The sequence below is a fragment of the Cyanistes caeruleus genome, chromosome 5, assembly GCF_971803275.1.
Source record: "Cyanistes caeruleus chromosome 5, bCyaCae1.hap1.1, whole genome shotgun sequence".
Lineage (NCBI taxonomy): Eukaryota > Metazoa > Chordata > Aves > Passeriformes > Paridae > Cyanistes > Cyanistes caeruleus.
Window position 1 is genome coordinate 8,589,557 of NC_141705.1, and position 212,585 is coordinate 8,802,141.

Here is a 212,585-nt window from a genome sequence, read left to right on the forward strand (position 1 = left end):
CTAGCTCCACTTCTAGTACTGTATGCTAGGCTGTTAGGTGGGATGTGAGCCTAGAGCAGGGACAGCCACCTTCCAGTTCGTTCTAGGTACAGAGACCTTTCTGCCTGGGATCCCTGGAATGCCTTTCTGTGACTGCTTTCAAAGTAATCCAGGTGTTATGCTGTACCATGAAAAATGCCATTAAATACAAGGAAGTAGACCCCCACAGACCCACCCCCCACACTTGTCTTTGAGCAAATGAGGACTCCAAAGAGATGGAAATGTAAGTAATGTGCTGCATGCAGACAGTGGGAAGCGTTAGAAACACTGGGATTATTTTGCAAATCCTTTTTCAAAGCAGAGGCAGTAGGACACAGCCGCATCAGACACATATCATTTTTCTGTTCACAAATGCCTTTTTAGGCACTTAATCATAGCCTGTGGCATGTTCACAAGAGGATGTGCATTGGAGCAAATCCTTGGTCCATATGCTCTGGAGCAATCCCCAGTTCCTCCTCAGTTACAGCCAAAAGTGGCATGAGTTTTTGGATAATCATCTGTCTTGTTATCATTAGGAGGATGGATGTATTCCCTGCCATATATTATAACCAATGCTTTTTTTCATTATTAATGTTTAAATGAGACTGTTGCTCCCAAATGCAACATCTTCCTTTAATAATATCAGATTTTCAGAGCTTCTAATCTCTGTACCCAGACAGTATTTTGTTTCGGTCTGTCCTTATCTGCAGCACGAAATTTATCTTCTATTTCTCCTGCTTGGTAAATCATGTTTTTTCATATGCTGCCACAGATGCTCTTCATGGCCAGACTTCATTCTCTTAATTTTCACCTTCAGCCAAGCTCTTCTTGCATGAAAATTTCGGCTCTTATTTGATATGGGGAATTAGCAAGGAGAGGCAGGTGCCTGCCACTGGCTCATGCCCTTCTTTTGGACCTTTAATTTTTCTTCTGTGCAGGCTTTTTTTTTTTTTGTAAGAGTAAGAGCCTGGCAGGTCTGCAATGTGCTTGAGTATCTGGGAGCACAGACAGAATTTCCCCCCCACAAGTGATCCCATCAGAATCCAGTCTTGCTTCCCAAGACAGAGGGAAGGAAGAATCAAGGGGCCAGAGGAAAGGAGTAATTTCTTTCTTAGCAAGAGATAGATCACTGAGCAAGAAACTTTCAATTCCAGCAAGATACTGAGCAAACTTGAACTGTGCCAGAGTAAGCTGCAAAGGGGAGGAGGAAAAGCCAGTCTCTGGGGATGGGACAATGAATGTTTGACATCCTCACCAGACTTTTCAACACAAGGCTAGAAGAACACTGCAGCAGATTGCTTGGGGAGGCTGCTTCCTCCCCAGCAAAGGATATTTTGAGCAAAAGCTATCTATTAGGAGCAGTTGAAGGTACTGCCATACAGTACCTGTGCACAGGTATGACTGCAGGATCTTTTGACAGCTTTCCTGTATTGTCACCCTCTAGCTCTTTCCCAGAGAGGGTACTGACAAAACATTTGCCCTCTATAAGGGCAGGTAGCCAGTATTTTAGTCCTGTAGTTACTCAAAAAGTTATTGCTGTCCTCCTGATTATCAGCCATGGTTCTTCTAACCAGCATTTTACATTGTGTCTTGTAATGCACACACCACCTTCCCTCTGCCAACAGGGGAAGAAGCTGATTTGGAGCCAAGACAAATGAAATGTTCTCTGCTCATTGCCCAAGCTGAGTAAAGCACTGAAGATAAACAAATGTGTGCCTAAAACTGCTTGGATTTATTGGTTTTATATCTCAGGTTAGCTTGGTTCAGTGAAGGATTCTTAGGGACAGTTTTAACCTTGGCAACCTTAAAGGGAGAAGGAGCCCAGTACCTAACTCCCTTCCCAGGGGAAGGGAAATCTTAAAAGCTGTTCATGATCAACAGCCCACCTTCTCAAACAGCACTACATCTGCTTCAGCCAACAGTGGCTTCTGGGAAGCTCAGACCCAATCTCTGCCTGCTGGGGCCACGTGAAGATAAAGCTACCTTTACCCACTTTATATGCTGCAGCTGTTTTGCAGGCAGGTAGTGGAGAGCAAAGCCTACATTTGGGGAAAAGCTCTTAATGGCTCTAAGTCATTTTGCATGTTTGGTAGCACATAAAGATGCTTCTGTCTTTATGATGTTGCACAGCACAGTAGGAAAGTTCCTAAAATTATGGAACTTCTTGTAAAGAAATTCATAGCCTTCTTGTGCTCATCAGATTATGGCTCTCAACAGAATCTTCCCCTAAAAACAAACCTGCAAGCCAAGGTGTTCTTGCTGCTGTCTAGAAGGAGGAGATCCTATTGATTGACGCAAGAACTGAGATCTCTTCAGTGTGCAGACTTGTCTGGTAAGACATTGTGGGTTGACCCTCATCAGATGCCAAGTTCCCACCAAAGCCACTTTATTATTCCTCCTCCTCAGCTGGATGGGGGAAAGAAATCCTAGCAAAAGGTCCATGGGTCGAGATATGGACAGGAAGGATCACTCACCCGTTGGTGTCATGGGAAAAACAGACTCAACTTGGGAAGAATTATTATATTATCAATTAGATCAGAATAACATAATAAGAAATAAAAACTAAATCTTAAGACATCTTCCTCCCATCCCACCCTTCTTGCTGGGCTTAACTTCAATCCAGATTTTCCTTCTCTCCTCCTCCACCCACTTTGGAGCTGGCTGTCAGACATGGGAGAAACTTCTGGCGGCTTCTCACAGAAGCCACCCCTGTAGCCTCCCCACTATCAACACCTTGCACGTCAACCTACTCCACCAGGCAAATGGGAGAAGCAGAGCTCAGTCCTGGCAGCACGTGTGAGCACTGAGAGGGTTTGGTGCACTGTGATGGGCACTGGTGGGAGCCAGACTTGAATGCAGAGCCACGTGATGCTGTGTGGAGCTGAAACAACCACCATGGGACAGTGGCACCGAAAGTGCCCTTCCAGGATCAATCACCACCACAGCTTTATCCAGGTGGGAGGGGCAGCGTTCTCCTGTGCACAGCGTGGAACAAGGCTGGCGAGGAAACACAAGAGGGAGCACAGAACAGTGTTTAATAATGAACATCTGGCTCTCAAAGCACAGGCTGAGAAGCTGATTTATCGACACTGAGACAATAGACTATTGTGCTGTGTCACAGGGACCGTTCGACTGGCTCTATTCATTCCTACAGATATATGAACTGCCCATCTCTTATAAATGATCTCCTCCTGTCTTAGGTTGTTGCCTTCTCACTTCTTTTCTCTCCTGCTCTTCCTGGAGGGTATTTTTGAGTTGTAATATATAAATATTTGACAGCAGTGCATTATTTTTTTCCTTGGCTGTGGTCAATGGCAGCATGTAAGAGCGTTGTCTAAGGGGGATTTTGCTACTTGTAGCAAAACCAGATCCTCTCACTATGGTTTGTTCTGCCATTTCATATCCTGGCAGGTAATGTGACCAAGCAATCAGTGGTAATTACTGCTGTGTGAGGACTAAGACATCAGCTGCTCTGCTGCAAACTGCAAACCTGCTCTTCTCAGGTTCTTTATGAATGGTGCCACCATATATTAGTGAGTCCTTGAAAATCCCTCAGGAAAACTGAATCTACATTGTTATTGTGTAAATAGGAAAACAAAGGCACAGTCAAGTCCCAACACAAATTATGAACTGTGATTCTGGGACACCCCAGTTCTTGGCTTCCCAATGTTGATGCCAAGGGCCCCATTCTCTTGTGTCTGTATTTCCCACCAATGTAGAGTGGAAGAGAATTGCTGTGCGAGAATAGAAGGAAGCATTTGCTATCTCTGTTCTGTTTCCATTTCCTTTGGCCCAAGTAATGCTGTGAAGGACAAGACTGGAAGAGGGAAAAGTATGTTATAAAAGCAGTCAAAATTTCACATTCAATTAAGGAAATGTCAGCACTAATAGTGTTTGTGCAGTGTTAATTCAGGCCCCTCCATGCATAGGCATTTGAAGACAGATTATAGTTGCACACCTTGTTTTCTCTAGTCCCCCATCTCATCTGGTACACAGAAAGGATGATGCTCAATTAGTGAGCAGTTAGTCAATAATCTTTGCTATCCTTACTGTTGTGGAAGGGTCAGTGTCTTATTTGATGCCCATCTTTAAACCCTGCTCTGAATACAGCATTACTCACTTTCTTCTGGGCATGTCTCTGGACCTCTTTGGTGTTTGGGACTTCAAAAACAGAAGTGCTTGTTGTCACAGCCTGCAAGTTAATTAGTGAGACTAAACCCCTTGTACCAAGGAGGGAACCAAGACACAGACTGAGGTTGGAAACCATTTTTAAATTGGAATATTCAGTGGAAAGAGATTGAGGTGTTGGAGTACAACAAGAGAAGGGCAACAGAGTTGGGGGAGGGTCTGGAGCACAAGTCTGATGAGGAGTACCTGAAGGAGCTTGGGGGTGTTTTATCTGGAGAAAAGGAGGCTCGGGGGAGACCTTATCACTCTCCATACATACCTGAAAGGTGGTTGTAGACAGGTGGAGGTCAGCCTATTCTCCCAGGCAACAACTAATAGGAAAAGAGGAAAAGGCCTTAATTTGCACCAGGAGTGGTTAAGATGGGACACTTGGAAAAATTTCTTTACTCAGAGAGTGGTCAAGCATTGGAACAGGCTTCCCAGGGAGGTAGTATAATCACCATCCCTAGAAGTGTTCAAAATAAGTGTAGACATGGTGTTTAGGGACATGGTTTAATGGTGGACTTGGCAATGCTGAGTTAGTGGTTGGATTTGATGATATTAGTGGGCTTTTCCAACCTTAATTATTCTATGATACCAGCAACTGTTTCCTTTAACTACTTGATCCAAGTTTACAGCAGAATGAGTTCAGTTTAGGATTACCACTCTCCAGGTCTTGCCCTACAAAACAGCCATGTGGACCTCCCTGAGCTGGGGAGATGCTGTGTGGAGTTCTGGGCCTTGGCACTCAGCAGTGACAGGTAGATCAGGCTCGTTAAACATGGAGTAAACCCAACAGATCTGCTCTGGCAGGTCCAGCCAGACAGAGCAGGAGATTGTCTATGCCCTGCTGGCAGAGCTGCCCGGGCAGGCTGTGAGCCAGCAGCCTGGGCTTGGACACGAGGACTGTGGTGGGCAGGAGACTGGACACACAGTGCCGGAGCCTGCTCGTTCAGAGACTGCTGGTCTTTCAGAGCAGTACAGGCAAAGCCAATATAGCCTTGGCCTTGGGGTTCAGGATTAAAAGCAGCATTGGTGCTGCAATGGTGGAGCAAAGAGGAAGCGTCAGTCTTCAGAAAGTGCCACCCAAAAACTGCAGGCCCGTTTCAGTAATAATCTGCAAGCAATTTGTCCACTGTCATATGGGAAATCTGTGGCAGGCTGGAAATATGATACAGACATCCATCTCCCAGCCCAGTGTTTTAATAACAAAGCTGTACTTCCCAGATACTCACCTACTTTGTTATTTTTTCCTCTATCAGAAACATTCTTTGTACATGTCTGCTTTTTTTCCGCAACAGCTTTACAAGGGTGGATCTCTGTTACAGACCATTTTTTTCACGCTGAATACTGAAGGTATTTTAATGAATTTAGTTTGTAGAGCCCTGTGAAAATATTTTTGACAATTAACATTCAAGCACTCCAAATGCATTTGCTAGCCTGCAGGAACATAAAGCAGTGAGAATTAAATTCACCAGTGAGATGAAATGTAGGGAGACCTGCAGCTAAAAAGTATTAGCATTTTAGGAACCACAATCCAAGGGGAAAAATGCTATAGTGTGTTGCATTCAAAAATATGGGTGAGTTGGAGTAAACAGAAATGCTGTTCTGTGAAGTGATGCTTAGGGAATAGCTAGTCAAACCTTTCTGCTTTGTGGAATTAATACTTCCAGGCACAAAATAGATCCCTTTGAAACTTTTTAGTCTTTTAAATCTTCTTGTTACTATTCTTCTGTGCAAGTTTAGAAAATACTTAAGTAGCTAATTTCAACTGGTACTTACTTTTTGCAGGAACTCTGGATACCTGGTGACTCAGGGGATGAGGTCAGGGAAAGGATCAGTCCAGGCCACTGTCCGGGAGATGGTAAGGCCAGAGCATTGTCGTTGTTCTTAACCAAGTTAGTCAAAGTCTGATATATATCAAAGAAGATCACACTTCCCTCCACACTGCAATAACCAAAAAAATAAATGCAGTTAGTTGAAAAGCTTGTTGTGAGAAGCCCTGTTTAGACACTCATTCCTGTGTTTCTTTACCTGCATGCCATGGAGATAGTTTAAGAGCAAAGTCATCCTCTCCACAGGGTGCAAAGCTCTATTGGCTATTTTAAGACATAGAGGCAGCAGGAGAGGAAGGACTACTGATGATTTGAGAAATGATAATCACTGTGCAAGGGCAAGATGCACAAGTGCCAGTGACTCAGAAAATTGTGTGCCAGCCAGAGGAAGGACTGCAGGGTGAAGAGGTGGTGGAGGAACAACCTCTGCACAGCCCAGGCTCAGGAAGCTGCTGCTCCTTTCAGGCACAAACGTGCTGCTGTGACTCAGTTCAAAGCCATATCAGCCAATTGGGAGATATTTCTGAACAGTGAATTATGAACAACTTATTCCTTCCAAAGCCTGCATCTACCTCTTTGAAATCACATTGCAGAGATTTTTGTGGTGCCAGAGTTATGATTTAAGTACATGTTCTGTATTTGTGGCTGGGGATAAGAAGGGTAATTTCTGGAGAGCTGCTTGTGTAAGCTGCAGCAGTGAATTAATGATTAGATGGGGGAGAGCAAAAAGCCAAATAGTTAAACCTGTGGATATATTTTGGACCCCAGATTCTTCCCGGATTAATGCTGGTTACAAGCACCTAAAGTAGGAGGAGACAAATCTGATGAAATAACTATGCAGGGGGAGTCTGCAAGACCACGGGGGAAACATAGCCAGGGTATCTATCTTGGGCATCTGAGGTTTGGAACGATGCCATGAGATGGAGAATGTGAGGTCAAGAGGACACAGGTGTCATTCCCTGATGAGGTGAAGGTGGGTCACTCTGTGTTGTACAGAGCACAGAATCCTTTGCAGAAATGTTAGAGAAGATATTCAGGAATTCAGATTAACAACTACAGAGATGTTTGGGAAGTGCAATAATACTTACAATAATTAATGAAAAGGCTATTGCTAAAATATAGAGGCAGAGACAAAGATGATGAGAAACAAACCCACAGGCTGAAAAATGTTTTCCAGCACTATGAAACACATGGTGTCCTTACAGCAGCAGAGCATGGACCACTTCAATACTACCCAAAAAAGTCAATTGCCTAATTGTCCTGTGCAATTCCTCATCCCAGTGGGGGTCTTGCCCTAGGTTCTCCACATCTCCCAAGTCCTCCCATTATTAGCAGTATGTGTGGCTTCTGGATCTCAGGATGCATTTGAAGGCTAGTGAGACCCCATGGCTTCTTCATCAGTCTTTCAGACAGGGACCAACTGGCCTTGACATGAGCCTATATCATTGCACACAGCAAAACAAAACACTAAAACATGAAGGGCTTTCAAAAAGAATACTTGGGGGTTTTATTGACATGTTGTCCACAGGGAAGCAGGAGAGAGATTTGGAAGAAATGTTAGAGAAGTGTTAAGAAGCTGTCAGTGTAATGCTGTCATGTGTTAATGCAGGGGAGAAGATGATTATACTGAAATTATACAAATAGCCTTATCTCAGGTTAGCAGCAATTGACTGGAGTTTAAATCATTCACCAGAATTAATTAAACATTGCATCCAAATGCCTCAGAAATTATCATGGTGCAAATCATCCCAGAACAATAGCAAGGCTCACCATTAGTTGGTATGAGTTGGTTTACTCCACTGACTTCAAAATACCTTATCAAACCAGTCAAACAATAGGAAACAATAATCAAAGGACTTATTCCAACCAGTGAACAATTCCAGCAGCAGCTCAGAAGAAGAGAGGATATTGTCATCAATTTTCCCAGTACAATGTCTCAGAGCTAGCTCATGTTATCAGACCAAAAGCCATTACAAAGAAAGAAAAGATATCACAGCCTGAGGGGCTGCCTCTCTGCTCCTGGAGAGACACTCAGAAACAGGCTAAATTTACCACTTTATTCTGAGGCAGACTTAGCCACCATCTCCCAATCCACATGTGGATATTTCCCCATGTGGTTATAGTAGTCGGGGAAAATCAACATTATCCACTCCAGGAGCAGGTGGGTGGACTTAGCTTGAGGTGAGGCTGCCCTCAAATCATTAAGAGAACATAAATCACAAAGTTTTTGGAGACATCTAGGCTTCAGGGAGCTGTGGAGATCCCTCAGCTTCAGGGGTGACATAAAAGGTTCTCCAAAGTTGGTGGGATTGCTGATGGTAGAGAGCTTATGTGTGGAAATGTGAAAGGAACACTTCTTCCGCCCTACTGTCCACTTCCCTTCTTAAACCCCAGGAAGATATGTGAGCAGAAAATTCTTAATCTTACAAGTTAATCTGAAAAGCCTCCTGTAGCTGTAAAAGTAATTCCAAACTGCAGATGCTCACAGCTTGTAAATCTTATGACTGCATGCAAACCCAAGTAAAAACACAGGACACCCATCACCAGTGAACAAATTAAATTAACATCTCACTCATTATTAAAGTCCTCATGCTACAAACTTGTCACTCATCCCAGCAGAGGCAGAGATGCCTTTTGAAGTGGCCCTGTGAGCCACCAGCCAAGCTCGTCAGCTCAAATAAGCAAAGCCTTCAATCCTGTGTCTGCCACATCACAAGGATGCCCTTCTCAGCTCATTTGATTGCTCTTGCTGGACTTTTTGACATAAGCTGTCTCTCTCCAGCTACATTTTCTTCAGGAGTGCCTAGGGACTCTCCCGTGACAACTGATGATAAGGTGAATTTGTTCTACACGAATTACAGTTGCTGTTTCTCCCTTCCCTGGGGAGAGCAGTGATTATTTCTCTCTCAGGAGTTGTGCTGGGTTTCTGGTATTTTCACTATCTGGCATGTCACTAGGAGATGGTGCAAACCCGTGTGATACCCAGTGCATCTCGGCTGCTGGACTCCCAGGCACTGGCTCCCTGTCCTGCCGGTCTGGTGCTCAGGATATTGCAGGGTAAGCAGCAGCCATCCGTCAGCAAATTAAATTGGTTTTTTTATTGTTACTCTGAAAATAGTGTATTAAAGACAATTCGAGTCAAGGGGGAATGTCAGGATCACAATGACTTATTTTTTGATACAGGGCATATCCATGGCCACCTGGCTGGGTTCTCTCTGAAGGTGCTTTAGTTTCCCTCTCCTACTGCACAATGCCTGTGCTGGGCAGCATTTTAGTATCATAGTTTACTCCCTGCAAAGGGTGCATGGATTGTGTGCAAGCTGAGAAACTTTCCTCCACCTCCAGTGGGGTTCCCAGGCACTCCCAATGCAAGTCACCCCGTTGGGGGCTGCCTGGGGAAACCAGGCCTCTTTGCAGTGCTGCAGGTGTCTACAATGCAACAGGGGATGCTGTAAGGCCAGGGACTGTCACCTCCTACCACTGACATCTCCAAGGTGCCTTTACTCATATCATGGCCACATACACAGCTCTCTCCAGTGTACTCAGAACTGCAGTCACAGCCCCAGGGTCTGCCTTACAGGCAGCCAGCCAGAGCAGCAGGGCAGCCACACCACATTTCAGAGGCACAGGGAGCAGCCAGGGCTCAGTCATCCCATGTGTGTATGTCAAAGTCAACACAGGAAGGCAGCCCTAGGGGAAAAACAACCTTCCTCTTCACCATTCACCTTTCTCACCTCTTCTGTGAGTGATCAAATTCCCAGCTTTGCTCTGGAAACTTTCCAGAACTGCCCTAATCTCTGCAAGTTTTCTGTCTGCCTTTTCCTATCTCTGTGGTGGTTGGCAATTTTCTCATCCACTTACTAAAAAATGATCCTAGTATGCAAGGGGCACCTACAGAAACAACAGCAACAAAAAAGATGCTTTATGCATAAAGAAATGACTACCATAATCTGGGTGGAGGAAAATGCAAAATTTTAATTGCTAAGTGAGTGGCACACAGAGAAGGACATGGTTTCCATGCGTGTTCAAGGAACCAACACATTTCTGATGTAATTACAGAAATAGGCATAAACAGCAGTAGTCAGCAGTGTCAGGAGGTTTAGAAAAACAAAATGTGATATCTAGATGGCTATGGCTCAGAATAATGCACCAGACAACGGATTATTTAAAAAAACACCACATATGTACCCAAACATGGAATCGAGAAAGGAGTAGACACAGCCACACATTTGTGTGAAATGGAACCAGGTAAGAAAACTTACGAGATCAAATCCCTCTGAAAATGCTTTTGTTTTGGTGCATGCAACTTACTTACCAGGAGGACAAAATTTGTGCAGCAGCCGCTGCCCAGCCTGGTGCAGGATGCCCAGGAGCATTTTTAACCTCCTAAAATACAGCAGAGCACAAGCCCTCATCCCTTTACAATGACTATGATGAAAGTCAGAGTGCAAGCTTTGGTCTGGCCTGTCATTTCTGTATCCATAATGTGAGCAGTGCCTCTTGTTTTACTTTGTGGATTGCTGTAATTCCTTTCATCAAAAGCCAGCCCTTAATATATCCCATTTTGGTTTGGGGGCTTTTTTTGTAGCTGAAAAACTGGAAGTAAGTTGGATTTTGTGTTTGCTCTGAAAGGTCTCCAAATCTTCATGCCAATGAAAAATCTTTGTCCTCTACATTTGTATGGCAAATAAAAGTTGTTATTTAAATTTATAGTAAAACAAAGGAGTAAAGGAACAGTATATCTTGTTTCCAATGACACTGATTAGAAAGAGATGCCTTGATGCCAATTGCATTCCTTGTGCCCTGACAGGTCTGCTGGTCTGCTGCAGTGTGACTGGGGCTGAATGACGTGGGGAGTCCTGGATGGAGCTGGAATATCTGAGTTTCAATTACACCTGTTCTAAGCTACGCAAAGGGCAAAAATAAGGTCTGTTTTCAGCTTTGGTCTTTCTTCTGACCCAGGCTTGGTAGTGGGGTCAGGCATCTCTCCTTGACAGAAAAATGCTGTGGTGAATTTTGCCAGCAGTCCGTGGTGAGCAGCAGTGGTAAAGGTTTCTACATCCATGAGGTTCAAGTCTCTCTCAGTAGGATGGATACAGCATCTGTAAATGAAAGAGGATTACATTGAAAACACTTCTTTCCTGTTGACTCATTTTTATCTCTTTCACAAAATACTTCACTTACCATACTGCCTCCATTCATTTCTACAGAAACCATTATTTAGCAGGAAATACTGGTTTTTCAAACTAGGGGAAGAGGGAGAAAAGAGTTTCTGGGCTCAGAATTTCCAGCAATTTTTCACCTGTCTGCTCAAGCACTGTAGGCAGCTGTACAAAGTCCTCACTAGCTTGGCTGTGGGCAGACTCTTTGGACCAGGCTTTGCTGAAGTTTCTCCTACAAGTAACCCAGAGGATGTCACTATGGACATGTACAGCAAAGGTTGTTTTAAGTTTCCATCTCTGCCTCTAGATGTTTGTTTTCTGTCTCAGGAGTTCGAATGGAATAAGCTTACACCAATTTCTCTTCAGTAAACATGGAAGCAGCCCTGTGAATGTAGAGTGCATATATCTCTCTTTACATGACTGCTGCTACTTACATGACTTCAGGGAAAAAAGAAAAGCAGCACTCATGACATCTTGTCAGGTTTTATAATATTGCCTGACCTTTCACTTCAAGTACCCTTTTCAGATTTTTAAGACCATGTAAGAAACATTTCATTCATCAAGGTACTTGAAAATTGTTAAGAATTGAAATCACTGGAAGACTTTTTGATGGCTTAAGTGGAATGCTGGCAGGTCACCTGTGATCCTGCATGTGGGAGAGCCCTTCTTTCAAGCATCATGGGCTTAGCTCTTATCAAAAGGATTCCAAAGTCTTCAGGAGCAACCAGCAGGTGAACAAGCAGCTTTCTGACCTTGCAGACATTTGAGTGGCTCTATGTCCCTGAGAAGCTTTGGGCAACGACTTTGTTTCAGTTCTGTGGTGTGTTACCAGGCAGGAGAAGGCACAGGATGGATGCACCCCCTGTCGATCTGTTGACAGGTGGAGGAATTCCTGTTTTCCAAAATGCAGAGAAGAGCACGCAGGGCCTTGTCCATATCTCCAGCTTTCTTTGATGAATCTGACAAGAGATTGAAAGTTGCTTTGTCTGGGATGTACTTCCAACAACCATTAATGGCACTTTGGATTCAGCCTTCCTTGGTTTCCCTTCCTCAGACCTTTCCAGTGTGCTGCTCAACACGTCTTGTATTTTCTGTAGTTTTAGGCAGAGACATGCCTTGGAGGAAGATGTTTTAAGAACAACTTCCCTGGTTTTTATATGCATAGCAATAAATCCTGTTCACAGGATAATGTGGTGCCCACTAACTGCAGCCCATTCTGGAACAGTAGTTTGCTGCAGCCTACAAATAAAATGGATTACTTCAGTTATTTTAAGGTATTTCCAGTCGCAGTTATTCCTCAACAATATGGATGAATATTTTTCCAAACTAGGACACAGCTGGTTTATATTATAGCTGTACTCACAGCATCTGAGAAGGAGTCAGATGAGTCATCCCAAGAACCTTTCAGATGTGGGGTGGGAAATCTATTCATGTATTATCAGAAGCTGATCCAATATCCAACGGACTGTTACACAGAGCACATAAGCAATGGATCTGGTGAGAAAAGCTCTGCTTCTGATGCCCTTTCTTTCTTTCCGAAGAGAGAAAAGAAAATAAGATAGAGCCAAGCTTGACTGTTCACAGAGGAGATATTTGGTGTGTTGCTGGAAAGAACATGGCACAAACTTAAATCAAACTTCCAGCAAAACCAGCAACAGGATTTCAAATCATGTCTGTGGGGGCAGGAAGGGTTAGTGTGGGTGCTGGAAGGGTTAGTGTGGGTGCTGGCAGAGCCAGGTGCTGTTGGAATGTCTGTGTCACACCCTGCAGGGACCTGCCAGGCCACCTGCCTGGCTTTGGGCACCAGGAGCTTGCTGGGCAGAAGGAGGTGTGGGGCCACCCTGACCAGCACTGGACTCAGCCTCCAGGGAAGAGGAAGATGCAATGGCCACAAATGAGCACTGGAAACATGGCAGGTGATTTTGGCCCTCAGTTGAAGGCCATCAGAGGACGTCACTGTCATGATTATTCATGCATCTAACCTGTAGATAAGAAATTCCCTGTGGCTGGCCTATCCTTCACCTAGGGAGGGGATATTTGCAGGCCTGGGCCCGTCACTGACAATCTGCAGTCCTTGGGGGAAAAGCCATGGAGGGCTTGTCAGTGGGCAGTGCCTCCTTCAGGAACTGAATGAGAGGCTGAGTGGGACATAACGTAAAGGCAACCATGCAGATGAAAGTCTCAATGCTGCTCATGTCTTAAAACTACTGTCCATTGCCTGCATGAATGTGGCTGGTAGAAAAAGGGCTTGGCAGGCTAACAAGGGAAATGCCATGCTGTAAAAACCTCAAGGGCTTATACATGGATTTGAAAAACCATGTTGTCAAGACCTCAGCTTGGCTGGTTCAAAGGAGAACTGGTCTCTTGTAGAGGATGTAAATGGCAAGTTCCCATTCCTCAAGGGAACCATGTGTGCCCGTCTGTAGAAATCTCCTGTTCACTGCTGGCCCAGGTGAAAGCAGCAAAAGTTCAGCAGGGACCAGAGCAAAGGAAGACTCCATGGTTCACATGTACAGCAAGGCCAGCTGATGGAAACTCTTCTACATGGTGTTGCAGCGTGACACAAGTGGAGGTAGTCTAGCACATCTTCCCTTCCAGCTCCCCTGGAGATTGATTGGGAAAAGGGGCTGGAAGAATCACTTTCCTGACACTGTATTCTTCTGCATTATGGGATCTGTATCCCCTGGTCCAGTGGAATAAGGTCTTTGTTCTTGGTATATTATTTAAAAGTCCTTGTTTTCCTGGATACTTTTATCACGCGTTACCAATTTTCTAGGCTTCAGAACTTCACATTTGTATCAGCTCTGATCTGCTTCCTCTCTCTTTCTCTGTCATATGGTGCTTTTCTATTTCTGATTGGAGCCTTCACTTTGCCACAGAAACTGGAAGGGATTTTAGCCAATATTTTCTTCTTTACTGATTGTGGGAATGTGATTATTTTGTTTTGAAAAATAGTTGCTTTCCATTAGCCTTCTGTCTTTGCCTTTTCTCCTGTTTGCTTATAATTTGCTTATAATTTTTAGTCTGGAGGAATTATCCTTTCTGAATCATCACACTTGTGTATCATTTATTAAGTGGGATTGTTCTCTTCCCCCTATCAAGCAGTAAGACTGTCACTCAGTGCCTGTGGTTTTGCAGTGTACAATGTGCACAAATCCTCAGGACATAAATCTCCCCCTGGATGTCAGCAGCACCTTTCTGCTCCCCTCTTAATTGTGGTCAGACCTTGTAACTGACGTCCCAAAGTTTTCATGTCTGAGGACATGTCTGTGCTAAGGTGAAGGCCTGTACTGTTGCACCAACATTTCTTAGCTTGAAATTACCTAAGAGATATCATAACCATGGGGAAGATATATATTTACAAAGTTCAGCCCTAGGGAACTGCTCAGCCCATGGGACCAGCTCCCAGGCTGGGATATTGGCAGGATGCTGCAGTTCCTGAGGAACTTTTGGGCCTTGCACAGGCCCTACATAAGTAGAGGCCACCCCATTTCACAGCCACTGTTTTTCAAACCTCCTGTACCTTCAGGGGCAGAGTTTCTCAGTGTTAGATATTGTAATATGGTCTGTGGGCAGAACAATTATCCCAAGGCAGAACTGTGTAGTTGGAACAAAGAAGCTTTATCAGGAACCCACAGAGCTTCCCCCTTGGCCTTGTGCCCAGGGATGTGGTGCTATCCCCATCCTTCTCATCCAGGACAGCTGAGGGCCAGGCAAAGGTTCTAAACGTGTCTGCAGTTTACACATAAGGAAACCTTAAATGCATCTGCAGACAGCCAACACTGAAGGTCAAGCACAGAACAAGGGGAGCCTTGCTCAGAGCTGGCTCTGTGGGCACTGAGGGAGAATTGGCAGTACAGAATCTTCCACAAGACCAACTGGACATGAAGAGGGCACAGATCCAGCAAACAGACTGAGGCTTATGTAGCAAGCAGCCAGGTCTGAGCTTGGCCCAAGGCTGCTGGAAGTGGGAAGGGTTCCACAGCATCTGCTCATGGCACCACTGGCAGCACACGGGGGCTGCCAGAGGTATCACAATCCTCCCCTTGACTGTAAATAAGAGCAGGAGCAGGAACAAACAAGGTCTCAACAACCCTTATTATTCTCTCAAAAACATTGTGTGAACCTGTGGTTTTGCAGCCAGCTTTGGCTGTAGGACCACAGTGACGGTGGCACATGGGTGAAAAGGGTTTGTGCACCCAAGAGTTCAGGAAAGACAGTGGCTAAAGGCCAGTCACATCCTGGCAGCAAGTGCTTGGCTGGACTTTCAGACAAGTTGCAAATGTTTCAGTCAGGCTGAAGTTACAAAGAATTAACTGGGGGGCAAAATCCTGGCATATTGTGAATATCTTGACATATAATGTCTGCAAGCTCATGATACAATCCCTGCTAAGGAGATGATGAGGAGTGGAAACAGCATGGGTATTGCTGTTTAGCTCATTATTTAGATATATAAATACCTCCTGGTACCATTGTGCTTATTCAGCCTCATTTTTGAGGTAATTAGTTGCTGGCTTAAACACAAATCAACTGTAATCTCTCTCAATAGGAGAGGAAGGGAAGATCTTTGCATTGGCCACAGAGAAAGTAGAAACAGGAACAAGGTAGGAACAGGAACAAAGGAGTTGTGCTGTCAGCAGAGCAGACCTGCTGGAAAAAATAATATTTCAGAGAGGAGAAAATTTTCATAATTTTTGTCCTTTTGGGAAGATATGAAGCATACCAAGCTTACCTTGAACTAAGTCTGATTTACTAAATGCTTAATGTGTCAATAGACAAATTTGTTGCTAAATAAACATATTTTTCTGCAAAAAGGAAAAAAAGTCTTAGTAACTCTTAATATTTTGTCACACCTCTTTTGTTTCCCCAAGAAAAATAATAAAATTACCTGAATTCTGGCCAGTTCCACCTGGGCAGGACTGTGGGATGCTGAGACTGGAAGCTGCAGAAATAAGTCACCTGCTAAGTCACACCGCTAGGCAAGTGTCACTGCCAAGGGAGGGTGAGTAGGGGCATATGGATAAATACCATTATATATTGAGTAGCAAAGCAAAAGAGACACTGGAAGGAGAATGGGAAAATATTTATTTTGGAAGGGATGTGAATTTTCTGGTACAGAAACAAAGAACACAGAAAATTCAGTCAAATGCCTGATATCTCCATCACCATTGTATTTTAAGTACTTTTGTACATTGTCTCTGGAGTGGAACAAAACTGAGCTAGATCCAAGGATGAAAAAAGAGTATGTAAGGTCTTGTGCCATTTCCCACAGAGAATCATAGAATCACAGAATGGTTTGGGTTGGAAGGGATCTTAAAGATCACCTTGTTCCAATGCTCCTGCTGCGGGCAGGGACACCTTCCACTAGACCAGGTTCTTAGCCCCATCCAACCTTGAACACTTCCAAGGATGGGATATCTGCAACTTCTTTGGGCAACCTGTTCCAGTGTCTTCACTACCTTCACAGTGGAGTATTTCATCCTAACACCCAATCTAAACCTTTCTTCTTTCAGTTTAAATGTTCCCCTTTGTCCTATCACTACATGCCCTTTTGAAAAGTTTTTCTCCAGCTGTCTCGTAGCTCCCTGACAGTGATTGTATCTCAACTTATCTCTGATGATAACTCTGTTGTTGCAAATTCACCATCCCTGCTGTAAACCTACTTGCATTTATCAAGTAGAAGACACTTGTGCCCTCTCACCCCACAGATTAGGTAACGGAGTTTGGTGAGTAAAGAAATAAGTGATTTATAAATGTTTGGTTTGTGTTATTTTTCTTCAACTCAGTATGTGGGCAAGGGAATTTGAACTTTGTATATCTTTGAAGGTCAGTTCTGAGGTTCAATCTGCTAATTAGATAAAAATACAACTTGATCATTATTGCAGCAACCAAGGAGACAGTACACTGCTACATTTAGCAGAGAGGGGTTTTTGCTTCGTTTTTTCCTTCATAGAGCTACATTACAGCCATAAAAGGTACTAGTCCCAGCCTGGTAGTTGACTAGGGGCTATGTGAGGGTGAAAGCTCTGAGGGTACACCCTGGATCTTCTAAAAGGAAATTAAATCAGATTTTTTGAGCTCCACTTCATTGCACAAAAGCATGACAAGCAAAGGGAGAGTTTAAGAGTGAGAGTAGCTACGGAAGCAATGAAATTTGAAAGCTAAATTTGAATAGAACAATGGATCAGAAAGGTGCCTTGAAATGTAAAGAATTACTTTGCTTTCTTCGTTCACTTAAAAGAAAATAAAAAATGTGCTCTTTCCCCCAGAAAGAGTATTTAAATCCAGTATAATGCCAAATGGCATTAGCAACATAATGTTTCATTTAATTTCATTTAATTCTGCTGCCCTAAATACCCCACCTCAGTCACTGAAAATGTGATGGAATGGCTCATCCTGGAATCCTGTTCAGCCTTGAGAAGAGATGACTGGGAGAGGATCCTATCCATGTCCATAAACATCTGAAGGGAGGGTGTCAAGAAGATGGAGCCAGGTTCTTCTTGGTGGTTCCAAACAGTAGGAAGAGGGGCAGTGGGTAGAAACTGGAACATAGGAAGTTCCTCCTGAACATAAGGAAGAGCTTCTTTACTGTGAGAGTGACTAACACCCTCACTGACCAGGTTGCCTGGAGGAGCTGTGGAGTTTCCATCTCTGGAGATCTTCTAAAGCTGCCTGGACACAATTGTGAGTGATCTGTTCTCAGGGACCCTTCTTGAGCAGGACTAGAGGACCTCCAGTCCAAGCCCAGGACTCGAGGACCAAGCCCAGCCATTCCTTGTCTCTGTGACTCTGTGATCCTACACAGGAAGGGGCCCTCTTCCCAGCATGCATCCCTATAATGCTCCACTCTGACACACCAGGCTCAAAACCCATTCACATGGTGACTGAAGAGTGCTGGTGTGCCCAGGTTATTTTCAAGGATGTCCCATGGTGGCAGCATCATGTTTCATGATGGCAAAAAATGTTACCTACTAGTTGTTATGTTTGTCATCATCTGAAACAAGATAATGAAACACAAATAAGAATTTTGCCATGGTGCAGCATTGCCTGGACAAGCCCAAGGAGATTGATGGAAGATGTAGTTCAGCTGATTTTCCAATCCTCCAATTTTTCTCATATGCCAATACAAGCTAGAGGGATGAGATCAGTAACGGCATTTAAGACACAAGAAGAGAAAAGCTGGAAACTCAGACAATCAACTGAACTTGATTTTCAGTCGATCGCATTTTGGGACAGAACATAAGCCAAGAAAATTATTATAAGAGCATGAGAGGGGGAGGATGGTGACATGTATGGAGGATTTGGATGTCAGCCCTCAAATAGTCAGAGAAGCTTACAGTCTGCACTGTCTACAAATGACAAGACCTAGGTGTGTGATCAATACAAGGCTGACATGCTAAATCAATGTAAAAGAGTATACCTAAACCAAGTGTCATAAATCACATCCAAGTAGAGACACTGAAAAATAGAGGCAAGTCACAGTGGTTACACAATTGCATTTCAATCTGGTCTGTGTTTGCTTATAAAAACATTTGTGCATGTTCCTACCTGCTGTCTCAAGTGACAAGTGTGAAGATGAGGGATTTGAAGGCACATTTTCATGAAGAAAATGAAGCAGAGCAATAGAAGCATGACATGGGCTGACACAGTACGTCTGTAAACTCTTTGTGGCCAGTATGGCAATTGCAGCAGACTCACATCCCCATTTTCTGCAGATTGAATGGGGGCAGAAATTCACTGAAAAGAGTAAGAAAAGAGCAGGTTTTTTTCTTATAAAAAATCCAGAGGTTATGGAGAAGTGCACGGCCCTGGGTGCTAAGGGCAGGCTGAGGGATCTTGGTACTGTGGATAACTAGATTGTGGGAAAAACCTTGGTGAGAATATGCCAGAACCTGCCAATTTATCCCCCTGAGGAGGGTTTTTGAAGCAAGGATATGACAACCACAGCCTTGGTATTGGTGCAGTTGAATGTCTGAGAAAGCACTGAGCATTGGCCCATCAGCTCAGCAGAGTGTGTGAACACAAACAACTTCTAACATCAGCCTGAGATTATTGTCCCCTGTGAGGGCTTCCTGCTCCATCCAAGCAAGGATGCAGCTCTTCATTAGCAATTCCTGTCCAGTGGCTAAAAACATTCTGATGGAAGGGTTTAGCTTAGTGGCATGTTGTTCCAACAATATAAACACAAAAAATTATAATAATTAGAAAGGGAAAGCTGGGTCAGGAAAATACGTATGGCCTGGACTGCACCCAAAGACACTTTCTCCACTTCTCTTATGGTCTTCTGCTTCCAATTCTACAGTTTTGGCCTCGTAAATACCGTCGTTAATTGTTATCTAATCTTTCCTGAGTGCATGGCTCATGGCCTGAGCTTCTCCTGAAGTTGGAAAAGGAGAGCCATGCCATGGAAAGCTACTCTGAAAATGTTCATAGGGCTAATAAATTCCTATCTGAGAGACAGAGTAACAAGAATAAGACATCCATTGTCTCACTCACTGAGGGAGGCCAGGCCAGCTGCTCTGCATAAAACCTTCAGCATCTGAGGGGGATAAACACTGTCTCTTCTGAACAAACACCCACACTTTGCATCCTCTCCATTTTGCATAACATCTGCTGAAATCAGTGTTTGCTGCTTCAGACAGGAAAATGTGCACTCATAAAGAAGGGAGCTATAATTTTTTTATTTATTATTTGCAATTATTTGCAAGCTGGCAAGAATGGTTTGCATCCACTTTCCTTTAGCAAAGGTGAGCAAATACCCCCCCAGCTCTGCTCCAGAGCTTAGCGGTACAGGCAAGCTTGCTAAGTCTGGTGGTGCCGTTTCTTTTGGGTATGCTTCACTGTCAGCTGTAACTGACAGAAGCCTGTGAAATAATGCACCATTTATTTCATGATCAATTTTGAAAGGAATTGTTGGCTCGGTGTTATCGGCTCAAAGGAAATATCTTCTCCAGAGAATGCACTTCCTCAAATCAGGCATCTTGGCACATGACCACTGTGAGACTGACGCTTCATTTTGTGGTAACTGAACGCTCAGAAGAAGCCATGGCTGGGGATCTGAATGATTTCTTTATTCATTTTAGAGCAGAACCTGGCCATGTTCAGGCTTCTAAGGAGCTCCAGTTCTGCACGTGCACTGTGCATTTTAGGAGTATCTATTTCAGCTGCATGCTGTGAGGACAGCAGTGTGCCTCAGTGCCAAAGATCAGCAAATGGGAATGCAGTCCTATGGAGGCACATATCCAAGGCATGTACCTTGTGGAACAGTGCTTTCAGAGGAGCAGATAGCCCACAACGTCAACCTTCACCACAGCAGAAACAGGAAGCCTCTGAGAGACTCCCCGGAGCAACAAGGTGACAATGAAGTATTTAGGAGCATAAAGACCTTTACAGCAGAGTTACAGGATTTATTAATATCAGTCTGCAGCACAGAGAATGCTGGGAAATACTGGCCCCAGATGTATTTTTTCAGGCTCAAATCATAGACACTGAGATGTTAAAACATGAGGTGTTGAACAAGCTAAAGAGCTACAAGCTTCTAGGAATGAAAGCTATATACCCCAGGAGAACTGCAGGAATTTAAGGAAAGAGGAGCTGAGTTGCTAACAAAAATACACTGCCTCTCATTTATGTCATATCTGTGTTTTAGAAAGATCTGATCCTAGGATGAGAGACCAGCGAGCCCTTCTCCAGTGCCAGCTGCATTGGCTGGAACTAATCAAAACCAGAAGTTTAGTTGGATGAACATGACAGAATGGGGACGACTCAGTCTGGATTCACTGAAGGGAAATTGTCTCTAATCTGCTTGTTTTTTTAATACATTGCCAGAAGAGTGGATGTGACTTTCTTAGACATCCAAGAGACATAGGATGAAGTCCTCCACAGGAGGCAATCTGGGAAACAAATACCCTGGTATATGAGACCAAATATTGTCACGGACTAGAAACTGCCTGAGAGAAAAGAAAAATCAGTTACAACAGGCCAAAGAATGTACATGAACCTTCCCCTACAATATTCTTAATAGGACTGATGCTAAGTGTTTTTAATGAGGAATTAAAGAATTGACAGAACTGTGAGCCGTGTTGGATGTGCTGAAGGCTGTGAGGAGGGTCCCACCATTGGGGTGTGCTCTGTCTCCTGCTTAGTGGGGTTTGGAAATGCTCCACGCAGAGCAGTGCCACTAAGCAGCTACTTGCAGGTTTATGTGACACCTGTGCTGCAGAGACAAAATGCCAGCACAGCAATTTTGGAATCCTTGTTTCCAGTTGCTCTGTAGCTGAAGCTGGTTTAAATCAGTTTTTGTCACTTTTTTAGGAATAAATGCATCTTGCAGCCCTTTCTTAAAACCACTGCTCTGTTAAAATCTCCACACAGAATTCACCTTTCTTGCAATCCCATTGACATATGTGCAATTATTCCATAAAGGATTGCAGCTCAGTGGGATAGCAGGGTCAAGCTGTGATTCAGCTCTTACCCCTTCTGAGCTGCTGTGCAGCATAGTTAACATGACAATTCCTCGAGCTCACTGTGTGGTGCTGGACATTGCATGATTTCCCAGCAGCAGCAAAGTGCTTCATCTCAAGTTTTTTGTATTTCTTCCATCTGAAAGCTTTTGAGAGCCAAGCATTAACAGAGCTGCTATTTAGGAAGAGGAACCGTAATTTAAAAGGCCTGAAGAACCTCTAAGATGTGTATCTCCTTATTCAAGATTGCTTATTTTCCCATTAAGTAATCTTTGATTTGAGCTGTGTATCAGGTTCAGTTTTTTGATAAGGATTCTGCAGACATTGTATCTCCTGTTCCCTGACACTTTCCTCTACACCATGGCTAAAGGCCTCTTTAGAGAAAATATCTTGCTTATAGTATAGAAATAGTCATAATAAGGGTTTTTCAGGTACTGATTCTGTTATCAGCAAATTTTGCCAGTTCTTACAGTCTGCTATTATTCAGACATTATTATTCCTTTCATGTTATCTCCTTCTTATCCAGAGATACTGGCAAATTAAAAATGGCTGAGAAGTGCCAGTAATGAAACAGATTTTACTTTTACCATGGTTATAAATACATTATTTTAGCAGCTAAACTGCACTGGAAATTTTTCCTGTGAAGGAAATCTAAGCTTCCTGAGCCATTAAGCAAGCAGAAAAGTGTATCTTTGCGAAAAAGCTGCCAGATTCCATCAAGTGTTTTATTTGTGAGCTTTGACAGGTCAATTTGTATTCTCACTGGAAAAAAAAACCCTAACCCTGTAACCACCCAGGTTCTTTAGGCCAAGCGACTCATTTCATGTCTTAAATATAACTTTACTTGCCAAAAGTATATAAAGAGAGATCATAGAATCATAAAATATTTTGAGTTGGAAGTGACCTTTAAGGATCATCTAATCCAACTCCCCTGCAATGAGCAAGGACATCTTCCACTAGATCAGCTTTCTGAGAGGTCTGTCTGATTTTTCAATATAAAATGCCTCTGATGAATGTTTTTAAATGGACCCATGGATGCATTCTCAGCACCTCATCAGCACCAGCACTTGTGACTGACCAGAAAAGGACCTTAATATTTTTAAGATACTTTTGTTTTCCCTAGAGATTTTCAGTCAGCTCTGATATGCACCACTCACCAGCTGACTTCTCACAAATATTTAAATTAAGTAGATTAAAGTATAGGTTTGGTTTTATTTTGCCTAATGCTCAATCACACACATACATATCTACAAGTCTTAGGCTCATATAGTTAAATTGAGTAAGGCCAGATCAATTATTGTTGCAGTCCTTCCCCATTAATTCCACACTCTTTGTCAGTTTACAAGGTACCTTCTCTTTTTTTTTAAGACTGAGTCATTGATGAAATACTAAACTTGATGAACTCGAGAAGTTTTGCTATCAGCATTCATAGGCTTAGGGCACCACCCCTATGTTTCTGTACCTCCTGCAAAAACCTAGACAGCTTTGGGCCATGGAAATGATACTCATTACGGACCCAGAACCCTACACAGTTGGGTTTTCAGTTCTGTTTTGCAATAGCAGGATTGTACAGCAGCCTTGTGCTCTGACCCCATAGCAGGGGTGGAGATGAGTAGTAGGACTGTAGTTTTTAAATGTATTTATCTCATTACAATGGATCACTTATGGTGCAGAAGTGCAGAGGTTTGCACAACAACCATCACTCTTGAGTTAGCCAAAAGAGCACATTCTCTCTTCTGCTGTCAAACACAAATCATCATGAGAGGGCACTAAAGAGCTGTCAATAGCAACACACTTTGAGACAAGGGTTGTGATGAGAGGTAATTGTCAAGTATGAAATCATCAAATATTTCCACTGAGATCTGAGATGGTGTGATTTTAAAATGTCTTCAAAATACAGGGAAGCTAAAGTTCCCTGAGCCTTTCAAGACCCTGTTCTAAAATCTGAGCCTATGAAATATCTGGTCTGTCAGGATGAGGAGGGATTTGTGAAAAGTGGACAAGCTCTTTTAGTGATGAATTTCAAATACTTCTTGTTTTAAAAAATATTCTGCTTGGGAGATTAGAGATATCACGAGGCCCTAGAACACCTGGCAGCACAAATGGAAAATGAATGAATGAAATGCAAATTGGACATCTTGACTAGTAAAGATGGACAATTTTCCTCCAAATACTGGGTTGTGAATTGAGTGCCAAAGCTGGTGCAGTTGGATTCAGCAGAGTCAACCCTGACAAATTGTAAAGAAAATCCCCTATCTCATAGACAAAGCAGAGGATTTTCAAAATTAAGATGGGATGTTTCACAAGTGACTTGTGAGCATTCCTGTGGGACAGTGCTGCTAACAGATGTCCTCAAAATTCTCACAGGCCCCCTTGAAATGGAATGCACATATGGCATAAACTGCAACTAGACACTTGCAGCATAGAGCAGCACAGGCTGATCACTAATTTTGCAATCCTGGTTTAAATCTGAGCAACAGACTCAATGAAACAAGGTCATTTGGCATCTCTCAAATCCCAAGAAAGCAAATAAGAATGTATTTGGGATTTAGATTTAGCATAACAAAACCAATTACTGCTTACTTGCAATTAATTTTCCTTCTTAGACATTTCTTTATGGGAAGCATTTGAGGGAACAATATGAAGATGGTTCCAGGACAGGGACATGCAAAGACACGTTTGATTAAAATCCAGACTCCAAATTTGTGTCTCATAAGGCCAGAACTTTGTGACCCTAGTCTTCTAGTCCATCTCCCAGAGGTGAGAGCCTTCTCAGAGTTCTGTTCCAGCAAGACTATCTTTTTTAAAATAAAACCCTTTCTCTTAATCCAAAGAATTTAAAGATAAAAAGCAATGAAATATGGAACATGTTTTTTTGTAAACTGTTTCAGTTTACAGTTTCCATCACTGGTAGAAACCTCTGTTCTGAAGTTGGCTGGCCTCAGCTCCTCATAGTAGGACTCCTGCACCTTTGTCCATTAAACAAAGTTGTTTGGTGTCAGACTTCTGCTAAACAGTGATCAAAAATCTCAGTCACCTTCCATTTTTTTCATAAGTCACAGAGATGATTTTCCTTGTGGTTGTTTTTCCAAGTCACATCCTGAGTCAACTATTCCTGCCCAAATTTATTGACACGTTCTTGGATTCTGTACCCCAAAAAGGAGGACACCAAGAGACATCCAGCATGGACATTCAGTCCCATCTGCCTTTCTAATCACTGCATCAACCTGTGTGCCATGGCTGGCTAAACAGCTGCTGCTGATTTTTAATGCTTTCCCAAGTCAGTTTTCCAGAGAACTGTGTCTTGGGCTGTGAAAATTTCTTAGAATTTCTCACTCTAAATACAGTATTTGCATTCATTCATGTTAAAAGTCATGTCCACACAGTTTCAGTTTTGTTTGCTCTATACCTCCATTCTGTGTAGCTGCTTCTCTTGGCAACCTGTGCCAGGGCCTCACCACCCAATGAGCAATAGAAACTCATAATAGCATGGGGACAAGCCCTGTGCAGCCTTGGTAGAAGCTTACTTCATTAATTATGATCTTTTAATTCTGAGATTGTCTAGTTTAGCCAGTTTGCCTCCCTTTTAGTGTATGCCGAGTGGATTTTTTTTAATCTTTTCCCCAAAACTTTTGAAACAATCTTTTGTTTCTATTGTCAATTGAAATAGTGTTTTTTCAAAAATGAACAAATTACTTGATTTTGCTTCTGAGTAAGGGTTTCAGAAGTTCTGATTCTTGACTGCAGGGTTATGAATATTTTTTGACCATTTAAAGACAAATCTTTAAAAAGCTTGAGCTAACAATCATATTTTCACATGCTTCTTTCCAAGTTATTTGGATTATCACTGTTTCTGTTTGTAAAACACTTCTCTAAGGGATTGAATATATGTATCAGTTCACTACAATAATCATCTGGGCTTCGTTTTGCCTGTATACAAGAAATCCAATTAAGTAAAACCATTTGTATCAAAGCCATCACTATAATTAATTCTGTGGTCAGTTCTTCTTAGACTGTCAAGACGAGGTTTAATACTGAATTTCCTGGATTAGATGCTCCTTGAGTAAGGAGATTAACTTCTTTAATTTTTAGAAATTCTAAGGCTGTTTAGTTTTGGCAGCAAAATGCCTCCAGCATGTATTAGAATAAGGATCCCTCCTCTTTCCCTCCAGCTACATTTGATACTTGTAAATTCTGTGTATCTACAAGCAGATAACTGAAGTGTGAATGGTTGGTGTGTAGAAGACACCAACTGTTATCTCTTTACTGGTTAGGACACAAATCACTGACTGTCAAGGACTTGTTTCTGAGCTGTCAGAAAGATCCCAGCAGTTCTGATCATGTCATTGATTTTCCTTCTTTTGGCCTCTTAATCCTTTTTTAATATAATTCTTCAATTGTATCTCTGGTAATTTGACTAATTCAGTTCTTCATATTTTGATTTTCTATTAAATGATTGCTGACTGTTTCCTCGCTTTACCTTCTGCTTTTAGGTATGAATTTAACAGTTACTGCAGTCAGACCAGTTCTTGGAAAACTGCTTGTTGTCTTCCTTCAGTCTGTTCTTCAGATGAGAGATTCGCTGCTACAGTCATGGCCCTTGGATTTCTAAAACTGGCTTGACTGCTGACTCACTGCCAATTCTTTTCCATCTCACATTGTTTACAGGAGAGAGAGGCTTTATGACATCTCCAGGTGTTCCTGTCCATTAAGATCCTTTCAAGTTCCCTGAAGTATTGAGAAAATTTTCTTCCTGTTCTATTTTGAGGATCTGGTAATTTGGGGGAGTTTTGAAATCCCATTGCTGCCTCCTTTCTGCAGGCTAGAGGGAGTTCAGAACACAGGTGGGAAATGAGCATGATCTACCACAAAAAGCCTGTCCCTATAACCAAATCTTAGAGAAACAAAGTTCAGTTCTACATTTTCCTGTCATCAGGAGTGCCCTCACATCCATGACATTCCCTCAGCAGCACACCCATTCATTGGTATTAGCTCAGCACCAAACCACCAAGGGCTTTGTTCTTTGTCCCTTCAGTCTTCTCATTCACAGAGCTGAAATTATAGTTTTGTAACTATGAAAAGTCCCATGAGGCAGATTTTGCATGATTTACAAGCATCAAATGATAGAGTTCAAATGCCTTCACCAGAGTAGCCACACCAGGTGTAATTCTGAAGATATAATTCTGATTTCTCTGAATTTTCCAACCTGCTTCCACACAGCCATGATCCATGCTTACTTCACCCATCTAAGCCTTTGTCTTCTGCCATGTCTTTAGTATCTATTATGATCTCACTTTTCCTTTTTCAGTCTTCCTGTTATTTCATAGGGATATAACTCAGAGCAGTCACTGCCAAGGACATTCTGATTTTTATCTATCTCATTATAAAATTATATTTGTCCTATTTTTTCCTTCTTCTGCATGCTTAATATAGAAACTGGTAGAAGAACCTTACAATTAGCAAGGTGAGATGACTAGGTTGGTTAAGGCTACAATAACCTATTATTTTGGTGATGGCTGAATGAAGCTTTATTGTAGATGAGGTATATAGTATTTGTTCAAGCCAGGTGGAAGAAGTGGTCAAGCTCTTTTTAAAAAGAGGAAATTAATACAGCCTTTGGGCAGCCAACCCTTACAGCTAAAGTCTTCTGTCATCAAATAACAGTGTGTTGTATGGTTACAAGCCTTTGACTACAGATTGAATCTAAATGCAGGGAGCTTGGCATTTTTCAGATATTTGAGTGAATGAGGAAGAGAGCTAGAGGTGTAAGTCACAGAAGCTGATAGAAAAGGCAGAAGAATTAGTTATTTAAAATGGAGCAGTCAGAGAGGCTTTAGAAAGAAATCTAAGAGATGTTAGTGGCAGACTTAGAATCATAGCCTGGAATACTGGCAGCTGTTATATGTTCAGGGTATTTTGTGTGTTCATGTGCATTAGCAAAATTGTCCCAAGGAAGGTCTGTGTTACCCCATGGAGAACAGCACGTAGGATCCCTTACATTTGTAAGATATCTGCTTGCATCAACAGATTCATATTCAAGGAAAAACATACTTTAAAATATTACCCATAATTTTGTCTGGATAATTATTTTTTCCCTCTAATTCTACATAGTTTTAGTTGTAGTTAGACAGTTGCTGTTTTTCAGCCCAAATTATTCCAGCATCATGGTGAATAATTCCCATTAGGAATGTTGGAATTGTATTGGAAGCTTTCCAGACAATGCTGCCCCAACTCTTCCCAGGGATTCACCTCTCCCAAGTGTCAGAGTAAGGTGCAGCAATGACTGAATGTGTGCACGCTGCTCTCACAGAAAAGTAACTCCAAGTGTGCATTTGTTTGGGTGTGTAGCTGACTCACGTTCCAACTTCTGTTTTCACTACACATTTCAAGCTGCTTCATGAATCCTGTGCAAGTCATGGACCCTGGGTGATTCTCACCTGCTCCAGATTAAAGAAACCAGCACTGTAAACCAAAGATTGCTATTATTAGCAGCACAGCAAACTAGTAACATATGTCATTTCCTTAGTGAGCCTTTCCAAGGGGGTTATAAATGTCCATAGAAGATGGCACACTATCAACCTACATGGCTTCACATATTTTGTCTATGCATATATGATTATCACCATGCCTTTGGCATGATGTTGATTCTAAAATTAGCCAGGCATTAAGGGGTATAAGGCATGGTAAGATGCAATCAGAGGGAGCAGAATCGGGGTAGTGGGAGAAGAGGCCAGGAAAGAGAGCAGGGAGCATATTTCACATATCAGCATTCGCTTGATCCAATTTAGGAACGAACATCACCCTGCTGTGGTCATGGTCATACAGTATTTATAGAATGCCATCTCCTGCCTCACAGACATCTAATGGCAACTAAGCATTTACTCCAAGAGTAAATTTGAACCAGCCGGCCTTTGGGACCAATGCGATACTTTAGAGAAAATCAAAACAATTTGTTTACTTCTGTGATTACCCCCAAAACCAAGGGTTTAATCTTTTAGAGTCATTAATGGAAAGCTCATCAAAATCAATATTATTTTCTGGCCCAGGTCCAAAAAGGTACTTAAGTGAATGCCAAACTTCATGTATGGAAATATTCCCACTGATGAGTGTTCCTGATGAATTGGGACTTTCATTTTAAAATGCTTACCACTTTTTCACTCTATGGTGCTTGTCATAGCATTATTTAAGTCTCAACTTAAATTAGCCTATACATTAAAAATACTGCTCTTTATTGCATCTGGTCTGTATGATCTTTAGAAGAAAAGGGAATTGTGATTGCATGAAGGTTTTTGTGAAAAGCAACTAGGTGTGCATGTTAAAAATACATTAATCTTCATCAGCATTTGGAAACATAAGCCCACCAGATCTGCTAGGCAAGCTCACAGTCCAAGAATCACATTTCATTTTCAAGCATCACATCACATTGTTTCTGAACTTCTATTTTCCAAGAATTTTCAATTTGTGAGAAGCTTCAGACAGGTATAGGTTCAGCACACTTCAAACCACAAATGAATTTCAAGTAAGTACATCAAGGCCATTTATCATATGCTAGAAATTCTTCTTTCACATCTGGTCTGTTATTCCAGGAGCAGCCCAAGGTCTCTGTTAGGGTCAGAGAGACACACAGTGTGGGACTAGGCATCTTTTACACCTTCTGCAGCCAAGTTTAGCTTTTGGGATCATATCTGGGGGATGCCTGAGGTGGAATTAACTGGGCAGTTTTCACCAGCATTGCTCTGCTTCCTTATGAGGTGAATACCCAGCCCTGTGCCATTGGACAGGGTGAGCCGAGGCTCTGGCAGGACAGTGGCCTTTGTCTGCCAGCCACTCAATTCTGTGCCCTGCAGAGAGAACTGAACACCACCTTGTGAAGGTGCTGAGCAGCTGAGCATGCAGTTCTTGTATTTTAGTATTATCTTTTCATAGGTACACATCTCGCCTAATATTTTTGTCCTACTGTTCACCTCCTGTGCTGCTGAGCCACTGTTGTTCTCCACACCCCTCCTGTAAGGCGTGAGGGCTGGCTTAAACACACTCCCCATCCTGGCCTTCCCTTCCACTGGATCTTCACCTGCCTCTGAGCATGCCCCAGGAGCTGCTGCATGAATCAACATCAGTGCACACCTGAAAAAAGTCTTCATTCTGCAAGAGAGCTCTATTTTCCAGCAGTGGCATTTCCCTGCTAAAGCTCCGGGACTTGTAACATAGCTCTACAAAGAGTACATTTAGACAAATACTGTTGGAAAGACTGTGGTTTTGGTCTGCAAAGGAAAGCAGGAGCTAAGGTCCATGCACTTCACAGAAGTTATCTCTGTCTTCTATTAATATCTGTTCTGTAGCTGTTGGATAAAAATATATTGCACTCTGAATATTAAGTGTACCCTCGAGCAAACCCACAAATTTACAGGATAGTCACTGTGGATACAGATATGACATTTTGTGGAGAGGGACTCCACAGAGAGAAAACTAACAAAGCTACAAAACATAAAATATTAGAAATGCTTGTGATCCAATGCAGAACACCAAAATCCAATGCAAAGCAGGATGCCATGTAATGCTTTTGTCTGAAAGAGGTAATCAATATGATGGTTTTTTTTTATTCTGGTGGAATTACACTGTATGCAATATCTGTGTCTACTCTTTAGGAAGTTGGTTGGGGGGAGTATAAATATAAGCACACACTAAATGTTTCATACTCTCACATAAAATGTTCAGTATCTGATATGGGAGACACAAGCACCAAAATGTTCACAGTTACAAATTTCAAATTATGGTGGCACCAAATTCAAATATTCCAAAATCATCAATCAGACTTCTCTAAAGTTTGTCTCAACGTGACACTGAACAGTTTCTATGGAGGCAATCACCTATAATTGCCATTTCACAGGATTTACAAGTCTTTAAGACGGACTTCAAAATAATGAGATACAGAAAGAAGCACTCTTCCAATTTATCTTACAGTTCGCAAGCCATTGGAATATTTCAGATCTGTGTTTTAAATTTGCTTTGTAACCCAGATGACTAGAAACTTATTCTTTTGAATAAAATGTGACTTTCTTATGTAATCAGTTGCCCTGGGAGCAAGATCTTTAAGATAAATTCTGAATTCTATGAAGCTTCTGATAAGCTCCGAAGAATTGGAGTCACTAAATCAAAGGATAAAAATGTAATCACAGGGTCATGCTATAGAGTCTGTGAGAATGAATTTAATGATGTTAGAAAATCAAGGAAACAACTTCATCTTGCAAAATGACAATTATGGATGCTTTCATCCCTACAAATTGTTCAAATGTCACAATGTTGCAACAAGCTTTGGAGATGTTAAACTCATGCCTTAAGTTTTAGCTTTTGTATTTTCCAGATTCTGTACTGTATTAGTATATAACTCTGAACTTCATATAAAGTGTTAGCAAGTTCTCCTCACAGTTTAGTGCATGTTAAAAATAAATTAATCTTCATCAGCATTTTTCATCAGCCCAAGAACCAAGGACACTGTTGCAGCTTCAGACCCAAAAAGTATAAATAACAGTGAATTGAGGAAAGCAGTCTGGGAGGATGGGACTTTGCAACCTGAAGCTGTAACTGGACAATTAACCCCAGTATGTAAATGGACCAAAACTTTTATAAAAGTGTGGAAATGTGTGACCTGTGGTCCATCTTGGGTGTAGCCTCAGCCAAGCTCTTGTACTGCCCAAGCTGTATCCTTTGAGGGCCTTTTTAATAAATGCCAAATTTATTCCTTTAACACTGTCTGGCCTCTGTTCTAGGTAGACTCTCCAGGCATCAAAACAAGTACCTCAAAATGTCCTTCTCTGAAAATTCTTCTAGTGCAGCAATTCCCCCTTGGAAAGAGTGGGCTCAAGTGACCTGTGGCAAACTTTTCAAGCCATTTGAGTGATTCAATTATGGATACTCACCATCCATCCATTTGTACTGAGGATGTCCTACAGTACAATTATAGGAGCCTCTCCACTGTACTGTGGTCTACCCATTTTCTAAGATTCGCACCAGAATTGCCAGTGGTTCATGGTGTAAGCCTGGTGACTGTGTCATTCCTTGTTATTCTGCCCAAGAATGAAAAATTGAGATGGCACAATAATTGGTGAGGTTTTCAGCAATCATTCCTGAAAACTGAGAGGCTGGCATGAAGGATGACTGTGTTTTGGTGTTTTGGTGCCACACATAGAAGAGTACTGACTATTTCAATTTGCACTGGACAGTCTACTCTTCCTCCCAAATTATTTTCCAGACTTGAAATTTAGCATGACTGGAGGGGCTAAATTCAGACAGGCATTATTGAGTGGAAAATATATGCTGGTCAGGTACCACTTTCTTTCCCAGTTAATTCCACACATACTTAGCTGGTTTCATCATTCTAGTGTGCTGACAGCTTCTCACAGGAGTGAAATTATTTGTCTGATCTAGTGCCTGGGCTGATTAATTGGTTCACTATGCAAAATGGCCCTACTGAGATCTGTCTTTATTGAGAAAGAACAGGAGGCTCATTTTGTCCCTGTTTCTGCAGCAACAGATTTCTACATACACTATTTGTGGTGTTGGTAGAAAGATTCGGGATGGTTTCTGCATAATTCTTGTTGGAACTATTTCCCTGGATGTTTCCTGCACCAAAGTGAGTCTGTGCAGCACCCTTCTAGGGTCATCAGCTCTGTGTTGTGTACTTCACTGCCTCTCACATTTTCCTTCTGCCCAGAATGGCAGCAATCGATCACAGACTAATGTAGGCACTGCCTCAGAGAGGTTGTAACACAGCCTGGGAGTGCAAATCCAGTACACCTAATGCTGAATTTCCCTTTGCAATCACTTGAGTTTGGTGTTTCAGATAGCCTGTGAGAAGAGGCTGGTTTTCCCTAAAATAATCTTTTACCTTTTTATTTTACTCAATAGGAAATTAGGCGCCTCCAGAACATAATTCTATCCATATATATTAGACATACACATCTTCCTAGATGTGTCATGGCAATCAGTAGCTTTGAAAGGGCTCCCCTGTGGATGTACCAAGGCAGATCAGAGCTGCAGATTCCCAGCAATGTGCTGTTGAGAGCTTCTGGTGCCATATCTTCTGGCTATCTTTTCCCAAGGAGCTCTTGGAGTGCCTGGAGAAAGCCAAAACCATGCCGGTCTTCACAGGGTGAGCCCATCACACAGAGCTCGTGGAAGAGAGGTTGTCTCTGTGAGATGAGTAGAATGCACCCAAGATTGAAGATAATTCGGTCTGAAAGGGACCCCAGGAGGTCTCTAGTCCAACCTTCTGCGCAAAGCAGGGCCAGCTATGAGGTCAACCTGTTCCTCTGCTGTCCTCATGATGAAAGAATTTACCCTTCTTTCTGGTCTGAACCTCTTTCATATCAACTTGTACCTGCTGCATCTCATCCTCCTTACATGGCAAAAAGCATGGATGTAGTTGTTTAGCTGGAAGCTGGCTTTGAAATGTACACAGAGCATCAGGAGAACAAGTAAATGTAATGCATAAGGAAAACATCCAGATACTCAGTATTTCTTTCTCTGTTTGCACATTACTATTAATTGTTTTGTTGGCTAAGGAATGATAAGGTGCTCTCTGTCAGAGACTCAAATAGGCTGAGGTGCAAACACTGAACAAAACCAGCATTTTCAAAAATCTGAACCTGTATTTGCCAAATACAGAAATATGCAAGAGTCATAACTGGCATTTTAGAACTAATTGACTGGAGTTTGGAGACAAAATATGACTTCTAGAATTGCAAAGATATAAGTGCTTTTCCTAAGCATATAAATTTTTTCACAGTTGAATAACATGTAGTAGCTACAACAATTATTCCTGGGAGAACCTCAAACCTAGCTCATTATCTAGCCATGTCTGATGGTCACTGAGCTGCTAACAGGTCCTCTCTCTCTCTCTCTCTCTCTCTCTCTCTCTCTCACACACACCAACCTTGTCCTGGTGAGTTGTTGCTCACTGCCCCTTGTGGCAGCCCCGCTCTCGCTGCTGCCTGAAACCATCTGAAATGACAAAGTCTGATTTTCATATGCAAACATCATATTTCTTTAAAAATCACCTGTTTGTATCTAGACCTGACTGGCCCCACACTGAGCAAATGACATGGCTTGAAGATTTTGCTCCTGGCTGTTGGGAAAGAAATCTTAGATTGAACTCAAAGAGACAGACTGGATGTTTGAAAAACACTTTGTTTTCTAAAAAATTTAGATCTGAGGATGAAATCTCCATCATGAAAGGGTTTTAGGAGCAGGTTTGACTGCCATCTGTCAGGAATGCATTAAGTTGCTTTTGTCCTGGCTTTGGATGAGGGGATGGAGCCTTTTGGTACATTTCCTTTTGGTTACTCAGTTACCATGCGACAATGTCTACCTCTTATTTGACCATAAACAGAGAAAAGGAGTGAGACTCCAAACTTGGGACTACAGTTCAGTGCCTGGAGCTAGATGAGTTGAGCTCAGATTTTAGCTGTTTATCTTGAGCTCTTTAGTTAGCATGTTACTTAATCTGCCACTTGAATAATTTCTGATAGGAATGAGAGAGATGCTTTCTGGTGGTGGCCACTCATATTCAGCTCATGTTTGAACTTTTCTGGCTGTGCCTCTGGATGATCCAGTTCACCAGCCTGTGATGCCAATCCTGCTCATTGGGATGCCCACATGGACCTCAGGCTGTAATTATTCAGCTCTATTATATGAACATATTGGAGAATAGGTAAAGGCAGAGGAGGAAGGGGACATGATCACCAGCCTTAGGTTCTGTTCTAACTTCATTCTCTGCTAATTCAATAGTTTTCCAATTGATCTCAGAGAGAGCATACAGAGGTCATGTTTAAGAAAAATCCCTCTTGCTGATGTTTATGACAAAGTGGAACTCCTGGTGCTTAGCTGTACTAAACCTTAGCTCATCCCTCCACTTCAGAGCAAATCTCAGCTATTTGCACAGGACATTTTCACCATTCCCTTATGACACAGAAATGACAGGAAGGCTCCTGATGTACATGTCAGAAAGCAAACCCAGCTCCTCTGACAATACTTGATCAACCTTCAGAACACACATTGATGCTACCTGAATAAGTGTCATTGCTATTTATAAAATTTCTGAATAACACAAATGGCTGGAAGACTTTAATACGTGAGGAAACCCATCTGATCCTATGGGCAAGCAATTTGTCTGAGATTCCTAACAGCAGGGAAGCTCTCAACTTTTGCCTCTTTGCACTCACCTAATTACCTGACTTTGTGCACCTAATTAACTTGCAGTGCTGTCATCAAGGGAATCCATGATATTTCCAAACAATTTTGTGGCAGCTGCAGATGAGCCCTCTGTAGAAAAGATGAAATCTGCTTTTTAATTGCTGTGTCCATTTTTCTCTATTCCCCTTCTGTATTCTCTTTCAAAAGAAACAGAAGTGAGGAGAAACAAAATTGAATGAAGGGCAGAAGAAATGCCATGTACTCCTGAGACAGCATTGTGTAACACTGAATCCTAAAAAGATCATATGTACATGAAATGTAGGTTAAGTTCCCTTCACCTTTCATTGCAACAAACAGCTTTTGATTATTTAGCTTCCCTTTACATCTGATGGATTTGACCAGGGCATATGAATTTCCACATCCTTTTTCCATCTTTCCAAGGGTGGTTCTTGAGATTATGTTTTCTTGCCTGGCCAAAACATTTCAAGAACAAACTCCACTTGGCATCTTCCAGGACAATTACAGACTCTTGTGCTTGAATATAACATTGGGAGTCAGGAGTTTCGGGAACTATTTCTGTCTCTGGCACTAAACACTAGAGGAGGGACTCAACAAAAGGCTATGAACTTTTAAAAGAGAAGTTAAACTCAAGTTTTCAGCTAAACCTCTTCTGCTGAGAGAAGGAAAAAAGAAACTTGTGAACATATCATTCCACACCAAATAAACATGGTTAAGTTAAGTAAAGTAACTCCAAGGTAAATACTGACTGTAGTCATGCCTCTGTACTGCAGTGATATTCTGTGGAATGGAGACAATAAGGTTTATTAGGTATGATATGAGGGTAACCATGAAATTTTAGCTGCTAACTTATGTCATATATTTTTTTAAAACCCTCTTCAGGAAGCTGAATTTAATTTATTGCCATTTTTATCTAATAAAAGAAAAAGCAATAACCTGTACAAAACTTTTTTTCCAATGAGACAGATTTCCAGAGGAAAACTACAAATACCTCTTCTGAGTCCAGACAGTGATTATTCACTTAAACAGGAATGAGGAGGATAGAGAGCTCTTGTAATTTATGCACAGCTGTGTAGGCTGTTCATATTCACTTAAAGGTCTCAGTCTTGTCCTGCTCTCATCCATTGGTGTGCATCAGGTGATGTGGACAAGGTGTGGTTAATCCAAGAGCAATGCCATGTCTCTCAGAACTTCCCTTTTCCTATTTTCACTTTTTTAGCATTTTAATTCTGGTGCACAGATTTTGCTGCCATTGACAATGGCTTAATAAGTGTTCTGTCTTCTCAGCATTAACCTGATTTTTTCTGTCTCTGTCATCTCTTTGCCTCTTACACCAATTTGCCTTTTTACTCTCATCATACCTTTTAAGACATGCTGAGTAATAATAATTCCTGGCAGAACTGAACTCTTAAGTTAATTTTTCCATGGGTTTGTATTATATCTCCCAGTCTTGGTTATCCTGAAGATTTTGAGCCAACAGTGCATTTTAGCTCCTGGCTGGGCAGTGGTAAGTAAACACAGCACCAGTCTGCAATACTGTCCTTGCAGCTATCTATGATTAATCTCTTTCCATGCTAAGAATCGGCCATTTGTTCCTACTCTTTGCTGCTTATCTCTTCTCCAGTTTTTAATCCACCACAAGACTTTACCTTTCACCCCTGGCCAAGTTTCTCAATAGGCTCTTGTGCTGGACTTTATCAAAAGCCTTTTGAGAGCCCTCTGAGTCCTCCCTGCTCTGCAGCTTTGTTAACCCTTTCAAGGTACTCAAGTTGTAAAACAAGAACATGAGAGAAAGAAGATTATGGCTCACAGACAGTTTGCTGGTTGGCACATCTATCATCATTTTTGTGGGTTTTTTTTGCCAAATGGATTCCAGTTGCAGGAGAAATGTGGTTTATATGAACCTGCTTTTCTTGGAGGCAGTCTGGCTGTTTGCTCCTTCACCACATTTTTGGAGAGAGAAGGGGAAGGCCACTCAAGAGTTTATTTTAAGTCATGGACTTATTTTGGTCTCTAGGTATTCATTTTCAAATTCTGAATTGACTGTTCCAGAGCTCCAGCCTTGGAAACAGACTTGTATGTATCCTGTCATGCCAGCTGTGTATTCAGTCTAAAGGCCATGAGTAAGTGATTATGTGCATCATGGAACAGCTATGTAGGTAGGTACCAAATGGGCACTGTGGGAGATCTGGGCAGGGCAGGACAGACAGCTGGAAGTGGGCATTTCTCCAGAGCCAGAGTACACAACTTGCAGCTTGAGGTTGGGCAAGAGGCCTCCAGAGGTCCCTTACAACTCCATTTTCTTGCATATGCTCCGGTACAGTCTCAGCAACACTTGACATTCCCTGGCTCCTTGCCTTCCCTCCAAACCCTTCTGCAGAGTGGGGCAGCAGCTCCTGGGCCTGCAGGGCACTTCCCATTGTGCAGCCTCAGCGGGTGACTGGTGGGACTGGCAGAAATCAGGCCCTTTTCTCTGTTCAGAAGCTTCTGTTTGCAGTGACTTGCCATTTTGCATAGTCTTTCTGAGCCCCTCCTGTACCCTATTTCAGCACTGCAGTGCATCCTTTACTGTCACCATGTAGACATGCCACTGACAACGTCCCATTTACTGTTGTTGGCATTTCTCTGCTTCCACTGAAGCAGGTCCCTGGTGAAATGTTCCCAACCCCATATGAACTAAGCCTGGTCACATTAATGCCCAGTCCTCAGCCAGCCCTGAAGAAGCTTCCCTTCCTGCATGTTTGTGCTGCCTCTGTCTGGGCCTTTTGAAGCTTCACCTGGCAAGATGTCCATTAAAAAAGCTGAAAATCCTCAGATCTACAGTGCCTCCACTTCGGTGCAAGCTGGGTGCATTCAGTATCTCTCAGCATAACTGGCTGATGCCTCTGGCTTTTGCTCTCCTTTTTACCTGCCATTTTGTCTGGATTAACATCATCACAGCAAGACTTCTGTTTTCACTTGATATTGTTATCACCGTAAAACTGGCAGACAGAAGAGAATATAGGCAGTAAGAGATTCTTGGTAGGTCTCACTTTGCTTGTGAGAACCATGACCATTTCCTTTTTCCCCTGCAGCCTTGATTCTGCTGCACTTGCTTCCTGCAAGGTTCAGTCCTACATGCTCCAGAACTATTCCTTTTGTAAAGAAAATTGTAAGTGCATATAGACAGGAGCTACCTGGGTCATTGGGGAAGACAATGGGAATTTCACCATTTGCTTCCTTGGTTTTTGACCTTATTAATTTTTTATATCTACTCCTGCCTGTAATATATACATATAATGATAATACAAAAAGTACTTGGACAATAAGTAAATACACAGTTTTGTTTTCTGTAGCACTGTCACCTTACAATGAGTTGCAGAGCATGTGCTGAAATCTCTGCCTGTCACAAGGCATCCCACAATTCCCAGAAATAAAAAGAAAAAATAAAAATGGAGAAATACAGTAACATTTTTCAGTCACTACCTGTAATCTTTAGAGGCATCAAAAGACTCTGGAGAAATCTGCTATAGGTACTGAAGACTCTGAAGAAATATTGTCATCAAGAAATCAATTCCCAGCTCATAAACAAGCAGATAAAAGTTTACAAAGGAACACCTTCAACAGAGATATATGACAGTCCTATAGTCTGGGCAGTGTTCAGAAAAGCCAGCCAGTCTTTGGACATGTTTTTGTTAACCATTTTGCCTTCTTAGGAAGCAAACACCATAAATGTGTTTCTTGGGAGAGAGCCAAGGGCTTGCTGAGGACAATGGTTTTATCCCAAAGCTCTTGTTTAGGACTCAAAGAAACACTGCTGTTGTGTAAGCACCATTTAAAGTTGCCACAACAAGAACCGTGACAACAAAATTATAATATAATATAATATAATATAATATAATATAATATAATATAATATAATATAATATAATATAATATAATATAATATAATATAATATAATATAATATAAATATAACTGTTTGAAAGGAGGCAAGATGTTCAAATCAGTGATGTCACTGCTCATGCCAGGTTGATTCCCTGAAGATGAGCAAATCTGTTATCACCAGAGCACAGGGAAGTGCCCTCTACAACGTGACCTCCTTGTTCCTTCACTTTTGTCAGAGTTTAACAGCTTTTTATTAAATTTTGGCACGTAGCTATAGTCATGTTACAGCTGCCTTGCCTTTCTGAAACTGCTGCTGAACAGAGGTACAGCAGGTCATCGATTTTGCAAAATACCTGTATTTTTGGTAGGGTTTTTTACAGGAAGTTTTCTAACAGTTGTAAAAACAAATTGTTCTGATTATGTTCTGTTTAAACTTTTCTAACAGAATCAAAGGCGTTAATCTGAAGGAGAAGATTTGAAAGACTGGAAATTCACTTGGACACCACAGCTTCTTGAAGCCAAGAATTAAACAAGGTATGAAACCCATAATGCTGCATTTACCCTGGCCAGTGAAGGATTAGGAAAAAAGTAACATTTGCTGGAAGGGGAAAGGTTTTATACACAATGTGGAAAACAACCATCATTTCCTTAAACGTCAGCAGAGTGAATAATCACATAAAATAAAACTAAGAAAACCCCAAACTCTTCTGCACCTGAAAAAATAGAATACTGCTGTGGGATTCCTGCAGGAACCATATGACTTAGGGTTAAATCTGAGTAAATCAGATTTTGCACAGGTCAGCTTCAGAGCATCCAAAGAAAAAATGTGCTGCTTTTATTTCAATTAAAAAACCACAGCTTTTCTTCTATTTAATTTTAGGACTAACAAAATGGGAAGATTTTATGAGTCAGAAGTAAATTGCTACCATATGAAATAATTTTTGTTAGTCTCACTCACCTCAACTGTTTTCATTTGGGTTTCTTAAGTGCAGTACAGAGAAACCTTGATGCTCTGGTGTCTCAGGGATTATACATCAAGCTCATTTTAAATCACAGATTTAACACATCATGTGTTAGCTTTCAGCACCTGATAAATGTTATGGGTTTCCTCATGAACTTGCAGAATTGGAACAACTAATCCATCGGTTCTCCAACTGTTGTTTCACTATGTGGCATTAAAGGCTGAATATTTTATTAACAAAACGAAAACAACCCTCAAATTAAAATAAAATACTCTACCCAAGAGCCCAACTTCATAATGCTCAACCTCAAATCCAATTTGTGCTCCTTACTGGCTTCAGAATACACAAATTGGGTCATTTTAACAACTAAACAGGTTTTCTAGTAACATACCAAAGATGGATCAGATTCAATCACCTGCTACAATCTAAGGATGTCTTTTTAAAAGGAAAATAACCACAGCGAGAATGTTTCAGAACCTAAAATAATAAAATATTGAAACTGAGTGGAAATATCCCTAGAACTGTGGACACAGTGGTTGGAAGGGAGTTCTGGAGGCCTCCTGCCCAGTCTCCTGCTCAAAGACAGGAGAATTACAGCTCTAGATTAGGTCAGATGTAGCTTTTCCACCCAGACTTTAAAAACCTACAGACAGAGGCTGAGCTCCCTCTCTGCAACCTGTTTCAATGTTGCACTACATTCCTCATGGAATTATGTTTATCCTGCTGTCCTTCCCAAGCTGCAGACCACCCATTCCCCTCTCTTACTGCCCTGTGCTCCTGAGAAGGGTTTGTTTCCATCATTTTTATCATTATCTATCAAGGAGTTGTGGACAGCTGCTGAATTTCTCCTTTCACTTTCTTTTCCCAGACTAAATGAGCCCACAAGGGCAGAGGTTCCTGACCATGTTACTAGAAATGTGTTTTGACATTGGGGACCTAAAGAAGTTCCCATTTGGAACACAGCAGGCAATACTGGTTTAATGCATGGGCAGAAAAGGTCCCATAGTCATTTGGAGACCAGCCCAGGATGGAAACCTCCAACAGACAAAAAAACTTGCACAGCCTTTTCCACAAAGCAGGGATGAGGTTGCTTAATGGAGAAGGGGAAAAGTAGGGTTTGACAAGGCCATCTCCCCTGGAGAAATGGTCTCCTGCCAAAACTTTCATTCCTCTGAAAGCATCTCAGCCCAATTAGCTTGTAACTTAATCTCCTGTGTTTCATCTCAGGGTGTTTCAGCTGCTGTGGGTTTTACTTGCACATAGGTGGTTTGCAGTTAGAGGGATGCCAGCTCTCTCTCTGAGAGGACTAAGAGAACCAGCTGAATATAATCTGGTGTGGGCAAGCACCTGCAGCACAATAAATGCAACCCCTGATTTTCTAAAACTCCCTCTTCCATTCCCTGCTCTTTCCTCTTCCCTCACTAATTTTTTCTGTATTTCTTTTTATCTTTTTTCCTGGATCTATGCTCCTCTTTTACAAACAAACACCTCCTTTTCTGCACTCTTGGTTCCCTTCCCCATCCTCTGTGCTCCCTTCCTCCACAGCTGTGCATTGTCTTGGTGCCAACATTTGAGCCCAGCGTGCGAACCCCTGCAGCTTCACATCCCAACTGCACTTGTGAACCAAAGGAAAACTCCCACTCTCTGCAGCAAGCCTGTTAAGCTGAGGTGGATTTATAAGGAAGATCTCTGAGATGAGAGCTAATGACAGAAAGCACTTGAAACATGTGCACAAAACATCACAACAGGGGGAGAGCAGCCAGCTCTCCATGTTCCTGGGGACGTGCTCTCTGTCTCTGCCATGCTGGTATTTGTAGGTTGCAGCACATTTGTCCATAATTTACACATGTCAGGCAGCCTGACTGGGGCAGCTGATCTTACCAGGCAAGCAGATGTCCAGAAATCCTGACATATCCACAGAGCATGGGAACATCTGTGCTGTAGGGTCAGAGCACTCAGATGGAGACTGCCAGGAAGCCATGTGGGACCCTTGGCTGTGGCAGTAACATCAGCTACTGTGTGACCCCAGCATGGGGGGTCTGGAGGGCACATCCCAGTGCTCCTACAGCCTTTTGCAGCTATAACAAGCAGACAGTGTCAGGGCAAAATAGGAGACTGAGGAGATTCTGTCTCTGCCAAAGGCTTGTCTTGTTGCTGTGGATGTCACTGCATTTTTTGTGCCTGGATTTGCTACTTTCAGCGTGGAGACTGTGTTCCCTTTCTGCTTCTCTGTTCAGATGATTAGCAGTGATGCTGAGAATTTCTTGGTGTCTCTTAGGCCTGGCAGAGACACGATCTTCAATTGCATATCCCCTGAATGATGAGGGAAACCTGCAGCACAGTACGGAAGTACAGGGCATTCCTTATTCTTTTTGGACTGAAAATAAGCAGGTTTATTTATAGATCTGAGGCTTTTTTAACCATTGTGGAAGAAAAAACATGTTATAAGCCTAAGTTTCATCAAGTCCCAAGTAATTGATGCTGAACAGAGACTGAACATGATACCAAAGCCTCAGGATTGCTGTTGGAGTCAGCGGCACTCACTCTTCCCACTCTGGTGTCCTGGCACCAGCAGTTCCTGTGCAGCAGGATCCTCACTGCCCTCTCAGTCCCTGCACAAAACACTCTCCCATCTCTAAAACCAGAACATAGAAAGGAGTCTTCATCCCCATTCTGTTCTCAGTTTTTTCTGAAACTTGCAGGTGTGGGAATTAGGATATGAAAATCCCAGCACTGACAGTGACACCACATTTACAGGATCTAAGGCAGGGCCAGTCTGCAAGGCACTGTGACATATCTACCCAACAGGGACAGCAAAGCAGGGGAATGAATGCATTACCCTGTAGCTTCCTGAGAAGAGTCATGGTAATAATGGTGACATCCTTACAACCACATGTGTCTGTTTCCCTGGGGAAGCAGGCAGCTAGGAGTAAAACTTCACCATATAGCTGACAACAGACAGGGAGCAACCCCCCTCCTAAACTTCCTAAGTCCAGCAGCTCTGAACATCACAATGGCTGTCACTGGAGAAGGTGGGAGACAGACCATGGCAAGGGCTAGAGGACACTGTTTCAGCCTTGCCAAGTGTTGTCACAGACCATGTGTGTCTCGTGCTGTCAACAGACCACAAGCCCAGTGCATTACAAGGTAGAGGCTCTGGGTTAGACACATGTCCAGGACAAAGAGAGACTGATCAGGTCATCTGATGCTGATGCCTCGTGCATGATCTCATTACTGTCATCTGCCAACACCACACTCTGGGAAGTCCCTCACTGATTAAAGGTCTCCACTCCCATCATCCTTCCCAAGCCAGACGTGGGGAATCCAGCCTCCTCAGATTGGTTTCCATGTTTAGTCTTCTATTGCAGTAGAAGAGGCTTTGTCTCCACAAGGGAGCACTGAAGGGAGCCTGGGTGGCTCTCCTTAAGTTGAGGAGCTCCCCAGCAACTCCTTAACCAAGGAGACCTAAAAAAATGGTATCTCCAATTGGAGACAAGCATGCTTCTGTTTTCTTACCTGGGCCTCGCAGAGAGGCAGGATGCTCTGCTACTGACATGTAGGGTCCAAGTCTGATCCAGCTAAAACTCTCTTTTAACTGGTTTAAAGGCTGTATTTATTATAGATATAGCTATTTTTACTGTAGATAAAATGTTACATGTAACTTTGCCAATGTGGAAAAGCAAACATGACTTTGCCCAATTTTTTTCTCTCTGATTTTAATATTCTGCTATTTTCATTCTCTTTGACTCTTGGAAGAAGAGGGAGTGGTTGTTCTGCATTGTGTCTCCAGCGTTTTGTGATGGCCTCTTCTGCAGCATATTTGGGGCTCCTAGGAGGAAAAGTGTCACATGAAGGAAATCACCTCAGACAGGGCTTTCAGAAAGATAGATGTGCCACTCTTGACAATGTTATATTAATAAATAGTCCCTTCCCTTCCTAGTCTCAGGGAAGAGCTCTTTCCTAGATGGGAATGCAGCTTTCCATGTCACAAGCAGAACATCCGAAATTAGCTGAGGGGTTTGAAGTCTTTGCCAGCAGTGCTCAAACAGCATTACCTCCTGGCAGGGTGCCCGGGCCCTCTCTGTCCCTGCTGGAGAGCCACAGCTGGAAATGGCTGTTAACCCTTGAGGCCACCCCCCATCCCCCAGCCAGCACAAAAAGTATGGGGAGCTTTGGCTCGAGAGGTAAGCCAGTGTAAACCTCCTCAAGCTCAACAAAGCGAATGAGAATTCAAAGTTGATAAGAGGACTGGAGCACTTCCACTGCAAAGACAGGCTGAGATCGTTGGGGTTGTTCAGCTTGGAGAAGAGCAGGTTACATGGAGATCTCATAGGAACCTTCCAGTACCTGAACAAGGCCTACAGGGAAGCCAGAGAGGGACTTTTCATCAGAAACTGTAATGATTGGACAAGGAGTTATAGATAAAAATTGAAAGATTGAAAATTTAAGTTAGATATTAGGAAGAAACCGCTTAACATTCTATGATTCTGTGTCCTCAGTCAAAGCCAAACCTGCCCAAGGAGCCCTGTGGAACAGCCAGCAGCTATTGATGTGTTGGAGAGGAGCCCACAGACACAGCAGGTCCCAGGAGGCCACACCAGAACTACACATTCCTGCTGCAGTCAGAGGAGATGTGGGTCTGTGCTGTGTTATGTGCTTTAGAGATGCAGGCCAGGGAATTTGCCATCCCAAAGAGTTTAGCATCTATGAGGAACATAGAAGTGGTGCTGGGATCTCAGCTTCACTTGATTCTTTTTTTAAGGATGAGGATTCTCCACAAGCAGTGTAACTTGAGTCATTGAGTACATCCTCAACAGCAACTAGAGATTGAAGGAGCAGTGGGAACACCTTTATTTCTCCCCTTGCAGGGATATGGTTGGGTTTCTGCTCTCCAGCTGCCTTGGCTCAGTCATTGTTCCTCTTCAAGGGAGAGAGACCCCCTCTGGGATTCTCTCCATGACTCTTGTGCCTGGCAGGACACAAGGCCTGGCTGCCCTGCACAGATTCCCTCCCTGCCTTTTCTCCCGTTCATCGTTCAATAAAGCTGAATATTAACTTATCCCAGGAACTGATTTCATTCCATGCTTGACTTCACATCTCAGACCCAGGAGAAGCTCTGAAGGTCTCAGAGCTCATCAGAAATCCATGATCCTTTCAGATGCCTAATAACAAAATGACTGCCTCTGTCTTGTTCCCTGACAAGACATTTTCCTCATGCACCAAAGTTAAATCCTCCCTCTGAAATACATCTCTATGAAATAAACTTCCAAGTGCCACCAGCTCCCAACTCCTCTGTGCTTCCCCCAGCCTCACTGTCCTTCTCTGATGTCTCCTCCTTTTGCTGCCACAGTCAGAGCAGGCTGGTGAAGGTGCTGGTCCTACACTGCTGGGCAGGCAGGTGGGCTGACACAGACACTTCTTAGCCCCACTCCTGGCTCCTTTTTCCATGCTCATCACAGTGACAGGTTGATCTGGTGTGGGTGGGCTGGGAGACAGCAGCACAGATGGGAGACCCAGACAGCCCATTCAGGAGCACAGCAGCAGGGCAAGAAGAAAGAAGATTCCTGAGGAGTGTTGAAGCTGCAGGGGAACTGCAACCACAACTGGGAAACACAAGTGAACTTGCATAAATCACTCCACACACCACATTTATTCCTCTAGTACTCACAGAAATGGCAGAGCCCAGCTACCCTTTGGAGTTTATTGGATTGCTGCTGGGCTAACAAAATTCATGGGAAAATTAAAAATTGATCAGATGAGCTAAAAACATTGTGTTCTGCTAGGAAAAAAAATTTTGCTTTGAGTAATTTTGCAAGTTGGCAAAGTATTTTTTGAACCACACTTGACATTGCTGAACACATATTGTTTTGCAGCTGGAGTGGGGTGGCGGGCAATTGCTGCATTCTTGAAATGGAAGTGAAACATTTCAGTTTCACACATGGAATCTTTCTTCAGGTTTACAGCTGGAAAACACTTCAGTGACTGTGGCTTTTCATGGCAATTCATAACAGATTTATTATTCTTTTCTTTGACACCCTAACAAATTTCAGAGGGAGAGAAAACCACTGCCAAGCTCTGGCTAAACACACTTGGGGGCCAGGCATTGTTCTGCAGGGAAGGCTGTAGTGTGTGCAGCTAAACCAAGGGCTATCCAGTTGTGCAGCTCCCTTTTTAACTCAAACAGTCACAATAATAGTCAATAATCAGATCAACTGGAGCTGTTCCAGTCTCAAACATCTTGCTGGGTGCAAGTGTCCCCACCAGGCACTGCCTACCTGCACTGGGGTCTGGTTTTGCAAAGCAGAGCCAACAAGGGCCCTGTTCAGCTGCCCATGCAGAGGCACTGAGCACCACTGAGGGTACTCTGCGGGCACTGGACCATCTGTAGGGGACTGGTGGCTGTGACAGGGGGCCTGGAGCAGGTTCCTGCTCATACAGAGCAGCTGGACATCAGGTAGGCTATGAAATGATATCACCTTCCTCTCTTCAGGCAACAACACTATACTTGCTTAACGAGAAATATACAATACTTAAAGAGAAAATATTCTTTACCCCAATGTTCCTGGGAGAGTGAGATTATGGCTATGTTCATACAGCTTCCTGTAGAGCTTCTCCCCACTGCTGAGGCTGTCAGGTCTGGTGGGTGGATCCCATCCCTTTCCTGACATTAAGCACCACAATTAAACTGGACACTTAATGTAAGACCTCTAAATTCAGACCAAAGTTCTTACAGGGCCCCAGCACCTCAACATTCTAGCAGGAGAGTTCAGTGGCCAACAATTGATCTCCTCCATGCAATAAGCCAAAGCTGGTTCATGAGGAGAGGCAAAAATTTGCAAATTGCCTTGGGGTCAGAAGCACCAGCAGTCTTGGAATGTCCCCTGCAGTGGCCACCTGCTCCTGGGCTGAGGAGGTGGATGTCCCTGTGGGAAGCTGCACTCAGCATGATATTTACAAGGATTTACAACCAGAATTTACAACAGAGATTGCCTCTGGTAGAAAAAAAATTAGTATTATTAGCAGTACAGTAAAAGATCCTGTGAGTCTCTGAGGATCAGAGGAAGGGAGGCAGGGTGCTGGGTCCTTCAAACTGAGTCCTTTTCTGTGAGGAAAATTGGTTTTTAAAATGAAGGCACTGACTTGCATTTGCTCTCATCCGAGTGGCTTGCTGGGGTGGCTCAGTTTTGGTTTGATCTGCTGGAAGGCACAGGCAAGCTGGGACAAGCTCTGTTCAGTCTTCCTCATCTGGCATCTCTATCGCACTTCTGTCCTGGCCGGACCAGCTGTTCCCTACAATCAGTCCCTCCGAGATAGCAAAATGAGCTAAACGTGCTGTTCCCAGTGTTCCTCCAGCCCACAAACAGCCTCATGCCTGCCACTAGTGATGGAGGGAAGTCCCTGAGCAGGGTGCGGATTCCCCTTGGGGCTTCTGAGACATGCAGGGAATTATCAAAAGCAGAAATGAAGTGAAAATTTTCAAAACTTGTCCTCAGCACGCAGAACCCAGGGGGGTTTCAGCGTAGACCCAACCATAAGGAACCCAAACCTCACCATGGTATGGATGTGGTGTCTGGGTGCTGACTTACCTTTTGCTCTTCTCCTGTCCTCCTTTTCCCAGAAGGTGTGGGACATCTGGCCCAGATGGCCTCCTGTGACAGCACATCAGTTACATAAGCTCCTACCTACTGAGAGGAAAGGAAACCTGTGGGGAAAGCCCAAAGAGAACAGATTTCCACCTTCTCCCTACAGGAAGGGGAGGAAAAGTGTATCCAGGCATGTTCCCTCAGAAAGACATACTACCAGCCCAGGCTGCCTTGCTCCAGGAATGTTACACAGGCTTTTGAACCGAGCAAAGACAAAGCAAAAGCCTTGAAGGACAGATTCTGCTCCATTTCCTCCCCTGTAAACAGCACTAGAAGCAGCCAAAACCACCAGGAAGCTCAAAGACACAGGTTGTGTCCTCTCCTGGGAAGCCTCCTGAAGAAGTTGGGCCATGGCAATGCTGCTGGGGACCAGGGCAGAAACACACTGCAAATCACAGTGATTGCACAAAGAGATGAATCTCTGGGTTTCAGATGGGTCTTGGCTTGTTTAGTCTAGAAAAGAAAGCTAAAATTCCAAAAGAGAATAATCATCCCACACGTAAAAGGTTGTTACAGAGCTGGAGATGGTCAGTCATTGTCCCTCAGCTCCTGACAGGAGGACAACAGATAATTGGAGTAATATCCTAAATATTACTAAATAAAAATAAAAATAAAAATAAAAATAAAAATAAAAATAAAAATAAAAATAAAAATAAGTGGCTCAAGTTAGACAAGTAACTAAAGGGAGATTTAAACACCACACAATAAAAACAGAGATCAAGTTACTGACAAAAGCTTCAGACTCCCTATCTATAAAGGTTTCTAATGACAGATCAGACTAAGCTTGCCCTAGAATAGTATGGAAACACTCTGTACTCAATGAAGGAAATCTTCAAAAATTCTGGCCTCATCTCAACAAGAAGTGCTGCTTTAGAGGCTGAACATGGGCAAACAGATGAGCAAAAGTAGAAAATAAAGCTATGTGGAGAAATCACTGCCCACAAGAACAAGTCACTCTATGAAATATGGCATCCCAACATTTTTTTCGTTGCTTACTTGCAATCTCCTGTAGTGCAGTTATGTGCATTGGTCAGTCATTCACCCTGTCTTTCTATCCTCCCCTCTTTCCCAAGCCCTGGCCATTCTTTCCCCCAGGGCTGTTACATATTTAATAGGTATTTTCAGTACATGCATCACTATGGCATCTCCTCCCACCTAACAAAGCTGAAGTCAGTACCTGGTCATGCTGTGATGTGAACCTGTGATTCCCAAGAGCGGGAGCATGAGCTTCTGAGCTGCACATTCCAGATGACACAATTTACTGAAATTTCAGGGCTAGACTGATTTATGGATGCTTCCTGATGCCTGCAAGTATGGCAGTGACCTTGTGCTGGTAGCAAAGGCCAGCTGATCTTTCAAGGTGCTCACACTCGAAACAGATGGATGAAATCTGTCCTCATCCCAGCAGAATATCTGTAAGCACTGAGATTGTTTCAAAGTGGCACCCAGTGACCTCCTGGGAGCCAAGTGCTGAACCAGCTGAGGTCAATAGCATATCAGCCAGAACAACTGGATCTAATAGAAAATGAGCCAAGACGATACATAGCCGGCATTGCAGAAATAACAGATGTCATCTGGTCCAGTTGTACCAGTGTGTTGATGTCCTAAAACAACTGAAAAGAAACTCACATGACCACAGCAAATCACCCTCTTCCCAGCCACTGAAACTGAGATGACCCACAGATGTTACACACAGATTTTCTGGAGACCAGGTTTCTGCACAGGGCAGATACAAGGCAGATCCCATGACAAAGCATGGTCTCGAGAAGGGCTATTTGCAATGAGGGATTTAGAGATGGAGCAGATTACAAAGTAATAGATATCACCCGCAGTTTTGATTTACATTAGGACTCCGAAGTTTTCAGTCCCAAGCAACATTGCTGCCATCCTGGATCAGGCATACCAAACCCCACATTTTCCATCTCACCTTCTCTGCTGTTGTTGAAGAGATGGTGATGTTTGCAGCTTTAAAAATAATAATAGTAATAAAAAGCAGCTGCTTAGCTCAGAGCATCTTTTATTGTCCAAATTAAAGGGGGCTCATGAGGGCAAGGTGAGGAAAGCAGGTTGCAGGGAGTGAGGCTGAGAAGCCAGTAAGTCTTTCTGGAGGCCCTGAGATGGTGCACCTCACTCCCAGAGCTGTAAAAAGGATTAACTTAACAAATTTAGAAAGAAAAAGAAGGTTAAAATAGGATTCTAAAAAAAGAATCAGAATCCCTCTGGTAAATTGCTGAGTTTGCTCCCTGCTGTAGAGCCAGTGGTGTCGGGGGGAGTGAGCTATTTTCTGGAGATGTACTGGAAATAGCACGGGTAGTCAGGGAACTGCAGAGGGTGAGCAGCAGCAAGGGAACCTGTGGACACTTGGAAGTTTTCCCACTAGGTAGGACACCCCAGAGTACAGTGAGAGGATACAGCAGGGTAGAGGTGGATGTGGGATGGGATGGGATGGGATGGGATGGGATGGGATGGGATGGGATGGGATGGGATGGGATGGGATGGGGAAGGCTGTTGGCTCAGTGCTGCTGATTCAAGGCTCCAACCCTCAGCAAACACAAGGCACTGAGCCCCAAGCCTTGGTGTGGCACTCATGGAGTGAGTGCACAGCTGAGTGCAAGGGGTGCTGACCCAAAAGCATGGGGTTTTTGCAGCCCTGTGACTTATGGCACTATCCCAGCACCACATCCCAGCTGTGTTGGCCCCTCAGCATGCAGGCAGTGATGAGCAGAGTTGTCTGGCAAAGCAATTACTGCCAGGCCTTGTCCACTGCCAGTGCAGAAATTGAATTTTGAAGCAGCCAGCAGCACTCCCCCAGGGAGCACCAGAGGGTGGACAGAGGACAGCAAGGAAGGAGGTTTTTCTTACCAGGCTTCAATCCTCACTTGGACAGGCTGAAATTAGACACTAAGCCTTGAACTCAAATCCTCTGATCCTCCCTTTTGTAGTCAGCACAGCTCTTGGTTTTTCCCTTATAAAACCCGTTTGTTGTAGCCACACTAGATACCTCATTGGTATCTAAATCATTTGTCCTGAATTTTGAGATGACTCTGCCTCTTGCAGAGGGAATGATGGGAAGGTGATGGACATCAGGAAAGTCAGAAAAAGCCATGGAGGAGACTGGGGCTAAGAAATTAGGTGAAGTAAAAGCAGCCATGTGGTGCAAAGGGATCACAAAAGAAAAAAACCTCAAACCTAATTCCTTGGTCACTGTTAATCACCAAACCCTAGGGGTTTATATTGCTACTTTTTTTTTCTCGCAGGAGCAGCAGACTGGCACGTAGAGCACTACCTTGTAAATGAGTAACCATTCCTTATGGAGGTGTTTACAATAGAGGCACATGAAGAAGTGGTGGTTGTTAGAAGTGTTTTGATGAAATCACCTGAAGCTGATGAGTTCAAGCCTTGTGCCTGTCTGGATGAGAAGACCGAGAGGGAGGATATCCATAGGAAAGCCCCTCTGCACCTCAAATGAGGAGGGAGTAAAGGGAAGGGAGGTACAGAGTTTCTGTACTGCACCCATTCCTGTGGGTGGGAGGTTATGTGTGATGCTTATCCCAGTGAAGCACTGTAAAAATCCTTAGGGCAGACCTCTTCTGGACCATCAGTGTTTCCCAGTGAGCATTCCTGAGCACTGGTCCCTCGTTGCAAGAAATCATACGGCCAAGTATGGGAAATGGAATCCCTGACTGTCTCACCTGCTCTCAGGTTCTGTGTTTCCAATGTGCAGCCAGGTCCCAGGCCCACATTAGGACTGTGCAGGTTTATCTGCATTCCCAGGGACCTGTGCCTCAGAGCACCCTCCTAGAGAAGCTGCAGGCTCTGGGGCGCAGAAGTGAGATGGAGCCCAGGGCTGCCACGGGGCAGTGTCACACAGGGCTTCGGGCACCGTCCTCTCTTCTCCCTGAGACCTGAAGCACAGCCTGCAGCCTCAGCCAACCTTATTTATGCTTGAGGCACTGGCCACTGAAGCAGGGAGGAGAGGAGTAACTCTTCCATATTGCTTTGCTTTCCTACAGAACCCCTCACTGTGCACATGAGCACAGTTCATTCATTTGCAGTGGCAGGGGAAGAAGAGGAACCTTAGGCGAGGTCCCCGTCCCTGAGGTGGCAGTGACAGTGACAGTGGCAGTGGCAGCAGCAGTGGCAGCAGCAGTGACACTGACAGTGGCAGTGACAGTGACAGTGGTAGCAGCAGTGACAGTGACAGTGGTAGCAGCAGTGGCAGCAGCAGCAGCAGCAGCAGTGGCAGTGGCAGTGGCAGCAGTGGCAGCAGTGACAGTGGCAGTGACAGTGGCAGTAGCAGTGGCGGCAGTGGCGGCAGTGGCAGCAGCGGCAGTGGCAGTGGCAGCAGTGACAGTGGCAGTGACAGCAGCAGTACCCTGTAGTACTGGGCAGGGCCACTGGAGGTCTGCGCGCCTTCGCTTTCTCGCGCTCCCCTCACGGCGCTGCTCAGGGCGGGATGGGCCCCGCTCGTCCTCCCTCAGCCCGGCCGGGACAGCGCACCCAGCTCCCCAGGCCAGCCCTGTCTCTCCGAGCAGCCCAGGGCAGCCTTGGGCCCCCTGGCTCCCTCTGGCTCCCTCTGGCTCCATGGTGGGGCAAAAATCCAAGAGCAAAACTCGAACGAGGGGAGATTATCTCGTCTGGCTCCTCTCCACGCCGGAGGCACCTCCTGCAGCCCAAGCTGCACGGGCTCTCTGTTTCCCAAGGAACTGCTTGCGTCTTTCCCAAGTTTGGAGTGAATTCATCCTCGGGCCAGACCAGCATGAAGCCGTCTACCTTCGGGACGTGAAAATCTCCTTCCTTTCCCTGTCTGACTGGCATCATTGAGTGGGTGATGTTGGAATTCTCACAATAAGGCTCCTTTTTTTCCGGGGTCACAGGTTGCTGTTTTCTGAAGACAGCTGCTGTCACCCAGCCCCCTGCAGCTCCAGCCCTGCACCTCTTGCCTGTATCCATCATTGCTTCCCTGGCCCCTGCTGCATCAGTTGCCCTGATTTTGTTTTTAATCAAGTTCAAATTCATTTGTGAGCTGAGGGATAATGGCATGAATGTGTGTTTGCACAGTGGTTTCATTCTAGGAAGGTGCTCACCCACTTTCCCAGCTGGACAAACAGACAGGCACCGCAGCTGTCTGACACACAGGGAGCAGTTCAGTGTCAGCACTGAGGATGCAGGACCACAGGTGACTCAAGGCTGGCTCACTTTGGTTGTGTTTTAGCCCGGTTTTATCCACCCACGGTGGCAGGATAGCCTCTTCCCTGTCCTGGCCTCTGCAGGGTGCCAGGCCATGCTCATTGCTCTGGGCTGTGGTGCCATGGGAAGGCACTGTGGTTTTTGAATTTGCCCAGTGCAATCAACATAGCAACCTCACCACTGTGAAAATGCCACCGGAGCTTTCAAACGTCACAAGCTTTAAGGACTTCAGTTTTAAAGGAAATAGGGCACACAAGGATCAAAACATCCCCACTAAAGCAAAATCAGAGCAGCACACGCAGAAAACCAAACTGGACTTCTCAGGAGAGCCTAGGCTGAAGCTGCTCTATCTTCATCTACACAAGGAAAATGGGGATTCCTGGTTCTCCAGGCAGGTCTGCATCTAACACTGGAAACCACTCTGTGAAACAGATGTGTGGCTGTGTCCTGCTGCAGCAGGTCTATCCTCCCACCCCACCAGTGAACTTTGGTGTGGAACCTTCCTTGAGCAGATGTCCAAAATGCCCTTTGAGGGGACACATGTGAGCACTGCTGTTTGTGGCCAGCTCAGAGTCTGCCCAGGGCTCCCCAAAAACCTCTCTGTGGATCCTAATTTATGATGCCCAAAACTTGTCCCCATGCTCAGACTGTCCCCAAGGAGAATGCTGGACTCCTGGATCTCTGTAGAGAAGAGGACCAAGCATCAGGCAGCTGTGGGAAATGTGATTTTAAGAACTTGAGGTCCCCCAGACAGAGAAGGGAGGATCAGTCAGATGCCTCTCTCTGTGATAGGTGTTACTTCTCCTGGAGCCCAGGTCTCTGTGGCATCTGGAGTGAGTGTCCCCCCAGCCTATATAGGGGTAGGGGATCTGTGGTCTGTATCTTGCAGCACTGTGGCCTGGGGGCATCACTGAGCAGGAAAACTGGAAATACCTGAAAATTTGCCTTAGGTCCTTGCTGAAAGGCATTATGAAAGGAAAGGAAAATCCCAGCCTGGATGTAGTGCTGGAAAAACCAGTGTAAAGTCAGCTCTGACATGAGCCCAACCCATACAGGGGATGATCTATATTGCCTCCCCCAAGGCTACACACACACATAGCTGTCAGAGGAGTTGGGGCATTTGCTGGACCTTGCAAGCAGGGCAAACAGGGAAGCCTTGCAGGCTGAGCTGAAAATGTGACTTTCCTTTGTCCAACAGCAGAACTGACTCTCAAATACAGCCAGAAAAACTTCAAGTAACCTTGCCACATCTTTCCCTGCCGTATCATTGCAGAGCTCGTCTTGAATCAGGGCATTTAGTAGTATTTTGAGGTTTTTCTACCCGTGGTTGGTTTGACATCTAATTTTCCTGTCCTTGCTGCAGAATATCCTCATACCTTCTCTGCTCCAATTTTCTTCCTGATTTTCTTTTACCTCCTTTTGGTTCTTCTCAAACTCCTTCCCCACTACCTGCTGTCAGGCTGCAGTGCCTGCCTCTTGGAGAGTACATAAGATGCTCCTCATCCAAGTCCCTTGATAAAGCTACAGTTGTACTTTGGTGATTGTTAGATAAAACAATCATTGTTTAAAACACCAGCAAAATAGCTGTTGGTCAAAAGTAAAGTCATTAACCTCATGTTCTCACCTTCTTCCTTAGCAAAGATGGATACACATTGACAGAGTTGTTCATGATGCAGCAGATTTTGTAATAGTGCTACCCTGCTGACCCAAGCAGGTAGCCAAAATTCAGGTGGCTGGAGGTTATTTACAGCAAGAGAAGGAACTGACTGTGGAGGAATGTAATTTTCCAAAGCAGTGCTGCTAATTTACAAAGAAGGTGTAAAGTCCTGCACTGAAAACCCCAAGAAATGAGCATTTCCTGTGTTATTCCCACGTGCAGAAGAGCTCTTGTGGCCTCAGCTTTTCTCAGGACACAAGTAGTCCTGTCCCCTCCCTCATGGCCTTGTGCTCCCAACACAACCCCTGGACAGCCTCCCCCGTACATCACGGAGCTTGGTCTGCTTGCACAGCTCTGTCTCCTACAGCTAATTGAAGTGAAAGTCTCTGGTAGCATTTGGGGGGAAAACCAAACCTTTAAAAAATATCTAAGCTTGCAGCAAAAATATTATAAGAAAGAAAGACATGTTTTCTCCCCAGGACTTCATATCCAGTGTCAGAAAATACTACCCCTCAAATGAAGATGCTTAAAATCCCTACAGAACCACAGAATGGTTTGGATTGAAAGGGACCCTAAAGACCCAGTTCCAATCCCCTGCCATGGACAAGGACACCTTCCACTAAACCAGGTTGCTCAGAGCCACATTCACTCTGGCCTTGAACACTTCTTTGTTTGAAAGTATTCCTGATGGCTGCACTGAGATGCTCTAGATAAATCTCTATGCAATTGCTACATAGCTCAGATATTAATGTTGCTTTGATCTGGAATGGGGTTTCTTCAACATAGATGATATTGTACATTAAATGTACATGCAAGTTCAAAAATCCCCATTCAACAGAGGATAAAGCCAGCCGTGGGTGTGCACACTGTTTGGGAAACATTTGTATTTAATTCACAACCCACAAAATTCTTTCAGCCCAAAAAAGTTGTAGGAAGAGATTATTCTTCAGAGATCCCCCGGGGAGACTTACACAGCTGAGCTAGTCACCCTGAACTCCCTTTTACATATAATCTCAACTGCTTTTAGCACATGATTCATTTGATCTGTTTGAGATCCACATTGGGCTGTGAGGCTCTGTGACTCCAAAGGGGCCTGTTTTCCCACCTTGCTGTGCCCAAAGCAAAAGCCAGACAGCTCCAACACCAGCAGAGATCAGTGTGTCAGCAGATCCCACCCCTGGCCCTGGTTACCAATTCACGGATTTTTACCAGTTGGAAATAATTTGGCGTGTCAGGTTTCACAGTGACTTATTCACAGCAGCCAGACACACAGGGAAGGAGGGAGCCTTCATCACTGCTGTGATGGGTCATAGTGAATGCAGGACTGGGGACACCAGGATGTGTGTGTGGTCACTGCCAGACACTCACACAGCATGGGAGCTGCTGCCAGTGTTGGCCCCTGAGCAGGAGATTTGTGAATCCTCAGCCCTCGGGGTCTGTGCAGGGGAAAGGGGCCAGCAACACGCTCTCAGCAGGAAACCAGCATCCCTAAGAGAAGGTGCTGCAGAGCTGCTGCAGTCAGAGGGAGTGCAATGAGAAAACCTTGGGATGCTAATTAATCCCCCTTTGGGAAGATATTTATTAGGCAAATGCCCCACATTCATATGTGCATCTGCAGTCAACAAAGGGGCTTTTACTTTCTCCCCAGCCCAGCAAAGCAGGAGGGTGGGAGATTGCTGCGACCAAACAGCCAGAGATGCTGGGTATGCTTAGCTTGCTCCAGGCATCTTGGGTCAAGCATGGAAAAAATAGCTGAAATTACCAAGGTCCAGGCTGAAGGAGAACCTGGAGACAGTTGAGAAGATCTTTAAACCTGAATATCTTCTCCCCTGCTCACTGATGGAGACATTGCAAAGAACAGGGTGGGAGCCAGCCCTGAGAGACAGCCTCATCCTGCTGGGATGAGCTGTTCCGGAATCACTGCATTAATATAACCTGGGGCAGCTTTTGCTGTCAACCAGTTAATTGCTGAGGTTGATAGATACAGCCCCTGATGAGCGAAGGATTGTGGCTGCTTGCAGCTTTTGCTGGAGAGCCAGCAGGACCTCTCCTTGTCCAGAAGACACTGGGCAGTAGGTCATGGAGGTTTGCAGGGGACCTGCCTTGGTGTTTCCCACTCCTTAGGTGTAGTTGCTTTGGGAGAGCAACTGCTCTTCCCGATTTGCTTCCCTGATTTGCAGTCACACTGATCTCACTGCTTCAACAGTTACAGTAAAATCTGGCTGGAAGATGTTTCAAGTCATGCAAAGCCCAGGGCTGGACAGAAAACCTAAAATTACAGACAAAGAGCAGGGCATGATCCTGTCAGCAAGGGAATTGGTAATTCTGTTCTACATTTTCTGGGTGTTTTCTAGGGCTCCTGAGAGGGAGTGACTCCCTTTGACCCAAGACGAGAGCTGCTGATTTGGGAAGGATAAATAATGGCATTTCCAAGGCTTACTGGTTTGATGTGCTAATCCAAAGCAAAGTCAGCCTAAAGTAGACCTGCTGAAGGCAAAACATATTTCTTACTGAAATACTTGAATTTCCTCAGCCCCCAGAGTGACACAGCCTGCCCTCATTATCCCAGGTTTTTTCCCCCCAATGTACCAATGGATCAAACATCTGTACAATCTCCAGTTTTACACTGAGCAGTGAGAGCTGCTGAGAGCACTGGCATGACATTCAAACTTTAAACTGTCCATCTTAATTAAATTAGTTCTATCCATGAGGTTCAGCGGTCGGTCATGGCATGTGGGAGATTTACCCTCAGGTCCTGAAGGATCAGAAGTAAACTCAAGAGTAAAATCCTCAGTGACTTGAGATGACAACTGTGTTCTTAAAGACCAAAAGCTCCTGGCAGAGCAGTTGCCTTGCCAGCAAGCTGCTGTTAACAATATCCTTTTCATTCCAGGGACCCAAATCTGCCGTCTGTGAACCTGACTGGCTTTTGCAATTGATTTCAGAGAGGCCCTTAATTTTCACTGACATTTGCTTCAGTCAGTCAGAGCTTTCAGCTCCTCCTTCCCTCCTCCCCATTGTGCAGCACCCCTAGAACCTCCCCTTCACCTCCATTTACAGACAAAGCTGAATCCTGGCTTTGCAATAGTAAAGGTGAAGTTTGGCATTCATACAGTGAGGAAAGACTCAGGAAATTTGGTCCAATGCTTTGTGTCTTCTTAGAGTCACTGCATGATGGTGCACAAATCACTGCATCCCTCTGTGCCTCGGTTCCCTTGCTATGGCCAAGGATGATACCCCCTTATCTTGGGGGAACAGGAAATGTTAATTACTGCTCATAAGATGCTCAAATGTGGCAGCATAAATAGTAAACAAGTATTTAGTGCTTTTCTAAAGATAACTCATCTGCAAACACTCAGGTCCATAGCCCAGAATTGGGAGCTCCCTTGGCTGTTACATAACTGCAGTAGGTTGTTTTTATTTTTATTTTTTTATAAGGAATGGGTTGTTTTCATTACTGTAGTAATTTCATAAATAAGGAATGCATATGACTAGAAAGGATGAAATGAAAATAAATGCCTGCTTAACCCAGGCATGTGGGAACTAAGCATCATCTTAATTATATTTCTGAAACAGCAACCTCCTATCTTTGGCCCGAAGCTTTCAGAATTCAAAGGCAAACACTGTCTCGATTTTTTCAGTTTTTTTCCCCCATCCACTGACTCTTTGTGTTGGTGAATTTGGGGCTGCCAGGTATCTCCCAAGTGCAGGAGTCCAACTGCTCCTTCCTTGATGAGATGAGATGTTAGGGGGGATGCAGAGATGCCATGTGCCTTGCCTTTCCTAATTAGGGTGATCTCCCTCCCACAGGAGGCTCCACTTTTGAGCAGGAGATGCTCTTTTGGCCAACTCATCCACGGTTGTACCTGTGCCACGATGCCTTTTATAATCCCGTATTTTGATCTCCAGTGCAGACAGTCAGAGGCTTTGGGGGTTGTTCTGGCTGCAGCTGCAGGCAATGCTCGTTAGAAAGGGGAACTCTGCGGGTGCTCAGGCAGCCTGGCAGTGCTGCAGTGCCTGGCCACGAGCAGGTCCCACAGCCACCCGAGGAGCAGCTTCTCACCAGGGATGCCCAATGCAGCGCAAGCCTGTAGGGTGCTGGCACCACTCCTCTGGGTGGGAAGGTTTCCAAGTCCTTATCTAAAGCTTCCCTCCCTCCTTCTCTCATAGTCCTGAACTATTTTTAATAGAAAAGTGAAGCAATGAAACCGCTATGCAATCATCACAGTGAAATCAAGCTTTAGCTTGAAGCGAAGATCCAGTCACTGCATCTTCCTGAGGACCAAAGCGTAGCCTGTGAGCTCCGGGAAGGCAAATCCCGCAGAGTTCCAGTGCCACAGCCGCACTCCCTGACGGCAGAGCGCATCTCCCAGGACATGCAGGCATGAAGCTGGGGTGCATCTCACAGGGACATGTGCACCTGGCAGGGGGATACAGGGATGCTACTGATGAAACTTTCATGGGGTGTACGGGTGCACCTTGCAGGCGAAGGCACGGCTGAGGCTCGCAAGGATTTCAAGTCCCAGGGGATGCACATGTGAAGTTTGAGGAGAGGCGCAGCTTGTACGGCTGGGGGCTGTCAGCGGGCAGGGGGAGGCGCAGACGAAGCTCTCGGGGGATGCACCTCTCGGGACCGGGGGAGTCCTGAGCCTCCCGTCTCCCCGCCCAGCCCCGTCCCTGCACCGGCCGCGCACGGCGCATGCCTCGGGCAGATGCCGGCCGGTTCCAACCGGGAGAGGCCGAAGCTTTTCGGGTCCTGCGAAGAGGAGGAGCCCGTCCTCGTCCCTGCGCATCCCCCCTCCCCTTCCACCTCTTCTCACCGCCCCGCGGAGGGGCGCGGAGGCGGCTGGGCCGGCCGCGCTCTCTGCACCGCGCGGTGGCGTGGGCACGGCAGGAAAAGTTACTGACCGGGGGCGCTTAGGGATGGAGAAGGGGATTTACTTGGGTTTGGGACGAGCCGGGGGCCGCGCGGCTGCGTCTCCCAGCCCGTTCGGCGCGGGATGGCGGAGCCGGGGCGCGCTCCGCGGAGCTCCGCGCCGCCACGGGGAGGGACTCACGGCGGAGCAGCCGCGCCGGAGCCCGGCGGGACGCGGTGCGGAGCCCGGCGGGACGCGGTGCGGAGCCCGGCGGCCAGCCCTCCCTCTTTCCCTCCCCGAGGCTCCGCGCACCCGCAGCGACTACTCCAGAAAGCTGCTGAGTGCACAGTGCGCTCGCAGAAGATAAACAGATACGTAAAATATAAATGAATAACCCCCTTCCGCGTGCACCGGTGTATGCGGGCAGGGATGCGCGTCCCCCGGCTCTCCGCGCAACCCCGCGCCGTAGTAATTTGCAAGGGGCGGTGCAGGGATGGGGGGGCAGGGGGGAGGTGTCCCGCCCCCCCGATCACATGGCGACCCCGCGCAGCCAATGCGGGGGGCTCTAGGACCCCGGGGACCCGCGGCCCCCCCGCCCTATAAATGCCTCTCCAAAATGCAGCGGGGCTCCTTCCTCCCGTCCCGCCCGGCCGCGCTGCTCTGCGCCCCGCTGCCCGCGGGTCTCCGTGCCGGCTCCGCGCCCCGCTCCTTCCCCCTCCCCTTTTTCCTTTTTTTTTTTTAATTTTTTTTTTTTTTTGTTAATTTTCTGACACCTCCCCTCCCGTTTTTCTCCTCGCCCCCTCCCCGCGGCCGGTTTGCATGCATTGTCTGTCTCCCAAGATGGTTTGTGAGACCAAGATTGTGGCGGAAGATCATGAATCAATCCCGGGATCCAAAAAGGACACGATCATTGTTTCCTCCTCCCAGATGTGGCCCTCTTTGGCGGGCTCCCCTCCCTCACCCCCACCTCCCCTCACCCCACCAAAAGAAGACCCCAGGCGCGACAATGTCTATATCCGCGAATTCCACCCCTCTGAACAAGAGGTGGTGCGCCGCATCTTTTACGAGGGGATCATGGAGCGAATCCCCAACACGGCGTTCAGGGGGCTAAAGCAGCAGCCCCTCACTCAGCTGCTCTACGGGCTGCTGGCGGGTGAGTATCCGCTCCTTTTTGGGGCGGGGGGCGCCGGGTTTATTCGCCGCTGTGGGTCTTGACAAAATGGTCGGAGAGGCGGGAGGCGCCGGGGACCCGCGGGCGCGGTGCGGCCGGGGGAGCGCCGCAGCATCGTGCGGAGCGGCCGCGGAGCCGCAGCGCTGCGGCGGGGGCTGGAGGGGGAGCCTTGCGCCGCCGGGGATGTGCGACCCTGCGCGGTGTTAAGGGCGGGAGCCGCGAAGGGGAGGTCGCGGCGGGGGTGAGGGTAGATGGGTCATTGTGGTTATTGCAGTGCGCGGAGGGGAGCGGAACGCACCGGCCGCCCCCGCGCAGCCCGGCGAGGGGGGCCCGGCGTGCCGGCGTTGCCTGGAGACAGCCGGGCCCGCCGGTGAGCGGCCCCCATTTCCCCCCGGCGTGGGGAGGGGTACCCCCGGCAGCAGGAGCCGCGGGGTCACCTCACCTCCCTGAGTTAAATGCCCAAAACTAGCGCTTGCAAGGTGTCCCCTCCCCGTGACAAAAAGTAATAATGCGTGTCTCCGCCCCGAGAGGGCTTTGGGGTGGTCTCCCGCCCCCGGTGGCCGCAGGCTGGTCGCACCCCATGTCCCAGACACCGGGGAGGACGGGACCGCACGCTGGAGGGGGACCCCCGGCAGGCGCTGGGGAGCCGGGGGACGCAGCCGGTGGCTCTGGGCCGTGCCGGAGAGAGCCGCCGGCTCCGAGACACCCGCAGAAAGCCCCCCAGGATGGGAACGGGCAGGGTGGCTGCCCTGGGAGTCGATGCTGATGGAAATAGCGCTGCCGCAGTGGCGAACACATGGCTGCGGAGCGCTGCCCGCAGCGCGGCTCCTCCACCCGGCCGCGTTCCGGGGACAGCGGAGGGGGCCTGGGGTGTGCGGGGCCCTCGGGGTCCCCACGGCCCCGCTCCGGAAGGGCTCGGTGGGCCCTGCCGTGGCGTGGGGGAATCCTCCCCACCGCCTCCTTCAGGACCTCATAAACTTCTCCGGGTTATCTGGTCGCGATACGCCATGCCTTAGCACGATAATCTCGAGAGCGTGAACCGTGTGTGTGCTGCAAATGTATATTTTGACTGTGCTTGTTTTATTGATTTATTTTTATAACGAGTTTGTATTCCGAAATCAACACTAAATTCTCTTTTCTGACAGGTGTCGTTTATTTCTCTTCCTTATCTCCATAGTAATGTGCTTTGTTGTGACCAAGTCCTTCCTGCTGACCTGCTGTTTGCCCATCTTTCTGATGGGCATGAGGTACTACTTCAGTAGAAAAGTTATCCTGCACTATCTCGATTGTGCGCTGCACACGGACATGTCCGATATTGAGCAATATTACATGAAACCGCCAGGTGAGTACGAATTCCCTGAGGGAGCCTTCCTTCCCCCAGCCTGCTGGGGAACATGGCTGCTCCCTGCTGCTGGCGCCTTTCCTCCTGTCAGCAGCACTGAGCAAGCTCAAAAGTCGCCAGAATGCAGCTCTTTAGCCACACCAGGCACAAAGCCATCTCTGGTTTGGGTTTGGTTTGGGGTTTTTTTTTCTGATTTTGGTTATTTTAATTATTTTTTTTCATTGCTCCCCCTCCCCCAAGTGCCTAGTCATCCCAGGCAGCCTCTGTCCACCCCTCGAGCGCAGCGCTGCTGGGTCCCACAGACACCCCGAGAACCAGGGTGAGGGTACTTGGGGACACTGAGGCTGGAGGGTGCAGGTAATTCACTGCAGCCTGGGTCCACCCCAGCCCTTACATCTTGAGCTCGGTGTTTCTTTGCTCTGTGCATTTGGTATTAGCTCTGACAGCAGGAGGAGAGGGAGATGAAAGGCCTTTCAGCCCAAATGCTCAGAGGAGCCCATTTTAGCTATTGAGCCCATTTTCCTACATCATTCAAGAACATTCTTTAATGCAGGTGTTTTGGAAGAGGCATGGGTCTGGTATGTAAAGGGCTGCTGCCACATAAGCTTGCCCTGATATGGTTTCATCCCTTTGTTACATATACCCATACAATTAAAAATACAACATCTAATGATAACGTTACCTTGTTAAGCTGTAAAAGATAACTTATGTCATCAAAAGAAAAAAAAAGTCTATTTAGAACCTGTCAGGTGCAATTTCCCTTTTTGTAGGCACACATCCATATTTCGGACAAGAGCAGGAGGATGCCTGGGCAGTCAGTTGGGGTTTGAGGTTTGCTTTTGGTGGTCTCAGAGTGCTGGTGATGAGCAGGAAAAACAAGGTGAGGATGGTATCCCACCGTAGTTCCATCTTCTTGGGGTACCTGCTCTCTTCTTGGGTACCTACTGTGTTGTTTTTCCATGTGACCATGTTTTTGCTGTATCATTTGCTGTATCATTCCTGTTCCCCAGGTGTGACAAACCTCTCCCTGGGCGCTGCTAGAAAGCTGCTGGGAAGTACAATAGCAGCAGACCTTCCCTCACTTCTAATGTGCAATGTTACATTTTGCTAAAATGTTGCTCCTCTTATGAAAATCATTAAGTAGCTTAATTTAGCTTTCTCTTCCCATCATAGTGCGTGTCTTATACAGATCTTGTTCCATTTTACACACAGGGTGTGTTTCATTTACAGGGCTTGTTTTTGTTAAAAAATAAGTGATGTATGACTTGTATTTAAAAAACTGAATCTTCTTTAAAGGCAATGTCACAGAAATAAAGGGGTTCATGGCAGAACATTTCTGCACCTCTGTAGTGAGGCCCAGCAAAGTATTACACTGGATAACTGGAGAACAGAGGATTCCAGCAGAATAAGAACATGTAATATGGAGTTAATAGGTGTTTGAGCTGCTTAGCTTGTTCATGCTCAGGACTTGTGTGGTCACAATTTAGAGGCATCACAGTGCCTGTATTTATAACACTAGCAGACACAAAAAATTAAAGGAAAGGGTCTCAAAGTAATGCCCTCAATTTGTTTTGGGTCAGTAATGTAATCTGTTTCAGCTGTGTTGCAAACATGTCTTTGAAATATTAGCATTGCTTTTATTTGGTACCTGGAAGAGCTAATTGCAATTTTAGAGCAAGTGTGTGGGCTTTAATTTTTGACAGAACTTAATCATGTAATTAGGCTTCTGCCATGCCATAAAAAGCAGATTTATGGGGTTGTTGGTGCTTGTTAAAGGTTCTTGATGGTAGTGGTGTTGGATAACGGGACCAGAGAGGCTTTGGGGTCTGGGAAGGAGAAGGGTGTCTGTAGGAACCAGCACCATCCATGGGGTGCTATTCGATGTAGCTGTGCACAAGGCATGAATCCAGTGGTTTACTCCTATTTCCTCCAAAAATGCAGTTGAGGGATTTCTTTTTTTTCCCTATAGGACAGCAGTATAAATACAGTTATCCTAGAAAATCCCAGAGTTTTGTGCACTTTGAAGGCTGGCTGGCTGAACATCCGGAGGAAGGCAGCAATGTGCCACACTGGCATCGCCTGTCCCACCCAAAGGACAGAACAATGGCAATAAAACAAATTCTAGCCCCAAGTTTGTCTTTTATTTGCCTAGTTTACAAATTAGCACCCAGGCAGAAATTATTGCAGTGGGAATGAGAAGGGCTCGTTGTGTTGCTGCAGCTGAGATATTTGTGAGAGCTTTCCTGGTGAGGTGTTACGAACTGGTCACAGCGAGAGGAATGGGCTGTGGGGACAGGGTCCCAGAGAGGCTGGAGATGGCCAGAGCTTGACCAGACAAGTTAAATCCAACCTGATATAACTGCAGCTTGGCCTGGGAGTATGACCAGGCAACTTCCTGCTCCCTCTTTAGAAAATCCATGTTTTCCTACTTGAATGTTTTTTTTTCTCAATGTGGAAAAAAGAGGAAGGGACCATTTTTGTGGTGGCGTTACGAATTCCTGTTTCTCAGGGTGATGAATGCATGGGTAGAACTGGGACATAGTCTTAAGGTCTTGAATGGAGATGTTAGTTGCAGCTTTGCTGAGGTTTTTGCTCTAGGAATCCAAGATACCCAGGCACAAAAACTTGTTGTTTGCAGCCAGGTCTGTGTGCTGCCCAGGGGCTGGGGTGCTGTTGTAGAGAGTATCTACAGCAAATAGCCTCTCTGGTAAGGCAGGCATCTACAGTGAGGGGATATTTTAACTTGGTGATATTGTAAAAGCATCCACAAAACATGTGGGTCAGTTTTATAACCAAGCCAAAATCCAGTTTGCAGTGGGATACCGTGAGCAAGGTTAATGATTAGTGTTGAACAATTCCATTAGTTACACCATATTGGGGTTTTTCTTCTGCAGTTGTTTTGAACCTCTTGCCTCCAAGTTAGTTATCCTTTGAATTTTCCTCTGCTGGGTTTTGTATGAACTGAAAAATATGTGCTGACAGTGATTTTGCAGAAGTACACTAGCCAAAATTTAAATCTTTGTTTTCTCTTGCCCTCCTACACTTATGCCAAGGATCTGGCAGAATGTTTGGGCCAGTGCTTAACTTGGAGCTTGTACACAGTGGTGTGACTTGAAATTGCTTTCAATGTGAAAGGAATTGTTTGTGTTGAGTGTGTGCTGGGGTCTTAAAACAGAAGGTTGAATGGTTCAAACACCTTTCTGAGCTCTTTGTAAACTCACATTTTTCATTTTAAAATAGTACTTACTGGAATTTACCTTTCTTTTTTTTCCTTCTTCAAAGGCTATGAAAAAAGACTGCTGGAATGGTGAAAAAGAAAGGAATTGGATAATAGGCTTAATTGTCAACCAGAGTAACAAGCTCTAGTAAACAAAAAAAATCCCCAACCAAAACCAACCAAAAAAGAGGAATTAATTTTAAATAGAGCCCTGCCTCTTGCATTTATCCACACAAAAAAGATGAGCACAGCTGGAGCTTCTTTTATGGTCTGATGATTTTGATGACTAATCAATTTTACAGTGTCTCTTCAAGCTTCTGTCCCAGTTGGTTGTGTTGCATGTTTTTTTGCAGCAGTTGGTGTATTAGAGAGATTCTCGTGAGGTTGAGGTCTCAGCTGGAGAGTTTATGGAAACTCTGTGTCCGATGTAAAACTGCTGCTCCCCAAAGCGACTGGAGCTGGGGCTTTGGCTGACAAATTTCCACGTGTCTCTGTGACTCTTTAAAGGGTTTTTGCTGGCTGTCCTGGCAGGGTTTGCTGAGGGGTGTGCACCCCTGACCTGGTGGTGCAAAGACCTGCTGGTGGTGGCAGCTGGCCCTTGTCAGGGTTTTGGGGACTGCTGACAGGCTTGGCGGCTGCATCGCAGTGCCCAGTGCCGCAGGGGAGGATGGACAGACAGCACAGATGGGTAACCTGGAGAGCTGAGGCTGCAGCACCTGGTGGGCTGGTGAAGGCATCTGCGTGGCGCAGCAGCTGGAGCAGGAGTGCTGCTGCAGGAGATGTCGGGTCACATCAGCCACGCCGCGCTGAGAACTGCGGCTTTCGGCTGCATGGCTCCCGCTCTCGCCCTGTGCATGGGCAGCCACCTCTGCCTCACTCTGATGGGTGCTTGGCTCTCCTGCCTCCATCCAGGGAGAGCAGAGCCTTCCTGTCCTGCTGCCCTTTGTGTGTGAGGTGCACAGATATCCCGAGCTCCCTGGGCAGGGCCCTAAGCAAGAGGGACTGCGGGGGCATGGCTCATCAGGGTTCCATTTCTGCTGCTCTTGGGTGGCACATTCCTCAGCTGAGCTCTAAGGGGGGATGTCCTGCCTTTCTTGGCAGAGGGATCATGTCGTTCTGCCAGAAGGACCCCAGTTGAGGTGGGTCCAGAGCTGGGTTGTGAGGAGGTGAGATCCTGTTTGCTGCCTCTACCTTTTGAGGTGTCCCGCACCTGCAGTGAGGTGTTTGTCTGGGTAACAAGCAATTATTTGTGTATTTCAGGCCACTTGGCAGTGGGTTTTTTCCCCTCTGGTATGATGTTTGCAAGGTGAACAGCTGGATGTGAATCGTGTGGCTCCTGCTACCTCTGCTCCATAAGTGCTGAGCCTTGGGGAGGCTCAGGGGTGTGAGCACCAGTGACTTTTGGGATGCAGGGAAAATATAGGATCTACCCTGGGAGGAGATCCTCAGCCCTGGAGCTGTGGGTGCTCTGCCATGCTGAAACCCTTCCCAAGGCACAGGGAGAGGGGGTGGGGGGTGTTTCTTGTCACTGAGCCCCTGGGCAGAGGAACAGCCTCAGAGCCCCGTTCTTCCACATTCTGGATAATGCTTAAGCTGCTAGATAAGCAGGAGTGAAGCTCCTGGATGATAACATTGTTTGAAAATAATAGAGCAGCTCTTGCTTTGCAAAGGAGCAGCTCAGTTACCTGATGCCAGAGGGGGCTCAAGGCTGCTGCTTCCCAGTGGAAGAATGTGTTTTTGGAGAGCCCTGCCCCACTCCTGGTGCCCAAGAGGCAGCAGGAATCTGAAGCATCCCTATCTGCAGCATTTCTTGCTGGCTTATGCAGTGCCCTGACCTCATGTATCTGCCCAACCCCTGAGCTGCCTGTCCTGTATTGGGATTTTCATCCTTGCCTTTCCCACACTGCCTTGTAGTGGTGAGGAGTTTTGCCTGGAGCTGGGAAATCCATGGGAGAGGCTGTGTCCTTATCACCTCCTGGGTGTTTCCCAGCTCTTCCTATCACTGCTGGGAACTGAAGTTAGGTCTCCTTGGGCAGAGAAGGGTCTGTTCTGTGAGCATTTAACTGCTGGCATCTCTGCAGTTCCGTCAGATGCTTCCAGGGACAAGACCTCCACAGCAGAGAGATCCTGTAAGATTAGGGTTACAGACTTTTCATATTCTTTATAGTGGAAAGTTTTTGTCAAAGTATTTCCAAAGCTGACCTCTTGCAAGTGGGACAGTCAGGAATTCTTCAGCTCAGCAATTTCTGCTGTTACTTTGGGGTTTCTACAACTTAGCAGCATGAAACTGCCTGGTTTGGCATCTCTCATCTCCGGTGTAGAGCTTTTTGGAAAGCAAGAGGAAAAACAACTCATATTTCCAAGTCTTAAGGATGTGTTTTGTCCATCAAATGGGCTGAAATACTTTGGTTTTATTTGAATAATGTAAAATCTCTTAAGAGTTGGGTTGCCTCCCAAAACCCACCTCCTGTGACACTGGCACTTTGTCACTCGTGGCTGCCTCATTTTGCTCTTCTCTAGCCTTGCCTTTTCCATCTGGGGGCAGCCCCATCCTGCAGATGTGAGGCACAGGCACAGTGAGCAAGGCAAAGCGCTGCTGGCACCAGCTCCTCTCCCTCACCCCAGTTCCCAGAGCTGACCAAGGGCTGTCCTGGTCCCAGGAGCAAGCTCACTGCAGAGCCCAGCCCAGTGCTGCAGCCCTGCTGATAAGAGCTAGGCTAGATTGGGAGGTGACACAACTTGGGTCCCTTGCAGTGCTGAGCCACGTGGGCCAGCTCTACTCAACCCACTGGAGGACCTGCAGTGTCTTTCTACCTCGCAAAGCCTTTTTTTCTTTTTCTTTCCACTTTTGAGGGGCTCACGTTGTACAGAGTAGAAGTGTGATGCTCTCAGCAAAGGGCCGACACAGGAAAGCTGGAGTTGCCTGATGTGGGGAGCAGTCTGTGGATTCAGGGCTGTGTCATCCACAGCTAGTGGAATAAACATGTTCATGGGCAAGCTCCTGCAGCCTCCCCCCCTACCTATTTATTTATCACAGGAGCAGGAACATATGCAACAAATCCATTACTCAGTGTGTGTATCCGTAACATAAAAATAGCTCTCCCTTTAGATCCACAAGTTTAGCACAGTCCCATGTCAAAATTAGATGAAAATAGATTTTATAGTAAATTTTGCAGAGTAATATGACCTTTTTTTTCCCCCATGTGTTCAAGAATTCTCTCTAAAAGTAGCCAGTCCCTCATGGACATGACCATCACCTAATGCAGCGGTGTTTGAGTTGTAGCCATGACTGGATATGATGCTACTGAGTGTATGCTCAACTTGCAGATGTTTCAAATCCTCAGTACATCCCAGTGCTGGTCATTTATCTTCAGTACAAGAGGTAACTAGTTGTGTAAATTGAATATCAGTAGTTTTTTAGGCACAGTTAACTTCTCAAAACCAGCAAACAAGCCACACTGGGACTTAGGAACATGAAGGAGGCAAGCACATCAGGTGTTCTGGGTTTTTTGTCTAGCTTTGAGTAATATTTTTAATGTTTTCTCCAGTTTTAAATGTCTTCTGGCATGGGTGTATGCAATTTCTCAGGACTGTCTTAGTGAATAAACAAAAACAGGCTCTGACTCCAGAATTTTGTTCACAAGTTTAAATGCAAATTTATTACTCTTATAAAGGGTTTTCAGCAGCTTTTCTTCTTTCTCTTGCTTTCTTAGAAATGGCCAAGATTTAAAACAATTGCCCCAAAGTCAGTTTCAGGTTAAGATTTCATAATAACCTAAATTTAGGCTCTGTGTTGGATATGTGACTAGTGGCAGGAGTTTTAAAGGTACAAAGCTTTCAGCCCCTTTTGACACTGAATTTTGGATGTAGGAACATGAACTGAAAAAAAATCTTATTCTCACATTGTTTATTAAATTCAGCCTCTTAGGATTACTCAAGAGTGTGGTCATGTTGTTGCCTCTCAGTGTGCACCACCAATGGTCTTAATACTTTAGAAATTACCATTGGGGATTGCTCTCTACTTGAAGACCTCTAAATATATTGACAAAAACCTGGTTTTATGTAAAAGTCTAAATGACTGATTTTTCAAGAAGGCAAACCATTCAAAATCTCCCCAGATTTCAGAGTGGATTTCTGAGATTCCTTAGGCTTAGATCTTGATTCAGGAAGGTTATATTGAATTCCTGAGGATGGGAATGACTTTTGGGGTGACCATGAGCCCCTCGGGGCCGCCAGGAGCTCGCAGTGTTGTTTGCTGGTGTATTGCAGAGTGTGTGGTTTTATTTTGGTAATGCAGTACTGGGGATCTGTTACAAATAATCACATACTTGATGCTACTCCCTTCCAGGCTACAGCAAAAACAGAGACCTAGAGTGTTTTGCTGGTATCTGGTTCTGTGATGAGCTGAGGGATGTATGAGCCTTTGTTGTTACTTTCTGCATCAGCAAAACAAGGAGCTTCAAAGTGTATTTTTAGATTTTCTTTTTCCCTTTTATTTTTTTTTTCCATTCTGTAGAAAGCTGAGGCATCGTTTTGTTATCCTGACAGGTGGCTAATGAAAGGAGTCTTAAAGAAAATCCAAAGATAGCAGCATGTCTTACCTAGTTTCTATTGACAAATTTATTCCTTTACCAAATAGGGTTTTTGGTGGGGTTTTTTGAGTGGCTGTTTTGGGAGTTTTTTGTTTGTTTGGGGGGGATTTTTTTGTGTTTTGGTAAGAGGGACACATGGAATTGCCAAGAAGCCTCATGTCCTTTATTAAGGATGCATCAAAAATTAGTTCATAGTGGTCTGATCAGAGCCAGGTACAAGCTGTGGTATCTGTTGCAGATGGCTTTGAGCCATTCTTTTAAGTCATCTATTGACCTGTTGGACCCCAGCAACCAATTAACAATTTATGACAGCCTGTACAGAGTCATTCATTATCTTCTATAACTGCTTGAAGAGCGTTTCTTTCAAGAAGAAAAAATTCTATTTCTTACAGGATAATTCTAGACCTGTGATTCGCAGGGCTTAGTGCCAAGATGGGCTTCTGCTTTAAAATGGAATTCTGGGAGTGAGACATTTCAAAATTGGTAATGGGAAGCATGTATTACAGTTGTATTTTTAAGTGGCTATGTGAGATATTGTTATTTTAAATGGGATTTGCAACAGTGTAAATGCTAATGGAATAGTACAAGGTATGAGTCCCACCACAGTGTGTCCTGCTTGAAATTGTAACTAGCAAATAATATTTGTCACCTAAAATTCATGTGTTGTTTCTAGGATTTATCCAAGTGGCAAAACTGAAAACCAGAGATGAAAAATGATTTTTCAGTTCAGGAACTGGAAAGTAAAAGGAAGGATAGTTTTGATCCAAACTAAGCTGATTTACTGCTCTTTCTCTCTGTTTTTTCACTATGATGAAGCAAGGATCTGTGTTTGGGGGAGTGGTGGGGGGGTGTAATGCTTTTTTCAGCCCAAAATTGAATGGTTGGCTCTTACAGCTTTCCTTAAGAAGCACAGGTCAGACCCAAGTGTATACTTAGAAAATACTGCCCATGATAGAGCCATGATATGGTTAAGTGTTTGTTACCCAGGTCCCGCTTTGCATGGCACTATTAAATCTGTACTGAGTCAGTGCTGGCATTTCAGGCATCCCAGGCCCTGTCTGAGTTACATATTTAGGTATTTTATACCGGTGTAGTTGAAGAAGTGCTGTTGAGGGGTCCATCTCTGAAGTCCTGGCTGCTGGGACATCCATCCCCTGTGGTCCATGGAGGACTGAGCTGTGTGCCCATATCCTGGCCAGCAATGCTGGGGGCTGAGCTCTGCAGGATTTCTGCCAGCCTGGCTTTCCTCTGCCTCTCATTTTACCTTTGGTGAATTCGGGACAAATGTGTGAATTGTTTTGCATTGACAAAAATCTGCATTTTTGAGTAAGCTGCTTGCCTAGATTTACCCTCAATCACCAGTAATGAAATACAGCTCCCACTCTCCCTTGCCAGTGTGCTTGAATCCTGACTTGGAAACCAGCATCAGCAGTGCAAGTTGGTTTGCTTTTTAAAGTTGCAACTCTTGGGCTCTGTGCTAGTGCTGCTAATTGAAATGGGGGGTGCTGGACCAACTGGCTGGCCATGGGTAGCTCCTCACTGCACCTTGCATTCAACATTCACTTCAACAGCTATCAGATAACCAGTGATTCCTTGAGCTATTTTTTTCCCTTTCTTTTTCTTCCCCTCTTCCATCTCTTAGCACAGCAGTTCTTTATCCCACATTTCCAGTCTTGGGTCAATCTGCAATACTTGCATTCCTTTGAGTTCTGCTCAGCTCTCTTGTCCATACCTGTGTTGAATTCTCCAGTGATTTTTGGTCTGGTCTGCTTCTTGCTTCAGTCATCATTTCTGGCATTTCCCATGGATGGTGGTTCCCCTACCAAGGATCTCTCTGTATCTCTGATTTTCTCCGTCCTTCCATCAAACTTTTGAAATTATGTGCCTTTACCTAATTTTATTGTACATGTATACTTTCTTCTCTTATAGTTTGTCTGGCTATTTAGCATGATGAGTGCAAGTGCATTTTTTTGTGGTTAGAAGATTCAAAATAAAAAAGATGATAAAATAAATAGAAGTCAGCAGCATGAGGATATTGTGTCTGCTAAGCTGAAAACAGTGCATCAGTGCACAAACCCACATATCACTGGTGGGGGGAAAACATTTTACCTGAAGGCAAATGAACTGCCAGCAGCATTTCTTACACCTTCTTTAGACCATCTGACCCACTTCACTTCCAGATGTATCCATTGATCTTTTCCCCTATGACCTTTCTTACAAACCTAATCCTTCTCATTTTAACACAATTTATAAAATCATTATTGCATTCAAAGTGCACAAGAAAAAAAAACCCAAACCCAACCACTTCATTTTCTGAGACCAGGGTTTTTTGTTCTTTTTTTGGAGGTGCCAAATCTGTTCATCCTCCCTGGATCTAGATAACAGCATCAGAAACACTGTGTAACACTTCTAGTGGGAATCCAGGGAAGACCTAAATCTGTAGTCTTCCAGTTTAAAATAATGTTAAATAGTAGAACTGCAAAGAGAAGCTTTTGAAAACAGCTTGGTTTGGAGCACCTGCCATTTCCAAATGCTAATTCAGATGATGGTTACTGAGAGGCAGAGCAATGAAAGTGCAGCAGATACCTGTCTGCTGAACAGCAGTGAGCATCCTGGTGAAGTCCTCCTTGGTGAAATTACATTGTTAATGGTGGGATTTGTTGAAAAAGAGAGAAAGCAAGCAGAGAAGAAGTTACTGTACAATAGGGATGCTAATGAGATATTTTTATTTTTTTTTTAAATCCAAACTGTTTAAAAGGGGTATTTGTAAAACACCTTTTCAAATTTTTCCTGCTTGTAAAGTCAATTAGATTCACTTAATGGCTCTGAAAATCTACATCTGGTGGGGTTTCAGAAGCTGTCAGCGTTCAGAGGATAACATCAAGCTGTGCCTCTTGGACAGTGATTTTTGTTTGGGAATAAGCCATGATCGGGTTTTACGGGGCTTTTTTTTCAGCCATCAGTAGTCTGAAAAACATCAAAGCATCTGCAAGGATTCTTGAGAAGTGGGAACATTTTTCATGGATAACTCAAATAGCTAAAGAGGATTTCAGTGAAATTCTAAAAATAAATCTTCACATAACCCCCCACATTCACTGAGACTGAACTCTTGGGACAGTTTGGCTTAAAGATTCAGTGGAGCATTTGCTTTAACTTAATCATGGGTTTAAATCCCTTGTCCCTTGCTGGGAGTTTAGCATGTACTTAGGGGCAGTATAGGTCCAAGTGCTCTTTGGATAGCTACAGGAGACCTGTGACATAAGTGGTGGTAAACCTTGGGTTTGCTGGTTTTGCCATCTGCTGCCTGCAAGATGAGTTTATGATGTTTTAGGGAATACTGATGCATTGGAAAAAGGAGTTGTAGTTGTGAACCTGTACTTGGATGTATTCATTCTGCCCTGTCCTGGCATTGTGTATGGGGGTTTAGTGTTGTCTTTGTAGATGGGACAATCCAACAGATGCTCAAAACACTGAGTTCTACCCAGTCTTGTGTGGATTTGCATCTCTTCTGGCTCTGGTTGCTGTAGTGCTGTACATGTCTGTAAGCTGATCCCCTTTCCGCAGATCCTTTGTGAATGAGCGTGCCTCAGGCATGGAGGTGTCTGCTTTCACTAGCCCTGAGCAGCCTGCTCTTCATTTACCACACATCTTCCTGATGGAATGAGGCATGGCCTGTTACCTACTCACTCCAGTAATTTATTTCACAGATGTCTTTCAAATCCCCAGCTCTTGTGACTGGTATTGAGGCTGGGGCTCACATGAATGTGGAGTGTAAGGAGATGATAGATGGTTATCACAGGACATCGGGATTAGGCTTTTCTAGGGACTTTTTTGGCCTGATTGTTCTGGCATGGTGGTCTGAATGTGTGGCAAAGGTTGGTTTTCTTTTTTAGTTTTAGAGATGCAGAGATTTACACATGTAATTTTCATTTTCTGTTAATGCATCATCCACAACACATCCATTGTCTGTGCCCAGCCTGACAGATGTTCGTGTATTTATGAATGTGGAATTTTCTTGCAGTGCCACATTAAATAAACGTGCTAGTTTGATCCAGACTAGTGGTGCTCAGTAGAATTATACCCAAGGCACTTTGGCTTCGATGTACTGGGAGAGGATGTAGAAAAGTGTTGGCTTGCACAAGAGCAGACATCCAGGTTTGTGCTTTTTCTGCACCATGGCAGGGCTCTGGCCTCACATGGGACATTTCTGCTGGTTTGCTGAGAGTTAAAGGTTGAAACAATGTGTGCTGATGAAGGCTCCAGCTGCTTGGGAGGGGGTCTGCACCTGCTCTATTGAAAGAGATTCCTTCCTATGGCAGGAGATTGGAGCCAGATGATTTTTAAAGTCCCTTCCAACCCAAATCCTTGCAGGATTCTGTGACTTGTGGCAGAAGGAGGTGAAGTCCAGAGGCAGTATTTGCCCTCCTGGCTGTGTAGGGCTCCAGCAGAGTGGGAGAGCCCTTTTACTTTGGCATACACAGGTGGGACACACTGGAGCAACTCACCCCAGGGCTTTGTTTGTCTGAGTTAGGGATAAACACAGCAGCCCCCCCAGGGATTACATATTCACAGCAAAGCTGGAGAAGTAAGAGGGCTGCAGGCCAGAAAGGTGTTCATTTGCAGGGGGTGCTGTGGTGGGATGGCTGTGGGGAGGGGGTACCTGAAGGATGGTAGGTTGCCTGCACGGGCTCCTCCCGCTGGAAAAAGATCTGTGCTTGTTTTCAAGGAGAGCACTCATTGCAGTAGTGTCCCTGACAGTCCTGGCTGTCCCAGTTGCCTCAGAAGGGCTGAGGTCCCTCAGATACCATCTCAGGAGGGCTCAGCATCTTCCAAAACCAGGCTTTACAAACACAGTGGGATGAGAAAGCAGTGATAACCCTGTTGCTGATTTTGCCTGGTCCTTGAAGTCACCACCCACCTGGCTGAGGGTTGGGTTGAAGATATGGGAAGGTGCAGATACCAGGAGAGGCCTGCAGCTATCAATAGGTCAGATCCAGCCCCAGCAGGACTGGGGAACACCCTTAGGGTGTGGTGGGGAGAGGACCTCCTTCCCTGCTCTTCCCAAATGGGATGGGCTGATGGGTGTGTTGTAGGGAGAGCTCATTGCTCTAGCAAGTCCTTCAATATTAGAAGTGTGATGGTGCTAAAAGCACATCAAGAATACTCAAAATGTTTGATTCCAGAGAGGTTTGCTGGTTATTTATTCATTTATTTATATGGGTCAGGAGTTGGATTTGCTGCAAACTGTAGCATTAGTCCTGTTGCTACCTCTGTCCTTGGATGTCAGAAGTACATCAAACCCTGTTCCAAGGGAAAGGCCTTGTTTCTTGGCATGCTGCAGTTAGAAATTTCTTTTCTTCCATCACTTTCCATAATAGGATGAATACCTCTGCAGAGACAACATGCTGCCTTGATGGGATCAGGGCAAAAAGTCCAGGTTTGGCTGTCCCAAGCCTGGTTCTCCTTACCAGTTTGATTATCTTTCCCAGTTTACCTGTTCTTTAGTCACATACTCCTTCCCCAGAGGTTAGGGGAATAGGTTTGCCCCAGGTGTTTGGGGGACTCATGCAGGTCAGACAGGGTTGGTCCAGTGAGCAATGCCCAAATGAGTGCCCTTGCAGCTGGGGAGGACAGAGGTAGAGATCCACCCTCACTCCTCACCTGTTGATCTCTTCCCAGTCCATTGTAATGGATTTTAGGGGCTCATCTTGGTGTAGCAGCTGGTGACAGGGTGCCCAGCTGATGATAACTGGTGTCCTTATTGGATGCCTGTGCCCTGGGAAGGTTGTGTGTGCACCATTTCAAGGTGTTGTGCTAGAAATAGGAAATATTTATTGCTTGCAATAGACTTAAGGAGATCAAGCCATCTACCACTTGACTTCAGCATGCAGTTTTTACCAAATCTGTGCCCTGAACCTTTTTTTTCCAGATATTTTCCTCAATATTGAGTAATGAATTCTTCACTGTGGTTTCAGAGAGAATATAACTCCTTGTGATTGCTGTTTCAGTCCTACAGATTATGAAAAGCTAGAGGTCAGGCAGGGAAGCTTGATTCATTGTGTTAGCAGCAAGGTAGGATTCTTGTGAAAGCAGTCATGTGTAGATGGAAAGGCTTTGAGTGCAGCAGAGCCATATTTATTGTTGGTTTTAGGAGAGTATCCTGGTAGCTTCTCTTTGCCATGCAGGGTTTGGTGAAGTGCAAGTCCCTGTCTGTCAGTTCTCAGTTTGTCCCAGGAAGGAAAGTGGAGGAGCTACCCCGGGGTCTGAGGCTTTCCTGGTTAGTGTTTCTGCACCACAGGTGTTGCCTGGTCATTGTTGCTCCTGGGCTGCTGTGGTAGGAAAGTCCTCATTAGAGACTCATGAGGGCAGCAAGAACATGATAAGGGAGCTAACACCATGCTCAGAAGCACGGAAACAAGCTGTGCAGCATGTTTTGCTTGAATATATGCACTTTACTTGATTTGGTCTATTGCGGTTTCTTTTGCTGTGTGGGTTTTTTGTTTGGTTTTTGTCTGTTCCTTTTTAAATATGCAGATATTCTTAGTGGCTCCCTTTTTTACCTTTTAGGGGGGTACCTCTCAGCCTTGTTTTTGACTCTGATTTAAAGAGTTGGCATGCACAGATGAGTTATTCTGTCCTGATGCATCATTATGCCATATCCTATGTTTGAACTTACATCTTGGCTGCAATTCATCTCACCTACATCGCTCCTGACTGAAAGCAGTTGTTAGCAGTGAGCTCTGTAGGCTTTAGCTGTGGTCTTTTGCAGAAGAGGGGCTCTTCTGAAGAGTGACTCATCTCAAAGGTTGTTGACCTGACAGCAGCATAAAACCCCCTGAAAGTCTTTGTAGAGCTCAGAATTGTTTATTATTTAACCTTAAGTAAATGAACCTTAGTTTCCCCCTTTGCTGTGAAGCATTTGGTGCAATCCCAATGTAGATACAGGCACTTCTTTTGAATAAAGGGAGTATTGGCTAAGTTCAGACCAGACAAGTAGTGATGGACAGTGAAAATCAGATTGATTCTGTCCATTTTCCCTCTTTGATTTATGACTTGGCCAACTGCTAAGCTAAAGAAAGCCATTCAATGGTTATTGCTCAGTCCCTTTTCACAGTAAAGCATATAAAGTAAAAGTCAGCCACCAAGTAATGAATTCTAGAACATCCAATAATTGTAGATTTTCCAGTTTGTTCGATATTTGGAAGTGAAAATTGCTGCAAGGCAAATTCAGTACCTTTTGAAAGCAATAAAGCCATGTAGTGAAAGATTGATGTAGAAGATAGAGACCAAGCCTTAACCACGTCCTTTTAAGGAGTTGGCTCAAAACACAACCAGCGGCACATTTGATCTTGTAAACTAATTTCACTAACAAGGAGCTAATTGTCACATCAGTCTTCTGGAGCTGGCATGACACTGGCTAGCAAAGCAGGCAGAAAGGCTTGATTTCTTTTTTCCCTTAAAACTTCTAACTAAAAACCAGCCTAAATTCTAGAACATAGGCTTACTTAAGGCCTGACTCTGCAGCTGATGGGCTTAGTGTGTATTTTGTATGCATAAGGGGCATCTACTCTGAAAAGTTTAAATACTTTTTTCTGGTTTTGTCCATTTGTGCAGACCAGACTGTTCTGCTGAGCCAGCTCCATTGCACCAGGATTCATCATCCAGTCGGCCCCGAGGACAATGCCCAGCCAAAACCACAGACCCTAGTCTTTATCCGCTCCTTTAAGCTGTTTAACTCTTTGCTTACCCATAACAAATGCTCACATGCCAAAACCACAGATGCTGCCTCCTTTCTCAATCTGTGCTTTCCCCCGATGACCCAGCAGCAGGTAGACCCTGGCTGCTACATCTGTGGTTTTCTCTCCTTTCTCTGTGTCGTGTCCTTTTCAGCTGCAGGGAGCAGAGCAATGGGCCAGGCTAAATCTGTCCAGATAACCAGGCTACTTCTAATCCCCCACAACTGCTTCTGCAGCTTTTTCTTGAACAGTTGTTATACATTGGCTTTATTACAGGCTTTGCTTTTCAAGGTGCAGCATGGCCAGCAAAAAGAGCTTGATAGAAGATTTTAAAGTCCTGCTGTTACACTTCTTAATATAGCACCCTGTGAAATGTGCTGGAAGGGCTGTCTTTATCCCATCTGCAGCATCGCCTGGATTTCTAGCTGTCTCATCAAAAGCCTGCTCTTGCGCTGTGCCGAGCACTTCCTGGGGCTTTGCTGAGCACCCCCTCGGGTGCTGTCACACGTGGTGACACTCTGGGCCCCAGGGGACTTAACCCTGCTTGTAAAATCAACCAGTGAAGTGCTGACATGGGACATGGCCACTAACACCTTGCAGCGATCCAGAGTCCAGGCTGGTCCTTGCAAAGCTTTGCCAGGAGTGAGGTGTGTGGGCAGGAGCTGTTGTAGAGGTGTTTCAGAGGAACAGGGTGAGGTTTAAAGCAAGGGGTTAAAGAAGACTAGAAATTCCTGCTGGGTTATGTCCCCAGCAGTGACAGCAGGAGCTGCTGTTTGGGACCAAACCTGGTCCCTTCCTGAAGTCCTTTTGCTGCAGAACATGTTTTCCTTTTTTCCTGTCAAAATATTAGAGTGAAAGTAAACTATAGCTAGCCATCAGCATCTTAGGGGTTTTCTGGGGGCTTTGGCACCCCAAAATGGAATACCTGCATCGAAGTAGCTGGGTGCTTTTGAGGATGAACTCCATCAGAAGGTACGGAGCAGGCACTGATGAAAGTTTTCGTACTGTTGCTCTAAATTGCATCCCCACCACCCTTTCCATCCCCAGGTGCAGGTAAAGCTGCAGTGAGGCTGCACATGTGCAGCGTGTGCTGCTGCTCCAGGTTTATCAGCATTTACCACTGTGAATGCAGATATGGTTTGGGGTTTGTACTGGTGCTTGGGGCAGCAGTTTCCTGCAGTCCAGAACCCCACCACCCTGTCTCTCATTTCATACTTGGCTTTATCAGCTCAGAGGCCACCTCTGAACTCCTGCCTCCTGGGGCGGTTTGAGACCCACTGCTGTGGTGGATTGGGGTCACAGTGTTTCTGGTAGCAAATGTCCATGGATCTGCCCTGTGGCTGTGTTGCAGACTGAATGCTGGATGTCACTGTCATCCCACTGATTCCCTGCTGCTTGCAATTCCAGAGGCTTTGGTTGAGCTTTGGGGCTGGTGCAAGTACCTTCAGCCCTTGGTAACAACACAGGTGAAAGGTAGCAAGGGTGAAAAAAAAGGCAGATGGAGAAGTAGATGAACTGGTTGCTGAGAACCAAACCATCCATCTCTTTCCATGCTTTGTAGGTGATCTCATTGTCTGCTGCCCAGATGCTCCATGAATCAAGGGATGTCACCCACCCTCGGCATATAGATGCACTGCCCTGTGCTCTTCCAGCCAGGAATTATTTATAACAGGGCAAAGTGTCCTGCAGTGGTAGATTATGTGGGGTTATTTATGGGGAGGAAGGTGTCCCACAGCATTTCTCATTTCATGCATGATTAAGTCCTGTGTCCCTGACATATTTTGTTCCCCCACACCGGGGCCTTGTCTGGTGCAGCAGGATGCTTATGGATGTCAGGAGTGTTGGAGTCAGGATCTCTTGCATCTCACCCAGTTTCCATAGCCATAAACTACACTAAAATGCATTTTAATAATTAATAATTTTGTAGGACCCCTCCAGGAATGGTTTTTAATTGAAGTCAAGTGTAGAGTTACTAGCAGAACTTGTGGGAGCTGTCATGCAGCCCTGCTTGAGGCTAAAGGAAACTAGAAAGGTGGAAAGGAAGGAAATTCAACACATAGGGAAAGATGGAGGTAAGGAGGGATAATAGGATGATGGCATGCCTCATAAACACAGGCACAAATCCCTCCCCATCCTGGCTAGCTGAGCAGTTGTAGTCAGTGACAGGGACAGCTGCTGCCTGTCCTTGGTTGGTCCCTGCACCCAGGCTGCCTGTGTCTGGCTGGGTGGCAGCCGAGGTGCCACGTCTGTGCCCCAAACTGCTCCCGCTGGCAGCATTCACATCCCGGCAGCCAAGCTGTGCCCAGGAGAAGCCTCCTTTCTCCCTTGATGCTGATGTAACTTGGCTGCTCTGCCCTGTATTTCACCAAGGATGGAGGGAAGGAGGGGAGGGAGTGTTGCCTCTAGTGCTAGAGTGGGTAGTTCCTCTTCTTCAAGACCCAGACAGGATCAAAGAGCAGGAATTTAAACCACATCAGCAATACAGCCACAGCACAGCCAGCTTTGGGCTAGGGACTCTGTCCACTTGCTGCCATGTACAGCCTGTCTCTCTTAAAGTGCTGTATGTAAATAGTGCTGGCAGGAGGAGAGCCCAGACAATGAACTTTGGGGCTTTTTAACAGGTTATTAGTGAATAAGTAAAAACAGCTCTGCACTGGGTCCTGATTCTCTCTGTACTGGCCTGCTCAGACCTGTCCTGCTTTGGCCAGAGCAGCAGCTCTTTGTGCTAAATCACACCAAAAGATGGCACAGGAGGCCAAACAAGTGAGTGCAAGGGCAGATATTGGAAGCTCCATGATGTGACACCACCTTGTGCCTCCTCTGTGCTGGTGTTTGTGTGGTGGTGTCACACCAGGCTCTGCTGCAGTCAGGGGGTCGCAGGGAGGAGTCAGGGAGCATTTGGATCTCTGGGATGAGCAGGCCTGTCACTTTTGGCAAGCCTTTATGTGGGCATATTTAGAGCATAGACAACAAGCAATTGCAGATCCTATCCTATGGGAAGCACAGAAATGATTTTGAGCTTTTTGGTGTTTGGAATTTTTTTCTTCCTTTTTGCCCCTTCATAGTAGCCTGGGGAAAAATGTAGGAGAGGGATGTTTTCCCTGTGCAGGATGCTTTCCTGGCTCTTCTGTAAAGATGCAGAGGAGCTGGTGCTGTCCTGCTGGGTTCCCAGTAGTGGTGATGGAAACTGCCAGTCCCCTCATCTGGATGATGCTCCAGGGACATCACCTGTGACAGCTTTAAGCCAGCAGGGGAATTGCTCACATTTGTGTTGCTGTGACATGCCAAAGCAGAACTGAAAGTCACAGTCTCTGCTTGAAGGGATATTTTCTTAAGAAGTTGCATGTCTGTCTAGAAATTATGTTCCACGCATAAGCTTCTAAGAATTAATGAGAGCTTGGCTGCATAGATAGCAGTGCCACCCCTGAAGGAAAGAGAGAAGACTGGCGTGCCTCTGGGCAAGATTTCCATACTTGCCCTGTGCTGAGCTTCCAAGGAAAACTCCTTCCCACAGGGATGCATCCATGCAAGATGAGCACCAGCAGCCAGTGGTGGCCGCAGGAGCTGCTCTGTCCTCTCCCCAGCCCTAAGGAAAACAGGGATAGGTTTTACCTACCTCAGCCCTCACCCCTCAGTGTGCAGGTGCTGGCACTAGGGAGGACCCAAATGTGAGCTCAGGAAGTTTTGGGGCAGCAAAGCTTTGCTTGTTCTTGTGGGAATACTAGAATTTTCTAGAAAACCATGTATTTTTAAAGCATGTGGAAAACAGCTTTGCCTTTTCAGAGCAACACAATTCTGGGGCTTGAGGTAGTGGCCCCAGCATGCTGAGGGCTTAAGAAAGCTGCTGGAACCTGCAGCAGTCAGTCATGTGGGACTCATGCTGGTGAGGAAGGCTGATGTCTCTGTCCCCACTCCCTTCCAGCAGTACTCTGCTATTGCTTTTGGCTCCAGTCTTTCCACCCATCCACCCACCGGCCTTTTATTCATCAAAAGGTGTAGAAGAATTTGCAGCAAAAATAAATGAATTTATTTTCACCCACCATCCATCCTCGTCGGCTGCGTGGGGGAGAGCTGTGCAGCTCATGACAGTGGAGGAGGGTGGGAGAGGAGGTTTGCAGGCACAGCCAGAGGATTGCATGGTGTGTCCTCCTTGGCAGGAGTGCAGGATATGTGGCCAGCGCGGTGCCACCGCTGAGGGGAAGTCCTTGGGATGTGCTGGCAGCAGCAGTGTGTGGTTCTGAGGGCAGCTCTGTGCTGTGGGAGATGGGTGGATGGATTAGAAGAATACCACCCTCTTTGGTCTTCAGAAGCTGGGAACTCTCCTTAAATCTGGAGCAGAAAGACAGTGCCATCTGGTGTGCTTTCAGGCCCTGGGAGCCATCAGCTGAGGAATCACATCTGACCTTGCTGTGAAGCATGAGCAAGCCAAAATCATGTTCTTTGGCATGCACATCACAGACATTTTCTCATAGGTGTGTGCATCACAAGGTGTTTTTGGTTTTTTGATGGAATGGTTTTGGTTGGAAGAGACCTTTAAAGACCATCTTGTTCCAACCCCTCTGCCATGGACAGGGACACCTTCCCAGAGCAGGTTGCTCAAAGCCCCATCCAGCCTGACCTTGAACACTGCCAGGGGTGAAGCAGCCACAGCTTCTCTGGGCAGTCTGTGCCAGTGTCTCACCACCCTCATGAGTAAAAAAAATTCTTCCTTTATTGTATCTTTTGTCTGGGCGTTCCTGATGTCAAGATTGTGTGGTGAGAGGCAGCAAGCTGAGGAAGTGGAGAAAGGAAAGGTTGCTTTTGGCAGCCTGGAAGGAGGCAGGGGAAAGTGCTTGGTGTTTGGCTGGGAACAGCTAGGGCCTCTGGAAAGTGCCTCCAGTGCTTCAGAGTGGTGTTCGCAGGGCAGCTGTGGTTAAATGCAAGATGCTCATGAAGAACAGATCCTGGAGTGAGCTGGAAGGGCTTTGGATGACCATAGAGTGATGGGTTGGCAGAAGATGGAGACAAGTGAGGGTGAAGGCAAAGACAGAGATGCTGCCATGAGATGAGTATCTGGAAGGGCAGGGAGAGTTGTATCTGTCAGGGTCTGTGTTTATCTTTGCAGCAGTGATTATTTTCAGATAGCATGTGAGAGAGTAAAACGTCAGCTCTTGCTAATAATAGCGCTGCAAACAAGGCTGTTGCTCATTACTGACAGCTGAGATGAAGTTAGTTTTGTTTCATCCTAGGTATGAAAAAGTGCAAAACCAAGCCATGCTCTGAGTTGGTATCCTCAGTCCAGAAAAGGTGACGAGGAGACCCTCTCCCTGCTTGGGGATGTGGCAGTGCAAGGTGGTTTTTCCAGGGTGCTTCCACATTGCTCCAGAATTAAGTGCTGCTGGAAGAGTGGATATAGTGAGGAGCTGCAGCTGGCTGGCATTGTGGAAAACATGGGTAGGATAGTTTGGGTTGGAAAGGACCTTTAGAGGTCATCTTGTTGAGTCTGGGTAAAAAGCAATCTAAGGACCTTTGTGGTTCTTGCTGTGAAACTGGAGGGTTTTCCCAGAGGAGAGGAAGTCCCAGCCCAAGGTGGGCAGCATGTGGTGTGATCCCAGGACAGCTTTCAATTGCAAGTTCCCATCCGAATGGAACACGGCTGCCTGGAGGAGGGGTTTGACAGCCCCATGGGGGAAAGCTGTTCCTGGGCTTGTAGCCACCTTTGGGAACTGAGGTGTCTTTAGTAGACTGAAGGAACTGGCTGCTGGTAATCCTTAGAGCAGACATGAGGAGGACAGCAGGGTAGAAGTCTTGGGGACTGATGGCCATGCTTTAAAGGAGAGTTGGATACAACTCACATTGTTTGAGCAGATGTGTCCTGTCTGTGGCTAATTATAAGCGTTGTGTGCACAACACACACTGGGAGATGTGCCAGATACTATTTCTTTTTGTGTTGAACTCAAAATCATTATAATTAAGCTTTAAAATTATAAGTAAAAACTAACAAGGAATGCAGGTTTGCTGTCATGCTGCTTGCAACCGGGTCCAGTCCCTGCTGGGATAGACAGGTGTAGGGAGGGTGGTCAGAGGGGCTGGGAATGTGAAGGGTTTGGTGGCTCTGTGGCAGCAGGTATGTCCAGATTTGGATTTTAAGTGTTCAGAATACCTCAAAGTACCAGAAACGTGCCATTTTACAAATGTGGGAAGTGTTGCTGAGCGAGCTTTAGCAGCCTCTCAGGTTTGGTGGGCACAGAGAAGAGGTGCTTGCTAAGAAGAGAAAATAAGGAATAAAAGTGGGAAGCAGTCGTGGAAGCAATTGTGTAACCTTGGGTTGAAAGAATCCTGGGTTGTTTCTCTGGTTTGAGGGGAAATGAGGCAGACTTGCTGAAGGAGCAGCTCCAGGAGGAGCTGCTGTGGATAGGGCTGGATGAGGAGGATGTGATTGAGACTGCGGCCCAGCAGACACCAGCTGATGGCTGCTTCCTGGCACTTTTGGGGGTTGCCCCAGGGAAGCATCCCACTCCTGCTCCCCAAGCATGGGGAAATTCCTGAACTTCCTTTTTGGAACTACACCACAGGAGTGATAGCCATGCATGTAGGGTGAGGATCACTGTGGGCTTACGTTTGGTGTGCTCGCCGTGTGGCCAGAGATGTGATGGAGGTGCTGGGGAGTGAGTGCTTGGGCTCAGCCACCACGTGATGAGCACTTTAAAACCAGCAGTCAGCTCTGTATCCTGCAATTTGTATGCAGAGGGAGGGTGGCTGCTTGATTTTAGTGCTTGTAGGTGTTCGTCTGGGGTCGTGTCTGAATAAATCACGTTCTGAGATCCAAGTGAGCACCAGGGAACAAGCCACACTGTCAATGCAGCAGCGGAGCAGAGACATCTTCACTGTTCATGATAAATGGGTCAAGATGGGCCCTGGTGTTTTAAAAATTAGCTGTTGACCTAGATAGCAGCAGCATGATGACTTGCTCAGTGGGAACAAGAGTGAACATCACTGGAGCTGCACATTCCTCTGAATGTGGGGATGAGCCTGGTGTGCTGAGGTGAACCTGGGCTGGTTCCCCACCCCTTGTTTGTAGCCAGCTTTCCTTGGAAGCTGAGCTGTGCCACAGGGAAGTGGGGAAGACCTTGGACATTTCTTTCAGATGGTTTCATGGAGTCACAAAGTGCATTTTTCCTACAGCAGCTGCAAAGGCACCTCCCATCACCCCATGCTTTGCTCTCCTCCAATGACAAAGTACACTGAATTGTCTTACTCATGTTTCCACTGGTTTTTTTTTTCAGGAGGGGTGATCCTTTGTCCCCCTGAGCACCCCCTTGGGCTGTGTAACTCTGGTCTGACAGAGATGTGCTGTGCATTTGGGTTGGAGCAGTTGGCAGGGTTGGTGCAGAAGATGGAGGTGTTGCCCAAGTCAGGTTCTCTTCTGCTTAGCAGCTGGGAAGAAGGCCATTGCCTACACCAGGGGTTTCTCCTGTCATGGGGTCTTCTTCCTCTGGATGGAGATATATTGCTTCAGAGCACTGAAAGTCAGTGCTTTTCATCTGGGCAAGAGAGCTCTCAGTGCCCATGGATGGCTGCTGTATTAAATGGTGACTTTATTGAGTGGTAATTAAGCAACTGGTCAGGCCACACCTTGGGTACTGTGTCCAGTTCTGGGACACTAAACTTAGGAAGGATGCTGAGATGTTGGGGCATGTCCAGAGCAGGGCAACAAGGCTGGTGAAGGGTCTGGAGCACAAGTTCTGTGAAGAGCAGCTGAGGGAGCTGGGACTGTTTAGGCTGGAGAAAAGGGGGCTCATGGGAGACCTTATAACTTTCTACAATCCCCTGGTAGGAGGTTGCAGCCCCTGTGCATTTTCCTTGGTAAAAGAACATTTCTGTCACACTGTCAGGGAAAAAGAATGTTTGATCCTTATTTATGGAGGTCATTAGTCCCCATGTGTGATGTGGTTTTGGACCCCAGGCCCTGCTCCCAGACGAGTTTGGCAATGGGCACTTGTCCACTGGGGGTGGCCGATGACTACATGTGCTGCTTTTATCTCCCACAGGCTCCTGCTTCTGGGTTGCCGTCCTGGACGGCAACGTGGTGGGGATCGTGGCAGCGCGGGGCAACGAGGAAGACAACACCGTGGAGCTTCGCCGCATGTCCGTCGACTCCAACTACCGCGGCAAAGGCATCGCCAAGGCCCTGGGCCGCAAAGTGCTGGAGTTCGCCATGCTCAACAACTACTCCTCCGTCGTGCTGGGAACCACAGCCGTGAAGATGGCAGCCCACAAGCTCTATGAGTCCTTGGGGTTCAAGCACGTGGGTGTCGTTGAACATTATGCCCTGCCAGGGATGACGCGCTCCTTGCTGGAGAGAATGTTTTTCCAGGTCCGCTACCACCGCTACCGCCTGCAGCTGCGGGAAGAATAAAAAAAACCCACACCAACCAAAACAAAAAAAAAACAAAAACAAAAAAAAATTTTCCCCCTTCCTCCCCCTTCAAAAATAATAAATTACCCTTCTATTTCTCATCACTATTGATTTACCAATTTTGGGTTAGAGTTTTTGTACCCTCACGTCATGTTTTGGTTTGCTCCGTTCAGCTCGATGGGCCGGCCGAGCAGCGCCCCTTCCTCGCATGCTGTAGGTGGTGGTGCTGGGAGTCCTGCAACCCAGCGGGGTGGAGTGGAGCAGCGGCCTCTCCTTCCCAGGTACCTCCGTAAAGCACAGAAACTTACTGCAAAATAGTACAACTGCTCTGGTGTACATAGTCCTCTCCTTTTCCAGGTGTAAGATAACATAGTGAGATGCATTCATAATAGTGCAGAAATATTACTTGAATGCAATTTTCAGTATTTCACGCATCAGTAAGTAGAATATGCATTCCTCTTACAGTAATCTACTGGTTAATAGTTTTCAGAGAAAAGGTGGGGGGTACACCCTGCCTCCCCGCCCCAACCCGCTTGCTACAATGCATGAAGAGGAAAGCGCGTGCACGCACTCAAACACATCGCACTGCCACCACGGCACTGGTGTTGCACTTTTTTTGGATGTGCCTCATTCTGCCAAATGTCTGAGAGACCCCGGGTGCATCCGGTAACCACGACTCCGCTCCACCTCCCCCTCCTTCCTAAGCCAGCACAGACTCGGACCGGCTGAACTGAGCCCCATTGTACCATAGTGTGAAGTTAAGATCAGATCTAAGTATCTCCTGCGCTGTTCCGTAGCCACACGTAACCTGCAGTCCTGGGCCAGACTCCGCATGTGCGTTGGACTTTCTCTTTGCTGCCTTTTAGGGGTTTTTTGTTTGTTTTCATCTTATTTTTAAGGGTTATTTTTTTTGTTGTTGTTGTTGTTATTTTTAGTTTTGGCTTCTGCTGAATGGTGTCGTTGAGGCGTAATGGAGGCTGCAGTTCCTATGGCAACACATTTGCACATTAATGTGCGCACCAAATCTCACCACTTCAGAGAAGCAACGTGTGACAGATAATAGCATTTTGGGGAGCGCCGGGGTGGGGGGGAGCGTACTTATTATCTTAACCAGCTGCTTGTTTGATAAATGTAGATGGCCTCACTGCAGCCTTCCATCAAAGGTAATTAACTGCTTTAATGATGTCAGATTTGTGAATTGTACAATGCAAAAAGCAATGCAAAGCAGATTCGGCATGTGTCTGTACCCGGTATGTATGTACAGTGCCTGCCAACTAAAGAAATAACCAAGACTACAGCTTCTTCTAGCCTGAGATATCAACTTTTATAACTTATTTAAACAAATAGCAACTCTGCATGAATTACATCTTGGGGAAAAAGAAGACTGGTAGGTTTTAATTTTTAAAGCGTGGTATCAGAGGTATTACAGAAAACCATTTCTGGCTGCACTTAATTTCGAGTGGGTAGAGGGGTTTGGCTCTGCTAATATGTTTAAAGGGAAAACCCCTTCAGTTACTGGGAAAAACGATTATTTTATGGAGTATTATGCATGTGGTGAGGGGGAACCCCCACCTCATCGAGGTGAAGCTGGTGAAGGGGTAGAGGATGTGTTAATCGCGCTTGTAAATACAATGCAAGAGTCAGCAGGAGAGCCGCAGAAGGAAGGAGCCTTGGGCTGTGGGGAGAGGACAGGAGCCCTGGGGCAGATCGGGGGACAGCCAGCACGGACCTTGGACATGGGGTGCTGTCTGTCCTGCTCCTACCAGGAGCTGCCCTTTCCTCTCCAGCTGGAAGCTTTCCCAACACTGAGATGTGGCCGGCGATGCTGACGGAGAGCAGGGGACGGGGCTCAGCCCATCCCTGCAGGGCCATGGGCCAGGCACTGATGCTGGGGACGGAGGAGCCATTTGGCATAACCTCAATTGCCCTTTCAGTGCTTGGCTTGGGCTCAGTCCTGCCTGTGAGGAGTCAGAGGGGCAGAGTCCCAGCGAGTGTCCCAGCAATAAGGGGGTAATGAGGGTGGTGAAGGACACTGTAGCAAGAGACCATGAGTTTAATTAACAAAATTTCTGTATGGGGCACTATATTTTTAAAAGTCTTTCTATGCTGTACATTTCTCCTGAAGCTGAAATAATGTACTGTTGGTAGGGGTTCTTGTATAGTGTACAGAAATCGGCAGAATATTTTCTTGCTGCATTCAGTGATTTATTAACCGAAGTAAAACAGACAAATATAAAGTGTTAGCAAAAGTTGAAAGAAAAAACACAAAAGTTTGTGCCTTTTTTAGTTTATTTTTCTGTTGCTATATAATCACTGCACTAAAACCTTTCCAGAGGGGTAAAAAAAAAAAAAAAACAAAAAGCAAAAACTAGTCTCTTAGTAAGGGAGGAATATGTAAAGGCTAAATTGAGCATTAATTTTTTTATTAGGCTATTTAATTAAACTAATGTTGCTGGTTTTATTTGATACCTGTGCCTTTGAAGTAAAACTCCACATCCTGTCAGAAAATCCAAACCTGGAATAAATCCCACCAGATCCCACAGACACAGAAGTACCATCAGGTTTACCAGTATTTTCTTCTAAAACGTGTAAACTTTAACTGATAATATTCCAGTATCTGTACATAATAGTTTCCTGGGGAAGAGGTGCTTTGGAAAGATGTGGCTTTGGGGGTGCTGCCTGCACTCCTCCCCAGCACACAGAAATGCACTGATAAGGATTGAGTTGTTGCCACTTGGCTGGTAACTGCCAAGAAAATTTATTCCCTTAATGCTTCTGCCAGTTGCTTTGTGACCGGGCCTTTTGGAAAAAATCCAGCTGGTGGCTCCCAGCTCTCTAGCTAGGACAGCTTGTTTCTGAAGGAAAGGGCTGGATGCCAAATAGGCTGGGATTTGCTCTCCTTGGAAGATGGCACAGGCTGCTATCCCTGGTAGCAGCAGTGGGACAGGGGTGCACAACCTCCTGTGTTGTTGCTGCTCTCCCACCCAGAGCTGCCAAGGCTGGGCTTAAAAGCACCACGTGATACTGTTGTATTGTCTGCATTCATGGAAAGTTTCCCTAAATGCCACAGGTCAGGCACGGTTCTGGGGTCAGGGTTGCTGGGTTCTGGACCGTGCCAGGCTCACCTGCTGCCAGGGAAGTGTGTAGGCAGACCACAGTGCAGCTCACAGGGTGTTGAGGTGCAGCTGCCTTTGGCAGATCCATCCCTCTGCTCTGCATCTTTCAGGGTGCCCTGGTTTAAACAAAGTGTTTGGAAAAGATCAGCACAGTCCTCCTCTGGGCCTGAGTCTCCTGACTCTCCCCATCCCAGTTCAGTGGCTGGGTGCATGAGGAGCAGCACAAGGTGGTTGTGGGGTTGGTCCCGAGCAGAAGAGGTGGTGACCTGGACCTATTGCCAGTCCTTGAGTCTTGATTCCAGCAGAGACTCACATCAGTGTGAGATGGGAGGGGATTTTCCTGATTTCTTTTGGGGGTTTCTCTTCCCAAGGACAACACTGGCAGGAGTGTGAGGAAGAGTGGAGTGTCTCTTGGGTTTGAGCCCGAGGTTGGTAAATGTGGTTAAGTAAGACCAGATTTAGGTGGAGGATGAATTAGAGGTGTGAAGGCACTTCCCACAGCTGCTCTTGCTTTCAGTGCAGGTGGGCTGTCACAGCCCCCTGCCCTCGTGCTGCCTGCAGAGATGCAGGTCCCTCACCTGGCTGCTCTCTCCTTAGAGTGGGAGCTGTTTTGCTAATCCCTGTGCACTAGACACTGCTCAAGTGTCCTTTGCTTGGAGGGGCTTGGGACAGAGCCCTTACTCCTGAGGAAAGCACTAGGTGTTGTGTCCAAAAGTTAAAAAAAAGCCAGGAAAACAGGGAAAATTTTCACTTCTGTGGTTGAGGTCCACAGCCTTGGGGTTGCCCCAGCCCTCCAGCATAGCCTGGGCCGTTCCCTGTGGAGTGAGTGGGAACTCACTCCACATCTTGAGCAAACTGGCATCTCAAGCACATGTCATATTTGGTAATAAGCTCTCTGGGAAGCTTGGCCCCTGAACAGATCCAGGCTGATAATGCTAAGCAATCAAACCAACAAAAAAGTGGTTTCTAATCTAACTTGAAATCCTTAAATTTGTATTTGTTGTAAATTCATGCTGTTTTCCCTCTGTGAAGCAGGCAGCACCTGCAAGATGCTTCGGAAAGGCAGCTGTGTCTCTGCTGGGAGATGCAGAAAAGTTCAGGGCATTGCCATCAGTGGAGAGCTGTTCTTTTCCCTCCCCTCTGTCCCCATATGTGACGTGGGATGCTGTCTCTGAGAAAGCCTTTACCTTTCTCCAGAAGTGATCCTTCTTGGTCCTGTGCATGGGTACCTCCAGGACTCATTTCAGAATTGCTTTTCAGCAAATGCAGGGGGCAAATGACCTGGGGACATCTGTCCCCAGGGCTGGGACCTGGGGTCATTTTACCCCTGCGTTCTGCCCCATGGGAAATGAGGAGGATTCTTTAGGTCATGATGTCAGAATTTAATAGTCCCTGGGTAGGAGAGGCAGGACTAAGGGTCAGCAGTGGCTGTTGAGGTTGGGATGTGCCTGGTGAGGTCCTGGTGCTGCACACCTGCAGCAGGAGCAGAAAGTGTTTGGTGCCAGGGGTGTCTTGGGCCCTGTCCTTGCTGTGGCCAACTGGAAGAACAGAAAGTCCTGTGGTCAGAATTCCTAAGGGAACTGTGTTTTTGCAGAACCTTGTGCCAATCCTTGCTGCTGTTGCTCACTGATCCACACCCGTATGCGATGCAGGTCTGCTGTCTTTTAATTTGCTGGATTTGCTGGCTGAGGTGCAAATGGATAGAAACTGACTGCAGGGACTTCCAAATTGCCAAACACACAAAAGTAGGAACCAGCTCTGGTTACCTCTGAATTAACAATCTCACTTTGGGTGTGCTGGGACCTGTGTTTCATTAGTGCTGGTGTGATGCTCTTGGTATGCACTCTATTTAAAGCTTAATAAAGGCATTTTAATTGGACACTAACTGGAGTCTTGCAGTGGAATATACTGTACCACATAAAGAAAATGAAGTAATGCTAAGTGTTAAATAAGCTTTAAAATGCAAAAGGAAAAATTTTTTTTTTCTCCCTCAAAATAGATTCACATAGAATCTTGAGGAAAAATTGGTGTGCTCTTGTATCCCTCAGTCATAGAGGCTGTACAACAGAGCTTATGCTTATCTCCCACCAAAACCTGCTACCTGCATGGTGCTTGGGAGTACCTTCCATAGAAAATAATCAGGAGATTAATGTGAACTGAGAGTTTAGTCGAAACACAGTATTGTTTAAAATAACAAGCTCCAAGTCAGCATTTGGAGTTTGATCAGAGTTAAAATTGCTGTTCAGTGCTGTCTTTGTATTGCACAATGGCCACCTGTGGGAGAGAACATGCTTTTAACATCTGAATAGCAGAAGACAGACCTAGTGAGACCAAGAGCATAACAAATATATAATGTATCTGTAAATTTATTTACAAGTAACACATTTGAATGCAGAAGCTACTGCAATGAAAACATAATGAACTTACAGCTAATATTGTTTCCAATTTCTTTTCCTCCAAAGCTTAATCCTTTTGCCTTGTAATATGTATATTTGATTTTTTTTTTTAATGTAATTAGGTTTAACAAAGCATCAGTTGCTTTGTGAGTTGTACTTATGATTGTGCTGGGCTGTTAGCTTTAAGCAGTTTGTGTGCTTGTGTTATTTTATTAAAGCAAAAGTCTTCTTGAGACAAATGCAGTAAAGGAAAAAAAAATAATATTTTTGGTAGTGTTAAGCAGATGTGTGGTATGCATTTGGAAAATGTCCAATGTCAGTTTGAAAAAAAACCAACAAAACAAAAAACAAACAAACAGGCTAAATTGCTTCCCAGAACTGCTCATGTTTAAGGCAGTGGCTTACTCACTCACGCCTAAATAGAAACTTGGATTCCCCAAACAGCCTTTTACTCTGCATCTCCTCACCATTGTACAAGACCAATGTGAAATGAGTCTTGTGTTTTCTATGTTCAGCATAGTATGTACTGTACTTTGTAACGGGAAGTGGCTACAAGTCCTCAAAGAAAAACAAACATATTCTAAAACAGCAATAATTATCACTGTAAAGCAAAAGAGCATATGGGGGAGAGCCCAGGAAGATAGTTAATGCAGGTGATGCTGTTAGGAGCACGCTGGCAGCAGTGTGTTCCTAAGGGGTGCTGTTGCACCTGGGGAGCAGGATTAAGTACTAGGGAAGGCCATCAGTCTCTGGAACTGGATGTCACCTTGGCAGAGAACCTGCCTGTGTGGGGTCCCTAGAGCTGAGTCATTGTGAGCCCTTAGGCAGTGCAGGTTTTTCACCACAGTTAAAGGTGGTGAGTTATTGCAAATACCATTCCTGGTGGGAGAGACAGACATAAGGAAGAGCTGTCAGAGTCACACAGAGGAAGGTAAACACTTATTGCCGCAGTCTTGTAACCCAGCATACTCTGCTAGTGCACTTCTGGGGCTCAGCGATGGCAGAAAGCAGAATCAATTACACTAATTTTCTGTGGAGGGAAGCAGGAGTCAGCTCTGTTGGAAAGCTGTTTGCATACCAACAAGGTAGCAATGCAAACCGTTCCCCTGGCGTGGCAGGGTGTTAAGATGTGTGTGAGTTATCCCTTGGTGTGCTTTAGGCTTTTGAGCCCCAGCCTCCAAAGCGTGACCCCGCTGCAGTGAGGTCTCTCCATGCACAGAGCCCCGGGAGCCAGCCAGCTCTCCAGGGACAGCAGGGTGTCCTCAGGCAGGGGCAGGCGAGGTGCTCTGGACAAATGACTTGTAGGTACTTATGTTCTGTTCCTGATGGCCGCTGTAACTGTGAAAATTAACCAGACCTGCTGTGATAAATTTGGTTATATAAGGTTTATTTGGTTAATTTTTTATAAGTGAAAACTGAAAAGATGAAAGAGAATTGTAATATGAAAGCAACTGCTGTAAATAATGTACGAATGAATAAAATCCAAAACTTATGTCAGTTTTTTCCTAAACTGTATTGCTGTCAAGTTACTGATGTGCACATGGTGCCTGCATCTTTTCCAGCTCCCCAGCTCCAGCACAGGCAGACACCACTCATTCCTGCTTCCGTTGATAACAGGGATATCCTTTTGTGCCTCATCCTTAGATTGTATTTCCATGCTATTCCAGCTCATACTGCCATGTCCAGAAGCTGTACACATTAACTGTGGAGACAGCCTTGCCATGGGACCTGGCCTGGCCCTGGCCACCTGCCTGGTTGAGCACTCATCCCAGATCCTCCCTTGAGATCAGAGGCAGCCCTGAGGAATGTGCCACTGGAGCAGAGGACAAAACAAAACCACACAGAGTCCTTTCTGCCATCAAGGCCATAAGGTGATGGAGTGAGCATTATTGAGGAGGGGCATGGGTGCATCTTGGGCTCCCCAAGCCACACAGGCCCCTTTTTCTTCCCTACACCTGTGGATTACCTTTGGTAACAACCAGCATCAAAGGGCTGTTCCCTGCTGTTTGTTTGTGAAACCTGCATGAGGACCATCTCTGGAAGGCGACCTCCCGTTTGGGGAGGGCAAACGGGGCTCCAGCCTCCAGTCACAATTAGATACATTTGAAATAAACTGATTGCTGATGAAACGGCCTCTGGGGATGTCTGTTCCTGAAAACCAGTTTCTGGAGGCACTTATAAATGCTTCAGGAGTGCCCTGCCAGCCAGCAGCTGAGGGACACCTACCCAGCAACATCCCCTGGCAAGCTGGCTCTGGATCCCCCAGGGCCAGCATCCCCCCAGCAGTGTGGGCTGAGGCTGTGGGATGTGCAGGGCTATCTAGCTGAGCAGTCAGGCAGCCATGTGGAGCAGAAAGTTAATGCCTTCGCCCTGGAGATCTGGTCCCTGCCCCTTCCCTGCCGTTTCCAGAGGTGCAGATCCTGATAGCAGTATCTCACTCAGAGGAGATGAACACAAAACACCTGGGACTGATAGCAATGTGTTCTGGGATTCGGCCCAGGGAGAGAACAGCTGCAAAATCATGCATGTGCACAAGCTTTATTTTATATCAGAGCTAACAAAAAAAAAAACCCAATAAAACAAACACCTCCACTTTTAAAACTGCTCTAGTGAAATAACAGAAAAGTGGCAACAAAAGCCGAGCTGGTTTTAGAAGCTGCTGCAGTGTGGGTGTGCTCTGTGCCTTAAAGCACCTCAATTAACTGCTAATTGGGCTCCAACTCTCCACTAACCGGACACACATCCACGTCCTGGCCTCTTTCATCCTTCACGATGAATTGCTTCAGATAAAAAAATTAGAATTCATGGAGACAAGGACTCAGCCTCCATGCCCTGTGTTCCCAGGCACGTATCTCATGCCCTGGATGAGACAGGACCTAGCGATCCCTTTCCCTGTTGCTCCCAGCACACCGACCATCAATGTACACCTTAATGCCACCTAAAGAGCCAAAGCAAAGCAGCAGCACAGGCCCTCTCCAGGCTGTCCCCTCTGCCATAAGCATGGCCTCCCATCAGGGGCTTGGTGCTCTCCCAAAGAAAAGAAGGCTGAGGCTGGAATCAGACAGGGAGGACGCCAGGTCTACCAGCTGGGAACATGCAGCCCACAAAACTGCTTTTATCTTGGTCAAACAGCTGCAAAATATTCCATTTGTCTATTTTTCTATCCAGCTATCTACATCTGTCCCTCCATCCATCCATGCTGGCCCTTTTGCCAAGAGACACATCTGCTCAGCTGTGTCCAGAGTCTGCTTGGAGTGCTCCTGAGGGTGTGCAGGCGTCAGCTTGAAGTTTCCTCCATCTTCCAAGTCTTTCATGGAGCTTTCTGTGACATTGCCCTCTTGACTCCCTTAAGCATGTCCCTGGATCACAACACCCCCCACCAGCCTCTGTTATACAAACTTAAGTACCACGGTTACCATCCCTTCCATTTTAATAAAAAGGAAATCCTCATGAGGATGGAGGTGAGGGTGTCCTGCCCAAAGATTATTTTTACTGCACCTATTTTACAAGACTACTGGCCAATTTTGTCAGGAAATCAGCCTAATAATTTCTTCATGGTAGTTTTTCATTCTTTTCCATGCTTGATTGCATTTGCAAAGTCAATAAAGTAAATTCAGCACCTGATGTCTGTTGTAACAGAAGAGGAATGAGCATTGTAGAAAGATGAATCTTCTCATCTGGACATCAAAGGCAGGGTCAGCTGAATCATGCTTCAAAAACTACTCATTTCTCTCCATCAATGACCAGTCCACAACATGTCTAGACTACCCAGCAGTAAATGTCCATCCTACAAACACCTAAGGCGAGATAAATCCTAACATGATGCCTCTGTAGAGAAGCTTAATTGCACCTGAGAACTCAGGGAAGAAGGACAAACTATCATTTTTTCAACAGATATTCATTGGGGCTTTAAGGTAAATGGTTGCATTCAGTAACCAAAGCTTAAAGACTTAACAGGGAAATATGTTCCTGGTTGTTAAAAAATCAAAGGTTTGATGCTGCGGTAGACAAATCGCTTGTAAAAAGTCAGCTGATCATTAGTGTGATCCAGCTTCACTGGCTGTCTGCACTGTGGTTCCATCTACTAGTGAGAAGTGTGAAGATCAATTGCTCACCACCAGTATTTATATTATAGTCTAATTACCTAGATTTTTTTTACCTAGACAGGAAAAAACTGATAGAATATGAAAATAAAGAGCTGCTTTGTGTTTCTGTGCAGGGAGAGAAGTGCTATGGAAGAAAAGAACACTACAGCAAACTGAATTGCCTTTCACTCCTCTTTATTTGTTTAATGTTGTCACCCATATTTTATCCTGCAGCAACCCTGGATATTAGCCACTAAAAATCAGCATCAGTTTTTCAATTCAATTGTTGAGAGGCCACTTCGGTTTACAGCTGCTGGACTTGTAAAAACAGAAGCTCCTACATCCTAAGCCAAAGAGACCTTGTTTCTCAACAGGAGAGACTGATCTGTATGATGAGATTGGCCTCCAAGATTGATTTTTTGTGCCTTTTCCTTTGTGGAAATGTAATGAAAGAAAGACAAAAAAGTAAATGTTTAAGTCTTACAGGATTTTACTTTTTTAGAAATACTTTAAGGAAGAGAAAGAAATGCTAGAAATCAGTGGACTAGTAAAAAAATCTCTAAGTAATGTGCACTAGAAAGATATTTGGGCAGAGGATCAAGGGGAAGAGGATTCAGTACTGGACCAAGATCCACCAAGTGGGAAGGATGGATCTTTCCCCCACCTTGGGAATTGTCAAAACATCAAAGAATGTTGAAGAGAAGGATGACTAAATGGTTATAAATGCTGTTCTTGGCCTTTGCCAAGCATGGAAGGTGGAGAACCCTCCAGTCCCACAGTGACAAACTCCTCCTGCTCTTAAAGCACAAGGTCTTAAACCTGTTAGAGAGTCATTAGAAGGGGAAGGTCAAGCCTTCAAACCCACAAGGATCACCCCAGGAAATGAATTTAGGATTGGATGCTCTCTTCATATACAGATTTTCTTTTTTTTATTTTTGTTTTTTTTTTTCCATGGTTAGAGGAGCTGAGCTATCCAAGAGGTGTTTGTAAGGTTTGGATTGCTTTGGTCTGACAAAAGCCCTGTGCCTTGAATAATGACCTCATGCTGAATGTCAAACCTGCACAAAGAGATGAATTTTTACTCAAACCCAGCAGGTGGGTGAGAGGCTCCAAACCCAGGAGACTTTTTAGCATGCCTCTGAATGCTGAACACAGGGATGTGCAGGAGCAGGGCTCTGTCTGCACCACTCTGCAGCTACCACTGTGGGCACGTCCCCTCGTGGATACACACAGACACAAGGGCATGACAGAGAAGCAGTTCCTCCTTTCATTTCAGTGCAGCATACCCAGAAAAACACCTAAAATAACTTCAAGATTAGCCACAGGGAAAAATACACACCATGATTCTGTCTCACATTGCAGAGATTAGCATTCCGTTCAAAATATTCTCTAATGCAAGAATGATGTCTAAAACATCATTATTAGCCTGTATGCATGTCAATTCATTTAAAAATTCAAATATATATATATTTCTGTAATGAAAATATGGGTTTTTTCTCTTAAGAATGTATATTATACACCCAGCTCTCCCACTGAGTCCACTGTAAGAAAGAACCCAACTGGAGATCCTCACTTTGCATTACTAGGTGTGGTGAATGGAATTCAAATGACTGAGAAAATTATACTGACCTAGCCTTACCTTCATTCCCATTAAGTTTTGTAGGGGTTAACGCACAGAAGCAAAAAGGTAGCTCTGTTCATCAGATTCTGTTGCAGATAATGTTAGATGGGATGTCAGTGTCCTGGGAAAAGTGGGGAACTGGAAAAAGAGTGAACAAATAAAAACTAAAAAGAACAGGGGAAAAAACGGAAAAGAGAAAAAAAAAAAAAAATCAAACTGATAGCTAGTTTCTACAAATACAATAGTGTGAAAACTTTCCAGTTTGGTTCCCAGACAGGAAAAATTTGTATGGCTGGCACTTGGGTACATTAAACTGCAGAAAATATCCAAGATAGCCTATTAAATTTTCACAAGGCTGAGGTGTTTCTCACTGATGCTAGATCTGAACTTTTTATCATTGCAGTATTAGTCTCCTAAATGTCAATTAATACACCTAGGATTGTCACAAACCATCTTCTTCAGTCAGGCTGTGGGGAGGAGAACTGCATGTTCATGCTTCAGCTCTATTGCAGTGTTTAAAACCAGTATTTTGGGCAGCCTGGCAAGATTCCCTCCCTGTGACTTGCAGAAATAGTGCATTTAGAGAAGGCAGATGCTGGTTTTTTCACACTCCTTCTAACAGAAACACAATAGATTTTGATATGAACAGCAATGCCCTCTAGAAACACAAAGGACACGATTCAGCTGGCTAAACATAAGGATCTACTATCATTTGAGACAGCCTGTGTTTAGATGGTTTGAAGTGAGCTCAGCCAGGCTGTGAGCAGTGCTTTGGGAGAGTTAACCAGCTGGAGAGGTAAGAAATATTGTCTTCTCCCTTACTCTCATGCTGAGTCATTAAGGTTTATTACATGCTCTGTTTGCATGGCAAACGTGAAAAAAAACACACAGATACCTTGAACACTTGCAAGTTATGAAGGCTAAATTATAAATATCCTTTCCCCCTCTGGGATTGTTTGTTTTCCTAGACTGAACATCTGAGACACACAGCTCAATCACATGATTATCTATTATTTCTATAGTAGCCTTTTAATTAATATCAGTGTCATAACACCTCTGGTCCTAAGAATATGCTATGCCTATGCCTAATTGAAAAAAAGAGATAGCTTTCAATAGGACAAATAATAGTGAAATGAGCAGAGTGCATGATAAAAGGGTTCCTTTGTCATTCACTTAAGCAAAAGTAATCAAAACACTTCACTATGCTAATAAACTGCAAAATTATTCATTGAGATGGCTTGTTCCTTCGTCATGTCATAGTCTCAAAGGATTTGTCACCAGAGCTTCCATACAGATTTTCAGTATTTTTTGCATATGTAAAGAAGTCTTAAGGGAAAACAGCACAGAAGTGCAGGCCCTATAAAAGGCCGTGTCAGATGGGTTAGAGCTGTGAGCTTAATACACTTGGAGCATGCCGGTGTAGAAAAATGTATCTAAGTGTGTCCTGTACTCAAAAACTCATTCTCAGAAAAATATTTTTAAGAGCTGTGTGTTTAAACTGAAGAATTATTTTACCATCAATGTGCAATAGCCTCTTACTCTCTGTGTGTTAACAGCTACACAGAATTGGAGGCTGTAGAGCTCATTCTTCAAGCACTCAGGTGGCTGCCCAGAGAGCTTTGCTTGCTGTGATGTCTGGCATTGTGGAAAATCTGTTAGGTGAAACACCAGGTCGAGGTAAGGAACAATGTTTAAGCTTGTTTCTTTGTTCCCTTTCCACTAAATTAGAGAATGTCACACAAATCTTTTTACATTCAGTCTATAGCTAATGAGTCTGATAAAGGTTGTCTGATTCTCGTGCTACAGAGCTGACAAGTTCAAGCCGCCTTCACTGGTGGCTCTTGCTCTGAACAAGATGCTCTAAACCAGTGTGGCTGCAGCTGCAAAGCGTCCTCAGCAGGCAGCTCCCAAACATATGCTGGGGTTACCTCTGCCCATTGCATAATTTTAAGAGATGGGCCACAGTATCTTTGCCCCCCTTCCCCTCTTTACTTCAGGAATACCCACAGAATGGGACTTTAAAGGAATTCCTTAGTCCGTAGGAGGTGTTACAGCAGGGCAGTAACAGTGCAGAGCTTCCCATAGGACCTTCTCTGGAGCAGCCACCTTCCCAAGTGACTCCTGCTGCCCACGCTGCTGTTCCACCATCACTGAGCCACCCAAACTGCACTGAGAGCGAGCTCCTGTCATGGGTGTGGAGGCATTTGCTGAAATTCAATATAGTAACCCTTGGTCAGTTTATTGGGTCGTGAAGTTCTTGGAACTGAAGTACCTATCAGTGTTATTTTCCTGGCAAAATTTTTAATTAAAGAAAGTCATTTAGTTCCTACTTAATTATTAGTTCTGGGAGTGCTACCAGAGTTAAACATTTAAATTGTAAATGCCAAGCATTTTGTCTTTCCTGCTTAGCCTAATGAAACCTATTTATGACTTCTACACACAAACCATCCCAATTATTACAGGCCCAGGACTTCAAAGGGGCTGGTTTGATTTAGTTTACACAGAGATGAAGAATCTGTGTGGCTCTGGCACTGGAGTCTTTTGTGGTGGATCGTCAAAGGCTACATTCTGTGCAGATGACTCAAGATCAGTCTTTACAGACAAGGAATGTCAGAGTCTAAAGAAAACAGAAATAAATAGACATATAAGACCACTTCCCAAAAAATGTTTGATACAGCCTGCCATGGTAATGGTTTCATGCTTGTGTCCTGACTGGTAGCATTGCCAGAGGCTGCATTTTCACAGTCCTGTGCCGTAGCCTTATGGAATAAGAGCACCACTGACCATTCCAAAAGGAATTGATCTGAAAACCTTGTTTCTCTGTAAGCAAAAGTTGAAACTGATCCCAGCACACACTGTGAGAAGGAATGCCTTGGCCAGTAAGTGCTAAGTTGTCTGGAAGAATAGTGGTGGACAGATGGCTCAGATGAGATTTCAAAGAACCTGAGGCAAGAAATCATGATTCACTTAAAGGTACACACTGGGAGGGCTGGTCTAAATTGTGGTTCTTCTCTAAACCTCTTGCAGATGCTAAAATTACAAAGCAGGCTTGAGATCCTGGGTCCCTGCAGTGATGTCTGAGTTCAGTTATCAGTACCAAAGGATTCAAAACTTTCCCATTCCTTAATTGTGGGAAGCAGAAAGGTAGAGACTACTTCAGAGCATCTCCATACTTTCTGAATTGAGTCTTTTCCATGCAGGTTTCTTTTAGGTTCAGTTTCATCTGCTGAATTCTGTCATATCACTTCTTTTGGAGAAGAGAGACCACTTTTTTTCCAACTGCTTATCAAGAAGTATTTTCAAAATTGAGTTTTAGTCCAATGGCTTTATGAACCAGGCAATTTGATGGCTTACTTCTCCATTTCTCCAAGACAGGAAAAGGAAATATCTGAAGATTAAACACTTAGCCTACAATGTGAGGTTCATTCTGGCAGTAAAAGGATTTCAATTCCAGAGTTTCATCCTTATGACTTATGTGTTTAAATGAACCACAAACAAGACAATGGTGAAAGCTGGAAGATTTGGAAATAAATAAAAAACAAACCCACAAGTAAAAAAAGAGACTTTGCTTTTGCTGAGGATGACTGTCTTTGGAGTAAGGAGTAAAAAAAATGTTATTGGCAACTGTTAGGTACATAGGTATCAATGAGCTAAAAAAGCAGGAGGTAGAGTGGGATGGGGAGTGAAAAACACCTGCTCCTAAGATAATTTATTGATATAACTGAAATATGAGGAATCTAGAAATGAGTTTTAAGGCTAAGACATCACATAAAAATAGCTTAAATGCCCACCCTTGAGTCAGAAGATGATGGAGAGGAAACAGGGACAAGAAAACACATTCCTGGCTCTGTACCACCAGTGTGGAGCATAAAGAAGAATATTGAGGATCCATAATACAGGAGTGATGAAAAAAGTGGAAAGCCTTCCAGCTCAAGGCTGGGCAAAAAGCCCAAAAGGCAGGGATTTCTCTGGGGTGTAGCTATGGGCAAAGATATGTTTAGAAACATGAAGCATTACCTGGATTGAAGACTGGAGACAGAAGCCAGGCTTTTCTGTGGGATGCAGTAACTTGGAGGTTGGAGAGTCATGCCTTTTTCTTTATATATATATTTTTAATCTCTCTCTTTCTCAGAGCAAATATTGATCAGATGCAGTGGCCAGCCCCAAGAGAGCACAGAAAACTCCTCAGCAGAACATTCTGTAATCTGGTGATTTGTGTATCCCTGTGGGTGGTGGGTGTTGAAAGCCTTTCAGGGAGAAAGGTTTCCTACACTTTGTAGGTAAGAGGACAGGAGCAGCTGCAGTGTCCATTGCTCTGAGTGCCTTTTGAAGGAAGGAACAGCCTTCTCAGTGTTAAAAAGCCATGGATATCAGTCACAAGGAAGTGAATCCCAGAAGCTGGCACTTAAACTCCAGAGGGGTAGAATCAGTCACTTCCCTGTGCACAGGTTTTGGGCAGGCTACTTGGATATTCAGAGGACTGGCAAACAAGGGACAGGTCTTAGGCATTTTGTGGAATGCTATGTGTATACCTGCTCCTAAAAATGCTGTGTGACACCAAGTCTGCCAGCTCCTGCTACTCCTGTCAGGCTGAGTAATCCTCATGCTAGCAGCTGATGAAAAGAAGGGTCAGAAGTTCATTTGACCCAAGTTGGACTTTCAGATAAGCAAAGATAAAGTGCCCAGCTCAGCAGGTCACTGCTCCCTGCGTGGCAAGGATGGACACGCCAAGAATGTGAGCAGGAAATGGAAGGTGGGCTGGGGTGGGCTGGGATACACAAACACACTTTTGGCCAGCCTCAAGGGTAAGGTGCACTTCTTACACAAAAGCCACCACATTCCTGATCGTGTCTGTCTAATGCTGAGGCTTTCAAAGGATACACGCTCACACTTACCTTTGTGTAAGCCACAGATGTGCAGTCTTGCTATTTTCAAGCTCCCAAATGAACTGATGGCAATAGTCCTGAAGAGAGTATTCAGGCAGAAAAAGTCATGGTGTAGATGCCTCACAGTGATGAGCTCTACTAAATGCACCAGAAGGAGTATTTGGGACTATGAGCCTTTATGCCCATTCTGTGATTTGAGCTTGCAGGTTGCAGAGGCATGTCTTTCTCAAAATTGAAGCAGAGGGAAAAATCACCTCTGAAGTCAGAACTGTGTACCTTAAATATATTAGGATACGTGGAAATAATATTTTAAGAAATTCAGGTATTGCTCAACACTGAAAGAAGTCCAGTAATTTCTGATGGAAGACAGATGAACACAAATTTTGGTCAGTCTTAAGGAGCTCTGCAAATCAACCTGGGAATAGTGTTTCCTGTCTTATGACTTACTGATTTTGTATGTTGTTTCAGAGAAAAGATCCTAATTTGTACATTGCTGTGTTTAAATAACCATAGAGTTATGTATGTATATACATATATATTCATATGGGTGACACTGGGTAAGGAAATGTGTAAAAACCTCAACCAGCTGAGCAGCAAGTAACCTCCAAAGACACAGATAAAAGTTGTATCAAGTTTCAATTCATGCAGCTGAAGGTGCCTCCTTAAGAATTATGGAGAGGAGTCCTCAGCAAGGTCCTAATAAAGTTCGCTCAGCAATACACTGATGCTGTAGTTCCTGTAACATGCTGTCCATAAGGAATTGGCAATGAACAGTCACTGGCAAGTAGGAAGATGTGTGGGGAGACAGCAAAACAACAAAGTCTAGAGAGTTTGAATACTACTATTTTTTTGCTTGATCAAAAGATCAAGATCCTTTAAAGATGAAGGGCAGGTCAGAATTTAACTATTTTGTTTCAGTATGAAGAAAAATCCATCTGCACAAGTTGAGACAGACTTCATCAGAAAATCCCAGTTTTCTCCACACCAGTAAAACTCCAGTGATAAGAAGCCCCATTATGGACTCCTTTTCTGAGGCAATTAAGAATTGCACTGACATCCAGGCAGACTGCAGAGCTGGACCATGTGGGATTCTAGCTGGGAATGACCCAGCAGAAAAGCAGGGTGCTTCACCTCTGCTATTGGTATACACTCACAGAATAATTGAGGTTGGTAAGGATCTCTGCTGGTTCTTTCTACTCCTGTCCCCAGGGGCCAGCTTCAAAGAGAGGAATGTCAGGGAGCTTTATTTTCTCTTACACTGTACAGAGTCTGCCCAGAACTAGTAACACATTGTACTAGAAGCACCCTCATTTGGCATTGGGGATGTAAACTGAGGGTCTGATTTGCTGGTGTCATTGCAGAGCCAATGACACCTTTTCTGTTGCTGTATGCTCATTCTCTGAAGACAGAAGCAGGGTTGGAAAGGATCCCAATGTGCTGCTCAGTCTCTGCCCCTGGACTGAAGAAGGATCAAAGAAGTGTAAGTATATTGTGACGTGTATTTGTCAATCCTGTTCTAGAAATGCATAGTAATAAATACCTGAAAGCTCTGTTCAAGTATATCCACATGTTCAATTACCACTAGCATTCATTTTAAAGATTTGCTTAACATCTTCCCTAGTTATACCCTGCTGAAATTTAAGTCCCTCTCTTCTCATTCTATCTCCAGGGGACCTATGGAGCAGTTCATTGCCACCTTTATGACAGCCCATCTCATACTGGATGTATTCTTTTAGATTTCTCCTGTCTTCCCAAGGTTAAACGACCTAAAAGTCTTGCAGCCTTTCCTCAGAGGTGATACTGTCTATAGCTCTGATCACTCTTGTTGGTCTCCTATGGAGTCCTGTTGCTCCATCTATTTTCTGAGACACACTTCTGAAAATTGGGCAGGGCATTCAACTGAGACCTTACTGGGGCTGAAGTGAGTGGAGGGATTGGTTATACCACTTTAAATCATTCTGCAAACACCTTCAGATCCCCAGGTCCTTCCCTGAAATTGATACCTACCTAGCTGTTCTCTACATTTTAGGAAATATGTTGCCTACATTTGGGTAGCTAACTGGTTTTGCTTTTGTGTGAAGCTTTGCATTTATCCTCACTTCTTTATATTCATCTTATACTATTATTCCATTGTGTTAAAATCCTTTTGAATTATAAACATGTTGACCAGAAGGATTTAAAGCAAGTTTTCAATTCTACAGAAGCAATATAAACAGGATTCCAGACCTTCCCAGAAAAGAAATATATGATTCATTCTCAGAAAAATATTCGGTTTGTTGTGCAATGATAAATGTCTGCCCAGACTGGAGGTGTAGGATGAATTAAAGAGGTTTTTATTAACCTGATTTCCAGGGAATGTAAGGTGTTAAAGGATTTGGATAATGCCAGGAGAAGGTTAAATTTTAGGTCAAATATGAGAAAAAGTGAAAGGACTAAAAAAAATTCAGCTGCAGAAGAAAAAGCAAATATATCACAAGCCATAGTATCAGAAGCAGCCAGAGAGTTTGACTACAGCCCAACATTTGCAACCCTTTTTTAACCTCATCTGAGACCCACAGAGGCCCCAAGGGAAGATGTTGACTTCTCCCAGCTCATGTGTTACAAAAGCTCATTATATTTAAAGGAAAACCTCCCTGGGAAGCTTATTTAATTTAACATCATGGTTCAAGTGAATGGATGGGAAGATAAACAGAGATGGGGATTGCTGGCAGGCGAGTAGGGTGGCTCAGCTTTCAAACTGCTGCAGAATTTATTCATTGTGAAGAAATGAAGTTGTTATAGGTGTCTTTCACATGCAGTTTGGAGTCAATCATCAGCCTGAACCAGCTCTGGGGCATAGCTTAGAGTTACAAAGAGACGGGAAAAATTATTCTGGCAGAAGTCCTCAGGACACTTGTCTTCTTCAGCTAACCAGATACCAATAAAACATTTAGGATAAATCAGCAATTAACTAATTTATGGACTCAGCTGGATGTGGACTAATGGATCAGTGCAAAGAGGCCAAGTAACCCAGGGAGATATTTAATTTTTTCTCAGCCAATTCTGTAGAGAAAGGCTGAGTAGCAGGCAGCAGCCACTTGTGGGGAGGATGGAGGTTGATTCTCAGGAGCCTGTAACTACAGTACTCTGCTTAACACACAAATTGGAAAATGGGATTGTAATCTGATGCATGACACTTTTGAATAATTAGATGTGAGAAATTCAGTGTGCACAGCAGATGAAACTGCCAAAAAATGTAAGGGGGGTGGGGGGAAAAGCCAGAGAGGATTTCTACAGTTAGTTTTCTAGAGCCTGGAAAAATTGATCATTAAATGAACAACTACAGTAAAAATACAGTTATCCAGAGAATAGTCTTCAAAATGCCATAAATACATAAATGTCATACCAAATGGCAGAGAGGAGTGAACTGAGGGCACAAAGATTAGAGGCAAACATATAAGCAATTTTTTTGTGACTTGTGGACAACTAATAGCGCGATTTTTACTAGAAATAATAACAGTATCTATGAGGTGAGAGGAAAGGTTAGCAGTGGAAAATTGTCAGTGTGAAGAAAAAGTTGAGGAAGAAAGAAGCTAAAAATTGTCCAACTAATTAACCTTGAATAGAGAAGGGAACATGGAAAAGCACACCAAAAATGTGCCAATATTGGCTGGAAGCTGGACCTCCATAATTCAGAACACAAGCAGACAGAGTAAAAAATTGCCTGGACTTGGAGTAGATAGTAACAACATGCTTGGTAACAAAAAAGGGACTTCCAGAAACAGGAGGTAGAACTGCATTTCAAATGTCTCAAGAGAAGCAGCTCACCAGTGACAACAGTCTGACTGCTGTCTCCAGAAGGGACGAGCTGATTATTAGGCTGGGAATGTTTCCCAGCAAGGCAAAGAGGAGGCACAATTGAAACTTATTTTAAACCCAGAGATGCACTCTCTACTAAAACCATTGCAGAATGGCAGAAAAAACGATTCCTTTCCACTCCCTGAATGTTTCTGACAATGTGTTAATACCAAAAGGAAGTATGCCAGCCAAAAGTGAGCCTGTGAGCCAGGGAATATAGTAAATGCTGGCACAGAATGAGGCAACACAGGTGGGAAGGCAAATCCCATAACATTTTGGGGCTTCTTCTGGAATGGCACTATATCCTTAATGTGCCGCAGCAGAATGTTTGAAGGGAATTTCTGGTTTGTCTTCCACCCAGGCGATTGCTGTTGTCCAACTGAGGAATGACATTGGACCAAAATTCAGGTTGGATGGGACCTCAGGAGGTCTCCAGTCCAAGCACCTGCTCAAGATAGGGTGAGCTATGAGGTCAAAAACAGATTACTCAGGGATTTGTCCAGTCTGGTCTTAAAATGGCGAAGCAAGAAAAGATGTTTCAGGCCACTGAGGATATATATCAAGAAACTATAATAGTACCTTGAACATGTTCTTTGGCCTCCTTTTTAAATCAGATTAAACAAGAAATGAAAGGAACAGGTTTTGTTGACTCCCAAAAAATGAAATTAGTTTATTATAAGGGTCTTTTTCTTAATCATTAACGTGAACAAAACTATGTCCTGGGTAATCTAGCAGATTCAATCTCTTAATCTACTCTTCCTTTTCAAAAACTCACACTTTTTTCCCCTCCTCATGTTTAAAATGTATTACTCACATAAAATTTGAGGCTAGTGTTTGAGCTGTGGTTATTATCAAGTTGGACCAGCAATGAAGATTAAAGTCCTGCCATCCCACAGTTGTACATGGACATTACAAGATTTGCAAGCAGGGAAGAATTGATCACACCATCCCATGCAAACACCAGCAAATAGCTGAGCTGTTCCATTTCCCACAGACACTGAGTTGAAGTATTTTGAAATAGTGCTCTTTCCTCACCACTTCACATGGCAAACAAAGAGATTTACAAATGATCTAAAGGAAGATTCAGGCCATCAAAGATATGTCTGAAATTAAACCCAGACACAAATAAGTTCAAAAGGGTGTTACTACTGGGTTCAGAGAATCAATTAATGAAACTCCTGCTCACAAAGGATATCTGGAACAAAGTACAACCAGCCATTTCCCTCTGCCCATCTATCCTGTGATTTCCCATTTTGTAGGGTTCTGCAATTCAAACAAAACATTTTTTTTGTTGCCCTCCCAGTACCTCTTTTTAGCTTGTGAGGAAAAGGGAATAATTTTAGAGATTGAGAGCTTTAAGGATGGAAAAGTGCTCCTATGATTGTTCCTGCTCAAGCCTAATCATGTTTTAAAGTCTCTTCCATGCAGAACCAAAATAACCTGACAAGGTGGTTATTTATTAAAATAAGGGTCTTCAGTTCTCTGGTGTGAAATTATTGTGCCACCCAAAGGAATTCAAGGCAGTCATCAAATCCTGAATATTTTCACCTATATTTATTTGGAAGGAAATCTGTGGTCAGGACTGGCCTGCTTCCTATAATGGCTCTTTAGATTCAGACCTTGACTACAGTTTGGGAAAACTGCACTGCCCAGATTTTATGATTATACATAGATCAGCACACAAGTGTGGTAAAACTGATGCCTTGTCCAGAGGATCTCGTTGGGAAATGAATTGCAAACACTACTCTTTCTCAAGTGAAGAAAGCTTCTCAGATTTTTTACTGGAGAATCTGGAGCACTGGGGTGATATCCCAAGTTCATTGTATGTATCCTGCAAGTTGAGGGGACACAAATTTCACCACGTCTCAAGACTTGGTCAGCAACAATCCTCCAAAATTATGCCAGTTTGCCTTTTGCCCTCATACACAGAATGAGCCCTTGGACATGTGTGATAAAGTGGTGTTTTATTGTTTGGCCTTCTTCCTTCTGTTAGCTGATTCTTTGGGAATTTAAAACCCCAAAGAAACTGCGACACAAGGAGAATAAAATATTAACTTTGCCTGCTTTTATGACAACCTACACAGAGTGCACGTCTGGGGAACTACAACTGACAATCTTTTGTGAAGGGCCATGTTTGAAAATTTGTATGGTGATCTCTGTATTTCTGTAGCTTCACATTTGAGCAGATGTCAATTCACACAAGTGGATTGAGGTTCTTTTTGTTCTTAAGCATGTTTTTGTTTTTTGTTAGGCTGAAGGGTCTTCCTAGTGCTGTTTGGGCTTGAAAAAATACACCATCCATCTATTTGTAAAGTATACAGCAGCCTAAAAAAAATACGCAAGGTGGAAATCAGCTGAGAATGTAACCAAAAAATTATTATTTCCTCCATATAGTAGGAAGATTAGCAATGTAGCCTTAGAGAAACAGGGTTTAGTTAGCAGAGGGTTCCCCAAACCAGCAGATCTTCAAGAGGAGTGAAAGAGATGAGACAGTAGAACATTCCACACTTATTCAATGTCACTGCAAACACAGAGGGCTTGAAAATAGCAAAAAGCAGAAGAAAATTTGTGCAACCTCCTCTCTGCTGGAGAGGTGGGATCAAGGCCCCTGCTCACAGGACCTGGCATGGTGTCACATCCATGCAGGCTGGATCTCCCCGCCAAAAGACAGACCCCAATTAATAAGCAAAATGTTCTGACATTGCTTACATGATCAATGCCAGTTTTATAAGAATCAATTTTTAGAAACTACTGACTCACGTCAGCTGACAGGTTATGTATGATTAATGAGCAACATAAGAAAACAATGTTTAATAGTTTAATGGCTTTAAGTGCAAAGTAAAATTATTTAATTATACAAATTAAAAATGCTGGAAAGTCTTTACAATCATACAGTTCAAGAATTTAAATTGTATTACTGTGATAATTTGATGTCTGATGCTGAAACATACTGAACAACTCTTAAAAGTTTTGTGCTTGACTTCAACTTCTGAATAATCAGTAGACTTCAAGGACAATTTCATATTCCACAAGCTCAGAGACAGAATGTGTAAAACAGTAATGTTACAAAACAAATCTCATTTGAAGAATAAATTCTACAGAAAAACAAATTATTTATAAAAAATCCAAACATTGAAGTAAAAGTCTGAATCTTAAAAAGGATAAGGCTGAATCCTAAAATTTATCTAAACAATATTTATCATTATATCAGTAGTAAAAATAATAAATTAGGGAAACTGTAGTACTTTATCTAAAATATGCTAAGGCCATGGTACAAATTCAGTTGGAAATTAATTGAATGGACAATCTCCTTATTTTTAATATATTTAGGCTTAAAGTTTTGTTTACCTGTTTTGCTCCAAAATTCTAGATAAAAATTAAGTTCATTAACTCTATTTCTAAGTCTGAGGAATGGAACATTTAATATGTGATGAACACCAAGCAGCTATATTCTACTCACATAATACAAAATAAGCTGCACACAACAGTTAAGCATCTGAGACAGTTCAAATACTGGCAGCTCATAAGTATTTTTACACAAACACTTCACAAAATATTAAACATTAAAGTCTAAACATCCGTGTAACTCAAATATATTTGTGATGCTCCCAAAGGGTTAATACTGTCTTGTTTCATTTCGTACATGTAGTAATTTAGCTGTGAACAAAAGCAGCTCCCCGCTGGATACCTTGGCTAAAGGGAACACAATGAACTGGTAAAAACCAGTTTTATCTCACTGCTGTTGCCTAGGGCTACAGACAAAATGAAGTAAAAAAATTCACATGCAGAGTATTAGGTGCTTATGAAAGATCCAGCAGCGCTGTTGCCTAGTGATTCAGCGAGGAATCAGCACAGGCCAATGAGGTGTTTGGGTACTGAATAACATCCCCAATGACTGCTTTACATCTCCTGCAATTCTGTCATACACCCCCATGATTTCCCAGTGGTGAGAATCACTTTCAGGGGAACCTGTCAGGAAAAAAAATAAAAATTTAAACAAATAAACACATCACATACAGCAAGATTACTATTTTTGCTTTTCCTTTTGGATGTGATACTGCTCTAGATTACACACCTATCCAATGTGAAATGTTCTTCATTTCTATTAATATTCAATTAATGCTACAATTCTGATAAAAATACCTTAACAATTTAAACTAACCTGTAGTTTTCAGATTGCAAATACATGTTACTGAATTGCAAGGAATACACTAAAGCAAAATTCATCTTATGCTTTTAAAAGAGCTACAAATTATGATGTTGATGTTTCTCTCAGCAACTTTGTCAGCAATGCATAAAGATACTAGGGTTTTTTTAACCCCCGTTTTTCAAATTCTGGGGTATTTTTATTGTTGCTTTGGTTTGATTTCAGTTTGTTTTGCAGTTCCTGGTGCTCTTGTACACAGTAGATTTGTTGACATGAAAGCTGCCTCATTAGCATGGACTATATTTTGAAAAAAAAAAGCTACTTCAAAGATAAAGCACCCTTTACCTCAAAGAAGAAAAAGAGATCTCTTGACATTAAGACTGTATGTGTGCTCTACTTTAGTGACATTTTGTCTCCATATTAAAAAATAATATTCATATTAACAGAGCACATAATACATATTTAGCTGAAATAAGTCTGCTGAAGGAGAGCAGGAGCATTTCACAAAAATCTTTTCATCTTCAACATCTCTAATCCTAAAAGACATTTTCCTACTGTATAGAAGGGTAAACAACATGAACAAAAAAAAACAGACTTTATTTTTAAAGATCACTCTCAATTTATTCTCTGAGATCAAACTTTGTGTTTTCTATCTGGCCTGTGTCATTGATCTCTTTTTGAGGCTTCAGAGGAAGGTGAAGTATCTTCATGATGGATGTAGTCTAACATGCCGCACGACCGAAAGTATGTCAGGACTTCTACAGTAATTTGCTTAGGGAAAGAAAGCCCAAACAAGGGTAATGAAATGTGTATCTCTAAATACTTCTACTGTCTTCTAAAAAGTCCTAATTCTTGAAAGCCCCAGAGGGCTCCTTATTGTCCATGTATGTGTTTCTTTTCACCTATTAAGGCATAGTTGGTGTTTATATGGAGAATTACTGTTCTCATGGGAATGACATATTGAATCCATCTGTTTAATGCACTGGGATGGTTTTGTCAGTGTGTGACAGTAAAACACCTTAGACAGAGGTGAATAACAAGGTATGTCCCATTTGTCCACAGGACATTGAAACCTTCTGCCACTTAAGGTTAGTCTGATAAATGTAACACTAAAATGATATTCCACCCCTGTAACTATGAACAATCTTAGTAACCATGTAAACATTTGTCTTTCTTAGAAACCTATTACAGTGCTCATATTTATTTCATGACCATGACTTCCTCAGACAAAGCATGAACATTGTTAACTCTGAAAAAGGCAACAAATAATCTCCTCAAACTATCCAGAAAGTACTATAGTGTTGCTATTCACTTTATATGCCACCAATAATACCATATTTGATTATTTTTAAGAACCTTATACAGCATGAATGCTAGGTACCTGATACAGTGATTTAAAATATTTAAATGTAATATACCTTGAAAAATACTCTGGCTTCTTTTTTTTTTTTTCTCCCAAGGAATTTTTAACAAAAGAAGAAAGGCAAACACAGGTGTACAATGTAAGCAACCTACAGAAATGTGGTATGCAAAGCTTGGGAGTATCAGTCCAAGAAATTTATAATCCCAGTGTGGCTAAAAAGTCTCACTGGACCATATTTAGTAAACAGGAATGTAAAAGCTTACAGGGTTAAGTGAACAGTGAGAAGGGAAATCAGTATGGGAAGCAGAAGGAGTAATTTAGATCTTGGATACCCTTCATTATCTTTTCTCAATTTTTGCGGGAAGGATGGGGTCCCTAAGGACCCATAAAGGGTCTTGTAACTGCAAGACCTCCAGAGAAAGCCTCACAAAGTGGCTGGAATGCTGCAATAGATATAGAAGATCTGGAGAAAGGAATACAAGACAAATTTTCAAGCAGTTTTCTTTTTCAGCTGCTTCCATTAGTGCAAGTCTGTATGTTGCAACCATTTCTGAAATAATTAGAATAAAGCTGTTTCTGTCCCTGAATCTTACTGAGTACTATTGCTGAGAGAGTGGCCTGGCAACACCAAGTACTCCATTTGTCAGGAAAATGGAAACTCTTGGGCTTTTGCTCACTGAAGTTTAGGGATTCCCAGGAGCTTTAGTCTTTTACCAAGCAACAAAAGCAGTCAGCTACAGTGATAGGTACCAGGTTTGTAGAGAGAGAAACATAATTATTTTATAACATAATTACAATTAGGTCCAATACATAGATAGCTGTGCAGTTATTTAATCACTTTTTAAAGATGATGGTCTGGTGGATTATGTCCTCTACCTTTAGCAATGACCAGTGATTTTGTCTGCTTTGTGTGTTAGGCTTCCACCCAGAAATGTTAAATAGACCCATTTTCTAAGTGAAAATTACTGAAGAAAGATCTTTTGCAATATTTTTCAGCAGTAACAAATGCTAGGCACATCTAGAAAGTCTATTAAAGGGACATATTTCTCACTCTACCACACCTAACAGAAGTCTTGTGGAAATGAATGAAATAGATTTTTGAATTACCATATGCATTGCTACGGCAATCTCACTTTCCAAAAGGGAGTATACTTCCTTTCAGTTATTTTCCTTAGGAACATTTATAGTAATTTGAAAAAGCAATTACCACAAATATGAACATGAAATGATTGAAGTGAAAAGCAAAATAGTTGTTTCTAGATTCGTAACAGAATGACAATAATGATGTACGAAGCTAAGTATGCCTGAGAAAGAAATGGAAATTCAAAATTGTCCCTACCTTCAATGGTACTTCCAAGGCTGTGGTTTGCTGCAGGGACTCCATTGTTCTTTTTACCAGTGCTGTAAGGTAAATTTGAAAACCCACAGATTTATTTCCCATGTTAGAATTGTTTTATATATATAAATATAAAAACGGTTTTTATATTCTGCTACATAATAGCTGTATTTCTGCATAAAAAAATTACCATTTACAACTTTCTCAGATTACTTTAAAGTGATATTTTATCTCTTGTGAACAGTTTCTTTCTTAAAATTGAATTTTAGGGTAAAATTTGCAGAATTATTTAATTTATATATCCCACAAATAAAGTACAGCACAACTACATTTCATATAAAAGTATATAGAGCATGTGTGAGTGCTCAATTTTCAACTTCACTACTCATAACTGTTTGATGATATTTTATATATTTTAGTTTTATTATGCAGTCATAAAACTCACTTAAAAAAAAGAAGCTAGAAAAAAAGCCCACAAGAATCTGAACTTTTAGAAATATTTTATTCTTCAAAGTACGAAGACCAGAGCTAAATTTTTTAAAAAATCATCCCTGTGGGATAGTGGAGCTATCAGGACTCTAAACAATTAAACTTCAGTATAATTCATGCAACTTAACAACTCATCATGCCATAACACTTTGCTCACTATTACAGTGCAAATGCATCTATAATTATTCAAAATCAATCAGATTTGCCATCACTGGTCCTGCTAATTAGTGTTTTGCTTGACAAAGATTGCTGCTTCGACACATACTGTTCTAATAAAAATCAAAGAGGGATTCAATGGATCAACATATTTTAAAAAGGAAGACATTTTTGGCTAGTGAAAGTGAAGCAGGAATACCAAGTGGCCCCAGAACCTGCACTGCTCTGACAGGATGGATGACTAAATAATGTATGTTGTCATGTGCCTCACAGACCTGAGAACGAGCAGGGTCTGTGATACGAGCTGGTAACTGCTAGAGCGAAACCCACATGATTACTGAGCAGCTTCCTTTGAAGTTACCCCTTGCTGCACATCACAGCTCTTTGGCAGCTGAGGTTAGAGGCAAAGGAGTGACAAAAACTCCACCAAGGTGTGGATGTTGTTGCTGTGGCTGCTGCCAAAACCTTTTCTAATGATGCCAGCAATGAAGAGCAGTCTGTAATGTTTGGTGTCATGTCACTGACACTGAGGTTGGCCTGATAATGATGAGAATAGCCAGCTTCTGCCTGAACAGTGCTCAGACCGTACTGGCTCACTCAGATTTGTGCACTAATGAGCTGTCATTACCTTTTCCATGAAGTCCAAATTATGCAGTAACTCAAAGTATCAGCAGATCAAGTGCCAGAGCTGAGGAAACCAAGACATTTGTTGACACATCTACATACAGCTACACCTGTAAACTTGGTTCATGTCATATTTGAGGTAGTTCATGGTCCAGAGTGGGACAGAGCAACATTTTTGGAGTGTAGAAACAAACATTGCAATCCACAGATTGTGAAAGGAGAAGTGCTGGCCTAAATAATTACTCATTTGTAATCCAGTCCAAGTCAACATGGCTATTAATAGAGAAGTGTTGGACTGCCTCTGTCTTGAGAAACCCACTCTGAATTTCAACAAGCTGTCAGCTCCAGGAGGCCAGCAATGCAGCAGATGCTGGGGCACCCCAGCCAGGTGGGATGCCTTCAGAAGGCTCAGAGCGTTGCCAGTCAGCCCTGGATAAACATTTTTTCCAAGCTACGACTGCACAAAACTTTTGACAGGATAACACTTGAATTCAGTACTTCTCAATCAGAATCACTCAGCTCTGTATGTTCCGCCAGACACTTATGAAGGGCACACTCATGTCTGTTCAGTTTAACATTTTTTGTGTTGTTAGATAAATAAACAGCAATAGAGCATTTGGGCAAAGAGAGTAATAGGTCTTCTTGACAAAATGAGCTCCAACAGACAGTAAAATATGGAGCATGAGTCAGCAGCATCACTTCCTGGGCTGAAATATGTGAGTGATACAACAAAGGCTGCTGCCTACCTATGCACTGAGTTAGACCTGTTTTCCCCAAGTTGTCTAGATCTCTGAATTTGACTGGTTCTGTCCCATTTAGCTGTTATCCCTAAAAGGGGATTCATGATGGCAGCAATGACTGCAACAGCTTTCTCTGCTGGTTCACACACTTTTTGCTCTAAGGCATCTGGCACAATCAGAATTCTACTGCATTCTTAAATACTCTTAATTTTAAAATGTACAGATTAAAGTGGCCACATCAGTGAACAAACCCAATAGTTCCTCATTCACTTTAACAACCATTAAAAACCTTCCATGTGTTTGCTTCATTTTCTTCCTTTTTTTTCCTGTCAGTTCAGCTCCCTGTTCTCTTTCTCATGTCACACTGACTTCTTCTCTACCCAGAGTTTAGTAAAGCCATTCATTTCAAGCAATCTGAAGTTGTTGTGCCTGCATTTCAGCCTTTTGAAACCACTCCTTTGCAAATATCAAGAAAAAGCAGCTGGACTGCGATTCCTGTTCAGTGGTCTGCTAAGACTGTAAACAGTGAATAAGGAAGCATTTAAACTACATTACAGTTTTGCACAAAAATAAATAGGTATAGTGGCTGAATACACTTAGGCTGGAAATTTAAAGTTCTAGATTTTGGAGACAATATTCTGGAATAGTCCTTAGTGGGAATAATTTTTCATATGAAGATGATACTTTATAAAAGAGACAATATGGCATGGGGGTATGTAATCACAGAAGAGGTCCCCTTTAGTCCCATGCACATAATATCCAATTCTCCCACTACTTCCCCAAATCTCCCTGAAAATTTCCCTCTTTCTCAAGGCTCAGAATAAATAATCAGACATATGCAATTATGGTTTTTTTATCTCATATGTATTTTAGGGTGTAGTCAGTAAAAAACAGAACTACAGAGTTTAAATAGATGTCTCTATCATTCTTAATTTTTTTTTGCTTCTTTTCTAAGATTTAGACTGGAGACTTTGGGGATAATGATTATTTCTACTCAGTCAAGAATCCAGTATATCTGGGGCACATAAATTATTAATTTTAAGATGTTCCTTTACAGCCAGCCATATACTGCAATGGCATCTGTAAAATGCTGTTCTCCCAATCTTTGCAGTTATTTTTCAAAACCCATAGTCAGCAATTAGGAGAGTTGTTGATTATACTCATCTTGAAATACTTATAAGTGCTAAGTATGCACAAAAAATATTCTGTATAAAAAAATGGTGACAGCAAAGTAAAAAGATTATACAAAAAATGAAATTTTAACATATGTTTTAACATATATTAGATTTTCTTGACACTGAGCAGAATAACTATGCTTATTGAAAGGGCTGTGAATAGGAACAAAGATAAGACACGCATGCCTGCTGTGGAACAAAAGCTTATTTGTCCCTATCGAACTGCAGACATTTTTCAAGTGCACTCACCTATGAAATTATGACTCCAGAAACATGTCAAAGCTGGCCAGACATATGATCTATGGAACAGGGATTTTTGCAAATTGAAAGCTATCTAGAGTCATCTTTAGTTTATGCACCAGTGTTTTTCAAGTTAGAAAACAGAAGCTCAGAGGACAGAAAATGTCACTAACTTGTGATGACCAGTTCATTCTTTTGTTCTTCTGTTACTGCAGCCCTCTTTTGAATATATCCACATTTTTATGCAGCTGCCTCAGTACCCAGTAAGCATAAAATTGTAGCAGAATAAAGTGAAATTTCATGCAATTTGTATGTGAGCCAAAAATGTGTAGTGGCAGATGCTAAAAAAAAGTCTAAGATACTGTTCTTTAGGTAGCAAGTGATCTTAATACCAACATAAATAGGTTTAATTTATATTTACTGTTTGGTTTTTTGTGGTATTTTTGTTTGTTTGGTTTTGGGAGTTTTTTTGTTTTGTATGTGAGTGGTTTTTTTGTGAGGTGGGCAGTTTTTTTGTGGTTTTTTTTGTTTGTTTGTTTTGACTGGTCATTTCAGTGTTCTTAAATTTCAGGTAAGTACTTCATCTGAAATACTTTATACCTGGTAAAATATTAGAAAAATTGCTTCAAACTCTATATTGTACATGTACCAAAAATAAGAAGAGATGCAGAAATTCTTTAATTCTATCAGTACTGAATAATTATAAATGAGTTCTAAAAAAACCTTTAAAAATTACTCTAATGCACTGTGATATTGAACACAAAGCACTGCAATACATATTTCTACAAAAAGATATTATTTCAAGTACCGAGTATCTTTCATTTAATTATCACTAACGGAAGCAATCAAGCAGACAGAAAGGCATGGAGGAATCCACAGTAATTGCCACTGGCAAAGTTCACCTTTCAAACCCACCAGCTGTTTATGGAACACACACTAGAAGCCAGATTCTACAGCTGTAACTACAGGTATCCCTGTACTGTAAAAAAAAAATAATTTTGCATTTCTTCACCACAAAGTGTATTCTGCCTTTTAGCTGTAATGCATTCAGCATCATCCAAGGGCAAAGAGGCATTTCAAACATAGCATGCAGCACCAGTGTCAGAAACAGTCCCCACAAAATGAAAAATTGGGTTCTGACAGTCCTAAATACTCTTCCAGAGTCTCTACACAGACTCCCAGTCTGATCTGGGGAGAGACTATCTACCTGACTACACAGACTTGAGGACTCAGAGATGCTGAGCCTTCTTGGATCCAAGAACCCAGATTTTGGCATCCCCATAATATCATCTGCCTTTCTGCTTCCTGGGCTGTTGGAGAGCTCAAGATGTGAGGAAGCCAGACAGGCAAGCTGGCCAGAAACCAGGCAGATTATTGATGGTAAAGCTGAGAGCCTTCTGCCCAAGCCAAACCAATTTCTGCCAAATGTTTTGATTTTAACTTCCCAAGCACCCTCTAATAGGAAATTAGGATTTTAAAAAGCTCTTTTGCTGTCATGTTCTTGCCCTAAACAGAGAATTGAGGGAAATAGTATGCCATATCTTTGATGAAAATTGCACCATTCAGAGTAGTATGTGCTTCATTGTATTTCAAAGTATGTCAAAGCTTGGGCAGTCAAAACCTTGTTATAAATAAATGATGTTCTGCCTTGTCCATTCAGAGTGAGCCATATGCGTACTATAGAACTGTAGGCAATGGATTCTTTTTGAAGAAGGTATTCTTCCAAAATGCAGATAAGAGCTTGTACCTCATGCAGTACTTTGTGCAGAAGTAGATCTAAAAAAACCCATTTCTTTGCTTGCCTCTTGTTTATTAGATTCAAAAGATTCCAAATCATCTGTGCATTATTAGATGCACTATAATTGGGATTTCTGTATATTGAAAAGTCCTGAAAATTCTTATTGGAGCATATGAAGTCCTAAACAAGACTAAAGAAAGTGCCAGTATTACAATCTGTGTGGCAATTTTCAGCCGCCATTTAGGAGAGTCTTAGAAGCAAAAGGACGTTTTAGTGTCATGAAGCAATTCAAAAGAGACTCTCCCATTAGGGAAACAGTGCTGAGAAGGCTTATATTCTGTACTATGATCTACTGAAATAATACTATTTACCTTTATGTTCTTTATTTATAAATCTTAAAAATACTTTAAGTTTCAATTCCATTCTACAAACAAGAAAAAGGAGATGTATATTTGTTGTTGCTTTCCTGGAAAAGTAGATAAGAAACATGACTGGAATCAGAATGCAAACATGCTGAATAGTAGGCCAGTACTTCTTGGATCACATTAAGTGCAGGAGAATAACACAGCACTGAAGTGTAATCCATTAAAACCCTCAAACACTGCCCTTTAGCTTCAAGTCCACGTCTTTCCCTTTACTGAGCTTTGTGACTGTACAACTGAGATTTCTCTCTGGATCATTAAACTCCAGGCTGGAAACTGCAAGTCAGCAGATTCTGTAATTTAAAGTTTCTGAATGGACAAAAAAGCTCATTAGATATGTAAAGACAAAGCTGACAGCTAAAGAATATTGGCAAATAAAAGTAAGAAGAGTAAGGATTTTTAAAAAGGGTGAAAAAACTTTAGGTAAAGAAATGAAAACCATATTTGGACTTTAAAAGTGCTTCAGTGAATTAGGAGCATGCATCCTACTGACAATTCTTTGGTTTAATGCTCAGACATCTAATCTGTTACTTCACTTAGCAGCTTCTGAAATAATTGGAAAAGATTAGGAGAAAAGAGTGTTCCTATTTAGTTTCATCTGAAAGGAATCTAGGTCAACTGTTCTCAGGCTGCTCTGTGATGTGAACTGAAACCGTTCACACCATGGACTGGGACAATAGGGATATCTGCTTCAGCACTTACTTCTGACTAGAAGTGAGATGCCAGTGCAGATACACCCTTTTTCTGCCTATTCAGATCAAACAAAACCCTCATTAACGACCGGAAGAATCGCTTGCTTTGGACTCTTCTAAGACACCACAGATTAGTTCTTCTACCAATAGCAGAACTATCTGCAAAAAAACAAGAGTCAGGGAGGTTGAAAGGAACCTTTGGAGGTTACCTGGTTGAGCCCTGCTGCTCAGAGGGGCCACCTCAAGATGGTTGCCCAGGACCTTGTCCAGATGGCTTTTTTACATCTCCAAGGATGGAGACTCCACAACCTCTCAGGGCAACTTGTGCCAGTGCTCACTCTCAGAGTAAAACAGTGTTCCTGTTTAGTGATCTTCAGAGAGAACCTTCTATGTTTCAGTTTGTGCCCATTGTCTGATAACTGGGCATCACCACTTCCTCTATGCCCACTCCCTCAAGATATATATATATGAGTAGGATCCTCTGAACCTTCTCTTCTCCAGGCTGAACAGTCCCAGGTCTCTTAACCTGCCTTCATAGAACAGATGCTCCCGTCCCTTCATCATCTTTGTCAACCTTTGTTGCACTTGCTTTACTCTTGTACTGGGGAGCACAGAACCAGATGCACTACTCCAAGTAAGGCTCTCCCAGTGATGAATAAAGAGGAAGGAAATCAGTGTCTCAGCTGGTCTTTTGTGTTAAGAACAAGACAAGTTATCACTCTTCTGTTCTTTGGAGAGTATATCTGAAAGTTCCTGTCATGCAGAATTTTCTTTTTCTTTGACTCTTAGGGCAAAGTAGAGACAAATTGAAAACTCAATCTTCAATCAGCAGAATGAAACAAACTTCCATCTTGAACACTCAAGTTTGGCAGCCTATGCTAAGTGCAATGACAATTTCCAAGGTATCTCAGACCTCTAGGCTGCCCAGGTCCATTTTCTAAAGGTCATCTTAGCAACTTCAATTATAGGGTGATAACTTTGAAGCATAACAAAGAATTTACAGGTATATTTGTTCTGCACCCTGCAGCTAGACCTGGAGATCAGCAAACTAATTACTGCACACTGCATACTCTAAACTTGAGTATTTGAACTGCTTTTTTTTTTGCATTTTCAGAAAAAAGCCTCCAGTCATCATGTTTCCATAGAGGGATAATGTATTACTATTATTCATTTGATAGCTAGAGGTTTTTTCTGTTATACTTGAAAAGTATTGATTTTTCCAAATTTGCTACAAATTCAGAGTAGTAATGAAGATCTGAATTTTACCCAGTGAGGGCAGAATCTATGTTTTTCTATATGTATAATCAATCATGAATAATTTTTATCTTTTGGGTATAATATTAGCTCTATACTTTATGCAAATTGATGCAAAATAAGATAATAAAAATCCTTCTATGCTGTCCTACAGATGTCTTTCAATACACTACGCTTCCTAACTCTGAAACTATGTCACTTTTAGACATTGCCTTTTCTGAACAGATATTGCAATCTCCAATAAACTGTATCATGGTTTTTAAAATTTAAATCAGATTCTAACTCCTGTATTTAGAGGTCAAATGTTAATATATTAACTTAATTCATTACAATGCCCTGAATATACTGAGCTGAAATATTTCCCAGGTAGTTTGTTTAGATTAGATAGAATTTTAATGCTCTCATTTTGAACTAATACTCACAAGAGAGATCAGTGATGAAATGAGATTAATATAGCACATTGCACTGCTCAAATGAATGCAGCATAGGACGGTGAAATTAATTTTTTATTAAATGCTTGTGTTATAACAGAAGATATTTCTTGTATTGGTTCATTTAAAATATTTGTGACATTACCCTAATTGGTTTAGATAAACATATTGCTGAGCTTCAAACTAGACAAAATTTTGTGAATAAACACTTGGTGCCTACAGGAATAAATCCACTACTTACTGGAGAAGAGACCCAACAGTCTGCTATGTGCCCTCGCTTGCTAAATTTGTAGCAGATACTGAGACAAACTCTGGCTTAAGGAATAATGTCTGGAAGTAAGCCAGATAGGAGGATAGAAACATAGGCATGAACTTTTACTAACCTTAACCTTGAGAATGCCATCATAAAGTTTCTTAATATAAAAAAGCAGTACACTAACTTAGAAATTACAGTACGGTATAATCCTACATGAGGAATTGAATAGCTCTTTATGTAACAGCCTCTAACCTAAAGTACTTCAAACTGGTTCAGCTCCTTCTAAAACCTCAGAGGAAATATTTACTTTTACAGGATTCACACAGTGAATGATGAAATCTTGACAAAAAAAAACCAAATACAAATAATCATGATAATAAATTCCAAATGAGTATATCACGTTTTATCTACATGAGAGCCAGTGGTGAAAACATTCAGAAAAATCTGCTTAGTGTACATTTTCTTAACTGTGAGAATCAATGTGTTTCTTCTCACTATATCAGTTCTTTATTCTCTGAGAAATCACAGGATATAAAGAGTAAAAATGGGTTGGGGAGGAAAAGAGCCAGAGAGATTGTATTTACCTGAGAATTCCTGGATTTGAGAATCTTCTACTTCAAATAACAATTCATCATGGATCTGGGCAATTAACCTGAAACATTTCAAAGACATCAGATAACATAAGCAAAAATTTTAACAGTGCCTTCCATTCATGGATAAGTTAAAGTGAAAGTAAACATCCAAAGGAAATTGAAAAATCATTAATGGATTTAAGAACTGTCTCTCCCTATATTCTGGAAACATAAAGGCCATGGTTGTAAACCCATATTGTGCTTACCAGCCTATAAATGTCATTCAGGGATTTGATGACGTGACAAAGTATTACTTAAAACCAACACAATTTGTAGGAAAATGCAAGAAATTATGGTGACAGACTATGTTTTTGTTAATATAGCTTGTTTTTCTGAATTGGATGTAAAAAAGAAATTCTTCCTCATGAGAGTGGTGAGGCACTAGAACTGGTTGCCCAGAGAAGTTGTGGATATCCCATCCTTGGCAGTGTTCAAAGCCAGGTTGGATCGAGCTTGGAGCAACCTGGTCTAGTGGGAGGTGTCCCTGCCCATAGCAGGGGGTTGAACAAGGTGGTCTTTACAGTCCCTTCCAGCCCAAACCATTCTGTGATTCCATGATTTAAATTAAATGTCACTTGTAGACTTTTCTTAATACCTTTTTTTAATAATAGCAGTTATTCAAGTAAATAATTCTTTACAAATGGCTGAAATACCAATATGGTTATGACTTATAACTTTTCACAGCTTCTTAAGATAGTTTCACGCTGCCTTAAATTACAATGTGACATTGACTAACAGTGTGGTGAGCTCTAATAATAGATCTTAAATTATTAGTCACTTACTACACAGTCAGAAGCAGAGTGAAACAGATTAACATATTTCTAATAGGAAATTAGGACACAGGACACAAAAAAGAAATAGATTAAAAGACCAGGATCATCTATAGCAAGAGAATAGAGTTACATGAAAAGTTGTAATTTCCAATTCAAGTAAATTAATTAAAGTGAGAGTGTCCTCATAACCATTGAAATGACATGCAAAAGGTATAAATCAGAACAGTGAATATTAAAGATGCATAAACAGTCAGTCAATGGAGTAAGTGAAAATAATTCCATGTATTAAAGCAATGCAATTAAAACATGATAGACTGATTATTGTTTGCTCCAGAGTAGTGTCTCATGCCTTCAGTCAGAATTAGAGCATCATATATTCTGAATATTTGGTAAGGAAATGCCTTCTCTTAAAAGAACTTACAATAGACATAAGAACTTCATCATAAATTTATCAGGATTTAGGAATGAAAGAATAGGATTTTCAAAACCGCTCAGCATTGTAACAACAGATCACCTCACCTCCACGCTAAAAGTAAAACAGGAGGAGTAGGGTTGGACCAGAATTAAGTGCTACTTTATGTATGTCTGAAAACCTGTGGAAGCAATGTAAATTAACAGAAATTTTCTCTCTGGGAAGCAAAATAGACTTGATACAACTCTACATGTTCCAGTTCATCTACTGAATGCAGCTCCTTTAGCTTTGCTCTCCATCATGGCTAAAGGATCCTGTTTCTCATTCACATCTTCCTGAACAGCACAGCCCATCAGCTCAGCTGCATTGCCAAGTTAACTCAAGACCTGCACAGAGCTGCAGAGTTACATCTGCCCCATCTTACCCATCTAGTGGTTAATTTGAAGTTCAGGACCATGTTCTGTCTGCTAAATACAGAACTAGAAGTTGGCATTGCTGGTTCTCTGTCTAGCTCTGCTAAGCTCCTAACCGATGCCTTCAGTTAGAAAATGGGAATAGTATTTCTGAGATCTAAGAAATCAGTATTTTAATACACTTCTATTTTCAAATGAAAGATATTACAGAAGATTTAATTAACACTAAACATGATTTCCTAGACTGATGCCAAGAAGTGAAATAGTACACACTGTTTCTTCCTTAATGTTCATCAAACAAGATAGATATTTTTTGATGATGTTTTATCTTTTTTCTTACGCGTTTCACAGCAATTAATCAGTTCTGGTCTTACAGTACAAGGCCACCTATATTTTTTCAGGCTTGCTTAAGTAATAACACTTGCATGAAATATGCTGTTCCACAGAAGGAAACATTCAATTTGACATCAATAAAGATGAAAGAAAAAAATCAAAGCAATTTGTACATTCAAAATTTACAGCTTTCACCATTCCCCTGCATGCACCCACACAGCCATTGCATACTCTGAGTGAAAGAAATTTGAAAAAGCCTCTATACTTTTGCTTAATAGTGTAATTGAATCCTCTTCACTTTGAAGGAATATTGCAGTAGCAAGCTCCTCTCATTATCTTGTGCTAAAAGGTATGGCCAACTGGATTAGAAACTGCAAACCAAGCAGAGACTAGTATGTTTTTAATTCTACAGATTATAAGAATGCCTTTGACTTAGAAACTAGTATTTTATTAACTATGTTTTTGCCTGATGGAAAACTAGGCATTGCTTTTGATGAGTACACATATAATTTCCTTCACTGAGAAACATGACTTGCATCTGAACATGCCAGTGGTGTGGAACTAGAAATAGTGCTACAGCCTGACCCTTCAAATGCAGAAATATTTCTTTGACTACCAGTGGCTTTTGGATTCCCACATGGCTTTTGACACCACTTTAGGGTGCACAGCATACAATGGCCATACAATATCTTAAACTATTGTGCTGCGCTATAGAATTTTTAAAAGAAAGTATTTTTCATTTTCTTAATACTACATTGATGATTCTTCCAGTTTCTTATAAAGAAACACAAAAACTAAATTCTCAGGCCTCCAGTGGATCTTCCCTGCTATTACTACTATATTATAATCATATTAATTAATTATATACGCCAAAACGAATTAAACTGTTCTCAAAATATTTTTTTTTCATAGTATTCTATTTATGAAGCCTTATTGTTAGAGCATACTTTTGTTTAGTACCAGGCCAGTTGTCTAATAAAAGAATTAATGAGGATTTTGTTTGTTACTGGAAATCAATACATTCCAGGTCTGGACTCCTCTGTTTTATAGTACAGGATTGCAAGGTTTTCCATGACTACTTCAAACACCTAGAAATAATTACACTATTGAACTGACCTCAACAAAGCAGCTGTTACCTTATTAGTGAGCAACTGTATTTTTCTTATCATTAAAGGAAACCACCTTCTGTCTAAACTCAAAAAAAGAGCACTGTGGCATGACATGCTGCAGGCTCCAGTGTAGGTATATTCACTAGAAGAGGCCAGTGTAGGAGAGGGGAGAAAAAAGACAAGACTGTCATAGTAGTCTTCATCAGAAGGAGGTTTTAACAGTGACATGCAGTGCTTCAGGAAGCTAGAATGTGTCAAGAGATGCTCAAACTAATTAAATTCATACTTCTACAGAGAAGGGACTAAGGCTGATTCTGACCTAGATGTTCTGAGCTCACACTTGGAAAACCCCAGCTGTCTATTGACTTTGTGGGGGTGCCACCTCCCAAAAGAGCTACCTGAAGTTAGACAGAGATTAACCCTCTGTACATTTTTGTGATATATTTTTTGAATCACCAGGGAAATTTTTAATGCTGTTAACAACACATCCAAAGCATAACATGGTTTAGCTTTCCAGAGTGATCTGTAGGAAGATAATATAAAATATAAAACACCAATAGTTTTGTGGTGGACTTGGCAGTGCCAGGTTAACAGCTGGACTCAATGACCTTAGAGGTATTTTCCAACCTAACTGATTCTATGATTCTCTATTACATCAAGCCGTCTGTTTTAAGAATTTGAATAGAAAATAAATTAAAAATGAGGTTTAAAACCAGGGAACTGGAAAAGCTTTAAGAAAGAGGGTTTGATCATCATGCATAACATGGCAGGACTCAATGATCTTAAAGGTCTTTTCCAGCCTTACTGATACTATAATTCTGTAAGGAATCAAGGGCACCTCATTCTGACCAAAAGCCAGGCTGAGAGCCCAGACTAAAGTTTGAGATGGTTCCTGTTGGACATTCCTACATCTTCAGAAAAAAATGGTGCTGGGCAAGGTCACAGGTCTGATTCTGAACTAGAGCACTCCAGTATAAAATTTCCTCAACAAATGACATATTTTATTTCTAACTTGAAGATATGCTCAAAATTAAATAATATCTGAAGAGATTTCCTAAAGCAAAAGGATTGTCTTTGGAGGAGGAGTAAAGAAGATGAATTATTTGAAATACATCATAACTTAATGGTTTGAGTAAAAATTCTAGTGGGAAAATCCTATAATACATCTTGAGAATTTAAAACAATGTTAGTAGTTAAGTATTTATATAGAAGAAAAAAAATATAAACATTAAAGAGTCACTACAAGTACATCACTTAAAATAGGGCATTAATTATCACTTGGTAGCATAATAAACTTTGAAGTACTTTTTAAAAATATTATCTAAAATATTTACTACAATATCTTAAAAATATTTCTCATTTTCTATTCCCACAAGGTTTTCACCTTATTTAAAAAAGCACTATGTTCTCTGACCACTGAAATGAAGGTGTCAGATTTTATATCCCAAATATTAATATCCTTGTATCTCATTCTATGTTATTCCCCTTTTTTAATATAATCAAATCAATCAATAAAATAATAATCCAATGAGTAACACTACATTTTTTTGTTTTGAATTTGAAACCAACAAACGTCTAACGGAAGACTTCGCAGATATGGGAGTACAAAGTTAAAAACTTTGTACATAAAGTTTAAAAATAAACACAAAAAGCATAAAAACTGTAAAGTAGTTAGGAAAAAAAAAAGAAAAAAGATAAAAACAGTAAGTATTTTAAAATCAGACAAATGGAAGAGTATGAAAAAAACCAAAACCCAAGCCCTCAAAACAAAAAAAAAAAAAAAAGTTTCATGTTTTTTAAATTTAAAAAAAAAAAATCACTTGAAAAATTGACACATTCACTCTTAATACATTAATATTTAATAAAATATAGATTTAAAAGGCATGTGATGAAACACTTTGCCAGAAAAAAACAGAATGGCTATTCATCTAATGAACACTTGCATAGATTTCAAGGATATTTAGAAATGATGACATACAATGATTTTGTGGGAAGACTTTTAAATCTAACGTTTCAGAATTTAGACTCATCCCCACAAGCAGAGGAAGATGAAAATCCACAGACAGACAGGCTACTCTACTACAAATCTTACACCTCCCTCCTGAAGCATCTGCTACTGGCCACATTCCGTGATAATGGACCAGATGGAACCTGGATCCAATTCCTCTTAGAAATATCCATGTTCCCTCTACTGAAACACTATTCATTTATTTTCTGATACTACTAACACTACCTGCTGTTTAACTGTGCCCCAGTTCCCCCACAAAAGCCCACAGATTCCAGTGGACAGAATGCCTATTGTCATGTAAGTAAGGAACAAGAATATTAGAATATTGTAATATTTTGTAGAATTTTCCCTTTTTAAAAGTTTTTTTGAAGCTGCACCTATGTGGATTTCTAATCTTGTAATATAAAAGTTATAGCTCATATATGCTCATATAGTTTGAATATGTTACTTGCATTAACTTCAAGCTACCTCTTTCAGTGTTTTCATGAAAAAAACAAATTATTTTAACATTTTAACCATAAAATTCCAGCTAGCCTGTGAAATGGGGTTTCTCAGCTGCTACATTATGAAGAGTGGGAAACTGAACAGATGGCTAATTAAAGATAATAGAATTTTTGCATGTATCCAAAATGTTTGAAAACATACCAATCTAAAATGTGACCTACAAAAGGGTTATAAATGAAATATATTTATTTGTGTCTTCCATAAAGGAATAGTTAAAAACCTGCTCCATCATGCATGTCCTTTTTGGCTCTGATATTTCAGCATATTAAATATACTTGGCTCTTTCTATAAAGAATAAATTACTCTGACTTGCTCTGGCTCACTGAGCATGAAGTGTTCAGGTAACAGCTCACCATCTTGTGGATACATGCAAAATACTGCTTTGATTGCTTGAGGAAAGTGATGATTTTTCTAAGTTACAGCTTGCATAGAAATGTTATTTATCTACTTTGGGAGGCAAAAAGCTACATATTGGACAACAGCTATGGAGAGTGCAATATGATCTCGGAAGTTTCCTTCTCCTACAGAAACAAAAGCATTTGTCTGTGAAACAATAATTTTATTCTCCTCTCAAGCAGTATCCAAAATTTATCTTTTCCTTGTGGTTCAATTTCTCCAGTATTAGGCTAAGGCTGAAAGTTAACCATCTTGCCAAAGTTAATACATTAAGGAAATTTGGGCATATATTGAGTGGAAATTGTGGGCAGAATACCAGAGCAAAAATAATTTAGTTGAAAATCCTGGTTAATTGCTTGAAAAGAAACATGAGTAAAAACAGCTTCTTAATTCCTGAAGAAACAGATAAAGGGATGTAAGATTTATGACCAGAATTAAAGAAGATCAACACACATAGCAGCAGCACTAAGAATTTTACTTAATGTATTTGTTTGAAACTATGATGTAATCAGCAAGATGGGTTTATGAATATGCCCTCTTGTATGAATCTGAGAGATTATAAGCAGTTTATAAAGAAATAATTATTGAATCCTACAGACCTTATAAAAATGCCTCTAGATTCTTGAATTGTACTAAAACTGAAGCCACTTTCAAGAAATAAATTATTTGTGATTTATCATGACTTGTATCTGAAAAAAATCCAGGTCACAAAAAACAATACTTGTTGCTGGGACAATAAGAGCTGTTCCTTACTAATTTAGCTCTCTGTAGAAATGTGTTGCATTTACAGCTCACCAGCACAGAAAATCAGTAGGTTGATTAAGGCATCCCTTCCTTGAGGAAGACATAGAAAAACTCTACCATCCACTGCTACTGAAAACCAGCAGGGACCAACCAAGAAAATAAACCTTTTGCTTTTATTTGCTAGTGGTTTCTCCTTTTCAGATTACTCATTTATATTTAGCCTGTGGTTGAACTTGTCTCTTTAACTAGGCTCCAGACATGATGAGAAGTAAAGCTGTGTGTTTGTGGCACAAGTCCAGTGGTGAAAGAACAATAATTTCATGCAAAAGCAGAATCGGTGGTTTCACACCAAATTAATCAATAGTTCTGCAGACTTGTTAAAATTCATGTACAGGCTGTTAAGATACTGAGAAGTCCATGTAACACCAAGTAATATCAGTGCTTCTTCAGCTTACAAAATGATAATATGTACAAACAATACTATAGGCAGCAATTCTTCCATAATTCACCAGCATTCTTTTTTCTCATGAAGTTTCCATTTGACTGTCACTGCAGTGATGTTTTAAACACCGAAAAGAACTACAACTGTCTACCTGAGTTCACCAAGTTCACCTTTGCATTCTCATCAATTCCATAAATCTTGCTTTCAGCTGCTACTATATGTCTTGATCTCATTTCAGAAGTTTCTCTGCTACCATCTGCCTGCAGGAAACATTGTGTGGAGGTTCTGTGGATTGCATCAGACAGGTAAAAGCTGGCACTTCAATAATTTATGTTAGCAGCACATTTTCAGTGAGCAACTTGGCCAGCAGCAGCATCAGCACATCTTAAGAAAGATCTAGGTAATATGGAAGAAGTCTGAAAAATTTTATTTACTTGTACCATGCAAAAAATGAAGAGATATTAACACTGATGCCAGTAGTCCACCTATACTAATATCAGATCTGTAGCATATACATTACATTTAATACTACTTTTCCTGATTTCTGTAAAATTGTTTCCAAGTAATTGACTGACTTTTTATTGTCAACTGCATAAGCTGCTAGGCTGGTATTTGAATTAAAAAAACATAGAGAAAAATGAGACTGCTAGTTGACAAAATAGATCAGTTACAGAGGAATACTGTTTCATCAAGAACTTCTCTCTGATGAAGCATCATGAAAATGTAACTTGATCACCTTTCCTGACTTCCACATACAGTATCATATGTGCAAACAATACCTGGAAATCTACTGACTGCTAGCCATACAAAAATGAAGCTTCACACTATTGGGTCAGAGCTTGCTCACTGCTGGACAGCCTTCAGCACGGGAACAACGAATGCAGTGTAGGGAGTGAAGACTGCAAACATACCTGCAAACTCACACTAAAAACTATAAGACCTTATTTAGAATTATTTTTTCTTTATTTCTAAGGTAAGGAAGACAAAATGTTGAACATTAGCCAAGGCCTAGCAATGTGTAATTGGATACTGTCTCCCAATGTAAATGTTCATAATCACTTCTAAAGCATGTGAAAATGATATTTCTCTTTGATATTCTCTTCAAAGTGAAAATCCTGTTTCTAAAATTAGAAATTCTAACAAGGAAATAAAGATACTTACAAGGGGATGAAGATAGCAGAAAAGATAGTGTGCTTTCTTTGGCATGAATATGATCTGATGGGGTGATAATATGAGATTGATTATATTTCTCATTTTGGAAGAGCTACTGTACATTCCCATTGTTACAATAGCACCAATTATGTCCATGGCTCCTTTCAACAATATTTTTCAAAAGGCTTTAAAAAGGATGTTAGGATCATTATCCTGACCTGACTGATAAGAAAATCAAGAAACAGACCACTGAAAAAATAACTAACTGAATGTCACCTGTCAGATAAGCAGAAACACATTTCAAGTTTCAGTCCCATATTCTTTTGGCAAAATCCTTCTGATGTTTTCAAATGCCCAAGCAGGGAAGTGTTCACAGAATTTACAAAGGCATTGATTGTGCTTTTCTGACAAGCCTGTAAGTACCTACTAAATATTACAGCAAGGAGCTATTACTGACTACTAAAACACTTCTCTAGCAAAGCCATCCAGTTGTTAATGGCTGGCAGAAGTTCAAAACTCCTGTTTAAAACAGTCTATCCTTTTTAAATGCCCTTGCAGTGTTGGTCTTTCCGAGCTGTGACATTTATGATAGGAACAACCAGGATAGGCAGTGATATTTTTGTTATCCATGTTATGACCAGTGTAGCCATTTCCCTATGCTTTCACAACTCCATGAATTTTAACATGTACAGCTCCAATACTTCCCTATGTCTGTTACCTCCTTAGCCATTTGGTGACATTACTTCTTTAAAATAAATAGTTTTGGGAAAGAAAATCCCAAGTAAAATCTTCTGTTGAAAGAAGAATCATTCTTAAGCTTAATCAGACATGGTATTAGTAGCAAAAAACAATGGCTTTTCCAGAATTACAACAAACAGCCAGTTGCTGAACCTGAAGATCTGTGTGCCAGGCAGGAACTACAGAATGTACAATGTTCTTTGCCCTCGCACCACCTCCACTTGCCTCCTCCACTAAAGGCTGTTGGCTGTTCCTCTATCACTCATCTAACTCAGTTATGCCTGCTACTGCTGCAGAAATTTTCATCCATGCCACAGCTGACAGATTCTGGGCTCTTCATTCAACTCAGGTAGCAAAATGAATAACAATTAGTGCAGACAATCTGCCTGAAAGTGTACAATGCAGTATGTGATAGCGCATCATCCAACATTTAATACAAAAATGTATCATTGTCTGAGTACAGGAAGGATCCCCATCAAAGAACAATTTCCCTTTTCAGATTTGTACTAGCGGGCCACTTGCTCTTTTTTTTTTTTTTTAATAGCTCAATGGTATTTTGCTTAAAAAGTTGCAAGAATGCTTAAGAATCATTCAGAAGTTATTTTATTTTTAGCATAGGAATGAGTCCAACTACTTTGAATTCAACAAACTGAACTTTTATTTTTAATTAGAAATTGTATTTTCAAGCATTGATCAAATAAGACAACACTGCTGTGTATAAATGAAACACACTAACACACAAAAATCACTTACAGGGTTAGATAATACACGTAATTGCCAAGTATATTTGGAAGGACAAACCCTATTTCTTTGTACTGAGCTAAACACCCATAGAAGTCCTCAATGCATGGTTGCTACAGCTAAGTTCTAGATAACGACAGAAACATCAATGTTCTGCACTACTTGCACTGCTCTGCTTTTGTCTGAACTTCTACTGCACCAATTCATGTTCTACTGGATTGTTTGCTACAAAACCTTTGCATTACCAAAGATGAGAAATCAGTTCTTTGGGGTCTTTTCTACATGTTTGACTTCAAAGTCTCTTTTTATTGCAGCAAATGATAATGTTCACTGGCTCTCTAGACCAACTTCTCCACAGGAAAAGTAGACTTCATTATTTCTGCTACTGGCATAAAACACTTTGAGGACATTATCTGATCTCCCACCCAACTCTGAGCAGTCACAACAGAAGAGAATTATCATGACTGAGCTTTTCTTTAAAGAAAAGCCATTTATACAAGAATAAAAAAATGTTAATTTATTTTGCTTGAGCACTGGTTTCCTGATTCCTGTTTTTTTCCCAAGCCCATTGAATGTTCAACTCCCACTGTACAATATACTCAAACACAGGAAGGATATGATCACTGGGCTTGATTCCAAAGGTGCAGAACTACCACTGAATTAGATCTGACCGAGTTTAAATGACCATGGGGCACTTCAATGCTATGGATGCATTTACAGATCCAACCATTCAAGCACAAAGATATAACTTTAAATGTTACCCATGTAACCATTCCACATGTCCTTGCTTGTTGAAAGATTCAGAGGTACACATGGTAGTTCTAGAGCTAATTAAAACAACAGAAACATATTCATTTCAACTAATTTTGTTTTAAAACCAAACAGTTTTGCAGTCATTCATTACTAACCTGGCTGTTAAAGTTGGAGAAATGACAACAGAGGCAAAAATCTTCACCATAGCCATTTTACAAAGATCAGCTGCAGAGCCTACAAAAGAAAGTGATCCCTTTTTAATTTAAAGCATGCAAAAGGAAAATGCTCTTCTTGGAACTATGGCATAGGAATAATAAACATCAGAAGATTCTGAATTATAATAATTTTCAAAACTAGCAGATCCAATTAATGTAATATGATTACAGATTATAAGATTAATAAGTAACAGAGGAAGTAATTACATGTCAATTAAAACTAGAAAATAACAATATGAAATTATGTGTTAATTAAAGTGAATTTGTCATTCAGGACTATACGTTGAAAAATTGCTTTCTATAAAAAAGGGTATGAAATAATCTATCTATAAGCTTTAATTAAAATTTCCCTATTAATCAATTAAAATTTAATGTCATAAAAGGTCAGAACATTGTTTCAGTGCTGCATTTCAATTTGGAGCCTTACTTTTGCACTTTTTAATATTTCCATGTGTATGTAATGTATATTCATCACACTACAGTGTTAAGAGCAGTGGTGCATAAAACAGTGTCATGTCACAGAACAGATGACACATCTCTGGTCGTCAAGAGACAGAATAATTCTCCAGGCCTCCAGTCTGGTGAAGGGCTTTGCTCTGATCCAAGCATTTTACACAAAAGATTTATCTGATAAAACATAGAAACAATCTTTTGAGTAAAGAGTGGAAGCCATAATCCTCCTTGTCTCATTAAACATCCTAAATGTCCTAGATCATGGTCCTTTTTACAACCCTGTAACTCAATAAATTCTGATTTTTTTCCTCCAAATGATTCAGCTTTCAGAATCATTTGGAGGAAAAAAATCCAAATGGGGCAGAGAACAGCCAGGTAGCCAAATCACAAGGGTACACTGCTGAGAAATAATCAGAGAATCGCAGAATAGCTCCAAATGGGAAGGGACCCATAGAGATCATCAAGTCCAACTCCCCAGCTCCCTGCTGCTTGCAGGACTCTAAATCTGAACCGTATTACTGAGAGCATTGTCCAAATATTCCTTGAACTCTGTCAGGCTTGGGGCTGTGACCACATTCTGGGGAGCCTGTTCCAGTGCACAACCACCTTCTGGGTGAAGAGCCTTTTCCTAATATCCAACCTAAACCTCCCCTGACACAGCTTCAGGCCACTCCTTCAGGTCCTACAGCTGTCACTAGAAAAAGGAGCTCAGCACCTCCCCCTCCACTGGGCCCCTTGAGGCACCCCACATGTGATGAGGTCACCCCACAGCCTTCTCTTCTCCAGGCAGAACAACACAAGAAACTTCAGCTGCTCCTTGTAAGTCTCTCACTTACAAGGTCCTCAAGACCTTTCACTATCTTGCTGACTCTCCTCTGGACACAGTCTGACAGTTTGATGTCCTCCTTATATTGAGGCACCCAAAACTGCACACAGGACATGAGGTGGGGCCACACCAGTGCAGAGCAGAGTGGGACCATGACTGGCCAGTGAGGCTGTGCCTGATGTCCCTCAGGATACAGTGGGCCCTTCTGGCTTGGGAGGAATATCTAAGAGAATGAGGACAAAGGCTTAACATCTCTTCTTTCTCCGCAGTCATCTATGACAAACTGTCTCCTCTTGAGACTCTGTTTTGCTCATTAACTGTACCAAGCGCAGAGCCTCAGCTGATGATCGAGATGGTGATGTCTGACTGCAGGTTTAGCCTCAAATATCCATCTTATTTTCCTGTGTCAAATTATTCAACACACAACAAAAAGGGACAACTGATATAAAAAGTAAGAAAGGATGTTTCAGTAAAGGTCAGGTAAATATCTTCTCAGTGATTGTCAGAATAAAACTACACTGAGCATTTAGTCCATCACAAAAGAAATGTTCTAGATACATTCTTTACAAAACATAGAGTAATAAATTTTGAAAGAATTCTCAAAATAATTTTTTACTGAAATACGATTTTTAGAGGTATCTTAATTTAAAATTTTAAAAAAGAAAATAATTATAAATTAATAATTAAAGATAAAACAAAATGGGTTGTTTTTTGTTTTTGTTTTTTTTCTCTAGGGGGAAACATACAACTGAATAATAACTGAAGAATAACATGCTGCACATTGAACTGGGAAACTACTGAACTGGGAAATATTCAAAAAGAGAACAAACGCTATGAAAAAAGTGTGAGAAAGCCAACTGTAATAATTCAAAGCTACAATTCTACATTCCTTTCAATATTGTCATGCATCTGAAGTGTTCTGAGTCGCTGTGACCATAATCAAAATGTAAATTACTTAAATTAATTAGACTATTAGGTTTAAATATAAAGCACATATTAAATGCAGTTTAGTGCACTAAATCTGATAAAAAAATTTATCATAATTTAGAAAGTTTTTCTAGTCTTCAAACATTATCTTATAGCTGAAATAACATCATGGTAGTCTAGAATAATTTCTTTTATAAAATTTGGGAATACTGAATATTTTAGAGTTTTTAATCTTTGCTCTACCACACCTTCTAATATTATATTCTGAGTAACAACTGCATTATTTTGCATTGATTTGTCCTCCAGTATCACTTGAACTGACAAAGAAATCTGACAATCTTATGATTGTAGGTACATAGAAGTGAGTGTTCCATAGACATTCCTGAGACAGCCTTGCTCCAGCTCTTGGGACAGATGGACGTAGCAAATGCTGCTCAGAGGGCCGTGTCTCTTTATCAGTGCTACACTGTGTGCTCTGCAGGACTCACAGAATGAGAATTAGAATTCTAGATCTGTAGCTATCTTTGCAGAGACAGTACTTAAGGACTGTCAAACATGAAATAAGTACTTAAGGCATTTTAAAAATGAAACATTAAAATGAATAATATTTGGAGAGGAAAGCGATACTTTCAAAATTCAAGTAAATTTAGAAGGAGCGTGCCATCACCATGTCTAGAAAGCACTTTTTCCTTGCCTGTAAATTGTACACTTCCAGGATTAAGTTAGAGAAAACCCTGTCAGCATCATCCAATTAAAAAAATAATTCTTCTAATGGACAGCTTGGTAGGAGGGATCTCAGTCTTGGCTGACAGCTCAGATATTTTTTCCCTTTGGGTGGCTAAATTCTGTACACACCTGAAGCCCAAGTTACTTAAACAGAGTATGTTATTGCATTAGATTAACTAATGTGAGCATAGAATGCTGACTTTTACATTTCCAATCTATATGTTAAATGTTTTTCTGTGGGAAAAAACCAATTTTTTTCTTGCCCTCCACAGATTTAAGTTTGAAAGTTGCTGCGAAGAATGAGCTGGATTTCAAAACAATAACAATGCACAATTATTGTAACATTTTATATTTCTGAAACTAAAGCTCTCTGGCAAAATAAAAGCTGGAATATGTAAGAAACATAATCACTGAAACCCTTCTGCAGTAACAGACTATAAAAACTGGAAAATGTTTAAAGAAACAATGCATCTGAAGAAAGGAATTCTAGATATTCTGTCTATACATAGTTTGTATCAATACCTACATTTAACTTTCACAGAGCACTCTAGTGTATTAGAACATTTATACCGTCGCTGATATTATCATTATTATTATAGTATTCTGTTTATTGGCAATTTCCAAGGTAGATGGAATATATAATTTTAACTTCTTTTTTCACAGTAAAACTCACACCTACTCTAGTAGACTACTGGAATATTCATTCCTCTGAAATTATCAGAGTTATTGCCCACTAAAGCCAGGCAGGGATAGAGGTGGGGAGAAAGGAAGGTCGGGAGGCAGATCTTTACCTTGAACAACAAAATTGACAGCCTGCCTCTCTGCTTGAGTGCGTAGCTTGTAATCCTGTGCATTGATATTGGCCAGGGGCCTTCTGCGTCCCATTATGGAAACCACGTAACCTTGCAGGATTTAAACAAAAATTATAATTATGCAATATAGAGTGATTAAAATTAAATTTCAAAAATTCTTTTTGAAGATAATACAAATGTTTGTAATTATGCGCTGCCTGAGTCAATTTAATATTTTGTACTCTGAAAATAGTCAAAGCTTATTTAAACATTCAATGCTTATTGTATTTTTGGTTTAAGAATTATTTCATTCAAGGAATTGGTACATGTTATACAAGGCAAACTTTTCTTCTTTAAGGCTGTTAAATTTTTATTGGGAATGTCTACTGATAAACCAGCAAACTCTCTCTGTGGGAGATGAAACTATAAATACCTAACAGAATTAGCTATCTATTAGCAGCCGTAATTAGAGCTTTTGACACAATGAATAGTTTACTTGGGAATAGTAATGAAAAATCATTTTGTAGAGCAATTAAATCACTAATGAATATTTCCCAAAAATATAAAATAGGGTTTTTTGCAGAAAAAAAGTTATATTTTTTTTCCATTTTCTTTATGTAGTATTTCTGTGTTGCTTTCACAGAAAATTTCCTTAACTCTAGTGTGGTGGGATATTTAGTTTAAAAGAAGCATAAAAACACAGTTAAAGCTTTATGTTAGGCCTAATGACGTATTTTTCTAAAAAAACCCTATTTGGAGGGCAAGTGAGAGGAGTTGAGAGAGGAAAAAAAATGTGAGGATTCTCCTGTCAAAATAACATACACAAAACTTAGCTTATCTTTAAAAATAAACTTCTATTTATATTTTAAGAAAAATGAAAAATCATCCATGTTAAAAATACAACTTGAAAAAATTTTTCTTTATATTTTTGATCACCTTGACTACCCATGAATTGTTGTTAGATACCATGGAAATTCAGACTGACACAGTTTCATCTCCTCTGCTGTGCAAGAATAAGTGGTGAGGAGATCTCTTCAAACAAAAATGGAATAATGGACAGCACATACCCAGGCTTGTGTGCAGAGGATGAATTAATTCAGATTTCCGTGAATTAGTGCATTTCCAGGAGCACTGATACCAAAAGTACCAGTTTTGAAACAAGGAACAGAATTATCTTGAAGTTGGGGTATTTTTTGGCAAACAAGTCTTCCCAATTTAACTAACATTTTCCATGAAGAACAGTATTTAAAGATGGGATTCTTGAAACATTGTATTCTTAGGTAAAATTAGATTCGCTGTAATATTCTTATTCCTGTGAGGTGTGACTCCTCATAACTGAGCAGCATTCCCAGATAAACACCATCATTTGTGTAATAGTGGCAGAGAAGGTGCCTGGTGCCAGTGACTAATCTGCAAATGCCTGTAGTCTTTTCAATATGTCAATAATTTCATAAAAAAAACAACAGCACTACAGTAATATACATAATAACAAATATCTTACTGATGAAAGAATTATGTATATGCTTATCATGTCTACATGAAGTATCAGACATTCATAGCTTTTAAATAATATTTGTCAGTGGGGTGCTGCTCACCTTTGAACTGCAAATAAATTAAGAAAAATACCTTCTAATGAGCTCAATAGGTTGGAATGTTTTGTTTTAAATTCAAGGTGAATTAACAAGAAAAATATAAAATAATATTGATCTACTGCAGATTTCTAAAGCCTGAACAACCTAAACAGATTGCACTTCGACCATTAGTAGTTAAAAATGGTTGATAGGCAGGAGTGTAAGAAGTAATTAGACAAGCATGCTTTGATGACTTTAGAACATTAGTCATGACATTCTTTTCTACTGTACTCATAAACCAGATTCTCTTGCAAGGAAGTCTGTTTATTGAAATCCATTCACTTTTAAGGAAAGAATGCTAATTTATTTTAAATATATCATAATTATATTAGAAATGTGTAATATTTTACTAGGTGTGTTATGCTTGGCTTTATTACAGCTAAAAATGGATGTTCAGTAACTTCACGTTTCTTGAGCAATTCTAATTAAAAAATGAATGCAAATGTGTGACACAATGACACTTCATACTTCCAGTAGATTCTGTGGCCCTACAAAGTATAAAAATTAAGGGTAGCCATTTTCATAACTAGAAGTGAATTATATGTTTCTGTCATGACACTCATCCATACAGTGATGGGTATTATACTGCAAATTTACTATTTAATTTCTAAAAAATGTCTTAGTACTGCATGCCTGAATAAGAAACAAAATAACTCAATTTTGATAGTTCTGCTAATAAGCTTTTAAAAGACAATATTTCAAGCAGTTATGTTTTCTCTTCCCAAATTACTGCACTCCTAGGATTCACTAAATATAAATGAATATGTAAACTAAAAACAATTTGATGCAAGAAGAGTTTGCAGCTGCTGGCTGCAGAAGCACTCAGCACACATCTGTCACTACAGCTACCACCTGAACTTCAAGAACATAAATTCTGACTGATGTAAAGAAAAAGTAAGTTTAAAAAAATTGGCTGTGTAAATTGACTGAACTTCCACGGTCCAGCAGCCATGTACCCAATTTATTAGGCAGAAGATTCCTTGGGCTTTTTTTTCTGTTGGAGTACATTATATGTCAAAATGATGCACTGTAACTTGACATTAAGTGGGGTTCATTCTGAGAACAGATGTCTTATTCTGTTAGTATCTTCTGAGAAAAGGCAGACTGAACCAGCTCCTTTTAGGGATAAAAAAGAAAAAAAAAACCACCCCAAACCTGATTCACCAAGAAAGGATATTCCATCTATTCTTGTTGTCCTGTAACTATCTGAATTTGGGTCAAGTTGAATCTCTGTCTTCACCACTGTCACAGATTGCAGATCAGTAAACAAAATATGGTCACAGACTTTGGATTACCTTTATCTCGGCACTGTTCAATGGTTTTCTTTGTAAATTCATGTACTTTCTTGTATTTTTGCATAAAACTCTCTATAAATTGACCAGCTTGAACTGGAGTTATTCCCAAGCAGTCAGCAAGACGTTCTTTACCTGGTGGTACAGAAATTCTCACTATTATGCAATAAAGCAGAACACAAAAGCACTACATATAATAGCACTCTTTCATGCACAGTTAGTGGAATTAGTTAACTTATCTCTATGAAAGAAGATGGATCTGATACACTAAAATCATATTGCAACAAAATTAAATGTTTAACCCTGAGCTTGAATGTTTTACTGATGTTACTGGATTAAGTAAATAAGTAATAAGTATATAACAAGTATCCAATTAAGACATTCCTAGTTATAATTTATATCTATAATGTGGATTAAATCTCTTTTGTTCACAGAGCAATGCTGTTGCTTTAAGTATCATTCTACTAGATCAGTGTTGAAATCTCCAAACTTTGAAGAGCAGATAAAGATTTGAAATTAACTTTAAGCAAACACAAATAAAATGAAGGTGTACAAAAGGATGGAGATATTTGTTGTTTAGCTAGAAGCTTTAGAGTTTAGCCTGAATTTAGAAAGGATGTTTGGAGTCTGAGTCCCATAGATTTCAAACAGTCTTAGGCTCCTCAATGTCAGCAGAAATTTGGGTCCAAGTTTTGAGATAAAAGGGTTGGAAAAAAAAAATGGAAAAAGGAAAAACAGAAAAAGTGTTTCAACAGAGAGAGAAAGGAATAATAGCTTTTGGACAGGATATAGGTGCACAATATCTGTTAAGCTGGATCTAAGAGCATTTATAAGAAAAGGTGAAAAAAACCTGAAAATATTCCAGAGTGCGAAAATATAAACTAAGAGTTACAGTTTAAGCCCACTTATAAATCAAACAGTTCCAGTAAAAAGAAAACATACATCAACATTAGTCATATGAAGTTTGAAAGACATATATTTCCATCAGTTGCACAGCGACAGAGAACCAGCACCATGTCTGCAAAGAACATAAGCTGAGAGGAGACATCTCAAGGCACCAAAGGCATGGAATAGTCATTGTCATGGTAACACTGTCAAGAAAAATTGTCTAGCACTTTTAAAAGAGAGAAGATTTCAGCCACCTAAATGCCATCACTGTCAGGCTGATGTGCATTTCAGAACAATTCTTGTAGCATTTTGTTCTCAGTCACGCCAGGATCTGCACTGAGCAGCAAGAACACCAGTCTGGACAAGGTGCTAGAGAAAGAAATTCACACTGACATCCAGGATGACATTTGCTGAGCTATTATAGATCTGTACTCTTTTTTTTTTGACATCTAATTAATTTGGGTTTTCTTCCTGGGTCAGCAAATGACAAATCTATCTGATAAAGCACACATTGCTAACAGCTAGGAGACTACTGTAACTTCCTTAGAGAACTGTAACATCTAAGTTTGTCCATGTTATCCATTTAAAGAACTATTAATATACAGAACAATTGCATAGAATACTAGGAAAATTAAAGCATAATATTAGCAAGGACATCTGAAAGGTGTCAGGGAAATGAAGTTCCCAGGAAGCAAAAAGAGGGGAATAAACAGCTACATAATTGTGTCAGATAATGCACCATAATGCAGGAGTACAGGCCATGCAAGGCATGTTTAGTCCAGGAGTGGACTAAACCTTCTCTGAGCACTCTTCCTTGACTTATCTGTGCCAGGAGAATTACTAGCAGCAGCCTATGAGTTTCAGTGTTCTCCATTTTGCAGTATCATCTTTCCAAAATGAAAATAGCATTAGTTTTCATTTAAACACTGTGATAGCCCTCTGTGTCAGTTCAGGGCTTGAACATACTGCCATTGAATTCCTTATTTTACAGATGTTTATGTCACCTGTGTTTCAGTTCTACAAGATGACTAAGGCAGAAACAGGTTAACCAAACTGCTCCAAACCTACTAAAAACATTTATAGAATGTCCTGAGCTGGAAGGGACTCACAAGGATCCATTCCTGGCCCTGGACAGGACTCCCTAAGAGTCACACCATGTGCCTGAGAGTGTTGTCTAAATGCTTCTTGAACTCTTGTCAGGCTTGGGGCTGTGACCATTGCCCTGGGAAGCCTGTTCCAGTGCCCAACCACCTCTCTGGATGAAAACTTTTTCCTAATAACCAGTCTGTCTCTTCCTTTATTATCCTTCAGAATTAAAGAAAATACCTTGAAAACATGAATGAAGTGTAACCTAAAGCTAAGAAAACAAAAACAAAAAAAAAATACTATTTACTACATGAAAGGTTTTTATTAACTCCTGTAAGCCTAATACAGGCAACCTCCTCAGGGAGTGTTTTTGTAGTTTTCAATCCTGAAAGAAGTAGTATTCACACTCTTCAGTTGTATCAAAATGTCTTCTTAATGAAAAGTGAGCTGTCTTTTGAAGGGAGACGAAGTGTGGGTGGAATTCAGTCCATCAACTTTGTGTATCTAACAATTACTTTTTGTCAGGCCAGTTTCCATCTAAGTAGTTTAATGATATCATTTCATGTCTTAATTAGGATCTGATCACACTTCTAATGAACTGGAAACTTCTTATTATCTCTGAGGTGCTTCAACTGCCCTTGTTTGAGAGAGAGGGACACAAAGTAAACAAGTAAATGGAGACACTTATATCAAACACTGCTGCACTGAAATCTTTAGTGCCTGGTTCAAAGGAAGTGAGGGAATGCCAATACTGTGCTTAAATGCAAACATGAAAGTTCTCTACAGATGAGAGGACAGACATAGGCTCCACTGAGCCCCAGGAACTGAGGCATTTTTGACTATACACAGAACTACAGGGCATTTAACTGGTGGTGATTCATCTGATTACATCTGGTATCTGCCCATTCCACCCACAGTGAAGGGAAGAGATAGGAAATGTGTAGCATTTGCATGGACCAAGGGGCAGGGGTGATAATGCTGGCATTTTTTGAAATAATCTAGTGATGAAACCATTCAGGTGGGAAATTGAAGATTTGATTCCAATCTCAACGCAGGCAGGTCTAAATTTACAGTGTAGGGTACTAGTGCTGGGCTGTTTTGATATAGATTTTAAACACAGAGGTTTCAAATGCAATACAGCTTAATGAAAAAATGGAGGTGTCTATCTATCTATCTATCTATCTATCTATCTATCTATCTATCTATCTATCTATCCTTATAGGCATGTATATAATCTACACACACCCCTAAACACAAAATAGATACTCTGGAGAGCTGAATTTGATGCATTTCTTTCCAACTGAATGCCATAAACGATAAATGGAATACCCTGGTTGATTATGCCTTTGGTTCAAGGACTCAGTGCAAAAGATGGCTTAGAAAGCACAGCCAGGAACCCAAAATGTAGCATTAAGTGTTTCTAAGTTACATAAAGTCTGCAGCCTAGGGCACTCATTTCCAAAATGATTTTTTCAAGAACTTGTCCTCTGTAGAGAAAGTTAGTCAGCTGTTCACTGAAACCAGTTCACAAGAGCTTCTAGGCTGATGACATACATGCATTTATCTCCCCAGAAAAAGTAACTCTTAAGCATGTATGAAGCAAAAGGAGAGTTGGGCATCATTTAAGAAATAGTAGGCAGTTTTGGAAAGTATGGAGAACATCTTGACTTATCTAGGACCTGGTCAGGACTTAAGCAGAACAGGTAACAATGGATTTTTGCAAGTTTTCTGCAGTTGTGAAGAAATGGCAGCAAATGTTACGACTCAAAGTAAGGGAACACTTTTACACTGTGAGGGTGAGCGAGCACTGGCACAGACTGCCCAGGGAGGATGTGGAACCTTGAAGAGCCCTTTCTCCAGCCTTGAAGACATTGAAAATCTGGACACAGTTCTGGGCAAACAGCTCAAGGTGTCCCTGCTTGAACAGGGGGCTGGATCTGATGACCTCCAGAGGTCCCTTCCAATCCCTGACATTCTCTGATTCTATAAATGTGTTTTAAAACAATACTGGAGTTTTTTTACTTTCATTGCAGTTATTCTCATCTCTGTCTATACACTGAGAGGATACAAAAGTCCACTCAAAATCAGATACATGCTTCAGTTTTATCAGCAGTAAATAAATACAAAATCAGATAATCTTTGTATATGGCAATGTAACTACATTAATTTCATCATTTTTATACTGAGTAGGTAATTTAATAATCCTGGATAAAAATATAAATGTAATACTTTGACAAACTTTTACTCACCTTTAGAAATTCAGTCTACTTATATAAATCATGAATAAAGTATAAATTTATAGTAGCTGTGTTTTTTTTCTAAAAATGCCTACCTGCTCCATAAACCACTGAGTAAACTATACGCTTGGCTTGCTCTCTATCAGCATGTTTCACTTGTTCACTTGGAATCCCTTTCCTAAACAAACAAACAAAATTCACACATTTTCAATTAAAACTAAGGTGTTATCCCCACAGAAAACTTATTTAAAGTCAATAATCATTTAATAACTACAAAATTTTAAGATATGAATAGACGCACTTAAGGGATTTTGTTGTCAACCAGGAATGCACAACTTCTTTAAAAAAATTTTCATAGAGATAGTCCATAGTAAATTAAATTCTTCATTTTAATTTTAATATTCTCCTTTCCTTTTCAATTAAATTCTTGGTCTTCCTACTACTATATTTCTAGTTTTTCAGATTGAGGAGGATTTAATAGTGGTTCATGAGAAAAATTAATTATTTCCAGCAACAGCATTTCTTCAAGATGTGAGGGTCTAGAGACTCAAAGCATAAGTCTGACCTAAAGCTTGTTTAAATAAGATTATTATCAGGGCTTCACTAACAGAAATACCTGGCCTTCTTTCAAGAAATGACTGATCAAAGCAAGCACTGCTTGCTCCATATGCCCTACAGAGCTCCACAATAGCAAGGCTCCATAAAACGGCAGCAGTGACTGATTCTGAACTCAAAAGTGAATCCAGATTACTCCCAACCAAGTGTCCTCCTTCCCAGCTCCCATTCCCTCACCAACTGACATAAAACAGTCCTACAAAAATGCTAATGGATTTAGCAATGTGAAAAATGAAAAGCCATGACTCTGCAATCATCAAGTATGTGCCACCTATAGTTTCCCTTATCAAAATGTACATTCCAAAAGAACACTGACATTATTAACAGCTGAAAGCACTGAAGAATATTGATCATTTGGTTTAAATGGAAGGGTGTTGGGGGAAACCATATACTCATTCCCTGAAAACAAATACTGGCAAAAATTGTATTTGAAACATGGAGATTGACTGCTATCAGAGATACTTGATTATATCTGCACCATTTGGGAAAAAGTCTCTCCATGAGACTGTAATTTTTTTTCATAAATCTGCATTTTTAAAAGCGAAGTTTTCTGTGGTTTGCTATGAAAGTTTCTTTGTCATAAAAGACGCTTTTTGCAAAGGTTTTAGCTGAGGAGCTTTGAGAAAATGGTGTATTTCTCTGTATCTTTTTCAAGGAACGTCTTTCATCACTACTAAGATATTCAACCTCCTAGAAAATCAGCATAGCTACCAATTTTTGCTTGCTTAGCTCATACACTGATTTCAGCCAAGCCTATGCTCAGTGCTGATATAGCTTGGCATTCTGAATGATAAACAGCAGACCCTGAATGAAATCAGATTTAAGCAAGTCTTTATGGCAGTACAGATTTTTTGAAGAGGAAAAATAAAACTGAATATAATTTCTAGCCTTCACTGGACAAAAAGTCTTTGGTTTTACAGAAGTTCACATTGTTCCTTTGAATACCACTAACTGCTCAAAGATGAAACAAAACTTCACTGCTCAGTTTAGTTGAGAAACAAGAATAATTTAATAGTGTTTCCACCTATAATAAAGACTGTTCCCACTTAATCATTCTGCTAGTTTGAGACTCTTATAATTTACTTTCTTAGCTGTGGCAGGTCAAAAGTTCATGCATCTTTTGAATACAGTAGATTGAGATTCCTAGTTGTACCTGAATATAAGGACAAAGTGCCAATAGGAGCTAATAAGTGCAGAATTAGGAAACTTGACATCATTAAGGATTTCCTGAAACAATCTCCAGCAGAAAGACCACGGGAATTTCCTGAAGAATCTGGCACAGAACTGTACAAACACTTGAGAAAGAGTTGATCCCAAGGGAAAATAGAATCTGCTAAGAGAGCACATATCATCTGAGGAGCTTTCTGACATGCAAAACTAAGACTGGGGAATGCTGAAACTGGGGAAACCCTAGAAAATGTAATACTGCTTTCCTAATACTGCATAATCTGAATTAGAGGATTGGACAAGGCAAGAAATGGGAGAACAGCAGCAAAATTTACTTGCAGATTTACTGAAGTCAGAGGCTAGAGACCACTGAGAAGCAGTGGGTACATCAGCTGCTCACTGCTCTGGAAAATAAGGGCTACAAGAGAAAGGAGACAGTGGGTAAGAATCATGGTGACCTGTAAGAGGAACATACATATTTATCAGACCATGGTAATGAGGGAGACAAAAGGTGAGACTTGCTGGGAAAGACTTGTGGTTCTAGAGAAGTTTTAGCAGTGAAAGAAGACACTAGAACTGGATTGTCTGCTGGTTATTTGATTTTGCTGGTTTGATTATGATTTTTTATTATCCAAGCTTCAGCTTGGAGGACTAACTGGAAAAAACAGAAATTGTCTTATTGCTACAATCATGACCGGCAGTCAACAAGCACAATAAAACCTTGCCTAACAGTTATTTATTCAGATGTACATGCATCATGTACATGTAATCATGGCAATTCAACAGTCACTTCACATTTCCTGGTCTGGGGCTGGTCATGAAACACACAGAAAAAATTAAAATTTCAGAGCTTTAGCTCAAATATTTCTTTCAATATAATGTTACAACCAAAATGGTCAGTCAACACCTCTGAGTGTCTCAGTGGGAAATATGAGCACTAGACAGAGAGGCATTACATCTACCACTCTGAGTATTTGCAAATTTATGTACCACGGAAAAGAACATGTAATTATGAGATATGAAATTGCTACATAAACCAAAACTGCTTGAGCAAACAGAAGTCATTAATTGCAACTATTCTTTTTCTTTCCTAATAAACGCTTTTTTTCTCTTTGTATTGACAATGATTGGCTTCTACTAGAGTTTTGATTCATTCTATAATAGAGGCATTCCTGCAGTTTGAGGGGAAGGGTGTTTATTCATTTGAATAATAAAATTAAAGAGGAGGTGTGCAGTTAGAACTGCAGTAGCCATGTTAGAAATCCCCAGTGGGCTTTCTGCTTTATCCTGTTTCATTTGCAAACTAGTTTACATTTGTGATAATTGATTTGTGTTAATGGGTACTGTGAGAACCTATTTCAAGATAAAACCTTTATTTTACCTTTGGACTCATCATAGAACACCATGATATTGATAAAAAGACATTGTTATCTGCATACTAGCATAAGGAATTTTTAGCAAGTCGTCCAGTACATGAAAATACTCAGTGCTGAAGTGCAGTAGGATGTAACTCAGATCTTTAGTGAAAATGCATTTTTTTGAACAAATGTGAATCTGAAAAAGGAAGGTGAATGGACATAAAGTGGTCTCAGCTGCTGGTCAGTGACACTGAGGCTGTGACTCCAGCTCACCCAGCACTGTCTGTATCACTGGAGTAAGAAAAAGGCTGTTAATGCAATGTTATAGAAATGGATGCAGGAAAAAAGCTCAGGAGGAAAAAGAATTTGCTGCAGAATTTTTGGTGGAAACAGCAAGATTCCTGAAGTCCTTCAGGAAATAAATATGCAGTTACTAGTTCTAGCATGAAACATATTTTCCCATTTTATTACATCCTTTTCATTACTCTCTCAAATATGCTGGGAAAAGTTCAAGTTCATAATCAGTATTTCCCCCATCTTCAAATCTCCAAATGTGCAGTATTTCACCTCCTACATTCCTGTATACTTGCCTACATACTTGTCTCAGGCAATTTCCACATCTCTGATTTGTTTGTCCTTTACTTTGTTTAGCACTGATTTGCAAGTACTTTGCCTTACAGTACTTTATTTGATAGACATCTCTAAGGTAGAATAAAAACCAGCCCTCAGTGCTGGAAGACATGTTCAGGTTGGCAAATCTCAGTGTCCTGGGAAGGAGTTAGCACACCTAAACAATCTTGGAAAGGTCTGTGAGGGCAGCAAACAACTTGCAGCCAAAAATTGCAGAATATCTAATAAACACAGTGAGAGTAGAGATACACAAATTCTTTAAAAAGATGGCTCTACCAAGAACGGAGCTGTGTGCCTAATAGGGAATGGCTGCCTAATTCTGAGAGTAAAAAACATGGAGAAAAAATTTTCTAGCAAACAGTAAAGAAGGATAACATGAAATTATGATTAGGAAACAAAGTGCAGATATGAAACAAAAGGAAGAAGATACTTGAAATTGAAAAACTTTGAATATTTTCCAAAATTCACTATAGATTTTCATTTATTCATGGGGTCTAATGGACATCTCAAAGCGTTTCTACTTAATTGCCCCAAGTCTTTAACACATATGAGCACCTAGTTTCTTTATACCCAAGAAAAATATAGCAATCATATCTGTAATTTTAACAAAGTTTAACTGTAAACTGGAATAACATATTTAATACAGAGTACGCATCACGGTGGATTAATTTTTACCTGTACAGAATACTAAAAAAAAACTAACATGAATTTTAGTATACAGAAATGAGCTCACACAAAATAAACACATTAAAAAAAAATAAGATTAAAGAAGCCACAAGGCATAATATTTGAGTAATGGCAAAATAAAACCTTGAGAACAGGTAGAAATAGGAGGAAATCAGTCTTAAAAGAATGCGATAAGACATTCCAGAATTTCTGGGAAATGTTGTGTGGTGACGGAAGTCAACTGTTTATGCACAGGAAAAGGCAGAACAAACTCCTCAAACACAATATCTGGCAGGCATGCGTTGCTTTGATCTGCATTACACTCCAGCCAAACTAAGCTCAGTCATAATAGCCATAAACCCTTGGCTGTTCTCTTGCATCTGCCAATTAATCCAAGTCCAAGCTGTGAATTGTTGATGTGGGAAATGAGATGGAGTGGCATTAAATTCATTTTATATGCGGTCATTGATGTCCAATAAATGAATGAATGTATGAGTGAATAAACATTTGCTCATCTGTCAGCTCTTACAGCTTTTTTTATTTTCATCAGTGAACTATATAAATCTCATTTTCAACCACCTGTTGCCTTTTAGTAACAGATGAGGGTTTTATATTCTGTAAGTTTATGCCTTGAACTTTGTGTTGGGATATGAAACAGGTATAGACAATTTATGTAATCAGTAAAATTAGAAAAGCCCAGTTTTACAGCAGCATCACTATTGGGTAAATCATGTAGGAGGTAAATTCTGAAAGTTCACTTTCTCAGTGTAGCAGATCTTATATTTGAGGCAAGCAGAATATCTATAACAATGCATGTGAGTATCCAAGACATACAAAAAAAAAAATAGCTACCTGTAACTCAGTTAACTCACTGCTAATGTAATGAGCAAAAATAAACAATTTTTTTGAAAGCTGCTATTTCCATGACTCATGGAAAATGCTGACATGGCTCAGGCATACTTTGTCCCAAACAACTTTGTAAGGTATTATGCAGAAGAGAACTTGGAATTACTTTTGCCTGGCTAACTTCTGTTACAAAATAGACAAAAGGAAGATGTTGGGAGGAAACAGTTTCCCTGAAAACACTGTCGTATCAAAATATATCACTACTTTTGTCTTTTATCAATCAAGAGCCAGATATAAGATACATACAATTAGCCCATCTTTTTTTCATATAGAAATGTAAAATGTATGATGTCTATGCTTTCTATAACTCTGAGACATTTACACAACTATGTTTAAAACAAAAAGTAATGAGATTATCTTTCACATAAGACAGCACATGGAGACAGCAGGATGAAAATGAAAATAGAAAAATGAAATTTTTCTAGACTGCCCAGAAGAGTGGAAATACAGTTAAGACACTTTCCTGAAAACAGGAAAGAAACCTTGCCACAGATAAGCTGTGGACTCCAAATTTCTGCAGGTGTTCACAGCCAGGCTAGATAGGCTCTGAGTAACCTGGCCCAGTCAAGATGTCCCCTGCCCATGGTAGGGAGTTGGAACTACATAATCTTTAAGGTCCTTTCCAACACAAACCATTGTAGGATTCTAGGATTCTATGAAAAAAAGCATCTACAAAGACTAAAATGCAGACTGAAATCTTGCCAGAAGGGGAATAGCAAGTCAAAAGTAATAAAGATAAACCTTTCTGATGTAACCTAAGTATGTATTAGTTTTTTGTTGTATTTTTCTAATCTATGTCACCTCTAAACACTTCTCATGTCTGATTCAGAGGTTATGTCAAATGACTGTATTTGCAAATTTATCATGACCTGGTTTGTGTGAGATAAAAGTTCACAGAATAACACAGAGAAACTTTTGACACCATAGGACACCAGACCACATCTCTTCCTCCTTACCTGAAGGGCAATACATAGCATTACATATATATATGTACATACATATGTATATACATATACACCCTGGCATTAGGAGAAGCAGAGCTGTCTTCCAGTAGCCTGCACATGCTGGAGGGTCTCTGGCATGAATCTCCTACATAAATACATGGGTCATGTACTTAGAGGGGAGAGAGTCACAACATATGATTCAGGAGTTTAACATTGTGTTTTATTCAGTTAAGAGGTTTTTTCGAAGTTTTTATTTGTGCTCAACATATTCAAATGAAAGACAACAGCTGTCAGCTTGATGTCATTCTTCCCAGACTACAGCCAACTCTAAAACATTTTTGTCATTATGTCTCTATTCCCCTTGGGTATGCCACCCTACCAAATGTGGTTTAATTTATTATATATCTATTTAGCATCAGGAATATCTTTATAACTCCTATAAAACACTTGCAAAAATCCAGAAGCACTTTAGTATTTTAAAACTTCTTTCAGTAGTTAGTCATAAAATAATTTATTTTGTCTGAGTAGCCTCTATAATCCACTGCATGAAGATTTATTTCATTAGTCCTCAACCTCCTTTTAAAAAGCATGGTATCTAACTTTCATGCATTTTAAAGAAGACATGTCTTTGCAGTTTTCTATGAGGGTCAAAAGTCTTCTGTTGTTACATTTTAAAGTAGCAGGGAACCAGATAAAGCAATTGCAACAAGGTTATGTCATAAATTATAGCTATCATCAGTAACAATTTGCTGAGAGATTAATCTGAGATTGAAGTGATCCATTATCTTTATTAAGATATTTACTGGCATGTTGCTGTTTCAGGTATGAGATACTGAAGAGATTAATTAGATGGCACTTATTTTTCAGTGCTCTTCATTAGAAAAAGGCCACTTAGAAGATTTTTCTGTAAAAATGCACAATTCTGGACATATGGCAGCTGGAACAGAAAGTCCCTGACATTGACATAGGCTCTTGAAAGAGCACACCTTACTCTTCACCTTGCCTCTCCTTCACCCCTATAGGAAAAATAAAAAAAAAGGGCTTTCACCACACATATCCATAGACATTTCTGAGTCACGAGGGCAGTCTTTTTTCAGGGTCTCTGGGTCTATGAGTACAGAAGAGAAGGAAGTCAGGGTAACTAACTCCCCATGTCAGGTGCCAGTGTGAGCATCAACAGTGATGTGCACCATCACAGAAAGAACTAGTAACTGTTAATGGATTAAGGGCCCTATGCAAACTGGGATGGCATAAAATTTCCCAGAGGCCATTTGTATAAAACAACAGGGATCAAATGCAAATTAATGCCCTTGGAGTTCTTCCTTTACTTATCACAAATACTTTCAAAGCTTTTCTTCAAGCAGCTTCAAATAGTTAAGACAGAACAGCAGTCCATCTGGGAGATGACACAGGCAGCTGCAGCAGAGCATCAAATAATTACACATCTTGGACCTGTCAAAAGTCTCAAAGACATAGAGGGACCTTCAGAGCAGCCTTTAGATAAATACCAGGAAAGTGAAAAAGAAAGAACAGAGTTCTTAGCATATAATCAAAAGCTGATGTAATGCCATATCATATACTACACAGAACAAAACATGGAGCCATCATATTGTTACAACAATGTATAGTTTGCTCAGGAAAAATAGGCAGGGGAAGAGAGGAGATGTCACACTGCATCAAATTACATCCACATGACACAGGAAAAAAAATAAGAGACACTTTGAAAGACCTTGGATGAGCAATCAAAAAAGGAAGAAATCAGTCATTCTATATATAAGGGTCTTGAACAAATTCTGCTGAGAAGGACAAGAAACTTCCAATCCCATCTTTTTAAATCTTCTCTATAAACACTTCTTTCAGCTTAAATTTCTACCATGCCTTGGGTCAACACTGAACTAAAGGCAAAAGTAAACATGAAGAATGAATTGCTGTGACATTCTTGATTTCATCAAAATTTAGCTTGACACTAGAATTGAAGTCAAGTTAAACTGAATAAATGGAAATATTTTATTGAGCTCTGCTGTGTGCTCATAAAACAGAGCATTTTATCCAAAGTCTCTCTAGAAGGACATGACTGTTTGGAGGTAAGAGTTTCATACACAACAAAACCTTCCTATGAAATTAACAAAGCCAAAAGTTATCAGACACCAAAAAACCACTGAGGACTATCCAGCCTCCTCAGAGCTTACTAGCTCTCTAGCTTCTGTGCTCATTGTGGTGGTGGCAATTGTAAAACTTTATTTTTTAGTTTTAGTCTCTAGAAGATAAGAAAGCATTTAATGTGCAGTAATAATAAGCTTCCAGTGTGACATAAAATTAAGCTGTCTGCTTAAACTTCTAGTTAACTGCCTGGTTTATTTAAAGTTTCTGAAACAAAAGCCATTATGCTTTCTGAAGACTTTATTCCCTCTGCTTTTTCTGCCAGTCTAAACTAAAGGCACAGCTGCACTTCTACAAGGCAGTGCAAGGTGAAATTTCCACAGGTTGCCATATAGATTGTCAGAGCACAAAGTAAGACAAGTGCCTTTGATATTTCATTAATATCAACTATTGCAAATGAGCTTCAAAACACATAGGAATCTCTTTGATTCAAAAGTAACACTGTTGATATATTCCACACCAACATCCATGAGGTGTTGAAACTTGGAGCTTAAAACATTTTAAAATTCTTATTCTGAGAAGGCAAACTGAACATCTTCCCCTTTTATTACACACAGCAGCTGCAGGAGCTGCAAGTGGCACAGCCTCACTCACAACTTTTTTACCAAACAAGTTATTAAATACCAGATTTATAATCAGCAGTACCTGTATATATAGTACCTGTCCCTGAATGACTTGATTTGAAAGAGCATGCTTTTCCATTCAAACTGAAATTGTATCGCAACTGCATGTAAGAAACAAATTACTGATTCCACACTTTTTATCAGTACCATTCTAAATAAAGGTAAAAGATGAGAGATATTTTAGATATTGATCAGAATTTAAATTATATATATAGCGAAAAAAGCTTCTTCAGAATCTACTTCACCAAAGGAAACTAAGTAGAAACCTTGAAACCAACTAAAAGTTTTAACAGGATTATAAAACCAGCTGAATAAATGATAATGAAAGAAATGTTACATTAACCCTTAGTGAGTGTCCTAGCAGGCAGCACTGAGCTTAGGATTTCCTGATTCACATGAATCAATGCAGGCTGAGGTACAGAATCACACTTCAAAGCTGAAGGATCACAACGTAGTCACACACTTCTAAACAGAGACTTCAGCAGAGATGCTCAGTTACACTTATTTAATGGGGCTGACATGTAATACACAGGAAAACTTCTTTCCACTCTCGTCAAAGAATTCTAGAAGTAACACTATTCCCCAGTGAAGAGTAGACATGATTGTAACTTGTCTTAATACTGCAAAAGTTTCACATTTTCTATGTGCTCAGTGGCATGGAATGTTTCTTCTTCATTGCAACTCCAAAACCAAAGATTTTGAAATGGATGAAGTGAAATGAATTAACTCAAATTCACTTCAGACTTGACATTAAGTTCATAAAAAGGGGAGAAATGAATGAACCCAAGGGACCACATGTCCTAGAAGATTAGAAGTGTATGAAATAGCCTTGATTATCTAAAAAATTTTTAAACAAATATGGGGCTCTAAGAACCCTACACTGGTATAGCTCATTCTTTAGACAAAGAACAAAACTGAGAAAGCTCTGCCTGGGGTTGAGGGAACTGTGTAACTAAAAGATGTGGCTGCATCTTGTAACTGTGTATCTGCTAACGGGGACAGGAGGAGAGCTAAAACTCTTCCTGTTTCCTTAGTAAAAATCCACCTGGATAAGCATGATTATTTAATTATTCCGTAATCACCTAACAAACACACAGGTGACATCTCTTGATTAATAATGACTCTATTCAAGTTTGTTGATAATATTTTCATAAAATTAATATAGAAGGACAAATATTCATGACAAATATTCATATCTGTTTAAAAACCATTCAGCTATGGATGTGGTGTTCACTTCTCAGAAATCTATTCATCTTATCCTTGATTAACTGGCCTTTGCTCTAGCTATTTGAGTAGACAGCCTACCTGAATTTCATATCTGCTATACCATACAGTTACATGAATTAACCTGAAAAAATATTATTTTGTGGAGGATTAATCTTTAATCTATTTAATACAAAGAATGTATTTGAAATGAAGTTGTATGAAATGAATTTGGGCAGGTGCATATATATTTAGTCAGCCTACCACCAAGCATTTGTTAATACTTGACCTTATCTTTTTGAAACAGACCCAGTTATCTTTTTGTATTAATTCAGCCCATGAGGACTCATTTTGATTAATTTCAGGAATATCCAAAATATCTCTGCTTATTTCCTGTGTTCTTCAGAACTCAGCAGGATATCAGCAGGTAGAGTTATTGTCAGGAAATAACCTGAATTGCCAAGAGGCTGGAAAAACAAGAGTTCCTATTTTGACACAGTTCCTACCAGACCAACTGCCAGTATGCAACAGTTGGCTCACCTGGCCATCACTGGATATAATCAGCTCCATGAATTCCCTGCTTGGCAGGTGGTAAAGAAATAAAATTTCACTTCCTGCAGGAAGACATTCTGCGAAGAACAAACCAAACCTTTCTGCACCATTGTCTTTTTATTCAAGGATGGCTGAAATTATTTTTTTTAAAAAAGACAACCCAAAAACATAACAAAAAGCCTTTTCTCCTTTCAACATGCTAATTCCAAGTAGCTCTGTGCTTTCCTTCTCTCTTTTTCTTAAGTAATTTCCAAAATCGGCATGTCAGTCTCTAACGCAACAGCTCAGAGCAGATATCATGATCACAGCAATACCAGCTGAAGAGAGATGAACTTCTGTGTTCACAACATTTTATAAACAGTCTGCAGTTCCCAAGGCTACTGGAAATTAAGTGTTCAAGTTCCTCTGATTGTGGCAAGGACAAATAATAATAAGGACAATAAGCTAAAGACCCTTCCATGTCTTAAAAGCATCAGCCAACCAAGCCTGTGCTATAAAAACGGAAAGAAATGTTTTTCAAAATGATTAGTGGTAAAGCATTTATAAACCCCTTGGATTATATAATTATGGGATAATTACACACCTTTTTATTTTAGATATAAACTGCCATGGCTACAAAGACATAATGAGGTATATCCTCTTTATCTGCAGTCAATTTTTTTAACTCTCTGAAAGCCACCCAGACTAAGATGAACAATTATTATGTCCAGTATTTACTGGAAGGTACATTCAATACCTGGAAGAAGCACAGGTATTCATGCTGTTCTCCACTACCACACAAAAGAAATAACTAATAGCATGAATATGAGGAAACAGATGACAGATGAGAAAGAAGGGAGTATGTTCTGGTTTGGATTTACAAAACTCAGACCTAAATGTGAAACTGGAGCAGCTTGACCACTATCAAATTCTCCAGCCTTCTTTCAAACACTGTCATGACTGTAAGCATTGCACACAACTGCCACAAACTGTCCTTTCATTGGTATAATTAGAGTAAATATCACCCTTAAAGAGAATCCACTAATTACCTTGTTACTTTAATTCACTATCAGTAGTTAATGTGTACAGGTTAAATTACAGTTCAGAGCTAGAAATTGATACTTTAAAGGGAATGCCTGTTTCCATACTGGAATGGCAGCGGCTATCAGTTTATTCAGATTATTATGCCTTTTAATACACAACACATCTGTATATTGAAGAGTATTAGAGCTATTCCTCTACTACATAGTAATACACAAGTATTTTTAATAGAGGTTATTTAAATTTCTCTACTCTCCTGTTCTTTTAGCTTTTAGAATTTAAGGAAACTCATGGCACACAGACAAACTTTTTGTATGTTCTCTGATTGATACTCTGATTTCCATACTGAAAATAATTAGAGTACAACTCTCTAACAGTTTTATTAAAAGCATTTTTCTGAAGCATAGACCAACTTGGGTATCATTACAATGGATCTACAGACTATCCATAACACAGAATATATGACAGAAAATACCCAGCTAATTTATTACTGCAGGGAAAAGTTTGTGCACAGGGACAATTCTCTTTCTGCTCTCACGTAATTGAAAATACACAGTTTATAGTAGTTATAAATTCATGTTTGCAAGTAGATCATAATGTAAGCAATTTACTAAATATCTTTCTTAATTTCTCCCCTTCTCAAATAGCAAATATCATCTAAAGAAGAGATGTATTTACCATGAGAAGGTAACAGTAAATCAATACAAACAATCTAGAAATATTATTAAATCTCAGAGAAATAATGTGGTCAAGATAATGTTGTTTCATATGCTAGTATTACCCCTAGAGACTATAAATCACCTGGGTATTCCCTTTCCTAAATTTCTGGATATAGGAGTATTGGACCTTCACTTCAATCCATTTGCAACAAATCTACTTACAGGGTCTTTTCCTCTGAACCTCTTGGTTTATGAAGATACAGAATCTACATGTTTTACCATCTTAGTTCATAGTTATAATTTAGAAAGGGCAAAATGGTCTCATAAATCTGCTAGGCCATTTATGACAGACACATCAATGTTCTATTTCAGGCTTGAGAACATAAAAAATAGAACATAAATATAATTTGCAGATATTAGGAATATCTGTAGCAAATACTGGATCGCATTGACAACATCTTCAAGCTTAAATTGACTAAGTTTGTCCAGAGCCATAAACAGAGCCATAAAAGAGCTGCATTTGTATGGCCAGGCTGCCCACAGGACCCTTGATGGAGGGAGGGCACCATTGTGCTCTGCTCGATGCAGCTGAACTTGTAACTGCTGGGATCTCCAGTTGTCTGAGATTCTAAAGAAAGAAATGAAAGAATCCAAATATTTTAAGTATGGATTAATGCTCCAATTGTAGGAACTCTGAAGCAGTAATATCCCCTTTCAAAAAAGCACTCAGGCAGGAAAGTAGGCAGAAGTCAGATTGGATGAAACCCCATATTATGGTATGCTTGAGTGCTTAGCTAAATCAAGATACTTATCCTGGTTTTTGACTCAATGTGGTCAATATGTGAATATATACTATGATGGAGGAAGAACAACCTACTGAGAAGGGTGACAAAAGAACAGTATGGAAGAGATTGACAATCATTACACCTCAAATTAAGAAATTCTGCAAAGAAAGTACAGACTACCTTAAAGACTGAACTATTTCTCAGCATCTATTTTTGGAAGTGATTTTAACATACGCACATCAACAGTATTTTAAGTACAATTACTTATTTTTCATTTATTTTATAAAAGCTAAAGAAGTGAGAGAAAGTTCACTCTGAGGTTTGTCATTTGGATGCCTAATGGCAGTTAGGTCTCTTGGCTGGTCAGACAGCTGCCAGGACAGCTCTCATCACCTTCAGCACCAGGATGATGATTTGGATTTAAAAGGATTATGACTGTCAGAGGGCATCAAGGCAACATAGAGCAAGGTGAACTTGCAGGTAGCTAGAGAAACCATTTTATCATGAATTTTCAAAACTTTAGGCATGCCTTGAAACTTTGCCATGTGCTCAGTGTGTCATTAATGTAATGCACTCTTGGTGTTGTAATAGCAGGTGTTGACCTGTCTTTAAGGCTTTTTCTTTGTAGGACATAACAGAGCATTCACTGTAATATAATTTTGGTAATACCTTACGATCATCATCACAGGAGAACAGGAGGAAGAGCACTAAGCATATACAAGTAAACATCAAAATCTCTATCCATCTTAGATCTAGCTGGGGTAACTATGTTAGATGACCAGAAAATATATTGGCTGTATGAGACAGAGATGAGCAAGCTAGTCTAGTGGAAGATATCCCTGCCCATAGCAAGGGGATGGACTAGATGATCTTTAAAGGCCCCACCCAACACAAACCATTCAGTGCTTCTGTGTTAGTTAACTGCAGCTTCTGATGGTTTTAGCTGAATAGCCAGTTCTGCCAAAGTGAATACAGAATACTTCAAAAACTTTCTACAGCAAGCTGTGTCTCCAGCAAACAGCTGAGCACAGTGGAGGAGCTGAGTTACTCCTGAAATAAGTTGCCCCTGCAAGCTCACCAGAGCTGCACAAGATCCCAGCCCAGCCTGGCCAGGAGCGTTACCTCTCACTGGGGTTGGCAGTTTGGGCAGTGTGCTGCACACGACTGAATTTTGGCATGGAAGTCAATACCTCCAACTCAGCCCTTTACTACCATGTACAGACAGTGGGGGCTGACACACACCTACGCATCTCCATCTGCTCTTCTGACCAGGGTAAAGATTCCATATGAACAATGTTTAAGAGAAACATGGATCCAGCAGGGTTCCAAGAGAGATGCATCTGTAAGGCACCAGAGATAGGCTGAGTCTCAGAACACCTAAACAAATTATGAAAGGAAAGCTTTTATACATAAGAGAACTTAATTTAATCAGAAATTCTTTGCAGAAGCTGCCCACCCATGTGTATTTCCTGCCAAATGCTATAAAATGCCTGTGAAAGTTTTTAAAAAAGTTGTATTTCAGATAGAAGGCTTTAGTCTGAATGGTAGCTAAGGAACGGATTTACGTTTCAGCAAAGAACCATGAAGTTTAGAAAAAATAAGTGAACAAAACAATATAAAACTTGTCTGGACTCTGGAGTGTGGATTCAGATTCTCAGATTTCTATCCAATAATGTATCCTTTTCTATTTATGATTTAATATTAATCAGTCTAAGGATTTTTAGATATAAAAAACCTGCTAAAAGACACCACCTGACATGCATTCAGAAGCTGATATGCTACTAGATACTAACACTAATTTAATTTTTTGTCTTTGAAGAGGGAGCTTCAGAAACAAATCCATTCTTTATAGATCTCTTAGAGAAAAAAACTTTTTTTGTAAAGGTTTTTCCAATTGTACAAAATATGTCAGGAAAGATTTACAAATAGTAGCAACATGCAATTCCTTCAAACAGAACAAAACATTTGCTATGCCCATTGGTGTATCAGTTGCACAGACTTTAAAGGATTAAGACCCAGAGAAAACTGGATGACCAAGAAGAGATAAAAGTTTTGTTGTTTATTTTGTTCTTCTCATAACTCATTCTAATACCAGTGAGCAGAATCAACTACAATAAAGTCAATTGACTAATTTTTGGCCCTGAAGATTTTATTTATCAATAACAGACCATGAGAGATGAATAAATATCCAAAATGAGAAAGCATTTGTGAAGCCTGTAATTTTGTACCTTCTCTTTGGTGCCAAAGAAATAAGGACAACATTCAAAAATCCAAGATGAGTTCAGTAGGAGCTGACCCAACAGGAGGAATTCAATTTGTCAGAACAAATATACATTTAAGCTGGCCATCCCAGACCTACTTTGTTCTCAATGGTGAGAAGTCAACACTTTTATTGTGCGATTGATCTTATTACACAGGGCATATCAGCAGTCAGCCAAATGAATCTCTCCAAGTACATGACAGATGTCCAAGTTTAGATGAGATTAAACATGCCCTTTGTGTTTCTGTGACTCATAAATCATCTAATAGATTCAATAGAAAGTTTCTTCCAAGCATTAGCTTTACTGAAGCTTAAGAGTCAGCAGAATCATTATGTAATGATTTTGTAGACACACCATGACAATTCTGTCTGATAAAAATATTTGCCTGTAATATTTCGTTAAATTTAAAGTTACCGTGTAGCAACTGCAAGAGGTTGACGGCTGCCAAGAGCCATGAGATTGCTGAATAGAATGGTATTGCTGGAGCTGTGCCCAGAGCTGAGACAAAATTTGACTCATCCTCATGCATACATTTCCAATAAACCACCAAACTAAAATAAGGATTTAACTCCATCATGAGGTTCTAGTGATACCATGTTAGAGCAAAGAATTTATTACAGTATCAAGAGAAGCTTCTAAGAAACTCTAAAAGAAATGTGATCTTTCCGAAGATATATTCGATGGAATGTTTGTGGCCTTTATTTTTGTTCTCCCAGAATGCACGTGCCTGGAGCACTGGTTCAGTTGTTGGCAGCAGGATAATTATATTGTGAGCTCCATTTTGTTTCTTTGTATGACTTCAGAGCATATTAACAAATACGCCCCAGCCCTGGATGTGCCCAAGGCCAGGTAGGATGGGGTTTGGAGAAACCTTGGATTGAGGAAGGTGTCCTTGCCTGTGGAAGTGGGACTGGAACCTGATGGTCTTTAAGGTCCCTTCCAACCCAAACCATTCTAGGATTCTAAGATTCTGTGAACTACAGAAGTGTGTAGGAAATATCATGTTTAGGAAGACTATGCCTGCAAAAATTTAGAAACTGTAGGATGAGAAGCGAGCTCAATCAATCATAGGTATTTTTGCTTTAATTTTCAGCTAACAATCTTCAACTAAAATAGATAAAAGAGAGGGTGAGGCAAAGAGAAAACAAGCAAATTGCATAGTATTTACATAAACTTCAGTCTGTTTAAACAGCTTTATGCTACAGCATTTTATTCAATCTTTTCTGACCTATTTGTTGAAACTGCAAGTTTCTTGACATCTATCCTGCCACTTAATGAATGCTCATGCACTTTTGAGTACAAGGGAGTCCTGGTCTCAAGTGAGATTTTTAGGCATCACCATGACACAAGAACAATACAAAATATCTTCAACAGCTAAGTGACTAATATTCCATCTTTTTTTAATAGTTAATCTTTTAATCAGCGTACTGAAGAGATCAGTAAATAATTATATAGATATGGAGATTAAAAAAACCTACCTTTTTTTAAAATTATTGGGGTAGCACTTTTTCCAAGTCATTCCATAATATGGAAGCACTAAACCCTATTAGTTCAAAAGAAATCCCATAAGCTCTAGCCTCTGTTTCTTAAATATATGTAATTTGATTCAAATACTTCTATTGGGTAGCTAAGTAAATTTCAAAAATTTATTGAGAAAAAAAACTTTTACTGAGAAAAGCTGTTCTGCAGTTTTTCAGATAGGTAAACTCTCTAACAGCTGCTCTGGATTTTTAAAAATAATTGGTTAAAAATAACATAAGGAGAAAGTTACCAGCAACCACTGTTCACAGTACATCATGGCATCAGCTTTAGCCACAAGGGTCATGCGGCCCAGTTGGATAGCAGCACTTTGATATGTGGTAATTAACCACAGCAGAGAAGAAAAGGCTCAGAAAGACAGAAGGGAATTCAGGTGTTAAAATAGTATGAATAACATATATTGTAACAAAATACTGTCTTTTGTTACCATTATGCAGTAATGCAACAGCTTAGGTTATACTTAATATTTTATCTAATTACTACTAAAATATGCAACATTTAATCTTACCACTGAGAAGCCAGTGTAGCAAAGATATCAGTGATTTCAGGTTCTTGGAACAGTTTCAGAAGTTCTGGTTCAGATGATAAATCAGCAAGGATCCTTAACTCAATATGGGAAAAGTCTAAAAAACAGTGTTAAAATGCATCTATTGCTCTAAAATAAAAACATATCTGCATTTTAATGAGACTATCACAAATTAAAAGGTAAGCCTGGAGTATTAAATCACTTCTTCATGCTCAAAAAAGACAGATGCCTGTAAAAAGCTCATCCTAAATATGTTATATTCCAGCTATGGATCACAAAGTGCCTCAATCCTTCATTACCGTGTCAATAAATCTTATTAACTCTGTTTCTACTCACAAGGCTTAAACATCATCCACTTCCAAAGCATAATAAGGAATACACATCATATAACAATATTAATTGTTACTAAGGGATTTGACAGCCTTGTAAAATATGTCATCCAAAGGAGAGGGGAAAAAAGACATGACAGAACTATGAATATTAATATGTATGAGAATAATAATTCACTCTCTCTTACCTGCCGCTAAAAATGTACATCCTTTTTTTGAAACAAACAATGTTCGTGGGGAAATAATTATTATGTCCTCTTCTTTTCCTAGAGAGGAGATACACGTTTAAATCCCAAACACCAATTAAAAAATACTATGCTGCAAACCATAGGAGGTTTTATACCAAATGCACGGCTAACACCACAGAAGTGGCAATGTAAGCAAAATAGCACAGCACCAACTGCCATCACAATTATTTCACTCTGTCAGTCATGTACAACTTTACCTCCACCATCCTTGCAGTATTGTTTACTTCCTTTCTCAAATACAAACCCTTCCCTAACCACAAGCTATCAAATATATACAATAACTAACATTATTCACAGATCATTTAATAAAGGTTACATTCATAAAGAAAGGTCTATAAAAATATGTTATTTTTTTATCTTTGAACATGATGCAGCAATGTGTTAATAACCAAATTCTGAGTTACAGATAGCAGGGAACATAATATTGAGAATATACAGATGTCATAGTCATCCAAATTGTAATGACAGAAATCCTCAGTAATATCATAAAACACTAACACAAAGTACAAGAGACTGAGTGCATCCAGGGAATATCATTTGACATAGTGTAGGTAGGGATGGTGGTTTGAAATGCAACAGAATCTGGTCAGCATAAAAGTGAAGAAAATAGAAAAAAATGTGTCTTGATATGGGAAAAACTTAAAAATATATTTTTGAGAAGCATATAAAATCATTAATAAAATATCTAGAAAGTTTCATGTGCTACAGTTATGTCCAGCACCTCAGGTTTATGCTGCCCCTGCTGACACAGTTTTTTATAGCAACTTTAAAAATATACTTATAAAAATGACTCATATAGATAAAATAAAACTACTGTCAAAATTTTACATTATCTTCCATAGCCTCCTGTTTAATGACCTGTATAATTTCCAACACAGGGAGTGAACAGCTGTGAAAAGGGAAAGCTTGCCCTCAGCAGAGAACCAAGCACCACTGCCCAGCTGTGGCTACAGGCATTTAAGGAGGAGAATATGTGTTCCAAAATCTCTCTTATATTTGAGTGTGTTTCTCTCTTTATCATTTGGCTCATGCTTTTTTAGACTTCACTTTGATTCTCTCTGAACCATCTTAAATCCACTTCTGTTATCAAAAACAACACATCTACTGGTGTTTAGTTGTGAGTGCAATTAAAATGACCCAGCTTAAACATTGACTCAGGACAGTCTTATAAACTGAACACCCACAAAATCATCCCTAGGATTAAGATATTTAAGATTCATAATTTCATTTGAAAAAAGTGAGGGAAACAAAAAAAAACCTTAAAAGCTTTTAACTATTTAAGTCAGTGTTGAAACACCAAATATTTTTTCAGGAACAACCAGAAAAAGTAATTGATTTAAATGCTAATGTATAAGAAAGCATCAATCATCTGATATTTAATGCTGGACCTATCAGTCTGTTTCAAAATATAATACCACTCAGTAAAATAATTAGATAAAACTGCCTTTTCATCTTAATAAAAACACATTTTACCTTTTATGTACTGTTTCTTTGTAACTGTAACTGGATGTTTAGAGATACCTTGAATATTCTACAAACAGGAAGAAGAAAAACGCTTAGTAAGTGCAAGTTTATGAAAATATGTTTAGGAACAGTTTATTACCAGCATTAGCAATATAAGTGACAGGAAGTTTTTCCCATATATTAAGAAAGATTAACCACTTTGCTTTCCAAAGGAATCTTCACACTCCGCATCTGCAGACACTTTTGAATATTTGCTCTTCCATGAAAACTGGAAGCTTCTATGAACAATTACTCACTTGCAGCCTTTTCAAAACCTAATCTCTGGATGCACCATAGAAAATAATCCGTAATCCAATAAAAATAATTTTCTTCTTATTTTAACTGGTGTCTTTTATATATAGTGCATTACTTCTGAGAAAGAATACATGTGAATCTTGCCTGCAGGGCAAAGGAACTGAATATTCTTCAGCCTCTTGGATTTTTTCCAGGATCTATTCCTATGTTTTTGAAATGCATGATAAAATAAATAAGGAACTCTTCACTGTCTACAGCAAACTGGCCCAGGTTAAAAAATAGAGCTAATTTTATCAACCAACATATAGAACTAGGATCAGCAGAAGATTTTTTTTTTAATATCTGAGTTCATACACCTTCAGTAAAGTGTCAAAGATGCACATAAAAATTCCTTTCTGTTATTTTGTGTCATTATGCCTCTTTATCTAGAAAAGCAACATATGACAAGAGAATGTGTATCAAGCTTTGATTTTGTCATTCCATATAATTAATTCTCAAGAAGTTCAGGAATTAGATGATCATACTAATATTATGTAATACTGGAAGTTCAGAGAGTGGGAATAGTGCTATATAATTTCCAAATCAGAATGATCATTTTCTATGCAATTTTCAACTCAAAAATTGTTATTTTAAACTTGAGAGGGATGTAATCAGACAGCAAAAGCTATTGAAATTTAAAGCAGAAGCAAATGAACAAAACCCCCAAACCACAACAGTACCATTCCTAGTCTTAGTACCACCCTTAAAGATGTACAATTAAATGTATTAAAGTTGAGCACTTGCCACAGCACCCTACAGAGAGAGATAGGAAACTACCACATAACAGACAGAATATTTTCACAGCATGAGTAAGAACTAGCAACACTGCTCTAGGTCCATCAATACCTGGAAGAAACACTTACCAACTGGAATATTTTATTCTTTAGCATCTAGAAACATTTAAAAACACAGTTGTGGCAATGCTTATGGTAATGAATATTTTAAAATCATTTTTTGAAGCAAGTAGTTATTTAATCTGTCCACAAAACTAAGACTCCTATTGGCAACTATTGATTTCCACCAATAACAAGCTGGGAAGAACTAGTGCTCATTCATATGAATAATATGCAGGCTAAGCAGCCACAGAATCTAGTAGATCTTCAGAAATTCAGAAAATTAAGCCCTTTATTATGTACCTGGACATGAATGAATGTGGGAGCCTAATTTTACACACATTAAAAAAACATTTAAATTCTGACTTCTAGAACCATTCTAACAGAGGATGTAGAGGAGCTTTTCGTTTGGCTCTACAATGGTACTGTGATATGCACTTAGGTAATTTCCAGCACAGGTTAAAATTTTTTATAGTTACTCTGACTGATATTTTTCCTTGTCTCATTAGCTTCAAAATCCTGAACAAAGTGAATCTTAAATAAAAGTATTTCAGAATCTATCAACAATATAAAAACCTTGTTTGTAGAAAAAAACAAAGCAAGATACATTGCTATCTTGTTTTCATTGAGAGTATATGTTCAAAGTCAATGCAATTTTAAGTGTTACTAATAATTCTGGAAAACACTAGTAAGTAATTACAAGTGCAAAATGTCTTTTCACGTGTAAATTAGTTAACAACTCAATTTGACTAGATCTTCAGAAAAGAGGTAACTCAAGAAACATGAGAGCTGTAATGCTCATCTTTAAACTACTGGAATAGTTTAGCACATCCCTCTCATCTAATTTTAGATTATTTTTTTAAATTTAATTAATTATCACCACTTTGGGCTACATCATACAGCCTGTATTTTTGCTTTTATGTGTACATTTCAAGTATGTCTGCAAAACCTTCACAGATCCAATCTGAGATGTGAATGTTAGCCCTTATTGTTAGAAAAGGGTATCCACATCTTGTTAGAAGTTACAGAGAAACAAAATTGCTCTCTCTGAAAAAACCATGTTCCAACAGACAAGAAAGAATACTTGAAAAAGTGTACTTGAAAAGTGTGGTAGAAAAGCTGGTTGTGGAAGTTAACTATTGTAATAATTCTCTTCATTGTTTCTGAGTGAGGGTGAAAAAAAAAGGTTAAGCTATTCTCATAGATGATTAACAAGAAAATCCCAGCATTAATAAAAAAAATTAAAAATGTATAAAAACAACACTGTAATCCAAATTAAATTCCAGAGGTTCCAACTGATAGAAGGATAGATGAAACCAAAATCCCAGCTTCAATATGTCTGAAAGGCTGTGATGATCAGGGGTGATTCCTGAAGAAAGAAAGTGTCATTCCTATCTTCCACAAGCACAAGAAGGAAGATGCAGGAAACTGTAGGCCAATGAGCTTCTGCCCAGTTCCCAGGATGATGGCACAAATAATCCTAGAAAACATCTGCAAACATATTAAAGTCAAGAAGATGATCTGGGGTAGTCACCATGGATTTAGAATGGGGAAATCATGTTTAACCAATGACAGCCTTGTGCAATGCAGTAACCAGCTCTGTGGATGCAGGGAGAGCAGCAGATGTTGTTTACCTTGACTCCAGCAAGGCTTTCAAAACACTCACTCATAAAAGCCTCAGAGAAGCTGATGAAGTACAACTTAGATAAGTGGACAGTGAGATGGACTGAAACCCAGCTGAACTGTGGGTCCAAAGGGCTTTGGTGAGTGGCACAAAGACCAGCTGGAGGTCAGTCACTATTGGAGCAGCCCAGGGACAAATAAGGCCCAACAGCTCCATCTATGACCTGGATAACAGGACTGACACAAGCTCAGCAAGATGGCAGGCAATCCAAAACCCTGAGGAGTGCTTGACAGATGAGTGATTCAGAGGGACCTCAGGCTGGAGACGCAAGCTGTCAGGGTCCCAGAGTTCAGTCAGGAAAGAAGCTCTGCAGAAAACAACCCGTGGATCATGGTGAAGAACAAGCTGAACATGAGCCAGCAATGTGCCTTTGTACTCAGGAAGACCAACAGCATCCTGGGCTGCATCACCAGCAGGCCAAGAGACTGATCCTTGTCCTCTACTCAGGACACCTAATGGGAGCACATAAAGAAGATGGATCCAGGTTCTTCTCACTGATGCCCAATGACAGGACGAGAGGTGATAATCAGAAACCATTACAGGATGTTCCATTTAAATCTTAGAAAAACATTTTTGCTGTGTCAGTGGTCAAACACTGGAACAGGCTGCCCAGAGAAGTTCTGAAACCTCTAGCCTTGGAGATATTCAAACTCTCAAAAGAATCTCCAGCAATCCTGGCAAGGAGGCTCAGAACTGATGGACTCTGGATGTCTCTCTTAAAGCCTCACAAACACAGCTTCAAGCCTTGAAAAAACGATGCTCTAATCCATAAGAAAACTCACCATATGCAAGGAGAGTAGAATTATCAGTGATAATAAAACAATACCTAATTAAAATCAATCAAATAGACAGTTTCCCAGTTTTATGAGTTTCTTCTCAGTCAGTTAAATTTTGTTGAGCTTCCTACTTTTGGTATCCAAAATTCTACATCTTCATTTGCCATTGATTTTTTTTATTCCTTCCTAGATTAAAACCAGTATGTTGTTTCAATTATTTCCAAGGACCAGTATATAGACATATATTGGATAAATTACATTTGAAGTCAGTGTAGTTAGATTTCACCTCATCACAGAGGTTGGTGGTTCATTTTAATTATTTCTTACTCTACATCAAGTAGGGTTGTTGATCATATTTCCTATATTTTGATTCCCTTTTCAGTTTTTTATATGTATTCAGCTAACCCCTACATCTCTCTTTCTCCCCATTTACATTTCCAGTAGCCTAAATTTTTGTTTTGAAAAAGTAACCTCAGACAACCCCAGTTATCTCAGAATAGACATCCACGTCTGCATACAAAGGCATCAATAGTTACAAGCATTTTTTTTACTAGAAAATGGCTCATTAATCTATAACTACCCAGATCTGCATTTCTAAACCTCTACGAAATATGTAATTCTGAAAACCTACAAACTGCAGGGAGGGGAACAAAGCAGTGTAACAGGTAGTTACTGAAATAAACACAAATGCATAGAGGTGGCTGCTGACTATTCTGTGGGCATTTGATTCTGACTAATTCCCCTACTGTTCTAAGACCTTCCTTAAAAATAAGAACAGAGACAACACTACTAAGATAAGAGTATCCATTCATAAATGTATGTGTCATGAGGGGGAGTTAGACCATACAGCTAGAAGGAAGGAGTGAGACCAGGTAAAGTTATCATATACATGTCCTTTGATGTGGCAACCAATCTACCAGCTGCTAGTGAGGCACAGTGCCAAACACTAGAGCAAAATAAAGCCATTAATTATTGTTTAACAGTGGCTACCAGTGCCAACAGATAACAAAAGCTAGTTGCATTTCTTGTAAGCAATAAAATTTACTGAGACTGTGATCTTCTTAGATTTAATTGCTCTAATAGATGTTACTTCAGGAAATCAATTAGTTCCTCATACTTGAAAAATACACAGATTTTCTTTTCCATTTGAATCAAAGTTCAGAGCAGCAAAATTCCAGTTTTGCTCATGAAATGTAGCACTCCAGCAAAACTGAAACATTCTAAGTCGAATGTTTCTGCAGTTTCTCTTAGCAACTTCTCCAGAAAGTTTATTAGAATAATTAAGCCACTACTATTCTCTTTGAACATGAACTCAGCTCTACACAAAGAAACATAAAGTAAGCTTTTAAATCCACAGCATCTGTTTGATGACTAGCACTGTAATATTTTTACAGCGGAAGTAAGACTGGTCTGTAAGACCAGACTTCATTTCAATGCTAATAAGATAGGTGGATAACAACTCATTTAAGCTTTATATTCCAAATTTCTAATTGTGGTTTTTTTTAATTTCTAATTCCTTCTTTTTTTTTTTTTTAATTCTTGTTATTCTTTACTGTTCCCTCTGGTTTATCTGCTTCTTCAAAATTTTCTCACTCCTTTTCCTCCTTTTTCACTTGTCTTTTCTTGGTCTACATGGGACCACACCTAGTGATAAACTGTGCCCTCACATCCAATTTAATCAGTTTGAGAAGAAATTTGAGCATAGGTTCAGTGAGCTGCTTCCTTAACCATCAATACTTCACTTGCTCTGCTGTTAAAGGCCAAAGCTATTGGAGAACTAGCAAGGAAAACCGTACCCTACCCAGAAGAGCATCTTTACAATGCAGAATGAAAAGACTGAGCCCTGGGGGCACTCACAACATCAAACTCACTCTATTCATCTGGCACCTCCAAAGCTGGCGGCAACTGTTATGAGAAATTACACAGCAAAAATAAGTTTAAAAAACTTTTTGGAAATTTGCCACATTTAATTATTGTCCACAGCAGCATTAGTTTATAGTTCTAAAGGAATAAACAGCTATTTTCTGTGACTTTTATATGAAACTTAATTTCAAGACAGTCTGGAGATCTAAATTTTAAAATATGGCATGCATCTCAATAAACACAGCAAACAGGAAAACTAACAAGGCCACCATAGCAATGCCAGTCTGGTATGGATGTGTAGATGCATTCCTTAGCAAATCTTGACTTGTCTGCAATTGCCATCTAGTGGTTTGTGGAAAATTAAGGATATCTATTTTCCTTGTCAAAAAACACAGAATTACAAGACTTCTGGAGAAGGATTCCTTCATTTTTGGTACTAGTTTCCACTTTTCAGCAGAGAACAATGAATCAAAGGTAAAGCACTCCCCTCTTGCCTTACCTGGCAGCAAAGAATTATCAAGGTTTTAGACATCAGAGAAGTGGGAAATTTAGAAGTTATTAATCCTATTCCCACAAGCTTAATCAGCTTTGAAAGATGTGAACACAAGGAAGGAAAAAGGGCAACAAAAAAATTGTGTCTTCTTACTTCAGAGAGTAGGCCCTAAGAACAGTGTGGTTGATTTTCTACAATTCTCTTTCTGCCACATTCTCTGAAATTTAGACCTGGCAATGATCACAATGGTCACGTGCCATAATAAAGGTTTAGGGGCACATGAAAAAAGTTTTGATAACTGATTTTTAAAATAAAAAAAAAAAAAACTACTCACACATTTGATTAAAATCTGTGTTCTGTGACAAATCATTTTGTCAAATCACAGGTTCAGCCCAGATTCTTGGCTACATACTGACAAGATTACTCACTTTTGCACAGCAAGCAAGGAAGTTTGTATACACATCTCTTTCATCCTTCAAGACAAAAAGACTGCTTTTGTTTCCCATATATAAACTGACTACATTTTATCATTTATTTAATTTCATTTTCCTCAAAGAAAATTATACACAGAATACTAGCTCTGTTACACTAATATTCATTAATATGGGATGTTCAAACTCTGGGATGAACTCCAAGGAGATATGACTTGGTTTTGGTGAAAAAAACCACTGCTAAGGGATAGAGATAACAATCCTTTGAATGGCAGCTTGAGATAGTAAATATTGTATAGTTGTAGATTAGCTGCACACTTTAAGTTTAAAGTAAACAGTATCAAAGGAATATTGTCCAAAGGTACAAGTACCAGACCTCCAACCACACAAAAATTTACAAGATTTCCAGGCTGGAGGAATTTACTTTTAAGAGAAAAGATGTAACAGTTGTTTTATGAAAAGGGCAAAATTTAGCATCTCAAACAAGATTGTTCCACATACTAAGGAATTAAGTGAGCATATGTTAGCAGGGAATTCCTCTTAAAAAGCTGTGAACAGGAGGCTGGTTGAAGGAGTTAAAGAAAACCAAAATAAGTAATGTCTCTTTGCTCCCAATGAGGAAAGGACAGTTCATGACTTTACAGAAGTGGTCCTTAACTGTAAGTTCTCAAGAGTCAGAGACAGTGGATGATCATGCTGTGACAGGAGAATTATGGACAGCAAGGCCACATGGGTGTCAGCAAGATGACCTGTGTCCTATTTTGTCCATCTTCAGCAACCCTTATATAAACCACTATTTTTTTTTTCCACTGTTGCTCCCAACTTGAGAGAGCACATCCATCTCCAAAACTGCACAAAGTTTCCTGACACTTTATGGAAGGTTGCTAAGGAAATAAAGAATTGGCAAATTTTCTACTTACTGACACAGAAATAAAAATAATTGTCAGCAGAGAAAGATGAATATAATAGGAATGTAGTGCTACTGAGCTAATTTTCCTGAATTTCTTTGGAATGCCAATTCCAAAAACAAAGCTTTGGAAAATCATTACTGTGTGAAAACTGGTCCATCCAAGATGAGACAAGACATCCAACAGACAAGAAGTCTCTTTCAATCCACCTAGCTTTTGATCTTCCCCTATAAACCAATTTTTATCATTCTTCATTTCTGATCTTGCAAGACCTCACAGATCTTTTAATTTTTTTCTTAGATACAAATTGGAAGAAGGTTGTACTGTAGAAGAACACTACATAGCAAAATAAACTATTTAAATACTTTTGCTATGTTAAAACATAATGAAATCTATGCTGAGATTAAGACTAAATTTTGTCCTTGCAAACAGGAATTCAGCTATCAGAGAAATATAGTAACACTTCCCCTTTTGAGAGTTTGTAAGACAAGATATAATTTGTGTGTCTGAGATTTTTATTTTAAATGTACTGTCAGAATGTAAGTCTCCAAGCTCTGAGTAGTTCCTAAAGTGTATATCTAAAACTCCCTCTAATGAAGTGCTTCAAATGAAAACCCAAAAAAACATCAGGTAGAATTTCTAAAATCTTAATCAATTCACAAGAGGTTCCAACAGAAAACTTAATAACAAATAGACATATATATTTAATATAAGGATCACATATGTATTTGTGCACGTTGCTGAAGATTCAGTCTGAGCAACTGTTTTATGGATGAGGACAGTAAAAATTACTTCAGCAGAACATGGGGTCCATGAAACTCCTCAGAGCTGACAGAGGTACAGCGACTGTGACCAGCAGAGACATCAGGGGATGCTGCATATGCCAACCACAGGCATAAGAAATGTGCCCAGCCAGGAGATGAAATGCAGATGGATAAACAGTAGCAGAACAATGACTATGACAGACTATAAGTGAATGTCACTAATTGTTTCTTGCAAGCTAAACTCCATGCTAATATTGTTCTTAAACTATTCTCAGATTACACGGAATCAGACAATAAAATATCAAGAAACATAACAAAGTGTGTAGATTAATTTATGTAACAGAATACTTCAAGTAATAGATAATACTATAATTACTTCATTTTAAAACATCATTCAATTTGTAATGTAGTGAAAGCTATATTAATCAAAACAAGTTTTTTAGCAAGAATGATTGTAATTTTGATTCTTGTTAGCTCTGTGCTCCAATCACATTCATATCATAGAGAAAAATAATCTGGCAGTAGCAGTAGTTGTAGTCCAAGATTATTTTCTAAAACATGATTGTAGCTTTGGCTTTTACCTGGAGCATTCCCAAAAGATCACTGGCAAAGGCCATTTAAAGGATAAAATCAATCAGCATATAACCAACGACCTTAACAATGCCCACTCAATAGCAGTAAATGCTCAAGTATGGACAATTTAAATTATACATACTGGATTGAAATAGATTACCTTCTAGTTTTAAAGAAACAAGTGGAAGTACATAGTACTGTCATCTTTCTAGAATAGGAAGATTTTAGAGGAACTTTTTTTTCCCCATTTATACAAATCTAAGCTTCTCTGAGAATTTATTTTGCCAGAAACTAAAGGACAGTGAAGGAGGATTTCAGCCTCCATAGTCAATATTTCATAATGTGCTAAAAATACTCTGGCTGGTATTTTTCCAAGTTGTATAGAATCTTTCATTTTTGTGCTGTCAATTTTAATTGCTCTATTTCTGTGCTATATGTTTAGCTTGTAGAAGAAATAATGACAGACTACCTTATCCTGCATAAATAAAATGCAAGTATTTTTTATGCTATTACTGCAAGGAAGCAGATCTATACCAGCTGCACATTAGTTTTCTTTAAATAACACACAATTAAATACACAATAAATACATATAAAGATAATACCAAAAAGAAGAGAAGAGGGCAAGATTGAACTGCTTATTTTAAAGAATTGCAGCCCAGATGATGCTACAAGCTTTACTGAGCCAAATTATGCTATAAAATGTTGTCCTCATATTGGATACACTCACTCACCGTGAGATACATGAATCTATACAAATCAAGAACATTACAACAGAGAATGCCAAAGATGTGCATGTATCATAGAAAAGGACATTGCAGTCCAGATGCTGAAAGAACTAAGGTCTATAATGAAGAAACCTTGATTCTTCATTTGGGTAATAAATCAACACAGTGTTCTGAAGCATCAGATATGAGTGTTATGTTATGACCAACAGTAACTTTCCACACTTCAGCTGTCACACTAATACCTAAGAACCTCCTACTGGAATGTTATGGTAGTGTAAAATTTCATCCTGAAAATGTAATTGGACCAAAGTCTTGTCAACATGCCCATTCACTCATTTTTAAGTACAATTTTCCTGTCATAAAACTTCAACTGTGATGAGTGAGGAAGAGGAAACAGAGAACTTCTGTCTCCAACACTGTAAATATGGTTTCTAGAAGCCTTCATTAAGATTACTTTTAAGAAAACTAAGCAACAAAAGAGACTATAAAAACATCATAACTCTACTCATAAAATGAGATACTATTTTAGTGCTATTAGTGCAGTTATAATCACCATATGACTCAAGAGTATTATAATAAACATACTGAAAAGGAATATGGCACGAAAATATGTTCTGAATGCAAAAGATGCCCAGAGAACACCAATCAACCACAACAGTCAGCAAGCACACTCTGGCTTTCTCTAACAGCACATCAGCTCATCTGAGTCACAGGGGTTTGCAATGACTAGAAAATACAACATTAATTCAAAGGCTCAAGAAAGCACAGACACACTCTCATATCCTTATTACCCTTGTTATAAGCAAAGCCTACATTAGGGAATACTTACCTAAAAATGATTTTGTTAGCCTAGATGATACTATAGAAGACTTTAGAAAAGATGTTTTACGTGAACCTGTAATGTGCCTGATATGTCTCTACCCCCAGTGCTTTCCAATAAACATACTTTTTTAAAAAAAATAGAAAACACTCCAAGATCAATGAAAATTTAAGGCACGTACCATTTGTCCATTTCAAGTAAATACTCTTCTCAACTGGGCAGTGTATGAAAACAAGTTTACAAAAATCTTACTCCTATCAGATGTGCAGTTTCAAAAGCAGCCAAGACTTAGGCTCATTTCTGGGGAGGGGGATTAAAAAAAATGCAAAATGCAAGCATATCCCTGCTCCCAGACTTGATTTCTGACTTCTCACATTTGCCTCTGCTAAACCTTCTAAAAGCTGTGAAAGAAAGGGGGAAGGAAAAAGCAAGACAGTGCAGAATCTCATCATTACTGGAGCACCTTGCAGAACATCCTGTTTCTGCTGGGATCCAACTGTAACCATAGACTTCAAACTTTCAGAAGGAATATTTGTAGTACCACAAATCTGCCTGCAGCCGTAAAGAGGCCTTGGACAAAATGCCTGAAATTTGGAGCTGTCACAACAGCTTTGGTAGCACGATTCTGTCAGACCACCCTGCTCGGAGTGCACATGTGGGGATGCCAAGATGCAAATCCTGTTGGGATTCTGCTAGAAAAGGGAGACAAGCAGCATCCCATCTACACTGTCCAAAAACAATCCCAAAACTATGCCAAAATCACATTTCCATTTTATCTCAGAGAAAATTAGAAAATTTTTCACTCCAAAAAAACAGCCCAGAGGGGAAATAACATGGATACAGTATGCATAATCAGAAATACTGGTTTGCTAAGTTAATTGAGAGAACAGACTCGTTTTGGATGGCAATTGCTCAGAGGGGCCTCTACTTCAAGGGATTGTCTCTCCCCTTAGAATGAAAACCAGATGGGTAAATTCATTATTCATATTCCAAACACTACTTGCAACACTCATTTTCTAATAAACAAGCATGCAATTCTCCATTGTGCATTCACAACCAGAAAATCTTAGGTCTGTTGAAGAGATTGAGATATATGCAATATATCAGGTCCTTGATGATGCTTCCTCAAGCATGGTAACATTCAATATGCCCTAATTAGTTTCCCTTTCAAATTGCATTCCTGATTTCCAAATTACAGGAAAACATATTTATTTGACTGATAGGTTAAATTATTTTATTTCTTTGCCTTTTTGGATGAGTTGCAAAGGCATTTTTCCTGAGGAAAAACAGGAATGCTTTTTTATTTTTTCCCGCTTGCTCCAAGAAGGTGAATTTTTTTTTTATCTTCACCATAACTTTTTGTTACTAAAAGGAAGGAAATGCTCCCTGAAGCCCACCACAATATGCTTTTCAGTTTAATGATACAAACATCTTCTGAAGCATAGAAGCATAAACTCATTAGCAGCATTTTAGTTCTTTCTGCTGCAGAAGCCTGGAGGAAAGAAAACTCAATACAGAATATCTGATTCTAGCACTGAAATTTACATCTTAAACCAAATTAGAGTATCTAATTTTATGCAATCTTTATATCTCAAGTTAGGATTTCTCTCTTTTCATTCTGAAAGGGGCTTGATCTTAATTTGGTATATGCTTTTCTACTTGTGTCTTGACTTATTTCTGCTTTAAAACATGAGAGCCTGAAAAGAGAAATTTCCAGGTAGGTTTAGAGAACATAAACAAGCTTTTATGAATGTCATAAATATATCTAATAGAAGAGTTATCTATGAACGATATAATCAAAGGGCATCCTAATGTAGACAAGACTAGTACATTTATACAAAAAACTATTGGAAAATAACATATTCAAAAAATACAACTAATTGAATTCCCCTAATAGTCATAAGCAATCCATCAGAGAGAAAAACAAAACAAAACTAGCATATGGATACATTATAAAATAATTTTTGGGGTTTATATTTACTTTTAGGTGTCAGATACTCAGGTTCTCCAAAAGTAGCAGGTAGATGCCTAAAATGCAATAACAGAAGACTGCAAGATCAAATGTGTCCCTGTTTAGTAATAATACATTAACACTGTTATTTGTGAAAAACACATGATTTATACTGCACACGTATTGTAGAGGAGGAAACCAAATGAGAAGAAATGAAGTGCACAGTTAAACTAAAATAGATGAACACGTGGAGAGCCACTGAAGTAAATTGCTGCTAAGAAACCCCCTCTAAGTTGCTACAACACAGAAGTCATAAAAATTCATGTGAATAAACTTATCTATTGAGAAAAACCCACATAAAGCCAAAAATATACATCATCCATATATCAAACGTGGAACTGTCGGAAAGAGGATGACAGTTTATCTGAAAAAGAAATTCTGCTCTGTATCTAATGTCTAGTCATTTCCCCTCAAACCTCTAAGTAAATCCCTCCTGGACTCCATTAAATGCCTTAAAGGACAGAGGACAGATATATCCATTACCTTTACAAAACAAAAGAAAGATGAAGAAACCTTTGTTTGGAATCTCATCTCCCAGAAGCACTGCAGAATATGGGATGTTTTTCCATTTGAATTCTCACAGAATCTGATTCACACTTATCTTTTGCTTTAATCACTTGTTAAAGTATTTAAAAACAGTTAAAAATAAACTACCTCTGCAAAAATGCAGCTAAAATTTGACATAATATCATAGTAACTGCAAAAATATCTCAAATATTTATGATTTTTGGCAAGAATCTTCCCAATCTTTAACACTTAGCAAAATGACTGGGAACTACAGTGTATCTTCTATATCAATAAATGATTCAGAAACAGATGGTATAGGTTCCATAAACATTTCAAACAAAAAAAGCCATGCCAATGTTTCTCCTTAGAAGGAAAAGCCAGCCTCAGGCAACCCTGGATGCTAGCTTTAGCAGCATTATTTTGAAGAAAAACAACTTTTAAGAAAACTAGATTTCATGTCCTTTTTACTATGATGGGCCAAAGGTCACTTTGTGTTGTATGCAGTTTTTCAAGACAGCTGTCTGTTCAGCTCTGACTTGGAAATGCCTGTGCATCACATCAGAAAATTCAGCAAACTCTGACCTTCATGATCATCTTTTCCTCTCACTTTCTCCTATCTGGGTGCATGAGAAATGAGAGCAGCAGTAACACTTCCCCATTCCGTTGTTAATTCAGAATCCTAAATACTGATTTTCTCTCAGCAAAAAGCATAAGCACTTCCTATAAATTGTTTGATGACAAATTTTATGGAAATAAGTATCACAAGGGTAGGAGGATGCAAATGAACATGAAGACATGTGAAAGAAGAGCTAAGGAAGTCACCAGTATGGTGAGGGTGAGAACCCCCCAGGACTGGTTTCTGTCAGAACTCCAAAATCACCATTCCAGGCAGGACTTGCCAGGAACCACACAATCCCATCCATGCAAAGTGGTCACAACTGTTAAGATTTACATCTCTGTTCCCACACAGAGCTGTGGAAGACCATGGACTTTCTCCAGGACAGTAGAAAGCTCCTAATGCCATTTGTACCCATGAAGCTTAAGGTTGGGTCCTGCACAGAGATAAGCAGTACCCAAATCTGCATGGATAGAAACTGACAACACTTTAGGGCACAAGTTAAAAGGACAACAGCCTCACAGATTCCCTTGAGCCTTTATGAGACAAGTCCCATCTTTGCACCTGTTCCCAGTCATCCACAGGGCTATAGGCCAGGTCTTTTCTAGAAAAGGCCATAGTTAAACCAAACAGAAACTTTCCCCTGATCAACAGTCACTAGTTTTCTTCTGCTATTCTCACTTATGTCTTGAGGCCCTGGAACTCTGCAGCCCCATCTGGTCCCACACCAGGTCCTGCACTCTTGTCCATGCAGCCATGGGCTGTGACAGAGTGGAACATAAAGGCCTCACCAGTCTGTACAGCCAAAGGTCAGTGGGTGTCATAAACACCAAGAGAAATGGGATCGTGGAACACATTCAAGTAAACCCTTGAAAGGCCACTTTATAGGGAAAAAAAAAAAAAAAAAAGATAACCCAAGCCTTTAGCAGTCCAGAAAATCAAGTAAAACATGTTTCAGGCACCAACATGTACATGGAGATCATTATAGACAAGAGAGGAAGCACAAAGAGCCCAAGCGTCACAGGCATATAAGCAAGACTTCCAGAGCACCAGCACTGCCAAGCTGAGCCCTTTACTGCTATGAGGCCTGAAGCCAAATTCCAGAAGAGAGCTTCCTTTTTTCTGTAATGCCCACCTTCCAGGGCTCACTGATCCTTTACAAGGAGTGCTTCATGAACATCAGGAATTCATAATAAGGAAATATTCAAGGTACATACATGGCTTACAACTGTACTCCTCTACTTCAGGTAGAATGTTAATGTTAATTCTGATCACAGATAACATAAAATATGCCTAAGTACAGATGACCTACAGGGATATACCCATTTAATAAGCTTTTTCTGTCCATCATTTAGATACAATACAGCAACCACTAGACAAGCATGGAAACAAACATTTCCCGAGTTAAAAATATTACATATTTTGTACAAGTAGTATTAATATTTTGTTTCAATTAAAATGCAAATCTTCCAATAAGCTCACTTACAGGATGTTTGGCTGAAAGTCTGCCAGTCACAGTTCCAGTTTGATTCCATGTAGAGGAAATAAATCCCTGAAATCAAGTAAAGCAAGAAAAAAAAAAAACAAAAAAAAAAAAGACACACAGCTGTGTTTTATTTAATACAAGTATCAGTAAGAAAAACTCACTGCAATCAAAACAAGAAAATATAAAAGAAATACTTTTAAATTTTCCACGTATAGAAGTTCTTAAACTGTAAACACTGCAATCATTTCACATATTTTTAGGATTTTACAAGCTACTTTATATATTTCTACCTTTTTCATGTATGTTTGCAGTCCGTCCACATAAGTTGATTTCATCTTATGAACCTAGAATGCATAAAATTTAAGATAAATGTTTACTTATAAAAAGAAGGGATTATTTTCAAATTAAAGATCCTAATTTCCAAATGTATCCTGTTTGTAGACTTTTATTTCTTAAAGATAGTTTTATCCAAGTAAATAATGGATTTATACTCACTGATAGCTTAACCAATTCACATAAGTTAGGCAAGTGCTTGGTTATAACCTAGAAACAGAGCTTTGCAGATACTATTAAATGAACTATTTGAATTTATTATTTTATATCTCATATCCCCAGGTCAATAAATTACATGAGAAACACACATACAAAAAACACACACAAATTTTAAAAAAAAAATCAAAACCAAACATAACCCCACAGTTTAACTTTGCTTTATTTTTTTAAATTCTTGGAAGTTTATTCACTGAATACGTAATGATTAAGTGTGGGAGCAGACTAACTAGATAGTTTTGGATTTTCAGAAGGCTTGTCACCCCAAAATTCCCCATAAGCAGTTATCTCCTTCATTTTACACAAAGCATTTCTTCAGAACTCAAAAAAATAAAGGTTTTGCCCTAAGTATGCTTTATAGCACTACACAAATTTAGCAGTGAAGTTTTCCAATTGATTTTGCAACTTCGCACAAGTTGTTTGCTGGCTATAATCTAATATAGAGCAAAACAACTATAAGCATTAAAATTTAAAAAGTCTTAAGAACACTGACTTTAAATTAGTATTTGAATGAACTTTCACTAGAGCCAACTTACTTATTTAACTATGAATATGTTACCTGTCTTGCCAAATTTTTCTTCAATACAACTACATTCTGAAAAAAAAATCAGCTCACCTGGCGGTATTCTAAAATTATCTTAGGCAAAGGATGAAGATCTTGCAATTTATTTAGCTGCAAAATCAAGAATGTGAATTAATGACACGCTTTTCTTGAAGTTATATTATTAAACAAACCTGAACAGAATACATTTTGGAGGAAGAAATTTTCTTGACAAACTGAATGGACAAAATACTGGCTGAAGGATGATGTCCTTCCAGCAGTCCCTCCCCAGCCCCAATGAAGCCTTCATTAGGAAGGCTGGAGATTACTCCTTCCCATTTCATTTTCACTCCTGTCCCAGACAGGACAAAAAGACACATAGACATCAAAACTTTTCCACAGCAGCTTTGAAAAGGGGTGTGATGTGTGTGTGTGTGTGTTTTTATGGCCCTTTGTTTGTTTTTTGTGCTATACAGCATAAACGCAAGAGAGAACACGATCGAAGTAGGCAAAAAAATACATGCATACACACATATTTATACCCACACAATCCAAGAGAATAATTTCTCCTGCTCATGTCTTAATAAAAGTTCCAGCAAAACTTCAAGAGAAATTGAAATTGTCAAATTAAAAATCAATAAAATAAAGTATATTTCTTATTACTTTGATTGGAAACTGCCAAAAATTCTGTTGAGGTAAAGAATTAAATTATTAAAGTAGATATTGGATATTTATAAGTACCACAGAAAATATCTGGAACTACAATAGTCCAGGATGAAAAACAGATGCAACTGTACTAGAATGTATATTTTAAGACATAAGGTTTTTTTCTTGCTACCAGGGAGAAACAACATTTTAAGATTAATTGCCTACTATTTATCTCCTGGAAGGTTTCATCCTACCTTTCTCTAAAAAACTAAGTCATAGCAGTTATTGGAAAGAGAATACTGAACTACATAAAAGCATTGCTTTGATTATAGCAACAAATCTTATATTCCCACAAAAAGATGACATGAATTCTATTTCACTGATCCCTCCCATTTCCCAAGGCTCTCTGTCACTCTCCAAGATGATATGTTTGATCTATGAAACCTCCTTCTCCTTGAGCAGTGTGTGGGTTTTATGGTTATACTGTTGAGGTTACTGGAGATCATACTTGGTAGTTCAGACACTTGACTGAAAAGTGGAATTTTCTCCTTAAGAAGAAATAAATATTACCCTCCTAATTTCCCCAAAGATGTTCAAGTTCAGCAGTGAGTTGTGCACTTTAACTCCTATGTAAACTAGAGCAATTCAATTGTAGCACCAAATCAGAAACAGGTACAGCTGTACAGAAGCTTTTTCTCTTCTAAAAAGAATCTCCATTGCTATTATTATCTTCACAAAATGATTTTTTAATGAATTGACAAGGGGATCAAGAGCACCCTCAGTCATTTTGCAGATGACACCAAATTGGATGGAAGAGTTGATCTGCTGAAAGGCAGGAAGGTTCCACTGAGGAATCTGGACAGGCTGGATCAGTGGGCCCAGGGGTCTGAGGTTCAGCAAGGCCAAGTGCCAGGTCCTGCCCCTGGGTCACAACAACCCCTGCAGTGCTACAGGCTGGGGCAGTGGCTGGAAAGGGCCCGGTGGAAAAGGACCTGGGGGTGCTGATTGAGAGTGGCTGAACACGAGCCAGGTGTGCCCAGGTGGCCAAGAAGGCCAATGGCTCCTGGCCTGGGTCAGCTGGGCACACCAATCAGTGTGGGCAGCAGGAGCAGGGCAGTGACTGTCACCCTACACTCAGCAGTGAGTACTGTGTTCTGTTTTGGACCCTTCATTTCAAAAAGAACACTGAGGTGCTGGAGAGAGTCCAGGGAAGGACAGCAGAGCTGGAAAAGGGTCTGGAGCACAAGTCTAATGAGGAACAACTGTGGGAGCTGGGGATGTTTAGCCTGGAGAAAAGGAGGCTCAGGGGAGACCAGTAGTTGATTTGTTTTCCCCCGCCATGGTGTGCAACTCTCTTTTCTGGCACAAGTAACTGTAGCACAAATAGGACAATACAAAAATAAACCGAGATCATTAAAAAAACTTTCGACAAACCACAATTTCACTGGAATATAACTTAGAAGTTTTGTCAAATCATGCAGCTGGTTTTAAAACCCTTCCCTGTCTCACCACAACTTCTGAGGTGGATACAAGCTGTTGTATTTCAGTTCTGTGAAGTTTCTCACACAGCGTATGCAGCTTTAACTTATCAAATAGTACCTAAAGTAAGAAAAAGACAATAAATCTTTCAGTGTTTCAAGAGTTGAAATAGAAAGGAAAATTATTGGATGCTTGAACTTAAACAGAAAAGAGGTTTCAAGTAAATAGAGCATACTGTATCAAAGAGAACTAACAGAACTAAAAATCTTTATTTTTGAGCTATTGAAGCAGTGACAGTTACTTTAAAAAAAGCATAATTTATGTACATACAATCAAATACAGATTATTCAACATTGTTGTATTTATGAAAAACTGATGTCTTTCATTAAAATCGGAAAATAAGAGAAATAATATAGAAGAAAATAAGTAAGAAGCAGTAAGGATTTATATGCTTTACAGTTCTTCTGTATCAATAAATCCATGGAACGTACACCTTAAGTAGAAACAGTAATACAAATAATACCTCTCGGAGTTGACAACTGCTGGTCAAAAGGAATCGTTCTCCAGCAACCTCATGAGCCTCCTGTTCAAGCTCTTTGAGCCGCAACTACGTATCAGGACATCAAAATTATTCTGTTCACATTATTAGTTTCTTCAGTATCTGCCACTTCCAAGGTTAATGCAAATATTGAACCTTTTTTTAAGAATGGAGTACTTGATATCATGTAATTGCTGGCCATCAACATCTGGTTGAGTAGATTGCTTATATACTCCTTAATTTATATTGCTTCATGATCTGGTAAGGGAATTTATTGTAGTAAGAAGTACCAACGTTTGTGGTTAAAGAATTTAGGTTACTGAAGCTTTAGAGATCTGTGAGAAACATAGCTATGGAAATTATTCTGATAAATTAGTAATCTGTCAGACCAGTGATTATCTAGTCAAATTTTATGTTACAAAATGGGATTCTCTTGTAGCTATTTTTATCAAAGAACAGTCATTTAAAGAGTGTATTGTTCACAAAAGAGAGAGAGAAGTCTATCGCTTCTCAGGGAGATGGTTACTGAAAACTGTATGTTCAGAAAGTACAAATTACCACTTTTACTCTGCAACACATAACCCAAAAGACCTGCACATTTTGCAATACAATTTCAGTACTGGGGAAAGGCTGATGAAGCAAATACCTCTTTTTTACTTGTGTAAATAAACAGGGAAGTATCCTAAAATAACAAATATAATTAGTTATATTTATAAACATATAATAAAAACACCACACTATTACATTAACTGTGACAGAAGTTCCTTCTCTTTCTAATCAGTTATCCTCAGCAAAAGAAACAAAGATATTATACAATTTTCAAGAAAAAAAATTAATACAAAATTTACCCCTAGAATCTCTGATGTTTTTTTCAGTTCTTGTTTGTTCACATATATTTTGTGTGTTTCCATCACTGTAAATACAATTTTAGGTTATGAACACTTATAATTTACAATTTCAATTTTAGATTCTTCTTAGACTGTAAAATGGAAACTGAAACTCACACAGCTGTTATGAGGCTATGATAAGATTTCATATTCTGAGGAATTACATTCCACTTGAGCATAGTCAGCAGCTATGTGAAAATAGTGAAGATTCGTATTTTGACCAGAACTTTCATACCTGCCAGAATTTTGATAAGTGGAAGCTCTAATGTGCAAAATAAGTTCCACAAACCTTGAGCCTGTAAAGTAAGATATAAGTACATTCTTCAGTACCAGTTAATTTTGATCTCAAAACATATAGTGGTGTCATTAGGTGAACATATTTTCCAGTAAGCAGTATTTCACTTACTGTATATTCCATTTTTATATGACAACACTGTTTGTGGCATGAAATACTACTTAGTGTAAATTATAGTATCTTAATGTTGTCACATCCTTTTTGTGGGGAATAGGAATTTTGCAACAGTAACCACTTTGTACAAGAATGCTAATAATATATATATTTTTTCTGAACAGTTTATTTTTAAAGCAAGCTTCATTATAATAGGGCACATAGTTATTTCTTTTCCTTTGTTTGCTTGAACGATTCAGCAACCATTCATAATCCATAACTTTGTTTTCATTAGGGAGACAATAAGAGTTGAAATGGTTATGTCCCCAAATTACTTACAGAGAACAGAAAGTCTGTTTTTTCTCTAACCACTGAAGCAATCTGACGTGTCTAAAATCTCTTGTGGGCTGGATCTCTGTGTTTCTGTGCCTTTGGTGTTTCCCTGCTGCCTCCCTTCACGGATTGTTCATCATACTGCTGGGCCACTTGGATATCCACATTAATATGGCTCCACCACCTCATGGTCTAAGCCCTACATCTGCTACCAGAAATTTCAGACAATCCTTGGGAAGCTATGATGCCTCTTGCACCAGAACCTGGGTGTATCCCTAATTTCTGGCACTTTCCCAGTTATATGATCACAGGCATTAAAAAAGCACACATACCCCGACAGATTTCTTGAGGTGCATTCTGAACTGAAATAAGGGGTAAAACAGAATGAAATAGTTCACTTGGAAGGGACCTACAATGACTATCTAAGTCCCACTGCCTGGTCAATTCAGGGCTGACTAAAATTCAAAGCATATGGTTAAAGGCACTATCCAATTGCCTCAAACACTGACAGGCCTGGGCCTTCAACCACCTGTCTGGGAAGCCTGTCCCAGCATGTGATCAGTGCTTGGTTAACACAGTCCAGAACACAAGACATGCTGAGAGTTTTCATAAGCAAGGAATACACAGAAAAATATAGCTATACTATATTCTACGCCTTTTAACACTTTTTAGACAGTAATACATAGATTTAAATGCTAAAAGAAAAGCCAATATTCTGAACCTTTACTGTTCTCAGAATCTTCACTTAGTTAAATGAAGCAGAGGAAAAGTTCCTCCTAAAGATTAACCTCGACACCATTTCCTTCTAGAAAAAATGGCAAATTTGATGGGCAATTTATTTTAAATGTTGACTGCCAATGTAAACCACTAAGGACTGAAGCATTCTTTCATTCTAATTCAAATGAGAAATACATCATTAACTCTCTTTAATTCAATACTTACATAGTTATTCTTGGGCAAATTCTTTTTGTCTTACCTTTAAGCCATGAGCAAGGTCCATCATTACATTATAAAGCTTCTCCAAGTTCACACCCAAGTTTTGATACTGATATAAATAAAAAAAAAATCAATAACTTTATTGCTAGCATAAAAATATTTAGAGAATTACCTTTTTAAGAAGGTATAAATTGTAAAAATGTGCTTTTCTGTATGCCTTAACATTTTAGAAATATTGTTAGATCTTTGTCCAACCCAAATCATTAACACAGAACTAGATTATAAACATTCCAGATTTTGCCTGTTCTTATATTTACATTTTGTATCAAGTACAGAGAAACATAGTATTGATAAACTGCCTTTGACAGTGAAGTTAAGAGTTCCCTTGCTACTTGTAAGATGAGGAAAAATTCCTTGCATTCTTTTTCTCATGTAAGTACTGCCACTTTTGTGTCAGAACTGTTCATTTCCTCCCTTTTGTTCCAGAGGTGTTCCACACAGCACCATGTCACCTCTTTCAATTGGCTAGAATACTTTTTTGAAATGTATACAAATACTGAGAATGGTTGTTTGCTCCAAGAACATGACCATTAAAAATAAAGACTGAGAAACAGCAAGCCCTGGAAGGTAGGATGCAGAGAGCTCTCTTCAAAACTGAACTATCCACTGGTGATGATCCTTGTTCTAAAACAGTCTAGTCCACACTGCAGTGAAATGTCACCAACGTGTCTCCAAGAAACCTTGTCCATACCAACTTGTTCTGAAACAAAAGAGCTGCCTGTGAAATACAGACAGTTTGCTTGATCCCTTTCTGGAGGTGAAAGAGAGCCCAGACAGGCTTTAACTGACACCAAAATTCCTCATCAGTAAATGCAGCAATGACATGACCAGCATAATGTTTAGCACCCATTCCAGCAAATGTTGCTGTGAGTATGGACCATAACTACTTCAGCACAGCACCAAATATACAGACAAGCAGCAAGCAGCACATCCTTGTGCTAGAGGTGTGTGGGTGAGTTGTGGGCTACAGAATAAACCAGCAGTCATCCCAAGTACTGTGGTGGGTGGACAAGACTAGCACAAGACAGGGAGCTTCACTTAAGTAGTGAGGCACAAGATGATTTATCACTTACCACAGATCCCTCTGGCAGTATAGACAACTGTTAGGAAGCTACCAGTAAAAACAGCAAGAAGATTGAAGAGATAAACCTGGCAAAGAGCCAGGAGACACAGGAAGAACTGGGATTCACTGAGCAAAGAGAAAAGCCAAAAAGGAAGTATCAGAGTGCAGGTGACAAATTAAGAAATAAGGAAAGGGGGGAAATAATCACAGGATGTTACAAGGAGGCATTAGCTAGGCACTGAGTGAACAAGTCAGCATAAAGACACTGGAGATGGCTGGGGCAAGGAAACAAACTAGACCTGAAGTAGGACAGGAAGGAAATAAAATTTCAATATTTAATTCAAGAGCTGGGAATCAGGATGACAAAGGTGAAAAGTGACTAAGAACAGACGTGCTATCTGAAGAACAAAAGACTGAGTCAAGCTAAGGGAAGAGACAAGATTAAGGATGCTGACTCACAGCAAAGCCATCCCATATAGAAATAATGATAGGTAACTTCTGTCTGCTTGTCTATTCCCTACACTAATAATTTAATTAATGAAGTAGCTTCTGAACAACTGCAGTTTACAGCCAATGCTTTCAAGTAACTGCCTCTGGTTTTCTCAGAAGAGTCTACACTGATGGGTAGATGCCAATACAACCAATCTCTGTCTATGCTCTAAGCACAATTGACATCTATGGATTTGTATCCTACAGGTCCTATAATCATGGTGCAATACATGATGGTCTGAATGAGCAAGACCTCTGAAAAGTGAATGGCATCAAAAAAACCCATTATGTAGGTTTCTCTACATCTTCCTATCCATCAAACAACCTCTGAAAGCTAATGTGCCCACAGTAGATCATCACAGCCCAAAACAGATACAAATATTTTATAATGTTCAGGAGATAAATTTCAAGAGAAATACAGAAGACATTTGATATGATACAGGAAGAACTTTCCATAGTGCAGGGGATAACATCTCAAAAAGTTCCTCATGCATTCTCTCACACTGAGAATTAAAATTCACAGATTTTTTCATACATATGCTTGAAGGTTCACATTTCACTCCCTGCTGTTTCTCAGCCTATGATGTGGCATTTTTACCAGCTGTGAAATTTAGCAAAATGGTTAATAACAATCAACTAAATACAGGCTACAATTGCACAGGAACTGGAGAACACAGCATCAGACATTTTGGAAAGGAGAGTTGGAAATCATTTTGCAGGAAGGTGAAGAGAAGAAAAGAGAAAATTGCATATTAATTAATGTTTTTACTGAGCTTTACAGTTTCAAAAGAAAATTTTACAGCTGTTCCTGAAGAATGAGGTCCCATCTTGGTAGATGCAGTAAAACCTCCCCTTCTCCCCTTTCTTTAGATATACAACATGTAGCATTTACAGAATCATTTTATTCCATTATAAAAGCATTATCTATCTTCTTTTGTAATATTTTCTAAGAAAAAGCAATTTTATTATCACTTCCTTCCCTTTTTAACCCAACCACAAACAATTGAAAACAAGCTACTTACAGACACATTTATCAAAGTGCCCGTATCTGTATTTTCTGCTCCCTTTAAAAAAGGTTTTTCAAAATACTTCTGTATTAAACACTCAAAGGAAGGAACTGTGTCGCTGGGGTTTATCAGCCATGCTGCAATCCTTGGATCTAGCATGACAATATTGGCAACTACAAAACAAATTATTAAAAATACTTAAATTAACTCCCATACTGAAAAACAGCTCTGAAGTTTTGTCCATCTTTCCTGCATGCACACATCGTAAAAGGACAAATATTTACTCTACAAAAATATTAAACATCAAATTCACAGTTCTAATACATGGTCATGACTACACAGGAGGAAGTTCAGTATTGCGTATTTTTGAAGAGTGTTATTTTGTGAGGTTGGGGAGGATTTTTTTGGTTGGTTGATCTTTCCAAATTTTTAAATATAAGTAAACTTCTGGCTCCTTAGATTTACTGTAAAAACCTCCCTTTCCTAGAACTGAAAAACTTCAAGTTGAGGTTGTTTTTTTTTATGAGAGTCTCCCTCTGGTACAGTTTTCTTATTGTTACTGTTGTTACCTTGACTGATACTCACAAAATTGCTATTGGGGATTAGGAAGGTATTTACTTCCTAGCAATCAGACCAAGATTATTAATGTATATATGAATTCAGATATGGGCACACAGTGCATTGTTTCCAAAACTCAGAACCTTTTGTCCTTTAGTATTGTATGTGCTTACACTGCAGCCTCATGTTCACTTAGATGGATAGGGTGGGCTAAACCCAGTGCTGTTTGACTTTCCTTTGAACTACAATCTCTACATGTGTCCTGCAGTTCTACAAAGAACAGGAAAAACTAATAATTAAACTGCTTTGTGATATATTCAAAGATAAACCTAAGTATCCTCTTCAGTAACCCCTAAGTTCAAACGATGACCTACAGGTCACATTTATGTGCACTCCATGCTACACAACCTTGCAGACTCAGCTATCCAGGAGCAAATTCTAATGTCCATAATGCAAGTTACAGCTACTGCAAAAGCCTAGACAAGAATTCTTCTGTTTACTAGAATCTTCAGATTCAAATCCCATGGATCAGGTGGGATATTACTAATGAAGTACTTCAAAGTTATAAAAGTCATTATTGCCAGTTCCATTATGGCATTTCTTTTCCCACACATTCCCAGTGCTGGTTTTTGTACAGATCTTCACACCAGATTTTAAATCATCATCAGTTTACTGTGATTTACTGAAACTTTTCAGATGCTGAGCACATGATTCTCCATAGCAGGAGCCCCCCCCGAAAGGTCACGTGCACTTTTGTAACTCACTGAGCAGTAATTTGATACATGGCATCAAAAAGAACTCCCCCCAAAAAATGAAAAAAACCAACCCAAAACAAAAAAAACATTAATTATATCTTATGCCCATTGTTTGTAGTTGTTTTTTAATCTATAGAGAAGAGTCTTGTTTCTATCAAAAGAACATGGGCCCTTTCAAGTGATTCCTAATTCTGACAACTATGAGCATCCCAGGGATTTATTTTAGTCCTTACTTTGAACAGAGGAAGTTTTTTTTCCTAGGGAATATGAAACATGAAGTAGTTTGACCTTTTCAGCTATATTCAGGACCATGTTGAGAGCTTTTGTTTCTGCTGGAAGCTATTCTTAAGTTACTCAATGATTTGACACCTACTCTGAGAAGAAATACATTATCTTGCCATGCCAAGCCTCTGGTCACAACCTCCCCCAGGAAGGGTGTTCTTTTTCATGGTACTAAACTCTGTTTTTCTATATATTACTTTCCAGCAATTTAGTTATTTCTACACTTATTGATTTTAACAGAAACACCAATAGCACAGAGATTTCAGGATGAGATCATACATTGAATACTTGCCTTGTTTCCAGCTGATTTCATTACTATAAACTTGAAGTAGAGTCCTCAGGAAATCTTTTGCATTGAAGCAAATTATTGGAACTTTACTCTGTAGCATTTGAAATAACACTTGCCTGCACAGAAGTAGTTCATTAACACACACTATACTGCTCCTATATTTAGTCAATCTATTTACTTTGTTATTTTAATTAGCACCTAATACTAAACACTTAACCCAAGACATTTCTTTATTCCTATAAGAACAGACTATTGCATTTGAGTATTAAATTCTCAGTTCAGTAATACTCAAGATGATGTTGTATAAGAAATTAAAACATCCTAGCAGATATGCTTTATCACATATAAATATCATATAAAGAAAACAAATACTTGTTTAACTCCTGAAGTGCAACCTTAATCCAAAGCCCAAATTGGAATACCTGCAATACTTCAGTATACCTAAATAAGATCACAGAGATTATACTGATGTAGCATTATAAAACACCAGTTTAAAACTTACTAGACAGCCTAAACTGCCATAGCAGTGTTAAAATGCTGTTTAAATCCAAAATGCTTCATCTTTGTCATGTATTTCCATACCTCTTGAAAATATCTACAATTCCTTCATTCATGATATTTTAAATAGATATAACCATATATATATATATATATTAGTATATAGATTTACCAACTATGTGTCTTTTTAAAATAAGTTATATTTTGGGCAAGATAGAAAAATAATAGTTTTTATAAAGCACTTTTGATGGTATGAGCTCCAAGGGTTCAGACATACTAGACATCACACAGATCATAAGGTATTGCTGTATGCATTATAGATTCCTTCTTAAACAATTGTACAACTCTTACAGTAAGTAATTACCTGTAGTTTTAATATAATTGCTCAATAATTAATACTCATAATCAACTTATCAAATTTTTACTGTTCTTACATACATGCTTTACTGATATGTTCTTCTCAGTTCACAACAACCTATATTCAAGCCGACATGTTATTAATCCACTTGTCATGTAACCCCATTACTATTGAAGAAGCAAAGTCATGATTTGTTTCAAGCCATGATTTCAAGCAGTGGAAGAGATGCAACTAAGAACCAAGTCCCACAGTTTGAAATGAATGTTTTGTAATTTAATAATCCAAATTCAGCAGTTTACAATAAGACAGCTATTACTGAAAGTCATAAAATATTCTGATGGAGTTTTAAAATGCTAGAGTATTACATCTAGGAATCAGATTCAGTTTGCATTTCTCCCTTTTTGGGCTATGATTTTCAAGTTAATAAAAATAAAAATGGACTTTGGTTATAATAACTGTAACTTTAAAACATAGTCCAACTTTTTATAAAAATTTAGTCCATGTATTACACATAAACATAAAGCCTTTACTGCCAAAATTATATTGTATTATTACTGAATGTTAGTAAAACTTCATTTGGAATGTCAAAAGCCATTAAAAAAATCTGTGCTAAAAAGATTTAAAGTATTAACAAAGCTCATTGTGTTTATCACAATGTCCATCAAAAATGTACTAGCTAAGAAATACAGCTCAAGAAATGGTAAATGAAATACAAGGAAGATAAACCTGGACAAAACATTCTTTGGTGCTGTCCAGCTTTAACTGCTCATAAAGGATTTTCAGGTGAAGCAGTTAAGCAGCTCCTACCAGAATCCCAGCCTAATTCTGAAAGGGCTGCAAGTCAGTGATATGCTGAGCCCAAAGGAATAGTCTATTCTTATTTGGTTTCCATAAGCCCAGACTTGATACGGAACTAACACAGCCAAAATGAAATTAAACGAGCCTGACACATAAGGAGATTAGGCCTGTGCTAAGCAACCAACATTATCATTGCTGAAAGTATATGTAAAGCAAAACAGTATTTTTTCCTACATACTCTCACCAAGAAAATTTCTTGTGAGCTTGTTCTTGTTCCCAAAGAGATGACTGTTCAGTTTTCAAATAAATTAATTTATCATTTTCATTATCAGCATTCCAAGCACAGCCAGTTGAAGTGTGACTGGGAGGACAAGGCTGATCAGTCTGATTCTTCACCAGCACAACAACTCCTTTTACTGATGAGGTAGAGGCCTGTTAAGCATAATTACAATAGTGTTTCCTCTAACAGATTTTGTGCAATCCTATAAAGAAAAATTCCCAAGTGTTTTACAATATTAAACACATTATGTACACTAATACATAATATCAATTGTATTAGTAACACCTTTGACACAGTAGAGGAGGATGCGTTTCAGCCTTGACACAAAAATCTGCGTGGTTTTATTTTCTCTAAGTTTTACTTGGCAGTTTAAAATAAAATGTAATCTAACTGTACATTTTGGTATGCCATACACAAGTGTTGCCAATGAACACGGGTTTGTGATTATCAGTTGCATGCACAATCAAATGGTTCCACAGAGCTGACTAAACAAAACCCATCCTTCACTAACCTGCTCCGAGCTCAGCTGTGAAGAACCATCTTGAAATATCATAGTAGTTACAAAAGCTGCTGCCTGTTCTATGGTTGCAAGCAGTTCACTTTTCTCTTCACATCCTAAACTGCTGATATCACAAGGATACTTTCCAGAAGACTTTGTTTGTCCAGGAGTACAGCTGTATCTTCTTTCATGTAAGAACATGTAGGTATTTACCGGCAATCTTCTTGTTTTCTCTGAGCAAGATGTAGACACGTTTTGCTTTCTTTTAAGAGGAATAACTATTTTCTTTTCCCATTCCTTCAGGTTTTTTTCTTCTACTGAAAGATTCCTTTCTCGATATCCCCATTTTGGGAAGCCTGAATCCTGGTAACAGCTGCCAGATATTTTGGTATCTTGACAGCCAAGTATTTCATCCATATGCACTATCCTGACTATCTGACCAGCAGTTCTTTTTTCAGGGCTGACAGTTGCTTTTAATATGGAAATTCTGGAATCACAATCCTCCTGGGAAAATCAGAAATTTTTAGCAAACAAATTATTTGACTTATTAGGAGAAACTAAAAATTGCACAAAGTTAATTTAGGTAAGTTTTCAAGAAAGCAAAATTCTATGAAAAAATGTTGATACTAACAAAACAGAACCAGTTTAGGGGAACCACATTACATAAACCAAAATTCAACCATGTATCAGTAGAGATTTTGTTGACATATACTGTTTACACCCACAACTACTTTTTTTTTTAACCTAATATTAGCTCAACACTAAAAATGGCAAATTAAAAACTGCAGGATGCATCTCGTCCAGTAGCTTGTCTTCCATAGTGACAGAGTCAATATTGTCTGAAGAGAGGAGACAACTTTCAGAGCTCTTTTCATGACAGGTTCATTTGTTATAGAACTTTTGGCATGGGATTTTAATGACTGCTTTGGAATTTCTTAGTACATGAATCAACTGCATCCTTCAAGCACCTTACAGTATTGCAATATATAACAAAAATACATAAGAAAGTTGAAAAAGTATGAATAAGTATTATATTCTATTCCGTTTAATCCACTATACACAGAACAGTTTTCCTACTCCAAATCTCCTGAATCCCTTTACAGCAGCATGCTACTAAGGGGCATTAAGCAAGATACTGCATGGTAGTGCTTGAATTCTACTTCTTCATCCTGATTTCCTTCAGAAATTTCCTTGGTATGCTACTAGCCCTAGTACTTTCTTACTATTTACTTTGCTAGTTTCTTCTACAAACTCCTCAGCTGAAATAGATCCTCTGCCTTGATTTCATGAACAACGACCCTGGAATGGCAATCACTGTCCTTTTCAAGATTCCCCAAGGTAAATGTGTGTTTAACAATTTACAGATATACAGAACTTCCCTCAATGCTTTTTATGCCTCAACCACCAGCAGGCCTTAGAGGAGCTGGCAGGCCTTCTACTCATGAGGCATTTGAAAAAATTATGTATTAGTGATGCATTTGCAAGCTTTTCCTCAAAGTTATTTTGAACTATACCATTGTGCATATAATTTAACTTAGTCAAATGAGACAAATATAAAATAATACAAATTCTGCTAAGTTTACATTTTTGCATGATGACATTTTTTAAGTCTCATTCATACTGTCTCTCATCCCTACTACTTTTTCCAGACTCAATTTAGTATTAATTTCAAATCTTCAATATTCTGCTTTGAAGAAATCCCTATACTACCTACAAATGTTCTGGGCTTGGAGGGAAATTCCATATAATTTCTTTTAAAAGCTTCTTCAATTTTATAGTTTTCTTTCTGAAAATTAAGCATTACTGTCTTACCCATCTTTCAATGCCTCCAAAACACTATAGTCTCTGTAAGCGCACCCGTCAGCAGGGAAGATTTTGGACCTGATCTTACACAGAATCAAATAAATACAAATTTTTCTTGTGAGTTCTCCAACTATTCCACAAAGCAGTTGTCTCCTTATTTGCAGCTGGAGCACCATGCATAAGCTTAATATTCACTGACTCCATTGGAAAGTAACTGGAGTCTCTCATAATTACTGTATTTTGGTCTCTTCTAGCCCAGTCTCATTCAGTACAACTGTTGTCATCCCCACTGCAAAAACCAAGACTTCCTCGCTTCAAAAGAACAAGGTCCTGCTGTGCAGGGCTCCCTCCAGTCCCCAAGATGACAGCTTTCACTGATCAAAGGCTATTGTCTACCTCCATCACATCTGTATTGATCGAGAAAGCCAGAATGACAGAGCCAGTAAATTTGGTACTTTTTTATGGTTTCACAATATTCATCAACCCAGTTCAAATATTCCCAAACCTTAGAAAGTGATGAAAAAGGCTTAAGACTGCTTTAGATCATACTTCACAGGATCAACTCCACACAAAAGCACAATTACAAGGTTCTAAGTAAGGAAAAGGAAGCTAATTCAGTTTCTTCTACTACCAAAATGACTAGTGGCTGTTCTGAATGAAGACAAATTAATTTGACCTATGCAATGCTAAAAGGTGGGCACTATAAAGTTACCAGAAGGAGAAAAATCATATCACAGAAGGGCCAAATGTTTAAGAGCCATAGGAACAACTAATTCACTCAAGCGTATTCTCCAGTCAAACTGCAAATAGTTTTATCATTTAACACAGCAGAATTTAAATTAGGACACTCTAGTAATTACAGAACCAGGAATAAGCAAGTCATTTAAAGATTCAAAAAAATACAAACAAAGCAATTTAATTATCAAGTCAGAATAATACAGCTGGAACAATTAACCACACAGAGAAACAGCAACTTCCATTAAGAACTGATCTTCTCTTAGGAATAATGACATGGCTGGAAGTAGAGAAAATGATTCCCAGGATGTAGTTTCATAATTTATGTCAATGTAGGAAGATCTCAGTAGATGCAGACAGTCAAAATTAGAGCATCATCATTAGAAAAAGGGATTCCACTCCTATCCATGTGAACCCACAGCTGCATGAGTACCTGTGAGCCAGGGTAATTTGTAGGAAACAATCTCTTTCCATGCAAGGCATCAGTTTTCTGCATCTTGAGCAACCTGAATGGAACTGAAGTGTGCAACATGCACCACTGTCCAAGTAAGGAAGGCTGTGAAATTTGCAGCTGGGATTAGCTGCACCATCTGCAACTCGTCAATTAACTCAATGGATTTTACAATCAAAGACTGATCTGGGGCTGCCAGTTACCTGTTCCCACACACTGGCACTCACTCACATGCACATCAAATAAAATTCAGAGAAATTATTAAACCCAAAATTAAGCTTCCTAATATGAAGCAATTTTTCATATGAATCGTCTCACTTTATGATTATTCAGTGACAGGAGTCTGAGAACATTTCTAAACTCCGGTGACTGTCTGAATGTGACAACCTCTTTTCTAATCAGTCTGTCATAGAAGACCAATTTCCTGTGAAAAGGGAACAGAAATTGGGACCAGACTCTCATAGGTAAACACAGGCCAAGTGCAAAAAAAGACAGAGGAAGTTACCTGAACTATGACTGTATAAAATACAGCATGATAAAGCTTGTTATGAAAGAACCAGTCTATAACTTCAAACCTGCTACAGAAATACTGCTTTTAGTGGTTTTTCAATCTTACAAAATGCTTGCCTTTTCATTTCTCAGATGTGCATCCTTATCACCTAGTTTATTTTCCTTCATCTTCTCTACACCTTTAAAAAAGAAGAAACAATTTAAAATACAAATGAATCTGCAGGTAGCCCATGTAACTTAGGCTTCATACAGGGTTATATTACTGACATTTTTACCACACCTGAAAGAATTGTGAAAAAATTTCCCTCATTTATCAAGTTAGTATTCATGCTTAAAAGGGCCCCAGAGGTTCCAAAATACACACATGCAAAAGTCTGCTCTGTCACCATTAAGAAAAAAATCACTTAAATTTCACAACAAAGCAGAAAAACATTTTCCAAGGTATTCAGAGGAAGAATTACTATAATTCCATAATTATGTGAATTTCCCTCTTTCAAGGAAACACAACTCATATTGATCATAGTAAAGCTGAGTGTACAAACGTGAAGGACAAAAAAAGAAAAATCCAAACTCTAGAAACTTTACACAGCTTAACTGTTTTCTTGGAATCCAGCAGCAGTATTCCACAAAACCTCTGTTCTACAAAGCATTATTTGTATTTGAATTTAGCATATCATGTTTTACAAACTGACCATGTTTCACCTACAGGGGATATTTTTTCACATTGTTCATCTTGCAACAGAACAGGCATTCTAAGACCAGGTAAGAGAGATCAAAGGTACTTCAGACCTGACAAACTGACAGGAAGATAAGGTGACACCAGTCCCACAAGAAGCTAGCCAGCCACCAGTGCCGGGTGTGACACAGAGCACAGCACAGCTGGAGTCTGGCCCCACACTGAACTGCCAGAGACCCTTAGCCCATGGCTCCAAAAGCACAGTTGCTGCTGTTCCAAGAGGGCTTTGCAAATGCACCTCAGACTCACACCGTGGCAAGTGAAACCATTAGGACACGGCTTCTTTTCTGCTGTTAACACTGTCCACAAGCCCCAAGAAGAGGAGAATCAAGTGAAGCCTGGAATGAAGGAGCCAGGGGTAACAGGCTAGCAGTAAATATCTCAATGGGTACAGAAAGAAGAACAGGGAAAAAGAGGAACTCCCCTGAATTTCAAGTTTCTCCAGAGTTCACAACTAGTTTGGCTTCGTTTATGCTTCAATTATCTTACTGCCCAGCCAAAAGACACCTCACAGGCAAAGTACGTATTTTGACCCCCCCCTACTGAGTAATACTCATACTAAATAAATGCCCATACTAAACTGCCACTGTCAGCTATGAAGCTGCACTATCAGCAGCAAGATCCTTTCTGAAACAACAATGGTGTTGACCAACGTCAAACAAAGCATAAGGTGATCTGTTTCAATTTACTAGCACTGTTTCAAAAAACACGTGTGGGCAAATCAAGACCTTTGTCTACAGAAGAAAATAAGCTTATTTCTGCATGTTATTCTAAGTGTATAATCAGACATTTAGCTCCAGCTCAAACTTCTAACCTAAGTTGTTAGAACAGCCAATATTGCACAGCTGTGTTTGTAGCTTCAAACATTTTACCTTTGGTTTTCTCAACACCTTCTACAACAATGAGATAATAAATTAAGAATGATAGTATCTCAGTTTATGTTCAGTGCTTTTGTTTAACAGCTAGACACTTTTCCTTGACAAATCCAACCCCCAGAGAAGATGAGGATTACATTTCTTTCCTCCAACACACAATAATTGGTATGAGAAGTATTGAAGAGATCTGCAACTTCCAGTTTCTGAATTATGACAAAGTATCACCAGATGGCAGCAGAAATCCATCTTTGCCTTCCAACTCCTCAAGGCCTGATGGAAAGATTAGAGCTCCACTGCCAGGATAACCACAGAATTTCACCAACTAGGTCAACATTGCAGATATTTGTTCTATTTGAGCCCAATATTTACCTTCTAAAGACAAACATTTTTTCCATTAAGTAGAATCAAAAATTTAAAAATCTATCTATAAAATACAGTTCAATACAGTCTGAAACAGACGAACTAACATCAGAGGTTTGCAGCTGTTTTTGTTTTTTTAAGAGAGGCAAACTTCTTTTTTATAGACCCACACTAAAGCTATATGTGTGTATATATATGTACAGGAAATGACAAGGTAGCAAGAGAAGTAAATGAAACTAAGCTAAAGAGAGATCGAATTTTCTTTAAAATCATCTGCATTTTAGTACCAGATGTACCAAAGTAGTATTTTAAAATTAGCTCATCCCACATTTCTTTAAATCATTGTATCACTGATATACACAGTGATGAACTACTATCTTTGTCACTGCTACATCAGCAGGCTCCAGTGATCCAATACTACACTGAAAGAGGAGCCTGAACCATAATTAATATAGAACAGTGGCTGCAAAAACCACAATGTACACAGGAATAAATGTTACATTTTAAGCCCACTGATCAGATAATATACCAGGACCTAGCTCTCACGAGAAAACAGACAACTGAAATTAAGCCAAACTCCTAACTTTCTACTTCTTTCCAGAGCCACAATTTGGCTGTGACTCGCCCAGAACTGAGAATAAACCCTGCACCTTGCAAAACCTCCCCACTATCTACAACGTTCTAGATCTGCTGAGGCACTTTTAACATTACCTAACTCGTTCTTTCACCAGGACTTTTGTTCACTCTTCCCCCTAGAATTTCACAAGGAGAAAACTGCTAATGAGTATGTGTTGTAAGGACAGACATGAGTCTGGAGAGCTCACAGATTTCCTGTTAAGCTCCTAGTACCTCCAGTGATCTTTAAACATCTAGTCCAGAGTCAAGTTAATGTATGCATCTAATTTATGACACTGTAGTACTTAGGTAACAGTTTGAAATTCCCATATAATTCTGTACCACATAGCAGGAACAGAAAAAGGAAAAATTAAATTTGTGGTACCATTCCTTGCACTCACGTAACATTATTGAATTGGAAAAGTCCCAGAAAATGTCACAGTTACAGCTTAATTCCTTTTCTAAAGCTGTAAACCTAAACTCTCACCTTTTCTTTTCCTCTATTTAAAAACAGGGACTAGAGGTTTGATATTGCTGTTTCAGTTTTTCAGCAGAAAAGCACAAATAGGCTAAGATTTACTCACTCTGATTATTTTCTCTGTTAGTCTGAGCTTCTACAGGAATAGATTGCAGAGCTGTCATAATCCTCTGAGCAATATCAGATAAAGGTACTTTAGAAATCTCACATCCTATGTAACGCTCCATTTTTAAGATTAAACCTAAACACAGAACACAAATTATGAATTAATCAAGGCCATTAGTAATCCTCATTTATATTCTGTTGAAGTTAAAGACAAAAATATAGTGAACACATTTAGCCATTCATTCTCAATGGAAAATTGCATTTGCTCCCAGACATGCCTACCAGTACTGTATTGGAAATAACAAATATAATAATTTATAAAAAGAAACTTTGAAATAGTTTTTTAATACACTGATTAAAAAATCAGCAGTCCTAAGTACAGCTAACTTTACTATTAAAAAAAAAATCTGACAAATAAAACAAGAAGTATGCATGTTGGAGATACTTTCCGCCTCCCAGCATCTTTAAACTCGTCTGTATCTTAGCACATGCCTACATTTACTGTTACTAGTAAATGTTGCTTGGATTTCATCAGGAAAAGCACAATTAACTTTCAAGCAAGCTGCCAAAATTAAGCCAATACAAGATTAAAGAAACAAGCATTACTACCACAATGTCTGGCCATTAGTTATGTGCTGTCTCAGAAAATACTTATCATAAAAGACCCCTGCTTTCTTAAATTTTGTATAATTGATGCATTCAAATATTGCTATGTCTTGGTAACTTTAAAATAGCTACTATAGCTTGTCAATTTAAGAAACTGGTCAGCAACATTGATAGTCTCTACAAGCTTTGACCCCAGCTACTGTTGTTGTAAATGTTATCCTTTTCTGAATAGGAGCTGGTTTTCCAGCTAAAGTGCCCATATTCTGTAATACCTACAAAATACTTGGAGAATTCCTAGGTACAACACACACTGGAGAATCACAAGAAACAGTGCCCACACTGATGACTTGTTGCTTTACAGTTACACCAGAACATGTTCTTCACAAACACAAGAGAAATATGGAGCATTTTAAAAAACACTTAAAGGATCCAAGCTGTACAAACCAATCACTCTACCAAAACCTGCTGTTGACTTAATTATTCCTATACAAGTGGGTAACTGGAGTCCTGTTACTCTGGTCTTCTCCCACTAGATCCCACTGGTGCATGAGCAGACTGTCAAACTTAACCATCAGCAAACAGTTCCTCTGCCTACAGAGAAATATTTCTCTTGCCTCAAGACCACGGATATGTTGCAACTTTTAGTATTTATAAATGCAAACATTTGCATACAATTCAAAGAGGAACATCCATCACACTGCATTAGCACTGGCTGTATCTATCTAGTTCTAATTAGAAAGCATGTGAAGGAAAGGGTGGGAGGTGGAATGGTTTTCTTTTCCCCAACATTCCATGAGTCAGAAGTACAATCCTTCCCCACACTCAAATCCTCCTAACTTCTGTGAGAGCAACACTTCTTTCCTACACAGGGTTAAAGTGCTCCCTGACTTCTCAGGCTGGGAAGCAGCAGCCCCAGAAGTAGAACAAAATGAGAACCCATCAGACTTAAAAATAAACAAGACACCATGCCTGAGAACAGGCCTAGAAAAACCCACACAGATTCACCATAAATATTAACCACACTGAACTGAATTGACAGAGTTTGGCATTTAATCATAAACACAAAGAGTAAAGCAGCATTAAATCCAGACATAAAGACACCCGACCAGTAAGCTAAAAAAAAATAAGTTATAAGTACATAGAAGTTAAAAGTCTGCCATCAAAATAGTTTTAAGACTACTGTTACTGAATTTCAACTAATATATTAGCCTTCATCAATATGTACAGTGCTTGAAAGCAAGCACAGCTGATCCCATCAAAATATAAAAGACTGGAAGTTATCATACTATAAAAGCCTATTTAGTTCCATTGGTATATTAGGCAGCTATATAAAAATTTGATAAACAGGCTAACAGTGCACATGAAAGCACAAGCACGAAAGCATCAGTGCTCTGAGTTGAAATGCCTATCATTACAAATTATAAGGCAAACTCAGAAGTACAAAAAAGAAATTTAAAATTCTCATTCATTGACAAGCCCAGTATAAGTATGGACTGGTTTCAATGGAGAAGGCAGATTATAAGTTAAGAGATAATAGAATGGTCTTAAAACAGATGGTCTTGGTAGTTAAAACATTCTGGTACATATTCCAACACATTTCTAACAAAACCAAGTCTTCCTAGAAGAACTGTAAGAGAAACAATCATGTAATATCTGCTGCCATTGAGAACTCTCCTCTTCACTATGAGCACATTGCAGTCTTGTTCCAAAATCTGGAATGCCTTCTCCACATTTATTTTGCAGTTCAATCAAAAGTTCTTAGCATGCAATAAGACTTAACTCAAGGGTATGACACATTCCTATTGATGCTATGCTGTGTGCAGCAGAAGTAAACACACAGGCCAGCAGAAGAGCAGCCTAAACATACTTCTTTCAAATAACCAACAATTACTACATATCCAAGAGTTCTGATAAAACTGAGATTGAATTCAGCAGGCAGAAGCCGTAAAGCAGCACACAATCCCAGCTGTGGCAGTTAGAATTCACTGCAGTGACAGGTGTCAGCCTTGTCAAGCTAATGCTTATTACTCCATAAAGTCATACACAGTTTACATTAACATTTCCTTTCTTAAGAGTACACTGCTGTTTAGCCATTAAGAACTCCACTGGTTGTGAAATTCTTGTCTTCCAGACCACTGGCTTTAGCCTGAGACTGCTGCTCAAGCTTCTCCACCATCTCTTTCAAGTGCTCTTCATCTTTGAAAAAATACACATACAAGTCTCTTTCCATCTGATGCAGCCTATTGGACTCTAAAAAGCTTCTCTTTGACTTCAGATCAGCAACCAGATCCTTAAGGAGATGATTTAGTTCACCTAAATCCACTTTCAGCTGGTGAAACTGCTCAGAAAGTTCCTAGCAAAAAATAAAAGACAAAAATATTATTACTTTCCTATTGTTAATACTCTAGTTGAACTAGAAATAGGAAAGGTTTTTTGCTTTAAGAAGTCACTTGTTTGTAATCAAAAAAGTAATCACAAAAAAAAAACAGAAACAAGAATACTAAGGGATTCCATTCAATTGATGTAACTTTTGAGCTCCATGTAACAGAACTCATATCGTATTATGCAAATGTAATTTACTTGTTGACCAGATGAGTTAAGACCATACAAATCTGCACCTGACCTAGAGAGATGAGTGAATGACATTTTCTCAAATCTTAAAAGGGAACAAACAAAAAAAAGCACAATAAAAAAGTTTAATCAATCTTACAATTAAATCATTAAATACTAGCTACAAGTTTCACAACTGGCATTCTTATGATAGTTTAGTATAAGCAGATTAATCATCTACTTGCACACTGTTCTCTTATTAAAGGAATTACTTTTCTTTTTCTGAGAAACAGTAACAGTAGAACAAGATGTCATATTTTAAGTAGTAACTTAAATCAATAGTAAGGTATTTGATTTAAATATATGCAATCCCTGAACACATACTGTTCCAATTACAGTCTCATTTTTAAATTAAAACTGTTCTATATGTTGCAAACTCATTTGACAAATGTTAAATATATTTTTATGTAATTAACCAAGAAAGTATTATATAATAGAAGATTCCCCTTGATGCATTTTTGAGGTATCTACAATGATTTATAAACCATAAGAAGGTGCATTTAACAAATCCTGTTCCCATTTAAAAGATGTTTTAAACGTAACACCTGAGACAGGGTGCAGCAGGATTGTCCTACTACAACTGTCCTTCAAAATTCTGTTATTTTTAGTTTGTCTGAATGACCCACCCACAGCCAGGCTTTTAAGGGGTGAAACTCTACTATTAGGGTCTTAGAGGTAACAAAGGAGAAAGCCCATATGAAATGAAGAGCAACTTAAAGGAGTTTTCCAGTGACACCCTATCCAGTCAAAGGATCTCCCACATCACAAGCTTACCAGAATAAAGGACTGCACGTGCCCTTGAAAGAAATTCATTTAGATGCAACAGTTTAGTCAGAAACAAAAAAAAATTACCTGCCAGCATTTAGAAAAATCCAACATTTGCCAAGAACAATGTAAATGTTCAGCATCCATTATCATTAATAAATTTGTTGCTAATAAGTGGGGACAGTTTGCATGTCCAGAGCCTTCATACTATACTTTTATCAGTAAAAGAACATGACACAAAATGTAGCAATTTGAAAAAAATCATTAAGGGCCTACCGGACTCCGGAGCTGTATCTGATTTGTTCCACAATAGAGAGCACCATGAAGGGCATCCACATCCCTTTCTAGGTTGGACAAAAGGACAGACTGCTCTCGAGCAGATGCTGCCAGCTGATCTTGTACTGTAGCACAGTCCTGCTTTAACTTCTGAGCCATCTGCTCCAGGCTTTTGTATGTTTTAAACAACTGTTGTTTTCTACTTCCTCCTTCCAGGAGTTGATACAGCCTGTAACAAGTGAAGTTAGACAGACAAATATTTTAACTGTCCTAAGCACTCTATCATCAGTTAAGACAACATGTCTGTGTTGAAAAGTCAGAGGACAAGTAAGGTAAGTGCTGCTAAAGGCACTTTTGCAACACTGCTATATCTCCCACTGATTTCAGGATTCCATCTATATATCTATATATAGCAGTGATTAATAGGAATCTGAAATATTTCAGTATCAAATTAGCAGCAATGAAATACTAAAGTAACAGTTAGTAAGTAGATTATGAATGCAAATAGAAGTTGACAGTCTGCTTTTGCCAACTATTTCCTGATACTTCAAGGACTGCAAAATAAGATTTTTTTTTTAAGTGCTGAATGAAAGCAGACTTCAACAGTCGATGAGAAATAAGAACAATCGTTGTAACATTTTCAAGCTCACTGAAGTATTTCCTGTTTTCTACCTATGAAGAGACTGCTAAGAAATTCTCCCGTTAGTTACAAGTCATGCAAAAGACAGCATTACACGCTATAGCAAACTGTACCCTTACACTGTATCAGGAATGGGCCTAATACAATTATAGACAACATTACATAGTCCAAATGTTACTACCACCTCTGCATAACAAAATCTTCAGGAGCTGCTCCCTAATATAAAATCAGACTGGCTTTATTAAGAGCAAGAGCTATATTTCAGAAATAACTGAAGGTCCTTCAAGTGTCTCGTTTACAAACCCTGTAAGGTTTTTAATTCTTTCAACTTCCCTTCCCTTTTTCTAAAAAAAAAAAAAAAAAAAAAAAAAGCCAGAAACATTCATTCAGTGATTTGCAGACTACATAATAAACCTGAACAAAAATGTAACAAGCTGACACAAACACACAATAGGAGTAAAATTAATTCTAATTCTTCCAGTCATTCACTGTGACAAACCATACTCAGTTATCACTTATCAATTATTAAAAAAACAAACACTTAAAGCACCATTTTAAAGAAGGAGGAAAAGTCTGACAGTAACACACCTATAATTACACAATTCTCACAATATCTCATCAAAAGATCTAGTCTTGATGGCAGAGAAGCACAGCACACATCCTTAACTGTATCACCTGAACTTTAAGAAGACTTAATTATTCAGATGGTGAAAAACCAGACTCCTACATGGGTGCCAGGACACTCAAACCAGATGGCAAATCAAGCAGCAAAAACGAGCTAAACACATTTCACAGCCCGAAGGAATCATTCCTCTCTCCTACCACACGGGGGGTTTTTGCCCGCTCAGCCGATGAGGCCATGCATACAACCTGGGAAATCAGTGCTATTAACATCTATGCCTCTAGAGTATCAGGAGGTGCTAGATAAAACAAGCTTGGGTTCAAACATTCTTCATGTTACAGATACTAATTAAGAATGCTTCAGCAATATTACTAAGACTGATAATTGAACAGTTTTTCCTCAGGCAAACCTAAAGAGAATTTCAAAGGACAAGAAAGAAACAAGTTTCACATCTTGAATGCTTCAGCTCTTGAAAATTCAAAATTCTAATTAGCTACAGCAAGTAAAAAAGAACTTGGAAGCAGGCAAGGCTTATCTTGCCTGAGCCTTCATGTCCCCAGTATTATTTCAAAGGAAATCCAACACTGAATATAATACTTACCTGCAAGAGAAACCATCCTCTGAAGTAATAGTGCTCCTTGGCTTTGCCCGTTCAGTTCGTTCAGCTATCACCTGTAGTCTCTGCTGCAACTCATCAGTGCTTTGTTTCAGAGATTCTACCAAATTCTCAAGTTGGCAGCTGATCTCCTGGTGTTTCTTCATCTCCATTTCACAGGCCAGCTGAATAAGTTCAAATGAGGTTTTCTGTCTTATCAAATGCCTGCCTATTTTTTCTTGAATTGCAGCATAATAGTCCTGCTGAGCAATTTGGTGATCTAAATATTCTTTCACCACTGGTGCAGTCAAAAGTTGTGCATTCTTCTTAAGAAGGGGAAGCAGCTCTTCATTATTTATCTGAGCTATATCTTGTTTAATTGCTGAAATTTCAGCACTTAAACTAGATATTTTAGCATCAATGTTTTCCTGTTGTCCAATATCCTGCATAAAACAAAATATTTGTGAATTTCTTCAAGGCTCCCACCAAGCCACCACCCAAACATTTTTTCAGTTCATATAAGGTTCATGTATTTGTGTTACATTTAGCTCCAAAATTAAATTAAAAACCCTACAAGTAGTTTTACAGAATTTTACAAAATAATGCAAATACAGATGAACAAAGTAGATAATAGATATATTTCAGTAAAAAATAATTTCATTCTATCACAGGGTCAGGAAACAGTTTAAAAATAAAAGAGCTACATGTTACCAAGCACCTATTTCAAGTATGTCTAACTGAAATCTCACAAGCAAACGTAATTTTTTATATTCATTTGGATGATCAACACTGCTGGCAGAATCCATCTTTTTCAAGTTACCTTAATCAATCAAGTCCTATATACTAATCATCCAAAAATGAAAATATACAAACTGACATGATGCCTCAAGTTATTCAATGACTGGCATAAGCAAATACCTTTCCTTTCATTATGATTTCCTCACAAATTCCACTAGCCACATTTGCCTGTCACTCATTTGTTGAGAGACTTCTGGGGCTTCAACTATCAGATTCATTTATTTGGTACAAATACTTGAGTTTCCAGAGTCAGTGAACTAAAGCTTTCTAAGTTTATGCTACGCAATAAAAACAAATACATTTATCATTTTGGCTCCTTGATACCACAGAATTGCAATCAAAGCTAAGATTCTGTTTATTCTACAAAGAACCAGTTCTAATGTGAAAATTCAAAGTTAAACTAAACTAGAAAGGTACTATAAATTCTAAGATTTTAAAGGTAGTAATACTGGAAATGCAGAATTCAAGGAACTGTAGCACACTGAAGATTTCCTAACCATGGAGACTGAAGATATTTCATAAAAGCAGTTTTGTAAGTAAGACTAAAACTTCTTAAAAGTGCAATTTCACTACATAAAAATATTTGAAATAACAATAACTCAGCAACTCCCTTTACTAGATCAAATGGAACTCGTCTGTCTGTTTAAAACTCCAGTACCTTTCATCACCTTTTGTACCTTACCTTGTCTGAGGATTGCAGCAGGCTCTCCGCACACTTGATAGCTGAATTCATGCCCTCCTCTTCAGCTCGCAGCTGAATTAGCTGGTTCTGACCACAAATATACGCTGCCTGGAGTCTGGCTATCTCTTGCCTCTCTTCACAAACTTCATCAGCCGCATCTAAAGGGACTTGCTTGATTAAATCTTCAAGCTGAAAGCTGCCTCCACGTGAATTTTCAGCGCATTCAGACATACCTTTATAAAAATGCTTTTTTATGTGTGATGCAACTGCTGCAGTGCTTTGTTCTTCCACAGACAAATATTTATCCAAAGAAAGTTGGGAAAAAAACACTGGATGTGTAGCCGACCCTTGTTCTGAATCTGAAGCAGTGAAAAAAGAGGCAAATTTCTTCACTGCAGCTATAAGAGACTGCAGTTCATGGTCAAGCTTATTATTTGCTGCAGTAAATATTTCCAGACCTTCTTTCCAATTCTTACGTGCTTCTTCCTCTTTGCTTTGGAACGTTTGCAACACGTGGCTGTTTGTAGTAACCAACAGTTGAAGCTTATTATGCCGATGAATTTGAAGGTTTTTTAGCTTCTGAAGAGTTTGAAGCTCATCCTCTAATTTCTTCACTTCTTCCCTGTCCTCCTCTCGGCTACTGTTCATTGAACCCATGGGCTCCAAGGTTTTAAGGACTTCATCCAGTGCATTTCCTTCCAAAACAGGCTTACCACACTCTAGAAGATTTTGATAATCTTGCTGTTCTTCTTCAGATACCACATGCTGCTCATTTATGTTTCCACAAAACCACTCCAAAAATGATTTGTCTTCTGAAGACTCAAACATCCAGTCAAAATCTTCTCCATTAAGCTCATCAGCCTTTGGATATCCAATTTTTTTAAGAGTTTCCACAAAATCCTTTCCACAGCTCATGATGAAATATTTTTGTAAGCAGAAAAAAATCCGAATACATGGAAAAAATCTGGGGTATTATTCCAGCTTTATGTTTTTTGCCATTTATAATGAATATTCAGTATTTTAATAAAAAGAGTCTGTACAGGAAAAAGGAAGTGTCAGATCACAAAGAAAAACAAACCTGGAATGCTGTTTTGGATTAAAGTGGTTATTCAAGACTAGAAACCAATTTTAATTTCAGATATCTTAATATATTTTGTTGATCAAATCAGGACATATCAATTACATCCCATATCATTGCAAGCACTTGTTTTGCCTTAATTCACATAAACTTATTATGAAAACAGTACAGTATCATTAATTTAAAAGCAACAGGTGTTAATACTGAGCAATTCATTGCCCTCCAAAAGTGATTTTACTTACACAGTTTTCTGTACATTCTTTTAAAAAAACAGCCATAATTATTTTAACTCTTTGGAAATGATCAGGGTTTTTAGTCTGTTCTAAAAACAAAACTACAGTGATGTTACACTGCACTTCAAGATCTTGGCTACAAGAGTTTTTTTACCTCAACAGCAAGCAGAATCTTGTCTTCTAAACCTTTGCTTTAAAGTTTCCTCTGAAAATGGAACAATAAATACTTTAACATATCAATACCTCAACAGAAAACTGCAGGTTTTTTGATCGAAAAAATTAAAATTAAGATCAGTGTAAAAATACTCCTGTGAAAATGGTCACAACTTAGAAGACGCAGTTTGATGCTTTTTTGTTTTCTAGCAGACAAATAATCAGCTTTGGGATCCTAAAGCACGTGTAACAGACAGCGAAGGATATAGGATAACTAACCAACAGTCAGGAGGCCTTGTCTGCAATACTCTGATAATAGGGGCTTTTTTTAGTTTGGTATTTCTTAATACTTTGTTTCTAAAACATACATTTCACCAGAGAACCCCGTTCTGCCAGTCAGCCTGGAGCACTGAACAAGTAAAGCCATTTCTCTGAAGTACCCCATGTGTCTGTCTGATTTAGCTCAGAAATTGCAGATGACACAGAATGTTTCGCGAGTATCGTGTCACAGGGCAGCGCTCCAAGCGTCCTCTGCCCTCCATGCTTAAAAGGGATGTCCTCAAAATATATAAATATGGGTCCCAAGAAGCGGCTGTCGCATTCTTTTCAGTGGTGCCCACTGACAAGGAGTAACGGCAATAAACTTAAAAAACAAGAAGTTTAACCTTAACACGAGGAAGAACTTTACGTCCGTCATTCCTCTCACTTGAGGGTGGCAGGGGACTGGAACAGGCTGCCCGGAGAGGTCGTGAAATCTCCCTCTCTCGAGACATTCCAAAACAACGTGGACGCGCTCCGGGATAACCTGCTCCAGGTGATCCTGCAGGGGGGTTGGACTGGACGGTCTCCAAAGGTCCCTTCCAACCTTACTGATTCTGTGATTCCGTGAAATAATGGGCGCCCACACAGCCCTGTGGCCGGGCACACCTGGCCACCACTGCACTGCCACTGCCATCAAACACCACAAACAACTCCGGAGCCCTGAGGGAGCACCCGCGGTGCCCGTCCCTGCCCGGGCCGCACAAGTGGGGCCCTCGAGGGCCACGTCCCGCAGCAGCCGCTGCCTCCAGCCACACAGGGATTCTGGCCGGAATAAGAGGTCGGAGGGGAGCGGGGACGCGGTGGCGGCTGATCCCATCCCGCCGGGAGCGAGTCCCGAGGCTGCAGCACAGCTCCATACTCACCCCAGCGCTCTGCTCTGCCGCAGCGGCGGCTCGAGGGAAGGGGAGGGGAGCGAGGCGGAAAATGGCGGGAAGGCTGAAGGGAGCCTCAGAGAGGGCTGAGGGAAAGCGGCGGGAAGGCGGAGGGGAAGTTAAGGGAGAGCTGAAAGGAGGCTTAGGGAGGGTAAGGGGCGGTGGCGGGAAGACCGAGGGAGGGATGAAAGAAGACTCAGGAAAGGCTGAGGGGAGGTTCAGGGAAGGCTCGGAAAGCGCCCACAGCTCGAACCGCCCGCCGCGAACGCGGTGTCCCCGCCCTGCTCCGCCCACCGCGCTTGCGCACGCGCCCGCTCTGCCCACGGGGGCCCCGCGCACGCGCGCAGTGCTCCGTCTCGAGCCCGGCCCGCTGACTGGTGACGTCACGTGGGCGGGGCTCCCACGGCTGGCTGCGCTTCCCCTCAGGGCGGTCGCCTGGGTACCGATGTCTTCGTCCCGTCCCCCCAGGCCTGTCGGGCCTCGCAGGCCTGGCCCTTCAGCTCTCCGCGGCCTTCACCCCCCGGTTCCCCTGCCCTGCGCACGGGAGGAGGAGAATGGGGCAGACCTGGGCGTAATTGATGTCGCTCAGCTTTGACTGCTGTGCCCACCAGCTTCGTTGAAGCCCAGACGTGGCTAGCGGCGGGCACTTCGCCATCCGTACCCAATGTTGCTGTGTTGGTGGTTTTCACCCTGCTTAGTCCTTTAAGTAATTCATGGGCTTTATGTCCCTGGATTTGCCTGGTGCCTTTTTAAATGCGCTGACACATAACTTCACAAGGCAACATCCCAGAACATCATTAAGTGCTGCTTGAAAAGGCACTTCACTAATTGTTTCATAGCTCTAAAACCCGTCAAATGACTCCTGGCATTAGCCTTTCAGGATCTGGTCACTGCCACCTCTGCATGTGGTGGCATACCTTACCCGTGGTATTCATGGCAATTTACAAACTATCACAGCATTTTCCTTCAGCTTTGTCCTCTAGTTTAAGAGTCCTAAAATTTAGCCTCTGTAGAGCTGGTGCTCAATTCCCCACATTGTTCCCAACATCTTCCTCTGAACCTTTTACAGCATCGCTGTGCCTTGCTCAGAGTGCAGACGAGACTGCACAGAATCCTCAGGGCATGAGTCTACCAAGGTTTTCTACAGAATCCTCATTTCCAATGCCTTCCTTACAATGCTCCCTGTTTTCTTGGCTTTTTGGTTGCTTCTGCCTGTGAAGTTACCAGAAAGCTCTCGACATAGATTGTGGAACCTCTGCTTTGCAAAGGCTGGCTCTCAGACAAGCATCATGTAAACTTGTCACTAACGCTCTGAGCATCCTTTATCAACCACTCCTCAAGTTTAGCTGTCTTCACTTCCTCTTTACATTTCGCATGCCACATTTTCCTGGGCTTCCCCATGTGCCTTGCAATAGCCTCCTTAAATTTCTCATTGAGTCATGCAAGGGGGGGGAGGTTTATGCCACGTTTTGCTATTTACGTCAGACATTTTACCTTGGCTTCTAGAATTATATTTTTAAGCCTTCTGGGTGTTTGCAGGCTTCTTGGTTTGGAACTGCTCATTTAGGGGGTTTTTGGCATTTTTCCCCATTATTACATAGCGTATTTTCTTAAAATTGAGTATCTGTTTGCTTTATTTGTCTTGCATTCATCTTAGTGTTAAATTTAATTATATTGTGGTTGCTACAATTGAGCAGCTCACCCTCTAATAGCTCTTGAATTAGATCCTCTGCACTGCTGAAGTCTAAATTCAGAATGGCATTTCTTTTTGTTGTGGTTCATATGGCCAGTTATTCTAAAAAGAAATAATTTATTGTATCCAGAAATGTTATCTCTACATTTCACCCTGATGAAGCATTGACCCAGTCCGTATGTGGGTGGTTGAGCCCTCCCACTACTTGTCCTAAATGTGCAGCTTCTCTAATCTCACTTAATGCAATTGTTGAAATGAACCAACACAGGGAAATGAGCAACCTTGCAGCTTAGCACAGCTAAGGCAAGCTCACATTAGGTTTTCTTGATCAAAATCAGCACCTGTATCACTTGCAAAGTGCAGAATGCTGATTTCTGGTATAATGTGGTCTGTGCAAGACATTTTTAGACTAAACCCTGACCTGGCAGTGAGTTCTCATGGGCAAAAAGAGCTGTAGTGTTGAATTCCTCCCCATCAGATTACATCCTGATCTGCAGCTGCAAATTAGGGTGGCTGAAGTTTTCACATCATCTTGCAGATAGAGTGCATTGTGCCTGTCCAACAGGGAAGGAGCAAAAGCTTTCACCAGCTTATTTCATAATGCCCTGCTGTTTCAGTTCAGTCAGTTACTTGCACCAAAATCAACTTCTCCTACAGCAGTATTTTGCAGACTTGTGCTTTAGTGTTGTGGTTTGGGGTTTGGGTTGTTGTTTTTTTTTATAAATATCAGTGTTACTCATGTAAAAAATGCCTGCATAAAAGCAAATTTGCTGATTTTAAACACCTAGAAAAATTCCTAAATTATGCTCTACAAAGGCAGCTCTGCCAATGAAGTCCACAAATACGTCTGATAAAAGTTTGCCTGTCTTTAGTATATCAAATTGTCTGCCTGGATTACTGCAACTCATGCCTTCAGTTCCATGTGTGGCTGGTTCCCCTCCCTCTTTCCAGACTCACACAGCTATGATGTCCCACCTCCTTCATGGCCTTTCCTAAAACCTATGTCCCCATCTGTTTCCCTGGGAAAGCAGCACTACATGCTCATTCTGTAGCAGGTTTGGAGCTATGTCCAGTCTGGCCGGTGGCCACATCTTGAAAACAGGGAAGAGCTCAATTTGGCTATGTTCAATGCAGGAAATAATTTATTTTTCTTTCTACCCAGACATGGAATTTCCATGAAAGTTTTCATCATGGATTATTAATTGTAGGCTCCATTTTATCTCTGCTTTGTCAAATTTGGTGAAAATTAGCCAGAAGGTTCAGAAGTTATCAAGGAAAGGAGGAGGGGAACAGATGGACGAAAGAGAAGTTGACAGACAGCATGATCTCATAATCCCCGCTGGCATAGGAATTCAGGCTAGAATTGAAATATTTTAGGTCAGAACACTGTGCACTTAAAATTCTCATTTTGAAAGAACAAGCCTCTAAAGAGAAACAAATTTTCATCTGTTAGACCATTGATCAGCTCTTAGGGCAGAGATTAAACAACAGCCTTCTACAAACATATCATCAGAATTTCTGACAGCCCCTTTCCCCACCCAGCCTCAGACCCATGTGCATCAGTGTTTGCTTTTGCAGCTCTTTTTGGATCAAGATTGTTTTCCTCTGATTCTTTCTTTGTTGTTGTTGTTATTGTGTTCAGTCAAAACATAACTAAGGCTTACCTTACCCTTTTTTTCCATTCTAGGAGCAGTTTTGCATCTGTTTCCTAGAACTGGAGAGGCTGCTTAGATAGCATATTGCCTTTACAAGCCATTTTACGGTGAATTCCAGCAGATTAAGGCATAAACATTTCTGGAAGGATGTCTGCAAGCTCTGCAGTATTCCATCCATACCATGTTATGTTTGTTCCACTGCAAAATATGACATCATTGTGCCTGACACCTCAGAGAGGAGCTCTCGGTTACCCATCATCCGAGGCTGTAACAAACAGCCAAGGAGTGCAGTGCCACCTCATAGGCATTGCAGCTGCCTGGTCTAAACCCTCCCACTGGGATACATCTGTCAGATGGAAAACTCAAAAGTTGTTTGCTTGCTACTGCTTCAGGGTTTTGTTTTGGTTATGGTTTTGTTTTGGGAAAAAAAAAAATCAACACAGAGGAGGCAAGGAAATAGGCTTTTACCTGGTGAACTGTAACTGTACAGAAGGTTTTTGATTTTGCATCATACTGCACATCAGCTCACAGCAGCAGGATTGCAAAGGTCCCTGCTGCAGACTGTTAGAGCAACAATCACTCTTTGGAAACACCTTGCCTAAAATGCAATTCATTGCTTTAAGCAAATTTGTGTTCCGGATTAAGCACAACTTTTGAAATGCCATGTGAACTTTTATTATAAAGTCAGAAGACAGGAATTTGGCACCAGCTTGCTTTCTTTGCCAAGTGCATGTATCTTTAATATAGAGGAATGGTAGGTTTCATTCTGAGACCTTGTAGTCCCAAAAAAAGCAGGTCAAAGGGATTAGTTCCCTTCAGCTTTTTTGGATTCAGTACCATAAATATACAAGAAGCACCTACACATTTGGCCTACCACTCCTAACATATTTAAATATATAATGCACAAAGGGATATTTTTCCTATAAAATTGTTTGTTTACTCTCCTGATCCTGTTTTGAATGAAACCCCCAATTTTAATCCTGATAGGCAAGGCAAGCTTCTGAATGTTTAGTATTAAATTTGAAACATTCATCATTAGCAAAATGAGGAAACTTATTTTTCTTATAAACAAATGGTATGATATGACAAATGTCATAAACAAAGCTGTACAGATCATAAACTGTACAGAATTAAGTAAAATAGTGCCACTACATTTATAATAATTTCTTTACTCGATGCTCTTCTTGTGCTGAGAAAACTGGTACTGTCACAAAGTACAGCACTGCTAAAATGTTATTAAAGCTATTTTTTTTCTGTTGGAGATTAATTTATAATAAGTTATTAAGCACTAGATTGTATTTTATGTTTATTTTGTGATAGTATTAATTTCAGATAAAACTGATAGAAAAATTAGTTTACTATGCTTTGCACATATATTCTTATGAGTATCTTACTGATTCAGCAGCTCAGCTTAGTCAAATCAAAAATAAACATATGAACTTGCTACTGGCCATGCTTTCAACAGAAAACTACTACTTCTGTATTTTTAAGATATCACTGTATTTAAGAACAACATGCGTGACAATCTGAAACACAAACCAGGGGACATCACACACTGCAGCTGAGAGTAAACAATGTAATTCACAGAAGGATTTCAGCTCGTGCCTCCTCTCATCAGCTAAAATGCTTGTTTTTGTCTGGCTGCAAATCACTTGTGATGTGACTTTCATATTTGACAAAATAAACATGCAGAACATGTAGGCTGCCTTTTAATGCTTTTTTCACTGTCTTGTACAGAGCTGAAATGATTTCAAGTATAATTACTTAGAACGGACACTAATGTATTTCAGTTTGCACTTTGCAAACAGGTTAGTTTGTCTTCAGAAATGCAATAGTGGAAATTTATACAGCACCCACGGTTAGAGACAAATAAGATTAATGACTGTTGGGGTTT

The 212,585-nt window shown here is 40.7% G+C and overlaps 3 protein-coding genes and 1 long non-coding RNA gene across 21 annotated transcripts; 1 reads left to right on the plus strand and 3 right to left on the minus strand.

Annotated features, from left to right (window-relative positions):
• Positions 1–40,537: 40,537 nt before the first annotated feature.
• On the minus strand, positions 40,538–50,492 carry LOC111928257 (uncharacterized). Its single transcript, XR_002863987.2, has 3 exons — positions 50,188–50,492; positions 47,269–47,331; positions 40,538–43,511 (listed from the first exon to the last, which is right to left on the minus strand). It is a non-coding gene; the product is annotated as an uncharacterized LOC111928257 (long non-coding RNA).
• A 9,140-nt stretch (positions 50,493–59,632) lies between these two features.
• On the plus strand, positions 59,633–92,506 carry ASPNAT (aspartate N-acetyltransferase). Of its 4 annotated transcripts, none has more exons than XM_086888577.1 (4): positions 59,639–60,181; positions 61,377–61,541; positions 62,312–62,421; positions 63,511–63,688. In XM_086888577.1, the coding sequence occupies exons 1-4, from the start codon at positions 59,848–59,850 to the stop codon at positions 63,652–63,654; spliced, it is 753 nt and encodes a 250-aa protein (XP_086744703.1). In that variant the 5' UTR covers positions 59,639–59,847; the 3' UTR covers positions 63,655–63,688. The 4 variants fall into 4 exon arrangements, with proteins under 4 accessions (XP_086744704.1, XP_086744703.1, XP_086744702.1 ...); XM_086888576.1 differs by lacking the exon at positions 63,511–63,688 and adding an exon at positions 85,117–92,506 and having other exon boundaries at positions 59,650–60,181; XM_086888578.1 differs by lacking the exon at positions 62,312–62,421 and having other exon boundaries at positions 59,633–60,181; positions 63,511–63,773.
• A 15,723-nt stretch (positions 92,507–108,229) lies between these two features.
• Positions 108,230–207,696, minus strand: POLN (DNA polymerase nu). Of its 15 annotated transcripts, XM_086888967.1 has the most exons (30): positions 207,335–207,696; positions 206,152–206,202; positions 204,687–205,720; positions 203,213–203,649; positions 201,350–201,578; positions 199,915–200,051; positions 197,094–197,228; positions 194,041–194,102; positions 190,437–190,928; positions 189,890–190,077; positions 187,995–188,107; positions 186,123–186,280; positions 183,529–183,597; positions 182,067–182,127; positions 181,793–181,857; positions 180,930–181,013; positions 180,437–180,526; positions 178,355–178,411; positions 177,480–177,533; positions 177,190–177,255; positions 162,375–162,432; positions 160,842–160,919; positions 160,307–160,421; positions 142,806–142,888; positions 138,503–138,634; positions 135,577–135,687; positions 131,794–131,872; positions 121,073–121,140; positions 112,275–112,336; positions 110,168–110,343 (listed from the first exon to the last, which is right to left on the minus strand). In XM_086888967.1, the coding sequence occupies exons 7-30, from the start codon at positions 197,212–197,214 to the stop codon at positions 110,236–110,238; spliced, it is 2,574 nt and encodes an 857-aa protein (XP_086745093.1). In that variant the 5' UTR covers positions 197,215–197,228; positions 199,915–200,051; positions 201,350–201,578; positions 203,213–203,649; positions 204,687–205,720; positions 206,152–206,202; positions 207,335–207,696; the 3' UTR covers positions 110,168–110,235. The 15 variants fall into 15 exon arrangements, with proteins under 15 accessions (XP_086745097.1, XP_086745096.1, XP_086745099.1 ...); XM_086888971.1 differs by lacking the exons at positions 110,168–110,343; positions 206,152–206,202 and adding an exon at positions 108,230–109,394 and having other exon boundaries at positions 207,335–207,658; XM_086888965.1 differs by having other exon boundaries at positions 204,687–206,202; positions 207,335–207,676.
• On the minus strand, positions 199,785–205,601 carry HAUS3 (HAUS augmin like complex subunit 3). The gene is made up of 4 exons (XM_086889014.1): positions 204,687–205,601; positions 203,213–203,391; positions 201,350–201,578; positions 199,785–200,051 (listed from the first exon to the last, which is right to left on the minus strand). The coding sequence occupies exons 1-4, from the start codon at positions 205,599–205,601 to the stop codon at positions 199,785–199,787; spliced, it is 1,590 nt and encodes a 529-aa protein (XP_086745140.1).
• Positions 207,697–212,585: the final 4,889 nt, after the last annotated feature.

What these genes read in the sequence shown, in the direction of transcription:
- ASPNAT (XM_086888575.1), top strand. Translation starts at nt 59,848, where the DNA reads ATGCATTGTCTGTCTCCCAAGATGGTTTGTGAGACCAAGATTGTGGCG. An exon ending in GCTCTACGGGCTGCTGGCGG is followed by an intron (nt 60,182 to 61,376) that starts GTGAGTATCCGC and finishes TTATCTCCATAG; the next exon opens with TAATGTGCTTTGTTGTGACC. An exon ending in ATATTACATGAAACCGCCAG is followed by an intron (nt 61,542 to 85,116) that starts GTGAGTACGAAT and finishes TATCTCCCACAG; the next exon opens with GCTCCTGCTTCTGGGTTGCC.
- HAUS3 (XM_086889014.1), bottom strand. Translation starts at nt 205,601, where the DNA reads ATGAGCTGTGGAAAGGATTTTGTGGAAACTCTTAAAAAAATTGGATAT. An exon ending in GAGGATGGTTTCTCTTGCAG is followed by an intron (nt 201,579 to 203,212) that starts GTAAGTATTATA and finishes CACTTGTTACAG; the next exon opens with GCTGTATCAACTCCTGGAAG. An exon ending in AGATACAGCTCCGGAGTCCG is followed by an intron (nt 200,052 to 201,349) that starts GTAGGCCCTTAA and finishes ATTTTTTGCTAG; the next exon opens with GAACTTTCTGAGCAGTTTCA.
- POLN (XM_086888967.1), bottom strand. Translation starts at nt 197,214, where the DNA reads ATGGAGCGTTACATAGGATGTGAGATTTCTAAAGTACCTTTATCTGAT. An exon ending in ATGTACATTTTTAGCGGCAG is followed by an intron (nt 160,422 to 160,841) that starts GTAAGAGAGAGT and finishes ACTGTTTTTTAG; the next exon opens with ACTTTTCCCATATTGAGTTA. An exon ending in TGAACAGTGCCGAGATAAAG is followed by an intron (nt 135,688 to 138,502) that starts GTAATCCAAAGT and finishes AAATCCTGCAAG; the next exon opens with GTTACGTGGTTTCCATAATG.